We start from the raw sequence: 288,358 nt of genomic DNA, 5'->3' as shown, positions 1-288,358 counted from the left end.
GCAGCAAGCTGAAAGTTGAACCTTCTATTACAGTGCTGCAAAACTTCCTTTACATAAACGAAGTGAAGCTGCACTCTATGCTGCGTTTTACTCTGAGCATAAATAACTGAAAACCACTGGTTTTGGACTAGTATGTTTTTTCGTTTTGCAACTCCTCTAAAACGATTTTAGTCAACATGATGTCACTTAGGCGGCTTTCATGGCCCTAACCACTTATCCAACAGCGGGAAGGGGAGCTACAGTGTAACGTGGAACCCGAGCCACATTTAGTTTGTGACGAATCTCTAGATCACTGAGAGGGGAATGTACGTTAAAACACAGACTTAAAAGAATTAATGCACCTGGGATTCGAGCCCACAACCTTTCGACTTATAGCAAGCACTCTATCATCAGACTAGCACAGCAGATGGGAGGTTTATTATGCTTTCTGCTCCCTTAAGGCACTGATGCTCTCTCGAGTTATGGCGGCTGTTCACTAGATGGCAATGGCATCGTTTCCACAACTTCAATTGTACTCATCATAATTCAGACAGTTTGTACTAAATACTTTTTAATTACATACAGAAACGTTCCTTGTGAATCGGTGTATCTATTACTGAAAACTGGATCAAAATCCCTACAGCAGTTCCTGAGATTAGCCTGCACATGCAGACGGATGCAAGGAGGCGACTTTATATACATAGAGAAGAGAAGACATTCTGCGACTCCTGTATGACCTCACCCCCTTCTTCCACCTCCTCCTTTTCCTCCAATATCTCCACATCCTTTACACTGTCCGCAGGCTTGATCCCCCAGCCCCTGGTTTCCTCCTTCCTCTCCACCCCTCGAACACTGCTGTGCCTCTATCGCTGTATCCCTCCCTCTCTCCACCTCCACACCCTCCATCAGGGAAATTTCCAGAATCTCCCTCCTGGATGTTGAACTTCACTGTGACCTCTACCCTTCCTTCCAACTGTAACCTGGCTTTTTTCCGCCCCCCTTCCCCAGGGTCCCCCCTTTTCCTCTCCCCTCCACCTGCCAGAGTGGATTTCCCTCCTTCCCCCCTGAGCCCCTGTACCCCCTCCTCGGCTGTTTTCCTCTTCTGTCCCCTTCATCCCCAGCCCTCCTTCGGCAGGCCCCCCACCTCATCCCCCTTTCTCTCCCTCCTCCTCGCCTACTTTTCCCTTTTCCCTTTTCCCTTGCCTCCCCCTCCCCCCCACACACCAGGTTTTTATTCCTATCAGTGTGCTGCTTTAGTGTGTTGTGTTTTGGTGCCATTTTACAGTGTCATCTAGTGGTGCAGTTTTAATTGTGAGCTCGACCTGTTTATCGTCCATGACTGTTCCGTGCTGTTTTAATCGTTCTGCGACTTTTTATGCTCCGGCCGTACTATTCCTGGTGCCTTTTAATCTAATGTGTGTTTTTTGTGTATAATACTTCTTTTAGATTTTTATCTCCGTTTTACAATCACCGCTTTGTATGCTTTCTTTTCTTCTGTTCCACCTTTTTTGTTTCTATATTCCGCCATGTTTACTCCTTTATATTGTTTTACATGTCTCCCTGTCTATTTAGGTCTCTCAGCTGAAGAGTAGTGCTTATGCTGCTGCCAGCCCACCCCTGATGGCGAATGGAAATTACAATAAAGGGAAAAAAAAGATATACTGTTGATGACAACCCGTGGCAGAAATACGAACAATTTTTATTTTCACATAGTCCAACATTTTTGGGGAACGAAAACCTCTTTCACAAAAAACCTCGTGGGTCGCGTAAGCCAGGCTCTTGCAAAATTCTGCTCGGTCTGTTTGTCCATGAAATCCGGAGCGTCGTAGACAATGGGCCCAGGTTGATGTCATGTTACTTGACTTCTGGAAGATACTCGATCCAGTTCCGCATTGTCGCTAACGAAAAAACTCGAGTTTACCGAGTACAGACCAGATTTACGACTCGATTCAGGGCTTCGTAGTAAAAAGAAATCAACATGTTAATCTTAAAGCATCGAAATCCACAAATGTAAAGACAGTTTAGGGAGTACCCCTCGTCAGTGTTACATAGGCGTTAATATTCACAATACATTGAAATTACTCAGGAGATAACGTCGTTATCTAAATAACACTGTTCATAGACAATGTTATTGTCTTTAGGGAGGCTGCAACGCCAGATGACCGAAGTAAAATTCAGGAAGACCTGCAGAGGATCGATGACTGAACTAGGCAATGGCAGTTGGTCAGGAACGAAAATAAATATAGAGCATTCCACATAAATAGGTGAATAGATCCATTATTGTTCAATTGCGCTATTGGTGATAAACCAATGGAAACATTGGCAACTGTAAGGTACTTAGGAGTAATCTGGAGTGATTTCAAGTTGAATAACTACATAGGGCTAATTGCAGTGAAAGGCTATATTAGGCTGAAATTCAGTGAAAGAACATTAATGAAAATGTAAGTCATCGACTAAAGAAGTAGCTTACAAAAAATAAGACCAGTTCTTGAGGGATACTCATTAGTGTGGGACCCTTATAAAGTGATATTAATAGATGAGATCGAATGAGAAGACCGACACCTTTCGACGTAAGGACGTTTAGAAAGTGCGAGAGCGTTACGGGGAAACACAAAAACATTTCTACATGCTTGTTGATCTTATTTTCGATGTACCAGTTCAACGCCGTAGACACTTCATTTGAGCGCTTTCCTCTCTCACCTTCATGAAAGATGAAAACTGTCATGTTCTGTGAAATGTAGTTCGCAAACCAGCCAAGTACCGCCAACGCCATGTCCTGGACTAGTTCCCTGCATGTAGTAAACGGAAATTTAATTTCCAGACTCGTTTTATCGTGCAAACAGGGTTCCTTTTTGCGGTTAACACAGTATTGATCCACTCAGAACCATAATTGACAAAAAACGGAACTTTATAAATTTTTGAATTAGTTGCCTTTCCGTAGGAAAAAATTCATATGCCGTTGGCTATCAGGAAAACCTGTTTCTGTTCACATTTTGTTTATAGTCCACGCAATAGCGGAGGTAGACGTTCGTCAGTGTGTTCTCATTCTGACGCCACGTGGAAAGAAACAAGCTTAAGGCCCGATAACAACCCGCATCCACTATAAAGATGCGGAACACTTAGGCAAGCGTAGCGTTTATGCAGGGTTGGTATCACATAGTATGTTTTTAGCCGTGGAAGCAAACAAACAAGGCTACAAGACCCAGATACACTGCTCTCTGTCTGATTCACTGCTCATTTGAATCTCATTCGTTTCTGTTCTTTTTTTTTTTTCATTTCCTTACTCTTTCTTTGATAATACGATATTAGCGCAGCTGTTTGCTGCCATTTTGATAACAACATACTGATACTTCCGTTACCTCGGAGTCAGACTTCCATAGACTTGCAGAACTCAGCTTTCCTAAGGCGCGTTCGAAACTTCATGCACATGAAATTAAGGCGAATATGCTCCGCTTTAAAAGACTACAACTGAAACGTGGGGTACCAGCTGCCTTATTCTAGCCTCCTCAGCTAATTTAAAAACATTCCCAACCATTTTGGCACGTTAATATATTCGTGCTTTTTTTTATGCTGAGAGAGGAGAGCAGCAGACAGTGGCCGTAGGAACGAAATAGTGAATGAGATAGTAGCAGTTAGAGAGACCAAGAGGGAGACAGCGACAGCGAGAGGAGACAGTGATAGTAGGATAGAACGAAAGAGACTGTGGCTGTGAGACGGGAGACAGTGATAATCACAGACACAAAGTGATAATGGCAATAAATTGGGTTGAATGAGCCAGTGAGAATGGGCAGCTGGGGGTGGATGGGTAAGACCGACTCACAGCGATGCAGCAGTGGCTGTGAGAGAGTTACAGTTAGGATAGCTTGTGGGAGCGAGAAGTGAGCGCTAGTAAGTTCGCAAGCCAAAATTTTTCGGGAATACTTTTAAAGGTGGTTACAAAGGTTGAATGTGGCAGCTGTATCCCGCTTTTAAGACAGAGCCTTTTAAACAAGAGCACATTCTCCTTTTTTGTGCTCCGACAGGGGGATTTTTCCTAAAACTGAAGAAACGGCAAAAAGGTGGGAATTTAAGGAGATGGGACCTGGATAAACTGAAAGAACCAGAGGTTATACAGAGTTCCAGGGATAGCATAAGGGAACAATTGACAGGAATGGGGAAAGAGATACAGTAGAAGAAGAATGGATAGCTCTAAGGTATGAAGTAGTGAAGGCAGCAGAGGATCAAGTAGGTAAAAAGATGAGGGCTAGTAGAAATCCTTGGGTAACAGAAGAAATTTTGAATTTAATTGATGAAAGGAGAAAATATATAAATGCAGTAAATGAAGCAGGCAAAAAGGAATACAAACGTCTCAAAAATGAGATCGACAGGAAGTGCAAAATGGCTAAGCGGGGATGTCTAGTGGACAAATGTAAGGATGTAGAGGCTTATCTCACTAGGGGTAGGATAGATACTCCCTACAGGAAAATTAAAGAGACCTTTGGAGAAAAGAGAGCCACTTGTATTAACATCAAGAGCTCAGATGGAAACCCAATTCCAAGCAAAGAAGGGAAAGCAGAAAGGTGGAAGGAGTATATAGAGGGTCTATACAAGGGCGATGTACTTTAGGGCAATATTATGGAAATGGAAGAGAATGTAAATGAAGATGATTGGGAGATACGATACTGCGTGAAGAGTTTGACAGAACACTGAAAGACCTGAGTCGAAACAATGCCCCAGGAGTAGACAACATTCCATTAGAACTACTGACGGCCTTGGGAGAGCCAGTCCTGACAAAACTCTAGCATCTGGAGAGCAAGATGTATCATACAGGCAAAATACCCTCAGACTTCAAGAAGAGTATAATAATTCCAATCCCAAAGAAAGCAGGTGTTGACAGATGTGAAAATTACCGAACTATCAGTTTAATAAGTCACAGCTGCAAAATACTAACGCGAATTCTTTACAGACGAGTGGAAAAACTGGTAGAAGCCGACCTCGGGGAAGATCAGTTTGGATTCCGTAGAAATGTTGGAACACGTGAGGCAATACTGACCCTACGACTTATCTTAGAAAATAGATTAAGGAGAGGCAAACCGACGTTTCTAGCATTTGTAGACTTAGAGAAAGCTTTTGACAATGTTAACTGGAATACTCTTTTTCAAATTCTAAAGGTGGCAGGGGCAAAATACGGGGAGCGAAAGGCTATTTACAATTTGTACAGAAACCAGATGGCAGTAATAAGAGTCGAGGGGCATGAAAGGGAAGCAGTGGTTGGGAAGGGAGTGAGACAGGGTTGTAGCCTATCCCCGATGTTATTCAATCTGTACATTGAGCAAGTAGTTATGGAAACAAAAGAAAAAATCGGAGTAGGTATTAAAATCCATGGAGAAAAAATAAAAACTTTGAGGTTCGACGATGACTTTGTAATTCTGTCAGAGACAGCAAAGGACTTGGAAGAGCAGTTGAACGGAATAGACAGTGTCTTGAAAGCAGGATATAAGATGAACATCAACTAAAGCAAAACGAGGATAATGGAATTTAGTCGAATTGAATCGGATGATGCTGTTGGACTTAGATTAGGAAATGAGATGCTTAAAGTACAGTAGTAAAGGAGTTTTGCTATTTGGGGAGCTAAATAACTGATGATGGTCGAAGTAGAGATGATATAAAATGTAGACTGGCAATGGCAAGGAAAGAGTTTCTGAAGAAGAGACATTTGTTAACATCGAGTATAGATTTAAGTATGAGGAAGTCATTTCTGAAAGTATTTGTATGGAGTGTAGCCATGTATGGAAGTGTAACGTGGACGATAAATAGTTTAGACAAGAAGAGAATAGAAGCTTTCGAAATGTGGTGCTACATAAGAATGCTGAAGATTAGATGGGTAGATCACATAAATAATGAGGAGGTATTGAACAGAAATGGGGAGAAGAGGAGTTTGTGGCACAACTTGACAAGAAGAAAGGACCGGTTGGTAGGACATGTTCTGAGGCATCAAGGGATCACAAATTTAGCATTGCAGGGCAGTGTGGAGGGTAAAAATCATAGAGGGAGACCAAGAGATGAATACACTAAGCAGATTCAGAAGGATGTAGGTTGCAGTAAGTACTGGGAGATGAAGAAGCTTGCACAGGATAGAGTAGCATGAAAAGCTGCATCAAACCAGTCTCAGGACTGAAGATCACCGCACACAACATCCATTCCAGCAGTGCCGAAAAATTCAACAATAACGAGATTGATCGCCTGTTTCGGGGAATGCGGATTACTTGCAGACTGTAGCAGTTTTTACAGGCAGGTTTTTGCTTTTATTGTTTTGTGTGTGTGTGTGTGTGTGTGTGTGTGTGTGTGTGTGTGTGTGTGTGTGTCTAATGACGGCGTGTTACGCAAAGTGTTATGCAGAGATTGACTGCACACAAATATATGTGAAAGGAAATAAGATTTAATTGCATAGTTTAGGTTAGGTTACTTTAAAAAAGTGACATTTGTCAGACGTTTTTCGAAGTCACCTCAGTGAATCGGAAATTGGAAATCTGTGGTAATGTCTCAGGGGCCAAACTGCTGAGGTCATCGGTCCCTAAGCGTACATACTATTTAATCTAACTTAAACTAACTTACGCTAAGGACGACATTCACACCCATGCCCGAGGGAGGATTCGAACCCCCGACGGGGAGGGCCATGCGGACCGTGACAAGACGCCCAAGACCGCGCGGCTACCCCGCGCTGCCATTGACCTGGAGATTATTACTAAGAGTGAGATCGCTCCCATGCAGGTGCGAGCGGTCTCTTAATTAAGAATATTAACTTGTGTATAACTGTTGATAAAATATCGAACAAGTGGTTACAAAGAGTAAATACAAATTCCACTGAAAGAATTTAGGCCGGTTTTCGGGGATATTGTCTGAATATTTTGGTACAAGCGACTCTTAATCTCCGGTGCCTTGTCAGACAATAGTTGCGTTCCGTTGATTTCTACCTTCATTTATCTCTTTATCTGTATTATCATGAAAATACAAATGGTTCAAGCGGCTCTGAGCACTATGGGACTTGACCTCTGAGGTCATCAGTCCCCTAGAACTTAGAACTATTTAAACCTAACTAACCTAAGGACATCACACACATCCATGCCGTAGGCAGGATTCGAATCTGCGACGGTAGCGGTCGCGCGGTTCCACACTGAAGCGCCTAGAACCGCTCGGCCACATCGGCCGGCTAATGAAAATACACTCTAAGAAGAAAAAAAAAACTCTCACCACGAAGGGATTATCCGAATGGGAGGTAAATCGATAGATGTTATGTACATTGATGTACATGTACAAACAAATAAATGATTACACTTTCAGAAAAATAGGATGATTTATTCAAGAGAAAGAGTTTCGCAAATTGAGCATGTCAATAGCGCGTTGATCCACCTCTAGCCCCTATCCACGTGGTTATTTGGCTTGGCATGGATTGACAGATTTGTTGGATTCCTCCTGTGGGCTATCGTGCCAAATTCTGTCCAATTGACACGTTAGATCGTCAAAATCCCGTGCTTGTTGGAGGGTCCCTGCCCATAATGCCCCAAGCGTTCTCAGGTGGTGAGCGATCAGGCGGCCTTGCTTTCCATGGCACGGTTTGGCAGGCACGAAGACGAGCAGCAGTATCTTGCTGAAATGTAAGCCCAGGATAGCTTGGCATAGAGGGCTACAAAACGGGGCGAAGAACATCGTCGAAGTATCGTTGTGCTTTAAGGGTGCGGCGGATGGAATGATTTATTTGTCTGCATATGTACATCACATCTGACGATTCAAGACGAGAGTTTCTTGCTTGTCTTCGTGCTTGCCAAAACCTACCTTGGCCAGCAAGATCGCTGGATCTCTCCCCACCTGAGGACGTTCAGAGCATTATGGGTAGGGGCCAGCCAACCATCTCGGGATTTTGACGATCTAACGAGTCAGTTGAATAGAATTTGGCACGACATCCCTCAGGAGGACATCCAGTAACTCTGTCACTCAATGCAAACCGAATAATTGCTTGCATAATGGACCACCATATTATTGACTTGCTCTATTTGTGAAGATTTTTCTCCTCAACAAATCATTCATTTTTTTGAAACTGTAATCAATTGTTTGCCTATACATGCAAATCACATCTACCGATTGCTGCCCCATTCAGATATCAGATAATTCCTTGGTGGTGCGTGGGCTTTCTTGTGTCTTAGGGTGTATGTACACAACAGCGTAATGTCGTCGCAGACGCTGTGTGTCTTCTTTGGAAAAATTTGTTCCATTCACTCACGGTAGAGAACACTTCACTCTTTGCCCTCAAGTTTGCCTTCAGTACAGCTCTGTTCTGTTTCGGATTTGTTTTTGTGGTAGTGTTAGTTACAAGTTAACAGTGATACATAGCAATATGGATAATTTTACTGATGAACACCTGGGCCATATGCACCTCGTGTACAGGTACATAAATTGCAATGGAAGTGTGGTACAACAACACTGTGCTGAGCTGTTCTCACAGTGACGCTAACGGCATTGCAGTACTTTTGTATCTGCGCCTTATTCTGTATTTTGGTCAGGTATTTCCAAATAAACAAACGTAACTGAGGCATTAAACCGATTCAGTCATAACTAAATTATTACTCAGTAAAGGCACACCGGAGACACGGGTACATTATATTAAAATACTCAGGAAATCTCCCTGAACAATATACGAAATTTTCTCTGTGCTTTTATCACGTAAAATGACTTGATGTTATTGTTTATGGTAGCTACTGCACCACACTTTTAGTATGATATATAACGAAGAATAGGTTTTATTTGCTCCTCAGAAATTGTTAACAGTGTGTAAATTATTATCAGAAATAAAAGAAAAAGGGCTACAACTAAAAACTGAGAAAACATCCATTTTAGACATTGTGTTTATACACTGATTACCTTGGACATTATGACCACCTACCTAATAGCCGGTATATCCACCTCTGGCACGGATAACAGCGGCGACGCGTCGTAGCATAGAAGCAATGAGGCCTTGGTATGTCGCTGCAGGAAGTTGGCACCACATATGCACACACAAGCCACCTAATTTCCGCAAATTTCGGAGAGGGGGCCCATGAGCTCTGATGCCACGTTCAATCACATCCCAGACCTTTTCGATCGGGTTCAGATCTGGCGACTTGGGGGGGGGGGGGGGGGGGGGCAGCGAATCAACTCGAACTCGCCACTGTGTTCCTCGAACCACTCCATCACACTCCCGGCCTTGTTCAAATGGTTCAAATGGCTCTGAGCACTATGGGACTTAACTTATGAGGCCATCAGTCCCCTAGAACTTAGAACTACTTAAACCTAACTAACCTAAGGACATCACGCACATCCATGCCCGAGGCAGGATCGAACCTGCGCCTAGAACCGCTCGGCCACCCCGGCCGGCCCGGCCTTGTGACATGGCACTTTGCCTCATATAGATTACGCACCTCCCCATCCTACACATGGACACCGCACTCACTGATACTACATGCACCGTGGGTGTGTCTGATTAACAGTCCTGCTATCGCCAGGATGGGTTTATATTGGTAGCATTTCGTTGGTCATAATGTTTTGGTTGATCTGGGTATTATATCGATGGTAGGTCGATGGTCATAATGACTTGGCTGATCAGTGTATAGTAATTATACTTTGTATTTCCTTCCTTGCTCTGAGTAAAGCAAATTCATTAATTATGTTATTGAAGTCAAGTTTACAATTCGCTACATAAGAAGACAGCCGACGCCGAAAATGAGCACGCCCACAGCGAAGCAGATAGTATCCTTAGGCACTTCTTTATAAGTTGGCGCATGCCGATATCGGAGAAGACACATTGGGCTTTGGAGGACTACCATCGATGCATACGCCGCAATCACCAGTTACTAAACGCAATGTGTAGGAGATCAACTTTTGCTCGAAAATTAGGGCATTTATTACGAGTTATTTCGCTCCATTGTATGAGCTGCAGGTGGAAGGCTGCTCTGCAGCTCGCCTTCCTATTGCCGAGCTAAGCGCGGTTCCCACAGTTGGTTATTGCTGGCAAAGTAAGTCTGAAATTTGGCTTGTATTAGCGACCAATAGGAAGAGCCGGAGGATGTAACGTGAGGCAGCAGAGGCTGCAGACAGGCAGTGGACTGAGACCAGCTCTCTGTCTGCCACCAGCCCCCGACCTGACAGCATGCTTCCTCTCCCCACCCCTCGACATCCTAGCGCAAATGACTCCACCAAGCTCTCTCCGCCTTCCTTTCCCTACGTGCACCTTAAATACACCGAATTGCATGTGTCCTAATTTGGAATTTCCTGTTCCTACCTCAAGTTCCCAATCTGGACGGCCACCCCGCCTCCTCCCTACGTCCTTCCTGAACAGCAAATCGTCAAAACAAAGGAAGTATTCAGTGACACAAATTATTGTAAATCCAACAGAAGAAGTTAAGTATCTGCTTCTCATCTTTGCCAAGTTAAATGTAAATATTATAAATAAAAGTATGTGTTACGCAACTGGGTACCTCTGCGTTTGTAATATAAATATTTTCCTCTTATCGGTCGCCATCTGCAAACATAACAGATTCCGTTATGAGGGATTCATGCGACAGCATGCGCTGCCAATATGTTCCAAAATGTCGCGCATAAAACCAAAATTTTTCAGGGGCTCATATCCCAGGTTCTATTTGTGATAGAAAGGTCGGATCAAGTGTTTTGGATAGCTCTTGAGCTAGGGATTATTTGCATACCCAACAGAAGGATCGTCTTACTGTAACTACAATATTTCAAAATTACACACTTCCTCCAGCTTAGGTAAATGGAGCAAATCGCTTTTCGCTTTAGATGTGGTCTATAATGCATCTTAAGGGGCTCATGAGGGCACCGTTTAGGTCATGGGCGGTTCCTAAGAAAACCCGAAAAAGCTTTTTTGCCGTAGCAGCTGGTATCTAAATAACTAAACGCAGCGAACTGCTCATATTTTAACGGTATATTCTCTAGGCATTTATCTACAAGTTCTGCCCTCACGTTTATAAAAATATTTGTTCATTATTGAGAAACACCCCAAAAACATGGTTTTTGGGTACCAAAACCGAGCCACGGATTCCAAGACGGTTTTATGCAGCAACCCCATTTTGTAGTACTGGAGCACAAACAAAATATTTGTGCTTGTAAACTTCGGTCTGAAATACAAAACTAGTCTGCATTATTTCAATTCACATAAGTAATATGTCAAAATTTTACTGACCATAAAGTTCCTTTCATATGAGTGACATGCCCTGCTGCAGCAGGGTAAAGAAGGGACCTAGCGGAAAAACGCTACATTCAGAGAACAAAAAAAGGCGAATGCTCCTTTTTAAAAGACTGAGTGAAAAGTGGGGTACCAGGTGCCTCATTCTCCTTTTCTAAGCAGTTTTAAAAATTTTCCCCAAAATTTAGGTATGCGATCACATTCGCACTTCTTTTTGCTGAGAGAGAAGAGCAGTGGAAAAGAAACAGAAAAGTAACAAATACTCAAAGATAGTTGACAGTGGTTGTAGTATAGAAAATGCGCAGGAGACAATGGCAGTATAAGAGAAGTAGAGGGATTTAGTGGAAGCGGAACATTGTTGACAGTGACAGAATAGTGCTACGAAGACAGTGAAGGAGACAGTGTCCGTGAGAATGAAATAAAGAGAAAGAGATAATGGAAGTCGGAGAAAACTAGTGATAATGAGAGACAGAGTCTATGTGACAACAAGGAAGACAGCGATAGTGACAGTGAGAAAAGTCAGCAGCAGTAGGAATGAATGAATGAGACAGTAGCAGGAAGAGAGACAGGAAGAGGGAGACAGTGACAGTGGAAGGAGACAGGAGTAGTAGGACAGAACAAAGGAGACAGAACAAAGGGGACAGTGATCAGGGAGACACAAAGAGATAAAGAGTTGGCCTAAATGAGTGAGTGAGAATGGTCAAATGGGAGTGGATGGGTTGGTTGGTTGGTTGGTTGGTTGGTTGGTTGATTCGGTGGAGGGATCCAAACAGCGAGGTCATCGGTCCCATCAGATTAGGAAAGGATGGGGAAGGAAGTCGGCCATGCCTTTTCAAAGGAACCACCCCGGAATTTGCCTGAAGCAATTTTGGGAAATCATGGAAAACCTAAATAGGATGGCCGGACGCGGCTGTCACCGTTCGTCCTCCCGAATGCGAGTCTAGTGTGCTAACCACTGCGCCACGTCACTCGGCGGAGTGGATGGGATGAGTGACTTAAAGCGATGGACTAGTGGGTGTAAGCCAATTACAGATAGAAGAGCTTGTGAGAGTGATAGGTGAGCTGCACGTCAAAAAGATCGCGAATATGTACGCAAGCCAAAATTTTTAAAGGTGCTGAGGAATTAAGAAAGAGGCAGCTGGTACCCCACTTTTCAGTCATTCCCAAGTCACTCACTCAGAATACATTTAAAGTAGATTTCTGCCTGATACACTACTGGCCATTAAAATTGCTACACCACGAAGATGACGTGCTACAGACGCGAAATTTAACCGACAGGAAGAAGATGCTGTGATATGAAAATGAGTAGCTTTTCAGAGCATTCACACAAGGTTGGCGCCGGTGGCGACACCTACAACGTGCTGACATGAGGAAAGTTTCCAACCGATTTCTCATACACAAACAGCAGTTGACCGGCGTTGCCTCGTGAAACGTTGTTCTGATGCCTCGTTTAAGGAGGAGAAATGCGTACCTTCACGTTTCCGACTTAGATAAAGGTCGGATTGTAGCCTAATGCGATTGCGGTTTATCCTATCGCAACATTGCTTCTCGCGTTGGTCGAGATCCAATGACTGTTACCAGAATATGGAATCTGTGGGTTCAGGAGGGTAATACGGAAAGCCCTGCTGGATCCCAACGGCTTCGTATCACTAGCAGTCGATTGGCTCAAATGGCTCTGAGCACTATGGGACTTCACATCTTAGATCATCAGTCCCCTAGAACTTAGAACTACTTAAACCTAAATAACCTAAGGACAGCACACACATCCATGCCCGAGGCAGGATTCGAACCTGCGACCGTAGCAGTCCCGCGGTTCCGGACTGCAGCGCCTAGAACCGCACGGCCACCGCGGCCGGCACTAGCAGTCGAGATGACAGGCATCTTATCTTTATGGCTGTAACGGATCGTGCAGCCACGTCTCGATCCCTGAGTCAACAGATGAGTACGTTTGCAAGACAACAACCATCTGCACGAACAGTTCGACGACGTTTGCAGCAGCATGGACTATCAGCTCGGAGACCGTGGCTGCGGCTACACTTGACGCTGCATCGCAGACCGGAGCGCCTGCGATGGTGTACTCAACGACGAACCTGGGTGCACGAATGGCAAAACGTCATTTTTTCGGATGAATCCAGGTTCTGTTTACAGCATCATGATGGTCGCATCCGTGTTTGGCGACATCGCGGTGAACACACATTGGAAGCGTGTATTCGCCATGCCCATATTGGTGTATCACCCGGCGTGATGCTATGGGGTGCCATTGGTTACACGTCTGGGTCACCTCTTGTTCGCATTGACGGCACTTTGAACAGTGGACGTTACATTTCAGATGTGCTACGACCCGTGGCTCTACGCTTCCTTCGATCCCTGCGAAACCCTACAGTTCAGCAGGGTAATGCACGACCGCATGTTGCAGGTCCTGTACGGGCCTTTCTGGATACAGAAAATGTTCGACTGCTGCCCTGGCCAGCACATTCTCCAGATCTCTCACCAACTGAAAACGTCTGGTCAATGGTGGCCGAGCAACTGGCTCGTCACAATACGCCAGTCACTACTCTTAATGAACTGTGGTATCGTGTTGAAGCTGCATAGGCAGCTGCACCTATACACGCCATCCAAGCTCTGTTTGACTCAATGCCCAGGCGTATCAAGGCCGTTATTATGGCCAGAGGTGGTTGTTCTGGGTACTGATTTCTCAGGATCTATGCACCCAAATTGCGTGAAAATGTTCTAGTTCTAGTATAATATATTGGTCTAATGAATACCCGTTTATCATCTGCATTTCTTCTTGGTGTAGCAATTTTAGTGGCCAGTAATGTACATTGATCACCCAGCTGGAGTACTAGAAGGCAATGCCTGGCCACACCAAACGCGGTCTGCGACCTTGAGCCGCGGCGGGCACGCTGAGTCGTTGAAATACTTGTTTATTGCATCGTGTCGGTCACACAAAGGGCGGTATTGCCGCCGCGGCAACAGAGCAGCCGCCGAGGGCAGCGCCAGTCTATTTCAGAATGCAGATTCGCCGCCGCGGTCAGCGGCTGTGAGCGCCTGCAGCCGCATTTTAGGCTGTGTTCTCACAGTGTCGGCTGAGCCAGCAGCCGGAGGCACATCTGTCGTATCGGTGAGCGTGTAGTGCACTCAGTGGAAATCATGCAAACAGAAAAACTTATCGAACAGATGAGGAAGTACAACTTCTTATTCAACAGAGGTAATGCAGATTAAAGAACATTTAGAAGAAGGCTGAAGCATGCTTCAAATTGATAAATATTTTTGCAAAACTTCTCATTTTCAAACATGCAATACTACATAAAATAAAGTACACTACAATTTTAATTACTAGAAATCAGTGTGTATTACATCTTGAAGCATGTGAAACATATTACTGCAAGTATTAAACAATCATACAGACAAAACAAGAAGCAACACGCACGAAACAGAGTTTCATATAAGTCATTTATGTATCTCATTCAAATGAAAATTAATTGTCTAGCCTTACATGGTATTTCTGATGTCAAAACAATTTATTTTCATGCTTGTTTCTAACACTAACAACCGAAGATGTTCTTCTCCACACTTTTAGTGTAAACGAATTTAAAGCAATGCCCCGTATCTTATTAGAAATTGTATGCTGAACATTTGCAGTCAGTAAAGAGTTTATCTACTCGTTAAAATCGAACAAAGCCCCAGGACCTCATGGAATCCCTATCAAATTCTTTACTGTGGCTGAGTTAGCCCTTCTGTTAACTAATCCGTCGTAGATCTCTCGAACAGGCCGTGCCCAGTAGTTCGAAGAAAGCATAGGTCACATCCATCTACAAAAAGGGTAGGAGAAGTGATCCACAAAACTGCCGTCCAATATCCTTCACATAATTTTTTTGTAGTATCTTAGAACACATTCTTAGCTCAAACGTAATGTGGTATCTAGAAGAGAATGGCCTCCGCCATGCCAACCACTATGGGTTTCGAAAACACGGATCATGTGAGGCCTAACTCGCAGTTTTCTCACGCGTCCTGAAAGCCATAAATAAAGGCAGTCAGGTAGACGTAGTATTTCTCGCGTTTCAAAAAGCGTTTCACTCAGTACCACACCTACGCTTATTATCAAAAGTACGATCATGTGGGGTATCAAGTGAAATTTGTGACTGGACTGAGAAGTTTTTGTTAGCGAGGATTCAGAAAGCTCTCTTGGATGGTATACCTCAGGAAGTGTGTTGAGATTTACATCTACAACTACATCTACATCTATGCTCTGCAAACCACCGTGAGGTGCATGGCAGACGGTACGTCCCATTGTACCAAATATTAGGGTTTCATATACGTATGGAGCACGGGCAGAATCATTGTCTGAATGCCTCTGTGCATGCGGTAATCTTACCTCAAAGTCTCTATGTGAATGATATGTATATTCTTTCTGGGCGTTTATGGCCTTTTGGACAATATTAATAGCGTGATTCTTCAGTTTCTGCCGGCGTATTTCTTGCTCGAACAGTCCACGGGTGTACTGCCGGTCCATAGTGTCCGTAGTGCCCGTTGGGCACTATGGACCGGCAGTACACCCCTGGACTGTTCGAGCAATATTAATAGCAACCTCGTATTTCTGCAAATCATGCAATTATATGTTGTGAAGTACTGTCTGAAAGAAGCTGCGTATATATTCATTCAGGTTTTTCTAAGGTTTCAACGTGGCTCACACATCGGTAACTTGCTGTAAATGTTCAGGAATATAAAATTCTGCGCTTCACAGAACGAAAAAATGTAGTAACATGTGACTGCAATATCAGCGTGTCACATTTTGAATCAGCCAACTGGTACAGATACCTAGTTGTAACGCTTTGTAGGGATATGAAATGAAACGATCACATAGACCCAGTCACGGGGAGGGCAGGGCAAGCATTGGACTTCAGTTTATGTATAGAGTAGTGGGGAAGTGCAGTCAGTCTACAAAGCGATTGCTTGCAAAACACTCATCTGACTCTGAGCCGTGTGTCGGCTCTCAACATATATCGCGCTGTAAAGATTGTTCTGAGTCCTTCCATTCCATCGTTAATTGATTCTTTCATATTTATCGTTATGCTGCGTCCGATTCTGTTGAGATTCCCCTCTGGCGGCGTGTCTGGTCTTATTGACCTTCGAGTCGTTGCTTCCTGTTAGCCTTGTGTAATGGAATAAGATCTCTGGGGGGATGGCCGGTTGGTTGCCCAGCGGTGACGAGTCGGTCGGTCGGTTTTTAAAATCGGGAATTACAGAATGTCGTGCGAGGAGACCGCGGCGTGGCGTGGCGGTGGAGAGTTGGCTGTTGTTCCGGGAAGCCGCGTGGTCTATCCTGGCGGTGCGAGACGAGTGGGACGAGTTGACGGGACAAGGCTGTAAGGCGTAAGCCCTTGCTGTGAGCACCCTGGGGCCACGGCTGTGGTTCCGAGTCACTACTTGGTGGGAGCGGCAACGGATGTCTTTAAATTTTCCGTCTGGAGGCGGGAATGATGGACTAGTAACTCGCCTAACCTGAGGAGTGGTATTTCGCCGCCGTGGGTGCAAGAAGACGAGATCTCCAGTGACAGAGCGCGTGGTTGCGAGACTGTGCCCAGTTGGGTACGCTGGCGACGTGTACACGGTCGAGTGTGAGGAACCTTTGCATCGGAGTTCACCGGCTGTTTCTCTGATAAACTTCAAGTTAATTTGGTTAAAAGTTTACATGTTAATTAAAGAATTTTGGTTTGTGCAACCAGCGTCTTTTCTGCCTTGTGGCCTCCTGCGTTCGGATTTCCTGTCCCTGTCGCCGGTGTAATTATGAAACTTCCCCTTTTAATAATTTTACACGACTGTGCTTAAACTGACACACAATATTTTTTAGCGCAACGCAATCTGACTTTCAACACACAATATTTTGTTAGCGCAACGCAATCTGACTTTCAAAATTCTCTACAAGAGAATGGCCCTGACTAACATTAAACTATCTCTTTCACAAATCACTTACCTCACAAAAATCTTCGCTGCTCAAGCTACTGCAATACAGCGAGCGCCACTACTGCCAGCTAAATAAAAGATTCGAACTATGGAAGGCACTAACTACTCATAGGGATAGTTAGCAAATAAAAGATATTAATAGAGAACCAACAATGTATTTACCTTGATATCATGACAAATTACAAAACTCCGCCATCTCTCTCCCCACATCCACCACTGCTGGCGGCTCACCTCCAACTGCCCAGCGCTACGCGCTGTTCACAGCCAGCTGCCTAACACTACAATGGTTGAGTATTACAACAATGCAAAGCAGCCACAGACTGCACACGGCACAGCCGGTGATTTTCATACTGAGGTGGCGTTATCAATAAAAAAACCTAAACAGCCTACTTACATAGCCCCCATGCTCCCCACAAAAAATTTTACAAATTGGTTTGGGCAGTGCCCAATACAGATTTGAAAAAATTTTTCATAATTACAATAACTAAGAAATCAAATGCACACACTTATTGATACAATGTTGGTCAAAAGCTAAAATTTTCTCACAGTCCATAAAGACAGTCCTGATCATTCATCACATTGCAGTGTTTTTCTCAAAGTCTGAGCAGTAAAAGAAAATGCACATAGACGTAGTGGATTTCCATGCAGTCTTGAAGAAGTATCGTTGTCCTTCCAACGGAAAGACAGTGCTGACTCTTGACATGCTGACACGTAATGGGCCACAACAGAGCAAACCCACAGCGTAGTCTATCGAAGTTTTGAAGAATATCGTTTGGTAGGTCATCACAGAGCAGACCCACTGTAGTCCTGGTAGAGATTATGGTATTGGTGGGCCACCAGAGGCGCAGACCCACTGCAGTCCTTGTAGAAATAATGGTATTGATGGATCATCAAAGATGTAGACCCACTGTAGTCCTTGTAGAAATAATGGTATTGGTGGGCCACCAGAGGTGCAGACCCACTGTAGTCCTTGTAGAGATGGCCAGCAACCATCTGTTGTGACTGTGCAGGTGCACAATCACCATCGAAGAGTCTTGCGGATAATGTAGCAAGTCCATAACCACCACTTGTGCACTCACAAAGTTTTTGGAATTGTCCTCAGAACCAGCAATGCTGTTATCCAGTCCCTTGCTGAATCATTAAATCACATGCAAACACTATCACTCCCTACTTCTCACATATTGTCCATATACTATGACCAACAGAAACGTGTGCAGTGAAATGTAACTTACAAGTTACTTAATTTGATGACCTGGTGTCAATTACAATTTTATAACATAAGAATACAATTACAAGGGTACAGAAAACATCATTAAAAACATAATAGTAGAGATAACATTCGTAGTAATAGGGGCTTTACAAAAGAATAGAAATAAACATATACATCAGTGTTACAAAAATAATGACATAAGTACTTACATAAAGATCAGAATAACTTTTGAAACATCACCTCCACATATGAGCAACAAAACAGAATTTACCAAGTAAATAACATAGTATTAGAAAAATTCTACAACATAGCTCTAATCAGCTAAACACATAAAGACAGGAAAAACACAAATACACAAGGGTACACAAACACATAGAGGGCTGACACAAAAGGAATGGATAGGGTTCGTTTTCAGTGTAACTTTTGGTACTGCAGTATTGTGCGAACAAAACCTTTTTTGTTCTTGGAGATCTCCCTGTGTTCATCATTATTCCCAAAAAGTCCTATCTGTACCTCTTTTCTGTATTCCAACCATAAGTCTTTCAAAATAAATATGGCTCATTGTACAATACTCATTTAGGCCCAAATCTTTTTTTTATATACCTTGTCAATGCATTGCTTCCAATTCATCATAGTTAGTATCTTATATAGTCTACCCCCTCTTAAGCTAACTTAAATCTACTGAGCTCAGATATATATACCAAGGGACGAGGCAATGCAGCATCACATAAAACAATCAACATCAATGACAAAAATTTCAAACTGGCAAAGCAAGCTACAGTAAATCTAAATTACCAAGCAATTCAACATTACAACTAATATGAGGCAATGCGCAGCAAACAATAAAATAATCATTAGTAAAACTGGCTTAACAGCGTAATACAAAGTCAAATTCAGTAACATTATGCCTGGCAAACAGCAGAAGCAAAAGCAATAAATTATATCTAAACATGACAACGCTCAAGCAGAAAAATATTACAGTAAAGACAACAATGCAGATAAGGGAAATGTATAATCACATCTTAATGTCTAAGTAATTAAAGTGGTGCACCACAAAAAGTTATTCTACCAAAAAAAATTACCCAGTAGTTGAAAAGAAAATTCCGTATGCAATTCCTGTGAAGTGAAATATTTTTTTTTAATGCTCCTTCGTTTTTTTTTTATTTACTCGATCTGTAGACAGAAAATATTTACATTAATACATCTATAAAATTTTATTTTTACCAATGCTGCAGTGCAGCTAGAAACTAGATATTAAACAAAATGGGCAAAGCAAGGCGTGAAACGTCATTCACTAGCCATATGGCATTTCTCTCAATTAGCACGACAATAGCCGTGAAATGTTTCTCATCGTTTTCAAGTTCGACCCTGTCGTTTTTGCGATGCTCTCTACAAAGGAAGGGTAATGGCCTCCCTTTTTTTTTTTTTTTTTTTTTTTTTTTTACCGGTGCCGCTGAAAAAGGGGCTCGCAATAATGGCCCCTTTTTTTTTTTTTTTTCAGGCGTCTGACTCAGCTGTGTGCCCGCGACGCATTACGTGCAGGTGGTCACTTAACTTTCGTACGGAAATATTTACGACAGCAGTTTTCACTACAATGGCAGTCTTATATTACAAAAATTCACAGGGTGAGAATTTGCGTTACCAATCTGTAGAAACAAAATCTTATTGATATAACAGTGTCCAAAAAAATTTTCGTCGGCATTGTGATACATTCACGCATTTACACACATTTCATAACTCTTAAAGTACGATCTTGGTTTCCAACAACCTTTTCCACAAATCAGAGTGCCCTAATCACTATTCATTATTCCTTACCTTATTACACATATATAAATTCGTCGACGCTTCTTCAATACTTCATCATTAGATACATAGCATAATCAAATTCTTCATATAACATTAGCTTATTAATCATAAACATACCTCAACAGCATAATACACATCGTCGTCGTAAAAATAACATCATAATACCTCAGTCAACTCTCAAAATCGTCGTAGCTTCCTCCAACAGTTTCAAAACCTAAAAAAATTCTCTGCTCATGTCAAAAGTGTCATCTACCTCAAACGTACCTTAAAAATCATGATCTCATACCAAATACATCATTCAACGCTCTCATAGTATCACAATGGTTCTGAAAAAGTATGAACAGTTGACAAAGTACAGACAAAATACAATTTCGTAAGTGTGAAGTTATCCAACGGTGTAATTACGTAAACATCTGTCACTAATGTTGTAAAATAAATGTTTGTCTCTCTCAGGTAAATAATCAGATAGCTGTGTAATTCTGTGTTAGAGAAATATGGTACCGATGTGTAAAGTTGTATAAGCAAATACCATATTAGCTAGGGCTCCTTGTGCGTGCTAAACACATGATACACAAAGTAAGCGTGTACCCCCCTGAGGATTAATGTAATTATACCCTCAGGTGTTACAGATTACAGCAATGGAGTGAAATATATCTCAGAAAACTTTCTTTGTAATTCAAAAATCTTTAAAAATAAATGTTTTAAGTACAAAATTAATCACTCAAATACGTGTCCTGTAGCGCTAAACTGTACGTCATGTTGTAAGATAATCTCTGTGGAAGTCTCGTAGTTATCGTCCTCCGAAAGCTAAGTTCTGCAGAAGTCAATGTACTTACCTGATGATACACAAAAGTGAAATGCTTTGCGTATAGATATCTTAGTTATGCTTATTGTTGTGATGAAGAAAGTACTGTGCTGTAACGTATTGTTGTGCCACGAAAAAGGCTGCCTCATTATTGCTATACCACAAAAGTTACTACTAAAACATGTTTTTCTTTCCAGAAGAATTCAGAAAAACTGTGCAGATATAAAACAGATACACCGCAAAAGCAACATTGTAAACTGTCACTCATTAGTAGCGTCGTGATAACATCGTGTAGCTGTCACATAAACTAACCTCTGTGTCATCTGGTATCTCACAGAAAGCACTTTAATTTCAGAATGTATTTTCAAATAAACCAAAATGTTGCATTAAAATCTCAAGTTAAAAAGGCACATTATCTCTCAATAAACGGTTTTACGTGTGAAATGTGGTGTAAACCTTTGCTCTTCCTAGTATGCAGAGTTTCAACTTTAACGCAATTGTCAAGTAGTATACGTCGGTAAAGAATACTGGAATTTTTTTTCTCAAGGTTAGCGCTATGTTATTTTTCTCGGAGCCAGCCGGCGCAGGTGTCTGCCTGCGGTGCGGGTCATTGTCTGTCTCTCCACTGGCGCGCGTCGCTAATGGGATTCGGAGACCGAACCTCCACAAATTCGCCTTGCCGAGAGGGCCCAGCTCTGTTAGAATCCCGCCAGTTCTGATGCAATTCAGGTCTGTCGTTATGTCGGTAGTTTACATACACTCCTGGAAATGGAAAAAAGAACACATTGACACCGGTGTGTCAGACCCACCATACTTGCTCCGGACACTGCGAGAGGTCTGTACAAGCAATGATCACACGCACGGCACAGCGGACACACCAGGAACCGCGGTGTTGGCCGTCGAATGGCGCTAGCTGCGCAGCATTTGTGCACCGCCGCCGTCAGTGTCAGCCAGTTTGCCGTGGCATACGGAACTCCATCGCAGTCTTTAACACTGGCAGCATGCCGCGACAGCGTGGACGTGAACCGTATGTGCAGTTGACGGACTTTGAGCGAGGGCGTATAGTGGGCATGCGGGAGGCCGGGTGGACGTACCGCCGGATTGCTCAACACGTGGGGCGTGAGGTCTCCACAGTACATCGATGTTGTCGCCAGTGGTCGGCGGAAGGTGCACGTGCCCGTCGACCTGGGACCGGACCGCAGCGACGCGCGGATGCACGCCAAGACCGTAGGATCCTACGCAGTGCCGTGGGGGACCGCACCGCCACCTCCCAGCAAATTAGGGACACTGTTGCTCCTGGGGTATCGGCGAGGACCATTCGCAACCGTCTCCATGAAGCTGGGCTACGGTCCCGCACACCGTTAGGCCGTCTTCCGCTCACGCCCCAACATCGTGCAGCCCGCCTCCAGTGGTGTCGCGACAGGCGTGAATGGAGGGACGAATGGAGACGTGTCGTCTTCAGCGATGAGAGTCGCTTCTGCCTTGGTGCCAATGATGGTCGTATGCGTGTTTGGCGCCGTGCAGGTGAGCGCCACAATCAGGACTGCATACGACCGAGGCACACAGGGCCAACACCCGGCATCATGGTGTGGGGAGCGATCTCCTACACTGGCCGTACACCACTGGTGATCGTCGAGGGGACACTGAATAGTGCACGGTACATCCAAACCGTCATCGAACCCATCGTTCTACCATTCCTAGACCGGCAAGGGAACTTGCTGTTCCAACAGGACAATGCACGTCCGCATGTATCCCGTGCCACCCAACGTGCTCTAGAAGGTGTAAGTCAACTACCCTGGCCAGCAAGATCTCCGGATCTGTCCCCCATTGAGCATGTTTGGGACTGGATGAAGCGTCGTCTCACGCGGTCTGCACGTCCGGCACGAACGCTGGTCCAACTGAGGCGCCAGGTGGAAATGGCATGGCAAGCCGTTCCACAGGACTACATCCAGCATCTCTACGATCGTCTCCATGGGAGAATAGCAGCCTGCATTGCTGCGAAAGGTGGATATACACTGTACTAGTGCCGACATTGTGCATGCTCTGTTGCCTGTGTCTATGTGCCTGTGGTTCTGTCAGTGTGATCATGTGATGTATCTGACCCCAGGAATGTGTCAATAAAGTTTCCCCTTCCTGGGACAATGAATTCACGGTGTTCTTATTTCAATTTCCAGGAGTGTAGTTTCTTGTTTGTCGGTCATGTGGTGGAGAATCTCTCCCGGAATCGCAACTGCGCGCCGAACCGTCGCGTCTGAAGTCATTCTGCCACCCTTGATAATAATAATTGTTTTGGTTCCCATATTGTCTGTTTCTATGATTGTCTCTGTCATAGTCATTACTACGGAAATGCGATCTTTCTCTGTAACTATTATTCTGCCAACGGTTGTCATAAGGGTGGTGTCTGTTTTGGTCACGATTTGTGTTGTGAGAGTAGCCTTGTCGTGTCCATTTATTATTTCTGTCGTCACGGAATTGTGACGGATGTGACCTGTAGTGATTGTTTTCCTGTTTTCGCATCCCGCGACTATCAGTGTCAATTTCCAGTTCTTGTAACAGTCCCTGAAAAGCTTCAATGTCGTCTTTACAACGTCCTGCTAAAATAATATGCCGTAAATGTTCAGGTAATTTCATTAAGCAAATGCGGATGAGTTCTGAAGGGCTGTATGGGTTTGAAAGATACTGATTCTTATGCAACATGTCTTCAAAATATTTCACAAGACTGGAGAATTCAGATTGTTCGAAATGTTTCATCATTATGATGCCATGTTTTACTCGGTCTTGTGTGGCTTGAGACCAGTATGCGGAGAGGAAGGCATGGTAAAATTCTCCTTCACTGTGGCAATCGTGAATGACCGATCGCATTCTTACAGCTGGTTCATTCTCTAAGTAGCCACACATAAATTCTAATCTGTGTTCTACGTCATTACAGACTTTTTGACATTTCGATTCAATGTGATGTAACTCATTAGTTAAATCCTCACGTGTTTGTTCAAGTGTGGTATCTAACTTTTTAAGATTTTGTTCCACTGTGTCTAACTTTTGAAGATTTTGTCCCATTTGTTTCATTTCTCTCTGATTTTGTTCCATTTGTTGCATTAATTGCAATAATAATGTATTAGTGTCTGGAATCTGTTTCTCTATGCTTTTTGGCAGTGCATTTTCACCGGCAACATTCACATTTTGACAAGCAGAAAATGTGTCTTGACTTATTTGAGAAAACGGTGAGGATCCAAAACCTGAATCTACAGTATTTGTGAGATCGTCTCGTGTCATTTCGGATTCCTGAGCCGAGCTATTGCCGACCGATCGATCGATAATGCTTCCCTGTTCTCTAATTGTTTCGCTGTCTACACCATTGTTTGCAACCCGCTCCATCTCCCTATGCGCAATTACCAAATTACTACTTTTAACATTAGTTAATTCATTACTCTGCGGCGCTAACATACTGCTTTCGTCTTCGCTGTCGTTTCTCAATTTACTTTGGAGCCTAGTGTTACGCTTTTCACACGCCATTATTGTCACAGTATTTCACACGACAACACAGAAAAAACACAATTTGAAGAGCAAAAATAAGAGAACACATTAACATAACACTGAAAATAATATCTAGTTAATTGCAGCTGCGAAATACTTGGTGCAAATCTACATGCATGCCACAACTATTTTACTATACAACACTGAAAAACTACAACTACAATGGAGATTCTCTCTACAATTACGCGCTAGCAATAAACAAAATCTACACTAATTATACAAACTACAAGAAAAAATCAGAAGATTCCAGTGAGGTATCCTCGGCTAAGGGTCGACATATGAAACTTCCCCTTTTAATAAATTTACACGACTGTGCTTAAACTGACACACAATATTTTTTAGCGCAACGCAATCTGACTTTCAACACACAATATTTTGTTAGCGCAACGCAATCTGACTTTCAAAATTCTCTACAAGAGAATGGCCCTGACTAACATTAAACTATCTCTTTCACAAATCACTTACCTCACAAAAATCTTCGCTGCTCAAGCTACTGCAATACAGCGAGCGCCACTACTGCCAGCTAAATAAAAGATTCGAACTATGGAAGGCACTAACTACTCATAGGGATAGTTAGCAAATAAAAGATATTAATAGAGAACCAACAATGTATTTACCTTGATATCATGACAAATTACAAAACTCCGCCATCTCTCTCCCCACATCCACCACTGCTGGCGGCTCACCTCCAACTGCCCAGCGCTACGCGCTGTTCACAGCCAGCTGCCTAACACTACAATGGTTGAGTATTACAACAATGCAAAGCAGCCACAGACTGCACACGGCACAGCCGGTGATTTTCATACTGAGGTGGCGTTATCAATAAAAAAAACCTAAACAGCCTACTTACAATTATAGACAGTGATCTTTTGGCTTCTTATTAGTACTGCCTGGGAGGAAGTGTATTTTTGGGCAGGGATTATGGTTCCTGATTTGATTCCTCCTCCTCCCCTGGCCTCGTATGAGGTCGATGTGATTGCTGAATGTGAGGCGTTGTGGGTCTGTTAGTCCGCTTCTAGCCTGAGACAATTGTGGCCGCCCTTACAACCCGTCGGTTAATTATTTCTATCCCAGGACATTTTGGTGGCAGGACATGGTATTAAAGTTTTTAGTTATTGTAAAATGTTAAATGGTTGTATTTTACTCTGTTTTTTGGCCACTGTTTAAAAAGGTTAAGTTTGCCTTTCATTGGTGGGTTTTTAAAATACGTGGCTTTAAAATTGTTGGTTACTGTAAAAGGTGAATGACTGTATCTTTACTCTGATTGTTTTAATCTACTTGGCATCCCTTGAAAATGCTAGTTTTGCGTCCCTTTTAGCGAGCCCTTGTAATTTAACATCTTGTTGTGCCAAAGTTTAAAAGAAGTTGGCTCCCTACTTGTTCGGTAGAGAAATTGTATGCAAATTGGTGTTTTTTTGTTTCATTACTTGGAAAGTTTTAATTTTGTTATTAAATGCTTTATCAAAGTCTGTTTTAAGTAAAATGGCTTGGCTTGGCTTGCTACAACCCCTTCTGATGTGGATAGTGTGGACAAGGTTAGACAAATTACAGCATGCACAGACGCATTTAAACAGTCATTTTTCGTGCATTACATACGGGAATATAATTAGAAGAAACCCTAATAACTGGTACAATAGGACTTACCCACTACCACGCACCTCACAGCGATTTTCAGAGTATACATGCAGATGTAGAATTATTTCTGGATACACTAAAAAAAGAAATTAGATCTTGTATGCAGTTTAGCAGAGATGTGGCTTGGTTCTCTTCCCTTTAAAGGTATTCATTTATTCGAATGTAATACTGCAGTAGTCTACGAAACTGTGCTTTACTGAAAATGCAACATAGCTAGCTCTGCAGTTAACTGCGTTTTGAGATCCTCGAGAGAATGTCTCTGTGCCTACGACAGGTTCAGCTTCATAAGTGTTGACACAGTTCAGATTTTTCTTATGTAGTTGTGAAAAACATGCCGAATTTTAATGCAAACTTGCTTTGCTGTCTTGAAAACAGTGGAGTGTTCTGCTTGAAAAAAATACAACTATTCTACTTTTGTTCGTATTTGCCAAGTATGTGGAAAAACACCATCTACAACAAAATAAATGGTAAATAAACTACTGTAATCTTCAAAGTATTTTGACTTTTCTTACTTTAGTATTACGGCTAATTCTGAATTTCATGAATTCTTCCCGAAAGCTTCTTTAGCAAGATCTAGGAAATACACTCCTGGAAATTGAAATAAGAACACCGTGAATTCATTGTCCCAGGAAGGGGAAACTTTATTGACACATTCCTGAGGTCAGATACATCACATGATCACACTGACAGAACCACAGGCACATAGACACAGGCAACAGAGCATGCACAATGTCGGCACTAGTACAGTGTATATCCACCTTTCGCAGCAACGCAGGCTGCTATTCTCCCATGGAGACGATCGTAGAGATGCTGGATGTAGTCCTGTGGAACGGCTTGCCATGCCATTTCCACCTGGCGCCTCAGTTGGACCAGCGTTCGTGCTGGACGTGCAGACCGCGTGAGACGACGCTTCATCCAGTCCCAAACATGCTCAATGGGGGACAGATCCGGAGATCTTGCTGGCCAGGGTAGTTGACTTACACCTTCTAGAGCACGTTGGGTGGCACGGGATACATGCGGACGTGCATTGTCCTGTTGGAACAGCAAGTTCCCTTGCCGGTCTAGGAATGGTAGAACGATGGGTTCGATGACGGTTTGGATGTACCGTGCACTATTCAGTGTCCCCTCGACGATCACCAGTGGTGTACGGCCAGTGTAGGAGATCGCTCCCCACACCATGATGCCGGGTGTTGGCCCTGTGTGCCTCGGTCGTATGCAGTCCTGATTGTGGCGCTCACCTGCACGGCGCCAAACACGCATACAACCATCATTGGCACCAAGGCAGAAGCGACTCTCATCGCTGAAGACGACACGTCTCCATTCGTCCCTCCATTCACGCCTGTCGCGACACCACTGGAGGCGGGCTGCACGATGTTGGGGCGTGAGCGGAAGACGGCCTAACGGTGTGCGGGACCGTAGCCCAGCTTCATGGAGACGGTTGCGAATGGTCCTCGCCGATACCCCAGGAGCAACAGTGTCCCTAATTTGCTGGGAAGTGGCGGTGCGGTCCCCTACGGCACTGCGTAGGATCCTACGGTCTTGGCGTGCATCCGTGCGTCGCTGCGGTCCGGTCCCAGGTCGACGGGCACGTGCACCTTCCGCCGACCACTGGCGACAACATCGATGTACTGTGGAGACCTCACGCCCCACGTGTTGAGCTATTCGGCGGTACGTCCACCCGGCCTCCCGCATGCCCACTATACGCCCTCGCTCAAAGTCCGTCAACTGCACATACGGTTCACGTCCACGCTGTCGCGGCATGCTACCAGTGTTAAAGACTGCGATGGAGCTCCGTATGCCACGGCAAACTGGCTGACACTGACGGCGGCGGTGCACAAATGCTGCGCAGCTAGCGCCATTCGACGGCCAACACCGCGGTTCCTGGTGTGTCCGCTGTGCCGTGCGTGTGATCATTGCTTGTACAGCCCTCTCGCAGTGTCCGGAGCAAGTATGGTGGGTCTGACACACCGGTGTCAATGTGTTCTTTTTTCCATTTCCAGGAGTGTAGTTAAACTGAGGAAAATAGTTAACCGGAAGAACTCACAGAACATTGTCTTCGTTCAGTAAATGAAGATTGACAAATGTCGTAAACGAAATTTTTATCTCAAAGACGGGATATGTTTCAACTTTTCCATTATGCAGCTGTTGGAGTAGAATGTCTTCTTCTTCATCATTTTCTTCCAGCAGTAAGTACAATGATAATTCGCGATCACTAATTTCAGAGAAGTGCGTGTACTTCCACGAAATGGTCACGACTGTGCAGGCTACAGTACTTGCACATGGCGTGTTCAGGCAGCGTGCACGGCACTAGCACACACAAAGTACTGTAACTTCTAGTTTCTCCATACTGTACTGAGATATGACTTTCGTTGCTACTTTCAAAACAATTTCGATATATTAGCTACATTTAATTCGCAGCATCGTATCACCTGAAAGGAACAAAATGTAATGTAGCCAGCGACCACATTTTTCACTGCAAACAGTTCAAAACTTATGCTACATAGTACCTGGAAAATAGGCATCACAGTAACTATGACCAGCCGGCCGAAGTGGCCGTGCGGTTAAAGGCGCTGCAGTCTGGAACCGCGTGACCGCTACGGTCGCAGGTTCGAATCCTGCCTCGGGCATGGATGTTTGTGATGTCCTTAGGTTAGTTAGGTTTAACTAGTTCTAAGTTCTAGGGGACTAATGACCTCAGCAGTTGAGTCCCATAGTGCTCAGAGCCATTTGAACCATTTTTTGAACTATGACCAATGTCGACAAAACAAACACTTCATCATCAAGCTATAATGCGAAACTATAAGACAAGCAAAAATCAACTTTTGTGCCAATTATTTTCCGCTGAATCGAATGAGAAGTATTTTACAGTGTAGAAAACTCACAAAACCGAAAGAAGTGGTTTTTAATTTTTTTTAAGAAAAGGAGAATCTCTGCGCAAAAATTAACGCCAGGAGTTTAAGTAGCTTTGTTTCGTTTAAATTCAGTATTTTTTACAGCAAGATATTTGGAAGACTCATTTTTTCCGTGTACCGCAACCAGCCGCTCAGTGGGAACCGCTTCCTGTGTGGCGTCCCTCGCCACTGAAAGCCGCTGCTAACCTCTGCTCCACGAACCGCGCCGCCAGACTGCTACGCCTGGCCAGGTCTTCAGTCGATGATCGCGGAATGGGCTGACCGGTCCTGCGCTCGGCCGTCAGTTGAAGAGCCGTTGCGGTGGCTAGAGGAACAATTCTGAGCGTGACTACGCTGGTATCGCTAATTCGGCGATTCGGCTTGCAGCGACTATCTTCTGTTGCTTTGACACCACGCTCTTCCGACGACGCCACAGAATGGATGCTCTTTGTAAGCAAGTGTAGGTTTGTAGTAGAAAAGCCAGTCGATCGTAGAACAATTCTGGTGCTTTCGTTAATCTGTGGGTGAAAGAGACCTCACGGCCTTCCACATGTCCTGATGGGAAATTTTGTAGTTAACGAATTTTTTTACTCGATGGTCCTCAATGAGACTGGGTCCGTGGCTGTGATGAGTTGTTTAAATGATTTAGTGCCACCTACAGCTGTCTGTTTTCCGATTTTGGAGTTTCGGTCTTACACCATAAAACGGAAGCACCATACGTTCATTGTACTAGCAATCACTTAAGAATTAAACACAAAAACAGATCATATCCTGTGATATCCTAGGAAAGATATACCTAACATTACAAAAAAAGAAAAAAAATCGTTGATGGCGCATTGTGTCATGTCCTCTCTTTTTCTTTATCGTTATTTCAATTCTCCATGAAGGGGCGGGGTAGCAGCATATAAAACTATTCTTCAGCCAAAGGTTGCCTAATATGGAAGGATGTTTTAAAATACATAAAAACAGATGACTATAAATAATAATTTTTTTAAAAAAATTTGTGGACAATATTTAGATAAAGTTTTTTTTAAAAAAACACAATAATGGACAAGAGTGATGATTTTTAGAACTTTATGGATGATTTTATATTACAAATACAATGTAATCGCTGGTGATAATGTGAATGATGCTGTTGTATCTTGGTGATGCATGAAAACGATTATGGTCGTAACGGAGGTGGAATGATGTCAATGGGACGCTGTGGAACCGCAGGCAGCGACTAAAAGTCAGCACGGTGGTGGCAAGAGGAGGGAGAAAAACGAAGGACGTTGTGAAGTGGAGCGTTGTGGGTAGGGTTGGAGAGAGCGGTCTATCTCGGGACTGAATTGATATTCCGATGGGAAGACGATGGGTGAACCACGAAAGTGCACTGAAGGTGGAATGTGGCTGTAGGGGCGCTGCAGGGTCCCTAGATTGGTGATTAACGGCTGGGATATTGGGTGCCAAGACGGCGTTTAGCGATTAATGCATTGGATTGGAACTTGCTCTAGGAAGGGAAGAAGTTGGGGAAGGTAATCGGATGTGGAAGACGAGGTAGAGTGCATGTCTTTCTGGGGTTTCAAGACACTAGTGGAATTTAGGGCAGGGGCGGGCAAACGTTGCACGCGGCTCATGAGCGCACAGCGCTGCACGTGTGCTGCTCGCGTGCAGGCGTCGACCGGGGCTGTGGCGACAGCCGGCAGGTATGGCAGTGTAGTGCCAGGCTAAGCTGCGGACGTTGATGCGAAGCGAGCACTATGTAGTGAACGTTGTATTTCAAGAAGCGGAGAAGTGGAGATTTGCTATCTTTTAAAAAGTAATGGGAGAATCATTTTTTCTTTGTGCAAAAACGTGAAAATTCGAAATGTTTAATATGTGGCAGTATTCTCGCTGGTCAACGGAAGTTTAGTATTGAAGGCCATTATAATAAATTTCACAAGAACGAGTACAATTTATTGTCGGATTCTGAGCGGATGGGGAATTGACTGAGCTTAAGAAGATCGATCTGACGATACCAGATGAATCTGTCGTAGTTGGCCGGCCGGAGTGGCCGAGCGGTTCTAGGCACTACAGTCTGGAACCGCGCGAACGCTATGGTCGCAGGTTCGAATCCTGCCTCGGGCATGGATGTGTGTGATGTCCTTAGGTAAGTTAGATTTAAGTAGTTCTAAGTTCTAGGGGACTGATGACCACAGCAGTTAAGTCCCATAGTGCTCAGAGCCATTTGAATTTGTCGTAGTTGCTGTTGCCACGAGAGATCTGCGACTTTCTCTCGTCATGTCTCTCATCTAACTGATCTAACATTTTATGGAGCACTGTTTTCAAGTTTTCAGGACGACAACAATAATAGCCCAGCGGTATGTGCAAGTTATAAGACTGCGCTTAATATAGCGAGAGCTGGAAAACCATTTGCTGAATTAATAAGTCTCGGTTAAGAGCAAACATCAGTGATGAAAATTTACGTAACTGTTTGTGTTTGTCTGTATGTAGAAATTTTGTTGCAGATATTAAACGTATTGTAAACTCCACCTGTGATAATTAAATAAAACGTATCGTAGGTAATAGGTACTCTTTCAAACCACGATTTCTTTCAAGCACTCCTACTAACCTTATTGATTCACTCAATAAAGCAAGCCAGGAAACAAAACGCATTACAGAGGAAGGAGCGGACAGAAGGTATGGTGGGGATGGGAGATAAGCGGGTGGCCAGCTTGCCCCTGTGTGCACGCGGAACACCTGTTAACTGCACGCGTGCAAGTGCACCGCACATGTGCAGGATTCCTGCCCGCCCCTGATTTAGGGGATTCGGAGATCCAGGAAATTATGGCGTAGGTGGAAGGATGGGGTGTATTAGGAATTTATAGGTGAGGATAATGGTAAAAGGATGTGCACAAGTCTCTGTACCTGGGTACATTTAAACTGCGTCCACTGTTATTGTGCCTATGAGCGCAGGTGTCTTAAATGTCATAAAAGTGAAAACATTAGTTCCGTCACCACGCGTGCACGTCACACTTTTTAAATCTACGTACCTTTCACGTCCCATCGCATTCAACATGCACGTTTTGGGCACACAATGTTTAATGTGGGCAAACGACTATGAAACAGCTATTGAAAAGACCTTATGCTGAGGTATACACAAATATACAAAGTCGATGTACTCAACATATACAGATGATGCACACGGGTATTATTTCTTCACGTAGACATAAAAGTGGTAGACAGATAATATCAAAATATAAGGTAAAGTGTGTAATTTACCACTCGAATGCCTAAAATGCAGCAAATTGTGCTATTTCATTTATATGATATAATAAAACTACCATGACTTCTTGTATGGCTATACGTCACTCCCCCCTCCTCACCCCCCACCCCCGACGAAGTTGAAGACCAATTTGGTTATAGTTGGAATACAGACACAAGAGATGTAATAGGACTGTCGCCAATTTTGGAGAGAGTTCTATTGAAAAGGAAAGAGACTGATATACGTGTTTTATAGACCCAGAAAAGGCCTTTGATAATGTGGCTTGGGGTAAATTTGCAACTACAATCAGGGAAAAAGAGAGTAGAATGGAATACGAGATGACATAAGCTCATTATACGAGTGCATGCTCAAAACTAGTGCCTCCGAATTTTGTATGTGAAAACTCTAAGAACTTTTTAGATAAAACAAACATTATTAACATTCTACATCTTTATTCTTGATGTTTACATATTTGCAGCCTTCAGCCGCTAGAAGGCTCAGACCTGCAGCGTGTAACATGGTGGTGTGTAGCGTAATTATGACGGAGCGTGAGAAACAGCGTGCTGTAATCGAGTTTCTAACTCGAAGAGTTCGTTCTCAAGTGGTACACCTCTTCCTTCACCATGACAGTGCCACATTACTCATAAGTGCTGTGAGATCTGCAGCAACCTGACGCCTTGTGTTCATTGTCATTGATCACCATCCATACAGCCCTGACTTGCCCCCATCCGACTTTCATCCATTTCGCAAACTTACAGAACCCCTTCAAGGACTCCACTTTGATAGTGACGAAGCGGTGAAAGCAGAGGTGACGTTATGGCTCCGTCAACAAAGTGGTTCAAATGGTTCAAATGGCTCTGAGCACTATGGGACTTAACATCTATGGTCATCAGTCCCCTAGAACTTAGAACTACTTAAACCTAACTAACCTAATGACATCACACAACACCCAGTCATCACGAGGCAGAGAAAATCCCTGACCCCATCGGGAATCGAACCCGGGAACCCGGGCGCGGGAAGCGAGAACACTACCGCACGACCACGAGCTGAGGACATGTCAACAGAGTGAAACGTTCCACTGTGACGGTATCAATACACTAGTCTCTCTTTGGCGGAAATGTGTTCATCGCCAGGATGACTATGTTGAGAAATAAATAAGCAGACATGAACAATAAAGACATAGAATGTTAATAACGATTGTTTTATTTAAAAAGCTTTAAGAATTTTGACATAAAAAATTAGGAGGCATTACTTTTCAGTATGCCCTGGTATTTAAATCAAAAATCATCAATGAAAAGTGAGAGTAGAAAGTACCAGTTGGACAGAACTAGGAAATGGAGTAAGACGAGGCTGCTGTTTGTCTCTTACCCTTTTTAATCTACGCTTAGAAAATATGTCTGATCGCTTCCCACTAAACGACAAGGAGGTAAAATTGGAGGAAGAAGAAAATGGTGTTTAAGGTTTGCAGACGACATTGTTCTCCTAGGAACAGGTGAAGAATAATTACTGGATATAACGGATGCCACTGAAGCTAAAGGAAAAATTTATCAAAAGAAAATCAATACAAAGAAAACAAAAGAAATGGCACTAGAAGAAAAGAAAAAGGAAAGATAAAACTGAATGGAGAAGTAAGAGAACTTGTGCAAACGTTTCAGTACCTTGGAAACAGGATATAAATCGACTGAAAGGCGATACAGAAATTAATACCAGAAAAGCAATGGATAAAGAGGCATTTCATAAGAAAAGGAGAATTTTCTGCGGCAATATGGACATAGACTTGAGCAAAAGGCTAATAAAATGCTTTGTTTGGAGTGTCCTCATGTGTGATGCTGAAACGTGGACGCTGAGGAAGAAAGACAGAAAGGCTGGAGGCTTTTGAAATGTGGACATGACGGACGCTGGAAAGAATAAGTTGGAAGGATGCACTGAAAAATGAAGAGATACTGAGAAGAATAGAACAGCAAAGATAATTACTGGTTGTAATAAAAGAACGAAACGAAACTGGATTGGAGGTATATTAAAAAAAAGGAGGGGCTTAAAAACAGTCTTAAAAGAATATGTGGAAGGAATGAGAAGATGAGGGAGACAGATTTCAGATCCTGGAAGATGTGATGGACGGCAGCACATAAAGCAGCTAAGAAGAAAGCAATGGATAGCAGGAAATGGGAAAGCAAACGTCCTGCTAATATAGCAGGGAACTACTATACTGAACTGAAGAGCACAGTTTACTGCATTTTCGATATTCGACTGGTAACTAAACATTCTTACCTTTTCCTTTAATTTCATCTATCTTTTATGTCCACATTAAAGAATAACATTCGTATGTATCATCTAACTACGTTGAAGACATCGACTTCGTATATCTGTGTATACCTCAGCATAATGTCAATGCAACAGCTGTTTCGTAGTCGTATGTCTAAATTAAACATTATGCGGCCACAAAGTGTGTGGTGAGTGCAATTGGACGTGAAATGGTTGTAGTTTTCAGAATTATGACGTGCGCCTGTACCATCGGGGATAGTATTTTCAATTTTATGACAATTACCGGACTTGCACTGATAGGCATGATGGCGGTGGACGCTGTTCAAATATACTCAGGTCCAGAAACTTGTCATAATGTGGCATCGATGAAATTCTTATAAATCAGATCATATTTTTCTTAGACTATATTAAGATCTAACCTGTTTTTATGTTTAATTCTTAAATAATTGCTAATACATTGAACGTATGATGCTTCCATTTTATAGGCACTTGGTAGTGGTATAAGATGGAAATTGTACAATTGTTCAACTAATAAAAGAAAAATAACAGCTGCAAGAGGCACTAAATCATTTGATTAAATATTATTACAAAAAATGGTTCAAATGGCTCTGAGCACTATGGGACTTAACTTCTGAGGCCATCAGTCCCCTAGAACTTAGAACAACTTAAACCTAACTAACCTAAGGACATCACACACATCCATGCCCGAGGCTGGATTCGATGCTGCGATCGTAGCGGTCGCGCGGTTCCAGACTGTAGCGCCATGAACCGCTCGGCCACTCCGGAAGGCAATATTATTACACTGTTCGCGTTTGTTCATTAATCAATTTGCGAAATTACTCTGTTTAAAAGTTGTGCCTGAACTGTCGAATATACAGGGTGAATCACCTAAAACTTGCACCACGAGTACTGCGGAAACTGAAAGTGCTTTTGATGTGCGGTTTTCACAGAATGATTTGGTAGTCAGGGGCTCATATTGTTAGTTAATAAACACATTGTAATAATCGTATTTTTTGTGCAAACATACACTTTTTAAATGAAAAAATGCCGATTTGCAAACAAACCAGTAGTAGGGTACATTACAATGTCATTGGTGTTTGTTACAGGATTCTAATGAGAGTCGTTTACAAGATATCCTATTTTGAATAATTTCCACACGACACTTATTTGTATCATTCAACCTGAGAAGTTGCTAGGTACGATGTTTCTATGTTTCTATGTTTCCTTACAGTATATTAGCGTTTTCCTTGAGTGCATTGCGATTTGCTGGTCAGTTACTTTGTGGCAGTCCAAGCAGTAACTCGTGAGTGGACGATGGGATTTACCAATGTAGAAAAAACCGACATGCTCACGGTGTACGGAGAGAGCAGAAGAATGCAGTTCGTTCTTGTACGGTGTATGTGGCAATATATTCTAATGGACGTAAACCATCTCGAGAATTATTATTTACCAACCTCTAAAACCAGTTACGTGAAAGTGATACTGTAACACCTAGACAATGTAGCAGGCGGAAACAAGTGATGACATAAGAGGGGGAAATTAATGTTCTTGCTGCTATTGCAGTTGATCCGCACTTAACTCCCGCACAATCGCACGAGGACTATAGCACGTCTTCACGAATTGTTTCAAAATGGTGTGATTGGACACAGAGGACCCGTCCCCCGAGTTTTAACGCCTATAGAGTTTTTCTCTGTGGGGAAAGCTAAAAGACGCTATCTAAAAGTACACCAACTACACCCGATGATGCGCAACGACTTATCACTGCAGCCTGCTGGGACATCTCCGCTGGGGCGCCAGCACGTGGGCAGCCGTCTTTCCATACGAGACTGGAAGCGTGTACTGCTGCTGCAGGTGGTCATTTTGAACACAAGTGGTCAGAATCGATATAACTAGTGTACGCACCTGTGTTGTTCTTCAGTGTGTGCTACCACAGATATTGTACAAGTGTTGTTCCAAAATACGATATCTCGTGAACGACTCGCACTAGAATCCTGCAAACAAACACCACCGACATCCTAAATTAACCTAATTTTAGTTTTTTTTAAATTAATTGGCACTGTTCCATTTAAAAAAGTGAATATTTGCGGATCAAGTTTTAGGTGATTCACCCTGTATAGATTGCACGTAAAACCTGCAGCCTACAACAGTTTTCATTGACAATCTTGTTTACCATTGAGCCAAAAAATGTTTACCCTTTTGAAGGATCTTAAATGGCTAAACGTCTCGCATTTTTTATTTCAGTTCATTTCGAGACATTGTGGTACGTGTTGCTGGAGGGTAGAATTGAAGTGTTAAGTATGTGCCCCAGTACAAGCATGCATGCCCGGCACTACGCTTTATTTGAAGGCGGTCGCATGGTACTAGTGTTGTAGTTATAATGAATGCAGGTGAGACGAACACTGAGAGCATATTAAAACTGGCACGGAAGACATTTCAATAGTCGGGTTTCATTTCGGCTAATGTTCTGCGATCACAAGGAGATGCCCTGTCATTTGTGGAACTCAATAACTTGTTCCATAATTTTATGTAGGTAGGTTATTTCATCTTCAAAAGGTTAAATATTGTCAGGTGCAGTTTATTTCATTCATTTGGATTGGTTAGATAGCAATAACATTGATTTTCTGGACTGAACAATTTTACGTGTATGATTCTTGCTGCCAAATAGCTTGTGATAAATCACACCTTCATAGTCAGAATACTAGTATTCCGTTGCCTAGCTTTCACGTTTAAAAATATCTAACTTCTGTAACATTTCGATTTTATATGTGAGTACGAAACCACACACACGCTTATGTCGCAAGGAAATTTCCATTTGATATGCTCAGAAGTTCCCTGTAAACAGCTCCGATATTAAAACCAGAGCAGCGGACTGAACAAAAAGCGACAGCAGAATTTGTCTCTCTTTTTTTTCCAGAGACAATATTTACCCTGCTTCGCCAAGCCTGTCGCGCGCAGCGGCAGAACTGGGGCGCAGACGCGGGCGGGGAATGCGGTCGGCGCTCCGGCTGTGCCCTGCTTGCGGCGGCCGGCTGTGGCCGGTGGGCTACCCCACTGGCGCCTTGACCCAGCGCCGGCGCCACTAACTGTTTGCTACAGCCGCAGCGGTGCCTCGACGCTGGCCGTCTGCTGGCCGGCGCAATGGGGGGCACTGTTACTGAAGGGCTCTAGCAGCAACTGCCCGACATCAACTCTGACTCACATGTACACTTACTGGACATCACGGAAACTGACAATGTTGCTCCGTACACAGGGTGAACATGAATAAAACCGACAAACTGCAGGGACCGATTCCTGACTGGAAATGGAGGAAAAAAAAGTCTTATGAACATGTGTCCGGAAATGCATCGTTGTCGCGGTAGGTGGCGCTGACGAAAGAAAGTTCCTTTGCCCACATGCCGTGTGTTCCCCCTGTTGGCCCCACAGGCTTTGCGGGGCCAGCGAGATACACAGATCCTGCAACGAACTTGTGACGTCACACTAGTCGTCTTGTCCGCCACACGTATCGAACACCCGGCTCTGTGCAACATTTAAGAGAAGAGGTACACACTGAAGGTCTTAATTTTGTTGTGTGCTGTCGAGAACTTGCATACATTTAAACACACAATCAAGAATTCTTAAACTCGTCTGAAATAGTTCCTAGCTCCACGCCGGAGACTGCTGCTGGCATTCATAAAACCTGCAGTGTCACTTGCTGTGATATGTGGTCTAGCGGTTCTAGGCGCTCAGTCCGGAACCGCGTGACTGCTCCGGTCGCAGGTTCGAATTCTGCCTCGGGCATGGATGTGTGTGATGTCCTTAGGTTAGTTAGGTTTAATTAATTCTAAGTTCTAGGGGACTGATGACCACAGATGTTAAGTCCCATAGTGCTCAGAGCCATTTTTGCTGTGATATATGCACCACAGCCCGTCTTGCTCGTGCGCCTCGAGGCTATGTGATTGACGCAGCGTACTGTAAGCGGCATGATGTTCCGATATACATGTCGGGAACAAGCCGTGATGTTTTTGTGTACCGACAAGCAGATGGAAACGGTTGAGAGGCAGCACGGCTATACTGACACGAGTACCCTCATAGACACAAATCAGATCACACATTTCAAACCTTATTTGGGCGTTTGTGTGATCGTGAGTCGTTTCAGACAGACGAACATACATAGAGGCAGCGGACTGTGCTTTCACCAGATTTGGAGCACCAGACTCTATAGGATATTGAGACGAACTCTAATACAAGTTCCTGGCATGTGGTCCGCCAACATGGTGTAAGCAAAAGTACGATTATGTGTATCCTGCATAATAACCGCTAGTACCCCTATCAACTGCAATGAATGCAAGGATGATCAGCAGCGGATTCCCCTCTACGCGAAGGCTTTTGTCGATGGTTTTTGCACTGAACTATCACAAGTATTGGATTTCTCTCATCAGTTCTCTTTGCCGACGAAACCACCTTTACCAGAACTGGCATCAGTGATCTGGATAATCCTCATCTGTGGGATACAGGCAATCCCCGGAAAATAGTTGAGACATCTCATCAGCATCGGTTCAGCAGCAACATGTGGGCAGGGATTCTTAGAGGCCACATACTTGGACAGGTTATTATTCCGCAACGCCTCGACGGAGGCGTTGGACTTCATGCGGAATACTCTGCCTGGGTTGCTTGAGAATGTGCCACTTCTGCATTATAATTCACTAACATCTCAGCAACACCTTCCCTAGTCGTTGGATAGGACGCGGAAGCCCTGTAGCATGGCCTGCTAGATCACAGGCCTAAAATCCCCCATATTTTTACCTCTGGGGCCATCTGAAAAGCGTTATGTATGCTGAACTAGTTCCTGATGTGAAGAACCTTCAACAGCTTGTCGCGACTCCTGTGACACTATTCGGAGAAAGGCTGAAATGAGCGAAAGAGTGCGGCTGTCCATGATGCAACACGTGAACGTGTGCACTGCATTCCGTAAAGGCTACTTTGAGTATCTGTACTGGTTTCCGGGACGATTTGTGGTCGCATGTACACCGTCCGTTTCCGGACAAATGCTCGTAGGACCTTTTTTCCTTCATTTCCAGTCAGGAATGGGTCTCTGCAGTTTGTCGGTTTTATTCATGTTCACCCCGTATGTGATCTTGTGCACTTTGGATCCGGTTCTCACGAAAACCCGATCTCTTCCTTGGTCTTCCAACTGCACGGCTTCCATCAGGTTTTCCCATAAACCTGGCAAGTCTCTGTCCTCCTGACAGTGTGCTCTGCCAGACTTATTCTCTTCGCCTCCAGACGTTCTCTTCACGGGCTGGTCCAAAGATCTTTCCCTTTTGAAGATTAACACGCCCTCTTTGTCTTCTTTTTGTAACGCTTAAAAGGTTTCTATCCCAGATAACAACACTAATACTATCACTGCACTATAGGCTTCAAGTTCAGTATTAATTGACACATTTATTGACGATATTATCTGCTTCATACTGAAATAAGTTTAAATCCATTGACAACACGTCGGTTAATTTATTGTTTTAGGTTATCATGCCTGTTGAACCAGGTGCCAAAGTATTTAAAATTTTCCACTCTGGCTATGTTCCATAGTCTTCTCGCTAATGATGTGTTATTCGTGGCTTCTCTGGATACTTTTAGTCATTTCAGTCTTCTCCATATTAATCATCAGTCAAGTCTTACTGGCATTTGCTAAGTCCTCTTCAGTTTTCATCGTCTCTTCTCTTGAATGGTTACAATGTCGTCTGCATGTCCCAATAACTGTGTTCTTCCACTTAGCGTCACCCCTCTGCCTTCTCTTTTCATATCCCGAACTACTTTCTCCAGCACCATATTAAGTAGGACTTCTTTTTTCCCATTTCGTTCATCAGTGGTATATGGTCACTTGGTGCCCCCACCCTTCAGTACCGTTATGTTGTAACAGCCCGACTACATCCGCTGCACATCTGTTTTCTTACCCCCACAAGTAAAGCGTTACTTAAATACGTGACATTGAAAAGTTACGTTAAAGACGTTTACTGAGTCACGGAATTGTGACTGTCGGTGGGGGAAAATCATTTTATTAATTGTTTTGAAAATCTGTTTCTTATGGAGTACCGAGCAGCCACGCAGTGCTTGAATCCAAGAGATTGAGTACCTGGACGGAGCAGGCATGAGCAGTGATGGAAACGTAGCAATAGCCCGGGCAGAGCGGAATAAACAGAAGCTGTCGCCGAGCTAAAAGAAGATTTGTTAATGCCAGTTTTCATATTGTATCCTTCCCTCACTGACGTTGAGCTTTTACATGCTTCAGGCCAGGATAATAGCTACGGTGAAGTTATTTTACTCAAGCAGTTTATGGTGTTTCTTGGTATATTATGAAGATATGAGTGGCAATGTGATGATTAATTTCCTAACTTACAGTGCAGTGCAGCTTTTCTTTAAATTTAAGGAATAATAACTATTGCAGGGAGAGGATTATTTCTTGATTGTGATGGAGTGCACTTTGCACTGTTACGCCCCCAGAGCGACGGAACTTTCATTAGCGTAGGAAGTAAGTGAGAATACGCAGTCAGATACGAATTTAGGGCCTCACTAAGACGTTATGTACTGGATGCGTTGATATAATCGGGGACTTTTACGTTTGGCCCCCTTTTATGGACAGTTCACCGAGTCTGAACAGCAGAATTGATATTACGTGGTGTGATCAAAAATACCGTGAATATAATTTTATTAGAAACAAAGCAATAAGCTTACGTGGAATTTGATTTAATTCCCTTTAAAGTACTTTCCTTGGCTATCGATGCCCTTATCCCAACGTTGAATCCATGACTTGTAGCATTTCTGGAAAGCTTCCTTTGGAAAGGAGTACGGCCTCCCTGTCGTGGCCCTCTCAATGTCAGGAACGGTGTGGAACGTTTACCTTTAAGCACGGTTTTAATTTTTGGGAAGAGCCAGAAGTCGCACGGTGCTGAAACTGGTGAGTAAGGCAGATACGGACAAACAGGAACACTTTTCCCGGTCAAAAACTCGCGAATCAAAAGCGAGATGTGACACAGCGCGTTGTCGCCATGAAGACTGCCATTAGCACATTTTTTCATCTGGAAATTATCGCTTGAAATGTTTTGCACGTACTCGTACACGAGATGCTAATTTCTTTGGTAAGCTCTCCAATAGTTATTTTCCTTTTTGAACGAACAATTTTTACCAGTTTTTGCACGTTTTCTTCTGTTTTCGAAGTTAATCGATGTCCCGAAAGTTCCTCATCTTCTAACGACTCATTTCCGTTTTTACGTCGCTCATGCCACTCTAAAGCAGTCTTTACAGTTTCAGCATTATCGTCGTATACCAATTTCAACATTTTATGGATTTCTTCGCCACTTTTTTGCATCATGAAACAGAACTTAATATTCACGCGTTTTCGAAACCCATGATGCGCGACAGACACGGTAAACACAACCTCACTCTAGAGTCTCTGGACGAACACTGTCATGTCAAAGCTTGTTCCAGATTGACGCTGTCTGTGTCAACGGATCATGCTATCGGATAAATTACATTAAATGGTTGAAGCGCCAGCTGTCGCAGCTACAAAAATTCCTTCGTCACATTTTTTGATCATACCTCGTATATGTGAAGTGAGCCCTCAGAAGCTGGACGCTTATAAATCATATCGAAACCATGAAGCAATAAACAGAAGAACCGCCACGATGTTAACTTCTTGTTTCTCGTTCATTTAGGAGCCAAATATTCCATATCAGTTTTTCAAGTCCACAGTTAAAGTTCTTCCATTGATTTCTGTCCTGAGTATCAGCATCCATTCGTGGTTCATTTTTAAGTCTGCCATATCGTTCCGAATGTTACCTTCCGTCTTGTTGTGATAATTCACTTTCTTTATTACAATCAGGTCTTCAAACAATTATACGGAGCTGAGATTAAATTATTCTACTGTTATAGAGAAGTGCTAAGCCTACTGAATGCGATACGTTGATAATGTGTGCTGCACCAGGACTTGAGGCCTGTTATTTGCCTTCCGGGGATACTACACTACCCGAGCACGCCTCACAAACTGACTCAGAGCTTTAATTCTCCAAAGGCTTCTCCCTTTCTTTAGAAACTCTGCAACATTAACATCCCGTGATGGAAAAGCCAAACTACCCACTAAATCATTTCTCTCGCAGAAACCGGTCCACCGGTCGTCGGAGGGCGTCGTTGGTGTTTATTAGGAACGAAGAGTTGTCTTCATCATCATCATCATCATCATCATCACCACCACCATCACCTTCATCATCACCGTCGCCGTCATCATCATCATCTTAGCAAACGCTCGTAGTCGAGTAGGTTTATCTTCCAATCATCTGTGAGTCCGGAGGTGACTGTACAGTCCAAAGCGAGAGGTACACAGTTTGCGACAGTGATAACGGGTGGTCCCAGGTGGAGAAGCTTCTAATCTTCCACTTCGTTTCAGCATTTCCTTTTCTCTTCTACGCTGCTTCTTATCAGTAGCCGTCTTCCTGTATAAGAAGTGCGCCACGGTGGACCATTAATCTCCAGGTTGAACGATCGAGGGCTAAAGTATCCCAGTTGCAAATATTAATGTGACACATCTTCATATTAGTCTCAATTACATCCTAAATCGTTTCCTCTGACCTCCCACAAGTCGTTGGCCCATTGGTAACTCTGCGTGAAACACTTGTTTGGGAATGCGATTACTGGCCACGCGGACTACATGCCCTGATGATCATAACTGGCGTCTTAAAACCTTCGCTTCTAATCTGGATGTATATGCCTCTTCAAGGATGTTGATACTCGTGTGTCCATCTTGGCATTTATGCCCAGAATCCTCCTCAGGCATCTATGATGATAATTACAACTGACTTGCTCACAAGAATCATTGTTGCAGCATTGCCATCGTGGTTGTCAAATACTCGAGATCTTAGTCTGGCAGAGGATGTCCCAGGACGGTTAATTCTACCTTGAATTTCCGAATATATATTTGCACTTGATGAGAGGATGCTGCCGAGGTAAGGAAAGGTGTTAACTGCTTGAAGAGTCACCCCGTCGATTGTGACACTGATATTTCTTTGTCCCTTACACTACCCTCCTTATCACCAGTTTTGATACGGAATGGCCCATAGATAGAGTCGTCACCAATGACAGCTGCTCTCATAATTGTGTACAGCGATTTAATGATGGCAATAAATCTGTGTAAAAAATACAGAGCTAAAACGTTCCACAAAGCTTTAGGGTTTACGGAATCAAATGCCTTAATGAGGTCAATAAAGGCAATGCAAAGAGATCTATTTTGTTCCCCGCATTTTTCCTAAAGCGGACTAGCTACCCATATGTCTGTGGTCCCTTTGGAAGGACCGAAGCCAGACTGACACTCTGGTAGTAATTCCTCCAATAACGAGGAATAGCTAGTGGCAGGTTTAACCTTTCAATAATTTCATGAGGCATGTTCGGGTAGCGGAATTGCTAGCGTACTACTCACGGATGGCACGTACCCAAATGAGACATTCCTTTCAACCATTCTCCAGAGTTTCCGTGCCGTGGCCAGAGGTCACGCACTTTCAGCAGTATGCTGCGCGCAAGACAAATTACACAATGTACTACTCAGCAGTTTTCATTGGAAGGGTTTATTGTCGAACCAGGATTAATTATCCGCATTGCCACACTATCCAGTCAGTTCTAAAAAGAACCGCCAGCCTCGCTTTGGTCCGCATGACTTGGTTAAACTTCTCACTGCTCCAGAGTCAGTAGGTAAAAGCCATGTAGCGATCCAATCACTTTCATAAATATTCAGAAATCCGGTCACTGGACTGGAATATGTACACCGCTTACAGTTCACAAGCGTCCTCCAGCTTGCTCCTAGAAACTTCCGCCGGTGATAAATGGTTCAAATGGCCCTAGAATTTAGAACTACTTAAACCTAACTAACCTAAGGACATCACACACATCCATGCCCGAGGCAGGATTCGAACATGCGGCCGTAGCGGTCGCGCGGTTCCAGATTGTAGCGCGTAGAACCGTTCGGCCACCTCGGCCTGCTTCCGCCGGTGATCTCCATAGCGAGAAAACATTAATACAACTCTTCAGGCTTTCCCGGCGATCTAATGACATCTTGGGTTGTCGGGTGTTCTGCCGGATATCAGCGTCGTACTTGCACGATATTTCGGTCACGTAGCTCGTAACCTTCATCAGGTGCGACCTGAGACTGCTCCTCGAGTGGACCTGGTCCAGTATTTATGCCTATGGCCTTCCCCCTCCACCAACGGCTGCAGGCGCTTCCTCTGTGGTCCGCGCCCATTCCCTGCGACCTGCTGGAGCGTTGCTGCTCCGTTTTCCGTCCGCTGCGGTTCTAGGTGTTCCCTCTGCGGTCCGCGCCCACCAACCCCGCTCCTGGGGGTTTCATCTACGGTATGGGGTACCAAGCGTTCCCCCTGCGGTCCGCGCCCGCTCACCACGACCTGTTGGAGCGTTGCCGCTCCGTTTTTCGTCCACTGCGGCTCTGGATGTTCCCTCTGCGGTCCGCGCCCACCAGTCCCACTTCTGGGTGTTCCATCTTCGGTCTGGTGCTCCTGGCAGTCCGTCAGGGGCTCGTTTTCCATCTCCATGTCTCTGGTTCTTCTGTTTGTGCAGTGTTGCAGCTGGCCCCGTTGCTCCTTTAACAATTCCAGAGCCGGATCCCAGGCTCTGCTTAGCTGGTACCCTGTGTCACGGTTCATAAGATCGTCAGCCATTTTAATTTCTATCGATTCTCTTATAACACTGTCCCAAAATCTGGGTGTTTGTGCTAGAATCCTGGTATCCTCATACTTCATGGCATGATCTAGTTCTAGACAGTGTTCAGCAATGGCTGACTTAGTCACCTGTCTTAATCTAGTGTGCCTCTGATGTTCTTTGTACCTGATCTCCACAGTTCTTGTTGTCTGGCCAATGTAGGACCTGCCACATTGACAAGGTATATTATAAATCCCTGGTTTTCGTAACCCCAGGTCGTCTTTGACACTCCCCAGCAGTCCCCCAATCTTGTTGGATGGACAGAAAACACACTTGATATTGTGTTTACGGAGGATCCTACTGATTCTGGCAGAAATAGAGCCAGCATAGGGCAGATATGCCACCTTCTTTGTTTCATCTTGGTCTTCTTCAGGAACCTGTGGTATGGTGGCTGGTTGGAGTGCCCTCTCAATTTGTCTGTCCGTGTATCCATTCTTGTAGAAAACTGTTTTGAGACGTTCTATCTCTATAGGTAGATTCTCTTGGTCTGACAGGGCAAGTGCTCTGTGGACCAAAGTCTTCAGAACCCCATTCTTCTGTGCAGGGTGGTGACAGCTGCTGGCCTGCAGATATAAATCAGTGTGTGTTGGTTTTCGGTACACACTGTGGCCAATTGATCCATCTGCTTTCCTCTGGACTAGTACATCCAGAAATGGCAGCTGGCCATTCTTCTCCAGTTCCATGGTGAACTTGATATTAGGGTGGCATGAGTTAAGATGTTCAAGAAACTCATTGAGCCTGTCCATCCCATGTGGCCAGATCACGAAGGTGTCATCCACATACCTAAAGAAGCATGTGGGTTTTAACGTGGCTGTCTCCAATGCCCTCTCCTCAAAACTCTCCATAAACATGTTGGCAACCACAGGGGACAGTGGGCTGCCCATAGCTACACCTTCAGTTTGCTCGTAATATTGGTTTCTGTACAGGAAATACGTGGATGTCAGTGTATGACTGAACAGGTCCAACAGAGCACCGTCAAATTTCTCTGCAATCAGTTCTAGTGAGTCCTTCAGTGGGACCCTGGTGAACAGCGATACCACATCAAAACTGACCATGATGTCCGAATCTGTGATGTGCAGTTGCTTGAGGCGTTGCAGGAAATCTTCTGAGTTGCGGATGTGGTGAATACATTTGCCCACATATGGAGACAGGAGACCTTTCAAGTACTTGGCTGTTGTGTACGTAGGTGCCCCAATATTACTGACAATTGAACGTAGGGGCACGCCCTCCTTGTGTATTTTAGGCAGACCATACAGTCTAGGTGGCACTGGCGCTTTTTCCCGTAGTTGTCTGATGATCTTATCAGGCATCCCTGTTTCCTTCAAGAGAGCACTAGTCTTCTTGGCCACCTTGTTCGTGGGGTCACACTCCAGAATTCTGTATGCAGGGTCCTCCAGAAGTTGGCGTACTTTCTCATCATAATCCACCCGCTGCAAGATGACAGTGGAGTTCCCTTTGTCTGCTGGCAGTACCACAATGCTGTTGTCTTCCCGGAGTTTCTTGAGTGCAAGCCTCTCCTCGGTTGTGATGTTCGATTTCGGCGGCCTGGCCTTGGTGAGGGCCCTGCAGGTCTCTCGGCGGACTTCCTCTGCCACATTAGGTGGAAGTGTGGCTGCAACTTGCTCTACTGCACTGACGAAACATGAAATGGGTACATTTCTAGGGGTCGTAGCAAAGTTGAGACCCTTGCTGAGTACCTTTAAGGTTGTATCATCAAACTGTATGCCACTCAGATTCGTCACAGTGCGTGTCTCTTCCATCTGCTGTGCTTTCTTACTCATGCGGTCAAACTTTGTAGATTGGCAAGATGAGGCATTCCTTCTAGCACACTCAGCTAAAGACCAGGAGGCATGGTCTACCCAATCCCATTCTTCTCTTGTTAAGGAGGCTGCCATGTACAGATGAATGTGTAACAGCTCCCTGGCCACAACATCTAACCTGTGGCGCATATCTCGAATCCTCTCTCTCACCAGTGCCATGCTGGCTCTGCGTTTTGTCTTGTTCGCCGCTCTGGAGTTGATGTGATGTTTAATTCTGGCAAATACTGGTACCACTTCTCCATCTCGACACCTCAGCAAAAAACTGAGAGAACTCAGCATCTTCCCTTTCTTCTGCCGAAGCTTGTCCAGCTTCTTGATATTCTGATACATCTCCTCCCCGTAGAGACTTTTGATGTAACTCTTCAGGCTTTCCCGGCGATCTAATGACATCTTGGGTTGTCAGGTGCTCTGCCGGATATGAAGGTTACGAGCTACGTGACCGAAATATCGTGCAAGTACGACGCTGATATCCGGCAGAACACCCGACAACCCAAGATGTCAACATTAATACAGTTCGAAGTCAACAGGGAAAGAAAGAGTCACACAAAAACACCACACACCTATTTCCCTGGAACGCCTGTAATTCATTAGCTTTAATAAAACCTCTTCCAAGTCCGTCTCGTTCACTGAAACACCAACCGCCCGACTACACGGCCCAGTAACATTAATGAGACAGCCCCTTACGTTCGACGTCAGCGTGCAATAACGACACGTAGACGACCGGTGGCAGCACTAGCAGTCAAGGATATACAAAGCTTGTCAGTGGGACGTAAAAAGTAGTGCAGTCGTCGTCGCTGTGTGGAAACAGAGTGATTTAACTGACTTCCAAGAGGGCCTGATCATCGGCTTTCGGGACAAGAACGGAAGCATTTCCAAAAGCGCTAAGTTTGTAAACGGTTCGTGTGACGCTGTGGTTAAAGTATACTGTGAATGGAGATGTTGGTTCGAAAACTCAAATGAGAATTCCTAGAGGGAAGATGACGTTCTTTTCAAAGAACACGACTGACAAAGTTTGCAGAACCGGAATATGAGGCTGATTGCACAATGATTGTATTCCTGCCAACATACATTTCGCGTAAGGACCAGGAAATGAAATGATCGTATGGCATTGTTGGCCGGGAGGCCCCTTGCGGGGAAGTTCGGCCGCCGTAATGCAAGTCCCTTTTAGTTGACGCCACACTCAGTCATCACGAGGTAGAGAAAATCCCTGACCCCGCCGGGAATCGAACCCGGGACCCCGTGCGCAGGAAGCGAGAACGCTACCGCAAGAACACGAGCTGCGGACAAGGACCAGGAAGATAAGATACGAAGAAGTAGGGCTCATACGGAGGCATATATACAGTATTTTTTTACATTGATCTATTTGCGAGTGGAACAGGAACGGAAATGATAGTAGTGGTACAGGTTACCCTCCGAGACGCAGCGTACGGAATGGCGGAGTATGAATATAGAAGTAGACGGCAAAACGACGCTATCCAAAACCGGCTCCGAGGAAACTATGGCGCACCACGGACCATACATGACAGGCGGAGATGTGTACGGGCAAACAGACGTGCAACTGTTGAGCAAGTGACGGCCAAGATAAACCAAGGGGCTACCACAGTATTTTCTCAACGACCGTTCAGTGAATGATGCTGCTTGTTGGCCACAGCAGCAAGCGCATAGTTCACACACCCATGCTGACCACTGTTCATCTACGCCGAAGGCTGGAATTTGCTTGCCAATACCGCAACTGGACGCACACTCGCTGGCGACAGGTGGCCTTTCCAGATAAATCACGTTTTACTCTGCAACGGACAGATGTCCGTTGGCATGTACGGCGTGAAATGCCTTAAAGCGAAGGTTCCAGGCCGGAGGAAGGAGCTTTACGGCCTAGGGATGTTTTCTTAGTATTTCCTGGGTTATCTGGTCATTCTGGAAAGCACAATCGCTCAACAAAATATGCAGTCTATCCTTTGGGCCATGCAGTTTGTTTTTCCTCCTGACGATGACATCTGTCAGCGGGACAATGCAACGTGTCACACAGCTCACAGCATACGTATGTGGTTCAAAGAGCACCAAGATGAGTTACTTTACTCCTCTGGCCACTAAACTCCCCGGATTATAACCCAATCGAGAATCTGTGACACCACCTCGATCGGGCTGTTCGAGCCATGAGTCCTCAACCTTGAAACTAGCTCAGCTGGCCGCGGCGCTAGAGTCGCCACAGCTCCACATCCCTGTCGCTGTCTTCCAGAACCTCTTTAACTCTCCTCCTGCGCGTCTCGCAAAGGTCCACGCTGCAGAAGGTGGTTATTCAGGCTTTTGATAGGTGGTCACTTTAATGTTGCTGGGCAGAGTAATTTGTTGATTTCACAACATAGTTTCAGGATTCTGTCTGCTGAGCGTGAGTACACTCGCTAAGTGGCAACACTAAAGCTCCCCGTGAGACCCACAAGTCCACACCACTACATTCGTAGTGCACCTAATAGATGTTTGCCGACCACACTCATTATTCCGGTAGTGATACACATTTTCAACATGTCCCCAATTATGTATATCAACGCCTGTTTGCAGCTAGGGTGTCGATTTAATTACGATTTCATTCTAGAGAAGCTGCACGGTCATCAATGGTATCTGTTCTTTCGGGAACAGATACTACCTTCATATATAGACTCTAAACTGATTATTTTTAGGTAAGGAACCAAAGGTCAAAAATGAATATTTCATGTAATATGATGTTTTCAAACCTCAGTCAAACATGGGATCCTGTGAGCAAACAGCCGAAGGATGACAGAATTTTACGTATCCAGGAATGTCGTTTCACTAATGAAATCCCAAATGCAACTAAAGAGGGACTGCTTGCCTCGTGGTACAACTGACAGCTGGGCTATTTGATAAATAGCGGCTAAAATTTGGTCGCTTTTGCCATTCATGCATTGGAACTGCTAGTCATTACCATGAACAGCTGCTATAAGGTAAAGTTGTTGGTATAAAGTGAAAGTTGTTTATGTTAAAAAAGATATTCTTTTCCGTCCATTTGCTTCACATCTCAAAGTATTGTCTTCAGCATTCTATACAAGGAGCATCTTTTCCACTCTAAATGTGTAGATACCCTGGACAATCAATAACATGGAGCGTATTCTTAGGCATAGTGACTGCATGCACACAAAAGCATTGATTCTGACTAAGCTACTCAACGCCCTTGCCACAGTGGTAACACCGGTTCCCGTCAGATCACCCATGTCATGCGCTGTTGGGCTTGGCTAGCACCTGGATGCCGGCCGTTGTGGTCGAGCGGTTCTAGGCGCTTCAGTCCGGAACCGCGCTGCTGCTACGGTCACAGGTTCGAATCCTGCCTCGGGCATGGATGTGTGTGATGCCCTTAGGTTAGTTACGTTTAAGTAGTACTAAGTTCTAGGGGGCTGATGACCTCAGATGTTAAGTCTCATAGTGCTCGGAGCCATTTGAACCATTTTGAAGCACCTGGATGCGTCAGCGTCCGGGTCTGCCGAGCGTTGGCAAAGTGTGGTGCACTCAGACCTGGTGAGGTCAACTGAGGAGCTACTTGACTGAGAAGTAGCGGCTCTGGTCACGAAATCTGACAACATTCAGGAGAGCTGTGTGCTGACGACATGTAGGTCCATATCCGCATCCAGTGACACCCATCAGCAGAGGATGACACGGTGGTCGGTCGGTGCCATTGGGCCTTAAGAGACCTGTCAGGACGGTGTCCGACTAAGCTACGTTTTCGTCAATTATTCAAAAAATCTGAACATTTTCACGTTCGACAAACATCAATAGTTTTCACGACCTACGAAAAGCGCATTTAGTTTAATCAGCTCAAAATTGAAGAAAACTGTGAAAATGTTACATTTCGACCTTTTGTGTTTATTTATTTATTTATACGTCTAGTTCCGTAGAACCAAATCGTGAAGCAAATCTTTCCAAGGTCATGGCATGTGTTAGTACATGAAATTACAACATAAAAGTAATGACAGATAAAATAAAATGTTTATGGATCCAAAAAAAGTCAAGCCATAAGTTTAAGTAAACGCAATCAGCAATAAAACATAAAAATTGGCGTACGTTTTCAAGGAACTCCTCGACAGAATAGAAGGAGAGACCCATGAGGAAACTCCTCAGATTCGATTTGAAAGCGCATGGATTACTACTAAGATTTTTGAATTCTTGTGTCAGCTTATTGAAAAAGGCTGCAGCAGTATACTACACACCTTTCTGCACAAGAGTTAAGGAAGTGCGATTCATTGCAGATTGGATTTCTGCAGAGTATTAACTGAATGGAAGCTGCTTATTCTTGGGAATAAGCTGATATTGTTACAAGAAAAGAATGTAAAGAAGATATACATATACTGACCGGCCAATATCAACGTACCCAGACTACTAAACAGGAGTCGACAAGAGGTTCGCGAACTGATACCAATTATTGCCCGAACTGCCCGTTTCTGAGCCAAAAATATCCTTTTAGAACGAGAATAGTTACCCCAGAATACAATACCATACAACATAAGCGAATGAAAATAAGCAAAGTAGACTAATTGGAGTGTCGAACGATCACTCACTTCAGATACCACTCAAATAGTAAAAATGGTAGCATTAAGTCTTTGAACAAGACCCTGAACGCGGTCTTTCCACGACAGTTTACTATCTGAACACCTAGCTTCATTAATCATGCCCATTCTGTGAAATTCAACGTCGTGTTTTGTTGAATTGTGTGTTAGAAACTGTAAAAACTGAATCTTACTGTGATTTAGCGTTAGTTTATTTTCTACAAGCCATGAACTTACGTCACGAACTGCACTATTTGAAACAGAGCCAATGTCGAACACAACATCCTTTACTACCAAGCTAGTGTCATCAGCAAACAGAAATATTTTAGAATTACCCGTAATACTAGAGGGCAGGACTCGCATTCGGGAGGACGACGGTTTAATCCCGCGTCCGGCCATCCTGATTTAGGTTTTCCGTGATTTCCCTAAATCACTCCAGGCAGATGCCGGGATGGTTCCTCTGAAAGGGCACGGCCGACTTTCTTCCCCATCCTTCCCTAATCGCCGGCCGGAGTGGCCGTGCGGTTCTGGGCGCTACAGTCTGGAACCGAGCGACCGCTACGGTCGCAGGTTCGAATCCTGCCTCGGGCATGGATGTGTGTGATGTCCTTAGGTTAGTTAGGTTTAATTAGTTCTAAGTTCTAGGGGACTGATGACCTCAGAAGTTAAGTCGCATTGTGCTCAGAGCCATTTAAACCATTTGAACCTTCCCTAATGCGATGAGACCGATGACCACGCTGTCTGGTCTCCTTCCCCAAACAACCAACCAACCAACCAACTAGAGGGCATATGTTACTAGAACATAACGTCTGCTTCGAATCAGCTCTAAGCGGGAACTGAGACAATCCAATAGCTCTTTTCGGAGGATTACAATGTTAACAATGACAAGCTGCTGATTTTTGCGAATACTGTCCGGACCCCATAGTGATTATTCTTTGGAGTAGAGCTTTGGTATTCACTGCCAAGAGGCATTTTATGGTCTAGAAACTCGCCATTGTCAATACTGCGCTCTCAATGTGTGCAATATGAACTGAAATTGGATCTAAGAACACATTACTAAGGAATATATACATATATATATATATATGGTTACCTGCTGGTGGTACACAAACATTACATCGTACGAGTACCACTGTGCCTCTCACGTCAACCTCCCGTTCTTTCAGTTTAGCCTGGTTTCATCTCCAATTTCTTCAGTTTTAATCTTTAGTTCATGAACTATGACCAGAGTAAAGAACTGTCTCTGGAAATGTTAGGCAGTTTAAAACCTGATTCCAAAGTCTCTGTCTTACTATTACATAATGTACGAGTATCTGAAATCATTCTGTGTCTCCACGTCTCCTCCATGTACACAATTTTCTTTCGTGGTTCTTAAATGAATTGTTTGCGATGATTAAATTAAGCGCTGAGAAAAATTTTAGCAGACGGCTTTCACTCCCAGTATTTTTCGTTATCTTCCTTTCTCTCCTATGTCCGACGAAGAATTATATTGACAGTGACAACGGTCGCGGAAGTCTACGCTTACATTTATCTGAATGATGTCTTTTATCTCACCACAGATTGTTTCTACCTCTTCTCAATCTGCTGAGATAGTAGGCAAAAAATTTGCACTACTGTGATGGGTGTCGGCTTTGTCTCTACCACAGCTACGATAATGCAGTCACTACGCTGTTGGCAGTAACCGACTTGCAATCACATTTTCTCATCCATTACTTTACCTACCCCTGCATTACGGCTATTTGATTAGTTTTTAGAGCGCTGTATTCACATGACAGTAATTCTGGTCTTCCAGCCACCTCACTTCACTAATTCCCGCTACAATCTAACCATTTCCCTTTTCAAATACTCTAACCTTCTTACATGATTAAGGGATCTTCCAGTCACGCTCCGAGCAGTAGGACACTTGTTTTCCCTGACATCTGCGTAAGTAGTCCCCGGCCAGAGATCTGCATGGGGAATTATTTTACCGCCAGAATACTGAGAACGCCTTCATTATTAAACTATACAGCAGAGCTTCATGCTTTCGAGAAAAATAACGTCTGTAGTGTCCCCTTGCTTTCAGTTGTTTGCAGTACCAACATTTCAAGTGAGTATTGGTTAATGTTACAAGACCAGATGAGTCAATCATCCCGACTCTTGTCCCAGCAGCTCCCTCTTCAGGAATCGCCGGTTAGTCCGGCCTCTCAACAGGTACCCCACCGATGTGGTCGCACTTGAGGTACACTATCTGTATTCTGTCCGCCCCGATAGCTGAGTGGTCAGCGCGGCGGTCTGACCCGCCAAGGGGCCCAGGTTCGATTCCCGGATGAGTTGGAGATTTCTCCGCTCAGGGACTGGGTGTTTTGTTGTCCTCATTATCATTTCATCATCATCAGTGGCCTGCCGTAAGGCAGAACACAAAGTTTAAGTATCTGTATTCTTGAGGCACACAAGCCACCTCAGCTCGGCAATATTTTTGGTTAATAGGGTGGGGTGACGGGAGCTGGCGGGAGACAAACGATAAGTGTTGTTAGTTTCTCAGCCCATGACACAACTCTATCGTCTTCTGATTCAATCAGAAGAAATAAACGCACGATAAAATCTCCACCGTTGTCTTTAACAGTAAGCATTTTCAATGGACTGTGGTTGTTTCCTAGTATTTACGTTCTCACAAACCAGTTTTCGGATTATTAGACCGTCGTCAGGAAACAGCTAAGTATCGCACATAAAGATACAAATATGCTACTGAGCCATAAATTGGAAACTAAACTGCACAAGTCTTTAATCACAGCAATATTGAGTACGCGTTGTATCCACAGCTCTTTAAATTTTTTAACTCTAGTTATGTATCGAAGAAGAGAGCAGCACTAACTACTCATTGGTTAATAATTTACTTGCTATGGTGTGATACACACACGCGAAACCTGCATGCGCGTTCATAGACTTAAAACTATACAGCATTTATTACCATAGACCTTATCAGTGCAGAAAGCCGTAAAGTATTGTTGACCAGTGTTTCGTTAGAAATCAGTTAAAGTGGCCGTGAACAGTCAAAGTTGCGCCGTTGTATATTCGGATAATAATAGTGTTTGTTTGTCTGCGGTAAAATAAGCGCGTGTTACGAAACGACGCGCGCAGCATCCGGTGCGTGAGGTGGCGTGTTCTGGGCTGACCAACCAAACTGTGTTCAGAATGAAACGACGCAGTAACGGAAGCGTGGCATGAAATCGCACCGGGACGTTATCTGAATAAAACAATATTGTGGACAAGATAATAGATAACAAAACAAAAATGATGACATAATACGCATGTATTACATTACGAATCTTTAACTGATGCACAGATTTGATGTGAGAGTTTGTAGTAACGTCCGCAACAGTAATGTCGTGCTCTTGTCTCTCTGATTATGGTTGTGGTATCCAGGCGCAACCTGAGCAGCTCCGCATTCCGTAACGTGCGTTTAACAGATACTGCACATTATTTCATATCATTGCGGAAGCTAGAGATACGTAATTTATTATGTCACATGTTCGCGAATAAGAATGCTACTTCAGAATGATTATCGACAATGAGAATTATTTAGTTCAATACATTGCTCTTTGCACAAAATCACAGAAAACGCATGTTATTATAGTCAGTACCTTTTGGATATTATTATTAAACTACGCATCTAAATATAGAGCTCGCATTAATTTGTTTCCATACTGCGAGCACTTGAAATAAAATGCTTAATATAAGGATTCATCCTGGATAATTATATACACCAGGTTTTCTCTGACGTTCTCCTTAGCACACTACACAACTTATCTACAATAAGATTTTTATTTGAAGTAGGTTCGACTGTGTTAACTAATAATATCTAAAATATTTATTTATCAATAAATAAATGAATGACCACAAGTGAATGTGTCGCGTTCAGTCTTGCGTTTAATAGTTCACATTAGTAACGACAAAAATAAAGCATTAAAAGGCGCTAACTAGAACAGAGGAGTGAGAGAGAAACGTACCGTAACTGAGAACAAAAGACAATGACTGGAATTACCAATGAATCTTTCTTTCAGGTCGGCTGTTGTTCCGTATTCAGATCATAATAACCGCATGGTAACGTGATGTTTCACCGACAAATGTCGGTCGACTTTTTATTCCTTCGGTTTAGCATCGGAAATCCACAAAGATTTTTACTGTGGAGCTGCAGGGCACTATACACGCCCATAGCGGAGCGTTAAGAATAGGTGGGTACGAAGTATCTTATAAGATTAACTGTGGTCACAGGTCTCTGGCAGTACTGTGTATCAGTCAGGTGACACAGCACAACAAATTTGCCCACCAGCGACGCTGTCTGCGTCACTCGATGCCACAGGTCTGGAAACGGATCAAGGAAAACGACAACGGTTACACCACGCAATGCCACAGAGTGAAGTGGTTAACACAATGGACTCATATTCGGGATAAATGGAGTTCAAATTACTCAGTTTTCAATCCAAATTGAGATCTTCTGAGGCTACCATAAATACGAGGTCATCTTGAAAAGTGATTGAGAGAGGACAGTCGGCTGCTGTGGCCGAGTGGTTCTAGGCGCTTCAGTCCAGAACCACGCTGCTGCTACAGTCACAGGTTCCAATCCAGCCTCGGGCATGGTTGTGTGTGATGTCCTTAGGTTGGTTAGGTTTAAGTAGTTTTAAGTCTAAGGGACTGATGACCCCAGATGTTAAGTCCCATAATGCTTAAAGCCATTTGAACCATTTTTGAGAGAGGACAAGTTACTCTCTCACGAATGTATATGGAAAATTATTTAAGATTTTGTTACAACCTGACGCACCTTGAGCGAGACTAGAAAGTTAACGGCCTGAGCAGACATTGATGGTTCCTGGTAGGGCGCTAAAATCATGAGGTATTGTTATAGTTCTTAGCTCATAGAAACAGCATGTCTGGAGTTGAAAGTAATTGGCGGCGAGCCCATCCCTCAGTAAATCTGGCAGGCAGGACCACAGCCGTACAGGGCAGATGGAGCAGCCTCTTGTCGAGATAGGTCCAGCAGAACAATGCTGCGAAACCTGCATTGGCGCCAGCTGAAGGCTGGGCTGGAGCCAACGGACTGAAAGGACATGTCTACACAGTGGTGTCATAAACAGGCATTGTGGGCAGAGCCATGCGTAATAAAAATTCACAAGTTTTCGTGTTTGCTGATACTGCAAATAGCCCTGTGACCCACTTCCATCAGCCGTCTTGGTTGTATAAGAATCTCCGGCATCTGAGAAACGTTTAGAGATACAATCTTTCTTACACCTCATAGCTAGGACTAACAAGCACCAAGGCACAGGCGATTTACATAAAGATATATAAGATTGTATCTGTTTGCTTGTTGCCATGGGAAGCGAAGTGACTTTGGAGAAAAATATCTTCCCCCTCCACAAAAACTTAAAAAAAAAAACAGTAATTGGCGGTTTACTTTTTTTTCATAGATGCAGGTTTCGTAACTCTTGCCCTGGTTCGACATTAGTTTGTGCTGTCATGTGGGAGGGGAGATTTATCACCTCTAGAGCCCTATGATTGGCTGAAGACGGCGTGAAGGCGGTGTCGTTCGTGCACTTCGCGGGAAAACGGATTTTTTTTTTTTCTGAAGAGGTGCGAGGTACTCGGGTGCTGGGCTTTGGTCTGGTAGGAGAAGCCTTCTGGTCGATGCTCTGGCATGTGTGGCTGGTGCTTGGGACCTGTCGTGAGACTGACTTTACTTGTGAGTAGTTTAGACTGGGGAGCCTGTGGTGAATTTCTTGCTGTACCGACAGTGTGACTTCAAACGTCTCGGACTACTCGTTTGCCAAGGGTACACTTATTCATTTTTGGTTTACCAATCTTGGCGTTTGGTATCCTTGTGCGCTCTGTCATATAAGTGAGCCAAATTGGTCCTTGGTACGACCAGCAAACGAGTGTCACACACTGAAATCTATTGTGATTTCAGGGCTCTGAGAGTGAGTAAATTGCGATTCGTCTGCCTGATCGCTAGACTGTGAGATTTTTGCATTTCTTTTGCGGCCGCGAACGATTCACAGGTGCCTCCTCACGTCTCCTCCGCCGCACACATCACGCCAGCTGCAAGTTACATCGCCGTATGAAGCAAACAGGATAATGTACTGCTGCTCCAGCCCTTGTCAGGGAGTACAGATCTCAACTGCCACTTGCTCTCAGCTACACCTATATAAACTTCCATAGATTTGAACACTCAGTCTGCTCAACGTCAGATCTATTCAGATTGCGTTATCCACATTTTTAGGGCCAGAGTACATGACTCACTTCTGCCACCCAGGATCCTTGACCATTGTGGTCTTAAACTACCTGTTAGTTGTTTAAGGTATTCACTCATAACTTCCAGAATGAGATATTCACTCTGCAGCGGAGTGTGCGCTGATATTAAACTTCCTGGCAGATTAAAACTGTGTGCCCGACCGAGACTCGAACTCGGGACCTTTGCCTTTCGCGGGCAAGTGCTCTACCATCTGAGCTACCGAAGCACGACTCACGCCCGGTCCTCACAGCTCTACTTCTGCCAGTATCTCGTCTCCTACCTTCCAAACTTTACAGAAGCTCTCCTGCGAACCTTGCAGAACTAGCACTCCTGAAAGAAAGGATACTGCGGAGACATGGCTTAGCCAGATTGTATCTGCGTTCTTCATGTCTACATATTTGCAGCCATCTGTTACTAGACAGCGGTGTGTAACGTAATTATGTGGGTGCGAGAGTAACAGCTTGTTGCAACCGAGTTTCGAATTCAAAGTGTTCATCCACACGTGGGGCACCCCCTTCCCCCTTCAGCATGACAATACCACACTACACAAGAATCCTGCGACAGTGGCAACAATCTGATGCTTTGGGTTCACTGTCATCGATCGTCCTCCACATAGTCCCCACTTGGTGCTCTCCGATTTTCAGTTGTTTCCAGAACTTAAAGAACAACTTCGAGAACTTTGGTAGTGATGAAGAGGTGTAAGCAGAGGTGAGGTTGTGGCGCTGTCAAAGAAGTCAAACATTCTACAGTGACGGTATCAACAAACTGGTGTCTCGCTGGGAGAAATCTTTCGTCGCCTGGGCGACTATGTTGAGAAATAAATATGTGAACCTGAAGAATAAAGATTTAATTGTTAATGTTTGTTTTATTTAATAAGATGTAAGAGTTTCGCATAAAACATTCGGAAGCACAACTTTTCAAAACGCCCTTGTATTTCATTATGTTGGAGCACATTATACAATCTAAGACAATAAAAGCCAACCACAAGGGACTTATTCGAATGGGACGGAAATCAATAGACGTAATGTACATGTATAGACAAGCAAATGATTGCAATTTCAGGAAGATTGGACGATTTATTCAAGAGAAAGAGCTTTAGAAACTGAGCAAGTCAACAACGCATTGGTCCATCTCTGGCTCTTATGTAAACGGTTATTCGGCTTGGCATTGGTTGACAGAATTGTTGCATATTCTCCTAAGCGATGTCGTGCCCAATTCTGACCAATTGGTGTGTTAAACAGCCGAAATGCCAAGCTGGTTGAAGGGCCAGACCACAATGCTCCAAACATTCCGAATTTGGAAGAGATCCGGCAACCCTGCTAGCCAAGGCAAGGTTTGGCAGGGACGAAGACAAGCAGTAAAAACTCTCGCCGAGTGTGGGCGGACATTATCTTGCTGAAATGTAAGCCCAGGATGGCCTGCTATGAAGGGCAACACAACAGGGTGTAGAATATTGTTGACGCACAGCTGTACTGTAAGGTTCCAGCAGGTAACAATCAAAGGGGTCCTGCTATGAAATAAAATGGCACCCAGGCCGTCACTCCTGGTTGAAGGACCCTACGGCGGCCTACAGTCGCGCTGGGGTCACATCTCCAGACAAGTTTTCGCTGATCATCGGGGCCTAGTTCGAAGCGGGAGTCATCATTTAAGACATTCTACTACAGTCAATGAGATCACAGGCAGAAGACGTGTTTGGAGACGCCCCAGACAGCAGTGGACTACCGAACTGAATCTCACCCGCCAAGACTGACGGTCTCCAGTGCCATTTCATTTCATTGCAGGACTGCTTTGGTTGTCACTGTAGTGGCGTAGCAAGACAGCCACGCCACTCGGAGGTAGCCGAAAGGCACGCGTTAATCTCACGCAGACTGGCGTGAGGTCTGGAACAGGACAATGTCTTGAGAATTGCAAATAAAGTACGAAGATCTTTGAATACTTAACTTTAATCCATAATTGTAGAACATCGCTCTTGATGATACATGCTTCACAATATAATTTCAATATTAATTGAATACGGCGCCTTGCTAGGTCGTAGCAAATGACGTAGCTGAAGGCTATGCTAACTATCGTCTCGGCAAATGAGAGCGTGATTGTCAGTGAACCATTCCTATGAACGTCGGCTGTACAACTGGGGCGAGTGCTAGTAAGTCTCTCTAGACCTGCCGTGTGGCGGCGCTCGGTCTGCGATCACTGACAGTGGCGACACGCGGGTCCGACGTATACTAATGGACCGCGGCCGATTTAAAGGCTACCACCTAGCAAGTGTGGTGTCTGGCGGTGACACCACAGTCACCCTCGGCACCCTAAGTATGGAGGTATCTCGAAGATAATCCACGCCCCGTATTGGTAGTCTTCATGCAAGCCATCGTCGACTTACATTTCAGGAAGATAATGTCCGCCTTCTCACTGCGAGAGTTTTTACTGCTTGTCTTCGCGTTTGCCACAGCCTGCATTGGCCAGTAAGGTCGCAGGATTTCTCCCCAATTGAGAACGTTTGGAGCATTATGGACAGGGCTCTCCAATCATCTCAGAATTTTGACGACCTAACACGCCAATTAGAAAGAATTTGACACGACATCCCTGAGAAAGACATCCAATAACTCTGTCAATCGAAGCCAAGCCGGATAACTGCTTGCATAAGGACTGCAGGTGGACCAAAGCGTTATTTACTGACTAGCTCAATTTCTGAAGCTTTCGTGTAGAATGTGTGTTCCAAAGTCCTACTGCAACACGATATCGAACTATATGTGTCTATAACTCAGCGGATTATTTCTCTTTGCTTTCTTGAGTACTGAGGTGATCTGTAAAACTTTCCATCTAGCGACCAGTTGTATATGATTGCTAAGAATTCATATACCAATATTTAATATTCTAAGCTTTCAATAGAAGAAATGGTCAGCTCATAGCAAGGTGGTCGTTGTACAGAATCATTTTCTGATTCCAATGCCACCGAGTTTCAGCTGCGGTCGGCGCAGACCAGTGGCCGCAGTGCTACTGACAACCAAGAAACTACTGGCGCCCACGCAATTGGGCCGGCCGCTGCGGCTAAAACAGTAAAGGATGGCCACCATTGAGAATCCGCGGCCGGTGCGCTATTTTGGGCGGCGCGGCGCTAAATCTGCTCCGGCGCCACCCGGGCCACGGCGACTGGCTCTTCCGGCGACACACCTGACTCAGGAACGCGCCCCACCGCCAAATGCTCGTTGCCAAGCAACAGTAGCCCCAATCCATCTTCAGCAACAAGCGCCGTGTCAGTCGTGCATCTAGGCGGGGGAGCCACAGTTTGTCAGTCAGTCCCCCCCCCCCCCCCCCCCCTCCCAGCCCACACACGCCTAAAATTTATAATTTGGTGTCGCCCTCACTGTTAATGAGCCACAGCTAGCTAAGATTTTAAGAATAACAACAATATATTATTACTGCAGCCTTTTCCTTTAAAAAACAGTGAATTAAGTTGAATTCTGTTAATACACACACACCACTCATCCGGATGGGATGGAAATCAGTAGATGTGATGTACTCGTACAGGCACAGACAAACAAATAATTATGCTTTCAGAAAAATTCGATGATTACTCAAAGAGAAAGTACTTCACAAACTGAATATGCCAATAACACATTGGTCCACCTCTGGCCAATAATTAGTAGAGTTGTTGGCTGTCCTCCTGAGGGATATCGTGCCGAATTCTGCCTTGGCGCGTTAGATCGTCAAAATCCCGAGATGATTGGAGCGGGCTGTCCATAATGCTCCAAACGTTCTGAATTGCGGAATAACCCGGTGACCTTTCTGGCTCCAAGTTTCGGCCGGCTGTATGGGCAGCTCCATCCTGTTGAAAGTAACCGTAGATCTTTTTCTCTTCCGTTAATGCTGGCACAGGTGGTTTCAAAATGTTGGCAATGTAACTCGCCGAAGTCAGCGTTTGATGAATGAAGGTGTGACCAATAATGCGGCGTGCAGACACTGAATACCAAACCCCAACCTTTTGATAATGCAGTGGTGTTTCGTGGAAGTTATGCAAATTCCCCTCTGCCTAGAATCTGTGATTCTGTGAGTCGACAGCCGCTCGGGTGGAACCAGGTTTCATCGGACATAAAGAACAGGTCCATGTGCAAGCCACTCTTTGTCGTCTTAGTGATCAGCCACTCACAAAACTGAGGGTGCTGAGCAGCATCTCCGTGTTTTAATACATGAACAACCAATAAACACTCGGCAGGGATGCATGTTCAGGTACAGGTGGAGTATTCGTCCACATGATAGACGTGACATGCCGATCTCTTGCGACATCCATCGGGTTGATTTAGTAGGATTCTGAAGCATTTTCTGGAGAACTGCAGCCAGTTTTTCGGGCGTGCGGGCACGTTTCGCAATGAAACTTCCTGGCAGATTAAAACTGTGTGCCGGACCGAGACTCGAAGTCGGGTCCTTTGCCTTTCGTGGGCAAGTGCTCTACCAACTGAGCTACCCAAGCACGACTCACGCCTCGTCCTCACAGCTTTACCAAGGTCCCAACTTCGAGTCTCGGTCGGGCACACAGTTCCAATCTGCCAGGAAGTTCCATATCAGCGTACACTCCACTGCAGAGTGAAAATCTCTTACGTTTCGGAATGTTTTTTGACTTGTCAAAACAGATCCTGTCCGACGCCATTTTCGGACTAAGCGTTGCATGGCACTCTTTGCTGGCACTTTGACACCATTAAATTTCTCAGCAAGCAACTGATCACACTGTTTCTACGACTTCGTTGTCACTTAACTTACCACAACGGACACCTGCTGCTCAGCTGTGAGCACTATCGTACTTTAGCACGGCTCCACCCACACTGACACTGACACAGCCCGCACTATGCTCTGAACCGGTGTGTATCATGTGGCGCGCACACGCGCGGTATGCGCGTCACATATTTTTAATATATACGGTAAAAGTGTATACACACTGAAGGGCCAAAGAAACGTATAGGCATGCGTATTCAAATACAGAGAGAGATATGTAAACAACAAAGTACGACACTTCGGTCGGCAACGCCCATATAAGACAAGTGTGGTGCTGTTGTTAGAACGGTTACTACTACTACAATGGCAGGTTATCAAGATTTAAATGAGTTTGAACGTGGTGTTATAGTCGGCGCACGAGTGATGGGACACAGCATCTCCGAGCTACCGATGAAACGGGGATTTTCCAGTACGGCCATTTCAGAAGTGTGCTGTGAATATCAGGAATCCGGTAAAACATCAAATCTCCGAGATCGCTGCGGCCGGAAAAAGATCCTGCAAGAACAGGGCCAACGACGACTGAAGAGAATCGTTCAATGTGACAGAAGTACAACCCTTCCACAAATTGCTGCAGATTTCAGTGCTGAGCCTTCAACAAGTGTCAGCATGTGAACCATTCAACGAAACATCATCAATATGGACTTTCGGAGCTGAAGGTCTCCTCGTGTACCCCTGATGACTGCACAACACAAAGCTTTACGCCTCGCCTGGGACCGTCGACACCAACATTGGACTGTTGATGACTGGAAACGTGCTGCCTGGTCCGACGAGTTTCGTTTCAAATTGTTCGAGCGGATGGATGTGTACAGGTATGGAGACAACCTCATGAATTCATGGACCCTGCAAGTCAGCAGGCGACTGTTAAAGCTGGTGGAGGCTCTTTTGGTGTGGGGCGTGTGCAGTTGGAGTGGTATGGGGCCCCTGGTACGTCTAAATACGATTCTGACAGGTGACACGCACGTAAGCATCCTGTTTGATCACTTGCATCCATTCACATCTATTGCGTTTTCCGACGGACTTGGGCAATGCGACACCCCACACGTCCAGAATTGTTACAGGGTGGCTCCAGGAACACTCTTCTGAGTTTAAACACTTCCGCTGGCCACCAAATTCCCAGACATGAACATTAATGAGCATATCTGGGATGCCTTGCAACATGCTGTCAGAAGAGATCTCCATCCCCTCGTACTCTTACGGATTTATGGACAGCCCTGCAGGATTCATGGTGTCAGTTCCCTCCAGCACTATTTCAGACATTAGTCGAGTCCAAGCCACGTCGTTTTGTGGCAATTCTGCGTGCTCAGGGGGCCTACGCGATATTAGGCAGGCGTACCACTTTCTTTGGCTCTTCAGTGTTTATACTGTATAAAGGGGCAACGTTGTTGGCAAAATCTTGAAAATCCTTGACTGATTTACTTCAAATTTTTACATGATACTCTACTGAACTTTTGGACGGAAATAGGGCATATACACTTTTTTAAAAATATGTAACTTCATATGTATTATCTAAACTGGAACCATTACCCAAAATCTTGAGAATTTACCTCAAATTTTTGTAGGATACTCTAATAAACATTGGTGCAGTGCCAGGCTGTATATTTTAAGTGTAGACCTTCACAATATATAAACATATGTGTAATATATAAAGAGGAAACGTTGTCATCAAAAATGTCGAAAAGTTCTTGAACGTTTTACTTCAAATTTTTACAAAAATATTCTAATGAACATTCATAGGCTACATATGTTTTTATTACACTCATCAAAAAAGTTTTGCATCACCTCAGATCCGAGAGTTCCGGAACCTGTAGAGAAAATTGGAACAGAGGTCAAAATAAACATCATTTCCGCCCTTTTTATTGCTCATGAAAACCACACATTGCATCTTGTACCACCATGCAGCGAGAACTTCAGAGCTGGTGGTCCAGATTGCTGTACACACCGGTACCTCCAATACCCAGTAGCACGTCCTCTTGCATTGATGCATGCCTGTATTCGTCGTGGCATACTATCCACAAGTTCATCAAGGCACTGTTGGTTCAGATTGTCCACTCCTCAACAGCCATTCGGCGTAGATCCCTCAGAGTGGTTGGTGGGTCACGTTGTCCTTTAACAGCCCTTTTCAATCTATCCCAAGCATGTTCGATAAGGTTCATGTCTGGAGAACATGCTGGCCACTCTAGTCGAGCGATGTCGCTACCCTGAAGGAAGTCATTCAGAAGATGTGCACGATTTGGGCGCGAATTGTCGTCCATGAGGATGAATGTCTCGCCAATATGCTGTCGATATGGTTGCACTATCGGTCGGCGGACGGCATTCACGATCGTACAGCCGTTACAGCGCCTTTCATGACCACCAGCGGCGTACGCCGCCCCCACGTAATGCTACCCCAAAACATCAGGGAACCACCAACTTGCGGCACTCGTTGGACAGTGTGTCTAAGGCATTCAGCCAGACCGGGTTGCTTCCAAACACATGTCCGACGATTGTCTGGTTGAAGGTGTATGGGCTTATGCGACACTCATCAGTGAAGAGAACGTGCCGCATAGTGTCGTGGTTGCAAAGATGGACATCGCTATGGACGTCGGAAGTGAAGTTTCGCATAATGCAGTCTATTGCGAACAGTTTGAGTCGTAACAAGACGAAAAGCATTATTCAACATGGCGGCGTCGCTGTAAGGGTTCCTCCGAGCCATAATCCGTAGGTAGCGGTCACCCAGTGCGAATTGTAAATGGTTGCGAAAACACACTTGACCTCTTAGCCACAAACAATCCAGAGCTGATAGAGAGCATCATGACATACAGGGATTAGTGATCACAAGGTCGTTGTAGCTAGGCTCAATACCGTTTCTTCCAAATACACCAGAAACAAACGCAAAATAATTTTATTTAAAAAAGCGGATAAAGTGTCACTAGAAGCCTTCCTAAGAGACAATCTCCATTCGTTCCGAACTGACTATGCAAATGTAGACGAGATGTGGCTCAAATTCAAAGATATAGTAGCAACAGCAATTGAGAGATTCATACCTCATAAATTGGTAAGAGATGGAACTGATCCCCCGTGGTACACAAAACAGGTCCGAACTCTGTTGCAGAAGCAACGGAAAAAGCATGCGAAGTTCAGAAGAACGCGAAATCCCGAAGATTGGCTAAAATTTACAGACGCGCGAAATTTGGCACGGACTTCAATGCGAGATGCCTTTAATAGGTTCCACAACGAAACATTGTCTCGAAATTTGGTAGAAAATCCGAAGAAATTCTGGTCGTATGTAAAGTACACAAGTGGCAATACGCAGTCCATACCTTCGCTGCGCAGTGCCGATGGTACTGTTACCGACGACTGTGCCGCTAAAGCGGAGTTATTGACGCAGTTTTCCGAAATTCCTTCACCAGGGAAGATGAATGGAATATTCCAGAATTTGAAACACGAACAGCTGCTAGCATGAGTTTCTTAGAAGTAGAAACCTTAGGGGTTGCGAAGCAACTCAAATCGCTTGATACGGGCAAGTCTTCAGGTCCAGATTGTATACCGATTAGGTTCCTTTCAGATTACGCTGATACAATAGCTCCCTACTTAGCACACATATACAACCGCTCGCTCACCGATAGATCTGTACCTACAGACTGGAAAATTGCGCAGGTCGCGCCAGTGTTTAAGAAGGGTAGTAGGAGTAATCCATCGAACTACAGACCTATATCATTGACGTCGGTTTGCAGTAGGGTTTTGGATCATATACTGTATTCAAACATTATGAATCACCTCGAAGGGAACGATCTATTGATACGTAATCAGCATGGTTTCAGAAAACATCGTTCTTGTGCAACGCAGCTAGCTCTTTATTTGTGCAACGCAGCTAGCTCTTTATTCGCACGAAGTAATGGCCGCTATCGACAGGGGATCTCAAGTTGATACCGTATTTCTAGATTTCCGGAAAGCTTTTGACACCGTTCCTCACAAGCGACTTCTAATCAAGCTGCGGGCCTATGGGGCATCGTCTCAGTTGTGCGACTGGATTCGTGATTTCCTGTCAGGAAGGTCGCAGTTCGTAGTAATAGACGGCAAATCTACGAGTAAAACTGAAGTGATATCAGGTGTTCCCCAGGGAAGCGTCCTGAGACCTCTGCTGCCGCGTGGGATTAGCCGAGCGGTCTAGGCGCTGCAGTCGTGGACTGTGCAGCTGGTCCCGGCGGAGGTTCGAGTCCTCCCTTGGGCATGGGTGTGTGTGTTTGTCCTTAGGATAATTTAGGTTAAGTAGTGTGTAAGCTTAGGGACTGATGACCTTAGCAGTTAAGTCCCATAAGATTTCACACACACCTCTGCTGTTCCTGATCTATATAAATGACCTGGGTGACAATCTGAGCATTTCTCTTAGGTTGTTCGCAGATGATGCTGTAATTTACCGTCTAGTAAGGTCATCCGAAGACCAGTATCAGTTGCAAAGCGATTTAGAAAAGATTGCTGTATGGTGTGGCAGGTGGCAGTTGACGCTAAATAACGAAAAGTGTGAGGTGATCCACATGAGTCCCAAAAGAAATCCGTTGGAATTCGATTACTCGATAAATAGTACAATTCTCAAGGCTGTCAATTCAACTAAGTACCTGGGTGTTAAAATTACGCACAACTTCATGTGGAAGGACCACATAGATAATATTGTGGGGAAGGCGAGCCAAAGATTGCGTTTCATTGGCAGGACACTTAGAAGATGCAACAAGTCCACTAAAGAGACAGCTTACACTACAGTCGTTCGTCCTCTGTTAGAATATTGCTGCGCGGTGTGGGATCCTTACCAGGTGGGATTGACGGAGGGCATCGAAAGGGTGCAAAAAAGGGCAGCTCGTTTTGTATTATCACGTAGTAGGGGAGAGAGTGTGGCAGATATGATACGCGAATTGGGATGAAGTCATTACAGCAAAGACGTTTTTCGTCGCGGCGAGATCTATTTACGAAATTTCAGTCACCAACTTTCTCTTCCGAATGCGAAAATATTTTGTTGAGCCCAACCTACATAGGTAGGAATGATCATCTAAATAAAATAAGAGAGAGCTCGAACAGAAAGGTTTAGGTGTTCGTTTTTCCCGCACGCTGTTCGGGAGTGGAATGGTAGAGAGATAGTACGATTGTGGTTCGATGAACCCTCTGCCAAGCACTTAAATGTGAATTGCAGAGTAGTCGTGTAGATGTAGATGTAGTAGCCCTTGGGCGGCCTGAGCCAGGCATGTCATCGTCAGTTCCTGTCTCTCTGTATCTCCTCTATGTCCGAACAACATCGCTTTGGTTCACTCCGAGACGCCTGGACACTTCCCTTGTTGAGAGCCCTTCCTGGCACAAAGTAACAATGCGTACGCCTTCGAACCGCGGTATTGATCGCCTAGGCATGGTTGAACTACAGACAACACGAGCCGTGTACCTCCTTCCTGGTGGAATGACTGGAACTGATTGGCTGTCGGACCCCCCTCCGTCTAATAGGCGCTGCTCATGCATGGTTGTTTACATCCTTGGGTGGGTTTAGTGACATCTCTGAACAGTCAAATTGACTGTGTCTGTGATACAGTATCCACAGTCAACGTCTATCTTCGGGAGTTATGGGAACCGGGTTGATGCAAAACTTTTTTTGATGTGTGTATATAAATATATAAGTAACGTATAAAGGAGCATTGTTGTTGCCAAACTCTCGAAAAGTTCTTGACCGATTTACTTTAAACTTTACATGGTATTTTAATAGACATTTGGACGGACATGGGCTACATACTTTTTTTAACAACAGTCTACAAGTCTTCTGTTAAACTCGACTCCAAGAAACAAAATTCTATGCTGTGTTCTCCTGTGAAAACGTGTGGTTTTGTTTTCTTTCTCACAGTCAGACAAGTTGTTTTTCCCATATATATTCTTCGTCATTACTTAATTTGATACACGGTGATGAGTAATTTTGTTTCATTCCTCGGAGTAATTTTGTTCTCTTCCTCGCAGCCAGTTTTCACAAAAAACAGAAAAGCTGTGTATATGGCTTATGATTACAATAGTACTACAGAACGATGTGCAATTTTGCTTATTTTCTCACAGTAATTTTGTTCTCTTCTTCGCTGTCCCTTTTAACAGAAAACATAAGAGTTGCATATATGTCTTATTGACTTGTGATTAGAATAGTACTACAGAACAGGAATTTGCAATAACAATATATGATTGGAATAGTACTATAGAATACGAATTTGCAGTAACAATAAACGAGACTCAAGGGCAGGGAAAAACAGGAAGAGAAGGTGGTCAAATAGGGGGAGGGGAGGAAAGAAGAAATGGACACAGAGAGGTGGGGGAGGAGATGGAGAGAGATGAGGACAGGATGAAATAGACAGAAAGACGGCGGAGGAGGTAATGGACAGAGAGAGGGAGGAGGACGAGGTGATGGATAGACAAAGAGGGGAGCACGAGGTGGACCAATAGAGAGAGAGGAGGAGATGGCTAGAGAGATGGGGAAGAAGGAGATTAGAATGTATAGGTAATTTCAATACATGTTTAGCAATTACAAAGCATTGCCGGGTTCGCTAGTACAGCATAGAATCGATGTGAGCACTCCCCATTATCAGTGTTACACTGAGCTCTTAAAATCAAAATTTGAATACAGGGTGTGGACTGTGGCTAGCGAGCACATAAATGGGTGGAAAGCTGTATCTCTCTGGTGTTTCCATCTACGTTCGGTAACGTTGATCTTTCTATTATTTTTTCTTAGAGAAGCATCTTTCCCCTTATTTCCTATTCTCAAGTTTCCGTGGTTTGCCGGTTCCACCTGTGGACTCACGAAATGTGTCAAATTTATTGTCAGCAGCACGTCAGTCCGGGAATGAGCGCCTGCAACTAGTGAGACCGCAAATCAGTCCAAGTGGACTGGCCCTCAGGAACGTAAGTGAAAATTATCGTGTGTTTAACAAAGCTTGTAATCTTTATCTCATGAAGGCACAAGTCCTAACACTGGCTTTGGTCAATATGTGGCCTGCGTAGCGCAATTAGGACGTCGCGAGGCCCACGAAAAAGAAGGGTCGCGGCACGTTCGTTACAGCACGGAGCTCTGCCGGATAAGTGCCAGCAGCCGTCTCCAGCGGGGAGCGAGTAACAATTTCAGACGAGTGTAATAGTTCCAGACTGCGTGTTTAACAGCATGGAAGTTGTCGACAGCACACGACAAAATTAAGACTTTTCCAATTAAATATTGATTTCCTGTGGGCCTTCCATGGAATCGAGCGTTCACGAAGTGTGGCGGAAAAGCCGACTACTCTGACGTCACAAGCTGGTTGCAGGACCCGTATACCTCGTTGGCCCCGGGACTTTGGTGACTATATTTTTATCGTGGGCTGAGGTCTACTAACAAGGCAAACTCCCCATCAAACCCCACTCCGATTTAGCGGTCAAATGGCCCATTGGATAGCCCATCAAAAACTGAAAGTGTGGAAACAGGAATAAGGTGTTCCGAACTGTGGAAAAAAGAAGCAAAACAGACATTGTGAACGTTCCAAATTTAATGCGTATAGTGTCGAGGAAAATTAATGACCGTCACGTCAGGCTATGTGGTCACGGTGTTGGGCTACGAAGTTGAAGATCCGGATTCAAAACTCCCTCAGTCCCATTTTTTCCCACAAAACTACGAACTGTCCGTCGGTTATTGACGTGTCTGTTCGCTTTATTCAAATTTGTGTATGTGCCGTGGCGTAATGTCAGTTTGCGACAGCGACGTGTAACAAAGGGACCTCCAGATGTACGTACCTCCTATTTGTTATACGCAGTTAACACATTCCAGTTTAGAAATTTTGACACTTGAATCCCTTCGTTATAACATAGTTCACACCCGTTTATTTATTGTTCTCATTTCTGTGAGAGATCTATGCGGCATCTCACGTGCTCTCACTATTCATAACATTTACTTGCGACGGTAATACAGTCTTACCACATGACTCATATTCTGTGATGAATAGTGGGAGCAGGCGAGATGCCGGATAGACCTCTCACAGAAATGAAAGACAACAAATAAACGGGTGTGAACTATGTTACAACGAAGTAATTCAAGAGTCAAAACTTCCAAAACGGAACGCAAAAAGCATAACATGTGGTACCTGCGTAGAACAAATAGGAGGTACGAACGTCTGGATGTCCCTACGTTACACGTCATTGTTGAAAATGGACATAATACAATGACATATACACAAATCTGAATGCAGCGAACAGACACGTCAATGACCAGACGGAAACTTCGTCATTTTATGAAAAAAAAATGGGACACGAGGGAAACTTGAACCCAGACCTCACCCTTCGCACTCCAACACCGTGACCACACAACCATGACACGACGGTCATTAACATTGCTCATATTGCACAAATTAATTATGGACCGTTGAAGGTTTCTGTTTTGCTTATTTTTTCCACGTTTCAGTATACCTTCTTCCCGATTTCATGTTTGATCTGTGATCAGTTTTTGACAGGCTACCCAATGGCCCAACTAACCAACATCAGGTGGATGAGATGGGAGTTTCCTTTGTAAGCCACCTTTAAGGGAGTGAGAGGAACAAAGTCTCCTAGGTTGCTTAGTAAAGGTGTTTATGGAACGGAGAGGAGAATTTACGCTTAAAGATTCAATTCAAAATCAAATTATTTTCGAAACAGTTTAACCTGATTCGTAGAGATGTCTGAAACAGTTTAACCTCATTCGGTGAGACTTGTTATAGTGCCTGTGTACCACTGCAAATCAATTAGTACACCCTACCACTCTATTTTACGCCTTTCCAGCAGCTCCCGTTTCTCGAGTTCTGCCGTACTCTATCAGAGAAGAGTCCTTCCAACAGTACACCATCAAATACGTTAACCCCAATTGGAGACAAATGACAGACAGCGCTTGTTCTTCTTTTTAATCTAACAGGCAGAAAATATCAACTATTACTCGTTGCAAACTACACGCATTCAGATATCTAATTCACAGTGGATATAGGTTAAATACTGAGCTTGTTCCTCCCTGTATTCTGACAGACAAAAATACCAACTACCGCTCGTTACTACTAGAGACAAATTATACAGGGTGAGTCACGTAAGACGTAAGAACCATTGTGTTTCGTGAACAGTTGCACATACCGGAATGCGGTTTTCGGTAAATGTTACGAGCGTCGTGGGGCACGTATTTTTTTGTTGGTCACTGTTTTAACACTGGTACCAACGGCGATATTGGAGCAAGTACACCTTAAAAAAAAGAAAGAAAGAGGAACCGTACACTTTCAATAACTGCATTCTATAGCTCTCGAGGAGACAATTACAGTGATATAGCGTTTGTTAATGTTGACCTTGAAACATGTCGTAATAAAACCCGAGAAGTGTCTTAGAATATGAGAGCACGGTGGCCGGAATCGGCATTAGCGCTGCAATCAGCGCCAAGCAGAGCTCTCGTGCTACACTGCGTCAGAATGTCAATACATTTGCCTGTTTGCTTGTCTACACAGCAGACCGCTCATTTCTGCTCCAACATTCGTTGCATGTAGACGTGTACACCAATGAAGAGAAGTTGATATACTGCTTTTATATGGTGAATCTAAAAGAAATGCCATAAAAGCAGTACAGCGGTATAGGGCTGCCAATGTCCGACGCGCCAGGCTGTTGCGAGAATTATCAGATGCTAGTGCTGACAGGCTGCTTGAACGTCAAAAAGAGGGCAAGAAAGAAGACTGCAACTGACAGTGGAGATGAAGACGCTGTTCTGGTCATGACTCAAATGAATCCGCATAGTGGTATGAGACATATTGCCAAGGAATCTGGAATCAGCCAGACGAGTGTCATTTCGTATCCTGCATCGACAGAATTTCCATCCCTGTCATCTGTCACTACACCAAGCATTCGACGACCGTGATTTCGAACGTCGTACAGAAGTTTTACGGTTTCCCCTTCAGTAACTGAGAGACGACCCTACGTTTTTCCAACGTGTGCTCTTTACCGATGAAGCGGCGTTTACTAACCCTCTAATGCACATTTGCATAACATGCTCTACTGGGCAGCCGAAAATCGACACTGGCTTCGTCAGGTGGAACATCAACGGCCGTGGAGCGTACACATATGGTGCGCCATCATAAGAAACTACGTTGTGGGACCTTACTTCATATCAGGCGTTCTAAATGGGCATTCGTATGCACTTTCTGACGAACATTCTGACGGTTGTTCTGGAAGAGGTATCACTGGATATTCGACAGTGCATATGGCTGCAACAAAAAGGTTGTCCAGCTCATTCGTCCCGTGTTGCAACGCAATTACTCAATGAGAACTTTCCTGGATTTTGGATAGGACGAAATTTTATTGTCAAATGGCCTGCGGGCTCCCCCGATTTGACTCCTCATAGATTCATAGTATATGACGAAGCCCCAACTACGCCAGACGATATGTGTCGTCGAATCGCCTGTGCATGCTCTACTATATCGTCCGCTGTAGTTACATCTGTTTATCGTTCTTTCGAACGGCGATTGCAAACCTGCCTTTCAACAGTTTCAACACATGCTTAAATAGAGGTTAAAGTTATTTTTTTGGAAGACAAAATTTATGTTATGTGATTTTGGTGGTTACCAAGTCATTGTTAGTAAACTGTTTATTTCATCTGCGTGTGTACGAAATTGCCTTGCAACATCAAATAAGTGAACAGCGTGTATTGCACGGAGCTTGTAACACTGTCATTTCGCTCTTACGTTCAGTATGAAACGTTAAGAAGAATACTTATTTTGCGGTACAGGTGGTCCCAAGTATTCTTAATAAAATGTGTAATTAAACGATCGTATCCCATATGATATAAATTGGATCAGTGTAGGTAGAGACAGTTGTCCGAGAGCACGTATTTTACATACAGGAAGCACACAGCCACGTACAGGAAGAGAGAGGTCAAATCTTCCTTCTAACATTTGGATATTTAATACAGTAGTTGCTTTCTGCAGCGTATAAGACCTCTTTATTTTTGAAGAAAGAACAATTGATTTCTCTGTTTCTGTTCAAGTGTGGAATAGTTTTCCTAGGCCCTTAATGATAACGCTAGATTCTAGCCTATGTCGTGTTTCCTTACACAACGTTCATGGCTGAACCTGCATCTAGATCGTAAGGTTGTTCAAGGGGAAATAAAGCTTTGTTCTCGTAACGGAGGCCTACCTTATAGTATACAACTGCGCAGCCTGGTTTGACAAGAGATGCCAGCTTGGCAGTGTTTGCACCGCAAATGCCATTTCTGGCAACCATGCTTTCACATTCTGGGACATTTCTCGAATTTTTTACGACATGTTTCAACGTCAGCATTAAGAAACCCTATATCACTGTAATTGTCTTCTCAAGGGCTGTCAAACGCAGTTATAAAAAGTACATCACTCCATTTAAAAAACATACTTACTCCAAACCTTACTTGATACCAGTGCTAAAAGTACTAATCAGACAAAAACGTACGTGTCCCTCGATGCTCACATCTGCCGATAACCGTGTTTCGAAATGTGTAAACGTTCACGACGTCAAAGGGATGTTACATCTTACGTGACTCACCCAGTATAGTGCTTGTTCTTCGTTAACAGCTATGAAACTCTAGATAACTGTTGCTGAATAACTTACATATCAGAAACACAGTTGCCTTCCCAGAGTGTGGACAGACTTCTCGGAGTCTTTACTGCAGCAACATCGAAGTGTCATCCAGTAGTTTAGTGGTTGTCAAAGACCGGCCAATGGGCAGCATGCAGACCGCATCAAGTGTTCGTGCTGCCTACGGTTCTCAGCCATATTTTATAATAATATGCATCTAGCAATTAACAACCAAATCCAGAAACAACAATTAACGTTAAGAGCTTCTCCAGAGTGTAGGATTCCTGCTCAGTAACAATAGGTACACAGACGATAATATTTTTAGGCGTGCGTAATTTTGATTTCCTACGGTCTTGCCGCAATGGTAACACCGGTTCCCGTCAAATCTCCGAAGTTAAGCGCTGCCATGACTGGCTAACACGGGATGGGTGACTGTTCAGGTCTGCCGAGCGCTGTTGGAAGGCGAGGTGCGCTCAGCCCTTGTGAAACCAAATGAGAAGCTACCTGATTGAGAAGTAGCGGTTCCAGTCACAGGAACTGACGACTGGGAGAGCGATCTGCTGACCACACAGCCGTCTGTATCCGCATCCAGTGACGCCTATCGGCTGAGAATGACACGGCAGTCGGTCGGTATCATTGGACCTTCCAAGGCCAATTCTGACGGAGAGGGAGAGAAAAAAAATTTTAATTGGTGTTGATGAATTCGGTCGTGAGCTAAGTAAAGCTGACCGCTTACCTTAGGGGCAGAGAAATAAGTAGCGGAGTTAGAGATTGTGACAGGGCGAATATTTTCTTGTTTGTCTTTCAGCGCTGACGACTCATCAGAGTCTGTACCAGCTACCGATCAGTTGCTATTGTATAAAATTCAAACGAAAGTAACAAGGATTTGTGAATGCTCGTCACAGAGGCGGTTATCTTCAAAAGTAGTAAATATCTGTAAAGGGGAATATGACTTCTTTAAACTGTTGTAATACAGAGGAATGAGTGGAAGAAAAACATTCAAAACAGTTACTAAACATTGTGATAGTGTCTCATATTGCATAATGCATTTAAATACACGGCCGTCATATTAATGTGTCATCCCTTATGTTCGTCGTCAGCGTGCACTAACCACTCGAAGACGTCAGGTGGAAGCACTAGCAGTGGAGGGCATATAAAGCGTGTCCGGGGGATTTGTATAGTGGACACGTTGACGTAACGCTCAAACGGGGCGATTTGTCTGACGACCATCCAAAACCGGCGCCGAGGCAATGTGGTGCACCATGGCCCATAGATGACAGGAGTGAATGACTGCTACAGAGATGTATACAAGCTAATAACGTGCCACACAGCTCACAGTTTACATGCATGGTTCGAAGAGCATCAAAATGAGTTTCCCATACCTCGGGATCTGAACCATCTCGACTGGGTTGTTAGCACCATGGATCCTCAACCGAGAAACCTAGCACAGCTGGTCAGGGCAGTGCATTTGGCATGACTCCACATACCTGGATCCATGCCAATACCTTCCAGAGCCTCACTGACTCTTCCCGCAAGTCTCGCAGCAGTCCTTGCCACAAAACGGATTTCATTCAGACTTTTGATAGGTGGTTACATTAATGTGACTGGACAGTGTAGATGTACAGTTAATGTTATTAATCAATTAATAATCCACTCACACAGGCAGCAAAATATTTCGTCAGGCAATTATGTCACAACTTTGGAATCCCTGAGGATGGCTGTATTCTGAAACAGAGTGCAGTTGACATGTGTTCTGAAGCGTGGCGACTTATAATTATCAGCAGTTGGGGTCTGGAAACCACGTTATCGCGCCTTTACTGTAGCTAGTCTATTGGGATATCATAACATTCTAATTTATGTAGGTTACCAAATAATAATAAGATAGAATTTTATGTGGCCCAAGGTGAAACCCATAATTACAGCAGTGGCACTTGAGCAAAGACGACCACTGCTATCATGACTTCAAGGTTCAGCTGTGGTATTACTCCTGACCACTGCTAATGTGACTACTTCCTGTTATTGACTGCTTCTAATTCAAAACATACTCCGCTCTCTGTTTGGCCGCTTACACACTGATTTTTCAGGGCTCTCAAAAGAGCTCCTCTTGTAGGGTCGCTTTCCCCTGACTCTTCCAAAGATCTCCCTTAAACATTTTTCCATAATGTTCTGGTTGATAATAATGCATTGCTTCTGATTGTTACAGTCACCACGGCACCGCCAAGATACCCTGTGATTGTTATTCTCGCCAAAGTTTCAATACAGTTACTTTCTCGGCTAGCTGTCAAAATCTCAATGTATCTGGCTAGCTTGTCTGTGTGGTCAAAACTTTACGGTATTTAAATCACTGTTACGAATTTAATCTGCATATCTCCTTTCACTGCTTTCAACAGATTAATTACATTTAAAAGAGGAAGATTAGAGTTTCACATCGCATAGAAGAAGTATTACAACTTAGACTGAAATCATCATATGGAAAATGTTGCGAGACAATCGACCCAAAGACTGTGTTCCGTTGACAAAACACTTAGAAGGCGTGACAAATCATGAGTCACTAAAATGAGTATGGTACAGTAGTATCTGGCCACTTGCCTTGCCACATACCACCACAGTACACATCCATTGCCAGCAGGTGTCTGTACCTTTAAGCATTCTCCACCAAACCACACAGATGTCAATTCCAGTTCTTGTCACCGAGCCACACCCTTACAAACTGTGTCAGACGCCAACAGCAATGCGTTACTCTGTGTTAACGCCACATGACAATATCAACACATCACTCTATGTACTCGGCAGACTACATGAGAGGCATCAGTATCGCCTGCCAGCAGCACATGCAGCTGACTGCAGTAGTGTGACCATGGCACTACATTTTGTCTGCGTGCTATGTGTCATGCATCTGAATGTCACATGAACCACACAGAAATCCTTCCACCACATTACTTAAGATGTACGACCGCTACCCAATAGCACTTGTGCTGCAGGCTAAATGCCAGCTGTTCCCTGCAGCTCATCTGTCGGTATCATCTCCTGCAGCATTCGTCAGCAACACCCAAATTACCAACCAAAGTAGACTCAGTGCAGGGTAGGACTCCAAACAAGACACAGGACACCAGTCTGGACACTGGACAGACCACCATCTAGGATATCAGACAGACATCAAAAAATGGCTCTGAGCGCTATGGGACTCAACTGCTGAGGTCATTAGTCCCCTAGAACTTAGAACTAGTTAAACCTAACTAACCTAAGGACATCACAAACATCCATGCCCGAGGCAGGATTCGAACCTGCGACCGTAGCGATCTTGCGGTTCCAGACTGCAGCGCCTTTAACCGCACGGCCACTTCGGCCGGCTCAGACAGACATCAACTGATCACCAACCGACTCCATCCAAGGACATTGAGCTGGATAATAAAAGCTAAACTCTGCCCAAACAGACCATGTAGGCCCAACAGTACCGATCACCCACTGTCTCATCCTCAGGTGTCACTGTATGCGGATATGGAGGGGCATGTGGTCAGCAACTGGTCTCCCAGCTGTATGTCAGTTTACGAGACTGGAGCCACTACTTCTCAGTCAAGCAGCTCCTCAGTTGGCCGCACAAGGGCTGAGTGCACCCCACTTGCCAACAGCGCTCGGCAAACTGGATGGTCACCCACAGGAGTACAGGGTTGGTCAGCGAAATGGGAATATTTAAACAAGTAACTAATTCTTTAATAAAATTTATTTTTTTAATTTAATGGTTATAAATACAAAGTACCAAGGTAGCCATTTACTGTACAATAAGCGAAAAAGTTATTTTTTGAATATAACATCTGCCACATGTCCTTAATTGGAATCTATGCACTTCTGCAGCCGGTCCTGGAAGTTTACCATGACATTTTGCAGCATATTGACTGGTATTCCTTCAATTTCGTCCCGAATTCGTTGTTTTAGGGCTGGGATAGTTCTGGGTGGATCGTTCTGAAAAACTCTTGTTTTTAAGTAACCCCCATAGAAAAAAGTTGCAGGTTGTCAAATCTGGAGAGCAAGGGGGCCAAGGAACATCCCCGTTTCGGGAAACGACGCCACCAGGAAACAAAGTATCCATGGCAACTCTTGCAGTGTGGCTTGTTGCGCCATCTTGTTGGAACAGTGTGTGTTAATTCACTGGAAAACGGGCGAGTTCTGGCGTAAGAAAGTTCTGGATCATTGCAAAGTAATGCACAGAGTTAACTGTCACAGCACTTCCATTGATATTCTCGAAGAAAGATGGGCCTATGATTCCTCTTGCCGACATTGCGCACCAAACCATCACTTTTTGAGCATGAAGAGGTGTTTCATGAAGTACGCCAGTGGTTTCCTCCGACCAGTATCTGAAGTTTTGTTTATTAACAAAACCAGAAAGGTGGAAATGCGCCTCATCGCTCATCCAACTTTTCTTCAAGTCTTCTGGCCATTTCCTCACAAAATTGTAATCGTTTCCGATAGTCACTTGGTTTGAGAGATTGCAAAATCTGCATTTTGCATGGATGAAAATGTAAATCTTGACGAAGAATCCTTCTCACTGAAGTGTTACTTATTCCAAGACGTAGAGCATGTAGTTTGGCCGATCGGTGTGGACTTCTGAGCATTGCCTGTTGAACAGCAGCGATGTTTTGAGGGGTTCGAACGGTTTTTGCAATTCCACCTCGTGTTTTAGCCGTTGTTTATCCATGAACGAATTGCGTTATCCGTGGGAACAGGCCTGTTGCGCGGTAAATTGAAATGGCGTCGGAATTCACGTCACATTTTCACTTAACTCTCACCATTCGTATAATATGCTTTAACTGCGTAGCCGCAATGTTCATCTGTCCGACGATCCATCGCAACTAAATGGCGGGAGATGCAGGTAGAATGGAGCCGGCCACCATTACCCCCACCACTCACATTCCAGCTGTCAAGGCCATCTCCAATCTGCCCGTTTCACTGGTTAACCCTGTTGTACCCCAGCCCATTGGTACTTAACTTTGGTGATCTGATTGGAACCGGTGTTACCACAACGGCAAGGTCGTTGGCCTGAGCTGAACACAGTGAGACACTTTATCAGTTACTGTGCCATACATTATCATTCTACCAGAACTGGATATTATTTCTTGTTTCGCGCTAGAACTGTGAGCTGTTCATTTGTTTATTTCATTGCAAACTGTGGACCAACATTATTACAGGTTGTCCCTGCCATTTCGTAAGGATCAAGATACAAGAGGTGCAACTGGTGCTCAGTTGACGTCAGACAATTTAGTTGTGCTGATAGACTGATTGGTAGTATTGCCCAAGGTTGAGGCTAGTTTGAAAGGTGACATTTTGGTTGAATTTGCAAAGCCTAGGAATATGAATGATAAATAATGGTTGTGGTAGCAAATTGACCTACAGCATAGCCTACGTGAGCCTGTTCCAGTAAAGATGGGAAAATGATAAGGGAGGAAGAACAGATAGTGGGAAGATGGGCAGAGTACTTCAAAGATACACTAAGCACCAGCCTAGAAGATGAAGAGACAGCTGCACAGGATGGAAGAGTGGAGCTGGAAGTAGACAATGAAACCAATGAAGCAAGAAAGCCAACACTACAAGAGGTTTCCCAGGCTGTGCACAAGTCAAAAAAACAATCGAGCCCCTGGGGAAGACAGCATAATTGCTGAATTAATAAAAACTGGTGGTGAGGCTGTAATAAAGGAACTGCACACATTAATATCAGATATATGGGAAACAGAAACTATGCCAGATCATTGGAAAATTGGAATAATAGTCCCCATTTATAAGAAAGGGGACAGAACAGCATGTGAAAACTATAGAGGTGTAACACTCCTAAGTACAGCTTATAAGATCTTCACAAGTATATTAAAAGAAAGGATACAGAAGTGCGCAGAAGGCATACTAGGGGAATATCAGTGTGGCTTTCGACCAGGCAGAGGAACAACTGATCAAATATTTGTGATAAGGCAAATGATGGGAAAGTTCTATGAATATGATATAGATCTGCATTTCTTGTTCATCGATTTCAAACAAGCCTTTGACAGCATAAATCGGCAAGAACTATACAGAGTACTGAAAGAAGTTGGTATATGTGTTAAATTAATACGACTAATCAGAATGACAATGACAGAGACAAGAGCAAAAGTAAAGGTCCTTAGCAGAACAAGTGATAGCTTTGACTTTAATAAACGTGTGTAGCAAGGGGATAGTCTCTCCACTGTCCTACTCAGTATAGCCCTGCATAGTGCAGTAAATAAAATCAACAAAAGAGGCACCATATTTATGAAAACTAGCCAGATATGTGCATACGCTGATGACATTGCTATAGTAGGAAGAAATACCAATACACTCCTAGAAACATACCGGGCAATGGAAACAGAAGCCTTAAAAATTGGCCTCATAGTAAATGAAAACAAAACAAAATATATGGTAATGTCACAATCTGAGGCCAGAAGAACCCCTAAAAACCTAAACATCAATGGGAAATGCTTCAATGGAGTGTCCTCTTTTAACTACTTGGGAGCCCTAATAACAAATTATAACAGTATTGGAAAGGCTACAAGGGAAAGAATACAAGCAGGAAACAGAGCTTACTTTGCAAATATGCAGCTTTTCAAAAATAGCCTTGTTACAAGAAAAGCTAAACTGCTAATATATAATTCCCTAGTCCGCCCAGTTATCACATACGGCTCAGAGGTATGGACGTTGACAGAAGACGATAAAAATGCTCTAAGAAGCATTGAGCGGAAAATACTACGCAAAATCTATGGGCCAAAAAGGGAGGAAGAAGGCTGGAGAATACGCTACAATGCCGAATTACAAGAGTTAATACAAGGCAGGGACATAGTAAAATTTGTGAAATCACAGCGAACACGATGGCTAGGACACTTGGAGAGAATGGCAGAGGATAGAATTCCAAAGAAAATGATGAAAGGTATGATCCATTCAGTTAGGCGAAAAGGGAGACCTAGAAGAAGATGGATCGATGAGGTAATAATGGATATCAGCAATATGGGAGTCCGGGGGTGGAAAAGAGCAGCAAATAACCGAGAAGTGTGGAGGGAAATCGTTGAAGAAGCCAAGGCTCACCAAGAGCTGTAGAGCTACTGAAGAATAGCCTACGTGATGCCAGTAGGTTGTGCACAACTGCGCTACCGCGCTCTGTGCATGTGTGACACACATTTGTGCAATTCCTTTGTGAAACTAAACAGTTTTGGGATTCATCCAAATTTGGCGACACTAAGTGCACGTGCTTTGGCGTTGTGTGTCGTGCTGGGGGTGTAAAAAAACTTACATGAAGTGGGAGAAGAGGAAATTCTTCGCTTTTTAGATATTTATGATATGTGTAGAGTTTGAGAGATTTCAGTGATGGGTCAAATGGGACTTAACATCTGAGATCACCAGTCCCATAGAACGTAAAATTACTTAAACCTAACTAACCTAAGGACGTCACACACATCCATGCCCGAGGCAGGATTCGAACGTGCGACCGTAGCGGTCGCGCGGTTCCAGACTGAAGCGCCTAGAACCGCTCGTCCACACCGGCCGGCTTTCAGTGATGTTGACTACAAAAACAACCAACGTCTTGCTTTGTTTGAGACTATCCTACACTATTTGAACATGGATGGGTCAACTACATCTGAGCTGCATAGCAAATTTCATCCAATTAGGATTATACACACAAACGAATTAAGAAAAATTCAGGCAGCAGCCTGACACCCATTTCACCTTCGACTGAGCGTATGTGATCGTTCCATTTCATACCCCTGTCAGTAACTATCTGAATGTCACAGAAACTAAAGAGGCTTGCGAAGATGAATACAAGTTAGTGTCCCGTTAGTGGAGGTATAATTTAAGGAAAGAGGAAGTTCCTCTATAAAGACAATGTGGAATAAAATCCCGGACCACAGACCTATAACAACCACTGTATTGAACAGCTGTTCTAAGTTTACGCTTCAGTAATAGACTCATAAACATACAACCATTTGGGTACTCATTCCATTTTGTACCTAGCTTCTAGTGGTGTTACAATGAAATCATAATATGTATTATAGTTCCAGTAAAATATGTACTGAAGACAAGGTACACTGACGGATGTATTGCTTGCTGCATCATTAACTCTATTTAGAAGATACGCGAACGCTCCTGGTGACATTCTCAGATGATGGAAATAATGTCTCGGATTTTCCACAATTTATTTCAGCAATGTTGCTGAGTATCACAGCTGACGTCTTTTCTTTATCCAACCATGAACCCCAATATGTCTCTTATTTCTTTATGCAGTGATTTTATGCAGACAAACACTCCGCCATATCTCATAGAGCAACCAAAACTTTCGTTTCACACACGACTCCACCACTCACAAAACCACGAAACTCAAGTGTAGGCTGGTGTCGCTCTGTCTGCAGTCATATATGAAACCTTTTGAGCAAAACTCGTTTCATGAGATGAGTTGCGCAACCTAGATTCATCATGTGAACTACCCTTAACGCCATATTTAATCGACCAGTTTCATCCGAACAGTAGTTGTATCGTAGACCTACTCATTTTAGTTATCTACCAATGTCTAGGCTACACTTTTCCGCCTTCTTATTACGCTGCAGTGTGTAGAATCCTAACAAATAGGACTGATGGGGGATATCGAAAAAGTTCAAGGAAGGGCAGCTCGTTTTGTACTGTCGCGAAATATGAAGGTAGTTTGATAAGTTCTCGGAACGGAATAGAAAAAAACGTACTTACATCACGGAAACTTTTTATTTTTCAATGTAGTCTTCTTGTAGACTAATGCACTGGATCCAATGATGTTCCAGTGCTAGATCCCTTCTCGAAAATGAGTTTCCTCCAGGCCTGCAAAATAGTTGTCGACTCTGGCTAACAGTACTTCGGTGGAAGTGAATCTTCGTCCACCAAGAAAAACTTTCAGTTTTGGGAAGATATGTAAGTCTGACGGAGCCATATCAGGTGAATAAGGCGGGTGTGGCAACAATTCATGCCTTAGTTCTTGTAATTTTGCCATGGTGACGGCACATGTGTGCGGGCGCGCATTGTCTTGATGGAAGATGACTTTCTTCCTTGCTAAACCTGGCCTTTTTTCGCGTATCTTTTGTTGCAATTTGTCCAGGTTCAAATGGCTCTGAGCACTATGGGACTCAACTGCTGTGGTCATCAGTCCCCTAGAACTTAGAACTACTTAAACCTAACTAACCTAAGGACATCACACACATCCATGCCCGAGGCAGGATTCGAACCTGCGACCGTAGCAGTCGCACGGTTCCGGACTGCGCGCCTAGAACCGCGAGACCACCGCGGCCGGCCATTTGTCCAGGAAGTTAGCATAGCATTCTCCAGTAACTGTTTGCCCAGTGGGGAGACAATCTACAAACAGAATCCCCTTCGCCTCCCAAAACACTGATGCCATGACCTTTCCCCCCAAAGGAACTGTCTTTGCTTTCTTTGGTGGCGGAGAATCAGCATGTGTCCACTGATTTGACTGTTGTTTTGTCTCTGGGGTATAGTAGTGCACCCAAGTTTCATCTGTTGTCACAAACTGGCGCAAAAAGTTTTGTTCATTTCTCCTAAAACGGGCCAAACATTGTTCAGATTGTCCATTCTCATGCGTTTTTGGTCCAGCGTCAACGAGTCGAGGCACCATCTTGCAGATAATTTTTTCATTTCGAATTCTTCAGTTAAAATGTGATATATCCTGTCAGATGACATCTGGCAAGCGTGAGAAATTTCAAGCAGTTTCAATCGGCGATCCTCCGTGACCATTTTGTGTACTTTAGCAATAATTTCTGGAGTAGTGACACACCTTGGCCGACCACTGCGCGGATCATCACCTACACTCCCCCGACCAAATTTAAATTAATTTTTCCACTTGGCAACAGTTGAATATGAAGGAGCAAAGTCCTCCAGAGTCTTCTGGAAATCGGCATGAATGTCCTTTGCTTTCGTACCTTTCTTTATGAAGTACTTAATCACTGCTCGAATCACGATTTTTTTTTTCCATGTTCGCAAATCACTACGCGGGAACAATAAAAGAGCCACGTCACCGCCACATCTCTCTTTCAAGAGCACTTACGTGACACCTGTTTACAGGCAACAGTCTAATGAATATCACGCGAACAACTCGTTGCGCTAGCGCTGACCTCTCACGGCGGTTCCGAGAACTCTTAAAACCACCCTCGTAGTGGAGAGTTTTATGGAAATAATAAGCGAGTTGGGGTTTGTGGTCATTAAAGCAAACACATTTTACGTTGCAGAGAGATCTTTTCGCAAAATTTCCCTCATCAACTTACCCCCCGAAAGTTAATTTCTTTCATTTATTTATTTTTTTTTTATTATTTTACTTTAATGTACATTGAGAAAAATGACCAATAACCGCTGTAATAAAAAACGTGAAATAAGAACTTACACAGAATATTTAGGGATTCATGTTTCCCAGATGTTATTCGAGAGTGGAACCATCGAGAAATAGTCTGAAAGTGGTTTTATAAATCATCTGCCGAATACCCATAAGTGTGAATCGCAGAGTGGTCATGTAGTCATTAGACATGCGGTATTAGCTCCGTTTGGGGGACGTTAGAGAAGGTAGTAAGCCCTGCTCTTTCAAAGGAACCATCCCAATATTCTCCTTACGTGATTTAGGCAAATAATTGTCAGATGCAGATCCAAGAGGTTTGGGGGTTATGATAAGACAAGTAAACATTTTAGTAAAAGCGTTTATATTTTTACAAACGTATGAAAACTCAGTGTTCCAAAAATGGCAAAGAATTCTAGACATTACAGGCTAAACACAGGACATTTTTCAGTTCCTTGCTTGAGGTACTCTCCACACAGAGCCTGATCATCTGCAGATAACATTCCAGTGATGAAAAAGCACCCATTCACAGGCCAACCTTTCCTGTTGTCAACAACAAACCACTGTACAAGAGTACACAAGGAAGTTGAGAAAGGCAAGACACAGAGGGAAAGAGCCTTAAATAAAGATAAAAAAATAACAGACAGAGCGTCTTCATAATACTGAGTGTCCACAACTGAACAGCATCCTATCTATTTACACTTGCAAAACCATACACTTGCAGTGCTGATCGAAATACTGATAATGATGAGTGCACACTGTACTTTTATATTCTGTAAAATACGACCATCAAAACTGAGAGTTTGCTTCTTTTACAAAAATGGTGCAAATGGCTCTGAGCACTATGGGACTCAACATCTTAGGTCATAGAACTAATCTAAGGACATCACACACATCCATGCCCGAGGCAGGATTCGAACCTGCGACCGTAGCGGTCGCACGGTTCCAGACTGTAGCGCCTAGAACCGCTCGGCCACTTCGGCCGGCCGTGTTCATTTTGATAGCTGTTATTTCCCTCGTCCGCGTCCATGGCCACGAAAATTAACTGCAGCTTTTTTCTCTTCTATGTAAGCTTCTAATTCGTTTTTATATTGAGATCCTGTCACAAGACTAGTAACACACGGTTTTCGCCCACGAGACGATGTTTTCATCTTCTCAGGTATGGGATGGGATGGATATCTCTTGGAGACACACTAAATGCAACTTTAATAGGCTCATGGACATCAATTTCAATAGCATCAAGGTCCTCTTCAGTCTGAACTCCCTTTTCGAGTTCCTGTTGTTTCGGTTGGTTGGCAGGTGCAGGAATCAAGACTTCTTCCCCAGCGATGAATTCAACATCTTGAAATATATTTCTTTCTAATGGATAAATCCCTGTTACCCTACACCAAATTACTGCATTAATGCCAGTTGTACACTGGAGGTAGGCCTTGCCAAAGAGAGACGCTATATCATAGGGTCCAACAGGTTTGCTTTCACGGAGCATCCACTGAAAAAGTGTAGTGAGTCTTAAGTACCCATAAAAGTACAATCCAGGGGTTGCAGTTTGTGTGTTGAGTGTGAAGGCAGTGAGAAAATGGTGATGAAGTTTTTATTGCCACATCAATATTCCTTACATGGGAGAAGTGACCATCAAGGATGAGTAGAATAGGCGAAGTCTCTGTTGGCTTTGTATTTTCAACTAAATGTTTCAACCAGTCCGTGATTAGGTTTTCTTGAACCCAACCAGATGGGTGGGCTCTCCAGATTGACCCAGGAGGCGAACCTTTCATAAGAATGTCTGCCATACTCATTCTAGGGAATATGAACTTCGGGGAAACATAAGAACCTCCAGCACTCATCGAACAGATGACCGTTACTAGACACCCACACTCTGCAACAGTCAGAGAACAAATTTGGCGTTTACCTCTGCTTGCAATTACTTGTGGTATCTTAGTCTGAACTACACTAAGGTCTGTTTCATTGACGTTCCATACACTATCTTCTGGATATTTATGTTTCTGGTATTCAGCTTGTAGCAAGTCATAGGATGAGTTAACTCTCTCACGGGTAAAGCCTTTTGCTCGAGCATACGACGTTCCGGTTGGCTTTCTAATTGAAAGCTTATCTTGATGACCTCGAAGAAAATGATCAAGTCAAGCCCTTCCAGCAATTTCATTTCTGAAGTTTGTTGCAATTCCATTCCTAACTGCAAGTTGGTAGGCCAATTTTCGAACATCCATACAAGTAAAACCATAGAATTCGACCTCTATATACTGTAAGTAATCCACTAGTTCACTTTCTGGGGCTGCTGGTAGAGCTAGTTTTCTGCCAAGCTTTTTAGTTTCAACATCTGCCATCTGTGAGGTATTAACCTCACACACATACGGGCGCAGAGTTGTTTTTGGGACAGCAAAATGTTCTGATGCTTTTCTAACTCCCATCGTTTTGCCTCCAACAGCAGACACTGCCTCTCGCTTTTTGTTTTTATCCCACACCTGTCTTTTGGGGGATAGGTTTAGGTGACAGATTAGTCCTAGGCATCTGAAAACAAAAATAAAAACATTTTACAGACTGCTTATAATATGGACCCTGGGGTCCACATTACAAGCACCAATGGGGGCCATATTACGGTCACCTACACCTTGTAAACTCGTGTAAACAACTTAAAAACGAAATAATATCACACCTTTTAATCTATTTGAACCTGTTGCCAATACTTTCTATGTAGTATGCATGTGCTTACATCTAAGTATTAACCAATAATGGTACGTTAATAAATACCTCTCAAAGTTTTGAACAGGAGGTCGAAAAATATAACCTCACTGTCACTCAACCACTGTACTGGCTTGCTTCCTGCGCCCCTACAAGCCAGTGAGGATAGTAGTAGACTAGTTCCAGCTATCAGCACTAGAGTTCAGCTAAATGTTATTAAGATATTACAGGGAGCCATATTTGTTGCATAGGCCATATTACCACCACTTCCTCTAAGTTTAAAGCCGGCAGCAGACATAAAATGTCATCCGAAATTGTAGTGAATGCTTTCTCAGAAAATTATTTTGAACAATTAGCTCATGAGCCCACTCGAAGTGTAAATGGTTGCAAAAGCGTACTTGACCTCTTAGCAACAAATAATCGTGGACAAATAGCGAGTATCGTGACGAATACAGGCATTAGCGACCACAAGGCAGTTGATGCTAGGCTGAATACCGTAACCCAACCATCAAAATGAAACGCAAAGTAAATCTATTTTTAAAAAGCTAATAAAAATGCTCTTAACGCATTTTTAAGAGAGAGTCTCCATTCCGATCTAATCACGTAAGCGTAGAAAAGTTGTAGAATGGTTTCAAAGAGAAAGTATCGACAGCAATTGAGGGATATATACCAAATAAATTAATACATGATGGTACTGAACCCCCAAGGTACACAAAATGGATCAGATCGCTGTGACAGAAACAGCGAAAAAAGCATGCCAAATTTAAAAGAATGCAAAATCCCCAACACTGGCAAAGTTTTGCAGAAGTTCGAAATACAGCGCGTACTTCAATGCGAGGTGCTTTTAATAATTTCCACAGCGAAATTCTGTCTCGAAATCTGGCAGAAAACCCAAAGACATTGTGGTCATACATGAAGCACAACAGTGGCAAGACGCAATCGATACCTTCAATGCGTGAAAGCAACAGTGAAGTCACTGATGACTGTGCCACTAGAGTCATTAAAAACGTTATTCCGAAACTCCTTCACCAAAGAAGACGAAATAAACATTCCTAAATTAAACTCAAGAGCTGCCAAGAAGAGAAACATAGAAGTAGATATCCTCGGCGTAACAAAGCAGCTTAAATCACTTAAGAAAGCAAAGGCCTCCAGTCCAGATTGTATAACAGTCAGATTCCTCTCAAGAGTATGCCGATACAATAGCTCCATATTTAGCAATTATATACAACCGCTCGCTCACAGAAAGATCCGTACCTAAAGAATGGAAAATTGCTGAAGTCACATCAATACCCAAAAATGGAAGTAGAAGTAATCCGCTTAATTACAGGCTTATATTGCTATCGTCGATTTGCAGTAGTTTTTTGAAACATATACTGTATTCGAACATTATGAAGTACTTCAAAGAAAACGATTTATTGACACATGGTCAGCACGGATTCAGAAAATATCGTTCTTGCTCTTTATACTTATGAAGTAGTGAGTGCTACCGATTGGGGATGTCAAATTGATTACATATTTTTAAATTTCCGGAAGGTTTTCGACATCGTTTCTCACAAGCGTCTTCTAAAAAAACTGTGTGCCTATGGCATGTCGCCTGAGTTGTGCGACTGGATTCGTGATTTCCTCTCAGGATGGTCACAGTTCGTAGTAATAGACGCAATATATTGTTCCTGATCTGCATTAACGACATAGGAGACAATCTGATTGTTTGCAGATGATGCTGTCATTTACCGTCTTGTAAAGTCATCAGATGATCAAAACTACTTGCAAAATGATTTAGATAAGATATCTGTATGGTGCGAAAAATGGCAATTGACCGTGAATATCGAAAAGTGTAAAGTTATTCACATGAGTACTAAAAGAAACCAGCTACATTTCGATTACGCCATAAGTCACACAAAAATGAAGGCTATAAAGTCAACTAAATACATGTTATTGTTGTGGTCTAGAGTCCTGAAACTGGTTTGATGCAGCTCTCCATGCTACTCTATCCTGTGCAAGCTTCTTCATCTCCCAGTCCCTACTGCAACCAACATCCTTCTGAATCTGCTTAGTGTATTCATCTCTTGGTCTCTCTCCTCGATTTTTACCCTCCACGCTGCCCTCCAATACTAAATTGGTGTTCCCTTGACGCCTCAGAATATGCCCTACCAATCGATCCCTTCTTCTAGTCAAGTTGTGCCACTAATTTCTCTTCTCTCCAATTCTATTCAATACCTCCTCATTAGTTACGTGATCTACCCATCTAATTTTCAGCATTCTTATGTAGCAACACATTTCGAAAGTTTCTATTCTCTTCTTGTCTGAACTATTTATCGTCCACGTTACACTTCCATACATGGCTACACTCCATACAAATACTATCAGAAGCGACTCCCTGACACTTAAATCTATACTCGATGTTAACAAATTTCTCTTCTTCAGAAACGCTTTCCTTGCCATTGCCAGTCTACATTTTATATCCTCTCTACTTCGACCATCATAAGTTATTTTGCTCCCCAAATAGCAATACTCCTTTACTTCTTTAAGTGTCTCATTTCCTAATCTACTTCCCTCAGCATCACCCGACAATTCGACTACATTCCATTATCCTTGTTTTGCTTTTGTTGATAGTCATCTTATATCCTCCCTTCAAGACACTGTCCATTCCATTCAGCTGCTCTTCCAGGTCCTTTGCTGTCTCTGACAGAATTACAATGTCACTGGCGAACATCAAAGTTTTTATGTCTTCTCCACGGATTTTAATACCTGCTCCAAATTTTTCTTTTGTTTCCATCACTGCTTGCTCAATAACAGATGGAATAACATCGGGGATACGCTACAACACTGTCTCACTCCTTTCCCAACCACTGCTTCCCTTTCATGCCCTTCAGCTCTTATAACTACCATCTGGTTTCTGTACAAATTGTTAATAGCCTTTCGCTCCTTGTATTTTACCCCTGCCACCTTCAGAATTTGAAAGAGAGCTTTCCAGTCAGTATTGTCAAAAGCTTTCTCTAAATCTACAAATGCTCAAAATGTAGGTTTGCCTCTCCTTAATCTATCTTCTAAGATAAGTCATAGGGTCAGTATTGCCTCATGTGTTCCATCATTTCTGTGGAATCCAAACCAATCATCCCTGAGATCAGCTTATACCAGTTTTTCCATTCGTCTGTAAAGAATTCTCATTAGTATTTTGCAGCCGTGATTTATTAAACTGACAGTTCGGTAATTTTCACACCTGTCAACACCTGCTTTCTTTGGGATTGGAATTGTTACATTCTTCTTGAAGTCTTAGGGTATTTCGCATTTCTCATACATCATGCTCACCAGATGGTAGAGTTTTGTCACGGCTGGCTCTCCCAAGGCTATTAGTAGTTCTAGTGGAATGTTGTCTACTCCCAGGGCCTTGTTTTGACTTAGGTCTTTCAGTGCGCTGTCAAACTCTTCACGCAGTATCATATCTCCCATTTCATCTTCCTCTACATTCTCTTCCATTTCCATAATATTGTCCTCAACTACATGGCTCTTGTATAGACCCTCTATATACTACTTCCACCTTTCTGTTTTATCTTCTTTGCTTAGAACTGGGTTTCCATCTAAGCTCTTGATATTCATACAAATGGTTCTCTTTTCTCCAAAGGTCTCTTTAATTTTCCTGTAGGCAGTATCTATCTTACCCCTATGAGGTAAGCCTCTACAACCTTACATTTGTCCTCAAGCCATCTCTGCTTAGCCATTTTGCACTTCCTGTCGATTTCATTTTTGTGGCGTTTGTATTTCGTTTGTCTGCTTCATTTACTGCATATTTATATTTTCTCCTTTCATTAATTAAATTAAACATTTCTTTTGTTACCCAAGGATTTCTACTAGCTCTCATCTTTTTACATACTTGATCCTCTGCTTCCTTCACTACTTCATCCCTCAAAGCTACCTATTCTTGTTCTACTGTATTTCTTTCCCTCATTCCAGTCAATTGTTCCCTTATGCTCTCCCTGAAACTCTGTACAACCTCTGGTTTAGTCAGTCTATCCAGGTCCCATCTCCTTAAATTCCCACCTTTTTGCAGTTTCTTCAGTTTTAATCTACAGTTAATAACCAATAGATTGTGGTCAGAGTCCACATCTGCCCCTGGAAATGTCTTACAATTTAAAACCTGGTTCCTAAATCTCTGGCTTACCATTATATAATCTATCTGATACCTTCTAGTAGCTCCAGGCCTCTTCCATGTATACACCCTTCTTTCATAATTCTTGAACCAAGTGTTGTTCTCTGTGCTCTGTGCAAAATTCTACCAGACGGCTTCCTCTTTCATTTCTTACCCCCAATCCATATTCACCTACTATGTTTCCTTCTCTCCCTTTTCCTACTACTGAATTACAGTCACCCATGACTATTAAGTTTTTGTCTCCCTTCACGATCTGAATAATTTATTTTATATCATACATTTCATCTATGTCTTCGACGTCTGCATTTTCTAACCTACCTGACTGATTAAGGGATCTAACATTCCACGCTCCGATCCGTAGAATGCCAGTTTTCTTTCTCCTGATAACAACATCCTTCTGAATAGTTCCCGCCCAGAGATCCGAATGGGGGGTTATTTTACCTCCGGAATATTTTACCCAAGAGGATGCCAGGATCATTTAACTATACAGTATAGTTGCATGCCCTCGGGAAGAATTACACCTGTAGTTTCCTCTTGCTTTCAGCCATTCACAGTACCTGCACAGCAAGGCCATTTTGGTTAGTGTTACAAGGCCAGATCAGTCAATCATCCAGACTGTTGCCCCTGCAACTACTGAAAAGGCTGCTGCCCCTCTTTAGGAACCACACCTTTGTTTGGCCTCTCAACTCATGGGGGGGGGGGGACTAAATACTTAGGGATTACAATTACATTTAACCTAAATTCGAACGATCACATAGTTTAAATGTTGTGGTAGAGCAAACCAAAGACAGCAATTCATTGGCAGAACACTTAGAAGGTGCAGCTTGTCTACTAAAGACAGCACTTACTCCATGCTTGTCTGCTCTATTCTGGAATATTGCTGTGCTGTGTGGGAGCCGCATCAGGTGGGACTGACAGATGACATCAACAAAGTTCAAAGAAGGGCAGCTCGTTTTGTATTATCATGAAATAGGGGAGATAGTGCTACAGATGTGATACATGAATTGGAGTGGCAATCATTAGAACAAATGCGTTTTTCATTGCAACGGGAACATCTCATGAAATTTCAATCACCAGTTTTCTCCTCCGATTGCAAAAACATTCTGTTGGCACCCACCTACATAGGGAGAAATGATCATCACAATAAAATAAGAGAAATCAGGCCTCGCACAGAAAAATTTAAGTGGTCATTTTTCCCGCACGCCTTTCGAGAGTGGAACGGTACAGAGAGAGTTTGAAGGTGGTTAACTGAACCCTCTGCCAGGCACTTTATTGTGAATTGCAGAGTAATCACGTAGATGTAGATGTGAAAACAAGAAAGCTTCAAGAGTGGGATTAAGATTCGCTCATGACTGCTATCCTGAGTGAAAGTGAAGAAGAATTACCATTCCGTTGAATGGAATAAACTCCCTAAGGAGTCGTTTGACTAGGGCCTCCCGTCGGGTAGACTGTTCGCCGAGTGCAAGTCTTTCTATTTGACGCCACTTCGGCGACTTCTGCATCGATGGGAATAAAATGATGATGATTAGGGCAACACAACACCCAGTCCCTGAGCGGAGAAAATCTCTGACCCAGTCGGGAATCGAACCCGGGCCCTGAGGATTGGCATTCTGTCACGCTGACCACTCAGGTACGGGGAGTGGACACTCTAATGAGTGCAGAATATGGACTGAGTGTAAATCAAAGAAATGAGTGCAGAATATGGACTGAGTGTAAATCGAAGAAAGGGGAAAGTAAAGAGATAAAAGCAGAAATGAGAACAACAAGAACTTTAAGGATATGTTATCATAAAGTAGGCGAAGTTGAAGAGATCTGCTACCTAAACACCAAAATAACCCATGGCACACGGAGCAATGACGACGTACAGGGTCTTTCCCAAAAGTTCCCACAATGGTTTATTTTTTTAAAACAATCATTTATTCAATATATCAGTTTACAGTCTTTTCAAAACTTTACAAAGCATTCTCCCCCTGCTTTGATGTACCATTGCCAACGATTCACCCAATCACTGAAGGTGCCCTGGATGTCATCAATGGGAATCTCGTTCAATGCGATTGTCGAAGCTACTTTTACCACCTCCAGCATCCCATGCTGAGTTCCTTTCAGAGCTCTTTTGAGCCTTGGGAACAAAAAGAAAGCCCGCAGGTCTGGGCTGTGCGTTGGATGGGGCAGCACTGCTACACCCATTTTGCCAGCAACTCAGAGACAATGACTGTGGTGTGGCTTGATGCATTGTCATGGTACACAATCCAACTATGGGAATTTTTTTTCTGGACATGTTGAACCCTGTTGCGCAGCCATTTGAGCATTTCACAGTCAAACTGCGACTGTTGGTCCTTGTGGCACAAATTCCAAATGAATCACATCTTTTCTGTCGAAAAACACAATGAGCATTGTCTTGATTCATGATATACTCACTCATCTTTGTTTTTTTTTTTTGGGTGAGGAGACTCCTTGGTGGGTCAATTGCAGCTCTGACACTTTGTTTCATGGTCATACTCAAAAATCCACGTCTCATCCCCTGTAATCACTCTGTCCAAAACTTTTGGGTCTGTTTCATCATGCTCACTCAGTTCCTGGTACTTCAACAAATGTTGCTCTTTCATCTCACTTGTCAGAAATTTTAGCACCATTTTCATGCAGCCAATCCTCAATTAAAATGTGGTGAATTATTGTTTTGGGTATTCCACTCTCTTCTGCAAACATCTGAACACTTAAATCGTCAGTCCTTGTTCACAACTTGATGCACTTTTTGCACTGAGTCATCCATTTGTGATGTCAATGGGCATCCTAGACGGTCGTCACTGTTGACAGACACCCGACCTTCCCAGCACCTCTTGTGCCCCATGAAAGTTTGGCTTTGTTTCATAGCACCATTCTCGTATCCTTTCCGAAGTATTTTGAACGTCTTCACCTTGTTTTTCCCCAGTGTCACACAGAACTTGATTGCATAATGCTGCTCCAGAAACTGGTCCATTTTCTGCTCCATGAGAGTGCAGTAGGTACCTCTGTGCCGAGCATTGCCCTGCCTCAACAACTGCCCACAGGGACTGACAATGGCCTTGTTTCAAAGCTCTGCTCTGCCAGTCAGCGTGACAAATACTAAAAGTAATTTGGGGAGCTTTTGGGACAGACCCTGTAAAAAGCAGACAAACAATGGCAAAAAGGCATTCCTGTCCAAGAGAAGTCTACTAGTATCAAACATGGGTCTTAATTTCAGGAAGAAATTTCTGAGAATGTACGTTTGGAGCACAGCATTGTATGGTTGTGAGAGATGGGCTATGAAAAACTCAGAACAGAAGAGAATTGAAGCATTGCAGATGTAGTGCTACAGAAGAATGTTGAAAATTAAGTGGGCTGATAAGGTAAGGAATGAGGACGTTCTGCCAAGAATCAGCAAGGTAAGGAATATATGGAAAGCACTTACAAGAAGAAGGGGCAGGATGATTGGACATCTGTTCAGACATCAGGGAATAACTTCCATGGTACAAGAGGAAGTTGTACAGGGTACAAACTGTAAAGGAAGACAGAGATTGGAATACATCCTGTAAATAATTAAGGATGTAGGTTGCAAGTGCTACTACGAGATGAAAAGGTTGCCACAGGAGAAGAATTTATAGTGGGCTGCAACAAACCAGTCAGAAGACTGATGACTAAAGACTTACAAAAATAGTTTCTCTGTGTGTAGCACTGTAAGTGGTTCCTGCTGAATCGTCTGCCCTGGAAGGTGTTGCCAATAGTAATTTCACATTCCCAAAACTCTTTACAATCCTCAGTAGGTTGTTGGCAAAGGCACATCTTGAAGACTGGCTGACCGAGATGACATATCCCACAAATGGCACCTCCCATTTGCGGAAAACACACTTTGAGGTATTGATGACTATGCCGTATTCCTGTAGGCACTTAAAAAGTTGCTGGAGGTGTCACATGCTCATCAACTTAAAATTACAAAATGAAGATATAATCCATATAACAAAATACAAATGCCAACACTTCATGCACAAAATGCTGCCACAACTGTGCGCTTTTCTCAGTCCAAGAAACAAATTTAGATTGGAAAAACCAAAAGGCGCTATTATAGTAGTTTTTTTAATGTCCTCCAGCAGTACTGAAATTTGTAAAAATGCCTTTGTAGAGTTGACTGCACTAAACAACTACACATGGGCAATGGCATTGTTAAAAGCAGTCATATGATGCACAGAGTAACACTCTGGAATTGTGCAGGCATTGAGTACCTTTAGTTCCTTCATAATCACCAGGAGCCACCTTTTTTGTGCCCCATGTGTAGTGGGAATGCTCAAGGATTACATAATCTATTCAAAATACCTGCTTTCAATAGCTCCTTGAACCCCACTTTTTGCTGGCAGAAGCCTGTGAGGTGGAAGCCTTCTCAGACAAGCTGCGATGGGTTGGCCAGGTGACATGCATATGAAGTGCACTGTCAAGACAGTGGCAGCCAGAGAGGTGAGCTCCAGTAACAATGTATAGCATTGTACTAGTGCCTCCTTTAGTGACGTGTAGCAATGTTGTGTTAGAACGTCTTCTGTTTCTTTTACCACTGCTCCTTCCAACCATGGTTTCATACTTGTCATCATTGGTGCACATCCATGTCCTTGAAAGATGCATTCTAAGTGCATGAACTATGCCGGTGGGTGATCAGACCAAACAGTGGATGTCTAAAATGAAGAAAATGAATTGTGGAAAACACTTCTTGCCAATTTATGTTCCTGAACAGCGTAGCTGGAGACATGGTTTTTCCACTTTAACTTTATCTCTGGTGATTATGATGTTGCATTCATCATTATTGCAAAAAGAAAACAAAAAAATCTGTTCCATCCTCCTATTCTAGGACTTAAATTGTGGTCACCACTATGGATAATTCGATAAGAAATAATTTCCATGTACACTGAGAACACGGTGATTATTCAGTATATAACATTATTATACACCAAATGACAACCAATGTAAAGAATAATGAAGAGAACTCTACATCTATAATAAATACTCTCGTAAACCAATGATTTGCCTTTGTTTCTTGTGCCCGCTACTTGCACAGCAACTGATGTTGCCATAAGGTTAAATCAAAATTGAGTAATCTACATAATTACAAAAGAAATTTATTTATAATATTGTTCCATTTAGTGGTGAATCCCAGAGTGATGGTATAACCTGGGCTCTGTTACTTGTCTAATTTATCAATTTCTTAACCAGCACCAAAGTATGCCGTTTTCTCATAAAATCACAGTAGAGATACAAATTTGGCATGAAACTGTTCTGTGTGTTGCACTCTTTAAAATAATTAGCACTTTTCTGTATCTCATATGGGTGCCACACACATAAGTACCATGCTTCAAAAACTGGTGTCATCTCTCTTCCGTTGAGTGTCTCATCTGTCATCTCACTGTGGATGTAATATTAAAATTCCTAAATTTGACATTGAAATACCAGTAGTTCCCATAAAAAATTTTGGCACTTAACACAACTTTTGATTCCTTCAATGCATTGGTGTGAAAACCTAGTTGGTCAGACATCTGGGGATTGGAAACTCTCACTCACTCATGCAGTGATTAGCCTTAACTAGTCAATAAAATTTCCTAGGCCACTTCATACCTTTTAATTCACCATCATCATTCATGTCATCACCTATAATCTTCGTGAACACAGCTGTTAACTCATCTTCTGCTGTCTTCTCTACCTACCGTGTATTTTAATAATCAATGTTAGTCCCTGAAAATCTTACATCAATAAATGAAGAATGGGAAGTTAGGATGTAACATCTTGTTGACTAAGAGTTCATGTTTCGTAGACCACAGGGCTAGCTTCAAAGAAATGACCCTGAGCATCTGCATTAAGTAGTTTATCGAACTCACAGAAAATCCAAATCTGGATGTCTAGATACGGATTTGAATCGCTGTCTTCCCAAATATGAATTCAGTGCCTTACCACTGTGTCACCTCACTCAGTTATTTATAGCTACCTCTATTCTACCCACACAATCACATGCACACTGGGTGAGGAGCTGTGGTGGTGCTTGAAAAAAGGTGAGAAAGGTGACAAAATATTTAAAGGTGACAATTAATAGGTGATAAAATATTTTTAAAGCCTGATTAAAAGTTGAAAAATATTTTAAATCAACAGATATGGCACAAATAAATTGTTTTCAGTTTTGATAATCCCTATCAAAAGTGCTGGTTAAGGCCACAATAAATTTCTCTTTTACGACCCTGGACTGGATATGGCTATTTACGTCATCATATGAATTTACTAATATATGCAGTATTACATTGGTAATTTGGTATTAATAATTCATAATTGGTAATGTAATTCACAAACATTATCACAACTAATGATGTTCTACATTTCAGTACTGGAAAATAACCAACTAAATATTTTTAGATTACTGTTTCTTAGAAATCTTAGCAAAAAATGAAATAATCGCACTAGATTTCTTTTCTCAAGATTTTTCTGAATGGTTACCATCTCTCTTTTTTCCACTCTTCCTTCTATTTTCATGGTTTGTGTGCCCTCAAGCATACCTTAGACCATTTTTGCTGCCCTTAAATCATTTCTTCTGATGCTTTCTTCAGTTTAAGAGAGAAGTTCTTGTGCCTTCTTCGGTAGTTGATGTTCTTATTTCATTGCTTTCAGACCAGCTGTCTCATAGTGAATAGATTTTTTCAAGTAATTTATCTTTTTAACCTGCTCTTCAAGATTCCCTTGGTTTTGTTCCTCTTTTGCATTTCTTCTACTTCAGTTTTTCTTTTCCTTTCAGATTCATCCTTATAAGCAATATAATTTGCATGTGCTTGCTGTCCATATCTAATGAGCAGTAAATCGGCACAGATATAAAAATGGGGTTATTGTCCCGAAGCATCCCTCACAATCAAGTATACTATTTAAAAATCATTTGGTCACTTCTCATGTGTGCTTCAAAATGGAAGTTCTTCTATGTTTGCATTTCATTGGGACAATGTAAGAGAAACCATAGCAAGTTTTGAAACATTTTTTCAAACTATAGAACCTTCCACTTGTCTAATAAGTAATCTTGCTAGAAATGGAATGACATCCTTTTTGCAAACTTTAACATGTCACTGAAGCTACTGCTCTTTATTCTTTCCTTAGGGTTTGAAAATCTACAACTTCTCGGCAGTGCATCCGATAAACACGTCTTTTCCAACACATTTTTGCAAGCTGTGATGTAATGATTTTGGCCATTCCTTAGAAATCACAACTTGTCATGTTCTTTTATTTACTAATGTCTTTGGTTATTTGCCCACTACAATTAGTTGTTCAAGCGAAAGCACATTACCTAAAGTAAAGAGTTCAATATGAAGAACTTCAAAACTACTATTAATTTTTCTCATAGCTGAAACCCTCAAAAAACAAGCCAAAAAGGTCTGAAGTATGATTTCCATTCCAGTATGTAATCTGGGAATCAAAGGTGTTTGGCTTTGAAAATGTTGAACTTACTGAATAGTTTTGCAAATAAAATAAGAAAATGAAGTTCTGCTTTCAGTGAAGGTATTTTAAAGCATCCACAATTACACTGTATGATTTGGACTGAACAGTAGCAGAATTCTTTCTAGATGTACAGGGTGACAATTATTGAACTATATGGATGGGGGGGGGGAGGGGGGGCACGAAGGTAATTAGTTGCAAACTATGGTGTGCACACACTTTATTCAACATGTAAACATCACGATGGATTTTTGATTTAGGTTATGACCTGTTTGACATGCCTGTCATCAATGGCAATGATACAGTGCAAATGAACAGTGAAAATCTGCATAACCTGCTGAAGTGTTGGTACGTTGATGCTGCCAACGACTTCCTCAGTAGCTGTATTCAGCTCAGCAATGGTTTTGTGGTTATTATTGTACACCTTGTCTGTGACATACCCCAACAAAAAGGAGGGAGTCGCATGTGTTCAGATCTGGAGAATATGGAGGCCAATCGATGCCCATGCCAGTGGTCTCTGGGTACCACAGAGCCAGAATGCAGTTCCAAAAAATGCTTCTCCAGAACATCAAACACTCTCCTGCTTTGATGGGATCAAGTTCTGTCTTACATGAACCACATCTTGTTGAAATCAGGTTCACTTTACATAATGGGGATGAAATCGGCTTCCAAAACCTTCACATACCATTTGGTAGTCACCTTGCCATTAAGGAATATTGCACCAATAATTCCATGAATGGACACTGCACACCACACAGTCACTCATTCTCGATCACAAAATGTGGATTCTCAGTCCACTAAATGTGCCAATTTTGCTTACTGACGAACTCATTCAAATGGAAGTGGCGTTCATTGCTAAAACAAACCCGCTTCAGAAAGTAACACTGAATACCATCTCACTATGCCAAAATCCTTTCAGCTAAAGTCCTAAAGTAAGTTTTTGTACAAATTGTTAATAGCCTTTCGCTCCTTGTATTTTAACCCTGCCACCTTCAGAATTTGAAAGAGAGTATTCCAGTAAACATTGTCAAAAGCTTTCTCTAAATCTACAAATGCTTAAAACGTAGGTTTGCCTTTCTTTAATCTGTCTTCTAAGATAAGTCATAGGGTCAGTATTGCCTCATGTGTTCCAACATTTCTACGAAATCCAAACTGATCATTCCCGAGATCGGCTTATACCAGTTTTTCCATTCGTCTGTAAAGAATTCTCATTAGTACTGTGCAGCCGTGGCTTATTAAACTGACAGTTCGGTAATTTTCACACCTGTCAACACCTGCTTTCTTTGGGATTGGAACAGTTATATTCTTCTTGAAGTCTTAGGGTATTTCGCATGTCTCATACATCTTGCCCACCAGATGGTAGAGTTTTGTCATGGCTGGCTCTCCCAAGCCTATTAGTAGTTCTAATGGAATGTTGTCTACCCCCAGGGCCTTGTTTTGACTTAGGTCTTTCAGTGCACTGTCAAACTCTTCACGCAGTATCATATCTCCCATTTCATCTTCCTCTACATTCTCTTCCATTTCCATAATATTGTCCTCAAGTACATGGCCCTTGTATACACCATCTATATTCTACTTCCACCTTTCTGCTTTCCCTTCTTTGCTTAGAACTGGGTTTCCATCTGAGCTCTTGATATTCACACAAGTGGTTCTCTCTTTCTCCAAACATCTCTTTAATTTTCCTGTAGTCAGTATCTATCTTAGCCCTAGTGATATATGCCTCTACATCCTTACATTTGTCCTCTAGCCATCCCTGCTTAACCATTTTGCACTTCCTGTCAATCTCATTTTTGAGACGTTTGTAATCCTTTTTGTCTGCTTCATTTACTGCATTTTTATGTTTTCTCCTTTCATCAATTACATTCAACATATCTTCTGTTACCCAAGGATTTCTACTAGCCCCATCTTGTTACCTACATGATCCTCTGCTGCCATCACTATTCCATCCCTCAAAGCTACCCACTCTTGTTCCACTGTATTTCTTGCCCCCATTCTTGTCAATCGTTCCCTAATGCTCTCTCTGAAACTCTCTACAACCTCTGGTTCTGTCAGTTTATCCAGGTCCCATCTCCTTAAATTCCTATCTTTTTACAGTTTCTTCAGTTTTAATCTGCAGTTCATATTCAATAGATTGTGATCAGAGTCCACATCTGCTCCTGGAAATGTCTTACAATTTAAAACCTGGTTCCTAAATCTCAGTTTTCTAAAACCTTCTAGTATCTCCAGGCCTCTTCTATGTATACAACCTTCTTTCATGATTCTTGAACCAAGTGTAAGCTATGATTAAGTTACGCTCTGTGCAAAATTCTACCAGGCGGCTTCCTCTTTCATTTCTTACCCCCATTCCATATTCACCTACTGTGTTTCCTTCTCTCCCTTTTCCTACTACCGAATTACAGTCACCCATGACTATTAAGTTTTTGTCTCCCTTCACTATCTGAATAATTTATTTTATATCATACATTTCATCTATCTCTTCGTCATCTGCAGAGCTAGTTGGCATATAAACTTGTACTATTGTGGTATGCGTGGGCTTCGTGTCTATCTTGGCCACAATAATGAGTTCACTATGCTGTTCGTAGTAGCTTACCCGCATTCCTATTTTTTATTCATTATTAAACCTACTCCTGCATTACCTCTATTTGATTTTGTATTTATAACCCTGTATTCACCTGACCAGAAGTCTTGTTCCTCCTGCCACTGAACTTCACTAATTCCCACTATATATAACTTTAACCTATCTATTTCCCTTTTCAAATTTTCTAACCTACCTGCCCGATTAAGGGATCTGACATTCCACGCTACGATCCGTAGAACACCAGTTTTCTTTCTCCTGATAACGACATCCTCCTGAGTAGTCCCCGCCCAGAGATCTGAATGGGGAACTATTTTACCTCCGGAATATTTTACCCAAGAGGACGCCATCATCATGTAACCATACAGTAAAGCTGCATGCCCTCAGGAAAAATTACAGCTGTAGAGTTCCCTTGCTTTCAGCCATTCGCAGTACCAGCACGGCAAGGATGTTTTGGTTAGTGTTACAAGACCAGATCAGTAAATCATCCAGACTGTTGCCCCTGTAACTACTGAAAAGGTTGCTGCCCTTCTTCGAGAACCACACATTTGTCTGGCCTCTCAATAGATACCCCTCCATTGTGGTTGCACCTACAGTATGGCTACCTGTATCGCTGAGGCATGCAAGCCTCCTCACCAACAGCAAGGTCCATGGTTCATGATCTCAACTTGCCTTCTCAAAATCCTATTCTACTTCATTTCTACAGTTTACCCAGAGATGCTTATCAAATTTCAGACAGATCATCATCAGTGTAATACCAGCTCCAATATAAACATCTTCAGCAGCATAATTATATCAAAACCATCACCTTGCAGTCATTCATCATCACAACTGGATCAGAAATTTCTTCATTTTTAATGGTTTTATGTTCCACTTCATGTGTAAAACTTGGGTGACCAAAGAGCAAATACTAAACTACTATCAGCTCAATCCAACAGGGAAATACAAAATGATAAATTAAAAAGTGTTGTTCAGTACCATGTGTCCATTTTGCTAGCTGCCTCAGTTGGTTCATCTAGTACAATCATATCTTGTACTTGAAGAACTTAGGATTCATGGTCATCTTTCATTCTTAAGTTGAAAGTTTTATGTATTCCAGGAGTGAACAAATGATAGTGTTTGGCATAGCACATGTATTCACAAATATTATACATACCAATAGTGGCTAAATATTTTTTTAGTCTCCTTTCCCAGATTCTTTTAGCAGTCCAAGTTATTATAATATGGAGTTAGGGCATGACATAAATTATGCTGACATTTCCATCACATGAGGACATAAACCTGAGAAGTCCCTTTGTGCTAAGCTTCCATGTCTTTTACACAACAATAAACAACACTTAGTGCATTTAGTGGTAGCCATAGGATTCATGCATGCAACTGTACAAGAACAAGAATAAATAAGAAAACAAGAAAATCATTACCTTGGTCATAACAGCAATATAGAATTATTATTCACTAATCATTTGGGGACTGACCTTCCTATTATGACTACTCTTAACAAACTTATTTGTGGAATCTTCTGTGCAATGGTAGACATGATGTATCTTTTCATTTTTTGAAATGTTCTTAGTCCAGATGTTGTATTTAGTATTGGAATTGACCTATGCCATTTTACCAGATATGATGATACTAGGAAGTTACTCTATAAAATGTTATCAGATACACACATGAATTCAACCAGTATACCACATTAAGTATTAAATAACCAAGAATTGAAATAACTAACTGTGTTTACTTGTTCACAGTGACACCCAAATTTATATTTTAACATTTCAAATGTTTATGAGGGGGCCAATGTCCCTAACTGATGAATAACTCAACTATTTGTTTCAGTTCTTTACACAGGTAATACATAAATTGCATAAAACTTGAAAATCCACCTTTTTCACTTCTGAAGGTTGCACACTGTGTTGAAGCACAAAGATGTGCTAAAATCAGAATGGTTCAGTGTGTGTGTGTGTGTGTGTGTGTGTGTGTGTGTGTGTGAGCTAGAGAAAATATGTACCAGACTTATGAGAAAAACTCTAATGTGATATTGATTTGTTGTTGTTGTGGTCTTCAGTCCTGAGACTGGTTTAGTTTAGCTCTCCATGCTACTCTATCCTGTGCAAGCTTCTTCATCTCCCAGTACCTACTGCAACCTACATCCTTCTGAATCTGTTTAGTGTACTCATCTCTTGGTCTCCCTCTACGATTTTTACTCTCCACACTTCCCTCCAATCCTAAATTGATGCCTCAGAACATGTCCTACCAACCGATCCCTTCTTCTAGTCAAGTTGTGCCACAAACTTCTCTTCACCCCAATCCTATTCTTTCCTCATTAGTTATATGATCTACCCATCTAATCTTCAGCATTCTTCTGTAGCATTTCGAAAGCTTCTATTCTCTTCTTGTCCAAACTAATTACAATCCATGTTTCACTTCCATACTTGGCTACACTCCATACAAATACTTTCAGAAATGACTTCCTGACACTTAAATCTATACTCGATGTTAACAAATTTCTCTTCTTCAGAAACGCTTTCCTTGCCATTGCCAGTCTACATTTTATATCCTCTCTACTTCGACCATCATAAGTTATTTTGCTCCCCAAATAGCAAAACTCCTTTACTTCTTTAAGTGTCTCATTTCCTAATCTACTTCCCTCAGTATCACCCGACTTAATTCGAATATACTCCATTATCCTCGATTTGCTTTTGTTGATAATCATCTTATATCCTCCTTTCAAGACACTGTCCATTCTATTCAGCTGCTCTTCCAGGTCCTTTTCTGTCTCTGACAGAATTGCAATGTCATCGGCGAACATCAAAGTTTTTATTTCTTCTCCACGGATTTTAATACCTGCTCCAAATTTTTCTTTTGTTTCCTTCACTGCTTGCTCAATAACAGATTGAATAACATCAGGGATACGCTACAACCCTGTCTCCCTTCCCAACCACTGCTTCCCTTTCATGCCCTTCAACTCTTATAACTACCATCTGGTTTCTGTACGAATTGTTAATAGCCTTTCGCTCCCTGTATTTTACCGCTGCCACCTTCAGAATTTGAAAGAGAGCATTCCAGTCAATATTGTCAAAAGTTTTCTCTAAATCTACAAATGCTCGAAACGAAGGTTTGCCTTTCCTTAATGTATCTTCTAAAGATAATTCATAGGGTCAGTATTGCCTCATGAGTTCCAACATTTCTGCGGAATCCAAACCGATCATCCCTGAGGTTGGCTTCTACCACTTTTTCCATTCGTCTGTAAAGAATTCACTTTAGTATTTTGCAGCCGTGAATTATTAAACTGATAGTTCGGTAATTTTCACACCTGTCAATGCCTGCTTACTTTGGGATTGGAATTATTATATTCTTCTTGATGTCTGAGAGTATTTCGCCTGTCTCATACATTTTGCTCACCAGATGGTAGAGTTTTGTCAGGACTGGCTCTCCCAAGGCTGTCAGTAATTCCAGTGGAACATTGTGTACTCCTGGGGCCTTGTTTCGACTTAGGTCTTTCAGTGCGCTATCACACTCTTCACGCAGTATCATATCTCCCATTTCGTCTTCATCTACATCCTCTTCCATTTCCATAATATTGTCCTCAAGTATGTCGCCCTTGTATAGACCCTCTATATACTCCTTCCACCTTTCTGCTTTCCCTTCTTTGCTTAGAAGTGGATTTCCATCTGAGGTCTTGATATTCACACAAGTGGTTCTCTTTTCTCCAAAAGTCTCTTTAATTTTCCTGTAGGCAGTATCTATCTTGCCCTAGTGAGATAAGCCTCTACATCTTTACATTTGCCCTCTAGCCATCCCTGCTTAGCCATTTTGCACTTCCTGTCAATCTCATTTTTGAGACGTTTGTACTCCTTTTTGCCTGCTACAATTACTGCATTCTTATATTTTCTCCTTTCATCAATTAAATTCAATATTTCTTCTGTTACCCAAGGATTTCTACTAGCCCTCATCTTTTTACCTACTTGATCCTCTGCTGCCTTCACTACTTCATCTCTACCCATTCTTCTTCTACTGTATTTCTTTCCCCCATTCCTGTCAATTGTTCCCTTATGCTCTCCCTGAAACTCTGTACAACCTCTGGTTCTTTCAGTTTATCCAGGTCCCATCTCCTTAAATTCCCACCTTTTTGCGGTTTCTTCAGTTTTAATCTATAGTTCATAACTAATAGATTGTCACCAGTTCCTAAATCTTTGTCTTACCTTTATATAATGTATCTAAAACCTGTCAGTATCTCCAGGCTTCTTGCATGTATACAACCTTCTTTTATGATTCTTGAACCAAGTGTTAGCTATAAGTTGTGCTCTGTGCAAAATCTAGCAGGCGGCTTCCTCTTTCATTTCTTATCCCCAATCCATATTCACCTACTACGTTTCCTTCTCTCCCTTTTCCTACTACCGAATTACAGTCACCCATGACTATTAAATTTTCGTCTCCCTGCACTATCTGAATAATTTCTTTTGTTTCATCATATATTTCTTCAATTTCTTCGTCATCTGCAGAGCTAGTTGGAATATAAACTTGTACTACTGTAGTAGGCGTGAACTTCATGTCTATCTTGGCCACAATAATGCGTTCACTATGCTGTTTGTAGTAGCTTACCCACACTCCTATTTTGTTATTCATTATTAAACTGAATCCTGCATTTCCCCTATTTGATTTTGTATTTATAGCCCTGTATTCACCTGACCAAAAGTCTTGTTCCTCCTGCCAGTGAACTTCACTAATTCCTGCTATATCTAACTTTAACCTATCCATTTCCCTTTTTAAATTTTCTAACGTAGCTGCTCAATTAAGGGATCTGACATTCCATGTTCCGATCCGTAGAACGCCAGTTTTCTTTCTCCTGATAACGACATCCTCCTGAGTAGTCCCCGCCCGGAGATCCGAATGGGGGACTATTTTACCTCCGGAATATTTTACCCAAGAGGACACCATTATCATTTAACCATACAGTAAAGCTGCATGCCCTCAGGAAAAATTACGGCTGTAGTTTCCCCTTGCTTTCAGCCGTTCGCAGTACCAGCACAGCAAGGCTGTTTTTGTTAGTGTTACAAGGCCATATCAGTAAATCATCCAGACTGTTGCCCCTGCAACTACTGAAAAGGCTGCTGCCCCTCTTCAGGAACCACACGTTTGTCTGGCCTCTCAACAGATACCCCTCTGTTGTAGTTGCACCTCCAGTACGGCTATCTGTATCGCTGAGGCACGCAAGCCTCCCCACCAATGGCAAGGCCCATGGTTCTTGAGGGGGGGGGGGGGGGGGGGCATTGATATATACACAACCAATGTTATCTACAGACCAATCTGCAGCCCTGCATATGACTGGGCAACGATTTAACAGGAAATGTGAAAATCATGTACAACATTATAAAAGCAGAATAAACTAACTGATAATTTTCTGAGCATTATGTGTCTTGAAACAATGTACCTTACACAAACTCGGGAATACAGTTTACAGAATTGTTGGTGCGAGAAGGTATATGTGTAAGACTGTGGAACATGTAAGACTTGACTTACAATGTTCACATTGGAAAATAGTGACCCCCAATGTTCGTGAGCAACAGAAAAAAGATTTGATGGAAAGAGAGCAGCCTATGATGTTCCAGGGCAACAACAGAAAAGCATTCAACCAGAAAACTGCAAATTCTGATGTGCAACAGAGTGGAAATTATGCCTGATGTGATAACGACAGGGGCCATGAAATTGTATGGAAAGAGTTGAACACACACTTCCTCTTTCTCCTCTTCTTTGGGAATTAGGCTCGAAGAAAAAGTACTCTAAAAGTCCCATGATGCACCACAAAGGAATTATTCAAATGGGACACTAGTTGTTAGATGTGATGCACATGTACAAACAAATAAAGATTATAATTTCAGAAAAATTGAATAATTTACTCAAGAGAAAGACCTTCACAAATTTGAGCAAGTCAGCAATGCATTGGTCAATCTCTGGCCCTTAGCAGGCAGTTATTCAGCTTGGCATTGACAGACAGAATTTTTGCATGTCCTCCTGAGTATATCATACCAAATTCTGTCAGTTGGGGCATTTGATAGCCAAAATTCCTACACACACTGCTCCAAATGTTCTCAATCGTGGAGAGATCTAGCCACCTTGCTGGCTGAGGTAAGGTTTGGCAAGCACGAAGACAAGCTGCAGAAACTCTTTCCGTGTACAGGTGGGCATTATATTACTGAAATCTAAGCCCAGGATGACTTTGCCATTAAGGGTAACAAAAATCAGAGTGTAGAATATCATCAACATACCACTATGCTGTAAGGGTGCCATGTGTGATGACGAAAGGGATTTGCCATGATGTGAAATGGCTCCACAGGCCATCACGTCAGGTTGTCAGGCCGTATGGTGCACAATGAGTTGGTGTCCCACTGCTATCTGCGGCATCTCCAGACAAGTCTCCAACCTGGATTTTTTTTGACTGGAGAAGAATTGTCTTCAGTGATGAGTCCCACTTTGAAATGAGACCCAATGATCAGTGAAGACATGTCTGGAGGTGCCCCAGGCAGTGGTGGGATACCAACCTATTGCCTGCCATACAGCCCGACAACCGGGAGTGATGGTCCGTGGGGCCATTTCATTTCTTAGCACAATCTCTTTAGCTGTCATCTGTGGCACCCTTACAGCACAAACGTACAGCAATGATATCCCTCAGGGGGGCACACAACAACTCTATCAATTCATGCCAAGACAAAAAACTGTATTACTGACTTGCTCAATTTGTGAAGCTCTTTCTCTTGAATAAATCATCCAACTTTTCTCACATTGTCATCATTTGTTTGTCTATATATGTACATCAGATCTATAGATTTCCATTCCACTTAGGTAATTCCTTCATGGTGTGTCATTGTGGTTTGTTTATGTTGTGCTGCCCATTTGTCAGTTTTCCTTTTTTGTTTTTATCGTTAGATAATGGAAACATGTCCACCCATACTTTGTGAATGTTGTAACATAAATTACATGTTTCTATTCTGCTCAGAAATGACCATTTTTATTTCTTGACTAACAACATTCACATGTGATCTAACAATGTATAACCATGTGTGCCACTTGAAAGTTTCATTTTTGGCATCTGAATTTAGCAGTTTTTCCTTTTTTCAACCCTATATTTCCTACCAGAACTGCAGCTATATTGAAATCTTCATTTTCCTTATTCTGAAATTCCTGTCAACACTTTGATGTATATTTCAACTTGTTCCTCCAATCTCTTTTAATCACATAATTAAAACAATAGTTTTCCATACACACAAATTTTGAATGGTGTTGGAAATATTCATCACACACTGTTTTTCTCTCATTCGTATTGCTTCTGCTTTTCCTCCTTCAATATACCCCTTCTCTCCCCCGTGTCTCGCTGACATCTGTACTGCTCCATGTGTCAGCAGATTACTATTCAGTTGTTTGGCTGATACTTAAAATTATGACATTCTTTAGTGATGAATGTGTATTACTCCCATACAACCCCCCCCCCCCCCCCCTCTTCTTCTGACACCATCACCTCGCTTCTCTTTTCTGCCCCTACTTATTTCTTCTCCATATACTTCTCAGAGAAAGTACTTGTACTTCTATCGAGCTGTATTTCAAGTTATAATCCAACAACACAGTCAAAACCTTATCCTTCATTTTAGCCACTGAAACTGCTTCAGAGTATTAGATAATTTTACACAAAAAGGGATAAATAAGATAAAGAATGGCCCAGTATGAATAATGTGACTTCAAATATTTTGAATACAATATATTATACTGGTGAAGGAAAAAAAACTTAAATTATGTCTGAAATAAATATTAAATGAGATAGTTGTACACTATGCTAAACATTAGAATGAAACTATTTATTCAAACGTGTTTTAAAAATTATTACAATAATGGAAATTAAAAGATAAAAGCACTAAAAATAAGAAAATCAACCAGTTACATGAGCTGACCAGAGTATGATGTATTTCTGTATCACACACACACACACACACACACACACAGAGAGAGAGAGAGAGAGAGAGAGAGAGAGAGAGAGAGAGAGAGAGAGAGAGAGAACCATACAGAAATCAAAAAGCACACACTCATGGCCATGTGGGGGGGGGGGGGGGGGGGGGTGTTGCGCACTCACATGAGTATGCACCATTGAATGTGAGGGAATGTACTTAAAATAGGAAAAGAATGGTAGGGTAGAACATGACATCTCTATGCTGTTACATGTGCCTATGTGCCATCATTAATCATCCTCTGGTGAATGGTTGGCTCCTCTCATTTTTGTTCATTGTAACAACTATTGTTTTCCAAGGTAAAAAATGGGAGTATAACTGATAGTAGCTAATAGAGGTAGACATTGAACAATATGTTTGCATAAAAATTCACATTCATTACGAATCACAGAAATTGTGTGAAGGAGGGTAACTGCACAATATTTGGCAATGGATGAGTCAGACAATCTATATTCACTTGCAGCAGTGTAGAATAAATTGCAGAATCATATGTTAATCACTCGAGAGAGCTTCTGAACACGGTTTAGTAATGTGTCCCCTTGTCTAATTATTTCTTGGTATTGCCAGTTCTTTGCATCAGGATGATCAGTCACAACAATGTTGCTAACTTTATCAATTTTACCATCAACTCTTCTGTCAGATATGAATCTTGATAGTTCTCTGTAAAACAACAGAAAGCTATCAGTTTCATGAAAAATAAAACATGTTTAGAGCTGGATAGTATGCCTGTAAAAGAAACACATCTGGGTCACACACACCAAGCAGAAAACATGTTTGTTAGCAAAAGATATATACAGCCTGATAATACTACTCATTTGCAAATGAGGAATATGAATGACAGGTGATAATTCAGAAAATTGAATAAACTGTGCTTATTCTAAATCCCAAGATGGTCAAAGGGCACTGTCCATAACACCCCAAACATTCTCAAGCAAGCGAGCATGATAATTACATGCATCTAATTAATTCATAAAGTCTGTAATTAATTATTTAGATATCAGATGATGCAATTTTGTCTATTCTTCTCAAGTTTAATTTGAAGTTTAATTACAATTTTTGAAACATGGAAGTTTATGCATTTCTACATGTTTCTACATACTAGTGCTGTTCTCTTTATCCACATTACATATACCTTCAAGTTGACTAATCACTTTCAAGGATAAACTAGCCCAAATGGAATTATGGTTCCATGTACGTGGTCTGGTCAAAAAATTCCAGAACATTCTTAATTCAGCACCAACGGTGTGTTGGAGCAAAATGCAGTTGGCACGCCTGCACACGCCTTTCTTTAATGTGTAACTGCCAAAAGTTTCATTGTTGTATGTCTGTTAGTTATTGCTCAGTGCCATACTGAGTAGAACATTGTGTTGTACAGTTTGCGAATTTTGGGATGGCAGGGTTAGGGGAGCAATGCATCTGCATTACATTTTGTTTGAAACTCAAGAAAACCTTTACATAACACACCAAATGGTGCAGGAAGCCTATGGTGATGAATGCTTAAGCTGTACTTGGTGTTATGAATGGTTCACATGGTTTAAAAATAGCTGGACAGAAGTTAAAGATGGACCCTCGTTCAGAAAGCCCTATGACATCTAAGAGAACACTCAAGTCAGGAATGTCAATGAAATTGTGTGTGTCAATCAAAGACTGACTGTCCAAGAGACTGCAGAAGAAATGTAACATTTCAGTTGGATCATGTCATGAAATCCTTACACCGTATCTTGGAATTCATTGCGTTGCTGCCAAGTTTGTCCACGCCTCGCAAGTCAAGACCATGAAGACCTACGCCTTCAATCTGTGAAGAGCTTTTGGACTGTGCAAACAGGAATGAGATGTTCCTCAAGAGAATCATAACTGGTGATGAGACTTGAGTCTGTGGTTATGATGTTGAGACCAAGGTTCAATCTTCACAATGGGTTGGGGAGGGTTCTCCAAGACACAAAAAAGCTCATCAGGGCAAGTCAAATATCAAAGCCATACTAGTAGTTTTCTTTGACTTTGAAGGATTAGTTCATCATGAATTGGTGCCACAGGGGCAAACTGTTAATCAAAGGTACTATCAGGGTGTGTTGCAATGACTGCAAGAAAATATGAGAAGGAAATGACCTGAAATGTGGTGAGACAGTTCATGGCTCTTGCATCATGATAACACACCCCCACATTCATCCCTGTTCACTGTGTCACAACAGCAAAAGGAACCTGTGACCACAGGAGGTACTCTATTTTAGTTATTTTATGTTTACCGTTAGATATACGTTTAATTTTCTGTCAAAAGAAACCCAAAAACATGTTCTGAAATGGTGTTTGTTTTCTCCACTAGACAGTGCCGCAAGTTCCTCCAAAAATTTGTAACACAACACACACACAAATGTCATACTAACAAATGTAAATCCACCTGATGATGGAGGTTTAAACCATTGAAACGCATCGTGTAGATAAATAAACAGTGACTGGCAACAGTAAACTTGTTGTTTCATCTAAAGACCTCATACATCTTATATTTTTACACTTATGCTCACGTTATAATAACCAAGACAATAATATCCATTACTAAGTAAATATTGTATTAACTAATTAAACTATGTAAATAACTTGTGGTAATCATAACAACTCACCGTTTAGTTAAGGTGCAGAGTCTTTGATAGACATATAGAGAAGACTGAAAAGTCTACTAGCTTCCAGACAAATACTTCTTCAGAGTTATAAAATACACACACACACACACACACACACACACACACACACACACACACGTACCTGTATGGTTACATTGTCCTGCTTGGCTACATAGTACCACTACTGCAGCTTGACTGTTGTGAGGGACTGTGTCAGTGGAATGGACAAGAGGAGAAAGGATGTGAGGAGTTGGAGGGAGAATTGGGGAAGGTGGCTGACAGCTGGCAGGAAGAGGTAACAGATGCATGGGGTATGAAAGTAACATCAATGAGCTTGCTCTAGACACACAAGGGGAGAATTCTGCTCCATACACAGTGATGTGGAGAAGCAGATTAAGCTAGGGAGCTAGATCAGAGGAATATGGAGACTGATAAGAGGATGGTATGAGTGCAGGATGACTGGAGTTAGGGTCTTGAGGCAGGGGTCGAGATGGGAGTGGACCATGGGGCTATATGACATCATAGCCAGGAGAACTACAGGACTGACCTTAACTAATAGAAGCTCACCAGGGGAAGGGAGAAAGAGGGATCTATAAGGCACTTTTTGTCAATCAGCCACTGACATTGAACATGTGCTCAGAAGTGTGTTCTGTCACTGGATGATGAACTCTGCTCTTGGCTACAGTTTTCAATGATCATTCATTCTGTTAGACAGACTGAAGTAAAATATTTATCAAGGAAGATCATCAAACTGCTATACGTGCCTGAGAAGTTATTTAATTTTGTTTTGACTATCAATTTCAGAATTTTGTACGCCATCTTCAGGTCCCATATGCACTTCATGTACACATTCAGATGTATCGATACTGGCATACTGAAGCCTTCAGTGTCTGGATATTGTGAATTTGTTTTTCGAGACTTGACGAGTTTTTGAAGGAAGCACTCAAATAATAGATTCCTTATATCCAACTACAAATAAAAAATGACAATCAATAAACAAACCTATAGCAAACAGAATACCAACATGAAAAAAAATGAAATAAAGAAAGAAAGAAATCACTGTATAGTTATGCACCAACCTAATACTTAGATTGGGTTACAGTGAAATACCACTTTGGAATGATAAGAAGTATTGTGTGTGACATGTTCCTCGTCTTGAGACATAAAAATATGTAGTCAAAGCCTTAGTGAAGGAAACGGTTTAGTTGCACAAGTCCAGGATAATATTGGTTGATTATGGAGGTGGGTTAGTGCTCCCTTGCAACTGGTTCATGGGGATGGTGAAAAGGATTAAGGATTTGTCTGGATATGGCACAAGAAATCTGTTTGTTGTCTAAGTTTTGGGATTAAAGCCTGTCTGTGAAGCAGTAAGACAGTTGTGTAAGGCATAAGGCGATGGTTTTGAGTCAGTAGGGTGTTGAGAGAGGTAGCGTTCAATAGCCAGACTAACTATGTTCCTTCTGTTTGTCCATGATAGGAAGGTTCTTCATAACTGCCAGTGATGGAGAACATGGAAGCAAGGTGAGGAAATGGAAGGAAGATGGATGATATTCACTTGGCTACAGATGCTGCCAACAATAGTTATCAAACACTGTTTCAACAGAATTGCAGCATGCATTATTTGACAACATATATAACCCTTTCTTAGATTACTACAGTGTTGTCTTGTCATTTTGATTTTTAGATTTCAGTAACTTACTAGATTGGATGAAAAGGCTATTCCTTTTCTGTCAAGGATTTCACGTTTCGCCATCAGGACCATAAGAGAGAAGGAGAACTGACATACACAGCAGGAATCAAAAAGTTATGCAGAAAATTTTAGTTTGCTATGACAAAGAAAAAACAGAAAAAGGGACTTCATCACGCTATTGAACAGGCTCAATTAAGATCTGTTATATACACAGGCAAAAGCCTGTCCAGTTTTATGAGGCTGATGAGATTTTCCCAATCAGCCACTGCTAGTGAATTCTCTTTATTACTTCTGTAATCTTTTGTGCAAAGCACACAGTACAGTGCATGGATAGTTTCATTAAATCTTTACTTTTGAAAGATATGTTTACTGTGGTTCAGCTACATGAGATATGCTTTTTTCTTTTTCTCTTACACACATAAGAGCAGACCTGGTGCAGTACTGTGTGATATTGACAAGTTCAATAAACGATTTACTCGTGCACTATTGAAGCGTTTTACCATGTGAAAATGATAGTGCCTAGCTAGTGCAGGCTTTTACCAGTTTTACAAGAGAGGATTGACTGGAAGTAGAGGTGCACTTCTTTGACCACAGTTTTAAATTCAATGGGTCTTGTATGGCAGCATGTTAGTAATAAGTGAACTGTGATGCTAAAGTGTGCTGATGTTATGCACTGTCATACCTGTTTTGTCATCAAAGTTAAACTCATTATGGAAGCTACAAGTCAAGATGTCTTACTTGGATGAAACCTGGATAGACAATAAGATGACACTTGACAAACACTTTCAAGCAGATAGCATAATGCGTGTTACAATGTGGGGAAGCAACACAGAGGATGATCAAAGCTCATATTATGTCAAAGAATGGGTTTGTTAGGGAAGGACAGCTCCAATTCTGGTAATGTCAACCAAGAGCAATTATTATGGCCAGGTGGACTAATGAAATTCTGGGAAGTGATGCTTCTGAATACCCCATCTGCATCTATTATAGTTATGTGTAACATGTCACATCACAGTAGGCAGGTTGACAAAGTGGCATAGGGCCTCATATTCCCATTTTAAGAGTGCTTACAAGCCAATAAATAAATAAATAATCTGTGATAATAAAATGAAAAAAAATGAACTGTTTAATTAAAGCCAACAAAGCATCTGAGAAGGTGTGTGTACTGTCAACAGACATGGTGCCAGCAAGAAGTACAAAATATCCCCCTTACTGCCCTACAATCCCAACTTGAATGTGATGGAACTGGCATGGGCCTAATTTATTATTTCAGAAAGCACAGTAACATTTGACACGACTAATGACTTCAGTTGCTTGCTAATGCTGCTTTTCTCTCAATTGCATCCTTTGATGGGTCACTAATTTAGTTGTAACGAATAAATTGAAATCAGTTTTTTATTGAATTCCAGAAAGCACTCATTGGTAATTTGTGGGTCAACTATTCAGATGTCCGCCCCCGGTATCTGAGTGGTCAGTGTGACAGAATGTCAATCCTAAGGGCCGGGTTTGATTCCTGGCTGGGTTGGAAATTTTCTCCACTCAGGGACTGGGTGTTGTGCTGTCCTAATCATTTCATCCCCATCGATGTGTAAGTCACCGAAGTGGCATCAAATAGAAAGATTTGCACCCGGCAAACAGTCTACGTGACGGGAGGCCCTAGTCACACAAAATTTACATTTTTACTATTTAGATTGAACCTGCCAGAGTGGTGATACATCCCACTCCAGTGGAGTCGTGTGTATCCCTACTTCTTCTAGCTTCTGAATGATATGTGCATCTGAAAACCATAGAACAAGATACCATAAGTAAAATCACAGACATTGTGCAGTGTTGTGATTTTCATTTGCACATGATGAGTCAATATCAAGACATGTGTATCTTCAACATGGGATGGTGACCATAGCAACTTTGCAAGAGAAAATACCTTCACGGATTCAGAAATAGAAGTTACAGAGTTCTCTGGCCTGCCTGAAAGATTCACAGAATACTTAGGATTACATACACAACCAGTCACATTAATGTGACCACTTTCTACTTTCAATGTCGTCTGCAGCTGGTGGCAATAGCAGTGCAGAGTAAGTACATGACAGTGGTGAATGATGTGTAATTGTTGAGTAACTGACCACCCAGATGAACCAAGGGGCTACCACAATATCTCCTCCTCAATGACGGTCCAGTGAACATTGCTGTATATGAGCCTTCGCAGCAGACGCCTGGTTCATGCACCCATGCTGACTGCTGTTCATCCATGCCAAACATTGGAATTTTCACCCCAATACCACAACTGCATGTCCACTGAGTGGCGACAGATGGCCATCTCAGATGACAGATAGCCATTGCCGTGTACAGTGTGAAATGTCTGACAGCAAACACCCTGTAGCAATCATCAGAAGTAGCATTATGGTCTGGGGAATGTTTTTGTGGCATTTCCTGGGTGATTCTGTCATTCTGGAGTGCACAATGGATCAATATAAATACACATATATTCTTGGGGACCCATGTAGTTTGTTTTTCATCAGCACATTGGCATCTACAGAAGGACAATGCAACATGTCACACAGGTCGAGTGAATGTGCATGTTGTGAGTTTATCGTACTCCCCTGGGCACCAAACTCCAAGGATTTAAACCCAATTGAGAATCTGTGGTACTACCTTGATCATGCTGTTTGTGCCATGGATCTTCAAACTAAAACCCTAGCACAGCTGGCCACAGCACTGGAGTTGCAATGGCTCCACATGAAACTTCCTGACAGATTACAACCGTGTGCCGGACCGAGACTCCAACTCGGGACCTTTGCCTTTCGCGGGCAAGTGCTCTACCAGATGAGCTACCCAAGCATGACTCACGACCTGTCCTCACAGCTTCAATTCTGCCATTACCTCATCTCCTACCTTCCAAACTTCACAGAAGCTCTTCTGCAAACCTAGCAGAACCAGCACTCCTGGAAGAAAGGATATTGTGGAGACATGGCTTAGCCACAGCCTAAGGGATGTTTCCAGAATGAGATTTTCACTATGCAGCGGAGTTTGCGCTGATATGAAACTTCCTGACAGATTAAAACTGTGTGCCAGACCGAGACTCAAACTCAGGACCTTTGCCTGTCGCGGGCAAGTGCTCTACCAGCTGAGGTACCCAAGTACGATTCACGACCTGTCCTCACAGCTTCAATTCTGCCAGTACCTTGTCTCCTACCTTCCAAACTTCACAGAAGCTCTTCTGCAAACCTAGCAGAACTAGCACTCCTGGAAGAAAGGATATTGCGGAGACATGGCTTAGCCACAGCCTGGGGGATGTTTCCAGAATGAAATTTTCACTCTGCAGCAGAGTATGCGCTGATATGAAACTTCCTGACAGATTAAAACTGTGTGCCAGACTGAGACTCGAACTCGGGACCTTTGCCTTTCAAATGGCTCTGAGCACTATGGGACTCAACTGCTGAGGTCATTAGTCCCCTAGAACTTAGAACTAGTTAAACCTAACTAACCTAAGGACATCACACACATCCATGCCCGAGGCAGGATTCGAACCTGCGACCGTAGCGGTCTCGCGGTTCCAGACTGCAGCGCCAGAACCGCGCGGCCACTTCGGCCGGCCCTTTGCCTTTCGTGGGCAAGTGCTCTACCAGCTTTTTGCACCATGTAGCTATTCTGTCTTAAGCATTTTGCAATTCGTTCTGATTTTCAGATAACTTTACTAGATGTATATTCAAACAATATAAGAGGGCTACTCACATTGTCTCCCAAACTGTTTATAAAGATTAAAGATTACGGCAGAGGGCCTATAATACTTCCTTGGAGAAATTTAAAAGTATGAAATAAACTTGAGATCCCCCACCAGTAGCACATATTACCTCATGTGAATAAGTAGCTGTGTTTCACAAAAACAATATTTTATCAATTATGCTTGTTATCCGTCAATAGACTGTTTTCTATAAGTATTTCGTACTGTTGGGACACTGCATATACATGGTGTTTCACAATTCATATTATACACTTCTAGAGATTTTTTATTTTATTTATTTATTTACACATCAAGTTCGGAAGGACCAAATTGAGGAGCAAATCTTCAAGGTCATGGAACGTGCCAGCACATGAAATTACTACATAAATGTAATAACAGATAAAAATAAAATGTTTATGAACCCAAAAAAGTCAAGACAATAGGTTTAAGTAAATATAACATAAGAATCAGCTTAATTTTTCAAGGAGCTCCTCAACAGAATAGAAGGAGTGACCCATGAGGAAACTCTTCAGTTTCGATTTGAAAGTGCATGGATTACTGCTAAGATTTTTGAATTCTTGTGGTAGCTTATTGAAAATGGGTACAGCAGTATACTGCACACATTTCTGCACAAGAGTTAAGGAAGTCCGATTCAAATGCAGGATGGATTTCTGCCGAGTATTAACTGAGTGAAAGCTGCTTATTCTTAGGAATTTGCTGATATTGTCAACAGGAAACGACAGTAAAGGATATACAGGGTGGAGAAAAACTGTGTCACAAAATTTTAACCCTGGATAGCTGATGACAGTAGAACCAAAATTACTACTGTTGAGTAGGTCGACAACACACCATTTTTAAACTACGGAAACTTGGTGCCACATGCTCAGATTGGCCGTGGGATTGCCCTGTTGTCATTCATTTGTTAACAGGCAGCACACTGGTTGTTGGTTCACACATCACACATACAAATGTCCCTCACCCCGTCACTGCCCCAACGTGATACGCACACGTGTCGAATAGGTCTTGCTGTTTGTCTCCACCTCACGTACGAGGCATTCACATGTAAGCTCACGTCATGTATGTTCACGCACATTAGGAACGATTTTCACTCAACATTTGGGCAGGCATTGTGGGTGACCATCTGATTAGGCCAGTCTGCCTGACTCCTCGACTTACTGGGGCAAATTACCTTAACTTTTTGCAAAAAACTCTACCCGGCCTGCTGGAAGATGTTCCCCTGGACATATTTCTATGCATGTGGTTGCAGCATGATGGGGCACCCACACATAACAGTCATGTTGTGATCGGATATTTAAATGAACTCTTTGATGGCCGGGTAACTGGCAGAGTTGCTCGTAGAACACGGCCCCAGTGATCATCACACCTCAAGTCACCTGACTTTTTTTCTTCAAGGTTCTAGTTCACCCATCCAGATGTGAACCATCTAGAAATGAAGAGGAAATGATGGAACACTTTCAACATGCCACCAGTCACATCAAGGCAATGCCAGGAATCCTTGAAAGAGTTCGCAAAACACTGTTTGATACTACCAAGCTTGTGTCACATCAGAGGGTCACCAGTTCGAGCACCTACTTTAAGTAAACACTATCCTGGCCACATAAAAGGCCCTTTTCAGGGATAACACAATTTATAAAAGACTTTCTGTATGCAAACTAATAGCTATTGATGGGTTTGTACCTGGTATGTCTTATCTTAAAACTACAATGGATATGTTGGGACATGTGGTGTTCAGAGCATCTGGCAACATGGTAGCCCCGCGGCCAATCAGAGCGCATGGCACCAAGTTTCCACAGTTGAAGAATTGCGCGTTGTTGACCTACACAACATTAGCTATCAAGGGTTAAAATTTCATGACACAGTTTTTCTCCACCCTGTATATATTGAGAGGCGGTCGAGAAGAGGTTCACAAACTTACACCACTTATTGCCCGAACCACGCATTTCTGAGCCAAAAATATCCTTTTAGAATGGGAAGATTTACATCAAAATATAGAACCAAACGACATGAGCAAATTTAAATAAGCAAAGTAGACTAATTTTTGTGTCAAACAATCACTTACTTCAGATACCATTCAAATAGTAAAAATGACAGCATTAAGTCTCTGAACAAGATCTTGAATGTGGTCTTTCCAAGACAGTTTACTATCTATCTCAACACATAGAAATATGAACTGCTCAGTTTCACTAATCATATGCCCATTCTGTGAAATCAAAATGTTGAGTTTCGTTGAGTTGTGTGGTAGAAACTGTAAAAACTGAGTCTTACTGAGATTTAGCATTAATTTATTTTCTACGAACCATGAACTTCTGTCATGAACTGCACTATTTGAAACCAAGCCAATGTTGCACACAATGTTCTTTACTACCAAGCTAGTGTCATCAGCTAACAGAAATATTTTTAGAGTTGCCCATGACACTAGAGGGCATATCATTTATATAAATAAAGAACAGGAGTGGCCCCAACACTGATCCCTGGGGCACTGTCCATTTGACCATACCCCATTCAAGACGCCACATCACAGATGTTCTCAACACCGTGAATAATGACCTTTTGCTGTCTGTCGATAAAGTAAGAGATGATCCAATTGTAAGCTACTTCCCGTATTCTGTAATGGTCCAACTTCTGGAGCAATATTTTGTGATCAACACTATCAAATGCCTTAGTTAAACCAAAAAATATGCCTAACATTTGAAACCTTTTGTTTAACTCACCCAGTACCTCACAGAGAAAAGAGAATATAGCATTTTCAGTTGTTAAACAACTTCCAAAGCCAAACTGTAGATTTGAATCATCCTTACATACACAGCCTTTCCAGTAACTTTAACAAACACTGATGACATAGAAATAGGTTTAAAATTGTCCACATGATCTCTTTCTCCCTTTTTATAAGGTAGCTTCACTATTGAATACTTTAATTGTTCAGGTAACTGACCATTTCTACAGGAAGAATTACAAATATGGCTAAGTACAGGGTTAGCATGTGCAGTTCAGTCCTTTAACATTCTGCTAGGTACTCCATCATATCCATGAGAGTCCTTAGTCTTCAGTGATTTAATTATTGACAAAATTTCCCCCTTGTCTTTATAACGGAGGAATATTTCAGACATCAATCTCAGAAACTCATTTCCCAAGAGAGTTATATGATTCCCTATAGAAACCAAAATTTTTATTTAATTCACCAGCAATGTTCAGAAAATGTACATATACCTGATTTATCAGTAACAGAAATATTTTACTACGAAATGACTATATATCATCAACCTTGTGCTGCTGACCAGACACTTCCTTCACAACTGACCATACGGTTTTAATTTTATCCTGTGAATTAGCTATTCTATTTGCATACCACATACTCTTTGCCTTCTTAATAACATTTTTAAGCACCTTACAGTACTGTTTGTAATGGGCTACTATAGCTTGATTCTGACTTCTAACATTTTGATACACTTTCCGCTTTGTAGTACCACTAGTCAGTCACTCAGGCTGCCTTTTGCTGCTAGTACCCCGTTTAGAATGTTCCGATGGAAAGCAACTCTCAAAGAGCACGAGAAATGTGTTAAGGAAAGCATTATATTTGTCATCTATGTTGTCGTCACTATAAACATTCTGCCACTCTGTTCCTTGATTACATTTAAAAAACTCTCTATTGCCATTGGATTAACTTTCCTATATAGTCTGTAATTGTTTGAGTACAAAAGCCTTTTAGTGTTAAAAATTGTGCATCACTGTCTGAAAGGCCATCCACCCTTTTACTAACAGAATGCCCATCTAGTAATGTAGAATGAATAAAAATATTGTCTATGGCTGTGCTACTGTTCCCCTGCACCCTAGTTGGAAAAAAACTGTATGCATCAGATCATATGAATTTAGGAGATCTACCCAGATCCTTTTTCTTGCACCATCATATACAAAATTTATATTGAAGTCACCACACATAAATAATTTCTTGTACTTCCTATAAAGTAAATCAAGAAAACTCTCTAGTTTGAGCAGAAATGCTCTGAAGCCAGAGTTAGGGGACCTATAAACAACAACAATTGTAAGTTTAGTTTCACTAAATTCAACTACTCCTGCACAACATTCAAATATCTGTTCACTCCAGTGCCGTGATACATCTATGGACTCAAATGGAATACTGTTTTTTACGTACATGTGCACTCCCCCAGTCTGTAAGGAACTCCTTGAAAAACAGCCAGCTAATCTGTATCCTGGTAAAGGAAGCCTCTGAACTGTCAATTATTTAAATGGGGCTCCAATATACCAATAATTTCAGAGTCTACATCTATAAGCAGTTCACTAACTTTATCTCTAATACCTATTATATTTTGATGAAACACGCTAATTCCTTCTCTACTCAGAAACATGACATCGTGTTGTAGAGGGGACTTAGTAGGTAAAGTTTTACATAGGAAACAATGTCCAAAAATGTCATCCACTGATGCTGCAGAACAAAAAACTTACAGGTGCCAGCACCTGTAAATGCACGTATATACAAGATGAGTCTGTTGACAATATTACAAACTTTCCAGGATGATCGAGAAGGATAAATGATTCAATTTGAGGTAAGGGTCCCTGTACTGTAAATGAACCCGACGAAAGTTATAAGCAAAAACCATTCTGATACCTCTGACAGCGGAATACATGTACTGGTACTGTTGTTGCTAAGACTGTAGTGTAGCTAATCTCCAGGGGTGAAAGTATGGACCAAAACAAGGAAAAAAGTCCAGTACGTATGGACTACAAAATGCATACCCGAGGTGCTATGAGCACTTGTAGTATAAAATATTTTTGATGAATTTGTCACAATAAATTCAGGTTCACCAAGATCACATTCACAGCTACTTCCTTCATAAGACTGTACTATTTTGTTCCTTTTTTTGTGTATCTAGTTTTAATTTTTTCTACATATGGTAATGGAAAGTCCTGACAGAATGCAAATAGTTTAGGAGTAAGGGTACCAACTCACTACATAATGAAAAGCTATGTAAACAAGATTGAAAGCTTTGGTAGCTTTCACATGAATCCTTTTTTGAGGTAGAGCACACACGTGTGTGCGCACACACGCACATGCATGCATACATGTGCACACACACACACACACACACACACACACACACACACATTGTGCTGGCTGCAGTAGTGAGACTACAGTTCTCCAGTGTGACAATGTGATTGGAGTGAGGGATTGTGTTGACTGGAGTGAGTGAGGGGAGAAGAAATGTGGGGAGTGGGCGAGGGGATTTGAGAAGGGTGGCTGACAGCTGGAAAGGAGCAAGCAATTGCACAGAATAGGACTGCTACACAGGCATATACCAGCATGGTGCAGTGCACGATGATGGTGAGATTGAGGAAATGGATTGGGAGGGGGTAGCAGAACAGAGGAAGGGGAGACTGGGGAAACACGCAGATGTGCAGGATGAATAGTTAAGATACTGGGCAGGGTGGAACTGGATGCAGGGCAGGAGCTAGAAGAGACTGAAGCCAGAAGGATTTCAAGAACAAAGAATTTATGAGCAAGTACAACTCCAATCTACGTAGTTGCCAGATTTCATGTATGAGGTAGTGGGAGTAGTAGTGTTTCACAGAGGCTAGTCCATGGTCATAAAGGATGTTGGCATGTATGAAAATGGCATAAAACAGTGAAGCATCGAGGTGATATTTGGTTGAGGATAATTAAGAACTAATGAAGGAAATAGTTGAGCTCTTTAATATGGGAGGCTACACTGTACACATTGGTTGAGAGTATTAGTCTATGAGATTGGAGGTTCCTTAGGTGGGAGCGCACGACCAGCAACAATGAGGCATCCAGGACTGTTGAATTCATGGATTCTGAGAAGCATGAAGAGTGTGGGAGTATTACTACAATTGGAGTAATGCAAAGAATCTGAAGACATTCTGGTCATAAGGTATCATGGAAGGTATACCAGTGGCAATGGTAATATTACTATTGACATAACAACTGAAGTTGAGTTACTAAACATGGTTTTCTGAAATATCACTGGTGTCAGTATTTTTGAATGTACACAGAGTGTTTCACAATTTGTATTATGCATTTATAGACGTTGTAGAGGGGACTTACTACATCAAATTTTATACAGGAACCTGTGTCCGGAAACATCATCCAACAATGCTACAGAGTGTTGAAGGAGAGGAAAATTATAAATGAAAACCATTCTGGTAACTCTGACAGTGGAAAATACATGTATTGGTACTGTTGTTGCTCTACTGCACAGGGAATTATCACCGTTGAGTGACTGTGGAAGGCAGCTGGAAGATTAAAACATAATTTCTATTTTGTGATGAATGGAAGCTTGCTCTCACTGTAGAAATGTATAAGTTATTGCAAATAAGCATCCTGTAATATTCGAATACAGCATTACTGATGTGCTGATTGATACAGTCACAACAATTAATTTCTAGACTTAACATTGCAAAGTGATATGAAATGGAATGAACACATAAAGGCAGCAGTAGCAAAGGTGAATAGTCAACTTAAGTTTACTGGGAGAAATTTAGGACAGGCTAGCTCAGCTACAAAGGAGATAGCATACAGAGTGCTAATGCGACCCATTCTCGAGTATTCCTTCAGAGTTTGGGATTCAAACCAGGTAGGATTAAAGGCAAAATTTGAGGCAATTAAGAGGCATGATGCTAGATTTGTTACTTTCAGATTCACTCAACATGTGATAGCTAAATAGATGCTTTGAGAAATCAAACAGGAATTGCTGGAGGAAAGGTGACATTTTTTTTTTTTTTTCACAGAACACTGTTGATATTTATAAAAAGGCATTTTTAGCTGACTATTGAACGATTCTACTGCTGCAAATGTACATTTTGTGTAAGGACCACAAAGACAAAACAAGAGGTATTAGGGCTTGTACAGAGGCATATAAGCAGTCATTTTTTCCTCACTCCATTTGTGAGTGGACAATGAACGAAAATGACTGGTAGTGGTGCAAAGTACCCTCCACCATGCACCATAAGGTGGCTTGGGGAGTATGTATGTAGATGCATATTTATAAATCTGTTCCACGGACTTAGATGAGAACATCCTTTCCTTAGTTATTCCCTGTTAAGTTTTCTGAGCATCTCCAAAACACTCTTACATCAACGGAGTCAGTGAAATACACCCATCACAATAAGTCTCTGAATTTCTTTGATCTCATTCCTACAACTGAATTTGCTTAAAATGGAATGCTAATCACCCAGACTATATTCATCCAGTGCTTCATAATGAGAGCACTTATCAACTTTCAAGAAACGTTAAACATAATTTCAAACCTTCTCTAAACTTTTCCTAACTTGCACGCTTAACATCAAATATTAAACACATTAACTCATTTGTTAAGCAATTAGACATTTCAAGCTCTTTTATACATGGAAGTTCAATTGTTTAAAAAAAATCCAGGTTTTACTGGCTTGTTCTAATATGCATAAAAAAGTTGCATTTACAAATACTAATATTCATACTTTGGGGCAGTATTACAAGCATCCCATTTGCAAAATTCAAACTATTTGTTGTTAAAATGATAAATGTCACTGATAATCCTATCAAGTGGGTGGTAAGACAAGAGTAACAACAACAAAATCTTTCTGAAGATTTATCAAGTGGGTGGTAAGACAAGAGTAACAACAACAAAATCTTTCTGAAGATTATATCAATCTTTGTACACTAATGAATAGCAAAAAAACCAGCCTGGATTGAGAAACACAATTAAGAACCCAGAAGAGAGTAATTTAGCCATGGAGCACAATCCAATAACAATAATAAAATATAAGAACAAGTTCACTTTTATCACATTTCCGCCCATATTTAAAATGAGAAGTCAAAATAAGTTTGTATATTATTATAATTTTATATATTATACTGACTTGTCAATGAATTCAGCAGTTACTCCAAATGTATCTGCCATAAAATCCAAAGTCAAGCTCTGATAGCATTGCAAAATTTGGGTATATGCTCTCAGTCGCATTTCTCGTATATAGTGACGATAGTGAGGGCTAAGGTAATAATCATGCTTAAGAAAGTCTTCCACTTGAGCTGGAACAAATATGACTACAATGTAGCATCATTATTGATATTTGAAATAATAATTTAAGATTAAGATATAAAAACATGCTGTCCAAATCTACATTGCACAAACAGTCCATTCAATTTGCAACAAAACAAAATTATTTTATGATGTTATCTCAGCATTACTGTTTCATTTTATATGTTAAAAGAGTCACTAGTCCACCAAATTAAGCATGTACGCTATGTAATATATGGAATTCTTGTACATAGGATGTACCTGGGAAGACTTGACTTCAAGCACCATTCAGTATCATTGCACTTTAAAAAAAAAATACTCAAAGGCATATAAAATGTCTGATAGATAGCAAACAAATTTTAAATCAAATAAGAAAACTCCTTCTATACAACAGATGAAATTTTAATATTAAACAAAACTTAAGTAGTGTAGAAGGCAAAGATATTCAATTTTACAAAATCTAAGTTTGTTTCTCTACAGACTGCATCACATACAGAGACAACTGAGTTTTGAACTGTTCTGATCATTTACTTCCACCAACTGCCAGTAGCCACAATTATTTAGGCTCCCAAGGAACATTGGATGATTGTAATTTCTCTCCTCCAGTCTCAGGACTGAAGACAACTCTCTCACACACACACACATAAACAGATCCCTTCCCATCCAGACTCCTTTTATTCCTCTTTCTGTATACATGAACATTACGGTAAATTATCTTTCTTGTGTCAAATGGATTGGCTAAGGGAAAAGCTATAGGAGAGTAATTTCATAACGATTTAATTGTGGCATATCAGACCACTGTAATCATTGATTGGATAGCTCTTTCTATATTACAGATGAATTTATAACTGAAAACAAGTAGCCTGGGTAATATAGAAAATGCAGATGCTTAATTTTGTTATAAAATCTGTTTCTCCGGTAGCACTATAATAATCTTTTTCATGACAGCAGGGATGGGTTATTAGAGGAGTAATTATTTGATCAACTGTAGTATAGCAGTGTGTTATAATCTTTAAATGGGCATGAGCCTCTGTTGGACTTTTGGAAGATGGCCTGAACTGCATAGGAACTGGGATAATCCCCTTGCTGGAAGGCTAAGAATGTACAACTTTTCCACCAAATGCACGCTTGATAGTCAACAATGATTTCCCTCCATGGAGTATACTGGGGGTTACCTGTAACATCACAGGAACTTTTGTTGCTGATATCTTGCCAAATATGTAACGAATATAGTTCAGCTAGATGAGCACACAGAATAGATCATCAAAGTCAAATTTCAGAGGAACTAGAATCTTACACCTCTGCATTACACAACATAGAATAAAAGATGAATGTTAATAGCAAAGTCAATATATATGCAGTGGCAGGTGGCATTGTTCAACATTGAAAAATGCTTAGGCAGTAATCAACCACATCTAGTTGAACTTATGAACCACTTTAGTGATTTACCAGAAGTTATACTGACACAGATCTTACAGTCCAGGCTGTACAGATCACACAGAAATAGAAGTAAAATTACATTTATTTATTTTGCTAAGTTTAAGAAAACATACAAAGAACAGTTTTGGTTGACACACAATCAGGAGCATATCTGACCTGGGATTCGGCTGTAGGAGGCAAGTCCAAGTGATTTTGCCATCTAGATTAAATTATTTCACACAACTAAACAGGAGAGTGAGATATTAAGACTTACTTGCCTTTTCAGGAATAAGATCAAGTCCTCACAATATTACAGAAGCTTTCCATTTAGACACAAATGTTAGTAATGGACACCAACGTCCACACAGTTGAGGCAACCCTGGATACTGCAGAGGAGGTAGAAACTCAAGATGAGCACTCATGTGATAACAAAGAACACACATTGCAAAAGAAAAGAAGTTCTAAGTGGAAATTAGTATGAGCAATCATTTCTCAGCTACAGTATTTGTAAATGTGAAGTTGATAGGACACATACCTAGCAAAGAAATAAAGAAATAGTATGTGCCTAGTCAGGACTTAGTAAATTTCTTGGCTTATCTAAAAATCAAAAATGGTTATGGAAATACAAAATCCATTTCACACAAAGCTAGAAGAATTACTTCAGAAGGATGGGAAGGAGTTTACAGATGATTTCATCAATCCAGAGATCAATATAACACTATAAATGAAAAATATGTGAGCAATACTGCACAGCAGCAATAATGCTTTGGTACTTTCAGAGAAATGGTTGGCTCAAATGGGGGTTAGCATTTTCTTCTGTCAACCACTTCAATTATAGGAAAAACTCATGCGAACTTAATTAGGAAAACTAAGCATTCAAATTTTACCTGTAAATACTTAGCAAATTACTTAGATCAGATATCCAGAGTAAGAACAGCCAATTCCAGAAAAGGACAAATAGTTGTTGGTAAATCCAGACTGTCCTTTATTATTGTTGCAAAGATGGTTAAAGAAAAAAGGGTTGAAACTGAAAGGATTCTCCAAACAGCAACAGGCGACAGCAGCTTGAAAAATAAAAAAAGTTTTTGATGAAGAAGTTGATGAAAAGGAGTTGTACTACTAGGGATGACTGGTTCAGGCAAAAACATTCCAGAGGATGTATGCAAAAAGTGTTTGGGTATCCTTCAGAAATAATAGGAGGTATTTTCATTTGAAATGAAGCCTCTAAAATATTTTTTAAAAAATTTTAATCACTGTTTCCACTTACTAATTTGGATAGCCAATATGAAGGAAACACTGACAGTGAGTAATGTTGTACTTATCAGAGACCAGATATATATATATTATAGAAGCCTACCATTGTCCTGCCTTGTAAAAATGTTTTACAGTCGACAGTTTAAATTATTAAAAATGAAAGGAGGTCACTATCTACATAATATTTCAATTCTCCCTACCCTCACCCCACACTACCCCCACCCCCCACTTTGCATTTTCCACCCCTTGAGGCAATTTATATGAAGGGGAATGTCTGTTTGCTTGTTGAACTTTTCATTAAAAAAGTAACAAAAGCAAAAATTTTAAAAATCTATGTTTCAAACTAAAATAACAGTGAATGAAAAAGCAATGGAGGCTGCTCATTTAGTCAGCTATCAGGTTGCTCAAGGTGGAGAAGCCTAATCAGTTGCAAAAAATCTTATTCAGCCTGCTGCTACTGAGATAGTAAAATGTATGTTGGTTAAAATCAGCATAAGAAATAGCAATGGCCCCTTTTTCAAATGACACAGTCAATATGACTTATTTTTCATCTCAAATAATGCAAATTTTCATTGTAAATGGATGAATCTAACAATGTAGCTCAACTAGGAGTATTAACAGTAATAGATGTCGGTAGAAAATGCATTACTAGAGGATCTTCCTTTATCCCAATCTCTACCACCACACACTACTGAACTCAAATACTTTGTCTCCTAAATTCTTTCCTTGAGAAGAATAAAATACCATGGACAAATGCTTTGATATCTGTATGACAGAGCAAAGCTCATAAGTTGTGCAATAAATGAGGCTGTATAGCTTATAAGAAACATTGCCAAAAACTGCCATTACATAGTCCATCAGTAGGCACTTGCTACAGAAGAATTGTCCTCCAATTGTAAGAATGTTGTTGATGGGGTCATCAAAATCATTAAGCTGATCAAATCTCAACCACTGAATAATTTCTTATCCAAAATTTTATGTGGTAAATGTACACACATTTCTTCCTTTCCATACTGAGGTCAGACAATTATTTTGAAGAACACAACTTCAAATTGAAAGGTCAGTTATTTAATAGAAATTGACTGCTTCAGGTTGCCTATTTATGTGACATTTTTCCAAAGATCAATTAACCTAATTTAATCATTCATGGCAAGCAAGTAAATGTAAATACTACCCACAAAAAATTCTTGCTTTAGGGAAAAAGAGATAATTTTGATAATTTGTATATATACTCCATTTCCCAACTATAAAAGGTGTTTCAGAAGAGAAAGAGTTTGAAACAGGAGAGACATTCACTGAAGAAGTTTTTCATCTGCTGAAAAATTTTAAAGCAGATTTTAATCTCTATTTTCTAAATGAACAGCAGATTAAATATCAAACTGAATTATGTTCAACAATTTCAGCACTACAATAAAAAGATATTTATTGAACTGACATCTGCTTCAATCATCATCAAAAGATAAATTTAAATTAATTCCATTAGTAGAATTTCGGTACCACTTCAAACATGACTATCTTCAACTGTTGTAAAATGCTATGTCAGTACTTTTACCATTTGCAATTACATATATGTGCAAAACAAGATTCTTAACTTGCGTGTTGAAAAACAATAAACACCACAACAAATTTGATGCCATAGCCATCATGAGTATTCAGTTTTTGTCTATGAAGCCTAATATTATGAATATATGTGAAAATAAGAACCAGTACCACTCATCTCATTAAAATTTATAACCACCATATGATTATGTTACTTTAAGTTTCTTTTACAACTTTTCAGTTAATTAAAAAAAATTGAAGCAGATAAATGCAATTTGAAATAACTGTAATTTTTGTTGCACATAATCAATATACAGAAGGCTGCATTAAAAACCAGGGTGGCTACTCAAATACTCAAACTTGAAAAAAATACCCTGAGAATTACATGTATGTGGAAGCCAGATGGAAGCTTCTGTTAATTAATGGTGGTTGAGGGGAGGCAGCGCATCTCACAACTCACAATGACGACTTTTCTTTCCTCTTGGCTAAGATATTTGACTGCAGTTATATTCATGTATCATTAACATATTTGAAATATTAAGTATTTTAAAATTTGTGATTTATAAAACCCAACAAAATCAAATTCCAATGCAAGGTTAGAAACACAGAATTCCCTGAGATTTTATGAAATTCCTGAAATTCCCTGAGATTTCCCTGATTTTTTACAAAGTGAAATGTAATTACCTGAGGATTTCAGGTTTTCAAGGTTCATCAGAAGATCACCAGCCTGAACACATACTATAGAAACAAACCAAGGGTTAGACAATACATGGGCTTTAAAAAGGATTACATTTATTGAAAAGATTCAGGAACTGTTTTAAATACTACTGAGTTAAAAGAAGAACTGAAAGAGGTATAACTCTTCAATTTCATCTACATTTGAACTTACAGTACTGAATAAGTTTGACTGACTTGTTACCTGAAATAGGACGAGAAGACCCTCATAGAGCTGTTGGTCTCAGTATGATGCTACAGACTTCTAGCAAAGAAACTCAGTGTAGATTGGTACCAAAAGAGAGTGGAAAGAAAAGAGTCTTGATGCTAGGCAGTGGACATGGGAGGGTTGTAGGCCACATGGCACAGGACAAATTAGGAACAGGGTACCAAGCCAAGTACTAGTCTTAGCTAGGTGACAGAGGACACAAGGAATCTATGCAAATATTTTGGCAAAGAGGATCAGGTTATTGTAGTAGGTGGAGAAAGGAACACCCTGACTAAGAAGTGTAACTACAGCACTATTTGACACTAGTTATATTTCACCTTCATGACACTGTAATTTTAATAGCCAGTTGAGTAATAGCTCCTCTAAACATTTCAGAGTTTTGGAAATAAAAAAATAACAATGAAATTTATCAGAACATAGAAAACATGTCAGAAACAATGAGGAAGTGTAGAAATGGCTCTGAGCACTATGGGACTCAACTGCTGAGGTCATTAGTCCCCTAGAACTTAGAACTAGTTAAACCTAACTAACCTAAGGACATCACAAACATCCATGCCCGAGGCAGGATTCGAACCTGCGACCGTAGCGGTCTTGCGATTCCAGACTGCAGCGCCTTTAACCGCACGGCCACTTCGGCCGGCAGGAAGTGTAGATTACTATATTTTGGACATATTTACAAAAGTAATGACAACAGACTAACAAACACAATTCCAAATGTCTTTTGGAAGAAAGTCAACAACCATCTAGTTCCAAAAGGTTGAGAAAGACTTGGAATGATACAATGTAAGAGAAGAAGAAGTAATAGAAAGAGAAAAGTTTGGAAGCAAAGTTTTAAAAAACATTTGATTTGATTTTTTTAATTTGGTTTAATGATCCAGCTTTCAAGCATTTTCCACCCAACTGATGTCTTACAATGTATAGCTACTATATGTTGAAGAAATATATATGGTTCATACTGGACACATTTAGTAGTCATTAAATATAAATGCAACATGCAGACAGACAAATGGAGAAACACTATCTGTTAACATAATACAATGCATGCTGACAAGGGAACCTCCCCATCGCACCCCCGTCAGATTTAGTTATAAGTTGGCACAGTGGATAGGCCTTCAAAAACTGAACACACATCAATCGAGAAAACAGGAAGAAGTTGTGTGGAGCTATGAAAAAATGAGCAAAATATATAAACTGAGTAGTCCATGTGGAAGATAAGCAACATCAAGGATAACAGAAACACAGGAGTGTCGTGGTCCTGTGGTTAGTGTGAGTAGCTGCAGAGCGAGAGGTCCTTGGTTCAAGTCTTTCCTCGAGTGAAAAGTTATTTTCAGTTTATGTGACAAACTATTATGTTTTCATCAGTGTTTTGGGAGTGATTATCACATCCACAAGAAAACCTAAATCGGGCAAGGTAGAAGAATCTTTTTACCCATTCGCCAAGTGTACAAGTTGGGTGGGTCGACAACAAATTCCTGTCATGTGACACACATGCCGTCACCAGAATATATCAGACGTGTTTTTCTGTGGAGGAATCGGTTGACCTATGACCTTGTGATCAAATGTTTTCGGTTCCCATTGGAGAGGCACGTTCTTTCGTCTACTAATCGCACAGTTTTGCGGTGCGGTCGCAAAACACAGACACTAAACATATTACAGTGAACAGTGACGTCAATGAACGAACGGACAGATCATAACTTTGCGAAAATAAAGAAAGAAAATTTTTCACCCAAGGGAAGACTTGAACCAAGGACATCTCACTCCGAAGCTGCTCACGCTAACCACGAGACCACGACGCTACTGTGCCTACGCTCTCCTTGATGTTGCCTATGTTGCACATGGACTACTCTGTTTGTATATTTTGCTTATTTTTTCATAGTTCCACACAACTTCTTCCTGTTTTCTTGATTGATGTGTGTTCAGTTTTTCAAGGCCTATCCACTGTGCCAACTTATAACTAAATCTGAGGGGGGTGGGATGGGGAGGTTCCCTTGTGAGAAAAACACTATAATAAACATAAATGAAATATGCTGGATACATGTTAATCTTTAAGTATAAATGCAGTATGAAAATAAAGCACAACAGTATTATGCAATAACAGTTCTGGAAAATCTCAAGTAATATTGTTGTCATATCACACAGCAGCTTTAGTAGATTAGATAATTTTTATTATGCATTTCAGATTCTTCTATTGTGTAAAAGGCTTTTTGTTCACGCCACATTTTTGGAACATCTCTGAAGATATTCAGTGATACACTGTGTGCTGTAAGTGCTAACATATTAAACAACTGTATGTCTATGTACGGGTTTTGGGTTTTTTTTAAGTCTAACAACCGAAATGTCCATCATCAGCCTTTGACATGTGTCATGGTTATGTATAGACTCTCACAGTTTATGGCTGTCTTGGCTTTCCTTGATATGCACCAAGCAGTTGAGAATAAACAGTGTTGCAACTGTCCAGTAATTTGAGGTCTTTAAAGTATTCTCTACATGACACAGGGTTTCTTAGTCTACCAATAAAGCTAATGGCCTTTTTCTGCCAAATAAAACTTCTTTTTGCTCTAAGGAATTGCCCCATAACAGCACTGCATACTGAGGTGGCTGTAAAAAAAGGCATAATAGGAATTCTAGTTTGGTTAGAAAACAGGCAACTCATGCTAACTTTTTGCAAATAGAATGCTTCCAAGGGAGGAATTAAAATGTAAAGAGCACAGTCTGAAAAAAATGAAAAAGAAGAGGAAGAGAAAACAGGAGATGAAAAATTGAAATTTGGATATGGTCCCAAGAAGGCCCTATTGCAGGAAAGAGAAGATGTTTGCCTCAGTGTTTCCATGATCATTCTTGACGCTGTAGTAATACATTCACTAAGTCCACTGAAAAAGGAAGTCTGAATGACAATTGACCCAAAGCTATAAACAACATACTAAACTTACCAAGATTTTTGAAGAATTCCGCATAATGACAGTCATATAGAGACATCACATAGTCTTTCATGAAACGGTCATTATGCAAAACTTCCAAAACTTCAGAGTTTTTTATAATCTGGAAAGAAACACATGGATCATTGAAGAATATACAGCAAAAGACTCTCCAAAATAATCAGTTACTAATCCAGAGCTTTTCTTCCATATGGTATTTTTGCCTTCCATACAACACACACACACACACACACACAGAGAGAGAGAGAGAGAGAGAGAGAGAGAGAGAGAGACAGAGAGAGAGAGAGATGTGGGGCAGGTGGCCCAAAACGATATCATTTGTAATTACCTCCTCTATATTGCTCAGCCTCTCCCCTATCTGTCTTATTGTTAGTACACACTCAGACCTCAAGCTTTTGTCTGTGTTATTAGATGTCTTAGGCCAGACCTCAAGCTTTCGCATGTGTTATTAGATATCTTAGGCACAATCTATTTTCCTGACATGTAAATCTCTTAAAGGTGTGTTTTAACAATAGACTGGCATTTTAGTTGTCTCTTGCAAAGCCTTTCATGGAATTCTTGCATATTATGCACAATCTTGTAAGAAGTAAGCTTAGAGTCACTTCAAGGTGCCAACATACAATACTAAAAAATTCCTGACATGTAAATCTCTTAAAGGTGTGTTTTAACAATAGACTGGCACTTTAGTTGTCTCTTGCAAAGCCTTTCATGGAATTCTTGCATATTATGCACAATCTTGTAAGAAGTAAGCTTAGTACAGCAGAGTCACTTCAAGGTGGCAACATACAATACTAAAATATTTCATTCTTCCTACTACAGATCAGCACTATTTCTTACCACCATTACACAAATATCACACACCTCACTACATAATTTATGTATTTCCTCATTCTTATCTTTTGTTCTTAATTCATTTTCAAATTTAATTTAAAAACCATCTCACTGATTACCAGAATTTCTTTCATTCATGTCCTTGCCTGTCTACATTATGTCACAATGCTTTCTTTAAATAAAGTAATGTACTCATATTTTATTAAAGAAGATTAGGTAGAATTCATTGTTCACTTTGACTGCCTCATGGCATATGCAATATTATTTTTCTGAGTTCAAAAGCATGTAGTACGAACAACATTATTTGTGATATTCATGCAGGAATGTCCTGCAGAATCCTTTGGAAGTAACTGGGACAAAATATACTTAGTGTTTTTCTGTACATTTAATCCTTATTTAAATTTGAGTGAATAACATTCTCTTTCAATCCAACAGTTCAGTTCACAGGATCAGTACCAGCAATAAGAACAGTCTATATGATGCTTTAAGTCAATTACTAACATCACTAAAGTGTCTGTTATTCAGGAATAATTTCCAATAATTTGCTAGCAGTTATGTGATGCCTGACTACTAATAAAGTACAAGTTAAAATGAGTCCAAAAAAATTCATTTTTTGTCTAGCTCCTCCTACTCCACTAACGTATTTCTTAGCAGGTGCAGTATATGTACATACTATTTAATATCGCATTCTCACAGTGAAGATTGAGGCATAATTTGTAGATAACAGGGATTAATGAATATGTAGTTAATTTCCTTAGACAATTTGTACTTGTGGCTTGTTTCACAGGTTTCAGAAATGTCATGTACACAATAGTACACAACCAAGGGGCTTGGGGCACATAAGTTAGCTGTTGATTAAGCATCACATGGTTCAATCCAATGAGGATCCGTGCCCAGAATTCGATTAATATCCACCACTGATATTTCTTGTAACTAAAAAAATACTGATTTTATGTCAAAGGTTTTTTCTGCCTGTGTTACCACAGTTTGTATTGAACTGGCATGACATCTACATAAATAATGAATGGATGAAACTGTAAATTATTATCTGGATTGATAAGGGTATTTTCGAGCTGTCTACTACTGAGCACATCTGGTGGAAGCATGGGGAGGAGGAAGGGGGGGGGGGTGCTCGTTACAACTTCCGTTAGAGTATAATGGCCTATGGTTAATAACAATTACTCTTTATTAAGTCAAAGTTGATATAAAGGAAGGCGTGTACATATAATATGATGTGAATAACATCTGAATCGTATCTCACTGTAGTACAACCTCAATGCAGTGATACAATATCTGTAACAAAGCACAAAAACAACTTTTTCTGATACCTGTATTATGATGGGATATCCGCTCATACCCACGACAAGGACCAAACTGATTTTCTACTTTACCATTAACAATACAAGGTGCAATCTGCTTACTTTCAGAAGAAATATGAGTATCTCATATTTCACAAACAATGTATTTTCTGTGAAAATTTAGTTTCTCCCAGATCATAAAATGTTAAAATAGCTATAGAAATGGAGCTGGATGAAGTATTTGACAACTGCTGGTATTTCAACAAATTTGTAATGCATCAAAGAACTAAATTAAATATGAAAAATAAATCTTGAAGCTAGGTCCTTTGTTGGTACGTACTACTCTTGATGATACATCAATGGTCCTTTTTTTTAGTATGCAATACTATTGATGTTAGATCAATTCTATATGCATCAATTGTGCTTTATCCATTCCATATGTACCAATCATGCTTTAAATAACAGCATAAATGGCCAGTATCCTAGCCCCAGTATTCTTCTAAGTGGCCAGGCCCCAAAGTGTTAAAGGTTGCACCAAGGATGATTTTGCTTTGTTTAAGGAGGGTGTCCATCATATTCCTTGCTGTTGTGGCATGTCATATATTGGTCAGACAATAAGGACCTTTGAAGATCAGTGTACTGAGTGTAAGCATCACTTATGCTTACAACAGCTGAGCAAATCTGCTATTGCAGTACTATGACTTGGGACTGGTCACTCTATGGAATATAACAACATGCATATTTTGGAATATAACAACATGCAGATTTTGGCATGAACTTCCAGCTACTGGATAGTGTTATTAAGGAAGCAGTTGCGATTACATTGCCATGTGAGCTTATGAATAGTAATTGAGGTTCTTGCTTAAATTCTGGATGGAATCCTGCTCTCTCCTTCCTTATATAACAAAGGGACATAATTAACACTACCGCACCCATTGATTATTAATACTCACTATTGATAACTCCTGACATTGGTTATCTTTGGTTTCAGCTGTACTATAGTGCGCTCCATTTACGACGGCGGCCAAGTTTAGGTTCTTTCTGCACATCCGACGTCACAAAACACAGTCAGCCAATGAACAGAGAATGACGTTGCCAGAGCTCGACTGCAGTGCAGAGCACGGACAGACGAGTGGCTTCAGTCTTAGAAATTTTCAGTCGTAAATAAAGTAATTGAACAAAAGCAATGTCTTGATAGCAGATTTTCTTTTATAGAAAGTTTGGAAAAAGCATTCTTTATACCAATTACTTCATATTCTATTAATTAATTAAACCAAACAAGCAACAAGCCTCCTAACTCAGGCGATAGCAAGAAAAGGTGTTTGTATCCTTCTCACGAACAGCTTTTTCGCAATAAAGAACAGCGGTAATTCTTTATTTCCTATTGCACTTCGACGAAACATGAATAATTCATAGTCATAGCAACAGTGTTTGTCGATATTTTGCATGGTATTTTAGAGTCCTCCAGGACTTCTTTCGATCGCCGAGATGGATTAGCGTAGTGGTTAAAGTGTTTGGATGCTAAGTGCAAGGTTGTGAGTTCAAATGTTGTTTGATGCTTAATATTTTATTTATTTAAAAACAATATTGAAGTGTCTTACTTCAGGAATTTTATTCGTTTGAATGTAATTTTTTGAAATTTCTAGTGCTCTGTCTCTTCATTATAACCATAATAAGTTTTCGGTTTTTCTAATTTTGTCCTCCAATATTTCTTTTCTCAGCAATTAAAAACAATGAAAAGGGACACATACAATATTCATGTTATCTGTTTTGTTTGTGTATCTTCTCTTCCGCAGTCGCTGTTTTACTATTCATATTGAGATATATTCTTTTCGACAGTATTAAAAGTATTATTTAGAGCAGAATTTCGGCTTGTACATTGCCGAGCTACTTGATTGTCTGACGCAATTCTTTGCCTCGCTGCTTTGGCAACATCATCGTATTCAATGTTTTCATCAACTGATCTGTTTTGGCCAGTGTTGGCTGTCCGTTTTGACAAACACAAATTGTTTGCGCACTGCGCCTCACTAACAATATATTTTAGTTTCTATGTGTTATTACGTCCACAATTCAGTTTTGTGTACTTCGCCAATTTTGTTTTAATCAGAACTTTTTAGAAAAAAGCGAAATGACTGTGGTATAAATAAAACTTTTATTACAGTCTCGAAAGACGGAATATTTCTCAATATTACATACGACACCTATCTGCTACTTAAATTAACTGAGATATTGTTATACAGTAAATTTTATATGAAATTTAGGTATCTTGTCCACATTTCATTCTCAACATTGTGACAACAAAAATCGACCATACGGAAAGTATACACTATGGACTTTTACCTCTGCAAACTCTTCAAAATTTCGTGCAATGGTTTACTACATTTAATGCTATACAATAACTGCGTTGAACATCGAAACAAAATTAAGTTATTTATGGGGGAAGGTATCAGTCAAGAAGATGTGTAAAAATCAAATTTTTGGGCCAAATAGGTTTTGTGAAATCGAATGATACTTGTGTCAAAGCAGTCATAACACCATGTGTCAGTAGAGGCGAGCAGTGCAGTGATGACAAAATCGCGCACAGCGCGGAATGCGGGGAGCACGTCTCTGTAGCAGCGAAAGGGTTAATGCGGAAGTGGTGGCGTTACTTCATAAACTGCGTGCTCCCCCCTAAACATAAGTTTGCGAACTATGCTATACTATGGCACTGCTTTTTTTTGGCGCGTGCGTCGTTTGTCAATGCAGCAATCTCCTGCGTCTGGGCGGGCATGCGCAAGCCGCCAAAATAAAAGAATTGAACTATAGTGCTCACAGTGTGTGTGTGTGTGTGTGTGTGTGTGTGTGTGTGTGTGTGTGCGCGCGCGCGCGCGCCTTGAAAATCAGAGGATGTGCACCATTCAAAATATCAATGGTTGTCATAGACATCTCCCAGCTCCCTTCCCTTAAGTTATTTGCATGTATTTTCTATATTAAGGTGATATTTACTGTTAATTGTTTTATTAAGATGCAACATATGACAGTAAGGGGTCTGCAGAAATGCAGCAAACAGAAGTGTGCCAATTTTCTTTTTGTGGTGTGTGTGAGACTCACAAATGGGAATTCTTTTCAAGCACAAACTACATCACTGATAATCCTTCATGTTGTCAAGCATGGATGGGAACCTTCAGATGTGATGGATGAGACCAAAGGTGAACCACATATTCATCCTATCCAAGTCTAATGATATACTTCTGGGTACATCTGCCTAGTTTCCATCCAACAAGGGTGATACAAACATAACTTCAAATTACCAGCAATCAAGCAATTGTAGATTGGCAGTCCGGCATTGTAAAACCAACAGAAAATGGAATAAACATTCTGACTGAAGATTTCCCTCTTCTGGTGGTTGTGACCTGGAAGTTGGGGAAGGAGGGCAGTGAGTGACAGTGAAGAGGAATGAGACTAATGCATTGTAGATGCTGTAGAAAAAGTGTACTTGAACTGTTATCCATTTCATTTCATAATGCTTAACCCCTGACTTTGAGTGACAGAGGAGAGGAATGAGGCTGTTGTATTGTGGATGCTGGAGAAAGAGGGTAATTGAATTATTATCCATTTGAAAATGACTGATCTCTGACTTTGAGCTCATATTCTGGATATGTTGAATGATGAACACCAATGTTTGTACTTTGCTAGAATTGTTGAAATGCCTACTTTTATTTAGAGTATGAATATTACATTTTAGTTGTAAATGGAGTGACATACATGGTAATATTTAAGAGAAACAGTGCTTTTTTGAGCATTTTTTGGTGAGTGTCAAATTTGAGGAGTCATGTAAGTCTGATCACAAGTAGGAGAAACATTTCCTTTGCACAGTTTAAAGATACAGCCATTCTCTACTTACAGGTGAATGTTCATTGCTCTCCAATTAATTGTTTTGTCCTAATAATGGTGGAAGTAGATTGCCACAGTTCACCTAATGATAATATGTATCAACAAGGCAAAAAGTTTAAATGGAAGCTCTGTTGTTGCCTTTCACAGCTATTATGTTTCTACGCACATTAATCTACTAAGTGCTAATATCATGTGTTTTATTTATTTGCTTTTGGCTCTACATGCACTGTGCGCTCATGTGCTACGTTGATGGACCTCTGAACAGTATTTCCACTTTATTGATCATTGTCGCAGTGTTTACTTCGTGGAAAGATAAGAAATGATCAGATAGGAAACAACTGTGCAATCCATCACTGTTTTGTACTTCTGTTAGACAATCTTCATGACATAATTTGTTGTCAAAAACAGGACATAAGCAGTTCCATATCACAGCCAGTAAAAAGAACTTCTAAATGTGTTGGTATTAGTTTAAGTACAGTCAAATGAATTTTGAGAGAGATAGGGAAACTTCACATTTTGTATCACAAAAAAGGATTACTGGCAGATAATAGAAGTTTTCATTGGACAAGTTTCCAAACGAAGTTGTAAGCGGGAAAATCAATGACTTCTATGTGGAAAAGCAGGTTCCAATAGTAGCTACAGTATTGGAAAGTTAAAAACTGAACTGGAACACTTTCTTGATATGAGTGAAACAATCTCTCGGTATTCTATTCAGAAACTGGGCTTCAGACCCAAAAAGTTCAACAAATAAACCTGTGCAGATGGAAAACAACCAAGCAGCACGAAAAATAGATTAGTTCTTGCATGAAATACGACACTTGCCAACGAGATAGATTTTTTATTATACTGATGGGAGTTGATGTAGTGTAGATCATTCCAGAAAGTTTGGACACCAGGAACAAATAAAAATGCCTTTTACATCAGTAAATGTGTACAATTATCATAGCGCAAGTGTTCAAGGGCAGAATGGCTTGAAAGGAGGAATTCAAGCACCACCTGGTTCTGGAAAAAGGGTTATATGATGCCACATTGGGAACGATGATGGGTTCAGTCAAAATGCTGCCTTATGTTTTATTGGGCAACAAGGAGGTCCAGATTATCATTCTGAGATCAGGTACTATGAAGAGTGGTTTAGGAGATTTCTCAAAAAATTACCAAACAGATCAGGCTCAATATTGCACAATGACAAATCCAGTATCAGTAAATCCATCAATGAAATGGAGGAATGATTATTTTATTAAATGGATAGAAAGCAATAATGTAGAGCTTCCATCTATGCCACATCATATGAGGAATTTACTACAGCCAGCCCACTGGAATATGTGCAGCTGGACTTCAGGTCATGAGAATACCTTATGAAAGTGTAATGTGCTCAGTGGACAGGGAAATTAAATGTCCTAACTGGGAGATGAAGAAGCTTGCACAGGATAGAGTAGCATGGAGAGCTGCATCAAACCAGTCTCAGGACTGAAGACCACAACAACAACATGGTACACTGTGAATTCATCAGCACTGAACTTATTTGGGCATTTGTCAAGAACAAGACAGCAATAGGGAGAAAAGAATTTTAAGGTAAATGATACTTTACTGTTGTGTTGCTTTACTCCAGAAAGTGCCTGGAGGCATTCAGTGAGTCTTGTACACAAACGTGAAAACAGTTATCCACAAAGAGCTCACTGTCCTGAAACAGCAACAGGCCCACTGCTGATTCAAGTAGATGACTGAAGCAGTGACAGTGAGACCTCAGACAACAGCAAAAGCAATTAAGGTAGGTCTTATTTCATTCCATCATTCTTTCCTGCAAAATTTAATTGAGCTAAATTGTTTTCCATTTACTGTTAAAATGTATAATACATTTCATTGTTCATTTATTGAAATCTGCTAGTATATCAAGCAATCAGAATGCTAGAGTAAAATTGCCATTATTCCTGGTGAATAAGCACTTATCACCAATTAAAACAAAAGCAGTGCACTGGTGTGACAACCAGGCTCCATCACAACCTAACTTGTACTACACTGTTAGATTTAAAAAAAGCCTTCGACTCAGTCACACATGAAATAATGATTTAAAAACTAGAACATTATGGTATTGTAGATAAACCATTACAATTTTTTCAATCATACTTAACCAATAGGGTACAATTAGTAAAAACAAACTATCAAAAGTCAACACCCATGAAAGTAAAGAGAGGAATTCCACAAGGCTCAGTGCTTGGCCCTTTCCTGTTCATTGTTTACATCAATGACTTCTCAAATTATATGCCATGCAACAATGCACTGTATGCTGATGATATGACACTAATAACAGATGGAGAAAATCTGCAAGATGTCATGGAATACAACAAAGTAGTAACTGAAATGAGCAGTGACTGGTGCAGAGTCAATCTTTTATCAATAAACAAATTGAAAACTTAAGAAATTTACTTCACCCTGAAACCAATAGAACAGAATACAAAAAATGTCAAGTTACTAGGTTTACATATAGATCAAAAACTTACATGGGACAGACACACAAATCATCTATGTGGCAAACTTGCTCGAACTCTCTTTCTATTACACAAGCTGAGACACGTTATCAGTAAAAATCTGCTAACCTCCACATACTTTGCTTTTTTCCATTCACAACTGCAATACCGGGTACTTCTTTGGGGTAACTCAGTGGGTTCAAGTACCATCTTCAAGTGGCAGAAGAAAGCAGTCAGGTGCATTTTAGGACTAGCACCAAGACAAAGTTGCAAAAACCATTTTCAAGAACTAAAGATAATGACACTACCTAGTATCTACATTTATAATTGTTTAATATATGCTAAATAGAATGTAAAGAACTTTAACTTAAGATCTGAAGTGCATGTTCATAATACTCGAAATAATAGTAACATAGACCTACCATACACAAGGCTGACATTGACACAAAAGAGCCATAAACACCTTAGCTTAAAATTTTATAACAAACTCCCAAAAACTGTGAGCGAACTACCGATGAATAACTTTAAGCAGACAATAGAAGTGTGGCTCAAATGTACACCATATTACTCACTTGATGAGTTTCTAAACAGTGACACAAAAGAGATATGCTAGATATGCTACATGAAACAAAAAACTGCCATGTGAATTATACATATATGTTTGTGACAGTAATGTACCAGCAAAGACTTTTTACATGGATACGTAAGATGTACCATAAATATATCTTGATACTATTGTATATTTAACTGTTATGATGTATTATTATTATTATTCTTTACTTTCTCAGACGTTTTTAAGTCTGGTTAAAAATGAAAAGTGACGCGGACCTTGATCAGGCGTCACTTCCTTTTAACTGTATGGTATGTGTTATATTGCATTTAGGAACTTTCGGGTAATTGAACATGTATCAATAATTACGGATTTCTGTAGTTGTATATATATGTTTGGATGTAGCTGTATTGCATTGATGTACTGGTGGATATTGTGTGGTATGACTCCTGTAGTTGATAGTATAATTGGTATGATGTCAACTTTATCCTGATGCCACATGTCTTTGACTTCCTCAGCCAGTTGGATGTATTTTTCAATTTTTTCTCCTGTTTTCTTTTGTATATTTGTTGTATTGGGTATGGATATTTCGATTAGTTGTGTTAATTTCTTCTTTTTATTGGTGAGTATGATGTCAGGTTTGTTATGTGGCGTTGTTTTATCTGTTATAATGGTTCTGTTCCAGTATAATTTGTATTCATCATTCTCCAGTACATTTTGTGGTGCATACTTGTATGTAGGAACTTGTTGTTTTAAAAGTTTATGTTGTAAGGCAAGCTGTTGATGTATTATTTTTGCGACATTGTCATGTCTTCTGGGGTATTCTGTATTTGCTAGTATTGTACATCCGCTTGTGATGTGATCTACTGTTTCTATTTGTTGTTTACAAAGTCTGCATTTATCTGTTGTGGTATTGGGATCTTTAATAATATGCTTGCTGTAATACCTGGTGTTTATTGTTTGATCCTGTATTGCAATCATGAATCCTTCTGTCTCACTGTATATATTGCCTTTCCTTAGCCATGTGTTGGATGCGTCTTGATCGATGTGTGGCTGTGTTATATGATACGGGTGCTTGCCATGAAGTGTTTTCTTTTTCCAATTTACTTTCTTCGTATCTGTTGATGTTATGTGGTCTAACGGGTTGTAGAGGTGGTTATGAAATTGTAGTGGTGTAGCCGATGTATTTATATGAGTGATTGCTTTGTGTATTTTGCTAGTTTCTGCTCGTTCTATAAAGAATTTTCTTAAATTGTCTACCTGTCCATAATGTAGGTTTTTTATATCGATAAATCCCCTTCCTCCTTCCTTTCTGCTTAATGTGAATCTTTCTGTTGCTGAATGTATGTGATGTATTCTATATTTATGGCATTGTGATCGTGTAAGTGTATTGAGTGCTTCTAGGTCTGTGTTACTCCATTTCACTACTCCAAATGAGTAGGTCAATATTGGTATGGCATAAGTATTTATAGCTTTGGTCTTGTTTCTTGCTGTCAATTCTGTTTTCAGTATTTTTGTTAGTCTTTGTCTATATTTTTCTTTTAGTTCTTCTTTAATATTTGTATTATCTATTCCTATTTTTTGTCTGTATCCTAGATATTTATAGGCATCCGTTTTTTCCATCGCTTCTATGCAGTCGCTGTGGTTATCCAATATGTAATCTTCTTGTTTAGTGTGTTTTCCCTTGACTATGCTATTTTTCTTACATTTGTCTGTTCCAAACGCCATACTTATATCATTGCTGAATACTTCTGTTATCTTTAGTAATTGGTTGAGTTGTTGATTTGTTGCTGCCAGTGTTTTAGATCATCCATGTATAGCAAATGTGTGATTTTGTGTGGGTATGTTCCAGTAATATTGTATCCATAATTTGTATTGTTTAGCATGTTGGATAGTGGGTTCAGAGCAAGGCAGAACCAGAAAGGACTTAATGAGTCTCCTTGGTATATTCCACGCTTAATCTGTATTGGCTGTGATGTGATATTATCTGAATTTGTTTGGATATTAAGTGTGGTTTTCCAATTTTTCATTACTATGTTTAGGAACTGTATCAATTTAGGATCTACTTTGTATATTTCCAATATTTGTAGTAACCATGAGTGGGGTACACTATCAAAAGCTTTTTGGTAATCAATGTATGCGTAGTGTAGAGACCTTTGTTTAGTTTTAGCTTGATATGTCACCTCTGCATCTATTATCAGTTGCTCTTTACATCCTCGCGCTCCTTTGCAGCAGCCTTTTTGTTCTTCATTTATAATTTTGTTCTGTGTTGTATGTGTCATTAATTTCTGTGTAATGACTGAAGTTAATATTTTGTAGATTGTTGGTAGGCATGTTATGGGGCGATATTTAGCTGGGTTTGCTGTGTCTGCTTGATCTTTAGGTTTCAGATAAGTTATTCCATGTGTAAGTGTATCAGGGAATATGTATGGGTCTGCAATGTAACTGTTAAATAATTTAGTTAGATGTGAATGTGTTGAGGTGAACTTCTTTAGCCAGAAATTTGCTATTTTATCATTTCCAGGGGCTTTCCAATTGTGCGTAGAATTAATTGCTCGGGTGACTTCATGTTGCAAAATTATCACTTCAGGCATTTGTGGTATCATCTTGTATGTATCTGTTTCTGCTTGTATCCACCGTGCATGCCTGTTATGTTGTACCGGGTTTGACCATATGCTGCTCCAGAAGTGTTCCATGTCTCTTATGTTTGGTGGATTGTCTATTTTTATGTGTGTGTTATCTATTGTTTGGTAAAATTTCTTTTGGTTTGTGTTGAATGTTTGGTTTTGTTTCCTTCTATTTTCACTTTTTTTGTATCTTCTAAGTCGTTTCGCCAAAGCTTGTAATTTTTGCTTCTTTTCATCTAATTGCTCTATTGCTTCTCGTTGTGAGATTTTACCTAACCTTTTTCGTTTTTTGTCTGATATTTCATTTCTTATAAATTGTGTTAACTGTCCGATGTCTTTTCTCAGTTTTTCTATTCTGATCTGTAGCCTGTGTTGCCATGTTGGTTTTGTGGGTTTCTTCTGTGTGTTGGTTGGTTCTGATATCTGCCTAGTGTGTATATTTAGTGTAGTGAGTGCTCCTACATAAACCAGTAGTTGTAACTCTTCCATAGTTGTGTATTCATTTATTTTGTTGTGTATGATTGTGTTGATAGTTTTTATTGTTGTTTTGACTTGTGGGCTATTTGGTGGTCTATGCAAGAATGGTCTAATGTCTGTATTTGTGTCTTTGTATTCTATATATGTCAACTGAAATTTTTCTTCTATATCTAACATGTGTGTCACTTCGTGTTCTATTTGTGCTTGTGCTGGTGGCTGTCTTAAAATTTCATTTTCCTCTGATTGTTTAATTGATGCGTGTTGTTCTTTGTTTGTTTGCTCTGGGATGTTTGAGTCCATTACTGTATTTTCTTCTTCTTCTAATTGCACATTATTTTGTTCCAGTATTTGTTGTACTTGTTGTTTGATGTTTTCTAATTCTGACTGGGGTATCCTGTTATTTTTTATTATTACACGAATCTGATCAGCTAGACGTTGTTCTGTTAAAAATTTTAATTCTGGGTATCTGGTAATAAATGTTGTGTATACTTGTGATCTGTATCCAGTTGTGTTGGTTCCTAGGTTTGTTGCTTGGTAATAACAGAACATGAGGTGTCGATTAACTTCATCTGACCATCTCATCCTCTGTCTTTGTTTTCCTTCTAGGGTGGTTGCAGGAAGCATATCCTGCAAAACACCTCTATTTGGATTTAAATCATTTTCCAGTTGGCTAGCAGTGTCATTACCATTGTGGGCGAGCATAGGGTTCAAGCGCCGTCCCCGACCATGACGGCGCTTGTCCGAGGCTTCTTTAGTTCTGTCCTGAACCAAGTAATCACACTAAAAGGGGGGTTAGCCCTATTAGTGGTTTGTTCTTTTCGTCGCCTTTTACGACTGGCAGAACATACCGGAGGCCTATTCTTTTCCCGGGCCTCCACGGGATTTATTATTATTATTATCTTTACTTTCTCAGACGTTAAGTCTGGTGAGGAATGGAGTGACGCGGACCTTTATCAAGCGTCACTTCCTTTTTGCTGTACGGTATATGTTATATTGCATTTAGGAACTTTCGGGTAATTGAACATGTATCAATAATTACAGATTTCTGTAATTGTATATATATGTTTGGATGTAGCTGTATTGCATTGATGTATTGGTGGATATTGTGTGGTATGACTCCTGTAGTTGATAGTATAATTGGTATGATGTCAACTTTATCCTGATGCCACATGTCTTTGACTTCCTCAGCCAGTTGGATGTATTTTTCAATTTTTTCTCCTGTTTTCTTTTGTATATTTGTTGTATTGGGTATGGATATTTCGATTAGTTGTGTTAATTTCTTCTTTTTATTGGTGAGTATGATGTCAGGTTTGTTATGTGGCGTTGTTTTATCTGTTATAATGGTTCTGCTCCAGTATAATTTGTATTCATCATTCTCCAGTACATTTTGTGGTGCATACTTGTATGTAGGAACGTGTTGTTTTATAAGTTTATGTTGTAAGGCAAGCTGTTGATGTATTATTTTTGCGACATTGTCATGTCTTCTGGGGTATTCTGTATTTGCTAGTATTGTACATCCGCTTGTGATGTGATCTACTGTTTCTATTTGTTGTTTACAAAGTCTGCATTTATCTGTTGTGGTATTGGGATCTTTAATAATATGCTTGCTGAAATACCTGGTGTTTATTGTTTGATCCTGTATTGCAATCATGAATCCTTCTGTCTCACTGTATATATTGCCTTTTCTTAGCCATGTGTTGGATGCGTCTTGATCGATGTGTGGCTGTGTTAGATGATATGGGTGCTTGCCATGAAGTGTTTTCTTTTTCCAATTTGCTTTCTTCGTATCTGTTGATGTTATGTGATCTAAAGGGTTGTAGAAGTGGTTATGAAATTGCAGTGGTGTAGCCGATGTATTTATATGAGTGATTGCCTTGTGTATTTTGCTAGTTTCTGCTCGTTCTAGAAAGAATTTTCTTAAATTGTCTACCTGTCCATAATGTAGGTTTTTGATGTCGATAAATCCCCTTCCTCCTTCCTTTCTGCTTAATGTGAATCTTTCTGTTGCTGAATGTATGTGATGTATTCTATATTTGTGGCATTGTGATCGTGTAAGTGTATTGAGTGCTTCTAGGTCTGTGTTACTCCATTTCACTACTCCAAATGAGTAGGTCAATATTGGTATGGCATAAGTATTTATAGCTTTTGTCTTGTTTCTTGCTGTCAGTTCTGTTTTCAGTATTTTTGTTAGTCTTTGTCTATATTTTTCTTTTAGTTCTTCTTTAATATTTGTATTATCTATTCCTATTTTTTGCCTGTATCCTAGGTATTTATAGGCATCCGTTTCTTCCATCGCTTCTATGCAGTCGCTGTGGTTATCCAATATGTAATCTTCTTGTTTAGTGTGTTTTCCCTTGACTATGCTATTTTTCTTACATTTGTCTGTTCCAAAAGCCATACTTATATCATTGCTGAATCCTTCTGTTATCTTTAGTAATTGGTTGAGTTGTTGATTGGTTGCTGCCAGTAGTTTTAGATCATCCATGTATAGCAAATGTGTGATTTTGTGTGGGTATGTTCCAGTAATATTGTATCCATAATTTGTATTGTTTAGCATGTTGGATAGTGGGTTCAGAGCAAGGCAGAACCAGAAAGGACTTAATGAGTCTCCTTGGTATATTCCACGCTTAATCTGTATTGGCTGTGATGTGATATTATTAGAGTTTGTTTGGATATTAAGTGTGGTTTTCCAGTTTTTCATAACTATGTTTAGGAACTGCATCAATTTAGGATCTACTTTGTATATTTCCAATATCTGTAGTAACCATGAGTGGGGTACACTATCAAAAGCTTTTTGGTAATCAATGTATGCATAGTGTAGTGACCTTTGTTTAGTTTTAGCTTGATATGTCACCTCTGCATCTATTATCAGTTGCTCTTTACATCCTCGTGCTCCTTTGCAACAGCCTTTTTGTTCTTCATTTATAATTTTGTTCTGTGTTGTATGTGTCATTAATTTCTGTGTAATGACTGAAGTTAATATTTTGTAGATTGTTGGTAGGCATGTTATGGGGCGATATTTAGCTGGGTTTGCTGTGTCTGCTTGATCTTTAGGTTTCAGATAGGTTATTCCATGTGTAAGTGTATCAGGGAATGTGTATGGGTCTGCAATGTAACTGTTAAATAATTTAGTTAGATGTGAATGTGTTGAGGTGAACTTCTTTAGCCAGAAATTTGCTATTTTATCATTTCCAGGGGCTTTCCAATTGTGCGTAGAATTAATTGCTCGGGTGACTTCATGTTGCAAAATTATCACTTCAGGCATTTGTGGTATCATCTTGTATGAGTCTGTTTCTGCTTGTATCCACCGTGCATGCCTGTTATGTTGTACCGGGTTTGACCATATGTTGCTCCAGAAGTGTTCCATGTCTGTTATGTTTGGTGGATTGTCTATTTTAATGTGTGTGTTATCTATTGTATGGTAAAATTTCTTTTGGTTTGTGTTGAATGTTTGGTTTTGTTTCCTTCTATTTTCACTTTTTTTGTATCTTCTAAGTCGTTTGGCCAATGCTTGTAACTTCTGCTTCTTTTCATCTAATTGCTCCATTGCTTCTTGTTGTGAGATTTTACCTAACCTTTTTCGTTTTTTGTCTGATATTTCATTTCTTATAAATTGTGTTAGCTGTCCGATGTCTTTTCTCAGTTTTTCTATTCTGATCTGTAGCCTGTGTTGCCATGCTGGTTTTGTGGGTTTCTTCTGTGTGTTGGTTGGTTCTGATCTCTGCCTAGTGTGTATATTTAGTGTAGTGAGTGCTCCTACATAAACCAGTAGTTGTAACTCTTCCATTGTTGTATTTTCATTTATTTTGTTGTGTATGATTGTGTTGATAGTTGTTATTGTTGTTTCGACTTGTGGGTTATTTGGTGGTCTATGCAAGAATGGTCTAATGTCTGTATTTGTGTCTTTGTATTCTATATATGTCAGCTGAAATTTCTCTTCTATATCTAACATGTGTGTCACTTCGTGTTCTATTTGTGCTTGTTCTGGTGGCTGTCTTAAGATGTCGTTTTCCTCTGATTGTTTAATTGATGTGTGTTGTTCTTTGTTTGTTTGCTCTGGGATGTTTGAGTCCATTACTGTATTTTCTTCTTCTTCTTCTTCTTCTTCTTCTTCTTCTGATTGCACATTATTTTGTTCTAGTATTTGTTGTACTTGTTGTTTGATGTTTTCTAATTCTGACTGGGGTATCCTGTTATTTTTGATTATTACACGGATCTGATCAGCTAGTCGTTGTTCTGTTAAAAATTTTAATTCTGGGTATCTGGTAATAAATGTTGTGTGTACTTGTGATCTGTATCCAGTTGTGTTGGTTCCTAGGTTTGTTGCTTGGTAATAACAGAACATGAGGTGTCGATTAACTTCATATGACCATCTCATCCTCTGTCTTTGTTTTCCTTCTAGGGTGGTTGCAGGAAGCATGTCCTGCAAAACACCTCTATTTGGATTTGAATCATTTTCCAGTTGGCTAGCAGTGTCGTTACCATTGTGGGCGGGCATAGGGTTCAAGCGTCGTCCCCGACCATGACGGCGCTTGTCCGAGGCTTCTTTAGTTCTGTCCTGAACCAAGTAATCACACTAAAAGGGGGGTTAGCCCTATTAGTGGTTTGTTCTTTTCGTCGCCTTTTACGACTGGCAGAACATACCGGAGGCCTATTCTTTTCCCGGGCCTCCACGGGGTCTTATTATTATTATTATTATTATTATTATTATTACTATTATTATTATTATTATTATTATTATTGTGAATGAATAATTGTGGTATTATCAATATTACTTTAGCATGGTTTCTGCTTGCCCTGCACAGGTACAATTATGTACAATAATAATTATTGTAATTTAAAAAAAAAGTATTGAACACACTGACAATGCCAATTGTATGGAAAACATATTGAAAGGCAAATAAATATTCTATTCTATTCTATTCTATTCTATTGCAGCCAATAATGCAATGGCTTTACAAACTCTTAACTGACAAACATGGGGAGTATTCATTAGTAATGAAATGAAAGTTCAAGCTTCCGTGCTTTCTCCACCACAATAGCTACAATGGCAAGCTAAATCTGTGTCTTACATTTGACATTATAACAACAGAACCTCTTACCAGAAAATAAAGAAACTTTGGCTGCAGATATAACAAGTTCCTAGCTCTAAACTGTGCACAAGAAACGTTTCTCCTAATTATGGTCTGACTTCTACAACTCCTCAAAGCTGACACTCATCAAAAAATGCTCGAAAAAGCACACTTTCTCTTAAATATTACCATGTATGTCACCCCCTTTTCAATCAAAGTGTAATATTAATACATTAAATAAAAGTAGACATTTCCACAATTCAGGTAAAGTACAACACTTGAATCTTTGTCACATGATGTAACCAGAACCCAAAGCCAGAGGTCAATCATTATGAAATGGATAGGAGGAGGAACTGGCCACCAATCACTAGACACTGCAAAAAGCTGCTCATTATTGCAGCCAGTGCATTTACTGAAGTACCATTTCTCCTACATACTGCACAGTCCAGTCACATGACTGCTGTTCACCTGCAACAAATGCTGGAATTTGCACATGAATACCGCAGCTGGACATCCACTGAGTGGCGACAGGTGACCTCCTCAGATGAACCACGTTTTATGCTCCATCAGACAGATGGCCACAGGCATGTACGTCTAAAGGCAAACACCCTGCAACAATCACTGGAAGGGTCAAGGCTGGAGGAGAGAGCATTATGGTCTGAGGAATGTTTTTGTAGCATTCTCTGGGTGATCTCATCATTCTGGAAGGCATAGTGGATCAATACAATTATGAAACTATCCTTGGGGACCATTTCTCCCCCACAAGCAGCTTGTTTGTCCTTGGCTCGACGGCATCTGCCAGCAGGACAGTACAATGTGTCACACAGCTTACAGTGAATGGGCATGGTCTGTAAGAGCACCACAGTGAATGTATCTTACTCGTCTGGCCACCAAACTCCCCATATTTAAATCCAATTGAGAATCTGTGGGACCAACTCAATCGAGCTGTTTGCATCATCGATCCTCAACTGAGAAACCTAGAGCAGCTGGTCATAATAATGGAGTCGGCATAGTTCCACACCCCTGTTGGCACCTTCCACAACCTCACTGACTATCTCACATTAGTGTGACTGGACAGTGTAAGACATTCAACATGTGCTAATCATTAAGCACTGAAGAAAACTAATGTGGATGTGGTTGCTAAGAACAGAGATCTCTGCCTTCTCTACAAAACTTTCCGTTGGATCCCACCATAATAAAACCCCGTGATAGATCTCTGTTTTGTTTGAGCAGCTTCTATCTCTGTTTATTATTATTATTCTCCATCTTCTTATCATTATTATTATTATTATTATTATTATTTCTTTACTTTCTCAGACGTTAAGTCTGGTTGAGAATGGAAAGTGACGCGGACCTTGATCAAGCGTCACTTCCTATTAACTGTACGGTATGTGTTATATTGCATTTAGGAACTTTCGGGTAATTGAACATGTATCAATAATTACGGATTTCTGTAGTTGTATATATATGTTGGATGTAGCTGTATTGCATTGATGTACTGGTGGATATTGTGTGGTATGACTCCTGTAGTTGATAGTATAATTGGTATGATGTCAACTTTATCCTGATGCCACATGTCTTTGACTTCCTCAGCCAGTTGGATGTATTTTTCAATTTTTTCTCCTGTTTTCTTTTGTATATTTGTTGTATTGGGTATGGATATTTCGATTAGTTGTGTTAATTTCTTCTTTTTATTGGTGAGTATGATGTCAGGTTTGTTATGTGGCGTTGTTTTATCTGTTATAATGGTTCTGTTCCAGTATAATTTGTATTCATCATTCTCCAGTACATTTTGTGGTGTATACTTGTATGTAGGAACTTGTTGTTTTAAAAGTCTGTGTTACTCCATTTCACTACTCCAAATGAGTAGGTCAAGCTGTTGATGTATTATTTTTGCGACATTGTCATGTCTTCTGGGGTATTCTGTATTTGCTAGTATTGTACATCCGCTTGTGATGTGATCTACTGTTTCTATTTGTTGTTTACAAAGTCTGCATTTATCTGTTGTGGTATTGGGATCTTTAATAATATGCTTGCTGTAATACCTGGTGTTTATTGTTTGATCCTGTATTGCAATCATGAATCCTTCTGTCTCACTGTATATATTGCCTTTTCTTAGCCATGTGTTGGATGCGTCTTGATCGATGTGTGGCTGTGTTAGGTGATATGGGTGCTTGCCATGAAGTGTTTTCTTTTTCCAATTTACTTTCTTCGTATCTGTTGATGTTATGTGGTCTAAAGGGTTGTAGAGGTGGTTATGAAATTGTAGTGGTGTAGCCGATGTATTTATATGAGTGATTGCTTTGTGTATTTTGCTAGTTTCTGCTCGTTCTATAAAGAATTTTCTTAAATTGTCTACCTGTCCATAATGTAGGTTTTTTATATCGATAAATCCCCTTCCTCCTTCCTTTCTGCTTAATGTGAATCTTTCTGTTGCTGAATGTATGTGATGTATTCTATATTTGTGGCATTGTGATCGTGTAAGTGTATTGAGTGCTTCTAGGTCTGTGTTACTCCATTTCACTACTCCAAATGAGTAGGTCAATATTGGTATGGCATAAGTATTTATAGCTTTGGTCTTGTTTCTTGCTGTCAATTCTGTTTTCAGTATTTTTGTTAGTCTTTGTCTATATTTTTCTTTTAGTTCTTCTTTAATATTTGTATTATCTATTCCTATTTTTTGTCTGTATCCTAGATATTTATAGGCATCCGTTTTTTCCATCGCTTCTATGCAGTCGCTGTGGTTATCCAATATGTAATCTTCTTGTTTAGTGTGTTTTCCCTTGACTATGCTATTTTTCTTACATTTGTCTGTTCCAAAAGCCATACTTATATCATTGCTGAATACTTCTGTTATCTTTAGTAATTGGTTGAGTTGTTGATTTGTTGCTGCCAGTAGTTTTAGATCATCCATGTATAGCAAATGTGTGATTTTGTGTGGGTATGTTCCAGTAATATTGTATCCATAATTTGTATTATTTAGCATGTTGGATAGTGGGTTCAGAGCAAGGCAGAACCAGAAAGGACTTAATGAGTCTCCTTGGTATATTCCACGCTTAATCTGTATTGGCTGTGATGTGATATTATTTGAATTTGTTTGGATATTAAGTGTGGTTTTCCAATTTTTCATTTCTATGTTTAGGAACTGTATCAATTTAGGATCTATTTTGTATATTTCCAATATTTGTAGTAACCATGAGTGTGGTACACAATCAAAAGCTTTTTGGTAATCAATGTATGCGTAGTGTAGCGACCTTTGTTTAGTTTTAGCTTGATATGTCACCTCTGCATCTATTATCAGTTGCTCTTTACATCCTCGTGCTCCTTTGCAACAGCCTTTTTGTTCTTCATTTATAATTTTGTTCTGTGTTGTATGTGTAATTAATTTCTGTTTAATGATTGAAGTTAATATTTTGTATATTGTTGGTAGGCATGTTATGGGGCGATATTTAGCTGGGTTTGCTGTGTCTGCTTGATCTTTAGGTTTCAGATAAGTTATTCCATGTGTAAGTGTATCAGGGAATGTGTATGGGTCTGCAATGTAACTGTTAAATAATTTAGTTAGATGTGAATGTGTTGAGGTGAACTTCTTTAACCAGAAATTTGCTATTTTATCATTTCCAGGGGCTTTCCAATTGTGAGTAGAATTAATTGCTTGGGTGACTTCATGTTGCAAAATTATCACTTCAGGCATTTGTGGTATCATCTTGTATGTGTCTGTTTCCGCTTGTATCCACCGTGCATGCCTGTTATGTTCTACCGGGTTTGACCATATGTTGCTCCAGAAGTGTTCCATGTCTGTTATGTTTGGTGGATTGTTTATTTTAATGTGTGTGTTATCTATTGTCTGGTAAAATTTCTTTTGGTTTGTGTTGAATGTTTGGTTTTGTTTCCTTCTATTTTCACTTTTTTTGTATCTTCTGAGTCGTTTGGCTAATGCTTGTAATTTCTGCTTCTTTTCGTCTAATTGCTCTGTCGCTTCTTGTTGTGAGATTTTACCTAACCTTTTTCGTTTTTTTTCCGAGATTTCATTTCTTATAAATTGTGTTAGCTGTCCGATGTCTTTTCTCAGTTTTTCTATTCTGATCTGTAGCCTGTGTTGCCATGCTGGTTTTGTGGGTTTCTTCTGTGTGTTGGTTGGTTCTGATCTCTGTCTAGTGTGTATATTTAGTGTAGTGAGTGCTCCTATATAAACCAGTAGTTGTAACTCTTCCATAGTTGTGTTTTCACTTATTTTGTTGTGTATGATTGTGTTGATAGTTTTTATTGTTGTTTCGACTTGTGGGTTATTTGGTGGTCTATGCAAGAATGGTCTTATGTCTGTATTTGTGTCTTTGTATTCTATATATGTCAGCTGAAATTTTTCTTCTATATCTAACCTGTGTGTCACTTCGTGTTCTGTTTGTGCTTGTTCTGGTGGCTGTCTTAAGATTTCGTTTTCCTCAGATTGTTTAATTGGTGCGTGTTGTTCTTTGTTTGTTTGCTCTGGGATGTTTGAGTCCATTACTGTATTTTCTTCTTCTTCTGATTGCACATTATTTTGTTCCAGTATTTGTTGTACTTGTTGTTTGATGTTTTCTAATTCTGACTGGGGTATCCTGTTATTTTTGATTATTACACGGATCTGATCAGCTAGTCGTTGTTCTGTTAAAAATTTTAATTCTGGGTATCTGGTAATAAATGTTGTGTATACTTGTGATCTGTATCCAGTTATGTTGGTTCCTAGGTTTGTTGCTTGGTAATAACAGAACATGAGGTGTCGATTAACTTCATCTGACCATCTCATCCTCTGTCTTTGTTTTCCTTCTAGGGTGGTTGCAGGAAGCATATCCTGCAAAACACCTCTATTTGGATTTAAATCATTTTCCAGTTAGCTAGCAGTGTCGTTACCATTGTGGGCGGGCATAGGGTTCAAGCGTCGTCCCCGACCATGACGGCGCTTGTCCGAGGCTTCTTTAGTTCTGTCCTGAACCAACTAATCACACTAAAAGGGGGGTTAGCCCTATTATTATTATTATTATTATTATCATTATTATTACTATTACTACTACTAGTTCTATAGTTTTCGGAACTTTTTTAGTGGTGACAGTTCTAGTGTCAATAAAAAAGTTATTTTTATGTAAGTTTATCATCCTAATACGGGCCTTATCAGTGGCATAAATTGAACCTGAGTTCTCTGCACAACAGTCACACATACTGACTGTTCAATAATGTAACTTTTGTTACTTATTCCCAGTAATAGTAGTTTGCTGTATCGATAACATTGTTGCCACCAGGAAATGAATTCCCAGTAATAGTAGTTTGCTGTATCAATGACATTGTTGCCACCAGGAAATGACTGTAACATGTGCCTTTATTTTGTATTGTGATGTAGATGATTTAAACTGTGAATTGTAAATTGTGCCAAGTGATGGCAGGAGAACTCACACACAACAAGGTTTTACTTTTAAACACTTTTGAGCCAATGGCTCCTTCTAACAGAAGAGTTGAAGAGGAAGGAATAGGGGTGAAGGAAAAGGACTAGAGAGGTTTAGGGAAAGGGGTACAGTTCAGTAAAGTCACCCATAACCCCGGGTCAGTAGAGACTTACCGGATGGGATGAGAAGGAAAGGTGTAAACAAGGCAATGAAGGAAATATATTATTATCTGCTCAACACCACACACCCAGGACACATCTCAGTTATCACAGAGACCCTATTTTAACATGACAGTTTTAGTTCAGTCAATGCCCCTGTGAAGATGATTTGGTAGCTCCATGTTGGTCATGACAGGCGTCTCCTGTGGGTAGCTCCTCTTTTAGTGGTTATCTGATCATGTTAGGTCTTTCCTGCCAACACTGAAGCCCCTCTTCTGCCTTTGACTTCACTAAGGGCGAGGTACTTGAAGTTTTTCCTGATGTATTGACTTTGCTCCTTTTGGATTCTGCAATTACTATCCACCTGATATTGGGTGGAGCTATTCCAGCCAGAACCTGGATCATTTTGACTGGGGTTGCTGTCAAGCATCCTGTCACCAGGTGGCAAGTTTGGTGAAGAGGATTATCAACCTGTTTCGAGTGGCAGGATTGGTGCCACACAGGGGAAGCATATTCTCCTGCCAAGCAGCATATTAGAGCTGACATCTGAAGTGTATGTGGGCTCACTCCCCAACTTGTGCCTTTGAGTTCAATTAAGATAACTGTTTCATGTTGAAGCCTTCGTTCTCTCGTGTCAAGAATAACCTTGTGGTATTTAGGAGTAGAGCTGTGATCGAGAGGAGTTATCAGCCCTGAGACTTTTAACCAGTAGATAGTATATTTACTACAGAGATGGGAAAGCTCTGACACTGTTTTGCTTGGATTTAAGCCACAGGCTGTTGGCCTCATAATACTTTCCCATCTCATCAAAAGAAGACAAAAGTTGTCTTTCAATACCTTCAGATGTCTTTTGCCGGATAGAGAGGGCCAGATTATCAGCATCAATAAACAAAGTGGAAAACCTGTTGCGTGGCTGGCCATTTGGGTACAAGTTGAATCGTGTGGCAGCAAGAACGCTTCCTTGGGATGACCATTTTTTGTTTTGTGCCATCGACTTACTGAGCTTTGAAGACTAACACAGAGTCTTCTGCAGTGATCTTCATAAATTCATAATCTTTGGTTGCATTGTATAACTTTGGGAGAGGTTTCCTGGTGTTTACCATGTCATATGCCACATTCCAGGTCAACAAAGGTAACAGAGGTGACAAGACCTTTCTCGAAGCCATTTTCAATATGCTGGGTACAATTCAGTACCTGCCCTATACAACAGCACCCAGGTCAGACACCAGCTCTTTCTCTAATTACCTTATCTTCTATAAGTGGAGTGAGCCAGGCTAGAATAATTTATTCAAACAGGCTGAATGGATGGAAGAGTAAATGTATTGGTCAAAATGTTTCAGGCCATTTTGTGATTTTCTAGCCTTGATCATACCAGCAATACGAGCTCGTTTCCAGAGCTTCGGGATGCTGAATGTTTCCAGGCAGTTGTTGAACCTTTGGCAGAGCCATACAGTACATCTTTTGCCAAGATTTTTTAGCAGTTCTACATGTACATTGCCCACCCCAACAGCTTTGCCTTCTTTCAGAGCCCAGATACCGTTAGTGATTTGTTCTGTTGTTACGGGGTGGCGGATGATTAATTGATAAGAACTGATAATCAACAAAGAATTTTCCTTTAGTCCTCTACTGCAGAATAATATGCAGCAATAAAACATAAACAAGAGAATAACATCAGAATAAAATTTTAGTCAAATTCACCATTTTCAAAAAAAGAAGAATAAAATAGTGCACTCACAAGTGTCTGTAAACAGAAAACTGTGTCAAAGACTACGCACTACTTCATAACGAAAAACTGCTTTTGATGAGCTTGATGTCACAACTATTTACATTTCTAACAGGCTGCTGGAAAATGCTGTGAATCGTGGTTTGAGAAGCATTATTTTCAAAATAAATTGCCATTTACTCAAGATGAATTATATTATGCATGAAAATGTGTGATGCATTTCGTAACTCACAGAGCATTTAAATCTCATTCAAACTTTAACAGCCACCTAGCAACATTTTGGACCCATAAGACCAGACATTTATGTCATTATTTAAAATTTTGCTGGTGCATTTGTGTTTGCTATTTCTTGAAGGACAACACATGCAAAAAAAGATCGATATTATATGTGAAAGCTTAGCTTTCCTTGTAGCTAGACTCAATATATATAAATTTAACCTGCTAACTGTTCTCATTGGTGCTTAAGAGTGATGTTGCTGTGGCGTGACTACATCATATGTCCTATGCTCTGAATATCAGCTGTCATTGGCTCGGAAGGTCATGTGATGTAAGCTGTGATTGACTGACAAAAACACACTGCTATCTCAGTTTCAGTGCTTTGGAAACTAAAGTGCTGTGTTTGGTGGACTTTGTAATTATACTTTCGTAATATGAACAATAGGGTGTACTTGTTATTGCGCATCAAAGATCTTCCCAAAATGCATCTTTCTTTTTGTTGGATTTTGTTTCCTAAAGTGCCAGGACATTCTGCATTGGTGTATAAAACCTTTACTATTCAAAGGATTGAGAAGTTTCCCAGTCCTGAGGGAAAGTATACTGTCACTTAAAACAGAAAAACTGTATTTTCACCTGGGAAAAAGTGTCTTTTTAACCAAGAAATCCAGGAAAAATCCAGCAATTCTTTTTCCTTATCTGCATATACACCCTGATAGAGTAGAACATCTATAAAATGAAATGTGGGGGTTGTTGGATTTATACAAAACAAAACTTCTCATTTAATGTCAGAAGTGACCTGTGTACAATCAGTTTAGAGAAGCATTTTGAGCTGGCAGCAGAAGAATTAAGGGACCAATTTAACTGTAGAAAATGGACAGCTTTATGTTTGTACAGATCTGGAGGAGATACGAATATCTTTTTGTCTAAACTAAATCAAGTTCTTGATATGATAGCCACTCCTAAAGGCGCAACATTCTCATTCACAGATGATGACATCAAAATCCAAACTGTGGAACTTGACAAGTGCACTGTAACTTCTGTCTACAAACCTATTGCCACTAAGTTTGTTTTCCGACCCCTAGGAAATCACCACAACCAGAAAAACAGTTACTGTCGTGATTTCAACAGTCACCATGTTGACTGGGTATATAGTGCATGTATAATGATGGACTTGAAGTTGAACACTTGAAACTGAGCTATGAGCAGAATGACAGCAACTCAAACTCATCCATTACACAGAGCAATTCTATTGCAGTCAATGGAAGGAGAGTTACAACCCTGATCTCCTATTGATAGCTGTGACACAAGTGAAACTATAAAGAAGCAGGTTCTGCAAGTGGTACCCTCCACACAACACAGACCAATTATGTGCACCACTCAAAAAGTCTTACAACCTCAAGTTGCACGTATCAGACACAGATTCCACTTTAAAAAGGCCAAGTGGGACGTCTTTACCGAAATTGTAGAAGACAGTAAAGTGTTGGAAATAGATGCCAATCCAAAGAATGGAGAGGCGTTCATCAAGTTCCTGCTTAAAGCTGCGTGTCACAGTATTACAAGGGGATGCAGTATGAGCTACATATCAGGGTTAGAAGTTGATGATGCACAGCTATATGCTGATTATTGTCGCAGATTTGAGGAAGACCTTTTCTCCAATGTAACAAGGGAGTAGGCTCCACTGACAGAGCTGAGTGGTGCAGATTGATGACAGACCTCGACTTTACTCACAACAGCAAGAAGGCCTGGTCCGCAACAAAGAAATCATCCAATGACCCTCACAAACGTTAGTGATTTAGCAACATCACTGCAGATGAAATTGCCCATTGACTTCTACTTAAAGGGAAGTGTAGCAGGAAGTGTCTGGAGACTATAGATAAAGTAACATGTGACATAAAATCAGAAACTGAGAGCATCCTCCACCCTGTAACAACAGAACAAATCACTAATGATATCTGGGCTCTGAAAGAAGGCAAAGCTGTTGTAGTAGGCAAAAGACATCTGAAGGTATTGAAAGACAACTTTTGTCTTCTTCTGACGAGATGGGACAGTATTATGAAGCCAACAGCCTGCAGCTAAATCCAAGCAAAACAGTGTCAGTGCTTTTCCATCTCTGACAACTAAAACAATGAGAAATTCCTGGAATTCTAAAAATTTCCAGGTTTCTCCCAGTTTTCTCCCAGAGTAAAAAATTCCTGGGTTTTTACCAGATTTCCCAGTTGTCCCGGGGCGTATACATCCTGTGTATGCACAGGCTAAATTGTAAGACTTTAAGACCACATGATTAATTCTAAATTCTATGTGCCAATGTGCTATGTTACAAACAGAGCTATCTATACCCTTCAACTCAATCTTTGACTATTGTACTTTATTTACATAACAGCTAGTACATGACATGTTGTTTCACAGATGGCTTGCCCTTTGATAGTATATGTTTTCCAGTTACAGGGCTGGTATAGGTGGTGGAAAGAGGGTGCACAGAGCATTGCTGAGATTGGGAGGGCAACAAAAAGCTATTCTAGGTGCAGTGGGCAAAGCCTCAGACAGAATTGATCTAATTTTAGGGCACGATTTTTGGAAGTCAATGCTTTGTCAAAGTAGACCAGGATAATACTGAGTGGCAAGTGGTGTGCTCTGAAGTTATTTTTTGGAGGGATCAGCAGTACCAGGATTGAATGTGATGGCCCAGGAAACCTGCTTTTGAACTAGGCTGGTGGGGTAATTAAGTCCAGTGGAGGCTAAGGTGAGAATGGTGGTGTATTGTTGTAAACAGTCTGCCTCCGAATGAATACATTTGCCTCAAATGCCAAGGGCTGTTTGTATTCCACAGAAAGGATGTTAGTACGTTTAATTGGGCAGAAGTGTATAGCTGGTCTTCAGTGAGGACGAGATCAACATCAAGAAAAGTGCCATGGGATTCAAAACAGAACCACGTGAAATTTAACTGGGGGAAGATACTTACGGCTTCCAGGAGTTCAACCTTTTACATCAGTATGAGTACCACCTAGTTATTAGTTAGGATGAATGGGCACAGGCAGAGGGTGTAGACCAGCAATGCACAATATTCTGCTGCAAAGCATGCTCTACAACATGATAGGCATGATCTCGGTGCCTGTTTCACCACGTGTGTCATTTGGATTCTTTGCCCAGACAACAGTTTCTCGAAACTCCATACGTGAGAACTAGTGCTGTAACACGCCATTGGTTCTTGCCACCCACCTGGCTTTAATTTACTTTAATTTCTTCTGTCTTGGCGTTTCTTCACAATAACTACTCCTTTCTTCACTTTGTTTTAGTTTTCTACATCTTTCATTTCCTGATCTGGCATCCCACTCCCCCCCCCTCCGTTAGATACAATGCACTTAGCTTTTCACTCTTATTAACTCATGCATGATGTTTTAGCAGTAATCACTGCCTTGCATATTATCCTGTCTTCCACCTTTGAGCTCTCCGGTTTTCAAATCTCATCCAGTGCAGTCCTCAACAATCAGTCTTTCCTTCTCATCTCGTACAGCAAATCTCTCCATATCTGCAGTTCTTGGTGGCTTCTCAAAAATCTACTGCTTTCCTAGACCTCTCAAGTCATTTTCCTTCATCCTTGTTCCCTCCCCTGCAACCCTTCTGCTGGGAGAAGGAGCCAGTGGCTTCGAAAGCTTGCGTAAGTATAACCTTTTTTAATGTGTGTGTGTTTTTCTGCTACCATTTGATGAGTAGATTTTTTTATCTATCTAATTACGTAACACTGTCAAAAATTGTTTGTTTTTGTTGTTGTACTTTATTTGTTAGATGCTGAATGATTTGGTGAACAAATATTAATTTATCATTACTACATTTAGCATGTCCTCTTCTCCTTGTTTTGTTGCTGTCGTGAATGAGTTTAAGTGCTTCATTCCTTCGATTATACTCTGTATTTTATCCTGTGAAGAAATTGTTGTATTACCTTCCCCTTCAGTTCACGTAACTTTGCCTTAACTTTAATTATTTGGCTGATGCCCATGATAATTTTACTAACAGTCATTGTGGCTAGTCTATCAAGTACTACTTTTTGTATTTCATTTATGATTTCTTCTTGGCTGATGCTTTAGGTAGAGTTTGTCCAAGCACACATGGCATACCTTCAAAACTTGTCTCAGGATGGTTATTATTTTTTGGATTGGACTGTTTCATAATCGTGATATTTTTAAAATGTTTGTTGAGATCAGATGCCAAGATGAACATGATATCACAGTTTGGAAATCATATTCCTTGAACATTACACCAGAAGAGATAATGCAGATCCAAGAAAGATCGGTGCCATGAAAAAAATTCCCAGAATACAAAACAGGGAGGCATGGACAAGTTTCATTAGCCTCTGCAGTTTGTATCACTGGTTCATGTCCATACAAGCACTTAATAGTAATACACTCAGCCAAGTGTTATGGAAGCATGATGTATGGGAATGAGCATCAGTGTGAATAAGCATTTGATATCCTGAACAGGTTTGCCACAAGTTTCCCCAAGCGAAATTCCCTGATATTTTCCTGGTTTCCAGATAAGTTTCAGCAGATTTCCCTGACAAATTTTGAGACCTCAAGGGTGACTAAAGACATAAGTTAACAAAATAATGTAGGGACTTCTGTATTTCTACAAATGTAAGCCAAAATCTTAAGTACTAACATCAACATCTTTTTTTAGTGAACTGTATTCAGACTGAGAACGCAAGCCAAATAGTATATGTGCTGCTATTTTATTTCAGTAAAATTAAACACATTTTGTGACAAAAATACACCTTTCCTTGGAGTCACATGACAGATTTAAAATACCTTCACTGATTTTGGAACTAACCTCAGAGAAAAGTAGGCCTCTTGGAAGAAGTGTATACGGCAGGGGCAGGGAAGAGTTGTGTAAACCAACACTATAGGTGACAGCCAACACTATAGGTGACAGCCAATAAAGTGTTGGTTCTATTATGTTCATTATTGTTAATTATTAGCCACTGTGTTATGTCTGTTATTTTAGTGGTATTGTATGTTTGCCTGCTTAGCTGAGTGGTAATGTGTTTGCCTACCATGCAGCAGGCCCAGTTCGATTCCCGGCCAGGTTGGATATTTTCTCCACTCATAAACATTTCATGATCACCGACATGCAAGTTGATCAATGTGGCATCATCTGAATGAAGAATTGCAACCCGGCAGCTGAACTTCCCTGGATGGGTTCTCTCAGCCATCAATGCCACACAATCATTTCATTTTACAGGTACTTTGTGATTTTTCTTTTGAGAACTTTATGAGTACATAGCGTACAAACCACCCCAGCAACTGCCACAATTTTCTTCTTCTTATCATTCATACTTTCTAACATGTAAAAATGACTTTTTAAGTAACAAAATGTACTCAAACTAAAAGTCTATGAAATACCACACTCTACAACATACTTGTGGTGAGACAGTCACAATTCCTAAAATCCATCGCTCATGGCCTTTGGCCTGACAAGGAGCACCACAGTCCTGGGTCCATGATGATAATCTGTGCATTACATCACATGCAAACAGACCCAGCCTGCGGGCAAATTGGTGAGACCAAATCTGACGGACAGCGCCTGCGCATTAATGGGAAACAATGGGCTTCAGATTGGCAGGCATGCTCCATCAGTTACCCGCAGAAATGGCCTGCAGTTTTGGCCCACTGTGGAAATCCACTCATGTGGGCAGCTATTCACGAGTCACAGACAGTATGTTGATGAAATGAGATCACAGTGATCAGTCCATGCAATAGATAATTTGAGTGAATACTCTGAGAATCAATAATAATGAGGATAGGTAGCAACTCACAGTGAAGATGATCACTGAGCCTCAGATAGGCACATACAAAAGACACAACCAAATTTTTGGCAATAGCCTTTGTCAGAAAATGAGTGTGCACACACTTTCACATAATCATTCAGATGTAACTCGTGCACTCATGACCGCCGTCTCTGACTGCTGCGTCAATAGCCTCTGAGAATCAGATCCAAACAAACCACTCTCACACCTCCCTGCCTCTCATCGGCAGCTGCTAGGCTAGTGGCAAGAGGTAGTGGCAGCACTGACTGCAGGCTGAGGAGAGTGGTTAGGAATGGGAGAGGCAGTAAGAGTGAGGAAATGCGGAAGCAGTGCACGTACTCAGCTGCACCCTGCCAGCAATGATGCATAGCATCTCAGTAAACAAACCATTTCATCTACTGAGGCAAAAATGAGATTTTTTCAGTGCTTTTTTCTTCTTCAGATTTCCATGATATTTCCCTGATTTCCCTGACATGTTGGAAAAGCCCTGATTTCCAAAACTTGTAGCAGCCCTGATGAAACAATACTTAAAGAGCCATGAGGTTGCTTAATCACCCAAACATGATTCATGATTTCAGTTTGGCATGGATATTTCCAGCTTTGGATTGGGACTTCCTCTATTTCAAATCATCAAAATTGATGGTAAAACTACTGTATACACAAAAAATTTTGCCACCAAGCGTTAACAGCATGTGAGCAATCACATTCTGTCACACAATTAAAGGCATTAAAATTCATATGGGTGTTAAAAGTTCCTTACTGAACTGTAAACTGCTATGTGCCAGACTAGAAGGATGGTCTCTCACATTTTAGGAATACAATTTTGAAATGGTATAAAAAGGGTAAGCAGAATTAAACAAAGCAACATTGGTAATGATATAAAATGATGTGTTACCCAGATGACTTGAGGAGTCGGTGCACAGAGCTGCTGTGTGGTGCTGACTGATACCTGTCACTAACTGCTGATTAGCTAGCAAAGGCTGGGCATTATAAGAGAGAAGATCCGCCTGCCTTTAAAGTGATCCATAATAAAAGAAGCAAAATCCGCAAACAGTGTACACACAAAAACCTCATATTACACATGAAAATGTAATACAATATTGCTCACTATCTACTAATACATTTTAGAAAGTTTAGAAGGCTGGTAGCAACAGCAAGAATAATAAAAGCTGCCCTGTGTCATTTACTAGACTGAGCCATTAGACTGTGTATACATTGTCATAGTGACTAGCATGTAAGATCCATCGTGCTAAGCAAAGATAATGTTGCACAGGAAGCCAATAGCCATCACAGTCATGCAAGTCAGCTTGTACTATCATCCCAGGTCTAACTTCTCTTATTGGTGGACCACTGTAGTGGTACGTCTGGCTCAATACTCGGCATTCTCCAGTGCCTAGCCACAACCTGTCCACTTGTGTACACAGTCTACTTATTAAAATTAACAAAAACAATTTATAACATATCGCAGTAAAACATAATAATGGCTCCAACAAAATACTGCCTCTGTCATGTAGCTAAGCAAAGTATTAGGTTGTGTTTAGTTACCATCACAAATAGCTTGGAAAGTCCTATCTGTTTAACAATGAATATGTCAAGCAGGACACAGACATTTGCCACTGAGATGCAAATAAGGCAGTGTTGTTCATCATAGGTGTAGTTTTCTCTTGCTGGTGGGACAGTGGAGTATTGTGCAACACCCAATACTCAGTATTTGGGAACATAATGCCACTGCAGCATCTAATCACAGTCTCAGTACTTGCTTTCATAGACATCTGCTTCATTAGTACTATCTAAACTCATTTAAAACATGTTATGATAAAATATAATAATGGCTACAATGAATCATGTCATTCAAATACAGTGGTTCAATAACAAACAATTCTAAGTGTTACATTATTTGGTCATATCTATTCCTTGTAAATCTAATAAAACCATGCTATTGTGTGTAAATGTGTGATAGGAATTTAGTTAAAACCATGTTGCTTTAAATGTGCCATACTACTTACATTACAGAAGATACTAAAATGCAAAATGTAAAAATAGAAGAAAACCTCATAAAAATTACAACAAATAGTGAGTAAGTCATAGAAATGTTTTTCCTTCTAATCTATCTGCTAATTTAATAGATTTTGAAGGTAGCTCTCTTGTTGGCTACAAATTTACACTTCTTCTAATGCATCTAATGATAAACAATAACCACATCTGTAGTTGTAAGTTTTCTAAATATTTAACTTTTTATTCATAATAGTATCGGGAATCCTGGCTGGAGCAATATGTAAAACAAGGGAGGGGCAATAGTACACCCATCCACATACACAACCACACAAGTCCCTTAATGCACACTCCACATGGCTGCGAAGTCATCTGTACAAAAACATGGCTCTTTCTCATTACCCTCTCCTTATGTCCTTCCCCAACCCCTCCTCACCTCTATCAGTTCAGACAAATACTTTCAATAATCAAGTTTCAATAATTAGTCTTGGCATATCCATGGGTGTGTGTGTGTGTGTGTGTGTGTGTGTGTGTGTGTGGGGGTGGGTGGGTGGGTGGGTGGGTGGGTGTGGGTGTCCATGCAGTCATTGTAACAATGGTAACAATGTGTTTACTACTGCTGGAAAAAAAGCTAGTGCTCGGAAGCTGGTGTGAATGCCATTTTCTATTATGTGTTACTGTGCTGCACACATAAATCCACTGTAGGCCAGTGCTTGCCTTTACCTTATTTATGTATAACTTTTTTTTAGTTTTTAAGATGGACAACTGATGTTCTTTACAATAGGTCTAATCAGAATACCTAGCCCCTACAATTTCAGTTCAGCTCTCAGTTTAGGCAATTGTGGATTCATCACATTCAGATATCTTTCTCTTTTGGCATAAACAAAAAGTTATTGTAGTCTAGCATTCTCACTTTTGCTTGGAACTCCATACCCGTTTCTTTTGCTCTTCCAGAAATCTCATTTTCATTTAAAAAAAACTGTATTGTCCTCTCTGATAATAACACGTATATTACATTTGTTGGCTTTAGTGCCCATAGACTTTCCAGCTGTCAGCTTATTTTAATATTTTTCAAAGTTTTTAAATCCATATTAGGTTTTTGTTTACACCGTATTTTATTCTATTTCAATAAATTTCTTGGTGTCTAAGGCAATTTTGTACTGATTGGATTTATCTGGTTTTTTTGTTTTAGTGTCTACTAAAACATTAATCTTTTTCTTTGGGCCTGTCTGCAACCCATAGCCTCCTCTATGAGGTGCAGAGCAAGAAACCAACAATTTCCTCCACTGACTCTCCGTAGCTCATATTCCTTTACCACCCAGCACCTTGCTTGTCACTGTAGATGTCACCTCCCGCTGTACTAACATCCTGAATTTCCCTGGCCTTGCCACTGTAAAATTAATTATTCTACAGTGTTGCTTGATCTTAATTATTTGATTTTATATTACGCTATGATGGACGTTAGTAACTAGGGTGTGTGTTTAATCATTCTCAGAAATAAAGAAGATACCAACACAGATCCCCGTGGAACAAAATCCCTGTGGAATAAAATACATTGATTTGCTCCATGCTAGATCTCCATTTACATAACAGACACTTGTGCGTCAATGGGGATGTAATGATGATGATTAGGACAACACAACACCCAGTCCCTTAGTGGAGAAAATTTGTGCCGGACCGGGACTCGAAACCGGATTTCCCGCTTATTGCGAGCGGTCGCCTCACCATTTGGCTATTCAGCACAAATTTTCATTGTCATCATTCCACTCTACAGCTGATGGTAGTCATTATTTGCAATTGCAAATTCATCTGATGTGTTTAGTAACAGCTGTGGTAGCTGCAGTGCATCGTCATCGGAATAACACCAGCACTGCAATATCGTATTTGCCTGTCGATACCGGGCATGCGACTTTCAAGCACAACGTCAGATCTGTACAGGAATACACATAATTGCTATGCGAGTATAGATCGTAGACGCACTGTTGACGATATATGGAAGTTTGGGTCTGACCGTGAGTCGTGCACAGATAGCCAAATGTAAGACAACCACTCGCGATAAGTGGGAAACCCTGGTTTGAGTCCTGAACCGGCACAAATTTCCATTGTCAGCGTTCCATAAAGCTGATGATAGTCATTATTTGCAACTGCAAATACATCTTATGTGTTTAGTAACAGTTGTGGCCACCACAGTGCATCGCCATCAGAATAACACCAGTACTGCAATATTGTTGTTGACACTGTGATCTGTATCTGATCTACTTCAATGTCTTCAAGGATTCTAAGCGGCAATTCAGGCTTCAAATGGGCTCTTCATGGCATTAAATCACAAATTGCACAACAATAAGATAACTTGGACCAATAAAATGCAATACAATACAAACTGTACCAAGACACTACATTCAGTTCAAAACAAAAGTGTTAATAGAATTGAGGCATTATGGGTCTACCATAATCCACTTTTGTAATTAAAATCACATGCTTTTCTTATAAGGACACCATAATGTGGAAAAATCCTGACAATTATTTATAGTGATTGCTCTCTTTTCTCTTCTGATTTTTTTTTCTTTTCCTGCTTGTGCTTCATTTTTGGACACTAATGAAATACTCAGTCTGAAAATGCTAGGTGATATTATTAAAAAACAGTCTCTGATCATATGTTGTCAAGCACAACACACACACTGAAGAAGCCAAGGACCAGAAATGAGCAGATTTCAAATGGAGGCATCACCTATAATCATACATTTAACTAATAAATAAATATTTAGGAATATACTGTTAATAATGTAATTTTATTCTTCTGAGCTCATCTTCAGTTAAAAAGTTATTAATCCAACCTCAGCTGTAAGCAATAAATTAAATAACGTTTAAAATTTCCCAGCACCATAATATTGAAACAGCTTGTATCTGTTTCCTCCATACAGATACAAGCTGTTTCAGGGAAATTTTAAACTTTATTTAATTTATTGCTTACAGCTGAGGTTGGATTAATAACTTTTAAACTGAAGATGAGCTCAGAAGAATAAAATTAAATTATTAACAGTAATTAAAATAAAAATAAAATTTTATAAACTGCAGTTTCGACAACAACAGTAAAGCAAACAACAATAGGAAATAACATAATTTTAGCATGGAACATAAATGAACATTTCGACCAAATTTTGAAAATTTTATTTAGAACAAACTTTTCTGTAAAGACTGTCTTTGGGGTGAAATAAATGTTTATATTTTTTGCCTTCACTATGAACTACCCTGCTAGCTTACACACATATAAACAGCAGCCTGCATAAATATAAATTTATGAATTAACGCAAGATACATGAAGCTAAGTTTTAGTGCAAAGATAAAAGTTATTTCAAAAAATGTCTAATCAATTTCCGTCCTGGCCAACTAATAAATTTATTTAGTTCATGCACTGCAACTATTTATATCTTCTGAACGCATTCAGAATATCTGTATGCTTCCTTTAATAAGTACTCTTGTATCAGCATGGCAAATTTTAGATGCAGAAATCATGCCTTATTAGCAAGACAAATGAGCATGTCCATATAAGGATTGTTCATTTTGGTATGAATGATTAATTAGAATTTGAACTGCTATTACAGAACTTACCTTCTCCTTAAGTTCATTTCGAGGCACAGAGATCACACCCATTAGTACAATGTAACGGATAAACTCATGATAATCCATCAATTCATAACAAGTGAAAGTTAAACTTGAGTCCAAAAACGAGTTAGCAGCGCTTTTAAAATCTCTTTTCATCATAGAATATATTCCTTTGTAAACTTTCATCCGGTTGCGATGTTCCCAACTGTCACCTTCTTCAATTAAGCTTTGAAAATGATGGAAGACATTTAAAAGTGACAAAAATTTTGTAAGCGAATTTATTTACACTTTAAGCAGTTATGGGAGTTTACCTTTCTGCTTTATCAATATTTCTTGTAATCAGGTCATGATCCCAATAGAAAAAGCCAATTCTAATTAAATAAAACACAATTTCCAACCGCTGGCCAAGAGATACAGTTTTATCATATGTGATTTGAAAATTTTTCACTGCTTCATCCTGAAAATGATGACTGAATAAAGTAGTGACCATGTAATGTAATAATTTTTACAAACTACAATATGTGCTCAATTACATTTGTTAAAGCCTCACATACTGGCTCTATATATGTGTTACAAATGTAATTCATTTTTACAGGTCTTTTTCCATTATTTACTACAAAATATATACTGACCATTTCTTTTGAAGCACCTTTCCTTTCAGCTACTTCACTGTTACAAGAACTATACAAAAAAACAATTTAAATAGAATCAATATTGCCCTTTTCTTCACAATTGGAATTATATTAGTATCTACACGCTATTTAAAATTACTTGAGGATTGACATTTCAGGAGTATCACATGGATGCGCAGAGCAGAGTTGAACACAGAACACACTCTTAATTTGACATTTCATCCAGTTTCTTCGAAGATATACGTCAACCAACACACAGTGAAGGAACTATATCAATGTTCTGAAAGAGTTGTAGTGTGTTTCAATTTTTTTTTATTTCCAGTAACATGTTTTTAAAGAATACGACATGCTTACATAAACATATTTCTTGACAACATTATAGTTCAGCATTCAGTAAAACATTTCCATAACTGAACTTACATGAATACACTGTGCAAATGAAATATCAAGAATAAATCATATTTTTACTCATTTCAACTTTCAGCTGTCTACTGATTCTGACAGCACCATTTAATATGGGATAATTTGAGTTAAACGTAGCAAATAACACACTGTTTATGATCGCAAAATCTAAGCAGGCTCTTCTTCAGTTTCATTACAAGAAACAAATCATTAGTTTTATTATTAATGTATTTTCACATTTTTGGGGTTGTCACAAGTTTCCCCAATGAAATTCCCTGATATTTCCCTGATTTCCAGAAAAGTTTTAGCATTTTTCCCTGACAAATTTTGAGATCTCAAGGGTAAGTTAAGATGTAAGGTAACAATCTGTCTTTGCAGTTATGATACAAGAAGCAATAGTGCTAACAAGAAATATCCAAACAAAACTTGCAAGCAGATGGTGTTTCCTGATGTGAGCAAAAGTATTTAGCACTAACATCAACATCTTTTGTAATGAAGTTTTTAGATGGAGAAAGCAAGCCAAATGGTATATGTGTTTCATTAAGACCACTGATGTTATTTATTTGAATAAAACAAAACATTTGGTGACAAAAATACACATTTCCTTGGAGACACAGGACAGATTTAAAATACCTGACTTCGGAAATAACATCAGAAAAAAGTAGGCCTCTTGAAAGGAGTGTGTAAGGCAGGCAAGAATTGTGTAAACCAACACTGTAGGTGACCGCCAATAAAATGTTGGTTCTACTATGTTCGTTTTTGTCGGTTATTTTTCACTGTGTTATATCTACTATTTCACAAGTACTGTGTGATTTTTCTTTCAAGAAATATATGAGTACATAGCACACAAACCACCAGTGACTGCAAAACATTTCTTCTTCTTATCGTCCATACTTTCTAAGATGTTAAACTACTTTTGAAGTACCAAAATGTACTAGAACAAATAAAATATCTATAAACACCACACTGTACAATGTACTTGTAGTAAGACAGTTGCAATTCCTGAAATCCATTGCCCATGCCTCTGGACTGCTGAGAAGCACCACAGTCCTGGGTCCATGGATAAACCATGGAAATCTACTGCATTACGCCACACACAAACAGAGCCGGCCTGCAGGCAGATCAGTGGGACTAGATCTGATGAGCAGGGCCTGCATATTAGTGGGAATCAAATGGCTTCAGATCAGCAGGCCCCATCCATTACAATCTATGCAACAGATAGCTTGTTCAAATACTCTGAAAACTAAATTTCCAGCCATAGCTTTTGACAGAAAAAAAAAGAATAGGCCAATGAAAGAAGAATATCATTGTGTGTTGGGAACACTGAATTCATCATAGCTTTATGTAAGTGGAGTTTTATGGGATTCTTTTTCATCAATCATGTGGCACATGTTCACTTCTTGGGCCAGATAGGTACTTGCTTTGGGCCACACACATCCTGACAGCTGGGGACTGGACATTCCTGATTTACACAGTACAAACATTCAGGGGTCCAGACCACCCACAAATGTAGGACTCAATCCAGTGGAGTGCCTTGTATATTTTAAGTACACACAATGTGTTTTTTTGCAATCTGAGAACACATTCAGCATTGACTTAACAGAGTTTGCTGGATGAATTAATGAAATATTACTGCAAAACTTCTCAAATCCACAAATTTAAAAGGACTATTTTTTCAGTTTTTGTTACCAGGCTTTGCATAAATAATTTCTGCAGTAATACAGTATAACAACCTATAAAATTAATTTTAGATTCAACACAAAATAAAATTACTTTCAGGAAGCACCTTACTACAGCATCGTAAACAATGTTAATAAAGAGGGCCCTTAACATTTCTGCAGTCAACCTGCCACATATATTCACGCAGATTATGCTGGCCCATAAATTCACATAAACTACAGCAAAGGACTTAACATTGTCCACTTGCTTATGCAGACATTTACTTTCACCCAATAGCAACAACTGTTGAATCACTTTTGCATTCAGGAACATATTCAGAATTTTTATCTGAGATGTTGCTTGATCATATTGATTTCTGAATCACTTAGGTTTCACAGCTGTATCAAGTCTTTTACAGCCATGCTGGGTGCCACATATTCTGCTTCTGTAGTGCTCAAGGTCACAATTATTTGTTGCTCAGAGGACCATATTATCAGTTCATTTGATAACAGAAAAACAAAACCAGAAGTTGACTGCCTTGTTTCTACATCTCCCGCATAATCCAAGTTGCTATATCTGAACAGTATCATCTTGTCTTCGTTCTTTCTCTAAAATATACCACAATTTTTCATGCCTTACACATACCTGAAAATGCATGTGCTGGCTTGATAATCATTCTCATCATAACTGTTCAAGTATTTGATTAGTGCACTCACTGCAAAAGTCAGACCTGATTGACTAACTGTTGTGGGAAATAAAAGTGAACTGCTTACCTCAATGGAAATTTTGCTCACTGAGCATTTTCATCCATTGTGTACAATTTCACATCTGGATTTACCAGAACAGATACAGGATTAACAAGACAAAACATTTCAGAGTTCATGTAACGTACACTGTTTGGTGCACAAACAGCACTTTTTCTTCTCTATTTCGCTCAATTTCCATTCCTCAAAAAACTTTCACTTTGGAAATAGTTATTATAATGTTTTTGCCATTTCTTCTACAATGACACTGAGGGATTCTTTGCTTTTTCCAATCAACAGCCCATCCTCTGCAAGCAAAGTTAAGATGACTAGATCATTTCCAACTTTCTCAGAGAAAATACATTTAGCTGTGTCATTCTCTTGGAAACCAAACTTCAAGAATTTACAAAACATTTGATTCCAACAACAGGAAGTACATTTAAACCATAAAAAGAATTTTTAAGCTGCATACATATTCATTCTCATCTAACATCACACCTTGCGGTACTGACATTTAAATTTCCTCATTTAGTTTTCCATATAAAAACTCAAGTTTTTACACTGAACTGCAACATTTCAAAATCTTACTCTGAAATCACAAGTAAAGTGAGTAGTGAGTGGTATCTTCTCACAACTAATGAGAAAGTTTTGTTGTAGTCCAGTCCAGACAATTGAGTAAAGCCTTGAGTGACAAGTTGAACTTTATGTTTGGGGCCATTCTTCAGTTTTTGATGCTTGAATTTGGAAAATCCACTTTGAGTCTGTTGGCTGATGGGTCTCTTTTGGCATGATGACAGAAGTTTCATTCATTTGATGCACTTTGAATTCATTTCTATTTTACTCATTTCTATTTTATCTGTCTAGATCCAAGTTTGCCTCTTCAAATATGTTTGGTTCAAGACAATCTACATAGTTCACGTCCTATCTGGCTGGATGTTTAATCTTGCTCCTGTCACATAGCCTGTAAGACTGCTGCTGAGCTTTGAGTGGTTATTTGTGATCTTGACCCACCTCTCCTTGTGCTATTTCTCATCTTCAGCTGGTGGCTCAATATCATGTTCTCCATCTTTGCCTTCAGATTCTTCTTTGTTTGAATCTAAAATAGGGAACAAATTATGTAAACTGACACAATCCTGCTTCAAAAACAGGTTTATGGATGGTCAGGATTCCCTCACAGAAATTCATGCTGTGAAATTCGATGATATTCTTGTTTTCTGGACCAAAAAGTTTGTAATTGCAAGATTCTCTCTGATATCTGAACACAATAATTAATTTTCTTGGTCTTTAAATCCAACTTCTGGGAGAACAATTTATAAATATGGCTGAATGCTTCTGTTCTGAAAGTTTCCAAGTGTAAGATTTGGGGTTTTCTGCCTGACCATAATTTGTATGGTATTGTGTATCTTTTCAATTGAGGTCCAATTCAATATATTGTATAAACAGTGGTATTAGCTGCCTCCACCCATAAAATTTTTGGAAAACTCCCTGCAATGATCAGGGTCCTCTAAGACTAGACAATTGTCCTGTTTCCACACTCTACATTCCCATTTTGTTGAGGAGTATGTGGTGCCACTGTCTTGAGTCCTCTTGATGTTCTTCTTCAAGTGTTCCATGCTTCAATCAACCGAGATGGTCTCTGTACTTTCAGGCACCCTGTTCAACATCATCTCAAATTTCTTGGAATGATCAAAAATGTCGGATTTACTTCTCAAGAAACAGGTGCGACAGAAACCAGATGTATCGTCTGTTGAATGCTACAAAATACTTTGCACCACTGAGTGATCTGACCTGCACTGGTCTGCATTCACTGCTGTATTTCCTATGAGCCACCCTGTATTGACAACACAATCTTGTTTAAAAAGAACAGCAACAGCCATTCAGTTAACACAATTTATGTACCAAGGACATCATTGATTAGTATACAGAACTGTGAAACACGTGTTTTCAATAGGTTGCACAAATATTGAAGATTGTTAGTGACAAACCACTTCTTTTAAAATGCAAGATGAAGACATCTCCCCCCCCCCCAAAAAAAAAAAAGAAAAAAAAAAGAAAAAAAAAAAAAGAAAAACCTGATTCACTGCAAGGATATTAAACACACACTCACATGCGTATATGGGTGGATGGGAAGGGGGGGGGGGGTTGGGGATGAGCTTTACCATTGCCATAGCTTGGAAGATTGAATTTTCTGAGCTGGGTAGCTGTAAGATTACACTCCTGGAAATGGAAAAAAGAACACATTGACACCGGTGTGTCAGACCCACCATACTTGCTCCGGACACTGCGAGAGGGCTGTACAAGCAATGATCACACACACGGCACAGCGGACACACCACGAACCGCGGTGTTGGCCGTCGAATGGCGCTAGCTGCGCAGCATTTGTGCACCGCCGCCGTCAGTGTCAGCCAGTTTGCCGTGGCATACGGAGCTCCATCGCAGTCTTTAACACTGGTAGCATGCCGCGACACCGTGGATGTGAACCATATGTGCAGTTGACGGACTTTGAGCGAGGGCGTATAGTGGGCATGCGGGAGGCCGGGTGGACGTACCGCCGAATTGCTCAACACATGGGGCGTGAGGTCTCCACAGTACATCGATGTTGTCGCCAGTGGTCGGCGGAAGGTGCACGTGCCCGTCGACCTGGGACCGGACCGCAGCCACGCACGGATGCACGCCAAGACCGTAGGATCCTACGCAGTGCCGTAGGGGACCGCACCGCCACTTCCCAGCAAATTAGGGACACTGTTGCTCCTGGGGTATCGGCGAGGACCATTCGCAACCGTCTCCAAGAAGCTGGGCTACGGTCCCGCACACCGTTAGGCCGTCTTCCGCTCACGCCCCAACATCGTGCAGCCCGCCTCCAGTGGTGTCGCGACAGGCGTGAATGGAGGGACGAATGGAGACGTGTCGTCTTCAGCGATGAGAGTCGCTTCTGCCTTGGTGCCAATGATGGTCGTATGCGTGTTTGGCGCTGTGCAGGTGAGCGCCACAATCAGGACTGCATACGACCGAGGCACACAGGGCCAACACCCGGCATCATGGTGTGGGGAGCGATCTCCTACACTGGCCGTACACCACTGGTGATCATCGAGGGGACACTGAATAGTGCACGGTACATCCAAACCGTCATCGAACCCATCGTTCTACCATTCCTAGACCGGCAAGGGAACTTGCTGTTCCAACAGGACAATGCACGTCCGCATGTATCCTGTGCCACCCAACGTGCTCTAGAAGGTGTAAGTCAACTACCCTGGCCAGCAAGATCTCTGGATCTGTCCCCCATTGAGCATGTTTTGGACTGGATGAAGCGTCGTCTCACGCGGTCTGCACGTCCAGCACGAACGCTGGTCCAACTGAGGCGCCAGGTGGAAATGGCTTGGCAAGCCGTTCCACAGGACTACATCCAGCATCTCTACGATCGTCTCCATGGGAGAATAGCAGCCTGCATTGCTGCGAAAGGTGGATATACACTGTACTAGTGCCGACATTGTGCATGCTCTGTTGCCTGTGTCTATGTGCCTGTGGTTCTGTCAGTGTGATCATGTGATGTATCTGACTCCAGGAATGTGTCAATAAAGTTTCCCCTTCCTGGGACAATGAATTCACGGTGTTCTTATTTCAATTTCCAGGAGTGTATTAGGACTCAAAGGAATTACAGACATTGGTTACAAATGGACTTTGATTTAAATCAATGGGGAAGATTGAAAATTTGTGCTGGACCAGGTTTCAAACCAGGTTCTCCTGCTTACTAGGCAGATGTGCTGACCAATGTGCCATCTGTACACAGTAGTCATTGCAATTGCACGGACTAGCTTAGCATGCCTCCTGTCAGACCCAAATTCTCACCCTATCCACACACTTTGAATGTAGCACCTCTTGCCCATTATTATCATGACTTGCAGGCGTCACTTAAACTAATTCAGCTCCTCATTTTCAAATGTATACTTGACCCTAGAGAGATTGCCACAAAGAGATGGTGGCTATGAAAGTGGGTAGACAGGACTAAATAAAGTCAAAAAGAATATTGCATTGAACAACATTGTTAAAATTTGCTTCTAACAAATTTACAACTATTCATCTTCAGATTTTCAGAATAAGAAAATAAACAACAACTCCATCAAATATTCAAATGTGAAAACCCTGCAGGGTGTTCACACTGTTGTCTGATAACAACGGTAAAATGGTAAAAACCATGTTTAAATAGTACAAACTAAGTTCTCATATTCCCACAAAGGAATGATAAATGTATTTCTAGCAATGCGGTCTTGTTACAGACAGTGACCATTTGACAATGTTCATTTTCATATGAATAGCAATGGTATCTTAGAAGATCTACTGCACACATTCCAGTTGGGAATGGTTGGAAGGGAACAGTGTGGATGTTAATGAGTGTGACTCTGAAATTCATCACATGTTAATCCCACAGAATAGCTGACTTTATAAAATAGCACTTTCGGTCATTTGACACCCTGCACATCTTCAAATCATTTCTGAAGCTTATGCTGCATATAAAAATGTTCACCAAATCATAGGCATATTACCAAATATTAATAAATTACCACAGTTGATCCTTGTTGTGATGATGATGATGATTAAGTTCCATACTCCGTGACAGAGAGTAGGGAAACGATGTGGGAGACCCACACCGTCGTACTAGGCAAGGTCCTAGTGGAGCTGGTTTGCCATTGCCTTCCTCTGACCTTAATGGGGATGAATGATGATGATGAAGACGACACAACAACACCCAGTCATGTCGAGGCAGGGAAAATCCCTGACCCTGCCCGGAATCGAACCCGGGGACCTCGTGCTCGGGAAGCGAGAACGATACCGCGATACCACGAGCATCAGACTGTCTAGTGTTATCTAATCTGAAAGTGAGTGAACGTTTTCTAAATGTTTGCGAATTGTGTAACTGAGGCGGGATGTGGGTACCAGCCCAGTATTCACCTGGCCGCATATTGGAAACCAACTAAAAAACACGTACATGCGGGCCAGCACACCAGCCATCATCGTGAATTTGCCAGGTGGATTCAACCCTGGGCTGGCGCGCCTCCCGTCTCGGAAATGTGTTAATGCCGCGGCTATCAGGGAGGGTCGCTGCATCGAATACAGGTTTTCCCAAGTTATGCAACAGGGTTTCACAAGAACAAAACATTTAAGAGAGAAACGTGTTCAGACCCAGACTCTAACCAGTTGTAAGTAACAAAAACATATGAATGGACTGTGTTACCTCTGTGATCAGATTGTGTACACACTAAATTTCATTTAAAACACTCTGGAATTTAGATATGTAGAAGCTGACTTACATGAAACTACAGTGTGGCTAGTGATTTGTTGTAGAAGGTACGAGAATGAGCAGTTCTGCACTGAGTAGACTATGTTCTGCATTCATTGTTTCATTCACTCAACATGTTGTGTAGATGATGATGATTTGGGTTGAGGGGGCACTCAACATCATGATCATCAGTGCCCTGACGAAAAGTTAACATGCAAGTCTCATGGGAGGGGACAAAGGCTGTCCCCACATGCAGAGCAGTTTTTAACACATTAAAGTCTGCCGCCCGTCCCCACCAATTTAGGGATGAGGCGTGACAAACACAAATGAGTCTTCATAGATGATGAACACACTAATGTATTCAACTAAAGAAAAGTAAGTGGTATCATCATATAATAGAAAGCCAGTAATTAGTCCAATTTCACTATGTATCTGTGATAGTTTAACCACATACAATAGCTAATCTAGATTCAAACCCAGTAGTTTTTACCTTTGCTCCAATAGTGCATAGGTATTCTGATTTTTTCATGTATGCTCCCTGAACTTCCATTTCCCCTAAATTCTTCTCTGCATCTTCAATTTCATCACCAAGTTGTTTGAGTTTTTCCATATTAAGCTGCTTTAGTCTAGACAACAGTTCTTCATCAACAGTCCATTTTAAGCTCTTGCACCATTCTTCATAAATAGGTGCCATTTCTGAAACATTGGAGAATGACATTAATGAAAAGAAATATAGAAAAATTTGTTCATGTTAAATGTAATGTGAATACAAAATTTTAAAAAATTTTCGTTGTAATCGCCTGTCACAGAGTGTATCACCAACTGCCAAAGGTACCCGAAGATGTTGAAAGAACCGCCATCACCACCCCATTTGGACTGTTCGAGTATCTGTTTATGCCATTCGACCTTAAAAACACCACACAGACTTGGCAACTGTTCATTGACTGTTTGGTTGGGAAACCAGACATTGCATATGGGTACTTGCTAATTTTCTCTTCCTCATTCGAGAAACATGAACTCCACTTAAATATGGTTTTACAACTGTTACAAGCAAACGGTGTCAAGGTGAACAATGCTAAGTTACAACGCCACCACACAAGAGTCACTTTTCTGGGCCAAGTGGTTTCTGCCTCCACCCCCTACCCAAATGGGTCGAGGCTATCAGTACGGTGCCTTTGCCCAAAGACTTTCACAGCCTCCGCCGCTTCCTAGGAACCGTAAATTACTACCACAAACACATTCCCCATGCCACCAACATAGAAGCCCCACTGACAGATGCTCTCACAGGCAACAACACTTCAGGGTCTCGGGCAGTCACATAGACTCCACACATGTGATACGCATTTGATAACCTCAAGTCAGCCTTACAGATGGCCATTACACTCGCTCACCCCATCCCTGATGCTCCCATCTCGCCTACTACAGACGCAAGTGATACAGCAGTGGGGGCAATACATCTGCAATCTGTGGGTTCTGCTGTACAGCTGCTCAGATTTTTCTCTCACAAACTGTCAGCTTTTCAATGCAAACAGTCAACCTTCGACTGGGAACAATTTTCTATTTACACCACGATGAAACATTTCCAAGACGATATCAAAGGTCGCCATCTCGTGGTATTTACTGACCACAAACCACTCATATACACTTTCCACAACCCATGCAAGGACCCATCCCTGAGGCGCTTCCGTCATACAGACCTCATATGCCAGTTTACAACTATCATCAGAGGGGCAGACAACGTAGTCGCCGATTTTTTTTCTCATGTGTCTTTACTATCTTCATAACTAGACCTCAACAAACTCCCTAGATTGAAAACAGATGATACTGAACTTGTTGCATTGCACTCAGATAGTAAAACAGAACTCGAACTTGAGTTACAGACACTTCCCAGGTTCTCGTCACCATCTGGTGTGACATTTCAACTGGACAAATGTCTGCTGATTCCCAAACCTCTCCATCAGGACATTTTTAATAGTATTCCTGACTTGGCACACCCTGGCATATGCACCACCGCACATCTGGTATCCAAACATTTAATTTGGCCTCGGGTGATTAAATAATGTCCCAGCATGCAAGCATGCGTGGCTTGTCTGCGTACAAAATAGGACGTCATGAACAGCCCCCCCCCCCCCCCATGGGTACATTCGATGTGGCAAAACAAAGAGTTCAACACACACACACACACACACACACACACACACACACACACATCGATATCGTTGGACCCCTCCCCCCCCCCCCCCCCCCCTCAGGCCTCTTTCATTACATACTGTCTGCCATCAACAGGTTTACACGCTGGGTGGAGGTGATTCCCCTCACTACTACCACAGCCGGCGCAGCGGCCCGAGCCCTTTTATTAATATGACTCATGTGCCTCAGCTACTCAGCCTCTATCACCACAGACCAGGGCAGCTTTGAGAACTGTGGGGGGTGAAATGATTAAGAACAACAGCACACCACCTCCAGAGCAACGGGCTTGTCGAACACTGACACCAAACGCTTAAAGCTTCACTGATGTGCCATGCAGACGAGCGGGTTGTCGCCCTACCATGGGTAATGCTAGGCATTCGGGCTGCATACAAAGAAACTCTTGGTGCATCTCTGGCACAAGTACTACATGGAGAATCCCTCACACTCCCAGCACAGTTAGTCAAGCCTTCACTCCCTCCGGATAAAATCTGTGACTCGACTTTCATCGGGCATGTCACGCAGCTAACCACTAACATTTGCGTGCCCCCTCCTCAGCAGCACTCACTTCCCCCCATATTCCTGCAAAAGGGCTTAGTGTCGTGCACTCATGTCATGCTGCGCGATGACACCATGCGACCAGCGCTCAATCCTCCCTACTCGGGCCCGCACAAAGTCATCTTGTGGCGTAACAACACATTTGAAGTGCTTATTAACAGCACACCTCAAACCGTATGTATCTGCCACCTCAAACTGTCATGGTCTCTAGGAAACTGCTTGATACTCCACCCAGCCAGCCCCCACCTCCTCCCACATCCACCTTGCCTGAGGTGAGTGATGACCATTCCCACACGTGTGATGTTACCTACACCCAGTTGCATGACAGTGCTGTGTTACAGGTGTGCGTGACATCACCAGAGTGATGCATGTGATGACTCTCCCCCTCCTATAGGCAGCCCCCGCCTCTCCCCAGTTAGGATTTAGTGACTTATCAGGGGCCAGCCTCAGAACGTGTGATGTCCCCGATGATGATTTGTGTGGAGATTCTGTCACCACCTCAACGGAAATGGTAGTTAATGTGAACACCGATTTCATTTGTAGTACTAAAGTGATTTTTGTTGTGTGTCCTGGTAATGTGTTTGTATTCTATGAACAAGCCAGCTTCCCCAATGACAACTTTACCAGCATTCACCTTCTCCAGCCTATCCCCTTGCCTGTTGGTACTGACCCGTCAACAGTCAAAGTCCTTCATACTGCAACAGGTATTCAGGCTCACTACCCTGACTCCTCACAATCCACCATCACCTCCCCGGATTCCTCCACTGCGGTATAAGGATTTGTTTGTTTGGGCAGGACCATCCGCCCCCCTTGCTGGCTCGAGGACTTCATTTCCTAATGTCATGTATTGTTTCTGTTAAACACACTCCCCCCCACCATACCCCGGTGCTTCCTTTACATGTATGCCCTCATATTTCTCTTTGTGCTCCACAATGAAAGGGGGGGGGGGGGGGGGGGACTAATGTAGCAACTATCGACGAAGTAGCGTATCAACACCTTTGTTTTCTAAGCTCTTTGGTTTGGGAGCAGTCTATGGTTGTGGTGCAAAACTGTAAACACGTGGGTACCGGGAATCAACTAGTTATATGTATATATGTGCTTCAGACCACTAAATTCATACTTATTTTATGGTGGTTAGTGTACATCATTGGATCCTGCAATCCGATAACACTAAATCCATATATGTAGTATAGTGTGTGATGAATCTTGTGAGAAGTTTCTATCTGTGTATGTTTCAGTTTATAGTACACTACTTTACTATCTATATTACTGTTTATTCTACAGGTAGTTATTGCTGAGAAACAAATTATTAGACACTATTCATAAGCAAAGAAATAGTAAATTTAGTGGTGTATGTTGCAAGCAATTTCATTCTGTACATTCCAAGTTTTTAATTTCTGTGTATGACAAGTCCAGTATTGTTTATATGATGACAAGGATGTTAAGTAAGTATGTAAATACATAAATAACTAAACTGGATGCTATAAATTAAGTAGTCTATTTCTTGAGGAAAAATATGAAGCAAGAAGTTTTCATGCATGTAAAAAATAAAATCCAGTTCAAATCTATTGATAGCAGTAGTTTCTGCTTCAATCAACAGTTGGACGCCTGTGCTAGTGAACTGCCGCTACCAGAAATGTCATTCATGATTTTATTCACAGCTATTGTTTTCTCAGCAGCTGTCGTACGGTAAATATTCCAGAATAAAATTCAGTTGTCAGTTGCACACTGTAAATTATCAATCTATGGTTGTAATTATCAGATCCAATATGTACAGTTTTGATGTATCATTGTGAAAAAGATATTGGTCTTCATATCTAATTTATTGTAAATTATCTATCTATGGTTGCAATTCCCAGATCCAACATGTACAGTTTTGACATATCATTGTGACGAAGATATTAAGCTTCAGAAGTTGACAAATTTGTCTGCCGAAACTGGTACAGCAAAATAAAAATATCTGTGCAACTGACCAACTGAATTTGATTCTGAAATATTTGTCATTTATAAATGTTGCAGTATATAGATCCTCACTGCAAGACTTACAACAAATTCTACAAAAAACTGAGTATTTATTATGCTATATAGGACACAAATGAAAGTAAACGACAGTCTCACATTGCCATGGCCCCAAAGGGCACTAGTTCTCATGCTGTGAGATTTTTTTCCTCTGGGTTATATTAAGGACAAAGTTTATGTACCCCAGTGCCAACAGTGCTGCAAGAACTACACGACTGCATCATTCCCGCTGTGACAGACATTGACAGAAACATGAAAGTGAACATATGGACAGAATGGATTACTTTTTGAATGTGCCCCTCTGATGAATTGCACAACCATTGAAAATTTGTAGAATGTACCAACACCACAAATTTAGTGAGTGTATCTCTATCCTTTTATACATAATCCATCTTTTTATATCATAAACTTATAAATAAACAGTGCTTTGAAACCTGAAGAATCGCTGAGAATAACCCTGTACTTTGTCAGCCTATTAATCTATAGGGTCTGGTCTTTTATGGTATGGTCTCTGTCTTTTAATGTGTGGACCCTGGTCTTCCATTTGTAATCTAGTCCTTTGTCTAAAGTAGCTGCATTTGGACCTGTTGTTGTGGCCAAGCATATCATGACAGTTAATTACTTCAACTTTCTAGGAGATCAGAAAACTTCGCGGCAAGAATCTTTATAACGTAGTCTATGTATAATCCCTTACACCCTTTTTTGTAGCAGCAGTATGCTGTTGAGGTGCATGTCTGTAGCACAACCCCATATTTCTATTCAATAGCTAGGATAGGGATGGACTGTTCCATAACTTACAGTTTTAAGGGTGTGGGTGGACACCTAGCTAAAGAGGCACAGGGCATTACTGACTTACGCACACCATTAATATGATTGATCTACTGAAGGTTTGGGTCCAGGTGGACACCTAGGAATTAAAGCTGTTTGCTTCCACCATCATTATCCCACCTTAGATTTTTATGCATGAATGCCTTTAGCTGCCAAGTAGCAAATATTAACACCTGGGATTTACTTACATTGACTTTTGTCTCTGAGCTTGGAAATATGCAATTAATTTTAATACCCAACTAATTGCCAAAAACTGCACTTCCTCACAGTCTTTGCAATAGAAAAAACTGAGTTCGAGATACCATATTATCCATATGAGTTTCTACTTTTGTTTCACCTCCACAAATTCAAACCCTGCATCATTTGTGATATTATTTGGTGTCTCAGCCTGCAGATCTACAACAGGAGCTGGTTTGTCAAAAGGATAGATAAAGTGCTTACTGAACGAATTACTGACGAATTTGTATCTTTTGTTAGGTGGCACTCATGTCTAATGCTGACTTGCTCACTTTGCACTTTTCTGGTGGTTTTATGTTATTTATAGACTAATCTCAAGCATGCCTTACCAATGTTGGCTTAATACTCTGCTGTATCATTGTTTATCTGTTTCTTCGAGTGTGAAGGGTCTGCATTAAAGGATTTTTGGCTTGATTATATTTTTTCTTAAGCATATGTAGTTTCGTTTCTTTATATAAATGGTCAAAATCACATATGTTCTGCCTTCATTTAATTAGACTATGTGTAAGTTTCAATCTAGTATCCTAGTCATTTCTTTGAAAGAGCAGTAGTAGTTGAAATGCCTCAACACGATTCTATAAAATTCATAACATTTGCTTACTGACTGTTAAGCTTGATAAATGATGTCTCACCTCTCCTGTGCTAGCTTAGCTGCTGCTGCTGCTGATGATGATGATGATGTGAAACCACTTCTTCTCAATTGTTTCAGCTGCTTTTGATACAGAAAAACTTAAGCACTCTGACAAATGAAAATCAGCACTTTGACAGTTAACGTTGTCTTGTGCACTTCTGTTGGCTATTGCATATCGATTTTACTGCTACATGACTCTGTTACCTATGTCAGAGCTTATTATATTTATAAGATTGTAAGTGTTTAATATATCTAACAGTTTTGTGTAAGTTATACTACAGGATTTTTCTTCAATATTTGGGTCTCCAACCACACTTAGTTCACTGGGACCAGTTTGCCTTATTACCTTGTTAAACTAACCCACTTGAAAGAGCATTTATGTCGATGGCAACACCACCTATTTCAACTGCTCCTTCTTTAATGTACTGTTCAAGGAATGAGATTCTTTTAAATGTAACCCATCCCACCCCTCTGTGTTGTTGCCTGCAGTAACTACCTGCTTACAAGAACCATCTAATTTGTAATACTCAATTTCAATGACTTTCAGACCATGGCGAATCCTCATCCACAAAAACTTGCAGCAAGTTGAGCTTATTAAAAAAATACTGCACATTTAGGTGTGTTATCTTAAGATGCACTGACTGATTGTGTTTACTTTTCACTCTGTGTAAGTCACAAAACTTTGGAATAAGGGATTTTGAAGCAGTGGTTTGTGACACAGGTCTTTCACATTGTACTGCAATGAAAATTTATTCACTTCTAACCCTGTCTGTTCACCACGTGAACAGGATTCTTTCTTATCCAGGGTGTTAGTTGCTTCTTGTGCCTAAAAATACTGCTGATTATAGTCTACGGTGATTGGGTCCATGGTTTTATGCAGTTCATCCCAAAGTCCCACTATTTGGTTCACTAAACTGAGCTTTCCATTTCTGTTTAAGTGAAGTCCACGCATGACATGTTCTTCACACACTATTTTGCTTGTATCTCATAGGTGCAGATGATTTAATTTTTTTACATAGTTCCTGTAGCTTGACACTGTAGCACTCAATTTTTCCCATTAACAGATGACCACTGATGGAAATCATATCACATTGATATGATTATTATAGTGACACTCGTGTGGTATAATTTTGTCTATAACTTCCTGTATCTCCGAGTGTTAACATGACTGACTAATATCATCATTTACGAACTTCATGTCTGCATATCTTAGTAAATATACAGTATACCTTTATACCGTTGGATCCACTCCTGTTTGTTATATATATAAATGATATGCCCTCTAGTGTTATGGGTAACTCTAAAATATTTCTGTTTGCTGATGACACTAGCTTGGTCATAAAGGATGTTGTGTGCAACATTGGCTCGGTTTCAAATAGTGCAGTACATGACCTCAGTTCATGGCTTGTAGAAAATGAACTAACGCTAAATCACAGTAAGACACAGTTTTTACAGTTTCTAACACACAATTCAACAAAACCTGATGTTTTAATTTCACAGAATGGGCATATGATTAGTGAAACTAAACAGTTCAAATTTCTAAGTGTTCAGATAGATAGTAAGCTGTCATGGAAAGCACGTTCAGGATCTTGTTCAAAGACTTAATACTGCCATTTTTACTATTCGAATGGTATCAGAAGTCAGTGATTGTTCAACACGAAAATTAGTCTACTTTGCTTATTTTCATTTGCTATTGTTGTATGGTTTTATATTTTGGGGTAACTCATACCATTCTAAAAGGATATTTTTGGCTCAGAAATGGGCAGTTCGGGCAATAAGTGGTGTTAGTTCACAAACCTCTTGTCGACCTCTGTTCACGAGTCTGGGTATTTTGACATTGGCCTCTCAGTGCGTATATTCCTTACTGTCATTTCTTGTTACCAATATCAGTTTATTCCCAAGAATAAGCAGCTTTCACTCGGTTAATAAGCGGCAGAAATCAAACTTGCATTTGGATCGGACTTCCTTAACTCTTGTGCAAAAAGGTGTGCAGTATACTGTGTCACCGGCATATGTTTGGATCTTTCTAAGGCGTTTGATGCAGTCGACCACAAGATTCTATTAAATAAATTAGAAGCATTAGGAATAAGAAGGGTAGCTAATGACTAGTTTCTATCATACCTAACAGATAGGGTACAAAGAGTAGAGATAATACATACTTCAAATAGATCTAAACATTTAGTAAAACACTTATCAGAATCGAAATACATTAATATAGGGGTTCCTCAAGGTAGCATATTAGGATCAATACTGTTCCTGATATACATCAATGACTTTCGCAGTGGTGTTACTCATGGTGGAAAAATTCTCTTCACTGATGACAGCAATAGCATAGTCACTGAGAAAACAAGAGAACTCCTTGCCAGGAAATCAAATGAAACTCTCAAGGAAGTTTATGATTGGTCAATAAGCAATAAAGTGACACTGAACATAAAGAAAACTAATGCCATGAATTTCAGTTTGAAGAGGAAAAATGACAATGTTAAATTAAATGTAGATGGCACCTCTATAGACTGTGTAACAAATGCAAAATTTCTAGGAATGAATACTGATTCTCAGTTGAAGTGGTGTGAACATACAAAGGTACTTGCAAACAGAATGTCATCAGCACGTTATGCCCTTAAAATCCTATCATCAGTGTGTAACATGCAGTGTGTTTTAGTTACATATTATTCATATGTACACTCAGTTCTTAGCTATGGCATTATCTTTTGGGGAACAAATGCACAAAATATGAACACAATTTTCAAATTCCAGAAAAGAGCCACAAGAATAATAACCAAAAATACTAGTCCAGCTCATTGTAAGGATCTGTTCAAAACACTGGGGATTTTAACTGCTCCATGTGAATACATTTACCAGTCAGTTGTATACATCAAAAATAACATTGGTAATTACTGCACAAACAACTCTGTCCATGACCATGTGACAAGAGACAGACTCAACTTACATTTACCAAGGAAAAATAAAGATTAAACTCAAAACAGCATTTTCTACCAAGGAATAAAACTGTACAATAAATTACCGAAATAGATTAAAGAAATTTCAAAAATAAACTTATTTAAAAAGGCAGCTAAAAAGTACCTGTTGTGGAATACATTTTATATATTGAAGGATTACTTAGATAAAACATAGTAGGAGTTTGATAAAAAATGTTAGCAAATTAATAACAATAATTATTATTATAAAACATCCGTCATTCCACATAACACCTTCACTTTATGTTTTTTTCCTCCTTTTTTCCTTTCTAGAAATACTTACCCCCAAGCTATGCATAGCACAATATTAACACCTCTTCCTCTTTCTGAGCACAACATCTCACTCATTATGGAGGGATGCTGACTCAGCATTTCAGGATAGAAAATGGGAAGTTACGGTACAGAAAATGGCCCAGAGATCACCACAGTGTGTGTGTGTAGTGTGTGCAGTGACTGATAGTGAGATATGAGTGAACAGTGTGGCATTATATTATTTAATAAGTTATTTGTAAAAAAAGTATTGTATACCAGGAGTAAATCTAATGATTGTCTCTAACTAGAAGTCTGTAAACATATGTGTATATGAATTAGCTTATTCTAAATTGATCTAAACTTGTAAATACTTTAACATGTCCTATATCCTTGTAAAATAAGAGATCTATGGATGAATAAAGCTGCTGCTGCTGCTGCTAGAATTGGCTATGAAAAAGCTGTGTACAAGTTGGGTGCTGAGATTGCTCACAGTAAACCAAAAGCACATCTGACAAAACATTTCAACACAAAGTGTGGTGATGTTTAATCACACTTTCCCAAGACTATTTGTGTTCATTTGTGACTTTTGATGGAACCTGGAGCCATCATTACACACCAGAGTCCAAATAGCAGTCAGAACAATGGACAAAGGTGGTGAATGTGCACCAAAGAAGGCAAAGACCATTCTGTCAGTTGGTAAGGTGATGCTCGCTGTTTTTTGGGTCCCCAAGAAATAATACTCATAGGTTACTTGGAAAAAGGCAGAACCATAACTGGACTCTATTATGCATCACCATTGGAGCATTTGAAACTATAGTTGGCTGAAAGAAGACCAAAGTTGGCATACAAAAATGTGCTCTTTCAGCAGGATAATGAACCATCCCATGCATCAGTGATAATAATGGTGAAAGGGCATGAAGTCTGCTCTGAATTGGTTCCTATCCACCCTATTCACCAGTCTTAACACCAAGTGACTTCTTCCTGTTCCCTAACTTGAACTTTAGCTTGCTGAGAAGAAATTTACATCAACTGAGGAAGTGACAATTGTAGTCAATGAGTATTTTGAAGTATTTGACACAACCTATTTCTCTAATGGGATGAAAAAGCTGTAAGATCACTGGATGAAGTGTATATCCCTCAAAGGAGGCTGTCAAGAAGTCAGGTAAGTTGTTTATGAAACACACATTTTTTTCTTGCTTTCTTACCAGACATATTAAACCACAATCATATCTCCTTTGTCAGGGCAACTAACAGATTTTGTGATCTGATGTTTCGTATTAATATTATCATGTAAAATCACATCTCATGTAGCTGGCTATATTTTGCCGATTCTAAACAATGGGTAATAACAAGTAATACTCATGGAAGTAGTAATTAAAAGTTACATTTTATTGTAAATAAAATAATAAACACAATCTGCAGTTAAGTCAGTGCAGACTTCTTGTTTTAAGTGGAAATAAATAATTTTTACGTTATAACATATACCTATATGCCTAATTTTCACAGATTGTAAATATTTAAAATTCATGTGTGTTGCATGATTTAATTCTTCTTTTAAGTGTTTAGCCCACATTGCAAAATGAGGATGTTGGCATATGATAGACAAGAAATTGTATGTATAGGTTGTAGGCTGGAGTTTCACTGGGCCAATTGTAATTGGGAACTTAACGAAGCTCTCCCATGGAACTGTAAGCTCTGAAAAAAGACCAGAGAATCCCTGAACAGGAAGCAAAAATCTGTGCCCTTCAGGCTGAAAGGGGAAAAAGACCATAGGAACTGGCTAAAGATACCAAGTAAGGGGAAAAAGGGAAACAGCTTTTCAACTTCTTCAACTACCTTTGAGCTTACTGCATCTAATGAATTTGATCTGTTACCTGAAGTCGGAGGAGAAAAGACTCACACAGTTACAGCTGAGAGATGAGGATGTACTAGATGTCTAGATGTGTCTTACTCCTGAATAAGAAGGGGGAAAGATAGGTTGGCCAAGAATCTTGCAGAAAATGTTTTTTTTTTTTTTGGGGGGGGGGGGGGGGGGGAAGGTAGGGTTACCATTATACAAAGCAAGATCCCTGCGGTTAATGCTGACAGAGTGGTACCTTCTTTAAGTAGAAGTCAGGAACCAGGCACCCTGTTCTGAACGAAGTTCAACAAACAGAAGAGTCCCACAAAATGCATAAGAATGAACAGAAAAAGAATGCTAACTTATTTCATCAAAATATTAGAGGACTAAGAAAGAGGTCAGAGGAGCTTCTTGTCTGTTTGGAAAATGTAGAACTCTGAAGAGGTAGAATCCTGTGCCTATCCGAGCATCACACAACCATAGAGTCTGAGAAGTTAAATAATTATAAGAGATTACACTTTAGCATCTTACTTATTTAGAACTACCATGAGAAAAAGGAGGTGTTACATACATTAAGACAGAGTACAAATTCAAAAATATTAAAACAAGTAGGTTTTGTAGTGATCAGAATATACATCTATGTGTGTGTGTGTGTGTGTGTGTGTGTGTGTGTGTGCGCAAGAGTTAATACTGACAAATAGATCACTTTTAATTGTAACTAGATATACACATCCCCACTGGACTGTTTATGAAGAATATGGATTCCTTACTATGCTCTCTGTCAGACAGTAGTAGGCAGTTAATAGTCTATATTGAGGCAATGTAGATTTTTGAAAGGATTCTGGTAGTAAAAATGATCTGGATGCTTTATTTGGGTCCTGCAATTTGACATCAATAATTAACTTTCTAACATAGTTGTATGAAGACAGCACTACCACCATTGATAATGTTTTCTTTCATGAAGCTCAAACCGAGAAAATTACTGATATCCAATAACAAATGTTCACTCTGATCATGATGCACAGTTATTTATGATAAATGAGATAGTGCCTTACAATATACATACTACTCTGATAAATGGTGCCAGGACAAATAACTTTTAAGAACAGTTTGCAAGAGATTACCTTGGAATGATATTTATAATAAACCAAATGCTGACACAAAATTTAATCTATTCCATGATACATTCATGACATCATTTGAAAATAGCTTTTCTCATAGGATAATCAGAAAGACATTTAGCAGATGCAAAAATCACGGATCATTAGAGGGATTAAAGCACCTTGTGAAAGCAAAAGGAAAACATATCTGTCGGCAAGAACAAGTAGAGATCTTGCAGTAGACGTACACTACATAATCTGCTCAAAATTACTAAGAAAATTTATTAAAATATCAAGGGACAAGCATGTCATATCAGAAATCAATAATTCTGAGAACTGACCTAAGACCTGAAAAGAAGCCACATAATGGGATAACATTATTTTAAATGGAAGAGCTGTAATTGAACAGTCGCAGGCAGCAGATATATTTAGTAATCATTTCTTAAATGTAGTAGTAAATACAGGGTCAAACAGTTGAAGGGAAAAATCAGAATAGTATGTTGACCAAGTAACCCGTATTGAATTTATTCATATGAAGTCCACCCAATTCTCCTTCTGAAATTAAGAAAATTATGTAGTCTCCCAAAAATAAAAGTACCGTAAACTTGTTCCCATACAATGCACTCTGTCTTTTCTGAAATATTGGCATTTTCCCAGAGAGACTGAAATAAGCCATTGTTAAACCCCTTTATAAAAAAGGTGATAGATGAGAGGTCAATGCCTACAGCCCATTTCACTACTGACATCATTTTCCAAAATTTTTGAGAAGGTCACGTAGCTACTGTAGAACAGGATCTATTTACACATTCACGCACCAAATTTTACAAGCTATAAATAACGAAGTAGCACCAATGCCTTTCGCGGGCAAGTGTTCTACCGACTGAGCTACCCAATGTAATGACACATTCCTATGCAGAGACATACAATATCTTAAAAGCTGCGCCAAAGATAAATTGAGAGGCATGTTATATTATAATCTTTGTAAAGTTCACATTGGATTCTCTTTTGTTTGATACTCCAAGGAGCTAAGGGACACTTTCGATTGTTGCCTTGTGGAGGATGGACGTGATTTTTGGACTGTGCGGAAAGGCAGCCATGTAGTTAGTAATTATGGTTTGTGCGACGAGCACAGCAAGTCTTATTGTGTTGTGAATAAAAAATAGTTAAAAGTATCGAAGTGTTACGAAAATTATTTATAGCGACGTAGCATTGTATTCCTTGGTTTCCACCGTCTTCGTGAAGTGAACCGATGCCGACTCATGATGGTACACACGGTCAACAAAGAGAAGAACATTGATGGTGACTAATGAATTAATATTGTGGCAGAAGGACTAATTCTACGTCTAAGGTGAGAACTCTGATTAAATCAACAATGACGTGGAATTTAAAATGTAAAATGTTTTTTTATTTATTTCGCCACACTGGCGACTGTGACAGGACAGTGCTGGTGGAACAAAGAGTAAGTACTTCATTGTTGTACTACAAATGTACTTGTACTAATTACTGTTTCTCTGTTACATGACGCACATGGAAAATGACGAATAAGGTGAAACAATATTAACTGTATAAATGGATGGCACAATAACCAGAAGGAACAAGGACAAGGATTTACAAACCTAACGTAATCGTGAGTGACGCAGCTCAGCCGTAATTAAGGTAGGAAAGCGCAAACGCATGCAGTGGCTGCACCTGGCTTAGCTCCACTTAAAGCAGAACCTTTTCCTTTCCATATTAAAATTCTGGTAGTGTTTGTGGCAACACACAATTACACTTTGATAATTACTTTTTTATGTTCAACAATCGCAGAATTAGAAGAAGTAGTGCGCCATCTTGTAAATTTCCAACGCGCTATAAATAACAATCGCGAGATATTTTTATTAATTCAACTGCGAGAGAGTTTAAAGATTTAGATTCAGTAAAGTACAGACAAAAACAATATCTTCACAATGGAATCGGAGAATTTTAATTTGACAAATGTTCATGGACACGTCACCGATTCTGACAATAGTGACGTAAATGATGACGCAATTAGTTTTTCAGCACAACATAATGTAGAAGTAAATACAATTCAATTGCACTCCACAGGGATTAACAATAACGAACCACTTGCAAATGAAACCTTGTACACAGTCGATGAAGCATCGATTACCAGATCAGATGAAAATATTTCGCGTGAAATCAGTGAAACTAGCCCGGTTTCGATTCAATCAGACCGTGACGGAGAAACAATGGCAACAAATAATGGCATAAATACAAACACACAAGCTTCGTCAGTTACGCTTGAGGCACTATATAGTCTGATGTCAAACGTGAGCGAGCAATTATCTGATTTAAAGATCAGTCACAACACAACGAACACAAAACTGGCGAATCTAGAGATCAGTCACAACACAACGAACACAAAACTGGCGAATCTAGAGATCAGTCACAACACAACGAACACAAAACTGGCGAATCTAGAAATCAGCCACAACATGACAAACACAAAATTGTCAAACATGGAAATTGGGTTCCAACAGCAGTTTTCAAGTGTAAACACGCAATTTGAAAACATGCACAGACATTTCGATCAACGCTTAAATAAACTCACCAATGAAATCGATCAAAAGATCGAAGACAAAGTCATTAAAACAGTCAATAGTGTATACAATGTATTGGCAAATGATTTAGAAAAGAAATTCTCAGATCTTACAAACAAACAGGAACAGGAACTGTCAGAAATAGTAGAAACACACAATCAAACACACACCGTACAAAAAGAAATACAGGAAAACGTACAGGCTATTCAATTAAATTTAACAAGAGTACAGTCCGCATGTGAAGAAATACCTGACCAGGTTAATAAAGTTAACGAAGAAGTCGGTTTTCTGAAACAGGAGACTCGACGTATCAACGCGGACATTATCAAATTAAATGAAACTTTAGAAAACGGTAATGTAAATGAATCAATAACTGACCGGGAAACAAAACTTTTTGAAAAATTAGGTAATGAAATCAAAGTAGCCGAGGACAGAATACGTAAGGAAATCGCGGGTAGACTGAATGTTTCAAATGACTTGCCTACGTCAAGCAATAGGCAGCGCGACACTTATTCGCCCGTGCCAGATTACGATGTCAATAACGCAAAACATCACGCGCCCAGTCCGGAGTATGTGCACGCACCGGCACAGGCAAACAATGGCTATTCGCCAAACGCGGTGCTGCAACAGGCAGTAGGCGTGTCGCCTTGCATCTCGACGATTCTAGTCGATGAGAGCCTGTTGAAACATAGACAGTTTCCAGTTTTCTCCACAGAATCCAGAAAAACTCATCCAGTCGTATTTGTAAGAGCATTTAAAAATGTCTTACCAAGAAACTGGACTGAGGCACAGAAGATTAGATATGTAGTAGGCTTCACACAAGGCGACGCACTTTTGTGGGCCACAGACGTGGCTGAACAGTGCGTCACCTACGAACAATTTGAACGGGCTTTCTTGGAGAAATATTGGTCTGCTGGGGTCCAAGAAAGACTGCGACGTGAGGTATTCAACCCACAACCGTTCAACCTCAAAAACGGTGGATTGAGAAAGTATTTCGAAAAGTACTTGAATAAGACGCGCTATTGGAACAATCCAATACAGCACGTAGATGTTCTCAAAATTCTGAAAAACAGACTACCCGCGAACTTACGCGAAAAATTGGTAACCATACCGGAGAACGACCTTGAATACTTTCTTTCCGTGCTTGACTCAATTGATCTAATATACAAAGAAGAGCCGAGCACAAGTAATCGGAATGAATATTCCGGAACAAATCAAAACAACGGTAACGGATATCATTTTAATGGCAGTGGACAAAACCCACACAGTTGGCATCCGTATGCGACAAGGCCAAATAATGGAAACTGGAATTACGGAAATCGGAGGAATTCGGCACCACAGAGACGTGAAGACCGAAGATATAATACAGATTACGGTTCACGCCGGTATGGAAATGATAGAAATCACGTGAATGATTGGTCAGGCCCGCGTGATGAAAGGCGGCACACAAATGAAAATTACAATAGTTACAGTAATAGGAATGACAGACCAAGGAGGAATAGCGACAGCCGGTCGCAAGAAAATGTTGCACGCAGCGGTCCGGAAACTAATTGGCGACAGAATAACCACTCAGTACACTTTGTAGAGGTAACGGACAGTACTGAAGCAACGCCGTTGTCTCCCCCGGTAAACAACAATCGGTCGTAATGAGCCCCCACCGGCCGACCGATTTGACAACAGGGGGCACAAACAAGCACACATTACATCTTGAACAATTATTTTTAAGATATGATCAGGATGCTACCGTAGAAGATGATCTATGTGAAGAAGAGGTGAAAGCACTGGACAAGGTAAGTGACATCGTGCAGGCTGTAATAACAGCAAAGATAGGAACTATAATTACCAACATAATTTTAGATACAGGCGCATCTACGAAAAAAGAAAACTCGCCAAGAGTGGGGTTACCCTGAGGGAAGATCTGACGCGCGAAAGACTAAAAATTTTGAACACTGCGATCACACAGTTCGGCCTTCAAAATGTATGGACCCAGGATGGCAGGATCGTAGTCAAGACGGAAGGAGGGAGGAAAACGGTGACGAACATGTCCGAACTGAAAGACTGAGCGAAATCTCGCGAGACACAAAGTCTCATATTGTACTCTGTCTAATATAAGTTAATTAGTATTCTTTCTTTTCATTTTTTTTTACGTAAATATTGCTTCGTTATTTCTATAAGTACCATAAGTACTCTATTTAAAATCAGTCAATTGTTTCACAGATATTACTTCTTTATTTGTGTATCATAAGAGCTCATGTATATTCATATTGTCAGTCAAATGGGAATTAACATTCACCATTAACAGGAATCTCCTTAAAACCGCCTTTCTATATCTGTTATTTTCATCCTCGTCACTACCACTACTACTACTATTATCTTTTTCGTAAGCACCACTGCCACTTTCCATCTTTCTTTTCGCTCCCTTCTCTGATACCTCCAGCTTGTCTTTCACCTTTAGCCCACAGACGCTTGAGTCAGTCACGACCTTGGACACACCTGTAAATATGTCTTCCCCCGCGAAATCCAGCTTTTGTCCCTCTTCCAGCCAGCAGGTAAACGGAGCGCGCTCGGTCCTACAGGCGGCCACAATGGGACGGACCGGTTCCGGCGGCGGGCTCTTTGTGGCCCACGCGAACGCTCAGTCGCTAACGGCTCACTTCGACGAGTTCTGTAACCTGTTCTGCCAATCGCTGTTCCATATTATCCTCGTCTCTGAAACTTGGTTGAAACCAAACATTTCTTCCGACGCTATCCGAATCACTGGTTACACTCTCCTAAGGGCAGATCGTGAAACACGACGCGGGGGTGGTGTGGGTGCCTATGTTCGCTCTGATCTGAGACCTACTATACTATGCACATCGGATGCAAAGGGCGAAGGAGAAGCAGAGTTCTTGTTTTTCGAAATAAATACATCAAATCAGAAACTGCTAATTGGAGTAATCTATAAACCTCCAAACGTCGGTGCTATGTCCTCCTTTCAGTTTGCCCTGTCCTCGCTCGTGACACTGTATGAACACATAATCATTATGGGCGACACAAACATCCACTTACAGTTAAAATCTCCCTCTGCAGAAAAACTAAGGAGCCTGTTCCACTCCAATGATATGAGTTTAACACCGCTGGACCCAACTCATCACACGCCACACAGCCATACACTCATAGATATAATGGCAACAAAGCGACCAGATAAAATAATTCGCGCCAATCAGACATCCGCTTCAGGACTCTCTGCTCATGACGTGATATTCTTAAATTACTCAGTGCATACTACCAAAGAAAAATCTCACCTGGTAACCTACAGAAACCTAAAAAATGTTAACCATGACGCTCTTCAAAAGGATTGCTCAGACATCCCTTGGTATGATATAAGCAATGAACCGACTTTAGACGGAAAAATTCGGGAATTATGTCGCAAAATCATTGCACTGTATGATAAACATGCTCCTCAACGCACTGTCAAGGTAAAGAGAGCTCCCGCTCCGTGGCTCACCACTGCATTACGCCAGTTAATGAATAAACATGATGCTGCACATAGGGCCTTCAAGCGTAACCCAACTCCCGAGGCGTACGGAGCTTATAGGAAACTCCGAAATAGAACCAAGCAGAGCGTGAGGAATGCCAAAATCAGACATGCCCGCTCTGTCGTATGCGGCATATCAAAACCTGCTGCACTGTGGAAAAAGCTGCGCAGTTTCGGTATAGGGAAGCGAAGATCTGACGCTGTTTATCAAGCGTCTGCAGAAGAATTAAACGATTTCTTCTCAACAGCTGTAAACTGCCACGCAGCGACAAATTACCAGCCCCAAGATATCAATCTCTCGAGAGACAAGTTTTTCCTAAAACATGTCACTACCGGCACAGTACACAAGGCAATTACGAGAATCTCTTCCGAGGCAGTAGGAAATGATGGAGTGAGCATTGGCATGATTAAGAACGTCGTAGACACTATTACTCCAGTTATCACAGACATCTTCAACCTGTCTCTTGTCAGTAGTACATATCCTACTGAGTGGAAGCAAAGTTTAATTCAACCTATACCCAAGACTGACAACCCTAAGTCGCCAGGTGACTACAGGCCGATCAGCATACTACCTGCAATATCTAAAGCCCTAGAATACATCGTCCATGAACAGCTGACGGATTACCTCAAAACTCATAACATCCATGACAAATATCAGTCAGGCTTTCGAAAGCACCATAGTACAGCAACTGCATTAATCAAAGTAACTGATGACATTAAACATGCTATGGACAGACGTGAAGCTACCATCCTAACACTGCTTGACTTTAGCAAGGCTTTTGATACAGTTGACTTTGATATATTACTAATTAAAATGAAGCAGCTGAATTTCTCAAACAGTGCAATACACTGGTTCGACAGCTACCTCAAAAACAGAAGTCAACAAGTCATTTGTGGATCGGAAAAGTCATCATGGAAAAACGTGCGCTCTGGAGTTCCCCAAGGCTCCGTCCTTGGTCCATTACTCTTCTCACTGTACATTAATGATATTTCTTCAGTGATTCACTCCTGCAACTACCATCTATATGCCGACGACATCCAACTGTACATAAGTGCAAGCCCCAAGAACATTGCTGACGCAGTAGCGAGTATGAACGCAGATCTTTGCTCTGTTTCTCGATGGGCACAGAACCTAGGTCTGAAACTAAACCCCAAGAAATCCCAGGTCATACTTATATCTCATCCAAAGTTAATCAGTCGGTACTTTCACGAAACAGTCCCTCAAATACACCTCAATGGTACCCAACTACCATACCAAAAAACAGTAAAAGACCTTGGAATAATCTTGGATGAACACCTAAACTGGGAAGAACAAACAGTTACAGCTTGCCGGAAATCGCTCTCCTCCCTACATGCAATTCAGAAATTTAGAAAAATATTTCCAACCCATGTTAAACAAAAATTAGTCCAAACACTAGTCTTGCCTAATCTTTACTACTGTGATGTAGTTCAACACGGCACAAATAGTGAAAATTCGAGACGCCTCGAGCTAGTGATGAACGCTTGCGTTAGATACGTATGCAATATACGGTTGTATGATCATATCAGTCCTTCATACTCCCAGCTAGGTTGGATACGCCCACATAAGGCACGCGATCTCCACACGATGTGCTTACTTCATCGATTTCTTAGCCACTGGTGCCCCCAATACTTATCTTCTCACATTAAACACCTATCATCATTCCACAACCGCAATACCAGATCGGATACGTCTAGCATCTTGGCTGTACCTTTACATAACACAAAATCTTTCTCCATGTCATTCTCCATCTCAGCCATACGACTATGGAACGCGCTCCCCTGTGATCTGCGTCTTATCCGGAACCACTCAACATTCAAGAGTGAACTCAAGACTTACATATTAGGGACGGTATAGCCACCATTGTTGTGCCCCTCTCATCTCTTTCTTTCTCCTCTCCATCATAGCTTCGAATTTTACCATACTATTTCTCTTCCTCTAACCTATCTACCTCTTCTATATCTCTTTCACCCCATTCTATCGTCTTATGTCTCTGCTTGATGAGAATAACTCACAAGCTGCAAGAATATAACGAGAAAATTCCCAACTAGCAATAGGACTGACATTCATGAAAGAAAAATATGTTTACTTCCATATACATAGTCATTATTATTATTATTATTATTATTACTATTATTATTCTTGATTGTTATAATTAATTTTTGATTGTTATCATTATCATTGTACTACGTTTATAATCTCTATTTTTTTCTTAACATTAATACTGTATAACATGTAATATGTCCTTAATGTTCTGTAGAAACTGAAATTTGTTGAATCTGAGTATGCCTGGTTAGGTGTAAGAGAGGGCCTGAAGGCCCTAATCTTGCCAGGTAAAATAAATGCATAAATAAATAAATAAATAAATATTATTTCTAACAGTTTATTTAAAGAAGTTTCGAAAGCATTAAAAGTGCCAGTGTTGCCAACGGAAAATTGTAAAATCTTGACAGTTGTAGGTAACAAGTCAAAAAGGCATTAAACAAAAAGTGGCAGTTGTTGTATGATGGCCCTTTCATTATAATAGACAAACCTCACCCAGGATGTTATCTGTTAGGTAACACACGAACGGGCAAGGTGAAAGGGTTATACCCCCACAAGGATATCAAGGAATTTTTTTTATTAAAGGTTATATGTTATTTTAGCAAAATTGAAATTATACAACCTTGGATCACATAGTAAAATTGCTGTCATTAACATAAGAAACTTGCGAACAACTGGGGGCATATGCCAGCTTAAAAACCCATATTTAACCAAACCTAATGAAACATGTGTTACTGTGAGTCTTAACATTATAAAATAAACCATACGGTACTTTTGTAGTCTAACTCAGTTATTTAAGAGAGGGGAACAAAGACAAATTAGCGCGAAGGTCAGAGTTTGTTCGCTTGAGACGAGCAACAAACCACACGTCGAAGTTGCAATCCAACGCTCAGCTAATGAGCACGTGATAGCTGCATGTCAAGACGAGGTCATTGGCCGCGCTGTAGGCAGCGAGCCGGGGAGAAATCTTCCCCCCTTCCCTGTCCGATCAGCTGAGCGTATACAAAGCGCGAAGGCGCATGCGCAGTCGAGTCCAGACGACACGTGACTCATATTACACGATGGCGGCTATCACGAATAATGTTCACCAACAATGCAGAGTTTTCCCCGCGCCTACAGTCCAGTCGTGGTACGTAAGCGTGCATGCACTGAACGTTTAAAAGTTTTGAGACCATGCTTACTATGAGACACAGAGGCGAAATCCATTCTAAAACAAGAAAGAAAACGGTACACAAGTCTTGTAAATAGTAACTTAGAAAATTTAATTATAAGCTGGTATTACGTAATAAAAGTGAACATCCAAGTACATACTGGTCATGGACGGTATTGTAATATAATATTATACTGAGTAAAATCTTAGCTTGTACGGAAGGAGAAAGAAAATAGAACAAAAAAAATAAATGCAGATATATAACCGGAAGAAAGGCTATGTACATGAGAACAACACACAATTACATATAGGGAAAAAGCAGCAAAGAGGAAATCAAAGAGATAACGCATACATTTACATTACACAGTAGCTAGCGATTTTCAGAATGAACAACAAGGTAAACGTGGGAATTTTTGTGATTAAGGAAAAGAATGACAAGCTTTAAAATAGGAAAATAATAAACAGATCTATGCAGCGTGAGTAATGAACTGAATCGCTCTCAAAACAAATACCTAGGATTTATAGAGAGAGAAACACATTAACGTTAGGAAACACCTAAAGCACTCAGCAAACAACTTTGTAAAATATATAAGCTATACACGAGGTTACATGTACGAAAGCTAAAGTGTAAAGGAGGAAAATAGGGAATGTTGTGCATTAATGGACTGTAAGGCAGTTATGTATGTAAGAAGAAATATTTAGTTGTAAGTATCATTAGTATAAGCGACGATGCTCAGCACACCCTGAATTATTTTGGAATATTGAGGGAATGGTGCAGGGTACCGAAAAAGGGCCCCACCAGCAAAGTGTATATTGTACTGGTAGATGTTTTTTGTGGGTATAAACGTATGTATGAATGTGTGAAAGGCGAAAGAAGCTCTGTACATGTACGGAACCTAAACAACATAGAAGTTTTAAGGAACATTAAACTCTAAGACAACCTCGTATAAACATGTATACCTAACGTCAAGAAATAACTTAATTAAAACCGTAAGACTCTACGAGTTTACGAGAAAATACGAAAAACCTGATACCCAGTGCAACATTAGCGATTCTTCACTCATATATGCAGAAGGAAGGTATGAATTACTTTACACACTTGAAATATGAAATGATAAATCATGTCAAAATTATATCTTTCATACATATAAATATTAACAGTCACAAAGGATGAAAATGATATCGCCGCTATACGAGAAACAGGTAAGTAGTGTGATCGACGACCTGTAAGCAAAGGAATCGTCTATAAAATGAATTATGAACAGAAAACGTCATACAGAATATCATGCCGCACTGAAGCTATGGAAGTCTGATTATTCGTGTACATAGATTTTCATGACAACCGATGCATTAAAATGTCTGTATTTTTTCTCCCATGATAACACAAGACGCCTATAAGCGCACTTTAATTGAAGATGATACACGCACACAAGGGCGGGCCGCTATTATGAAACACTGTACATATTAATAGTAGTTACACCCTGAACTTCAAAATCTTATGTTTATATGTCTATGTTAATGTAGGAAATTTTATTAGAGGTAATGATTTACAAGCACACCAGAACGTGCTTAAGCACAAAACACTGTACATATTAGGTTATGCTGCATATAAATGATTATTTCGTGCATTTTCAGATTTTATAGGTAAAAACCATAGCATACACGTAGTCGTTGCCATTACCCTAAGTAGAAGGTAGAAAATTCCCTTCCCGAGCTGTAGTGGGGCGGCTACAGGTGTATTCTCTGCATGCTGATGCATGTCGTTGCGTATGAAGAATACGTAACGAAGGTAAACCTTAACATATACTAGAGTTCAAGAAGGAAAACAAAGGCCTTGTTCCTTCTAACTGATTAATGGAAAAATGTGTGTGTTTCAGTAAAATCCAAGACGAAGAAGCCACTTCGAGTGGTCAAAAATTTTTCAATTTTCGTCGGTAGTTTTTTCCTGTAATTAATGTAACCAATGTATTGTATGTGTTATTTGTTATTCAATTGTATGTGATGTATTTTGTATTTCATGCCAAGTCCCGTGACTTACAATTTTGTGAATATTTATGTACATTGACCAGAAGTATTGAGGGAAATGAATCTCGGTACAATAGGTAAAAGGGGTTAATGCGAAGAAAAAAGTGAAGTGAAAAGAAAGTCTCGATCGCAATACTCGCGGTTAAAGTGGTGTGTGTAGAAATTAAAATTGTGCAAAGTAGTGCTACATTGCAAGTGTCAGCGAGCCTAAGCAAGTGACATCGAAAATTGAAGTTGGTATCGTCAAACGACCCATGGCGTCACAATAAGAAAAGACAATGCCAAACAAGTTTGACATGGTACGCTTCTTACCAGGAGCTGCATCAACGAGATCGTCCTCTGCCTCGCACAGAGTGTGGTGTGTTCTTCGGGGCACATATTCCAATGTACCTCGTCGTATCCAGTCTAAGTACTGGAAGGAACTACAAAAAGCACACGCATACTGAGGTTCGGAAGTCTCGACGGTACCCGCACGTCGGTGTATATTCAGTGCACTGGCGCGCGCATTCAACCAACGTCGCCTGCTAACGGACGACCAAACAATCAGGCGCGCGTATCACACGCCCATATTCAACACTGCGGATAGCGAACAAAGCTCGTCGTCCCAGAATAAATACAGAAAGCAAGACAAGGACTTAATTTTCACCTCTGATGAGGAAGGAAACATTTGCATGTAACATTGTATTCATTGTATATTTTATTGTACAAACTTTACTACATGATGTCATTTTCTCAGTATTAACCAGAACTTTGTATATTAGGATTAAGGTTTGTAAATATTAGCATAAGTATACCAAAAAACTGACACACACTCAGAAATACCAAAGAATTCACAGTGCCATGAAAATGAGACAAAAAAAAAGAAGTTTGTAAATAAACGACCCACAAACCTATCAATTGCAAGGTCGACTACTGTATCCTGTCAATCAAATAAAATTTTCTAGTGACAGTATACAGTAGGGGGGCAGTTGTAATGACACATTCCTATGCAGAGACATACAATATCTTAAAAGCTGCGCCAAAGATAAATTGAGAGGCTTGTTATATTATAATCTTTGTAAAGTTCACATTGGATTCTCTTTTGTTTGATACTCCAAGGAGCTAAGGGACACTTTCGATTGTTGCCTTGTGGAGGATGGACGTGATTTTTGGACTGTGCGGAAAGGCAGCCATGTAGTTAGTAATTATGGTTTGTGCGACGAGCACAGCAAGTCTTATTGTGTTGTGAATAAAAAATAGTTAAAAGTATCGAAGTGTTACGAAAATTATTTATAGCGACGTAGCATTGTATTCCTTGGTTTCCACCGTCTTTGTGAAGTGAACCGATGCCGACTCATGATGGTACACACGGTCAACAAAGAGAAGAACATCGATGGTGACTAATGAATTAATATTGTGGCAGAAGGACTAATTCTACGTCTAAGGTGAGAACTCTGATTAAATCAACAATGACGTGGAATTTAAAATATAAAATGTTTTTTATTTATTTCGCCACACCAACCACGACTCACGCCCTGTCCTCACAGCTTTAATTCCGTCAGTACTTCGTCTCCTACCTTCCAAACTTCACAAAAGCTCTCCTGTGAACCTTGCAGAACTAGCACTCCTGTAAGAAAGGGTATTGCGGAGACATCGCTTAGCCACAACCTGGGGGATGTTTCTAGAATGAAATTTTCACTCTACAGCGGAGTGTGCGCTGATATGAAACTTCCTGGCAGATTAAACCTGTGTGCCAGACCGAGACTCGAACTCGGGACCTTTGTCTTTCACAGGCAAGTGCTCTACCGACTGAGCTACCCATGCACAACTCACGCCCCGTCCTCACAGCTTTAATTCCGCCAGTACCTCGTCTCCTACCTTCCAAACTTCACAGAAGCTCTCCTGCAAACCTTGCAGTACTAGCACTCCTGGAAGAAAGGATATTGTGGAGACATGGCTTAGCCACAGCCTGGGGAATGTTTCCAGAATGAAATTTTCACTTTACAGCAGAGTGTGCACTGATACAAAACTTCCTGGCAGATTAAAACTGTGTGCCGGACCGAGACTCAAAGGTTCTGAAAGATTCGCAGGAGAGCTTCTGTGAAGTTTGGAAGGTAGGAGACGAGGTACTGGCGGAAGTAAAGCTGTTAGGACGGGGCGTGAGCCGTGCTTGGGTAGCTCAGTCGCTAGAGCACTTTCCCGCGAATGGCAAAGGTCCCGAGTTCAAGTCTCGGTCCGGCACACAGTTTTAATCTGCTAGGAAGTTTCATATCAGCGCACACTCCGCTGTAGAGTGAAAATTTCATTCTATAAAGTAGCACCAGTTGATATTTTCTGTGAACGACCTAAGGCATTTGACTGTGTGAACCACAATATTCTCCTATGTAAACTGAGGTTTCATGGAATTAATGGTATATTGTGAATTGTGATTTATTAGTTTCATAACATACACTAACAAATCATGTAATTATGGTACAGGAGACATGTCCAAAATTACAAAATAGAGTCTAATATTAATTTTTACAACTATATTTAGTCTATGTAGCAGTATCTATATTTCCTTATTTTCCAGCATAGGTAAATATCTGTCTTGATAATGAACAATTTTTTTTTCACAATATAATGCTAATTTGCGATTGGATTCTGCTCAAATTATCAGTTCATCTTCCATGAACTCTTCTAATGAGTAATAACATTTGTGTATAAGAATTTCATGTAACTTCTTTTTTTAGTATCCCTGGTTCCATGTTTAGAATGTTTTTGCCTTTAAGTTTGTTGTAGACTTTTATGCCCATATATTGTCGGGACTGAGCACATAATTTCAATCTATGGGCAGGAAGAATAAAATTATCTTTATTCCTTGTACTGTATGGATGATCAAATTGGTTTCTAATGAACAATTCCAGTTTGTTGTGTAAAAATATCATTAGCTCGCATATGTATAGGGAGGGGACAGTCAAAATTTTTAGTTTCTGTAATAATGGACGACATGAATCTCTTTGCTCTGCAGTGCACATATTTCTGATAATTTTCTTCTGGAGCTTCAGTACACGAGATATATTACTGGAGCTCCCCCAGAAAATAATGCCATATCTTATCACTGATTCAAAGTAACTTAGATATGCTACTTTGCGAGTGGACATGTTAGTAGCACTTGATAATATATGCATGGCATATACAAAGCTATCCAGTTTGCTGCACAGGTACTCAATATGTGTGTTCTAGTTTAAATTCTTATCAAGGTGTAGACCTTGAAATTTGGCAGAATGCACTTCTGTTAATTCTTCACTTTTATGATTTATACTAATTTTCTTGTTTCTTGAATGTTTGGTTCTGAATTCAATCAAGTTTGTTTTTGATATGTTAAGCTTCAGACCATTTAACTGGAACCATGACTCCAGCCTGTCTAATGTACCAGTGACTTTATCAGGAATCGTTTCTGTTTCTTCGCTTTCTATCAAGACAGACGTGTCATCAGCAAACAGAACAGATGGTGAATTTATGTTTAATGGTAAGTCGTTGACATACAATAGAAAGAGAATTGGACCGAGGATCGAACCTTGCGGGACACCCTATGTTATTGTTTTCACGTAGTTTACATCATTTGAAGAGATGATTGTTCTTTGTTTCCTATTAGGTAAGTAAGAAGTAAGCCATTGAAGTACTGCACCCTTAATCCCATATTTATTTAGTTTGTGGATTAGCAAGGAATGATTTACGGAACCAAAAGCCTTTGTCAGGTCGCAGAAAATTCCGGCTACTTTACTTTTTTTGTCTAGAGCTGTGCTAATTTTTTCTATGAAATTATTTATGGCATCTGTTATATTTTTCCCTTGCTGGAAGCCAAATTGATTGCACAAAATAATCGCCTGTGACACAATAAAGTTTTGGATTTGGATAACAGCTACTTTCTCGAAAATTTTTGACAGCACTGGAAGGAGGGAGATAGGATGATAATTCCCCATATCTTCTCTTGACCCTTTCTTAAAAAGTGGTTTTATTTCCGCGTATTTTAATGATTCTGAAAAACAACCTTTTTCAAATGATTTGTTGATTAATTCAACGAGTGGAGGACTTACTATTTTGTACACTGATTTAATTACTTTCGCAGGTATCCCATCCCAACAAATTTTATTTTTTTGGGGTAATATAATGTCCTCTATTTCTTTCATTGCAATATTTCTAAATTTCATTGGAAATACACTCCTGGAAATTGAAATAAGAACACCGTGAATTCATTGTCCCAGGAAGGGGAAACTTTATTGACACATTCCTGGGGTCAGATACATCACATGATCACACTGACAGAACCACAGGCACATAGACACAGGCAACAGAGCATGCACAATGTCGGCACTAGTACAGTGTATATCCACCTTTCGCAGCAATGCAGGCTGCTATTCTCCCATGGAGACGATCGTAGAGATGCTGGATGTAGTCCTGTGGAACGGCTTGCCATGCCATTTCCACCTGGCGCCTCAGTTGGACCAGCGTTCGTGCTGGACGTGCAGACCGCGTGAGACGACGCTTCATTCTGTCCCAAACATGCTCAATGGGGGACAGATCCGGAGATCTTGCTGGCCAGGGTAGTTGACTTACACCTTCTAGAGCACGTTGGGTGGCACGGGATACATGCGGACGTGCATTGTCCTGTTGGAACAGCAAGTTCCCTTGCCGGTCTAGGAATGGTAGAACGATGGGTTCGATGACAGTTTGGATGTACCGTGCACTATTCAGTGTCCCCTCGACGATCACCAGTGGTGTACGGCCAGTGTAGGAGATCGCTCCCCACACCATGATGCCGGGTGTTGGCCCTGTGTGCCTCGGTCGTATGCAGTCCTGATTGTGGCGCTCACCTGCACGGCGCCAAACATGCATACGACCATCATTGGCACCAAGGCAGAAGCGACTCTCATTGCTGAAGACGACACGTCTCCATTCGTCCCTCCATTCACGCCTGTCGCGACACCACTGGAGGCGGGCTGCATGATGTTGGGGCGTGAGCGGAAGACGGCCTAATGGTGTGCGGGACCGTAGCCCAGCTTCATGGAGACGGTTACGAATGGTCCTCGCCGATACCCCAGGAGCAACAGTGTCCCTAATTTGCTGGGAAGTGGCGGTGCGGTCCCCTACGGCACTGCGTAGGATCCTACGGTCTTGGCGTGCATCCGTGCGTCGCTGCGGTCCGGCCCCAGGTCGACGGGCACGTGCACCTTCCGCCGACCACTGGCGACAACATCAATGTACTGTGGAGACCTCACGCCCCACGTGTTGAGCAATTCGGCGGTACGTCCACCCGGCCTCCCGCATGCCCACTATACGCCCTCACTCAAAGTCCGTCAACTGCACATACGGTTCACGTCCACGCTGTCGCGGCATGCTACCAGTGTTAAAGACTGCGATGGAGCTCCGTATGCCACGGCAAACTGGCTGACACTGACGGCGGCGGTGCACAAATGCTGCACAGCTAGCGCCATTCGACGGCCAACACCGCGGTTCCTGGTGTGTCTGCTGTGCCGTGCGTGTGATCATTGCTTGTACAGCCCTCTCGCAGTGTCCGGAGCAAGTATGGTGGGTCTGACACACCGGTGTCAATGTGTTCTTTTTTCCATTTCCAGGAGTGTATATTTTTTCGCTCAAGCCCATATGGACATACATTTTTACTGTAATTTGTAACATTGATGTTTTGTCACACTGATAAAGAATCCATTGAAATGTTCTGATATTTGAGCAGGATCTACAATGGTGGCGTTTTCATGCTATATTTTACAAATTTCTTGGCTGTCAACTTTAACGCTCAATCTGATTTAACAACAGACCATACTGCTTTTGATTTATTCTTGTGATTTGAGATTAGTTCATTGTTAGAAATTTGTTTTGCTGCCTTTACAACATTTTTGAAAACATTTTTATAATGCTTCACATATTCAATAAAAGCTAGATCTTTGTTATATTTCAGCTCTTTGTGCAGCTGCCATTTCCGAGCACTAGAAATTTTTATTCCTTCTGTTATGCAAGTTAGTTTACTTGTCACTTTGGTGTTGGCACACTTAGGTGGAAAGGTTTCATTGAATACAAGAAGGAAGCTGTTTAGGAATTTTTGAAAGTTTTCATTAATTGACTTGTTACTGTTACATTGCCAGTCTATCTCTTTTATTCTGTCCTGGAATACAGTTAAATTTTCCGAGTTAAAATTTCTTTTAAAGTACTTAGGCTTATTTTTAGGTGAGGTTTCTGTGTTTGTTTTTGCCAGTTCAATAAACAATGCTTTATCATCAGACATTCCTACATCTAAGCAAAATTTATGAACGTCTTCAAACACATAATTTGTCAGAATGTTATCAATGCTGGTTGCTGACTGGGCATTTTCTCTGGTGTATTCTAAGAAGTTTAGTTTGAAGCCAGATTTTTTTATTAGATCAGTGAATTTGTCAGCTTCGTGGCATTCACTTAAGACATTGATGTTGAAGTCAGCTGCTAATACTACTTTTTTCTTTTTTTCTTTAATTAAACTTTTGAGCATATTTTTTAATTTGTATAGAAAATGGTTTGTTATTTGATTTCCTGGGATTCTGTAAATTGAAATTACAGTAATACCTAGATGTACAAGTTCTACACAACAACTTTCAAAGCTACATTCCTCATTCAAATGAGGAAATTCATTCCTTATTTTAAATGTTATGTTAGAATAAACAAGTATACATGAGCCTTCATGTGATTTATTTTGTCTGCAGTAGCTAGCGTCAACCAATGTTTGTTCAGACATACAATTGTTACAAATTTGCATTCAGACAGAAGTATTTGCAATTCATCTATTTTACATGTGCTATTCGAGGACGTAGAGTTTAGACAATTTATATTGTGATGTATAATATACATAGTTCCAGGTTTATTTATTACCGTGGGTAGATTTTCGTTTGGTAAGCATTTTGATATCATCAGTTTTTTTTTTTTTTTTTTTTTTTTTTTTTTTTTTTTTTTTTTTTTTTGCTCATATGTAATTTTGCATCCCCCTCTCTGCTTATTCGTTTCCCATTTTAGTCCTTTTTAAGATATGGCATACATCAATAAGCATTTTACTACGCAATTTGGAGTCTAGCCTGTTTAGATGAAGGCCATCTACCCCAGGCACTTGTAACACAAGAACTTGTTTGGGTCTATAAATATTGCTCCAAGATCATTACAATGCTCCCTGATATTACTATTTATCCTATTTACATATTTATAATCAGTAAGTAATGTCACATCTCACTAAAAGGATGCAGAAAGTTATACTTAACAATTCAACCAATGTGAGCAGGAAAGATTCTTCTGAAGGGGAGAAATCACTTTCGGGTTCCACAAGGCTCAATCTTGGATCCACTATTGTCTCTCACGTTAAAAAGTAAAAGTACTTTTAAGTGGTTTTCTGTGAATGGCCTCACTCCTAATTTCAAAAAGACACAACATTCAGTTATGAACATTTAGAGGTACTCTGCCAATTGCATGCATAATATGTGGCAACATCTATGTCGGTTAGACCACCAGTGAGAGAGCACGTCGTGTTTCTGCTGCTAGTAAGGCGAGTACACCGTTCATTTGTTGTATATTTTACGACATTCTAACAGAAGCGACTTATTTACAGATACCTGTGTAGTTACTAATTTATTTTTGTAATTTCTTGCATGTTCGAGTGCTTACTAGGCACAACCTTTTATTTTAATAACAGTGTATTGTGCAGTACTACCATTGCTATCGACCCTCGTATCATCCAGGCTTTTGTTTGTTTTGGTTAGTGTAGCTCAGGAGAGAGCACTTCAAATTCCTGCTGCTAATAAGCAGAGTACACCGTCTGTTTATTATATATTTTTACGAGCTTCAAACAGGAGCTGCTTCAGTAATGGAGAGGACCTGTGACTGCTGTGTACAGATGCGAGCTGAATTGTTGACCCTTTGCTCACAGCTACAGGCTGCGTTGGCTTCCGTCACACAGCTTGAGGCTGCTGCCAAGGTACATCACTTTGTGGGGCCAGATGTGGGGATGCGAGGGACGTTGAGCATGTCCCATGTGTCCCCCAATCGGTCCACTGCGGTGGCTGCCCTTGGTACTTCCTGCACTGAAGTTGACCCCTCACCTATGGCTGAGTGGGAGATCATTCCAAGTCTGGCAGGCAGTGGAAGACTTTCCGAGGGGCCGATCGTAGGGCCTCCCTGGTTCGTTTGATGAACAGGTTTTGGGCATTACCTGTGGCTGACAAAGTCTCTAGGCCGGATTCAGTTGTCCACCCTGTTCCAGAGGAAGCTTCTCAGCACGCAAGGTCTGGGCGTACACAGAAGGTGGGTTTGTTGGTAGTTGGGAGCTCCAACATTAGGCGGGTAAGGGAGTCCCTTAGGAACATGGCTGCCAAGGAGGGGAAGGAAGCCAGTGCGCACTCCATGTGCATGCTGGGGGCAGACATTCTGAATGTGGAAAGGGTGCTTCCGGATGCCATGAAGGGTACAGAACGCAGCCAGATGTCAGTACCAAAAACATGTGTCGCTTTGGATCAGAGGAGATTCTCTCTGGTTTCCTACGGCTAGCGGAAATGGTAAAGACTGACAGTCTTGCTCGCGAGATTAAAGTGGAGCTCACCAACTGCAGCCTCATTGATAGAACCAACTGTGGTCCTTTGGTGGAGCCAAGTGGAGAGTCTGAATGAGAGGCTCAGGCTGTTCTGTGACAGTGTAGGCTACAGATTCCTTGACTTGTGCCATCGGGTGGTGGGTTTCCAGGTTCAGCTTATTAGGTCAGGGGTCCACTACTCAGAGGAAGCAGCTACACGGGTAGTGGGTGCTGTGTGGAAGAGACTGGGTTGTTTTTTAGGTTAGAGGGTCTCAGGAAACCACGGAAAGGGCATCTATCTAAAAGAGGGCAAGTAAAACATATTAAGGTAATTGCAGAAATTATTGGTATTGTAGTTGTAAATTGTCATAGCTGTGTTGGGAAAGAACCAGGACTCCAAGCCCTAATAGGAAGCACTGAAGTTCAAATAGTTACAGTTACAGAAAGCTGGCTAAAGCCGGAAATTAGTTCAGCTGAAATTTTTTCAAAGAACCTAACAGTATTCAGAAAGGATAGATTAAATACAGTTAGTGGTGGTTATTGCTGTCAGAAGTAATTTACCTTGTAGTGAAACTGAAGTAGATAGTTTCTACGAAATACTATGGGTAAAGGTTATACTTGACAGATGGATTAAACTACTAATTGGATCGTTTTACCGAACTCCCCAACTCAGAAGATATGGTTGCTGAACAGTTCAAAGAAAACTTGAGTCTCATTTCAAATAGGTACCCCACTCTAATTATATAGTCGGTGGTGATTTCAATCTACTCTCGATATGCTGGAAAAGTTATACGTTTAAAGCCGGCAGCAGGCATAAAACGTCATCTGAAATTGTACTGAATGCTTTCTCCAAAGATTATTTTGGACAATTAGTTCATGAGCCCACTCAAAGTGTAAATGTTTGCAAAAGCACACTTGACCTCTTAGCAACAAATAATCCTGGACAAATAGGGAATATCGTGACAAATACAGGGATTAGCAACCACAAGGCAGTTGCTACTAGGCTGAATACCGTAACACTTACAACCATCAAAAAGAAACGCAAAGTATATTTACTTAAAAAAGCTGATAAAAATGCTCTTAATGCCTAAAGAGATAGTCTCCACTCCTTCTGATCTGATTGCACAAGCACAGAAAAGATGTGAAATGATTTCAAAGAGACAGTATCGACAGCAATTGAGAGATGTATACCACATAAATTAATAAGTAATGATACTGATCCCTCATGGTACACAAAACAAGTCAGATCGCTGTTGCAGAAGCAGCGAAAAAAGCATGCCAAATTTGAAAGAATGCAAAATCCCAAAGATTGGCAAAGTTTGGCAGAAGTTCAAAATATTGCACGTACTTCAATGTGAGATGCTTTTAATAATTTGCACAATGAAACTCTTGTCTTGGAATCTGCCAGAAAACACAAAGAGATTCTGGTCATACAGAAAGCACACCAGTGACAAGATGCAATCATTACCTTCGCTACGCAATAACAATGGTGAAGTCACTGACGACAGTGCCACTACAGCAGAGTTATTAAACACAGTTTTCCAAAACTCCTTCACCAAGGAAGATGAAGTAAATATTCCCAATTTCCAATAAAGAACAACTGCCAAGATGAGAAACATAGAAGTAGATATCCTCGGCGTGGCAAAGCAGCTTAAATCACTCAATAAAGGCAAGGCCTCCAGTCCAGATTGTGTACCAGTCAGGTTCCTTTCGGAGTATGCTGATACAATAGCTCTGTATTTAGCAATTATACACAACTGCTTGCTCACAGAAAGATCTGTACCTAAAGACTGTAAAATTGCCCAAGTCACACCAACACCCAAAAAGGTAAGTAGCAGTAATTGCTGAATTACAGGCCCATATCATTAACGTCAATTTGCAGTAGGGTTTTGGAACATATACTGTATTTGAACATTATGAAATACCTCAAAGAAAACAGTATACTGACACACAGACAGCATGAATTCAGAATATATCACTCTTGTGAAACACTATTAGCTCTTTATACAAATGAAGCAATGAGTGCTATCAACAGGGGATGTCAAATAGATTCCATATTTTTAGATTTCCAGAAGGCTTTCAACACTGTTCCTCACAAGTGTCTTCTAACCAAACTGGTGCCTATGGAATATCGCCTCAGTTGTGTGACTGGATTCACGATTTCCTGTCAGAAATGTCATAGTTCATAATAATAGACAGAAAGTCATCGAGTAAAACAGAAGTAATATCCGGTGTCCCCCAAGGAAGTGTTACAGGCCTTCTATTGTTCCTGATCTATATTAACGACATAGGAGATAATCTGAGTAGCTGTCTTAGACTGTTCACCATCTTGTAAAGTCATAAGATGACCAAAACAAATTGAACAACGATTTAGATAAGATATATGTATGGTGCGAAAAGTGTCAATTGACCCCAAATAAAGAAAAGTTTGGAGTTATTCACATGAGTACTAAAAAAATTCCGCTAAATTTCAATTCCTTGATACGTCGCACAAATCTAAAGGCTGTAAATTTAACTAAATACTTAGGGATTACAATTGCAAATAACCTAAATTGGAACAATCATATAAATAATGTTGTGGTAGAGCAAACCAAAGAGTGTGATTCATTGGCGGAAAACTTAGAAGGTGCAACAGGTCTACTAAAGAGACCGCTTACGCCATGCTTGTCCACCCTATTCTGGAATATTGCTGTGCAGTGTGGGATCCACATCAGGTGGGACTGACAGATGACTTAAAAAAAGTTCAAGGAAGGGCAGCTCATTTTGTATTATCGTAGAATAGGGGAGAACCCCATGAACCACAGACCTTGCCGTTGGTGGGGAGGCTTGCGTGTCTCAGCGATACAGATAGCCGTACCATAGGTGCAACCACAATAGAGGGCTATCTGTTGAGAGGCCAGAGAAATGTATGGTTGACTGATCTGGCCTTGGAACACTAACCAAAACGGCCTTGCTGTGCTGGTACGGTGAACGGCTGAAAGCAAGGGGAAACTACAGCCGTAATTTTTCCCAAGGGCATGCAGCTTTACTGTATGATTAAATGATGATGGCGTCCTCTTGGATAAAATATTCCGGAGGTAAAATAGTCCCCCATTCGGATCTCCGGACGGGGACTACTCAGGAGGACGTCATTATCAGGAGAAAGAATACTGGCGTTTCTACGGATCGGAGCGTGGAATGTCAGATCCCTTAATCGGGCAGGTAGGTTAGAAAATTTAAAAAGAGAAATGGATAGGTTAAAGTTGGATAAAGTGGGAATTAGTGAAGTTTGGTAGCAGGAGGAACAAGACTTTTGGTCATGTGAATACAGGATTATAAATACAAAATCAAATAGGGGTAATGCAGGAATAGGTTTAATAATGAATAAAACAATAGGAATGCGGGTAAGCTACTACAAACAGCACAGCGAACGCATTGTTGTGGCCAAGATAGACACGAAGCCCATGCCTACCACAGTAGTACAAGTCTATATGCCAACTAGCTCTGCACATGACGAAGAAATTGAAGAAATGTATGACGAGATAAAAGAACTTATTCAGATAGTGAAGGGAGACGAAAATTTAATAGTCATGGGTGACTGGAATTCGATAGTAGGAAAAGGAAGAGAAGGAAACATAGTATGTGGATATGGATTGGGAGTAAGAAATAAAAGAGGAAGCCGCCTGGTGGAATTTTGCACAGAGCACAACTTAATCATAGCTAACACTTGGTTTAAGAATCATAAAAGAAGGTTGTATACATGGAAGAAGCCTGGAGATACTGACGGGTTTCAGATAGATTATATAATGGTAAGACAGAGATTTAGGAACCAGGTTTTAAATTGTAAGACATTTCCAGGGGCAAATGTTGACTCTGACCACAATCTATTGGTTATGAATTGTACATTAAAACTAAAGAAACTGCAAAAAGGTGGGAATTTAAGGAGGTGGGACCTGGATAAACTGACTTAACCAGAAAGTGTACAGAGTTTCAGGGAGAGCATAAGGGAACAACTGACAGGAATGGGGGAAAGAAATACAGTAGAAGAAGAATGGGTAGCTTTGAGGGATGAAGTAGTGAAGGGAGCAGAGGATCAAGTAGGTAAAAAGACGAGGGCTATTGGAAATCCTTGGGTGACAGAAGAATTATTGAATTTAATTGGCGAAAGGAGAAAATATAAAAATGCAGTAAATGAAGCAGGCAAAAACGAATACAAACGTCTCAAAAATGAGACCGACAGGAAGTGCAAAATGGCTAAGCAGGCATGGCTAGAGGACAAATGTAAGGATGTAGAAGCTTATCTCACTAGGAGTAAGATAGATACTGCCTACAGGAAAATTAAAGAGACCTTTGGAGAAAAGAGAACCACTTGTATGAATATCAAGAGCTCAGATGGAAACCCAGTTCTAAGCAAAGAAGGGAAAGCAGAAAGGTGGAAGGAGTATATTGAAGGTCTATACAAGGGCGATGTATTTGAGGGCAATGTTATAGAAATGGAAGAGGATGTAGATGAAGATGAAATGGGAGATATGATACTGCGTGAAGAGTTTGATAGTGCACTGAAAGACCTAAGTCGAAACAAGGCCCCAGGAGTACACAACATTCCACTGGAATTACTGACAGCCTTGGGAGAGCCAGTCCTGACAAAACTCTACATCTGGTGAACAAAATGTATGAGACGGGCGAAATACCCTCAGACTTCAAGAAGAATATAATAATTCCAATCCTACAGTGAATTCTTTACAGACGAATGGAAAAACTGGTAGAAGCCAACCTCAGGGAAGATCAGTTTGGATTCTGTAGAAATATGGGAACACGTGAGGCAATACTGACCCTACGACTTATTTTAGAAGAAAGATTAAGAAAAGGCAAACCTAGGTTTCTAGAATTTGTAGACTTAGAGAAAGCTTTTGACAATGTTGACTGGAATACTCTCTTTCAAATTCTGAAGGTGGCAGGGGTAAAATACAGGGAGTGAAAGGCTGTTTACAATTTGTACAGAAACCAGATGACAGTTATAAGAGTCAAGGGACATGAAAGGGAAGCAGTGGTTGGGAAGGGAGTGAGACAGGGTTGTAGCCTATCCCTGATGTTATTCAATCTGTATATCGAGCAAACAGTAAAGGAAGCAACAGAAAAATTCGGAGTAGGTATTAAAATCCATGGGGAAGAAATAAAAACTTTGAGGTTCGCTGATGACATTGTAATTCTATCAGAGACAGCAATGGACCTGGAAGAGCAGCGTAACAGAATGGACAGTGTCTTGAAAGGAGGATATAAGATGAACATCAACAAAATCAAAATGAGGATAATGGAATGTAGTCGAATTAAATCAGGTGATGCTGAGGGAATTAGATTAGGAAATGAGACGCTTGAAGTAGTAAATGAGTTTTGCTATTTGGAGAGCAAAATAACTGGTGATGGTCGAAGTGGAGAGGATATAAAATGTAGACTAGCAATGGCAAGGAAAGTGTTTCTGAAGATGAGAAATTTGTTAACATTGAGTATAGATTTAAGTGTCAGGAAGTCGTTTCTGAAAGTATTTGTATGGAGTGTAGCCATGTATGGAAGTGAAACATGGACGATAAATAATTTGGACAAGAAGAAAACGGAATGCTGAAGATTAGATCAATAGATCACATAACTAATGAGGAGGTATTGAATAGGATTGGGGAGAAGAGGAATTTGTGGCACAACTTGACGAGAAGAAGGGATCGGTTGGTAGGACATGTTCTGAGGCATCAAGGGATCACCAATTTAGTATTGGAGGGCAGTGTGGAGGGTAAAAATCGTAGAGGAAGACCAAGAGATGAATACACTAAGCAGATTCAGAAGGATGTCGGCTGCAGTACGTACTGGGAGATGAAGAAGCTTGCACAGGATAGAGTAGCATGGAGAGCTGCATCAAACCAGTCTCAGGACTGAAGACCACAACAACAACAACAACAACAGGGGAGATAGTGCCACAGAAATGATATGTGAATTGGAGTGGCAATCATTAAAACAAAGGCGTTTAATGTTGTGATCGGATCTACTCATGAAATTTCAATCACCAATTTTCTTCTCCAATTGCAAAAAAATGCTGTTGGCACTCTTCTGCATAGGGAGAAATAATCATCACAATAAAATAAGAGAAATCAGGGCTCTCACAGAAACATTTAAGTGCTCGATTTTTCCGCGCACTATTCGAGAGTGGAATGGTAGAGAGACAGTTTGAAGGTAGTTCATTGACTCATGTTTTGGGGCTCCTAAAATAACTTATTTCAGACAAATTTGGACTTCAAATAATTCCCAATCTTTGGGATTGACAAATTACTAAGCTGACATATTTTGCACATTTTTATTCAGTAATGTCATAGTCCTCTGGAATAATTTTCTGGGGTAACTCAATTTTAAGAAAGAAAGTGTAAATTGCTCAAAAATTTGCTATAAGAATAATATGTGCTGTTCAACCATGATCATCTTGTAGACATCTTTTTAAGGAGTTGTGCATTCTGACTACTGCTTCACAGTATATTTATTCCCTCATGAAATTTGTTGTTAATAAAGCAGTGCAGTTCAAAAGGAACAATGATGTACATAACTACAATACCAGAAGGAAAAACAACTTTCATTACTCCATGTTATTTACTTATTTAAGATTGTATTTATCACAAAAGGGGTGCACAATGTTGCCACCAAAATGCCTGGTAACTTACCCAACAATATAAAATGTTTGAAAGACAGCAAATTTAAATTTGAAAACAAAATGAAAACTTTTATGCTTGACTACACCTTTTATTCCACAGAAGAATTTCTAACTTTGTAAATTGTAAAAACTAGGGAGGAATTACTGGCTTACAACAACATCAACAACAACAATAAATTGTAGATGATTTACCATTAGCCGTTTTTACATATGAATGAGCAATGTCAATGTAAAATGACTCATTCCACATCATTACAACTGATCATGCAAATGATCCACAGAAAATGAAACTAATTAATAACTGGTTCTCTGCAAACTGACTGTCACAGAATTTAGATACAGTGCAATACACGCTATTCAGTGCTGCACATGGCTTGACCATACCATTACAAACGATGCAGGAGGGAAAAATCAATAAATAAAAGAGAACATTTTGAATTTTTATATGTTTATGGTGACACGAACCTGAACTGAGAAGTCACATGTTACAGATCTTCATAAATGCCTTCGCCCTGTGTTCCAGCATAAAGTCAAGCGCCAGGATGCTGGTCGGCAATGTTAGAGCAGAGAGGACTGTGAAGAAGACATCAGCGAATTGCAAGTGGACCAACTCCCCTCAAGGACGAAAACATGACAGCAGCATTCTCTACGCAAAGAGAACATAAACGCTGCATCTGACTGGCTGTGGCCCAGTTGAAGACTACCCATTTCTACAGCAGCGGGTTAAAGAATAGCATCAAGATTAGTCGTTTCGCTTCATAATAATTTCCTTTTGTAATAAACTTCATTAATATGAAATGCTTGAACTGTTTGTCTAGTGATTCGAGAAGCAGTGTCCCTAGGCTCCTCCTACTTGACGAGTAGACAGGCTACAACAACCTGCAACTTTTATGTTATGTTTAGAGATGAAGTTTTCAAAAAGCAGTCTTACAATCCCTGTTTTCATACACTAATGCCTTATGGCATTATTTTGTGGTGTGACTGGTCACAGGAAAAAAATGGTGTCCACTCTATACGGCTCTTCAAACAGTTTATCTAAAAACACAGATGTGACTTACCGAACAAAAGTGCCAGCAGGTCGATAGACACACAAACACACACAAACATACACACAAAATTCAAGCTTTCATAACAAACTGTTGCCTCATCAGGAAAGAGGGAAGGAGAGGGAAAGACGAAAGGATGTGGGTTTTAAGGGAGAGGGTAAGGAGTCATTCCAATCCCAGGAGCGGAAAGACTTACCTTAGGGGGAAAAAAGGAAAAAAGAACAGGTATACACTCGCACACACACACACATATCCATCCGCACATACACAGACACAAGCAGACAAAATGTTCGTTCGGTAAGTCACATCATCTGTGTTTTTAGATATATTTTTCCCACGTGGAATGTTTCCCTCTATTATATTCTTTAAACAGTTTGGCGTACTGACAACAGCCTCACAGTACATTCTCTCTTATGAAATTTGTTTTCAGCCATCAGTCATAGTTTGGAAAACAACATTACAATTCACATATATAGCACTAGATGAAGAAATGATTTTTCACTGCCCATCACTCAGCTTTAGTGTGGCACATAAGGAGTGACTTATTCAGCCATAAAAATCTTTTGAAACCTACTGAGTGATGTAGTTTTAATAAATCATAAAATTAACTTCAAACTCAATCTGAAATCATATACATACACCAAGTGCCCTCCTAAGATATATTAAATGCACTTTCTCTTATCTTTCAGCAGATATCAGCAATTACGTTTTTACAATGCGTAGCTGTAGTCAGCCCAAACAAATACCACTCATCACATCGTTCGTGTGACTCTTAGTGCCAATGGAAAGTATCTGTCTGTTTCCTGCTATAAACAAAATGATTTCTGAAATGGAATTTTATTTGCCTATTAGATAGTGTGGTCCCAAATTAGTCTAGTGTAATATTTGTTTTGGAAACAAAAACATGTAAGATAACCATAACTCCAGTAGTGACAGCACCACACTGGCCCACACTGGCTGCTACCACCATGCAGCAGTGCTGTTCAGTTGCTGCTGGAGTATTCCTAAGTCAACAGAGAGCCATACACATTAGTTTCATTGCATTCTGGTTGAGCCATATTCCAGGAGCCAGTATAATTTATTACCCACCCTGAGTGGTACTGCTGCACATTGACAGAATATGCTGAGTTAAACTGAACTATTACAACATTCCTTTGAGTAGATACAAGATGACATCATAAAAATTTAATTAGAGGAATGATCGAAAACCATAAGCATGATGACAATAAAATAGAAACTTATACTGGGTGGGCACCACATGTTACCATTTACCGCTTTCCATCACTTACAAGGACAGTGGTGCAGCAACTAGCAACAGAGGAAAAAAAGTCCAAGTATTCCATTTAAATAGCATGCATATGCCAAAAGATATATCGGAGACAGATAATTATTAATAAAAGTAAAGCAATTCCTGAAATAATGCCAGGTGAGCTTGTGACAAAGCAAGCTCGGATCTCTGTACTTCCTCTATTGTTTTGCCATCTGCCCCCTTAAATTCATTTTATTTTCATTCATGCCTAATCACCATTAACATGCATGAGTATAATCTGCATTCCATGAAAGAGAAAGGTTGGCCCTCACTCTTAATGAATATAGCACCAGGTCTAATTTTGTGCTTAGTTTTGTGCATGTATTTAATTTCCTAATCTATTTTGACCATTGCTAGTTAATATCTTTTGTTATAGGGTGAAATCAATAATTATTTTGTGACCTAGATTCTATTGTAAGTAAGTAAATGGATGAGTAAAGACTTATTAGCCTGTTCTACTAATATAAAAGACATTTGCTAAAATTATCAACAAGAATGGCTTATTAAGGTGAGTCCACAGCATGAAAACTGTTTTCTGAAACCCTTGAGGAATTCTTCAGATTCTTAACAAGCTTGTCACTGAGTCAGCCATATTGGGCTGACTGGTAAGCTTCCATAATAAATTCTCTACTAATTATTAACATTTGGAAGAAGAACTACTAGGATTCTTGAAGTATTTATTTGGCTCGATTTGAAAACATATTGCAAAGTCAGCCCTTAATTAATTCCAAAATAATTACTAGGTATGCCAAAAGTATTGTTTGTATAACTATATCTGTTAATTTCATTATTTAAAAAAATAATCCGGCCTAACATTTGTGGTATAAGGAACTGTTAAAAATGAGGAATTTTTTTTAAATCTATTCAGTTAATTGAATGAGTTCTGTAACTTAAATATACTGTTGGACTTCCACCTCCCCCCCCCCCTCACCCATTTTTTTCAGCCAGTATAACAATGCAGTACGTCAACACCAAGGACTGTCATCAAAGAAATAAAGCAGAAGAACATCACATGCTAAACTATTAGAGTTAATAAGGCACTGGCTTGATGACAGCATTCCATTAGAAATTGATGCCATTGGAGGGAAAGCATTAAAAGCATTACAAAAATGACTTGCAAGATTACTTACAGAAAGCCTGCAGAGTATGACAATTTGCTTGAACTGGACTTATGCTGCTATTGTTCTAGTTCACAAGTAAGTAAATGGACGAATAAAGACTTATTAGCCTGTTCTACTAATATAAAAGACATTTGCTAAAATTATCAACAAGAATAGCTTATTAAGGTGAGTCCACACCATGAAAACTGTTTTCTGAAACACTGGAGGAATTCTTCAGATTATTAACAAGCTTGTCACTGAGTCAGCCACATCGGGCTGACTGGTAAGCTTCCATAATGGTCCCATCACTCACATGTGGGTGATGCATGATGCATGCTCTCCGTGTTCATGTTGATAGGATTTGCAATTGGATTTTTCAAATGAATTTAAATAGAATAAGCACTGAAATATAACTATAGGATATACAACATAAACATACAAACAATATACACATAATATTAAGCATGTTATTCATTTATATTTAGGATACTATATTGCATTATACTGTGTCAAATGGTGTCTGTTAACACATGCTAAACACACCTGAGGCAATTTTGAACAAGTGCAATAATATGGCATGGTGTTTTTACATTTTTCTTCACTTCTTGCTGTTCAGCAGTTTGCCTCTTCTTCTGGTAACACAGGCCACACATCCTCTATACAAGCTTGACCTCCTGGTTCATACTGATCTCTAAATGGTCATACACATTCATTGCTTTCTATTACTGTCGGGCATAGTGTTTGTTGTCGACAACCATTCAGTAACGAGATATTCCTAAAATTTTATTATATCGATTTCTGTTTTTGTGGGCCTCTGGTACACAATGTGATCATTTACTATACTTGTTCCTAAAAGCAAATGTAGTGCTAATTTCCATAACTCCTTGATACCCTTCTGAATTATTGTGCCATAAGACACCATCTGGTCACTTCTGTTGATGCCAGTTTTTCCATTATTATATGCCATTATCGCCGAAGGTTTCTGTTCCAGAGGAATCCGAGCTTGACATCATAATTGGTGCATGGTTTGTTGATAACATCTTAACATTGCGAAAATACCTCCATTTTAGCACCACAATACCATTGTCATCTTCAGGTGCTATCATTCCACCTCTCTTTAATGGGTACAATATTACAAAATATGGCATCATCAATTTCTTGTTGTACCATAAAGTTCCAACGACATGTGTTTCAAATTAGCTCATGTAAAAGTTGTCGACAAACAAAGTTCATCCTTCCTGGCTCTACTAATGAGCCACACTGTATCAACAGACAGCTACAAGACCACAATGATTGTTGGTGCAGTACCTTATGTCCCACATTACTCCCGCCGATATAATTAATCCTATACTTCCAAAGTGATCACTCTCCCTGCATCATTTCCTGTATTTCTGTATGTTAACTCCACAACTTTCCGGTGCCACACGGTATTGTATCTCATCCTATGAACCACCCCCCCCCCCCACACACACACACACTTCCTCTGTTCTATCCCAGTTCACACCCACTAATTCCACCATCCAGCCACATATGCTGTCCCCCTTCTTCACACTTATCCTCCCTCAGACCTGCTACCAACAGTAGTATATATATATTTTTATTAGTTATTCTTCACTTTGATCCATGTGACTTCTCGCCAATTTTAGTGAGTTTTCACCTTTCACTATCGCCGACTCCCTCAGATTTCATCTTGTTTCCCCTTTTGCATCCATGTCATCCTTTCAGAGAATTTTCACACATATTTGGTCGTATTTTTGCAAAATTTTTCAGATGTGATTCTACATTATTTACGTAATTTTCTGCACTTTTCCACCACCATGGATCCTTGCTCCTTCCATCTGTGTCAATACAGAAAAGTTTCCTTATCCCTAGCCAGATCCCAGTCCTACATACTGTTCCTGCATTGTTGCTTGGTTTATGGAATCCCCCCTAATGAGCGTACCATCAAATTACCTGTCTCTGGCTGCCACCCCTCCTTCCACAATGACCTTGACCTGTTCTGATTTCGCCAATCCTTAGCCCTAACCACATCAACCAAGCCCAAACCAACTATTAACTCACCCACAATTACTTCTCCTTTGAAAGCATTACCTAAAAACAAATCCCGGGCATGGTTATGGGCACCCGCATCGCACCATCCAATGCCAACCTATTCATGGGCTATCTAGAGGATTCCTTCCAACAAACCGAGAATCCTAAACCCCTCACCTGGTTCAGATTCATTGATGGCATCTTTGCTATATGGATCGCAGGTGAGGACATCCTATCCACATTCCTCCAGAACCTCAACAACTTCTCCCCCATTTGCTTAACCTGGTCCTACTCAACCCAACAAGCCACCTTCCTAGATGTTGAACTCCACCTCAAACATGGCTACATCAGTACCTCTGTCCACATCAAACCTACTAACCACAAGCAATACCTCCACTTCGACAGCTGCTACCCAATCCATACAAAGAAGTACCTTCCATATAGCCTAGCCACCCGTGGTGGTCACATTTGCAGTGATGAGCAGTCCCTCTTGAAATATACTGAGAGTATCACAGAAGCCTTCACTGGCCGTAATTAACCTCCCATCCTTGTACAAAAACAAATCTCCTATACATTATCTTTCCAGTCTCCCACCACCTCCCAAAATCATATGGTCTGGCCACAGAGGAGCATTCCCCTTGTAACTCAGTACCACCCAGGACTGGAGCAACTGAATTACATTCTCCACTAGGGTTTCGATTACCTCTTGTCATGCCCTGAAATGAGAAATGTCCTGCCCACTATCCTTCCCACCCCTCCACAGTGGTACTCCGCCGTCCACCGAACCTACACAATACACTCGTCCATCCTTACACAACCCCTGCTCCCAGTCCCTTACCTCCTGGCTCATAGCCCTGAAATAGATCTAGATGGAAGATCTGCACCATACATCCTCCCACCACCACCTACTCCAGTCCGGTCATTAACATCACTTATCCCATCAAAGGCAGGGCTACCTGTGAAACCAGTCATGTGGTCTACAAGCTAGCCTGCAACAACTGTGCTGCATGTAGGCATGACAACCAACAAGCTGTCTGTCCGAATGATTGGCAACCAACAAACTGTGGCCGAGAAACAAGTAGACCACTCTGTTGCTGAACATGTTGCCAAATGTAATAGCCTTCATTTCAATGACTGCTTCACAGCCTGTACCATATGGATCCTTCCAACCAACACCAGCATTTCTGAATTGTGCAGGTGGAAACTTTCCCTACAATACATCTTATGTTCCTGAAACCTTCCTGGCCTCAGCCTTCGTTAGTCACTTTCCTCACCCATATATCCCCTTCCATTTTCCCATTCCAGCACTACATAGCTGTCTTTCCACCACCAAACCCACTTTTTTATTTCTCTCCTTTTCCACTACTTCCTCCCCCCCTCCCCATCTCCCCTGTCTTTCGTCTAACCTGCAGCACTCCACTGTCTGCCACCCCCACCGTGCTATCCCTTCCCCTCCCCACCCTGGCCTCCTCCTTACCCCCCACCCAGTCACAACTCCCATCATGCACTGGTGCTGCTGCTCGCAGTTTGATTTCAGTTGCCTGAGATTGCACTCATGGGTGTATGTTGCGCGTGTTATATATGTGTGTGTGTGTGTGTGTGTGTGTGTGTATTAACTGTTGAAGTTTGTATGAATTGAGTCAAACAGCACAGTTTCATAAGCAAAAGGAATGTGGATCAGGTACAATCCATTAACACATATTCTATCCCCTTCTTCCCAGTTTAACACATTCGAGCCCAGCCTGATTCAGTAGAGTTTCACGCGGGGTCCAAATCCAACTGTCGAAGCACCAGAATGTAAACAGAATAATAAGTGGGAATAGGAAAGATGCAACTCGAGTATGCCCATGCATTGCCGGTGATCTGATACCACTGAGCCTCTTCTTCTTAACAAAGAATAAAGTGTTTATTTCCAAAATGGGGAAAGTGATAAGCAGTTTGGCAAGAAGACTGCCATTGATCTCATTGCAGTTATCCCAGATCCATCATTGAATCGAGAAGTATACTGTGTTTAAGGTACATGTCAGTGACTTCTATATCCTCTGAATGTCCCTTGAACAGCATAAAAGTATAATAGTAAATGAGGAGAGTAGTGATGATGAGGTAATGTAGCTAACTTCTAAACAATTATGAAATTCGAAAATACAGGTTCTTTTGAAGTGCAAATGTGGCAGAGGGTGCAAAACAACTGATCCAATGTCAGTAGGAGATGTGGCCACAGCATTTCAGGAGGGGTCGAGCAGTGGTGTGCCAAACAGCACTGCACCGGGAATTGGCTGTGCCTATAAACATGACGCATAAAATTCTACAAAACATACTCTATTGCTATTCATACAAAATTACCAATGTTCAGGAGTCACTTCATGGACAAACGTTTGCTCTAGTATTTCTTATTAGCATGGAAGTGGACAATGAATGGCCATAACAACAATCTGTGGACAGACGAAGCCCATTTCCACCTAAAGAAAATGTCAATACATAGAATTGTCTCAAACAAGCTAAGAAATGAATTATTGTCGATAGCACAGAAAGTGATACTGCACAGAGGATGGTGGATAACGCACCCAGGAGAATGACCAGAAGTGCAGATCTACATCGACGAAGGATGCAAGTTGTCTCAGCGCATGATGGACACCATGCACCATGTAAGACGCCCTTCCCCAATTGGCTCGCTCTTTGGGAAAATTTTGAAAAGTGGAGGTCAAACCCTACAGGGGACCATCACCTAAAGGCTGAAACGTGTGAGACTCATGTTAGTCGCCTCTTGCGCCAGGCAGGAACACCTCAGGCCTATTCTAACCCCCAGACCCGCAGCCGTGGGGGGAACATTTCGAGGCCATTAGAGGGGTAGTAAACGACTTTAATAGTGCACAGGCTTTGGCAGTTTGTCAGTGGAAGGAAGCTTTCAATGATACCTGTATTAAAGAAGACACTGCTCTGATTAGCACTCATTTTTCCCATATACCTGCAAGTATAAAAAAGCTTGAAACCCAAGGTTTGACGTTGAATGAATACATTCACTTAATTAATAAAATTATTCTAGTGAACTCCTCATTGCCTGACGCATTCCCAAGAAAACTCAAAGAAAAGTTTGAAAACATTTTAAACAATAACCCAGACTTTGAATCCATGTGCCAAATTGATAGTTTTATTAAGGGGTGGGTGAACTTTTGCCAGAAATAATGTGCCAACATAGTACCCAAATTCAAATACTGCCCAGTTCCCTCATTTGATGTAGAACGGTCCTTTTCTGCTTATAAAAATGTTTTGAGTGATTGAAGACATAATCTTACTACCCAACATTTGGAACTGTACTTGGTCGTTTATGTTTACAATAGAAGAAAATGTGAAATAAATTGTAAATGATGCTTTGGGCCACTAGTATTAATTAAAAGTTAATGCCGTTCCAAAAATTCAAGATTGTGTGTTGTTTCTTTAAATGAAATATTACAGAGTTTTTGAGCGTGCCCTTCGGCGTGCGCTATATCTCGTAGTTGGTCCTGTACATATCAATTGTTTCGCTGCGACTCACTCGCATCGCATCCGCTTGTCACTGACAACAATAGCAAAGAAGGAACAATTCTTGAAACACAGTATGCGTCCCCATTTTGCAATTTGTTAGAAAATTTAACCTCTACTAGAAAGCATTCAGAAAATATCAGCGTTCTAAATGAACCGATGTTTCGAGTGACCGGCGCTCTTCCTCGCAATACATTTGCATTCGATACTTTTCATCCATTCTTTAAGCATTTTCCATGTATATTTTAAGGTTTTTATGATGCATATAATCCGGTCTCTATTCATCAGCATCGGACACCGGTAAGTGCAGTTCATTCAAATAATGACCGGTAAGTGCAGTTCATTCAAATAATGAAGGCGCGCTCATTTCACGCGCGTCCTACGAAAATCGCTGGGAACTGCAACACTAACCGCGGCGCGAGAGCCGGTATGCGTTGTGTTAACAGGGGGGAGATCCGGCGACCTTGTTACCCGAGGCAAGGTTTGGCAAAAACAAAGACAAGCGGTGGTAACTCTTGCTGTGTGCGGGCGGGCATTATCTTGCTGAAATGTAAGAACAACAAAGCGGGGCGTATAATAATCGTCAATGTACCGCTGTGCTGTACGGATGCCGCGGCTGACAACCAAAGAAATATTGCAATGAAAAGAAATGGCATCCCAGACCATCACTCCTGGTTGTAGGGCAGTTATGTCAGGCGACAGTCAGACTGGTATGCCACCGCCGTCTGACGCGTCTCCGGACATGTTTGAGGTCTAGAATCTCACTGACATAGTCAAATTGTCTTAAGTGATGAGTCCCGCTTCGAACTGAGCACTGATGATCATCGAAGACTGGGATGTGACAGCCGGATAGTGACTGCATACGACCAGCGTATAGATAAGCTCAAATTAAAAAATCGCGCTTCGAGCATAATCAGGCAATATCTAATGTATTGTTTAAGCTTTGTCCTAAGCGAAGAAGGCTAACTAAAGAAGCAGCTGAATGTGTGGATGGCACAGATGAGCTACACGCTAATCAGAAACTTGTCACCAACCATTTCAGGGCAATATTTGCGTTGAAAGTGATTTTGCGCGATGTTGCCAATTTCGTTGCTAAAAAACGTAAAGTGTCTCCATTAAGTGATTTAGAGCAAGTCACTGACTTTTTTAAGGCGTCACGAATCACAACACCGATGCGTTCGTTAAAGGTGTCAGTGATTCTGCGGCAAGCTTGGTTGAAGTGATTTGCTGTGAAACGAGTAAATTGCGTAAATGGTACTGTCAGTATCTTGAACTTCTGGAAGTAGACAGAACGCATAGGCTGAATGATAGCAATTATGTGCTGTTATGTGTTTGCATTGCTTGACGGGTATGATATAAGCAGGCCTGTAACTTGGCTGCTGCGGGCCATCTATATAATCGCTAATGAAATCGATCCTACAACCACAACGGAGGGGTATCTGTTGAGAGGCCAGACAAACTTGTGGTTCCTGAAGAGGGGCAGCAGCCTTTTCAGTAGTTGCAGGGGCAACAGTCTGGATGATTGACTGATCTGGCCTTGTAACATTAACCAAAACGGCCTTGCTGTGCTGGTACTGCGAACGGCTGAAAGCAAGGGGAAACTACAGCCGTAATTTTTCCCGAGGACATGCAGCTCTACTGTATGATTAAATGATGATGGCGTCCTCTTGGGTAAAATATTCCGGAGGTAAAATAGTCCCCCATTCGGATCTCCGGGCGGGGACTACTCAAGAGGACGTCGTTATCAGGAGAAAGAAAACTGGCGTTCTACGGATCGGAGCGTGGAATGTCAGATCACTTAATCGGGCAGGTAGGTTAGAAAATTTGAAAAGGGAAATGGATAGGTTAAAGTTAGATATAGTGGGAATTAGTGAAGTTCGGTGGCAGGAGGAACAAGACTTTTGGTCAGGTGATTACAGGGTTATAAATACAAAATCAAATAGGGGTAATGCAGGAGTAGGTTTAATAATGAGTAAAAAAATAGGAGTGCGGGTTAGCTACTACAAACAGCATAGTGAACGCATTATTGTGGCCAAGATAGACACAAAGCCCATGCCTACTACAGTAGTACAAGTTTATATGCCAACTAGCTCTGCAGATGATGAAGAAATAGATGAAATGTATGACGAGATAAAAGAAATTATTCAGGTAGTGAAGGGAGACGAAAATTTAATAGTCATGGGTGACTGGAATTCGTCAGTAGGAAAAGGGAGAGAAGGAAACATAGTAGGTGAATATGGATTGGGGGGAAGGAATGAAAGAGGAAGCCGCCTTGTAGAATTTTGCACAGAGCATAACTTAATCATAGCTAACACTTGGTTCAAGAATCATGAAAGGAGGCTGTATACATGGAAGAAGCCTGGAGATACTGACAGGTTTCAGATAGATTATATAATGGTAAGACAGAGATTTAGGAACCAGGTTTTAAATTGTAAGACATTTCCTGGGGCAGATGTGGATTCTGACCACAATCTATTGGTTATGAACTGCAGATTGAAACTGAAGAAACTGCAAAAAGGTGGGAATTTAAGGAGATGGGACCTGGATAAACTGAAAGAACCAGAGGTTGTAGAGAGTTTCAGGGCGAGCATAAGGGAACAATTGACAGGAATGGGGGAAATAAATACAGTAGAAGAAGAATGGGTAGCTCTGAGGGAGGAAGTGGTGAAGGCAGCAGATGATCAAGTAGGTAAAAAGACGAGGACTAATAGAAATCCTTGGGTAACAGAAGAAATATTGAATTTAATTGATGAAAGAAGAAAATGTAAAAATGCAGTAAATGAAGCAGGCAAAAAGGAATACAAACGTCTCAAAAATGAAATCGACAGGAAGTGCAAAATGGCTAAGCAGGGATGGCTAGAGGACAAATGTAAGGATGTAGAGGCTTGTCTCACTAGGGGTAAGATAGATACTGCCTACAGGAAAATTAAAGAGACCTTTGGAGAGAAGAGAACCACATGTATGAATATGAAGAGCTCAGATGGAAACCCAGTTCTAAGCAAAGAAGGGAAGGCAGAAAGGTGGAAGGAGTATATAGAGGGTTTATACAAGGGAGATGTACTTGAGGACAATATTATGGAAATGGAAGAGGATGTAGATGAAGACGAAATGGGAGATAAGATACTGCGTGAAGAGTTTGACAGAGCACTGAAAGACCTGAGTCGAAACAAGGCCCCGGGAGTAGACAACATTCCACTAGAACTACTGATGGGCTCGGGAGAGCCAGTCATGACAAAACTCTACCATCTGGTGAGCAAGATGTATGAGACAGGCGAAATACCCTCAGACTTCAAGAAGAATATAATAATTCCAATCCCAAAGAAAGCAGGTGTTGACAGATGTGAAAATTACCGAACTATCAGTTTAATAAGTCACAGCTGCAAAATACTAACGCGAATTCTTTACAGACGAATGGAAAAACTAGTAGAAGCCGACCTCGGAGAAGATCAGTTTGGATTCCGTAGAAATGTTGGAACACGTGAGGCAATACTGACCTTACGACTTATCTTGGAAGAAAGATTAAGAAAAGGCAAACCTACGTTTCTGGCATTTGTAGACTTAGAGAAAGCTTTTGACAATGTTGACTGGAATACTCTCTTTCAAATTCTGAAGGTGGCAGGGGTAAAATACAGGGAGCGAAAGGCTATTTACAATTTGTACAGAAACCAGATGGCAGTTATAAGAGTCGAGGGGCATGAAAGGGAAGCAGTGGTTGGGAAAGGAGTGAGACAGGGTTGTAGCCTCTCCCCGATGTTATTCAATCTGTATATTGAGCAAGCAGTAAAGGAAACAAAAGAAAAATTCGGAGTAGGTATTAAAATTCATGGAGAAGAAGTAAAAACTTTGAGGTTCGCCGATGACATTGTAATTCTGTCAGAGACAGCAAAGGACTTGGAAGAGCAGTTGAACGGAATGGACAGTGTCTTGAAAGGAGGATATAAGATGAACATCAACAAAAGCAAAACGAGGATAATGGAATGTAGTCAAATTAAGTCGGGTGATGCTGAGGGAATTAGATTAGGAAATGAGATACTTAAAGTAGTAAAGGAGTTTTGCTATTTAGGGAGTAAAATAACCGATGATGGTCGAAGTAGAGAGGACATAAAATGTAGACTGGCAATGGCAAGGAAAGCGTTTCTGAAGAAGAGAAATTTGTTAACATCGAGTATAGATTTAGGTGTCAGGAAGTCGTTTCTGAAAGTATTTGTATGGAGTGTAGCCATGTATGGAAGTGAGACATGGACGATAACTAGTTTGGACAAGAAGAGAATAGAAGCTTTCGAAATGTGGTGCTACAGAAGAATGCTGAAGATAAGGTGGGTAGATCACGTAACTAATGAGGAGGTACTGAATAGGATTGGGGAGAAGAGAAGTTTGTGGCACAACTTGACTAGAAGAAGGGATCGGTTGGTAGGACATGTTTTGAGGCATCAAGGGATCACAAATTTAGCATTGGAGGGCAGCGTGGAGGGTAAAAATCGTAGAGGGAGACCAAGAGATCAATACACTAAGCAGATTCAGAAGGATGTAGGTTGCAGTAGGTACTGGGAGATGAAGAAGCTTGCACAGGATAGAGTAGCATGGAGAGCTGCATCAAACCAGTCTCAGGACTGAAGACCACAACAACAACAACAACAACAGCTTATGCTTAACTCTCGCGATACGACGGTTTTTAAATATGATTGTTTAAGCCTATTGACTGAAATGCTGATAACCTCCAAATTTAATGAACTGTTTAAATCCAATTGGTGCGACTGTCGTGAAATGTGGGCATACGTTTTCAGAAAGGAATTGGAAACCTTCGTGATAAATGATAGGAATCGTACTGAATCTCAGTACAAACGCATTAAAGAAGTAATAAACAAGTTTTCGAGTCTGCTGGAACGCGTCAAAAGCCTGTATGTCTTTTACAACCCTAGCAAAGTTAATGCATCCTAGCTCTAAGGTATACAGGGTGTTCGGAAATTACCGTTACACACTACTAAGACTTGTAGAGAGGATTGATTACATAATATTCTGAATAGGAAACCCTGTCCGAAAACGTACAGTTTCTGCTCCATGACGGTTTCAATTCAGATATGTAATGCGTGCAAGTCTGCTGAAGGAAACAGAAAAGGCTCAGAGTTGTTTAAGTGTCAATACAAACGAATATGCTTAAGTGATAAATCGATATTTTGTCATGTTTGCTTTCGAATTGTTTTCTAACAATTGCAAAGCGTCACGCCTAATTCAATTCCTTAAGCGGACGTGGATGAGTTAAACATCTGAATTGAAACTGTCTGCCATGGGTTCCTTTTCAAAACATTATGTACTCACTCTCCTTCACAAGTCCTAAAAGTTAGTAACGGGAATTTCAGAACACCCTGTACACGCTTTGTAAAAACATTGTGTGCTTTATTATGCTTTGCTTCAGACATTTGGACATCCTCCTAAGTTTTACTTGCACTCGGAGACGTTCTACTATTGTACGCTCATTAGAAAGTCAGCAGATATTCAGTTGTATTGTCAGTTTAAACAACGAGACACTGGGAACTTAAGAGAACTCACTGTGAATCGTGTAAAGACTGATTTCATTCTGAATGTATCGAACGCCTAATGTCCCATACAGTTTGGCAAATATACACATCAAAAAAAGTTTTGCATCACCTCGGTTCCGAGAGTTCTGGAACCTGTACAGAAAATTGGAATAGAGAACATAAACATCATTTCCACCCTTTTTATTGCTCATGAAAACCACACATTGCATCTTGTACCACAATACAGCGAGGCCTTCAGAGGTGGTGGTCCAGACTGCTGTACACACCGGTACCTCTAATACCCAGTAGCACGTCATCTTGCATTGATGCATGCCTGTATTCGTCGTGGCATACTATCCACAAGTTCAAGGCACTGTTGGTCCAGATTGTCCCACTTCTAAACGGCGATTCGGCGTAGATCCCGCAGAGTGCTTAGTGGGTCACTTCGTCCATAAACAGCTCTTCTCAATCTATCCCAAGCATGTTTGATAGGGTTCATGACTGGAGAACATGCTGGCCACTAGTCGAGCGCTGTCGTTATCCTGAAGGAAGTCTTTCACAAGATGTGCACGATGTGGACGCGAATCGTCGTCCATGAAGACGAATGCCTCGCCAATGTGGTGCCGATTGGTTTCACTATCGGTCGGAGGATGGCATTCACGTATTGTACAGCCATTACAGCGCCTTCCAGCATGACCATCAGTGGCGTACGTCGGCCCCACATAATGCCACCCCAGGGAACCTCCACCTTGCTGCACTCGCTGGACAGTTTGTCTAAGGCGTCCAGCCTGACCGGGTTCCTCCAAACACGTCTCCAAAGATTATCTGGTTGAAGGCATATGCGACACTCATATGTGATGCCAATCCTGAGCGGTCCATTCGGCATCCTGTTGTTGGGTCCATCTGTACCATGCTGCATGGTGTCGTGGTTGCATAGTTGGACCTCGCCATGGACGTCGGGAGTGAAGTTGCGCATCATGCAGCCTGTTGCACACAGTTTCAGTCGTAACACGACGTCCTGTGGCTGCACTAAAAGCATTATTCAAGATGGTGGCGTTGCCGTCACAGTTTCTTCGATCCATAATTCGTAGGTAGCGGTCATCCACTACAGTAGCAGCCCTTGGGTGGCCTGAGCAAGGCACGACATCAAAAGTTCCTATCTCTCTGTATCTCCACCATGTCCGAACAACATCGCTTTGGTTCACTCCGAGACGCCTGTACACTTCCCTTGTTGAGAACTCTTCCTGGCACAAAGTAACAATGCGGACGTGATCGAACCGCGGTATTGACCGTCTAGGCATGGTTGAACTACGAGCTGTGTACCTCCTTCCTGGTGGAATGACTGGAACTGATCGGCTGTCAGATTCCCCCCCCCCCCCTCCATCTAAAAGGCGCTGCTCATGCATGGTTGTTTCTTCAGCGGGTTTAGTGACACATCTGAACAGTCAAAGGGACTGTGTCTGTGATACAATATCCACAGTCAACGTCTATCTTCAGGGGTTCTGGGAACTGGGTTGATGCAAAACCTTTTTTTGATATGGGTATTAATCAATCCAGGGACATGTGAGCAATGCGACAAAAAAAGATTTTGCTCAGAAAAAGCAATTAGCTAAGTCTCGCGTATAGATTCGCACACAAATAAGAAGATGGTGCTCCCACCCCCATCTAGTTTCCACATTTCCAATTGCATGGAATATCGACAAGCAACCGCATCTGCCTCCAAAATACTTGTAGTGTCAACACGTGTTTAATGCTAATCCGTGCTGTGAATCCAGAAATCAGCGGCAGCCTACAACGTCATTTCAAAGCTCACAGCAACTTGCCAAATGGGGCTTTAGGGCACGAGCTGTTATTAGCTACGCAAGAACAAGTTAAAAAAAAATCAGCATATGATGTTATTAGCTAGGAAAGGACAACTGATTAAGGCGAAACCTACATAAAGAACGTTCCTGTTTATGGCTTTCTGGACGCATAGGGAGACCTCAATGGGAATTTTTTTTCTCCCGTTTTGAGGGAACTTTCGTTGCAAAGTGTGTATGTGGTACGTGTGCTCCTCGTGAGTGTCCGGAAGTAAGCACGAATCGCTGGATAGGGCAAATCGATCGAAAAGAACATAAGCGACAGAATAGATGGCAACTTGGATGTAGCATTGAAAACATGGTTGGAGCTTTAGGCAAATGTACAGGCCAATTTCTTTCCAGGCGCAGTTAAAACGGAGTCAATCACAGATCTGGCCTGTTCCTCTGACAGCATCTATGTATCGAGAACTTGTTGGGTAAGATCTCCATTTCCTTATTCTTACAATTGGTTTTACCTGCGTTTAGCGACAATTTTCCAGAAAAAAGGTTATCTTGTTCGGAAAAGCATTTACGTTTGTTGGAACTCTTCACTAGCGGCCTGGGCACTTGGTTCGTTTGTCTTCCAAGGTTTAAGATGGTAATATTACAACTGTTTAAGAGCGCTTATGTTGCATGCACTCTGACGTTTTGTTTTCGTAGGCCTAATCTAATCTGCATCTGTGTGTATACCTAAAGTGTTTTCTTCATAAATTTACGTTTAAAAATATTTTGTACTCGTCTAATGCATCAATTAAGAATATAATACAAGAGTTCTTGCTCTGGCTTCATTTAAAAGTGCTGCGTTTCACAGAAGCATTTAGTGCCTTATTTTTTAACACTGTTGTAGACTTTTCTTTACAGTTGTCCAAACTTGCCCATTTACTTATCATTTGGTCTATTATCATCAAGTGATTACGTTGTAATATAGGATGTGTGGATTTAAATCACTTGAGTCACTTGTCCCACCAGCACCCCCTTCGCCGTCCCTCCCACCGCTCCTGCCTCCCCCCCCCCTCCATCGTTTGTATGAGTTTCTAATAGTGCATCTTAAACCATCCATCATTTCTAATATGCTGAACTGTTATTTATGAAGGCCGATTAGATGTCATACGCGGACAAGTCGGGCGCATAGGTGCTATAACCGGGCTAGTCTCAAAATCTGAGATCTCGATGGAATGAAAATAAGAAAGAAATATTTATGAACTGGTATCTTTTCTATTTTTTGTCAGGGTTATTTAGATCTGGGTCATAGACCGCAGATGCACAACACACAAATTCTGCAGGTTCAGCTTGTCGCACATAGTTCACTTTTTTTTTAGGTCAAAATCGATAAAACTGCTATAAACGTCAAATAAGTGTAAACTGTTATCATAATCATGGGATGGGCAAAACGATTCTTTTAAAAAGTAAATCATACACGTAAAAGTTCTTCACATGTACAGAATGCGTGTACCCATGTCTACATATGTAGACGCATATACGTTATGATAGTTTCATATTAAACTTACTGTTTTACATACGTGGGGATGCAACTGCTTACCGTTATATATTCACACACACATATATTTTGATACATCAAATTAAGGTAGCCCCTTTTTTTAGTTTTTTAACTTAAACGATTTTTGCTTTGATAACCCTGTTTCTCGTTTTCAAACTTTTACTATTTTATTCGGCATAGCCCGTTTCTGCTTGTCTTAACAAAGATTAAACTAGCTATACGTGTTTATACAACAGTTGTAATACAGAGTTTACAAACACGTTTTATTTTTTTTTAATTCTATGAATCATTGTAAAATTGGGTTGTTTGAAATGAAAAGGACTAAGTATCTTATATATCTTCATAAATGTAGGTATTCTTTTTATAAAATTTGAAAATGATTCACCCTTTTCATATTTAGCAGAACGCCGATCGGATACCAGTACTGTCTTACACGTACAGCTCGTAAATTGGGTATGCCCTCCAGGCTGGAAATTAAGGGTTTTGATAATCGCCAATCATCTCTCAGAATTCTGATGCTTCCCACAGTCACTGCGTGCACAATCAGAAGAAACTTGTGAAATTGCTCTTTTAATTACAGATGACAGTTTTTGTTTAAAAACCAGTGGCTACTGGCTCTGACGTAAGGAAGCGTTACATCGGCGAGTAGGGGAGTACCTTGTCCCCAGAGCTCACCTGGAACTGCACTTTATCTACTTCTTGTTGCCCGTATGTCACAAGTAACCTTCGACTTGAGCATTCTATTCGCTCTGAAAGAAGTATTCTGTTGTAATACTGTAAGAGTGAGGAAGATGTGAGGGTGGCCTCCGCTTCGGACCAAAATAATGAGAGCTAATAAGTTTCAAGGGATTTTTGGACGACTTTTCTGTAAAATGATTAATCTTCACTGCAAGATAGGGTACCGCACCGCCCTATCGGCCGCCAAAACTGACCGATAACTTGACCAAAAAAGAAAATAAATGAATTTAGCTCCTTTCACGAACTGTGGTATAATCAGCGCTATTTTAGCGTTACTCGAAGTATTTTTATCGGTTTTTTTGTCCCAAACAGTCCAGAGTTTCCACAAATGTTATGAGAAAAGATGTGAGAACGGAGGCAACGCCGAGATGTACGGTCAGGCGATTGTATGCATGACCTAGTAGATTTCTGCACGTTATACGTATTGTTCGGATCATTCTGTTAAAAAAATCACGGTCTATGCTTTGCATAGTTGCTGTAAAATTTGCATCTTGTACATGTATAGTCAATGATGTTATCTAAATTCTTCACCATAGACTTGAGATTTTGTAATAGGATCAGATCGTATGATAGGATTTTTCTTCATTTGAATACGGTGTAAAAATCTGTACATAAAACGGGGTTACTTGAAACAGCGAGGTAGCTTGAAATGATTTGCAGTTATCTTGTGTTTAAAGTTGTCCCCATCTACTGGTACATCTCCATCTACATGGATACTCTGCAAATCACACCAAAGTTCCTGGCAGAGGGCTCATCGAACCACCTCCACAATTCTCTAGTATTCCAAACTCGTATAGCGCGCGGAAAGAACGAACACTTGTATCTTTCCCTACAAGTTCTGATTTCCCCAATTTTATCGTGGTGGTCGTTTCTCTCTCATATTTTCGAATTCGGAGGGGAAAGTTGGTGATTGGAATTTCGTGAGAAGATTCCGTCGCAACGAAGAACGCCTTTGTTTTAATAATGTCTACCCCAAATCCTGTATCATGTCAGTGACACTCTCTCCCCTATTGCTCTTGTTTGAACTTTCGCGAAGTACTCCGTTAATTCTATCTGGTAAGGATCCCGCACCGCGCAGCAGTATTCTAAGAGGATGGAAAAGCGTAAGTTTAACGAATTCCTTTTAGCACTCATGTGGATGACCTCACACTTTTCGTTACTTAGGGTCAACTGGCAATTTTCGCACCACACATAGGCCTATATCTTTTCTAAATCGCTTTGCAATTTGTTTTGATTTTCTGATGACTTTATTAGTCGATAAACGTCATCGTTATTTGCAAACAACCTAAGAAGTACGCAATTTCACTACAAGCCGCACGTGTGGTACAATGTCAAAAGCCTTCCGGAAATCCATAAATACGGAATCAATTTGAAATCCCTTGTCAATAGCACTCAACACTTCATGCAACTAAAGAGCTAGTTGTGTTTCACAAGAACAATCTTTTATAAATCCGTGTTGACTGTGTGTTAATAGACCGTTTTCTTCGGGGTAATTCATAATGTCCGAACACAGATGTTCCAAAATCCTGCTGCATATAGACGTTAATGATATGGGCCTGCAATTTAGTGGATTATTCCTACTACCTTTCTTGAATATAGGTGTGACCTGTGCAACTTTCCAGTCTTTGGGTACGGACCTTTCGTCGAACGTACGGCTGTATATGATTGTAAAGTATGGAGCTATTGCATCAGCATACGCTGAAAGGAACCTAAATGGTATAAAGACTGGACCAGAAGACTTGCTTTTATCAAGCGATTTAAGTTCCTTCATTATTCCGAGGATATCTACTTCTACGTTACTCGTGTTGTCAGATGTTTTTGATTCGAATTCTGAAATATTTACTTCGTCTTCTTTTGTGAAGGCGATTTGGAAAGCTGTGTTTAGTAACTGCTGTGGCAGCACTGTCGTCTATAGTATCTACATTGCTATCGCGCAGAGAAAGCATTGATTGTTTCTTGCCGCTAGCATACTCCACACACTACCATAATCTCTTTGGCTTTCCTGCCAGGTTTCGAGAAAAAGTTTCGTTGTGGAGACTATTATAAGCATCTCACATTGAAGTCCGCGCTAATTTTCGATTTTCTGTAAAAGATCGCCAATGTTGGAGATTTTGCGTCCATTTCAATTTGGCATATTTTCTTCGTTGTTTCTGCAACAGTGTTCTGACCCGTTTTGCGTACCAAGGAGGATCAGCTCCGTCGTTTGTTAATTTATTTCGTATAACTCTCTCTATTGCTGCCGATACTATTTCTTTGAATTCAAGCCACATGTGAACTACCCTTATATTGTTAATTTGGAAGAAGTGGAGATTGAATCTCAGGAAGGCGTAAAGTGAATTTTTATCTGCTTTTTGAATAGGCATATTTTTCGTTTATTTTTGGAGGATTTGGGGGTTACAATATTCAATCCAGCTACGACAACCCTGTGTTCACTAATCCTTGTATCCGTTTTGATGCTAGTTATTAACTCTATTCGCGTGGGCTCATGAGCTAACTGCCCGAAATAATTTTCAGAGAATAAGTTAAGCACAATTTCGGATAATGTTTTATGCATACCTCCGGAATTAAAGATGTATTTTCGCCAACATATCGTCCACAGCTCGTGGTCTAGTGGCTAGCGTTGCTTCCTCTGGATCATTGGGTCCCGGTTTCGATTCCCGGTCGGGCTGGGGATTTTCTCTGCCCGGGGACTGGGTGTTTGTGTTGCCTTCATCATTTCATCCTCCTCCACCTCCTCTTCCTCCTCCTCCTCATCGTCACCATCATCATCATTCGTAACAGTGGCTAGATTGCACTGTGTAAAAATTGGACTGTGTCAAAATTGGGACTTTGTACGGGCGCTGATGACTGCGCAGTTGTGCGCCCTACAAAACCAAATATCATCATCATCATCATGGCCAACATATCGAGGGTACATTAAAGTCACCACCAACTATAATCGTAGAGTCGGTTATAGTTCAATTTCGCGACAAGATAAACTACTTCCAACAGCAACAAACAAACAACCCTGAACTATTTAGCCTATGCATTCGGAACACCGTTCGGTTCATCGCAAAAATTTCGGCTGAGGTTATATCTGGCTTTAGCCAGCTTTCAGTGCCTATAAGGACTTGAGCATCAGTGCTTTGGATTAGCGTTTGGAGCTCTGATACTTTCCCAACACAGCTACAATTTACAACTGTTGTGCGTAATATAACTGTTGGTTTTGTGTACGATTCTTAACAACCATACGATGAGCAGTAGTTTTAGCAAGAAATTGAAGTAAATGACAAGTTACTGTCCTCTAGATACTGTTTACGTTGTTGACGTTTGATTTTGGTAGCCAGCAGTACGTCTTATTTCTGTATAACAGTGCGTCTTATTTCTGTATATTATTTCTCTTAAGCCTGCTTATCAGGTGAAAAGACTTCCATCGAGTAGGTTATCACAAGGATCTTGAATTAATAGTAAACCTCTGCCTCAGGTTAGTTTCAGCAGGCAGAGGGCATGAAATCCGTAAATTCATGGCCAGTGTGAGAAAACAAATGGGTCAAATAGCTCTTTGCACTATGGGACTTAACATCTGAGGTCATCAGTCCCCTAGAACTTAGAACTACTTAAACCTAACTAACCTAAGGACATCACACACATCCATGCCCGAGGCAGGATTCGAACCTGCGACCGTAGCGGTCGCGCGGTTCCAGACTGTAGCGCCTAGAACCGCTCGGTCATTCAGGCCGGCTCTTATGTTGACTCACGGAGCTTGATCGTACTTGAGATTCTGCGAAATCAGAATTAACTTACGAACACTAAAATGTTTCATGTAATCAAAACTGCAATTGAGCGCGGTTTATCTAATGGAATATTGTTTAATGATACTTAATGTTACAAATTACGTGTCAGCACTCAACAACAGTACATCAGTGCTACTGCAGCCGGAGTATTGTTTGATAGCTAAGGTTGGCAGAGAACTGACACTAAACATAATCGGCCCATAGCCCTCCACTTCTAATGATTATGGGCGGGCTAAACCGTTAAACGATTGATTTACTTTATCAGTTATCGCAGTTATAGACAATCCTAAATGACCCCATATTGGATTAAATATTTTTGCCGTAAATTAATATTTAAACTCACGTACTATGAAAATGCGCTTTGATACAGCGTTGCTTCAGACACCTTAAAAACGCTTCGGGTTTGGTGTGATTCGTGGTAAGGAAATGTTAGTGGTGACAGGGGATACCAGATTACGGTACGTTTGGTATATGAATTAAAACTCACACCAGTAGCAAAATTCAAAGGTTATTTCTGTTGATATAGCTAGCAACATACGTTGCGCATTTATGTACGGTACCAGATATGAGAAATAGCTAAAAGATAAGGGAGGTTCGTTCAGTCCTTAGCAAAACCTCCCGCTTGACATAAGCTATTTAAGTATGTTCCCTAAAGTAACAAAAAACTGTTCAAATTTCGTCAACTTAAGACTGAGTATTAGGCCCTACCCTTCATCCTGCAAGAATGGCTGTTTCGCCGCATTGCCCTATTACAATTCATTAGGACCCTGGACTGATGTTAATCGCTGTACGATACTTTCAGACTTCAAGAAAGGCTAGTTTTATGGCGTCAAATTGTGATGTGTTGCGTATTTCTCGGTTGTGTATCAAATCCTTTAGTGTCCCTTTTCTCAGGGGTAAATATCCATGCCACGCCATTTCGTAGAACATGACACGCGACAGACTTATTTTAACGTAGGCCTACTCATAATCAAGTTCAATCTCCGAACTCCGCGTCCAGAAATTGTAAATTCATCGTACGCGTATTGAAGGGCTATGGCGATCTGTGGAAACGAGAGATGCCTACGATTTGCAAATGATACAAAACACATCCACACGATTCAACTGAAGAATGGGATACAACACGTGACCAATGACGTCATATTTTATGATAGATATTAGTTCATTTTCGAGTCGTGGATAACAAATCGGTTATCTCATGTAGCAAAGCATGATAATCGTAAATAAAAATAAATGAATGTGTTACTAAAATGGTGAGTCGCAGATAGGCACAACAAAATGACTAAAAATGAGCTTTCGTTTGGCCAACAAGGCCTTTGTCGAAAATAAACATATATATATATATACGAGGTGTGATAGAAAAAAACCGGACTAGTACTGGTGAAACAATAAAACGAATGCAATAAGGCTGAAAGTCGCGTGGCCTGTCACGTGACTCTCGCTCCGCCTACTGCTCGAGTTTCATCTGCCTCCTGCACTCAGTCTGCCCGTGGCGTCTGTTTTAAGTAGTTGACGTTTTGTCTGTGCGTCGGAAAATGTTGAGTGTACAGAAAGAACAGCGTGTTAACATCAAATTTTGTTTCAAACTAGGAAAATCTGCAAGTGAAACGTTTGTAATGTTACAACAAGTGTACGGCGATGATTGTTTATCGCGAACACAAGTGTTTGAGTGGTTTAAACGATTTAAAGATGGCCGCCAAGACACCAGTGATGACACTCGCACTGGCAGACCATTGTCAGCAAAAACTGATGCAAACATTGAAAAAATCGGTAAACTTGTTCGACACTTTCCTTGTCAACTCCTGTTAACTCAGACACTGCTCTGATTGTTAAACGGCGATCTTGTCGAACAAGTTTACCGATTTTTTCAATGTTTGCATCAGTTTTTGCTGACAATGGTCTGCCAGTGCGAGTGTCATCACTGGTGTCTTGGCGGCCATCTTTAAATCGTTTAAACCACTCAAACACTTGTGTTCGCGATAAACAATCATCGCCGTACACTTGTTGTAACATTACAAACGTTTCACTTGCAGATTTTCCTAGTTTGAAACAAAATTTGATGTTAACACGCTGTTCTTTCTGTACACTCAACATTTTCCGACGCACAGACAAAACGTCAACTACTTAAAACAGACGCCACGGGCAGACTGAGTGCAGGAGGCAGATGAAACTCGAGCAGTAGGCGGAGCGAGAGTCACGTGACAGGCCACGCGACTTTCAGCCTTATTGCATTCGTTTTATTGTTTCACCAGTACTAGTCCGGTTTTTTTCTATCACACCTCGTATATATATATATATATATATATATATATATATATATATATATATATATATATATATATATATATATATGCACACACACAAGTGTAATGTGCTGCGAATACATAGAAAGAAAGATCCCAAAGTTCCCTTATCATTTAGCTACAATATAGCAGGTCAGCAACTGGAACCAGTTAATTCCATAAATTATCTGGGAGTGGGTATTAGGAGTGATTTAAAATGGAATGATCATATAAAGTTGATCGTCGGTAAAGCAGATGCCAGACAGAGATTCATTGGAAGAATCCTAAGGAAATGCAATCCGAAAACAAAGGAAGTAGGATACTGTACGCTTGTTCGCCAACTGCTTGAATACTGCTCAGCAGTGTGGGATCCGTACCAGATAGGGTTGATAGAAGAGATAGAGAAGATCCAACGGAGAGCAGCGCGGCTTCGTTACAGGATCATTTAGTAATCGTGAAAGCGTTACGGAGATGATAGATAAGCTCCAGTGATTTTTGTTGAAGTTTCGAGAACATACCTTCACCGAGGAGTCAAGCAGTATATTGCTCCCCCCTACGCATATCTCGCGAAGAGACGATGAGGATAAAATCAGAGACATTAGAGCCCACACAGAGGCATACCGACAATCCTTCTTTCCACGAACAATACGAGACTGGAATAGAAGGGAGAACCGATAGAGGTACTCACGGTACCCTCCGCCACACACCGTCAGGTGGCTTGCGGAGTATGGATGTAGATGTAGATGTAGACACACACACACAGGTGTGACCACAGTCTCTGGCAGCTGAAGCTAGACTCAACTTGCAATGCTATGCACTATCTGGGATAATTTGTGACGTCATTTCTCAAAGCCGATGGATTGTATTCTTCATCCTTCAGCAGCCAGACTGTGGTCATTATGTGTGTGTTGTCTATTTTCGACAAAGGCCTTATTGATCGAAAGCTCATTTTGTGACAGTCTTTTTTACTGTGCTGATTAGCGACTCAGCGTCTCCGATATATGATGAGTGGGGCATTCGATCCAGAATTTTCCATTGTTGTGTTATTAAGACATAGATATTGTGAATATTTTTTGGTGCTTGTGTCACATTTTGAATTATCTCTTTGTCGAGTAGTGAGTCGTTCCTCAAAGTGGCATCTTGTACCTCTGCTGCACTACGAAGGTGGTGTCCTATTCTTTAGTTGACCTATATAGGTCAACTGAATACAGGGTACAAATTTTACATTTGTCGCTTTTTCGCCTTCGCTAGTACCAGTATCCTATTCTGCAGAAGGCCTATATACGTCAGCTTTAGTACAGGATACAAATTTTTATGTTTGTTGCCATTTTTCGCCTTCGCTAGTACTAGGATCCTATTCTCCAGTTAATCTATATGGGTCAACTAAAAAATAGGATACAAATTTTATATTTGTCGAATTTTTCGCCTTCACTAGTAGTAGTATCCCATATAGGTCAACTGAAATAAAGGACACAAAGTTTAGATTTGTTGCCTTTTTCCGCATTCGCTAGTATTAGTATCCTGTTCTTCAGTTGACCTATATAGGTCAACTAAAAAATAGGATACAAAATTTACGTTTCCCGCTGTTTTCCGCTTTCGCTAGCACTAATATCCTATCCTTCAGCAGACCTATATAGATCAACAGAAGAATAGGCTACTGGAACTTTCTATTGCGGAAAAGCGGCATACAGGGTGTAAACGGTATAGGGTGCCAAAATTATACACATGGTACATCTCGCAATGCTTGACAAAAAAGTCTAGTAACATGTTTGCGTATTTCCTACGATTGTCCCAGAAAAAAAACAGTTCGTCTCAAGATAATGGTTTTGGAAAAGTAGATACTTGGCCGTGCACGTACGTAAGCAATCGGTTCCTGTTATTGCCCGCTGCGCGTATTGACATCGCGAGCGTAAATCGTAAACACAAGCAACTGCGGCCTGAGTGGCTGCGTCATCGAAATAACCGAGCGACGACAGTAGGCGAGTAACCTATGCAGATGTTATTGCAACTCTGTTAACTGTGAAGATGGAAAGGAGATTTACTATAGCTGAACTATGCAATATGTATTTAATTTATGGCGAGGCAAAAGGTGTTGCGAGGGCAGCTGCACGAATTTATCGAGAACGCTTCCCACAACGACGACTTCCTGCACGAAAGACATTTGCTGCTGTGCACCAAAGGTTTGTGTCATTGTAATTCTCTACTTGTATGCGATTATTATGCATTTACATCTTAATAAAGTACAGTAGTTATCTGCACCTTTGTAAATTTTCGTCCGTATGCGAAACGTATCTTCTGTTCTGATATGCTTTCCGTTTTTGTTACATCATGACAGAATACAACTGACGAGTAAGTAATTTCCTTAGATTGAGAGATACTGGCTCTTTACTGCCGCGCGCAGAAGGTAGAGGCCCACAACGCGCCGATCGTACATTGGAAGCTGAGGAAATAATTCTGGACCGCATCCAGGAGGATCCTTCTCAGAGCACTAGAAGCATCGCCCGCCACGTGGGTATATCGCACACTGTCGTTCATCGCACTTTGCAAGAGGAGCGTCTGCGGCCTTACCACATTCAACGCGTACAAGCATTGGAAGAAAAAGATTTCCCTCCACGACGTGAATTCTCAGAATAGTTTTCGTTACACAGTGCGCAGCATGATTTTGTCAACAAAATACTCGTAACAGACGAAGCGTGTTTCACTCGCGACGGAATAACTAATTTCCATAACATGCACACGTGGAGTGTACACAATCCTCGCCACGTAGTGGCAACACATTTTCAGCGACGATTTTCCGTAAATGTGTGGGCGGGTATGCTCGATAATTATTGGGCCCTATGTTTTACCTGCACGTTTGACTGGTAACTATTACCGAACGTTTCTAGAGGAAACATTGTTACCAACGCTGTTAGAAGACATTCCGTTAGGCATACGTCATAACATGTGGTTTCTCCACGATAGTGCTCCACCCCACATTGGTCACAGAGTACGCAGATTTTTGGATGGTCGATTTCCAGGTCGATGGATCGGGCGTTCGGGTTCACGTCGATGGCCAGCACGCAGCCCTGATTTAAATCCACTGAATTTTTACTTTTGGGGCCATATGAAGGAACTTGTTTATGCTGAGCCAGTAAATTGACACAGAAGATTTTAGATGCTGCCAGTACCATAAAGGCCAATGTGCATGTGTGTGAACGAGTGCGACGAAACTGGGTTCGCCGTAATGAAGTATGTGCAGAAGCGAATGGTGGTCATTTCGAACATTTATTGTAGTATTGGTGTAAGTGGAAACGAAGTAATGGGTTTTCTTTTCGTTACGATGTTCTTGTACAGAAGGAAAATAACGTGAATTTACTATTCGTTATGGCATTGCCGTAAAAAGGTGAAACAGTTGATTGTAATTAATGCACAACTATCTAGTTGGTGATTGATTGAATTTGTACTAATGGAAATACATTGTGTTTGATATTAGTTTGTCATTACTACTACGACCTTCGTTATCGACTTATTGAGAAACAGACTGGTTGTATTCAATTCACGTAAAGCGAAAAGCGAATTACACATTCTTGACAACCCAAGAAACCGTTTACATTACTTTTTTCGGTACCACCTGATTATCACACCACGTCGTTGTACACGTCTAATGATTTCAATCCCTTGGTCGGTTCGTCGGCTTCCTCTGGCCGCCCCTTCATTGTAGGCAATAAGCTCGGTACGCCGTGTACTGTCGGTTGACTACGTAAACAGAAATGCGTATCCTACGAACATTAGGTTTTAATAATACAAAAATAAAGTACATGATACAAGAAAATGTCATTAGACTTTTTTGTCAAGCACACCGAGATGTACCATCTGTATAATTTTGGCGCCTTACACCGTTTACACCCTGTATATAACATTTACGTTCGAAATATGGAAATACGTGATATATATCCACGATCTGTCTTGTCGGTACTACATTTATTTGTTTGTCAACATTGCCTATGTCTTTGCAACGTACCACCTGGGGTACCTTGTGACGACATTTTTCAAAGCCGTAGGGTTGTATCCCATTCGTCAGTGCCGGCCGCGGTGGTCTAGCGGTTCTGGCGCTGCAGTCCGGAACCGCGGGACTGCTGCGGTCGCAGGTTCGAATCCTGCCTCGGGCATGGGTGTGTGTGATGTCATTAGGTTAGTTAGGTTTAAGTAGTTCTAAGTTCTAGGGGACTTATGACCTAAGATGTTGAGTCCCATAGTGCTCAGAGCCATTTGAACCAACCCAGCCGGCCGAAGTGGCCGCGCGGTTCTGGCGCTGCAGTCTGGAACCGCGAGACCGCTACGGTCGCAGGTTCGAATCCTGCCTCGGGCATGGATGTGTGTGATGTCCTTAGGTTAGTTAGGTTTAACTAGTTCTAAGTTCTAGGGGCCTAATGACCTCAGCAGTTGAGTCCCATAGTGCTCAGAGCCATTTGAACCATTTTTGAACCAACCCATTCGTCAGTATTCTTCAGTCTGAAAATTGTAACTGGTCCATTCAGCGTATGCATATTGAAGGGCTTCGGTGATCTCTAGAAACGAGGGATGCCTACGATTTACAAATGATACTAACACATCCACACTGTCGCCAATTTTAATGCGCATGTCCGTTATCTAAATAATCATATTTCACAGTTCGTTATATTAGAGAATACTCTTGCGTGTCGGTTCTAAAGCTTATTACCGAGAGGTAACTACCGAATGGAATATTCAGAACCTTGATATATACTGCATTCCTGGGGTTAAAATAAAAAAAAAGGTAAAATCCAGAACTCCTACACAACTTGACCGTGAATTAGTTCTGAGGAAACAAATGCGGTTATGCGCTGTCACAAAAACACTTGCTAAGCTGCAGGTATTCATAACAAAATGAGAATTCACACAAATGTAAAAATTAAACGACAATGTTTACCGGCGTAAACAGCATTCGACTATACCCTAAACTACGAGAGAGAAATTAATCAAAATATTTGTAGTCTTCGAATTCTTCACGCGGTAGCAACAGCTTGGAGGCCTGTAACATTTACCTAGTGCCTCCTCTTCGGCACAGTAAAGTTACTACCGATTCTTCGCCCACAGACGCGAGACAGTGGGCACATTGAGAACTTTGCTTAGTAAATCGCACACATGCCTTGTGTAATTATTTCCGTGCAATGAAGTTTACGTTTGTCTAGGATTCGAAAACATATTTATAATAATTTCCACGCATGTGCTACACTATTAAATAATATGAAATGGTGCTACCAACAACTGAATGAATAATTTGTAATCGTCTTTGTCAAATATTTGAAATTACTTACCTATTCAAAATTATTTGGGGAGCTGACCATATCCGATTCTTTTCTTTCAAATACGTAATGCCTAATCGCACTGGCGGAAATGTGTAGAGTAACACGCATTCTTTTTACTTTTGTTTCAAAACGGAATTACTGATAAATCAGGAACAAAGTAAATTTCGCTATCACAGTCTATAAAACATTTAAGAAGTCAACATGTAACTTAAGAATTAATACTAATACCGGTATTTCGCAATATAATCTAGTTTGATTATAATTCTTTAGTTACTCAGAAAACTATTTCGGTGTAGCGGGCAACATTGTCACGATACGCCAATGTGCTCATGAGTTCAGCCTGTTCGTTCGTGAAAATACACAAATATGTCTTATTTCAGTCGGCAGTAAGTAATAAATAACTTACCTCCACTTTTAATTGCCTCCAGTAACTGCTTCTGTAGTTCCTTATTGAAGCGTCGATCATGCAGGCTCAGACGAAATTTCCACTGCGCCAACTTGAGATTCGGATTCTTCGCTAAGCCTTCGTCTTCTAAGTAGTCAATAGGCATTTTCCTGGATGCCGATTACAAGCGTGAATGTGTAAGAATCCCTTCGTGCAACGCCACACACGTGTATTATCACAATCCTGTTAACAATAAACAATAATCGAAAAATATTGTGCCTTGCCGGTTAGCATCCAGTCAGAGATAAAAATTTAAACAAGCAACGACATTGTTAAAGGCATTTACGATGCAACCATCGGTTTTAGTTTCTCATTGAATATAAAAGAATAAAATAAAGACGAGTAGTGTAAAATATAAAAACAATCAGGAACGATTTAATAATGAAGCCGATGAACAGTCAGTAGCAATCAGCATATTCGTCAGTAGTTAATCCACATAGCAGACATGCATATCCAGCACCTCCCGTATGCCTGCTAGCACCGCAGGAGATGAAGAAATTGAAAGAATGTGTAGAGCGGTAAAATAAATTATTCAAATCGTTAGAGGTAAAAGAAATTATTCGGATCGTTCAGAGTGACAAAAATATAATTTTGATTGCAGGGGAGGGAGCTGTAATCAGATAACAGGAAAAGTATGAGAAGCAAAAAGTAAGAGAACAGTGATTAGGGGGAAAGAAATCAATAGAAAAAATGCCACGTAGAATCCTGGACGGTACATAATTTACTCTTTGCTAATATTTGGTCGGCCATTAATATTTTGAGAAGTAAGCAAGGGTTTTGGGTTTATGTTAGAATTACAAAAATGTCCTTCGATGCAAATAGAAAAAAAGAAGCTAACATTTGGTTTAAGAATCATTGAAGAAAGTTTGATGTGTTCAACAGACTGAAAAGCTTTTCCAGGGTCAGGTTTTGACTCTGAATATTATTTTTAAGTTATAAACTGCAGATTAAAACTGAAGAAACAGCAGAAAGGTAAAAGACCACAGACATGTGAGTGCAAGTTGAAGAGCCCGAGGTTGCTGTGACTGAAATAGGGAGCACAAATGGATACGAATGGGTAACTTTGAGATGTGGTACAGTGAAGGCAGCAGAGCAACAATGAGGCAAAGAAACAAGTCCCTGAAAGAAACCTTGTACAAATTTGGATGTATTGAAAGACTTAACAAAAGGAGAAAATATAAAAACATTGCACACAGAGCATGTAAATAAAATATGAACATCTAAAATATGAGGCTGACAAGAGCAAAATGGTAAAGCAGGAATGATTAGGAGCGAAATGTTTAGCTTTAGAAGCATCTATGGAGAGACAGATGACAGCGAAGCTAACCATTGGAGAAAATACAAGGTGGGGTTGTAAAGTTTTAATTACATCTAGAAAAATAAAATTATGACAGGCGTTCAATAAGTAATGCAACACATTTTTTTCCGGGCTAATTCCCATTGAAAAAATGCGGTATTTGTTGTGGGACATCGTGGAATATTCCCGCTAAAATATGTTGTTTCCTGAAGTTCCAGGAGGCGGCGGCGTTATCGTAGCCTTTAAAATGGAGTCTGTAACGGAGGTGCGTACCGTGCAGAGAGCTGTCATGGAGTTTCTTTCGGCGGAAAAACAGGGCATCATAGGTATTCACAGGCGCTCGCTGAATGTTTACGGACATTTGGAAGGGGCAGAAGCAGGTTGAACCATTAGGGGAGACATCTGTCACCATCCCAACAAGGTCTCGCAAATCAGATCGATCTCACGCGAATCGGTCGGCAGCACACATCTGTGAGTGCTGTAAAGTTAGAATGTGCAGATACTCTCATTCGAGGTGATCAAACACCTCGCTGCTCAACTGGATGTCTCTGTTGATAGCGCTGACACCCTCGTCCATCAGTTGGGGTTCTCAAAGGCGTGTGTCTGCCGGGGTCCTCGCCAGCTAACAGAAGAGCAGAAAGAGCAAAGAAGGACCATTTGTGCCGAATTGGAAAAGACTGAGCGTGGCAACTTTTTGTCGAACATCGTCACACACAGTGAACATAAGTTAACCACTTCGAACTGAAAACAAAACGGCCATCCACGGAGTGTCTCCACTCACCTTGCTTCAGAAGAAGTGCAAAGCCGCACCCTCAGTCAGTAAAATCATGGTGATAGTTTTCTAGGACTCCGAAGCGGCTATTCTGTTTGATGTCCTCCTTCATGGAATAACGATCAAGTCGAAAGTGTTTTGTGCTAATCTCAGAAAATTGAAAAAAAAAAAAACGACTTCGGCGTGTTCATTGCCACAAAAATGAAATGAACTTCTCCATCTCCATGACAATAAAAGGCCTCACATACGTCTGTTCACCTGAGAGCAGCTCACAAAACTTCATTGGACTGCTATTCCTCATCCACCCTACAGCCTGTATCTCGCACCTTCCGGCTTCCATCTATTTGGCCCAATCAAGGATGCACTCCGTAGGAAGCAATTTGTGGATGATGGAAAGGTTATTGATCCAGCAGACGATGGCTCCGACGTTTACCAGTAGATTTGTGCCATGTGGGCATACAGGCCCTCCCAGTAAGGTGGTGTAGGGGTGTCGCATTTAACGGATATTATGTTGAAACATACGATTTTGTAGCAAAAGAGTAGGGAATAATATGGCGTATAGAAATTCTGCATAAAATCAACCAGCTTTCAGAAAAATGTATTGTGTTACTTATTGAACGCACCTCGTACCTAATTACTAGTACACTGCTAGAAAAATCAAAACAAAATGGCGTAGCCCATTGATGAAGTACAGTAATGCGTTTTCTACAACTGAAAGGGATCAATGTTGCAACAGTACCTGCTGTGTCAGTGTTACGTGTACAGCAACAGTGCGCCATCATGTGACACAATGATTATGTGGTGCAGATGCGTCCAGATGAATCTGAATGTGAATAACAAAGATGCAAACCATTTCTCTGCGAAGAAATGGGAATCATAAGAGAAATTGAGGCTGTGGTGCTTGAAGTATGGTGTGTCAGATTTCAGTCGATAGTGCAAAAATTGCAAAATCAGCTATAGATTGGTTTTGAGTATCTTGCACGACACTCTGAACATTGCCATTCCATAACTGTTCCCATCTATTTCAAAAAACTAGCTTAACTGAGGCAGAAGCGTAAACATTGCAACTGCACTAGGTCAGTACAATTATTTCTTTAGCTTCATAATCATCATAAACATGTATATATGTTTCCTATGAACCCAGGGAAAAGAAGCAAAGCAAGCAGAGGGAACATGTCGATTCATAGCCACCGGAATAACACAAAAACTCGACCGTCAATAAGCAAGGAGACGCTGAGTGTTTCAAGGGACTGCCTTGGTATGTTGGCGAACCGATTAAGTTCATAAAGGGCAAACAGTTACAGGAGCTAACTATTGAAATTTCTGATAAGTCTTTCAAGATGATGCTTTGCGAGTATCTTTGTTTTTGTACCACAACAACGACCCAGTTCACTCCGCACAGGACAGAGTCGTAGTGAGCATGTACCAGTTTCTGGACAATCTTATGATCTCTTAATGAAACAAACCACCCAGTTACGCTAGCCAATTTTATGACCCGAATGCAAACAAACCGCTCACATGGACTCATGTTTTGTTTATTCATGCTATAATTAATGGAAAAAATCTGTCATGACGTTTACTATAATTTATGGGCAAGATGGTCGCCTAGTGCCATCATGTTCACCAAAGTGTTCAACGCTTTTGGCTTCAAGTGATAACTATCACTTTTTAATGACCGTAAGTTAAGACCTAAAAAACAAGACACCCCACTGTGGTGTTGTTGGTCGTTTCCCCATCACCACCATCGCACCCACTGCTCCTCAGCGTGCCCCACATTGTAATTCTTAATACGGATCTCACTGAAGCAACAGCAGCAGCAGTAGTCGTAAATTCGTATGATGTTGCAAATTTCCTGCGTAGCATAGCACAAAGTGTTCTTGCCTGGCTTGCATGATTGTTCAGTACCCAAGTTATTTTATCCAAGATATTATACTACGCGGTTTCGTGGCTAATTTTTACCTATTTTCTTAAGATGATATATGTTTCGTAGCTATTTGACTTATTACCCCCCTTTTTAAGAAGGTACTTGTAAATATGGGTTACGTTGCTATTTTCCCTCAGTTTTAAGAAGATTCTGGTAAATATAGGGTTCAAGACTAATTTTACCTATTTTTTAAAATACATAAATATGGGTTTCGCTGCTATTTTATCGACTTTTAGGAAACATATCGAAAAATAAACAGCTTTAAATGTTTCGCAAACCCACCAACAAAGGACACTATTTATGGTTTTCAGACAATTCGTTAGAGTTTTGTTTATTTTCCCTCAGTATTCCACAAAATACCTACATTTTCAGGAAGATGTACTTAAACACGGAACTTTAAATTTGTAGCGACTAACACCATACTGCATACCCTCTGACCACCCCAATATATGACACTATTTATAGTTCTTACAAATTTCGTCGATTTTCTCCACACATAGACACCTTTTTTTTTCAGGAGAGCAAATAACAATGAGACATACACAGCAACCCTACATTTTGCTTAAAACGAACTTATCCCCACACACTTTTAGTGTGTGAAATAACTTCCAGCTCCTATGACGCTATATGATCTTAACAGAGCTGTAAAATAAAAAAAAAAAAGATTGGAACGCTTTTCCAGCGGAATGTATATGATCTACTCATGAAGCCTGCAATAGACTGGCTGAGTCATGTTTCTACGGCCACCTAATGCATCCAACTATTACTCACGCTCACATATTAGTACTGCCACAAGATAACTACCGGGCCTAGTATTCGAATAATTACAGCGACTGTATTCAAACAAATGTAGCACAATGCCATGACCCCTTAAAAATATGTAAAAAGCAATAAATTTCCATACTCTGCACAGTAATCCCTACTGTAGCGTGGAACACAGTCTATTCACTGCTCCACAGGTGCCACAGCACCTGCATGTAATGAGATGCTCTATCAATGGTCACTTGCAGGAGCATTGCCCCCGCTCATCCCTGTATGCAGCGGGCGTAAAGACAGAGGCGCTTTGTGCCTTGAACTGGGACTGACCGTGTTCCAGCGCCGACACGCCGGTCAGGAACTTTGGAGCAAAGAGGGCTGTGAAGAAAACATCAGCCAATTGTAAGCTGACCGACCCCTCTCTAGGACGAAACAGAGACAGAAATAAGGCCGCGTCGCCTGCCCCCCCCCCCCCCCGCCCATCCCTACTACACCATCACTCCATCACTCTCCTGTCTTTTTCCCGCCTCAGGTCTCCCATCCCTCGGGGCAGGTCCCTACCAGCAGTTTTGTGTTTTTATTCTTCATGTGCCCACCGCCACTTACAGGTTTTTTTTAAGTGTCTCTCACTCTGTGTGTTTTTATATTGTGACTGACTTTTAACTTGTGTGTGTGACTCCAGCGTATTTAAAGTGCCCCAAAATCGCCAACTGTGTCATTTTAACTTGATATCGACTTGTTAACTGCCCCCCTATGAACGTCCCTGTGTTGGTGTATATTTTAACTTCCATTGTCTCCGTTTACTGAGTTTTTATTTCCCCCTTTTTCCGCCCTTTTTTATTTATCAGTTCTCATTTTTATTTTTTTTGTAATGCCACTCGGCTGAAGCGCCGGATTGTGCCGCGGCAGTTCTCCCCTGCCCATGTGGGGGACGGGCACGAAATTACAATAAAGGGGGAAAAACCCGCCTGGCCGCAGCACAGTTGAAGACTAGCCATTCTACGAGCCCTGCAGCAGCGACTTAGGAAGTGTATTATTTCACTAGTATGAGGAATTGCAAATACTGAGCGATTTTCTTATTTGGTCTGTCGGCCATTGCTTGCAACACATCATTTTGAATTCTCAACGTTAAGTACTGTCAATTATCTTACTGTAATAAAAGTTCATTAATACAATTTGCTTGATTTGTTGTCTAGCGATCAGAAAAAACAGGTTTTCTAGGCACCCCATATTTATGAGTAGGCAGGACAACAGACCACATCGCCACCAATTGTTCGGTGAGCACCTCCCTGTCCCTTCATCTTCGAAAAGACACACACCTCTGTCCATCTGCAGTCAAGGCTCGACGAGATACTACTATGCATACCACGATAAAAAAATTTGCTTTAATCACAATATCTCCTCCCCCACCTAGATATTCAGGGAGACTGTATATGCGAATCTGCATCTATCCTGAATACCTGTATACATTTCCAGAGGTATGTTGTTTCATTAGTTTTACGAAAATTCACGTTCAGTTATGGTTTGAGAAATCTAGTATTTTTTCTGTCGTTCCAACCAAATGTTCGTCGATGTATGCATCAATGTTCCAAACCCCGGCAGATTGGTCTCGCCTCGTTGTAAATTTCACTGTCGTAACAATCAGATATACCCTACGTCACTCCTAGGAGTAGTCAAACAATCTTTTTTTCGACTACAACTAAAACCATTCATGAATTGGGCATGGAAAAAATGTGTCTGTTGGTCAGGGTAATCCCTATTCACTGCCCCTCCCTTTTTTTATTTAGTCTACCTATAAAATGTTAGTCTATCCATTTAAGGACGGGAAAAACTCACGGAAAAATGTGTCTTCTCAGTCACACACGAATTTTTTACACTTTATTTATTGTACTGCAACTGCACAGAGGATTGGTTACAATTGTCGAGATAACGCAATTATATTCCATGGCTAAGTAGTTGAAAGAAAATGCTAAATTACAAGTCAGCTCTGTGTTGGTGGTGTTTAACATTTTCTTCCAGAAGTCGTCGAAGAGAACCTTGAAAGCCTTTGTCAGTTTAGCTTGATGTTACAAGCTTCTTAAGGCAATTTGTCCAGCCACATTTATTACATAAGCATCATTTAAAGGACTTATTCGATACCTTCACAGCGCTGTTTAATAGCAGGTGAGGGCCACCAACCAACTTTAATATACTAGGGTTGATCCTTCATTGATGACATCGGTTTTTCCCCATATTCTCACCTTTAACAATTATTTCATAAAAAAATTTCGTTTGGCGATATATACATGGACAAAGTAGCAGTATTATCACCTTTCTTTCTTTATGGAGAGAAAATAAATAGAACACCTGCTGCTGAATGTCCCTGGTTAAAAAATTTCCTATTAGCCTCTAATACTCACTTCACGATTCTTATGTGGGAGGGAGTAATATGTTTGCTCACTACATTTACAAGAAGCAGGGATCACATCTCTACGTCCCATTTGTCAGAGTATCACTTACCCCTCTCCTCTTCATATTCTCATGAATAGTCCAGTATTCGATATGTGGCACCTGTATCTACCTGATTTTGATGAGTGAGAGTGGATCTAGATATCCACAGCAAAGTCACATATCCCTACTAATTCTCTCGAAACCTCGTCTCATTGCGACAGCAATGTTCCATTAGTCAGAAGGCTGTCCAACTCTCTACCACTCACTGGCTTTGTAGAGAGCTATTACAATGAGAAAAAATAGCACTTTAAGGCACAGGAGGAAATTCACCAGCATTTGGATGCTTATGTCCAGATTTTTTATGAATGGTACTGTTTCCAGTGATTTTTGGTCAATAGTATAATAGAACAGTAGCAGATCTCTTTGGCTATTTTAGATTCAATAGTTACATTTATCAACATTCAGCTCCAGCTCCTGCCAATTCTCAGTCCTCTGAAAATCGTTATAGTCTATAGACAGGAGCATGTGTTTAAATACTTATTCTACAGACCATTGTATAGTGCACGGTGTCGACTATGGCGTAGCAGTATCATTGATTTTTTCGTTCCTGTTCCTCTCACATCCGTAATGATCGAATAAAAATAATTGTTAGTATGCCTCTCTATATTTCCAATTGCTGTTATGATTGCTACAGCAGATATAGGTTTTTTAATGACCAAGGAAGCCTCACTGCTGCACCTTTACTATACAAGGATTGCACAAAGAAATTCAGACGCATAACACACATAATTCATCCATATCAAATGATTGTCTATAAATATGTCCCTGTATGTGTCCTAATTACCTTTGTCATATTCCTTTGTTGAATGCATAGCATATTGTGAGAAATACAGTTTTTTTTCAGGGCATACACCTACGCAATGCCATTCTGACAGCATCACATAGCTCCCAACACACATTATATATTGAATCATTTACACTGATGCAACTGCTTTGCAGAACCAAGCATATTTCAGAGCTACTGTAAGATTAGGTGAAAGATTCAGGATTTAATGTTCAAAAAAATGTTCAAATGCGTGAAATCTTATGGGACTTAACTGCTAAGGTCATCAGTCCCTAAGCTTACACACTACTTAACCTAAATTATCCCGAAGGAGGACTCAAACCTCTGCCCCGACCAGCCGCACAGTCCACGACTGCAGCACCTAAGACCGCTCGGCTAATCCCGTGTGGCAGGATTTAATCACAGCTTTGTTAATTTTTTTTTCCTCCATGCACTGTTAGAGAGAGGGCTGACCATGAAATTGCATTCCAACTAGAGCAGTGGGCAGTGTGTATATGTGTAGTGGTACTAATTCTGTGTTTTTAGAAACAGACCCAACAGTACTTACACATTGGTCCTAGTTGTAATGTTAGGTGACATGCAGATACGATTTACATCTGGAAACTGAGAATATGTGGTGAAGTACAATGGTGGGTCTCATTCAAATAGAGTGGAAGAGTGGAGGAATATTTGTGACAAACAGACACATATCAAGGGAAGTTGCTGGCTAGGTAGACACATTCTGTCTTGGCATTTTTGTCTTTGGCAGCAGCAGTGTTAGTGCATCAGTGTTCCGACACTGACAATGTTGAGTGTTTATGGAAAAAGTTCAAGGCAATCGTAAAATGGGTTTTAGACAGGTACGTGCCGAGTAAAACTGTGAGGGACGGGAAAAACCCACCGTGGTACAACAACAAAGTTAGGAAACTACTGCAAAAGCAAAGAGAGCTTCACTCCAAGTTTAAACGCAGCCAAAACCTCTCAGACAAACAGAAGCTAAGCGATGTCAAAGTTAGCGTAAGGAGGGCTATGCGAGAAGCGTTCAGTGAATTCGAAAGTAAAATTCTATGTACAGACTTGACAGAAAATCCTAGGAAGTTCTGGTCTTACGTTAAATCAGTAAGTGGCTCGAAACAGCATATCCAGACACTCCGGGATGATGATGGCATTGAAACAGAGGACGACACGCGTAAAGCTGAAATACTAAACACCTTTTTCCAAAGCTGTTTCACAGAGGAAGACCGCACTGCAGTTCCTTCTCTAAATACTCGCACAAACGAAAAAATGGCTGACATCGAAATAAGTGTCCAAGGAATAGAAAAGCAACTAGAATCACTCAACAGAGGAAAGTCCACTGGACCTGACGGGATACCAATTCGATTCTACACAGAGTACGCGAAAGAACTTGCCCCCCTTCTAACAGCCGTGTACCGCAAGTCTCTAGAGGAACGGAGGGTTCCAAATGATTGGAAAAGAGCACAGGTAGTCCCAGTCTTCAAGAAGGGTCGTCGAGCAGATGCGCAAAACTATAGACCTATATCTCTGACGTCGATCTGTTGTAGAATTTTAGAACATGTTTTTTGCTCGAGTATCATGTCGTTTTTGGAAACCCAGAATCTACTATGTAGGAATCAACATGGATTCCGGAAACAGCGATCGTGTGAGACCCAACTCGCGTTATTTGTTCATGAGACCCAGAAAATATTAGATACAGGCTCCCAGGTAGATGCTATTTTTCTTGACTTCCGGAAGGCGTTCGATACAGTTCCGCACTGTCGCCTGATAAAAAAAGTAAGAGCCTACGGAATATCAGACCAGCTGTGTGGCTGGATTGAAGAGTTTTTAGCAAACAGAACACAGCATGTTGTTATCAATGGAGAGACATCTACAGACGTTAAAGTAACCTCTGGCGTGCCACAGGGGAGTGTTATGGGACCATTGCTTTTCACAATATATATAAATGACCTAGTAGATAGTGTCAGAAGTTCCATGCGGCTTTTCGCGGATGATGCTGTAGTATACAGAGAAGTTGCAGCATTAGAAAATTGTAGCGAAATGCAGGAAGATCTGCAGCGGATAGGCACTTGGTGCAGGGAGTGGCAACTGTCCCTTAACATAGACAAATGTAATGTATTGCGAATACATAGAAAGAAGGATCCTTTATTGTATGATTATATGATAGCGGAACAAACACTGGTAGCAGTTACTTCTGTAAAATATCTGGGAGTATGCGTGCGGAACGATTTGAAGTGGAATGATCATATAAAATTAATTGTTGGTAAGGTGGGTGCCAGGTTGAGATTCATTGGGAGAGTGCTTAGAAAATGTAGTCCATCAACAAAGGAGGTGGCTTACAAAACACTCGTTCGACCTATACTTGAGTATTGCTCATCAGTGTGGGATCCGAACCAGATCGGGTTGACGGAGGAGATAGAGAAGATCCAAAGAAGAGCGGCGCGTTTCGTCACAGGGTTATTTGGTAGCCGTGATAGCGTTACAGAGATGTTTAATAAACTCAAGTGACAGACTCTGCAAGAGAGGCGCTCTGCATCGCGGTGTAGCTTGCTCGCCAGGTTTCGAGAGGGTGCGTTTCTGGATGAGGTATCGAGTATATTGCTTCCCCCTACTTATACCTCCCGAGGAGATCACGAATGTAAAATTAGAGAGATTAGAGCGCGCACGGAGGCTTTCAGACAGTCGTTCTTCCCGCGAACCATACGCGACTGGAACAGGAAAGGGAGGTAATGACAGTGGCACGTAAAGTGCCCTCCGCCACACACCGTTGGGTGGCTTGCGGAGTATGGATGTAGATGTAGATGTAGATGTAGATTGTGTTTGGTGTTGCTACGTTAAAATTAATAGCTTGAGAGTCATCGTGGAACATGTTCCTGAAGTATCAAAGTGTTGTGACCATATGTGGTCTGCAGGAAGAGGTATGTGTTGCAGTGGAGCGAGAGTAGATCTGCGGTATAGTCTTGCTTAAGATAGTGGGAGCATTGACATGGAGATGTATTGTTTGCCATTTCAGTCACTCAATCATACTAAGAGCAATGAACATGTAATGCAAAATGGTATACCACCTCCAACAGGTTTTGGATGCAATAATGTGGAATTCAAAGCACACAAAAAAATAATGTTTGTGAAATATTGTCACATAGTTTCTGAACCTGTGTGAAATGTTCAATTTTGTGTGAAGTCCTAAGGGACCAAACTGCTGAGGTCATCAGTCCCTAGACTTACACACTACTTAAACTATCTTATGCTAAGAGCAACACACACACTCATGTCCGAGGGAGGACTCGAACCTCTAGGAGGAGGGGCTGTGCAATCCGTTGACATGGTGCCTCAAACTGTGCAGCCACTCCATGTGGCAAACCTTTGTCAGTACAGTGATGTGTGTGTGTTTGTGTGTGTGTGTGTGTGTGTGTGTGTGTGTGTGTGTGCGCGTATAAAGTACTACCTGCAACCATTAACATATGTTTCATTAAAACTACAATCTTCTATGCCATGTAAATAGACTCCTTCCCAATTTTCAGAATGTAGTTTACTTGTGATGAAAACACCCAGCCATTCAGCAAAGCGATAGAGTCAGATGTGTGTAAGTTTTTCCAAATGTCTGTCAGGGCTACATAAATTCAGTGATGTTATGTATGGTAGTTCCTGTCATCATTAACAAATGTTCAATCAATAATGCAGTGTTCCACTCCACATACATCCCATACTGATTTTTTGAAATATTCTTCCATATCACTAGCATTTAGACAGGATCAAAGTCGAACAATCAGAGCTTCAAAACCAGTTCTTATTAGATGTACGCATTTCTGCCATTCTGTTAAAAACATCTCGCATTTTATCCGAATCCATAAGATAGTATTCATCTATACAAGACCATTACAATAGTAAAGGCTGATGGTCCATTTCAACTTTAACCAGTTCTGCTTTAGATGGATATCATAGTTTCAATGCATCTACACCAATTTCTCCTAATATTCCTCCTGCTCTTGACCATAGAAAATGGTACAATATCTCTAGAATACATAGATACGACACACAACACTCGACAACATGGCCAGATTCCTGTAATACACCCCAATACAGAATCTAGTCACTACTAGCTTAGTGGAGTGTACATGTCACAATGTATTTGTTACCAGATCATTTGGAACTGAGTAGCACAGGTCGTAACAATAGTGCTCTGTTGGGGGATGAAATGTTTTTTAACACCATGCAAGACTAGACACATCGACAGAATGGTGGTATTGTCCGTCAGTTGTACGTTTTGACATTAAAACATCACGATTCTTCAACGCAGATCGTGAGGTGTAAAGTTCACAGTGTAGTCATAGCTATCATATTAAGAGAATACCTAAGTGTACTGATGTAGGAAAAAGCACTAAATGGATGCATTTTAATGATAATGCTTTTTAAAAATGTATATCAATGATGTATAAAAAACAGAAAATAAAATAGTAATATCGCTTACAATATATTTGCTTTATTAAATAATGCTCTTACTGTAGCTTAAAACAGGTCTGTGACACATAGAACACAAGGAATTTAATAGAATAGTATTCGCATTTCTTCCTAGACTCAAATTTTACACTGGTGGACACTGTCGGGAGCTCTCACACTCACATGGTGTTCTGATGTTGCTTTCAGGAATATCTGACGGAGGTTTAATATTAGCTACATCCTTTGCAGTAATTCTTGCACCTATATTTTGACATATTATTCACAAAATTCTTACCATTTGCAAGAAGCACAAACAAATATTTGGGAAACCACACAACATGTTCAACCCATTGGTTGCTCGTTCCACCCCAATATTTCTACCTTCCACCACGATAGAAACAAATAGTTTCATCTCCATTGCTGGTATAAAAGAATCCAGCTACACTTAAGCCTAGTTTACACGATGACACTAGTTGCAGGCAACTGCACTACCGCCCACTGCGCATGCGCGCTGCGCGTTTGCGCAACTCATTGGTGAAACTAAACACTTTCGGCGTTTTCCAACTTTGACGACACTAGTTGCGTATGTTTTGAGGTATGAAATGAAATGATCGTATGGCATTGTTGGCCGGGAGGCCCCATGCGGGGAAGTTCGGCCGCCATATTGCAAGTCCTTTTTAGTTGACGCCACTTCGGCGACTTGCGAGTCAATGATGATGAAATGATGATGAAGAACACACAACACCCAGTCATCACAAGGCAGAGAAAATCCCTGACCCGCCGGGAATCGAAACCGGGACCCCGTGCGCCGGAAGCGAGAACACCACCGTAAGACCACGAGCTGCGGACTAGTTTTGAGGTTATGTGTTTTTGTAGAGTGTAGACAAACTGAAATTATGTGTGCTTGTAGAGTGTAGACAAAATGAAATATGAAGTGGGGAACGGAGAATAACGTTCGCTTTTTGGATATCTATGCTTTGCATAGTTGTTTGTGGGATTTCAGTGATGCCAATTACAAAAGTAAGCAACATATTGCTGTCACTGAGATCATAATGTGTGATCATAACATAGATGGTTTGGCAATATCTGAGCTGCAGCGCAAAATTTCTTGAGTTAGGAGCACATATACAACTGAATTAAGAAAAATATAAGCAAGTGTAATTCGAGCTGTGACAATGCTCTCGTCTACAAGACTAAAATCCCCATTCGAGTTGGACAACTCTTTGTTAAGGAATATTGTCGACAGGAGGGAAGGCTAAACAAATTCAAGAGGCTGCATTCTTTATTCAGTATTCATCTATTTAAAACGTCGCTGCAGTGCTCTCCATTCACATATGTTAGAATTTTGAAATATTGGCACTGTACAGATCTGTCTTCAAGAGAGTAGTTTGCAAACCATTCTCTTCTTAATGCGACCTGCTTTGAATAATTATAGTTGCTAATGTTAATACTCATTACTGTTAATGTTAATTATCATTGGTGTTAATGAAATAACGTCATCACCAACAAAAACCTTATCTTATAGCATGCCGAGTGTTCTCGCTTTTAATGCACGAAATATGATATGTAATTTCAGTTCTGGCGACAGTGCTTCATGCATTACAGTACCTTCATTCATTAACGCATAATTAACTCTATTTAGAAAGAACATGAACAGTCCTGGTGACATTCTAAGAAAATTAAAAGAACTTCTTGGCTCTTCCGTTATAAAGTATTTCAGCAGGAATGCTGAGCAACCGAGCTGATGTCTTTTCTTCATCCAGTCACGAATCGAAACACGTCTCTTATTTTTTTCTTATGCAGCGATTCCACGCAACAAGCTTTAACTCCATCACAATTCGCGTGACGTGCAGCTGCCATAACTTTCATTTCAGACACGACTCAGGGACCCACAAAAAGACGAAACTGAAGTGTATACTGGTGTCGCCATGTCTACAGTCATATATGAAACCACTTGTCTGCAACTCATCCCAGGCGATGAGTGGCGCAACCCAATGTCGTCGTGTAATCTAGGCTTTAGTTTGTCAGGATGTTGCTTAATAGCTAAAGAGCAATCTTTGAAAGATGGCAGCTTCACATATATGTTGAACGGCATAATGATGCTAATTCAGGAGATACCCATTCTGCACAGGTTATAAGTATCATATAAAAGAAACAGTTCAACCCAACACAGATACACTTTCTCAGATATACCTTCCCAACACCCTCATAAATCCACTACATTACAGAGCGACCTATTTCAAAGCTCCCTTTATATATAGCCTACTCTATACGTCCAAGATGCCGGCACTTCTGCTCAAGTGATCATGATGTCACTTCTGGTCACATATTCTAAATTTGCTTGTAAAAGCAGTACAGATGTAAACACCTAAAACAATTGCGCTATTTTCCTGTATGTAAGTGTGTATATGTGTCTTGCAGTGCCCCCCACGGTACATTCCTGGATTCTAAGGTGGATCCACAGCATGTTATGACCAGGATACAGCTCGAAGGTGGATACACCACACATCACATTCGGGATAGGGTTCAAAGGCGGAACCACATGTTCCATCCAGGATATGGTTTGAAAATGGATCCACCATGCATTACGGTTGGGGCAGGGGTCAAAGGCGAATCCACCTGAGACACTTCCAACGCAATGTCTGAAGGTGGATTCACCATTGGTAGGTCCAGTGTAGGTTTCGAACGTGAATCCATCCACAATATGTAGTACTGTGTCTGAAGGTGGATTATTCACCAGTGCTAGGTCTGGGGTACAATCTGGGAGCCCTATGCCAGAAACTCACACACACACACGCACACACACAGTAAAATAGCACCATTGTACTGGACTTTTACAACTGTACTAGATTTACTACCAAATTTAGAATGTGTGACGAGAAGTGACATCATGATCACGTGAACAGAAGTGTCAGCATCTTGAATCTTTAGAGTAGGCCATAGAGGAAGTGAGCTTTGAAATCAGGTCGCTTTGTAACATAATGGGTGTTGGAGGCTGTTGGGAAGGTATATCTGAGAAAGTATATCTGTGGTGGGTTGAACTGTTTTTTTTTTTTTTTTTTTTTTTGTATACCTTTAACCTGTGCAGAATGGATTTACTACCCTCCTGGATCAGCATCATTTGCATTTCAGCAGTGGGAGATGTGTGGGAGATTAGTTTAGCTCACCCTAAATATAGAACATATGATGCGAGGCTGCTATCTTTTGAAGGTTGGCCTTTAGTTATTAAGCAGCGTCCTGACAAACAAACTGAAGCTGCATTCTTTTATGCTGGTGATGGAGATGAAACTATGCATTTCCATTGTGGCAGAAGTTTGAAATGTTGGGATGAAATGAGCAACCCATGGGTTGAACATGCTGTATGGTTTTCCAAGTGCTTGTTCATGCTTCTTGCAAAGGGTAAGGTTTTTTGGATAATATATGTCTGAATATAGATGTAAGAATTGTGGAAAAGGATGCAGCTAGTATTAAACCTCCATCAAATCTTCTGAAAGCAACATCAGAACACAATGTGACTGTGAGAGCTTCTAACAATGCTCCCGTGTGTAAAATGAGGCTAAATGTTAGCGATAGAGAAGTACATTTCAAAATAGTACGGTGTGTATATGGTGTGGAAGGCTATATTTTTAACGGAACATTTGTAAAAGATGGCAGGGAGCAACCTACACAACATCAATTATTTAAATAGCCCTGACAGACTTTTGGAAACTGCTACACCCATCTGTTTACATTGCTTCACAGGATGAATGGATAGTTTTTCCATACGCAAATTACATTTCAAAATCAGGAACAAGTCTATATGCTTGTACATAGCATGAAAGATTATAGTTTTAATTGAACACATTATTTAGCAAATAATTGGTTTTTGTGTGCTTTGAATTCACATTATTGCATTCAAAACTTGTTGGATGTGATATACCATCTTGCATTGAACTTTTGTTTGATTTAGTGACGGAAATCACAAACACCACATCTCCATCTCAATGCCCCCACACTCTTACGCCAGACAGTACCACCCATCTATTCTCATTCCACTGCAGTACATACCAGACCATGACTGATCATTACACATTGATGCTTTAGGAATATGCTCTGTGATGACTCTCGAGCTGTTAATTTTAATGTAGCAATGCAAAACACAATGAGTATTAGTTCACTAACACCGCTGTTGTCAGAGACAGGAATGCTGAAACAGAATGCACCATACTTAGCCATCAACTGTCACATGATATATATCAGTTTGTTGTACATCTTTTTCCACTATTTGAATGAGCCCCACCATTGTACCTCACAATACATTCTTAATTTCCATTACAAATTTGAGGACATTGTCAGCTGCTATATCCTGCCTTTAGCATACATAGACCTGTTTGTGGTTAAATGACATGTACTGGTGGACAGTAACATTTACTCAACAGCTTGTAATGGTTCTCTATTTACGTGACCATTACGGCACTCCAACCCCAGTTCCCGATACCAGTAATATCATACTACTTTTCTGTGAAGTAAGAGACATATTTTTGTGACAATATTCACATTTGGTTTTATTAATGTATAAGTACTCCGATGTATCGATATATTACAGTGATACGATTCTTGTGTGTATTCATTTATGTGAGACTGTCATAATCTTTGACTTACTTGTAACCGTTTTGGCGCGAATGTGCGCAGAGCAGTCTTTGTTTCACTTTGGCAAAAGTTAAGTTGTCATTTCGCTTTGTAAAAGAACAGGCAAGTCTTGTGTTTGGTTAAAGTGGAATTTAAATATATGAAGATTGATACAAAACTGTTTTCTTGATGATGTGACAATTAAGAAGAAGTATATGTGAATTTACAAGAAGTTTAATAAAAATGTGGATCATAAACACCAAGTCAAAAATTACTTTTACCATACCATTGTTCTGATCTGGGATTGTTTGATCATTAAGAATTTCCTGATAAACGCTTTTGTTAGGTCTTCAAATATATCTAAAATACAGATCTGGACCTTCTAGCAGTCATAGTGGAATCACCCTAGAAACAACAAGATGAGCCATAACAACATCGACGAAATCTACATGGGAATTCATTCAAGATAAGTGCCAAAATTAATGACTTTTTACAGTGACATCATTATTTCCATTCTGATGATACCATCCACAGTCAATAACTTTGTTGTTGCTCGATAAAGCGAACATATGCTGCATGAGCAACATTATTAATCTGATTTCTAACCTACTCTGCAAATGGTGGTATTGTTAGAAGCTCTACCAATCATGTGAGTTCATATCTGTTCATTTTACATGTGTGATCATCGAAGCAAAAGTATGATGTGGATGCTGCTAGAATCATATAGTTTGGCATCGTTCATTCGAATATGTAATGGAAAAGAAACTGGTAAGACTACATTTTTCTCTGAGAGTAAAAGGGCTGGATTAGGTTATGTGCGGAAGCATATAGCAATAATTTTTTTTACTCGATCAGTGGATGAGTGTGAAACAGAAGGATTGTCGATAATACTACTGTGATGTAACCTCAACCATTCCATATACAGTGGTTTACAGTGTATTTGTTTTGGATTTAGGATGTTTGTAGGTGATAGAGTCAGCTACAAGCAAGTGGGAAGACCTGTGGTTGTGACAAAGCAGGCTGGAATGATTTTTACTTCTCCTCTTGTTTTGCCATCTGCCTCCTTAAAATTCATCTTTCCATTTTTGAATTAATTACCATTAACATATGTGAAAATAATCTGTATTTTCATAATAGAGAAAGGTTGACACTCAGTTTTAAAGAATATAACACCAGATCTAATTTTGTGCTTAGTTTTATGTATGTAATTGATTTTCTAATTTATTTTAACTATTACTTGTTAGTATCTTTTGTTATAGGGTGAAATCAGTAATTGTTTCGTAACTTAAATTCTGTTGTTGACTTATAAACAAATATAAATTATGTACTAATTACAAACATTTGGAAGACGAAATACTAGTAATCTTAAAGTATCTATTTGGCTCTCTTCGACAATATGTTAGCAATACCAGCCCTTAATTAATTCCAAAGTAATTTTCAGTTTCGTCAAAAGTATTGTTTGCATATCTTATATTTGTTAATTTCATGATTTAAACAAATAATTCGGCCTAAACCTTGCAGCAGAAGAAACAGTTAAAAGGAACGGATTTTTCGGTGTATTCAGTTAATTTAATGAGTTAAGTATTAATTGTAATTTCTGTAAATTTAACTTTGAACAATATGTAGTTTCAGCACCTATTAGTGTGAGGATACATAAGGGCCAAGTTCTTGGTCATGAGACAGTCAGTCCAGGGCCAAGTTTCACACGAGAAACCTGTGTTGGTTAGAACAACAACAATGCTTCAATTTAACTGTGGAACAAGTTGTAAACCATTAGGCTGTGTGTAAAAACAGTGATAGTGTCTGCTACATCCGCACCTTTCTTTTCTTCAAGAACTGTGAACCTTGTGGTTAGGTTTCTACTGCTCGTAGATGTTCAATAGTACACTACTGTAGCAGTATGTGGATGTTCGCCTGAAAACTATTAATGAGGCTTATCGAAAGTTAAACAATAGTGCACTGGCCAAATAACTGTGTAATATTTGGGGGTTGTGGACAGTGAAAGTAAAAGACTGTGAAACACTACTGTGTATCTGTCGGCTACATCATTTAAAGTAGACAGTAGCTGCACTTCCACAACCCATTCTTCAGCCAGTGTAGCAATGCAGTACGTCGACACCGTGTGCAATCAACGAAGAAATAAAGCAGGCAAGTCATCATATGGTGCAGCTAGTATTTGACCTGGACGAACTGTTACACAATAATAGAATTATAAATTCTCTACACTGTCACTGGAAGCATTAATTGCTATAAGATATCTAGCAGTAAGCGTCTGGAACAAGCTGAAATAGAATGCATATGTCTTTCAGGATCAGATTCGTTCACTGGAATCTTACGGGAAATAACCCAAACACTAAGAACAGACAGATCGATTTGTGTGTGGCAGGTGAGCAGTCGCAAATCCAGTCTGCTTGTCACCTAATCAACATCACAGCTCAGGCCAATGTTTGAGCGCTGGTGGGTTTCATTCTAAAAACAAAAAATTAGTACCACTACATTTATGCATACTAAAAATGGTTCAAATGGCTCTGAGCACTATGAGACTCAACATCTTAGGTCATAAGTCCCCTAGAACTTAGAACTACTAGATCTAAACAAATAGTGAATGTTAAAAGCTCTGTGATGCTGTCAGCATCGCATTATGAGGGTATATCCCAATCGATAAAAGACTATATTTCTCGCAAAACGTTATGCTTTCAACGAAGACTGACATCTTTGTGTCAACATATTTATAGGGTAGCAATTATAGGAATACAATGAAAATTATTAGTACAGTTACAGGGACACGTTCACAGAGAATCATTTGATATCGATTAATTATGTGTGTTACATGTCTGAGTTTTGTTGTGCAGTCCATGTATACTGGAGGTGCAGCAGTGAGGCTTCCTTGGTCATTAAAAAAGCCTCTGTCTGCCGTAGCAACTATAAAAGTGATTGGGAATATACAGGGTGAGTCACCTAACATTACTGCTGGATATATTTCGTAAACCACATCAAATACTGACGAATCGATTCCACAGACCGAACGTGAGGAGAGGGGCTAGTGTAATTGGTTAATACAAACCATAAAAAAATGCACGGAAGTATGTTTTTTTAACACCAACCTACGTTTTTTTTAAATGGAACCCCGTTAGTTTTGTTAGCACATATGAACATATAATCAAATACGTAATCAGTGCCGTTTGTTGCATTGTAAAATGTTAATTACATCCGGAGATATTGTAACCTAAAGTTGACGCTTGAGTACCACTCCTCCGCTGTTCGATCGTGTGTATCGGAGAGGTGATGGACCTTAGGTACAGAAGAGACTGGAACAGCACATTACGTCCACATGCTAACACCTTTTTATTGGTCTTTTTCACTGACGCACATGTACATTACCATGAGGGGTGAGGTACACGTACACACGTTGTTTCCGTTTTCAATTACGGAGTGGAATAGAGTGTGTCCCGACATGTTAGGCCATTAGATGTTCAATGTGGTGGCCATCATTTGCTGCACACAACTGCAATCTCTGGCATAATGAATGTCGTACACGCCGCAGTACATCTGGTGTAATGTCGCCGTAGGCTGCCACAATACATTGTTTCATATCCTCTGGGGCCAGCCCGTTCTCCTGATCTTACACCTCTGGACTTCTTTCTGTGGGATACGTTAAAGGAGAATGTGTACCGTGATGTGCCTACAACCCCAGAGGATATGAAACAACGTATTGTGGCAGCCTGCGGCGACATTACACCAGATGTACTGCGGCGTGTACGACATTCATTACGCCAGAGATTGCAATTGCGTGCAGCAAATGATGGCCACCATATTGAACATCTATTGGCCTGACATGTCGGGACACACTCTATTCCACTCCGTAATTGAAAACGGAAACAACGTGTGTACGTGTACCTCACCCCTCATGGTAATGTACATGTGCGTCAGTGAAAAAGACCAATAAAAAGGTGTTAGCATGTGGACGTAATGTGCTGTTCCAGTCTCTTCTCTACCTAAGGTCCATCACCGTTCCCTTTGGATCCCTACGTAACTCGGTGCTCTCCGATACACACGATCGAACAGCGTCAACTTTAGGTTACAATATCTCCGGATGTAATTAACATTTTACAATGCAACAAACGGCACTGATTACGTATTTGTTTATATGTTCAGATGTGCTAACAAAACTAACGTGGTCCCATTTAAAAAACGTAGGTTTGTGTTAAAAAAACATACTTCCGTGCATTTTTGTATGGTTTGTATTAAACAATTACACTAGCCCCTCTCCTCACGTTCGGTCTGTGGAATCGGTTCGTCAGTATTTGATGTGGTTTACGAAATATATCCAGCGGTAACGTTAGGTGACTCACCCTGTATAGCGGCACACAGACATTTACTGTTACTTGAACATTAAGGATGTGAGTGGAACAGGAATGAAAAGAATCGAGAATACTGCTACGTCACAGTCGACACCGTGCACTATACAGTGGTTTGCGGAATATATATATATATATATATATATATATATATATATATATATATATATATATATATATATATATGCTCATGTCTACAGCAGTGTTGCGACACTGATAGGCTATAGCGATTTGCCGAGGACTGAGGATTGGTGGGAGTTGGAGCTGAATGTGGATAAATTTAACTTTTGAATCTAAAATAGCTGAAGCGTCTGCTACTGTTCTAGTATGACACCGACTACAAATCACTGGAAACAGTATCCATTGTAAAGTATCTGGATAAAAGCATCTACGTGATGGTGAACTCCCTCCTGTATGTTAATGTGCTATCTTTTCTTGTTGTTTAGCTCTCTACATAGCCATTGCTCGCTAAACCACTGGACAACCTAACTAAGGGAACAGTGATGTCCCAATGTGATGGAGTTTCGATAGAATTAGCAGGGCTTTGCGACGTGGCAAGAACCAGCCTTACACAACCAAATCATGTAGATGCAGATTCGTGAGAATATGGGGGGTGAGCAATATTCTGACGAAAGGGAGATAGAGATATGATGTATTTACTTCTTCTTCAAAGTGCTGTGAGCAACAATGATACTCAATCCAATATGCATCTCACAAAAAGGACTGCAATGGGAAAATCAGCCCCTAATTCAAAGGTTTTTATCCAGAGGCATTCAGCACCAGCAGTCCTGTCTTTCATTTTATCTCAACAAGTATGTTATGGTGGGACAGGAAAGAAAGAAACATGACATTACCACTGCATTATACACTATGTGATCAAAAGTATCCGCACACTCACAAATACATACGTTTTTCATATTAGGTGCATTGTGCTGCCACCTAATGCCAGGTACTCCATATCAGCGACCTAAGTAGTCATTAGACATCGTGAGAGAGCAGAATGGGGCGCTCTGCAGAACTCACGGACTTCGAACATGGTCGGGTGATTGGGTGTCACTTGTATCATACATCTGTACGTGAGATTTCCACACTCCTAAACATCCCTAGGTCCACTGTTTCCAATGTGATAGTGAAGTGGGACATGAAGGGACACGTACAGCACAAAAGTGTACAGGCCAACCTCATCTGTTGACCGACCGAGACCACCGACAGTTGATGAGGGACATAACGTCTAATAGGCAGACATCTATCCAGACCATCACACAGGAATTCCAAACTGCAGCAGGATCCACTGCAAGTACTGTGACAGTTAGGAGGGAGGTGTGAAAACTAGGATTTCATGGTCGAGCGGCTGCTCATAAGCTGCTCATCATGCCGGCAAATGCCAAATGACGCCTCGCTTGGTGTAAGGAGCGTTGGTTGGTTGGATTAAAAGGGGGGGTGGGAGGGACCAAACTGCGAGGTCATTGGTCCCTTGTTCCCCATAAAATAATTACACAAGGGAAAGAAGAAAAGAAAGGAGATGTACAGCACCATAACAAGAGAAAGGAAGAACCAGAAGAACAGCAGAAGGACAACCAACACCACAATGGACAAAACAGGAAAATAAATCCATAGAGAGAAGCAAGAAACAGGTAGAAGGGGTGAAATGAAGAGAGCGGATGTCCGTGGCTGCCTGACCATGAGAATAAAAAGGAAAAGCCAGCCACGGCCACTGTCAGCGGGGTGCCACAATGACACTGAGGTGGTCATCACGATGCAGGAGGTAGCCGTGCGTTCCTCAAGCATGGCCAATGTGGAGCCGACAGAGAACCACAGAGTCCCTGCGAGGGCCTGCATGGAGGACTGCCTGACATTCTCCTTAACGGCACATAGTTTGTTGTGCTTGGTGAGTTTACGCCATTTCGTCTCCCAAAGCCGCAAAGTCTTGTGGTGTAGTACTGAACGCAGATCAGTTGCAGAGAAGTCGATCTCCATAAGCAGTTTCCGCATAGCCTGTTTGGTCAGCCTGTCAGCAAGTTTGTTGCATGGAATTCCAATGTGACCTGAGGTCCAGACAAAAACCACTAAACGACTGGACCGCTCCAGGGCTTAGATGGACTCCTGGATGGTCGCTACCAAAGGATGATGAGGGTAGGTTGTAAGCTGCTCAATGAATCAGTACACAGAAGAAACGACTCCCCAGGGCATGAACGGATATGCTCAAGAGCACGAGATATATCCACCAGCTCAGCAGTAAAAAGACTGCAGCCATTGGGGAAGGAAATCTGTTCAATATGTCCTCCATGGACATACACGAAGCTGATGTGAGCATCAGCCATCGAGCCGCTGGTGTAAACTGCTTCGTGGCCTTGGTCCATATCAAGAATCGAGAGGAAGTGGCAGCAGAGAGCTGCAGTATTAACTGAGTCCTTAGGGCCATGTGAAAGGTCCTGGCGAAGCTGCGGCCTAGGCGTACACCATGGAGATGTACGTGAATCGACATCAAGTATAGGTGCTAAGGCCAAGGACTCCAGTTCGGAAAGAAGGGATCAGATACGAACTACAATTGGAACCCCTGACCTGGGCCGCCGATGCAAGAGATGAACTGCCATGGTTGGGAAAAGGAGACGGTGATTCGGATGTGCAGGAGAACTACGAACATGTGCAACGTAACTGGTCAGCAGTTGTGCATACCTAATCTGCAATGGAGAGACTCCAGCCTCCACAAGGACGCTGATCACCGGACTCGTCCTAAAACCTCCTGTCGCTAGGCGAACGCCACAGTGGTGCACTGGGCCGAGTAAACGCAACGCTGAGGGCGCCACCGAACCGTAAACCAGACTTCCATAGTCAGTGCGGGATTGAACAAGGGCTCTGTAGAGCTGTAGCAGTGCAGAGCAATCTGCACCCCAGTTAGTGTTGCTCAGGCAGCAGAGGGCATTGAGGTGCTGTCAGCACTTCCGCTTAAGCTGACGAAGGTGAGGAAACCACGTCAATCGGGCGTCGAAAATAAGTCCTAAGACTCGATATGTCTAGACTACAGTGTTTGGATCATCTTTAAAGTGAAGTTGTGGTTCCAGATGAACGGTACGACGCCGACAGAAGAACATAACACACGACTTTGAGGCCGAAACCTGGAAACCTTGGGCTAGAGCCCATGACTGTGCCTTGTGGATGGTTCCCTGCAGGTGCCGCTCAGCAACACCAGTACTGGAGGAGCAGTACGAAATGCAGAAGTCATCTGCATACAGAGAAGGTGAGACAGACCGCCCTACAGCTGCTGTTAGGCCATTAATGGCCACTAAAAATATAGAGTCACTCAATACAGAGCCCTGTGGGCCCCATTTTCCTGGATATGGGGGGAACTATGGGAGGCACCAACTTGGACATGGAAAAAACGAAGAGACAGGAAATTTTGGATAAAAATCGGGAGCAGGCCTCGGACACTACAATCTTATAATGTGGCAAGGATACGATCTACATCTAAATCTACATGATTACTCTGCAATTCACATTTAAGTGCTCGGCAGAGGGTTCATCGAACCACAATCATACTATATCTCTACCATTCCACTCCAGAACACCGCGCGGGAAAAACGAACACCTAAACCTTTCTGTTCGAGCTCTGATTTGTCTTATTTTATTTTGATGATCATTCCTACCCATGTAAGTTGGGCTCAACAAAATATTTTCGCATTCGGAAGAGAAAGTTGGTGACTGAAATTTCGTAAATAGATCTCGCCGCGACGAAAAACGTCTTTCCTTTAATGACTTCCATCCCAGTTCGCGTATCATATCTGCCACACTCTCTCCCCTACTACGTGATAATACAAAACGAGCTGCCCTTTTTTGCACCCTTTCGATGTCCTCCGTCAATCCCACCTGGTAAGGATCCCACACCGCGCAGCAATATTCTAACAGATGACGAACGAGTGTAGTGTAAGCTGTCTCTTTAGTGGACTTGTTGCATCTTCTAAGTGTCCTGCCAATGAAACGCAACCTTTGACTCGCCTTCCCCACAATATTATCTATGTGGTCTTTCCAATTGAAGTTGTTCGTAATTTTAACACCCAGGTACTTAGTTGAATTGACAGCCTTGAGAATTGTACTATTTATCGAGTAATCGAATTCCAACGGATTTCTTTTGGAACTCATGTGGATCGCCTCACACTTTTCGTTATTTAGCGTCAACTGCCACCTGCCACACCATTCAGCAATCTTTGCTAATTCGCTTTGCAACTGATACTGGTCTTCGGATGACCTTACTAGACGGTAAATTACAGCATCATCTGCAAACAGCCTAAGAGAACTGCTCAGATTGTCACCCAGGTCATTTATATATATATCAGGAACAGCAGAGGTCCCAGGACGCTTCCCTGGGGAACACCTGATATCATTTTAGTTTTACTCGATGATTTGCCGTCTATTACTACGAACTGCGACCTACCTGACAGGAAATCACGAATCCAGTCGCACAACTGAGACGATACCCCGTAGGCCCGCAGCTTGATTAGAAGTCGCCTGTGAGGAACGGTGTCAAAATCTTTCCGGAAATCTAGAAATACGAAATCAACTTGAGATCCCCTGTCGATAGCGGCCATTACTTCGTGCGAATGAAGAGCTAGCTGCGTTGCACAAGAATGATGTTTTCTGAAACCATGCTAATTACGTATCAATAGATCGTTCCCTTCGAGGTGATTCATAATGTTTGAATACAGTATATGCTCCAAAACCCTACTGCAAACCGACGTCAATGATATAGGTCTGTAGTTAGATGGATTACTCCTACTACCCTTCTTAAACACTGGTGCGACCTGCGCAATTTTCCAATCTGTAGGTACAGATCTATCGGTGAGTGGGCGGTTGTATATGATTGCTAAGTTGGGAGCTATTGTATCAGCGTAATCTGAAAGGAACCTAATCGGTATACAATCTGGACCTGAAGACTCGTCCGTATCAAGCGATTTGAGTTGCTTCGCAACCCCTAAGGTATCTACTTCTAAGAAACTCATGCTAGCAGCTGTTCGTGTTTCAAATTCTGGAATATTCCATTCGTCTTCCCTGGTGAAGAATTTCGGAAAACTGCGTTCAATAACTCCGCTTTAGCGGCACAGTCGTCGCTAACAGTACCATCGGCACTGCGCAGCGAAGGTATTGACTGCGTCTTGCCGCTTGTGTACTTTACATACGACCAGAATTTCTTCGGATTTTCTACCAAATTTCGAGACAATGTTTCGTTGTGGAACCTATTAAAGGCATCTCGCATTGAAATCCGTGCCAAATTTTGCGCGTCTGTAAATTTTAGCCAGTCTTCGGGATTTCGCGTTCTTCTGAACTTCGCATGCTTTTTCCGTTGCCTCTGCAACAGCGTTCGGACCTGTTTTGTGTACCATGGGGGATCAGTTCCATCTCTTACCAATTTATGAGGTATGAATCTCTCAATTGCTGTTACTACTATATCTTTGAATTTGAGCCGCATCTCGTCTACATTTGCATAGTCAGTTCGGAAGGATTGGAGATTGTCTATTAGGAAGGCTTCTAGTGACACTTCATCCGCTTTTTTAAATAAAATTATTTTGCGTTTGTTTCTGGTGGATTTGGAAGAAACGGTATTGAGCCTAACTACAACGACCTTGTGATCACTAATCACTGTATCAGTCATGATGCTCTCTATTAGTTCTGGATTGTTTGTGGCTAAGAGGTCAAGTGTTTTTTCGCAACCATTTACAATTCGCGTGGGTTCGTGGACTAACTGCACGCAATAATTTTCGGAGAAAGCATCTAGGACAATCTCGGAAGATGTTTTCTGCCTACGACCGGTTTTGAACAAGTATTTTTGCCAACATATCGAGGGAAGGTTGAAGTCCCCACCAACTATAACCGTATGAGTGGGGCATTTATTTGTTACGAGACTGAAATTTTCTCTGAACTGTTCAGCAACTATATCATCAGAGTACGGTGGTGTCATAAGCTTTTCGTAAATAAAAAATAAGGTAACCAGGTGTTGGCGTGTGGAAAAGGCTGTTCGGATGACACACTCGAGGGACACAAGACAATCAGTGGTAGAGTGACCCTGGCAGAAGCCGCCCTGGCATGGAGCCAGCAGGCCATGTGACTCCAGGACCCGACCCACCCAAGCAACCGACACAACATACGTTCCAGTAGTTTACAAAGAACGTTGGTGGGGCTCATGGGCCGATAGCTATCCACATCAAGTGGGTTTTTACAGGGTTTAAGCACCGGAATGATGGTGCTCTCCTGCTTTTGCGATGAAAAGATGCCACCGCACCAGATCCGGTTGAAGATCACGAGGAGATGTCGCTTGTAGTCAGACGAGAAATGTTTAATCATATGACTGTGTATCCGATTTCGCCCAGGAGCAGTGTCAGGGCAATGTGCAAGGGCACTGAGGAGCTCCCACTCTGTAAATGGAGCGTTATAGGATTCACTGTGGCATGTAGTGAACAAGAGGTCTTTCCCTTCCAGCCGCTGTTTGAGAGTGCGAAAGGCTGGGGAATAATTCTCCGATGCAGAGGCTTGAGCATAGTGCTCAGCAAAGTGCTCGGCAATCGCGTTTACGTTATTAGATAACACACCATTTATGTTAACACCGGGGACACCTGTTGGGGTATGGTACCCGAAACCACGTTTGATTTCTTCCCAGACTTGTGAAGGTGACGTATGGCACCCAATGGTCGAGACATATCTCTCCCAACACTCCTGCTTCCGTCGTTTGATAAGCTGGCGAACGTGCGCATGCTTCAGCGACTTCCGGCGACCACTGCCTTTCGCCGGGGGCACCCTAAAGAGCGAGGGATTGTGTTTTCTGCCACAGAAACGATTGTTGTAGTCACCTGCTCAACCTTCACATCGATGTTACCGTGTGGGGGAGATTCAACGGTGACAGCAGTCCACCTTGTTTAAAGCCCTTCTCAGCAGGCATACGTGGGCCTTACGCCGGGGTAGTGACAGGAAGATGGGGAAGTGGTCATTACCACACAGGTCGTCATGTGCTCTCCAGTGAATAGATGGGAGAAGTCCTGGGCTGCAAATTGATAAATCAATGATCGGGTAACTACCTTGAGCCACACTGAAATGTGTGGCAGCCCCAGTATTTAAGAGGCAGAGGTTGAACTGAGACAGTAAAGTTCCGACACCTCTACCTCGGCCAGTAAGCACGGTGCCACCCCACAAGCGGTTATGGGTGTTAAAATCTCCCAAAAGTAGAAAACGTTTAGGGAGTTGATCAATCAGTGCAGTTAATACATTCAGCGATACTGCACCATCTGGAGGGAGATATACGTTGCAGACAGTTATTTTCTGCGTCGTCCTTATTCTGACAGCCACAGCTTCAAGAGGGGTTTGAAGGGGCACTGTTTCACTACAGACTGAGTTTAGGACATAAACGCAAACTCCAACTGACACTCGATTATAGTCGTTACAGTTCCTGTAGTATCCCTTATAGCCACAGAGGGCAGGTGTCTGCATTGCCGGGAACCAGGTTTCCTGGAGGGCAATGCAGAAAGCAGATGTAAAGCTTAACAGTTGCCATAGCTCAGCTAGACGGTGGAAAAAACCGCCGCAATTCCACAGGAGGAGGATGTCTTCGTGAGACTGGGAAGGCATGGAACATTCAATGAAACAATTTACGCCTCAGGGTCACCTGCTGTCACCCACTTTTTGCCTGAGCAGTCTATATCCATTGTGTCTGAGGGTCTGGAGAGATCTAGATCCTCAGCGGACGCCAGGATCTCCACCTCATCCCCAGAAGAGAGACAAAACACATATTTACTTGTATCTTCTTAAAAAGGGGAAGAAATCTGTCAGTTACTGCTCCTGTGAGACCCTTATTATGAATGACAATCTCAGTGACGCTAAGGAGCGGTGGGTGGTGTTGGTGGTGGCATGGAAACTACCAAAGCAGCACTGTGGAGGTGTCTTGTTTTCTGATTTATAAACTACCGTCATTAAAAAAAGAAAGATGGTTTTGACTTATAGTGAAATGCGCTGAACACCTCAGTCAACATGGTACCACTAGGGGGCCATCTTGCCCATAAATTAGGTAATTATGACGGTTACTGCCCATTAATTACAGCTTTAATAAACAAAACATGTGCCCAAGTTAGTGGTTTGTTTACGTATTAGTCATAATATTAAGCTATTTCAACTGGACAGTTTGTTTTCTTATGAGATCATAGGATTGTCCTGACATCACTTGGTTGTGGTAATGAGGGAACATGTGGTCAGTACATCACTCTCCTGACTGTTGTCAGGTTAACAGACGTTGGAGCTGTTACTATCTGCTCAAGGAGCTCCTTAATTGACATCATAAAGCAGAGTGAATACTGTTCCAGTCCTCCCACCAAGAAAAATTCTCTCACAGTACCAGTAATTAAAGCTAGGTCCTATGCATGGCACCCATCTACACCAACCACCCCGCTACAGAGGCGGATCAAGGTGTGTGAGACAGGCAAAATAACCTGATACAGTGAGAAGATTGTTAGAATTCAAGATCCAAAGGCAGCAAGTGCAGACAAGTGTGAATTTATAGAATTGTCAGTTTCAGGACACAGGGTACTTGTAAATGGTGGAAGAATCGAAATTCTATAGTCTTTCCTGATTACATTGATATATACATTATAGGGTTTCGAATGAAAAACACACACTATATCAACTTTTAAAGTTACAGTATTTTTGCTGCCATGCCCCCTTTATTTCTGCTACAGAAACCAGTATTATTTCGAGAAGAACTGTGAACTTTCAGTTTCCAGTGATTATACGTATGATACACTGTCTATGTTGGTAACAGTGCAGGTTTCTAGTGTCTGTAAATGATTATCTTTACTAGTATTTACTTTTGTTTCGCTGAAGCAGTTTGTTCACGTGTTACTGAATGTTTGTTGCCCAAGTGCTACATATATTTGTGGAAGTACATATCCTTTAGTGTGCAATGACTACAAACTATGCTATGCATCAAGAAATTCAATAAAAGGAAATTATGTGGTAACCACACTGTTGAAAGTAACCTATGTATCAGTTCCTCATCGAAGAAACTTCCACATGGCACGCCTCCTGGCGATTCAAGTTTTTGTGTTAACAATGACGTTGTTTGTAGTGGAATTGTTGTTGCTGATGTGGGCATCTTATCTTCTTTGACAAAGGAAGTGGCGAAATGTTAACAATGTGATGGTGTAAGCTGTCTGGATATGACTGAACAACAATTTAGCAGGAAAGGTTTAGTGTCAAAATTAGTTGTTCTGTGTAGATCCTGCAATAAATCTACCTTTGAACTTTGTGTGTAATTCATATGATGTGAATTTGAAGTTAGTGTATGCTATGCATGCAATAGGAAAAGGAAAAAAGGCTGCTCAAACGTTTTGTGATTTAACGGACCTTCCTCCTCCTCCCAATAGGTTCAGCAAGTACATAAAATACTTTTAGGTGCATTGATGGTTGTGTCTAAAGCATCTATGGAACTTGCAGTAAACGAAACTGTATATAATAGCGGAACCCGGGACATTGCTGTTGCACTTGGTGGGACATGGCGATGTTGAGGACATCGTTCCTTGAATGGTGTTGTAAGTGCTACTTCTCTGGAGAATGGAAAAGTTGTTGATGTTGAGTGCTTATCTCCGTACTGCCACACCTGCCATGATAACACTGAAGGACTTATTGAACATCGGTGTTCTCAGAATTGTGGTGGTTACAGTGGAGGTATGAAGCGTGATAGAACTCTAAAAATATTTCAGAGGTCAGTGCCCTTTTATAACGTTAGATGTATGAACTATCTAGGCGATGGGGACACTAAAGCTTTGAATAAAATTAGTGAGTTCAATGTTTATGGTGATACCTTGGTAACAAAACTGGAGTGTTGTGGACATGTGCAAAAGAGGATGGGTTCTAGATTGAGGAAGCTATGAAGAGAAATGAAAGGAAAGTTCCTATTTAATGGAAAATCTCTGTCTGGCTGAGGCAGATTGACAGAAAATGAAATAGACCTTCTTCAGAGTTGTAATAGACTGTCCATTAGATGAACTACACCTCTGAATGATGTTACAGCAATGACAAAAGCTGTATGGGCCACCTACCTTCATAAGTTGTCCATAGATAAACACCCTGTTCACGGACTTCGCCCTAATGAATGAATGAATGAATGAAATAAAACCCAATTTTTAGAGACCTGAGTGACCCTGTTTTGCTTAGTAAATGTCTTCATGGGGGCACTCAGAATACAAATGAAGGCACAGTTTAAATGGACTCATATCTTCATTCACAATTTCCCGCAAGTTGTATTTTTCAGAATTTTGGTACAAATATTTCCTTAAGTTTATAAAGCATTGTTCTAACTTTTTTCTGTAACTTGCAATAGTCCATACTTATGTAGTAGTCCTAAGCTTTATTGCAGAATCAACTAAATTATAGAAAAAATAACATTTTTACTAAGAAAAAATTATAAAAATTAAAATGTAACATGTGATATTTTCTTATCCTTGTTACATAATAGGTGGAATTAAATAGATCTAGTACCTCAGCCATCATGTCATGCATACCTGGTAAAAATTTGGTCTCCTTCAAATGTATAACATTGGAATAAATGGTAACTCAATTTGATGAACATTTTGGAAAAATTGCATCAATTTCTTTGTAATTTTTTAATAACCCTAAGCAGGTTAAAAATATTCAAAATACTTCTAATTTGTTTAGAAAGAGTGCTGCATTACCTGGTATCAACAAAACATATGTAAAACTTATACATTGTAAACAATGCCTGAAAAAATAGGTGTTGATTTTTACATAATATTGAGCCAGAAAAGTACCCTGCATCCTTAAGAAGCCTTGTTTTCAAAATATTGAAACAAATTATACACAGAACAGTGGAACTACTGGTAGAAATCGAAAGTGGGAAAGATCAGTTTTATGCCAGAGGACTCTGCATCTATACTCTGCAAGCCATCTCAAGGTGTATGAGGTGTGTCAAAGGGTATTTCTGGAACCACTATCATATCTCTCATTCCCTGTTCCATTAGTGAATGGCAACTGGGTAGAAAGACTGTATACAAATCTTTGTACGAGCTATAATTTTTCTTTTTGCAGGATGTATGTGGCATGAAGTGAAATGTTGGCCAACTGTTCTGCAGAACACTTCTCTTGTATTATCTGTGACTGTAGATTTTTTGGCATCTCATTAATGTACTTTCAGCTGACAAAATTATTCTATGATGAAACACTCTCACTTCTACTAATCCAACTTGGTAAGGGTTCCAAACGCATGATTAAGAGTCAAGAATCAGTCAAACAAGTGTTTTGTAATCCCATTCTTTTGTAGATGAATTATGTTTCCTTAACATCCTCCACTGAATCTCAGCATGGCATCATCTTTTTCTTCAATACTGACTGTAGTATTTAGGAGATAGGTTGATGAAAGGGAAACCAATGCTTATATAGTCCGTGAGACGAGTGATTGGTACTGACAGTTCCGGCGGGCAGACGGCGCTGTTGCCGAACGTGGCTCACAGCACGCGGCGCCCTGTCTGCTACACACATTCTCTAGCAGCAGAAATAAAAGCGAGATAAAATACAAGTCGTATTGGTACGCGTGAATTTATTTAAAGTTGATGCTTGAAATATATTAACACGAAAACTGATAAGAGCTATTTAGTACATGTATCTAAGATGCTGAAACATAATAAAGTTATTTGTTAAACTTCACAACTGAAATGAAAACTATTTTCGCAAGTTGTTCCACATTAGCAGTTTTGGTTTCCATTGTTAAGTATTAGCATTATTAATTTGTTCTACTACAAGCTACAGAATAATTGGTCAATGTATTAAGAGTTATAATCTGAAGAAAGTAGTCACAATATGATGATCTGGTTGTAGATCGATAGCAAACTCCCTCCTTACATTCCTGAATACGTTGTAGTTACTGTAATGGAAAAACACCACTTACATCACTGTCAGAATCTGATTTGACATTGTCTTCCTCAGCACTACTCGAACTATCACTGCTCTCTCCCAGATATATAAATAAATTTTCGATTCATTCTTCCACAACCCCTTCGGTTTTGGCCGCTTCTCTGATGGCACTTGCAGTGCTGTTTACAATTTTAGCCCACGTCTCGCTTGTCACTTTATTGATAGCTGCTGGAAGGAGAGTTTCCACTTCAGAGATCGTGAATTTTTTATTGTTTGCAGCGATGTAATTTTTTATCTGCGCCCACACTCCTTCAATTGCATTGAAGTGACAGTGGTATGGAGGAAGCCGAACGATTTCATGCCCGTGCCTTTTAGCAATCTCGTCAATTACATATGTTGGAAATTGGGGTTTCTTTTGTGCCACAATTTCGAGCAGTTCCGCGTTCCTTAAATCTTCTCTGCAATCTACTTTTCGCCGTTCAACCACTGAATGATATCGTCTTTTTTTGTTGCCAAGGTTGGTGCCTTATCGTGAACAACGGAATGATAAGGCGCATTGTCCATAACAATCACTGATGGACTTGTCAGATTCGTCATAAGCGATGTCTCGAACCATTCTTGAAATACTACACTGTTCATTTCTTCATGGTAATCTCCCGTCTTTTTTGACCAAAACATTTTCAAGCAGTTTGGCACAAAACCTTTCGATGTTCCTGCATGTAAGACAATAATACGCCCTCCTTTGCCAACAGGCACTGCCATTGTCCCCTCGGGCGTTCAATCATTCCAGCCTCTACGTAAAGAAATTGACCCAAGTTTCATCTAACCACACTATACTTTCGAATTCCACACCCATGATCCCGCGCAGAAATCTGCACCGCCATGCAACTACATCTGTCCTTTCCATTAATATTTTGGGTCCGTTAAACAGTGAATAGCTGAAGCCTATGTCTTTCAACACTGTACGCAATGAAAATTTGCTCCCTTTAAAAAGATCGTCTTTCTGAAGCGACACCAGTAATTTAGATAGAGTGGGATGTTCCCTTCTCTTATAATAGCTGTATATATGACGACGAATAGCGTCTTTCTGAAAATCGTCCAAAGCTGTCACCTGCTTATTTCTCTGTCGCTTCTTTCCTGGTGTGTGCAGCTTTGTTGTGCCACTCTCGTCACAATCTACACTATACTGTTCTTTCCCTATCTTTACAACAGTGTTCTTACTTATTTTCAATGCTGCTGCAGTTCTCTTCACAACCTGAACAACAGGAATTAAGGGCCCACCTTTGTCCTTTTCTTTCTCAAAGTAATCCCTCACAGAGCACACGAATTCACGGGCCTGGGTGTGTAGCACACTTTTCTTCCTCCGTTTCACTTCTTGTGTTGGGCTGGTACTACCCGCCGCTCTAGACATTGTTTACAACGAAACATAAACAAAGAAACACTGAAAACAACAAAAACGAAATAAACTGCGAATTCAACTTCAGACAAACGACGAACGACCGCACCGCCTGCACGCGAGACACTGGTAAGTTTCATAAGCGCGCGCGACTGGGTTTCAGAGCGGCAACGTGGCCCTTGCTACCCGCTCAAAGTCAGGCCGTCATTGGCTGCCTGCCTGCGGTCGCTAGGCAACGGAAAGACGCTACCGAGCTGTCAATACCAAAGACTCGCCTCCCAGACTATAGTCTTTGTAGGTTCAGAGAAAGCTTCTGATGAAGTTGACTGGAACACACTCCTTGAAACTCTGATGGTAGTAGGGATAAAAAGCAGGTAAATGAAATGAGCATATGGCATTGTTGGCCGGGAGGCCCCAGTTGGGGAACTTCAGCCCCCATGTGCAAGTCTTATTTCATTCTACGCCAAATTGGATGACTTGCAGGCAGTGATAAGGATGAAATGATGATGAAGATAACACACAGTCCACGAGTGGGGAAAATCTCCAACCCAGCCAGGAATCAAACATGGGACCACTGGCATGGGAGGCAAGCACAGTACCACCCATTCAAGCAGGAGGACTAAAATGCAGGTACAGAAAAGTTATTTATAACTTGAACATAAACGACACTGGTGTTATAAGAGGTGAATCACTGAAAGGGAAGCTGAGAAAGAAGTGAGACAGGCTAGTATCCTTTCTTCAATGTTATTCAGTGTGTACATGAAACAAAGAGAGAAGGCAACAAATGAAAATTTGGAAAATTTATTTGAGATTTGGGAGAAGAAATAAAACTATGAAGTTTGCCAATAACACAGCACTTCTTTTGGAGCTGGCAAAAGACTTGAAAGAGTGCATGCATGGAATGGATAGTGCGTCAAAAGAGGATGTAATAAGGCCATCAACAAAAGTAAACCAAGGGTAATTGAATGTAGTCGAATCAAATCAGGAAATGAGGCAACAATTCGATTAGTAAATGAAATTTTAAAGGTGTAGCAAAAGGACTAGCAAAATAACTGACTACGGCTGAAATAGAGGGGACATAAAATGAGACTAGCAATAGCAAGATAGGCGTTTCTGAAAAAAAGAAATATGTTAGAATCAAATAGAATTTTACGTGTTATATCTTCTCTGACCATATTTACTCAGAGTGTAGCATTGAACATGAGTGAAATTGGAAGTAGTTTACATGAGAAGAGAATAGGGGCATCTGAAATATGGTGTTACAGAAAAATGTTGAAGAATAAGTGAGTAAATCGGATTACTAATGAAGTGGCCTTGAATCAAATAGAGAAGAAAAGAAATTGTCACAAATTTTTCTAAAAAAAAAGAAAAGGGGATAGGTTGATGGGTGACATCTGAAGACAACAAGGAGTCAGTTTAGCAGTGGAGGAATGTTCAGGATTTAAAAACTGTAGAGGAAGACAAAGGCTCGACTACAGGAAACAGGCAGGTTCAAATGGATGTAAATCTCAGCAGTTATCTTGAGATAAAGAGTCTTGTACACAATAGAGTAGTATGGGAAGTTGCCACAGGCAGTCTTCACAATGAAAACAACATAGATGTATAAATTATATTGCGAAGGAAATGAGTGAATTGAAGTCTTTGGTATCACCCATGAGCTTTTTGCAATAACAGTGGTCTGAAAGTGACACCATGTTTGCGTATTGGATTCGAAAGTTAGTTTGTTTTGTATTAATCATTTTTTGTGCTAATTTTTATGGTGTTATTAGAGGACACTTTTACTTGGGTTGTCCCTGGATTTGTGTCATCTGGTGCCAATTTTTTGAAATAAATTTGGTATTTGCATGTGTGGAGAAAAATGTTCAGAATTCGTTGCTCTGATATGTTCATTTCCTTGAAATGGTTGCAACAGTGAAGTTTAGAAGTCACAGGTTACATTGGTAGGTGGTTGGTATGGAATCGAATATTTGCTTTTTACATAAAATTTATGTCTTTGTGGAGTAGTTTATGTGCCGAAGCCACAATATTTGTCTTGCCAATATTACTGTTTTACAGTCATCTGACAGTTACATGTGTTGGTGTAACACAGGTAAGAGGTAGAACTCAATTTGGCATGTGACTAGGTTTGGGATGCCAAGAATATGAGTTCCTGTTGGTGGCATTTAATTCATCGTGTGACTTTGTATGAGATGCCAAGGCTTTCAGTTCCAGTTGTTATGAGGAATTTTTCTTTATATATACCTTGTTTCTCTCGTGTCAGTTTTAAGAAAGGTGTAATTAAGCTATAGCTCTATTTACACAGGAACTTTATCTGTTATCTACAGAAGACATCATTTCAGGATTACAACTTTCAAATTCGATACTTTTATAGTTGTCAAAATGCAGGTTTTAGGTTAGGTTAGGTTAGTGTTGTTTAACGTCCCGTCGACAACGAGGTCATTAGAGACGGAGCGCAAGCTCGGGTTAGGGAAGGATGGGGAAGGAAATCGGCCGTGCCCTTTCAAAGGAACCATCCCGGCATTCGCCTGAAACGATTTAGGGAAATCACGGAAAACCTAAATCAGGATGGCTGGAGACGGGATTGAACCGCCGTCCTCCCGAATGCGAGTCCAGTGTGCTAACCACTGCGCCACCTCGCTCCGGTTTTCCTTTAACATGCTCGAACCAGCAGAAGGGAGATCATGGAGGAAGGTAACCATTGTTAAAATTATTATTTTGATCTCGTGGTCTGGCACATTCTGGACATATATTGTTCTACTACAATCTGGCAATGATTTTCCTAAATAATTTAATCGAATGCCACAATTATTTCTCCAGCTAGAGTGCGTGGTATGGTATCTTTTTTGCACGCATACCTCTGCTGATGCAGTCAGCGTTTTAATGCTGCGCCGGACTACCATACGTCCGCAGTTATGCCGACATGTCCGCATTTTCGACGTTTAATGTAGCGTCTGAATACACTTCTACGATTTCGCATTGTTTTGAGAATGATGTTCTTTCTATTTTCGATTTCCTCTCAAATGGTCAACAATTTACACACCGGTACTTCGGTTGTTGCATTGCATTATTTGTTAGTTTTTTAAAAACGATCGATTATGTCACTATAGTTCAATTCTTTTATCTTGGCGGTTCGCGCATGCCCGCCCAGACACGGGAGATTGCTGCGTTGCCACTTGCCCTTTCGCTGCTACAGAGACGTGCTCCCCGAATTCCGCGATGTGCGCGATTTTGTCATCATTGCAATGCTTGCCTGTGCAGACACATGGTGTTTCGACTGCTTTGACACACTTTATCATTCGATTTCACAAAAACTATTTGGCCCAAAAACTTCATTTTTACACATCTTCTTGACTGATACCTTTCCCCCATAAATGGCCGGCCGCGGTGGTCTCGCGGTTCTAGGCGCGCAGTCCGGAACCGTGGGACTGCTACGGTCGCAGGTTCGAATCCTGCCTCGGGCATGGATGTGTGTGATGTCCTTAGGTTAGTTAGGTTTAAGTAGTTCTAAGTTCTAGGGGACTGATAACCACAGCAGTTGAGTCCCATAGTGCTCAGAGCCATTTGAACCATTTGAACCCCCATAAATGACTTAATTTTGTTTCGATGTTCAACGCAGTTATTGTGCAGCATTAGATGTAGTAAACCATTGCACGAAATTTTGAAGAGTTTGCAGAGGTGAAAGTCCATAGCGTATACTTTCCGTATGGTCGATTTTAGTTGCCACAAGAAATTTCAAAAAATTACATTCAAACGAATAAAATTCATGAAGTAAGACACTTCGATATTGTTTTTAAATAAAAAAAATATTAAGTCCCGATCAAAGTTTGAACTCAGAACCCTTCACTTAGCAGCCATACACTTTAACCATTACGCTAACGCGGCTCGTTGTTCAATATATCTACCGGATGACTTTAAATATCACGGAAAATACCGACAAACACTGTAGGTATGATTATGAATTACTCACGTTTCGTCGAAGTACAATAGGAAATAAAACAATTACTGCTGTTCTTTATTGCGATAAAGCGGTTAGTGAGAATGATACAAACACCTTTCCTTGCTATCGCCTGAATTAGGAGGCTTATTGCTTGTTTGGTTTAATTAATTAATAGAATATGAAGCAATTGGTATAAAGAATGCTTTTACCAAACTTTCTATAAAAGAAAGTCTGCTATCAAGACATTGCTTTTGTTTAATTACTTTATTTATGACTGAACGTTTCTAAAACTGAAGACATTCGTCCGTGCTCTGCACTGCAGTCGAGCTCTGGCAACGTCGTTCTCTGTTCATTGGCTGACTGTGTTTTGTGAAGTCAGATGCGCAGAACGAACCTAAATTCGGCCGCCGTCATAAATGACGCGCACCTTAAAAACGAATATATCTATGTATATTACTTACAGTCGATGTTTAGTTCTTTTTAGCTTAAGGCCTCCATAAATAATCAAACAGTTTATCACACTGTACTATGTTTGCCAAACATCTGACAGGGTATGGTGCTGTTTGGTGTGCGTCAAGCATAGATCATGTGTGCAAGAAACATTTGGAAAAATGCTCGTTTTACAAGTCCCACAAACGTAATGTCATTTCGACGACAACATTATCGGCTATCGACTTTGCGACAAAGGAGAATATGAATATTTGAAAATAAAGAGACAAATAGTTCTGAGAAAAAAATTTAAGTTTTATTGCAACTCGTTTAAGCTACAGCATTTAAAACGGTATTCTTAGGCTCCAGCCTCAACACAGTCGGAAAACGCCAGATATTTGGAAATAAAGAGCCAAATATTAGTAAAAAGGCAGAAAATGAATTTTATTGCTGCTTGTTTTAGTTGCATCAGTGCCTAACCATGCCCTAGGAAAACGCCACACATTCGTACATAAACAGTTAAACATTTGTGGTTCAGAAGAATATGAATGTTAATGCTCCTCATTTCACTTGCAGCAATTTAATATGTCCTCTTAGATTCCAGCCTAACCACACACTCAAAAGGCGGCGCATATGTGGAAATAAAGACCCATATGTTTGTGAGAAGGAAGAATATGTATTTTGTTATTGTTCGTTTCAGTCGCAGGAATTTAAGATTTCCTTGTAGATTCTTGCCTAACCACACAATTGGAACTCGCTAAATATTTATGTCATCCTTCGTGCTCGGACCACACAAAGTAAATAACAACCAGTATTGTAGAATACATTTATTACTTTCAGCAGAAAGTAATAGAACATGTTAATAACACTGAAAAAATTGCATGTAATGGGATGCGAACAACAACATCCGATTTCAGCAACCACGACGTTATTCATTACACTAGCACTTAACCATGCGACGTCTGGTCATGATCATTATATTCTGTCTTGAAGGCTTGTATCGTTGATGGCTTATGTAGTGACATTTAAAGATAATGGTGATGCGTTTGTGATAAATTTTCAGTGATCAGCCATAATGAGAAGGCATACTACAAATTGTAAAATAAGTGTTTTATTCTTAATATGTAAATTGTTGACGATAATAATTCTCTCCTAAGAGAGCACTCTTATATGAAGGCACTGGCCATCGATAAATCATTACGTGACATTTTATTACATAAATAATTATAAGAAATCATTCCAAGAATGACGTGTTTCTGTGAATCTTTGGAACGCGTATGCAACCTTCT

The 288,358-nt window shown here is 40.8% G+C and overlaps 1 protein-coding gene across 1 annotated transcript; it reads right to left on the bottom strand.

Annotated features, from left to right (window-relative positions):
* Window positions 1–109,531: 109,531 nt before the first annotated feature.
* LOC126252943 (26S proteasome non-ATPase regulatory subunit 6-like) lies at window positions 109,532–248,144 on the bottom strand. Its single transcript, XM_049953952.1, has 7 exons — window positions 247,951–248,144; window positions 178,889–179,094; window positions 169,999–170,144; window positions 169,694–169,913; window positions 133,583–133,691; window positions 125,340–125,508; window positions 109,532–110,080 (listed from the first exon to the last, which is right to left on the bottom strand). The coding sequence occupies exons 1-7, from the start codon at window positions 248,093–248,095 to the stop codon at window positions 109,906–109,908; spliced, it is 1,170 nt and encodes a 389-aa protein (XP_049809909.1). The 5' UTR covers window positions 248,096–248,144; the 3' UTR covers window positions 109,532–109,905.
* Window positions 248,145–288,358: the final 40,214 nt, after the last annotated feature.

The sequence above is a fragment of the Schistocerca nitens genome, chromosome 4 (assembly GCF_023898315.1).
Source record: "Schistocerca nitens isolate TAMUIC-IGC-003100 chromosome 4, iqSchNite1.1, whole genome shotgun sequence".
In the NCBI taxonomy this organism is placed as follows: domain Eukaryota; kingdom Metazoa; phylum Arthropoda; class Insecta; order Orthoptera; family Acrididae; genus Schistocerca; species Schistocerca nitens.
This window is presented reverse-complemented; position numbering and strand designations above follow the sequence as displayed.

Excerpts from the sequence above, each read along its gene's own strand:
- LOC126252943 (XM_049953952.1), bottom strand. The coding sequence starts at position 248,095 with ATGCCTATTGACTACTTAGAAGACGAAGGCTTAGCGAAGAATCCGAAT. Across the intron at positions 179,095-247,950 it reads GGAGGCAATTAAAAGTGGAG|AAATGGCACCTATTTATGAA; the intron begins GTAAGTTATTTA and ends CCAATGTTTCAG. Across the intron at positions 110,081-125,339 it reads ACTGCTGAATTCATTGACAA|AGAACTATCAAGATTCATAT; the intron begins GTCAGTATAATA and ends GTTGTTTTACAG.